Source organism: Emydura macquarii, unplaced genomic scaffold, assembly GCF_026122565.2.
Source record: "Emydura macquarii macquarii isolate MOO-44397 ecotype Brisbane River unplaced genomic scaffold, CSIRO-AGI_Emac_v2 contig_3220, whole genome shotgun sequence".
Taxonomy (NCBI): Eukaryota; Metazoa; Chordata; order Testudines; family Chelidae; genus Emydura; species Emydura macquarii.
Genome location: NW_027133357.1, coordinates 5,196,974 through 5,461,200, shown reverse-complemented (window position 1 = coordinate 5,461,200; position 264,227 = coordinate 5,196,974). Strand labels below are relative to the sequence as shown.

At 44.3% G+C, this 264,227-nt stretch overlaps 8 protein-coding genes and 1 long non-coding RNA gene across 11 annotated transcripts; 5 read left to right on the top strand and 4 right to left on the bottom strand.

The window, feature by feature from the left end:
- Window positions 1-24,202: 24,202 nt before the first annotated feature.
- On the top strand, window positions 24,203-29,451 carry ARMC12 (armadillo repeat containing 12). Its single transcript, XM_067531651.1, has 6 exons — window positions 24,203-24,535; window positions 25,883-26,031; window positions 26,922-27,056; window positions 27,357-27,530; window positions 28,080-28,151; window positions 29,113-29,451. The coding sequence occupies exons 1-6, from the start codon at window positions 24,397-24,399 to the stop codon at window positions 29,449-29,451; spliced, it is 1,008 nt and encodes a 335-aa protein (XP_067387752.1). The 5' UTR covers window positions 24,203-24,396.
- Window positions 29,452-33,482: 4,031 nt separating this feature from the next.
- On the bottom strand, window positions 33,483-36,356 carry CLPS (colipase). The gene is made up of 3 exons (XM_067531622.1): window positions 36,273-36,356; window positions 34,901-35,023; window positions 33,483-33,614 (listed from the first exon to the last, which is right to left on the bottom strand). The coding sequence occupies exons 1-3, from the start codon at window positions 36,354-36,356 to the stop codon at window positions 33,483-33,485; spliced, it is 339 nt and encodes a 112-aa protein (XP_067387723.1).
- A 4,481-nt stretch (window positions 36,357-40,837) lies between these two features.
- Window positions 40,838-54,793, top strand: LHFPL5 (LHFPL tetraspan subfamily member 5). Its single transcript, XM_067531618.1, has 4 exons — window positions 40,838-41,268; window positions 53,091-53,327; window positions 54,262-54,295; window positions 54,571-54,793. Exons 1-3 carry the CDS (start codon window positions 40,857-40,859, stop codon window positions 54,276-54,278), a joined length of 666 nt encoding a protein of 221 aa, XP_067387719.1. The 5' UTR covers window positions 40,838-40,856; the 3' UTR covers window positions 54,279-54,295; window positions 54,571-54,793.
- A 1,186-nt stretch (window positions 54,794-55,979) lies between these two features.
- Window positions 55,980-102,689, bottom strand: SRPK1 (SRSF protein kinase 1). 2 transcript variants are annotated; one of them, XM_067531890.1, is made up of 17 exons: window positions 102,359-102,491; window positions 101,938-101,998; window positions 81,378-81,496; window positions 77,737-77,845; window positions 77,188-77,275; window positions 76,458-76,545; window positions 74,644-74,750; window positions 73,683-73,848; window positions 72,507-72,532; window positions 71,261-71,474; window positions 70,028-70,465; window positions 67,668-67,768; window positions 66,599-66,706; window positions 64,156-64,225; window positions 60,083-60,175; window positions 59,620-59,712; window positions 55,980-58,538 (listed from the first exon to the last, which is right to left on the bottom strand). In XM_067531890.1, exons 1-17 carry the CDS (start codon window positions 102,474-102,476, stop codon window positions 58,354-58,356), a joined length of 2,184 nt encoding a protein of 727 aa, XP_067387991.1. In that variant the 5' UTR covers window positions 102,477-102,491; the 3' UTR covers window positions 55,980-58,353. The 2 variants fall into 2 exon arrangements, with proteins under 2 accessions (XP_067387991.1, XP_067387990.1); XM_067531889.1 differs by lacking the exon at window positions 60,083-60,175 and having other exon boundaries at window positions 102,359-102,689.
- A 6,480-nt stretch (window positions 102,690-109,169) lies between these two features.
- Window positions 109,170-135,001, bottom strand: SLC26A8 (solute carrier family 26 member 8). Its single transcript, XM_067531436.1, is given in 21 exon segments — window positions 109,170-109,653; window positions 110,468-110,655; window positions 110,802-110,856; window positions 112,394-112,777; window positions 114,180-114,314; window positions 114,404-114,496; window positions 115,196-115,265; window positions 116,701-116,807; window positions 119,259-119,354; window positions 120,423-120,500; window positions 121,190-121,303; window positions 122,369-122,516; window positions 123,467-123,549; window positions 124,682-124,831; window positions 125,335-125,499; window positions 126,673-126,848; window positions 128,323-128,439; window positions 130,497-130,636; window positions 133,826-134,033; window positions 134,036-134,120; window positions 134,990-135,001. Coding segments are annotated over 21 exon segments (2,823 nt in total). The 3' UTR covers window positions 109,170-109,434.
- A 689-nt stretch (window positions 135,002-135,690) lies between these two features.
- On the bottom strand, window positions 135,691-137,065 carry LOC137142464 (uncharacterized). The gene is made up of 2 exons (XR_010916937.1): window positions 136,988-137,065; window positions 135,691-136,710 (listed from the first exon to the last, which is right to left on the bottom strand). It is a non-coding gene; the product is annotated as an uncharacterized lncRNA (long non-coding RNA).
- A 472-nt stretch (window positions 137,066-137,537) lies between these two features.
- Window positions 137,538-178,330, top strand: MAPK14 (mitogen-activated protein kinase 14). Of its 2 annotated transcripts, none has more exons than XM_067531863.1 (12): window positions 137,538-137,897; window positions 148,795-148,924; window positions 155,450-155,508; window positions 158,856-158,967; window positions 159,517-159,546; window positions 160,046-160,093; window positions 160,614-160,728; window positions 161,526-161,597; window positions 174,575-174,654; window positions 175,211-175,289; window positions 176,128-176,301; window positions 176,820-178,330. In XM_067531863.1, exons 1-12 carry the CDS (start codon window positions 137,782-137,784, stop codon window positions 176,885-176,887), a joined length of 1,083 nt encoding a protein of 360 aa, XP_067387964.1. In that variant the 5' UTR covers window positions 137,538-137,781; the 3' UTR covers window positions 176,888-178,330. The 2 variants fall into 2 exon arrangements, with proteins under 2 accessions (XP_067387964.1, XP_067387961.1); XM_067531860.1 differs by lacking the exon at window positions 174,575-174,654 and adding an exon at window positions 169,216-169,295.
- A 7,856-nt stretch (window positions 178,331-186,186) lies between these two features.
- On the top strand, window positions 186,187-208,896 carry MAPK13 (mitogen-activated protein kinase 13). The gene is made up of 12 exons (XM_067531875.1): window positions 186,187-186,435; window positions 194,296-194,425; window positions 194,860-194,918; window positions 199,640-199,748; window positions 201,361-201,390; window positions 201,872-201,919; window positions 202,852-202,966; window positions 203,372-203,443; window positions 204,002-204,081; window positions 205,407-205,485; window positions 207,361-207,537; window positions 207,961-208,896. The coding sequence occupies exons 1-12, from the start codon at window positions 186,317-186,319 to the stop codon at window positions 208,038-208,040; spliced, it is 1,098 nt and encodes a 365-aa protein (XP_067387976.1). The 5' UTR covers window positions 186,187-186,316; the 3' UTR covers window positions 208,041-208,896.
- A 15,233-nt stretch (window positions 208,897-224,129) lies between these two features.
- On the top strand, window positions 224,130-263,990 carry BRPF3 (bromodomain and PHD finger containing 3). Its single transcript, XM_067531535.1, has 13 exons — window positions 224,130-224,641; window positions 233,976-235,378; window positions 237,822-237,978; window positions 240,291-240,422; window positions 242,485-242,613; window positions 243,018-243,330; window positions 245,216-245,485; window positions 246,964-247,467; window positions 250,681-250,774; window positions 251,545-251,642; window positions 255,571-255,668; window positions 258,071-258,225; window positions 261,555-263,990. The coding sequence occupies exons 2-13, from the start codon at window positions 233,994-233,996 to the stop codon at window positions 261,736-261,738; spliced, it is 3,519 nt and encodes a 1,172-aa protein (XP_067387636.1). The 5' UTR covers window positions 224,130-224,641; window positions 233,976-233,993; the 3' UTR covers window positions 261,739-263,990.
- Window positions 263,991-264,227: the final 237 nt, after the last annotated feature.

The window sequence follows — 264,227 nt, the reverse complement described above, 5'->3', positions numbered from 1 at the left end:
ATAAGTGAATTTGGAGCAGATGAGTAAGTGAAACCTTAATAGCACCAACTTCAGCTAGGTATACGGTTGACCAGCTTCCCCATAGAGATCTGCCAATACACTATTCCTTTGATCAGTAATACCCCTTACCATTCCCAACTTGCGTTCACATAAAGCTCTGGCAGTGTGCCTCAACCCTGCTATGTTAACCACACTATTCAGTCCTGTCCATCCCATTTTTCCCAGCTCTCCCAGTGCACTGAGTCATAACCAGCACCAGCAGCCTCTGCTACTCCAGTTCTGAGCCCAGACTACACATTTTACCCAAAGCACCTCGATCCTAACACAGACACCCTGTTATTCCAGTGCTGGGCCTCTCTTGAGCCGAGATTGCCAGTTGTGTAATCCTCAATTTCCTGGCTGTGGCTGTTTAGGATAAAGCCTTAATATAATTTTAAACTTACTGTAGCTTCTAGAATTTGTTATGCAAAAGTTATTAAATGTTAACCACTGGAAAACATGGGATAAGAATGTACATTGGCTATTTGTAAGGAGGTATGTATAATATAGCTCGTAAGTTTCATGTATATACACACACCGGGGATCATATTATCTATGTATACTTACATGGTATAGGGGAAAAAAGAAGGTTATTCTAGCCATGGCATAACATTATTTATTATTAATAAGAATCCCGTTCATCACTTTCTTGGAGGTGGTGGGAGTTCTTTGCACCAAGTAGAGTTAAACCACTTCTGCGGTGACACAAGTTACCACCCTATCCTCCATCTGATGTCAGTACCTTGTAGTGGCTTGGGTCATAGCTACACCTCTCCCACCTTGAGTTGCCATTGCAGTTCATCAGCTTGTGTGCTCTAGTTAACCATCCCTATGCATTTACATCAAGGTGGGGCAAGGGCTGGGAATCTGGAGGAGGGGAAGAATCTCTATCCCTGGAAGCCGTTTCTTCTGCTGGGCTGACATAGCCTAATTTCGTTAACATCACTAGCCAGATGAGGATATGGCTTGGGCAAAGAGGTGAGTAAGTTGACCGGTACAATGTGTGGAAGAGAAACAATGTATAACGGGAAATGATGTATAGTCTGTTGTGTCTAGAAAGAGTGCAGCCAGGATCTGCTCCCTTATCATTAGTCTAGGTCCCATTAGTAACATCTGACATCCAAACTATTAATATATACTCTGTACACCATGCACATTACACATGTTCGAGTCATCTGGACAATATGTTCTGATCCCAGCAGCATTAAAGCTTCCATGGGGTCCTGTTCCAAAGCTACGTGGTGGGGGTTTTGGCCCTGGTGCAAGGAGGGGGATTATAGCAGCTCAAAGCTGCATGAGGAGGGAAGGGGAAGCCCGGGTAATAATGCAGAAAAGCTGGCCTTTTCATGGGAATGCTCCCACCAAGATCTGCAGGGAAATCCCATAGACAGCATGGGATAGATTGTCAGAAGAACTCAATACATTGGATCCTGAGCTGTTTTGAAAATCTGGTCCGTGTCCTGAATGTTCAATGCTTGGACAGCCGGCCTTACAAAAGGGGTGGGAATTCTGCAAATTTCATCCTTCCAAGAGTTTCCCTGCAGGAACATGTGCTGTACACAGGCTGGACTTTAATGCTAGCAACAGCTCAGTATCACCCTTCCACCATGAACTGCAGCACCACCTCTAGAGAAAATCTCTGTTCCTCCCAAGCCATGACACAATAAATAATCTCCTAATACTTTGCTGCCATGGGGACTGCCTGTTCTGCCTAAATGGTAATGGTACAGCTGGCCCTGATGTATGAACTGATTGTAAGAGGCAAAGCTGTCTAGGTTGACTCCAAGCTCATGACCTTGGCTCCGGTGGGCGGGCAGGGGGGTGCGCTGGGAAAGGCCCTTGAGGACAAACTCAGGGTTAGACAGATCAGGTTGATGCAAGAATTAATGTAGCAGAACCAAGCCCCGTAAGACATCTCTTTCCTTTTTGAAATAGATGGGATTCTGTTGCTTTTTAGTCTTTGTGGCATTGAGAATCTCAGCAGCATCTGACATGACGCAAGGGTAGAGGTAAAAGAGATATTTTTATTCATCTGTGTCTCATTCTAAAAATAGATTGAATTATCTGCCTTAACCACTTGAGATGGAGAAGAAAAAGAAGTCCCTGCCACGCTGTTTTAAATCTAAAGGCCAAATCAGCAAATCCCTCTGGCATATTTTAGATTAAAAACAAATAGGCTTCATTTTGCTTTTCCCCTCACCCTGTGCTGTTAAGTTGGTAAGTTTTGAGTCATTTTTACCATGCAAGGTTTCCATTCCTCAGAATTCTCTTGCTGGGAGGGAGGGGGAAAGGAACCAAAAATGCCTTGAATTTGATCAGGGACGCTGTCAGAGCAGGTCAGCTATTTGCACTGGTGCCTCTGAAGGTGGCTGGTTTGAGCCCCTAAATAATAACCCTGTTAAAACAGCAAAGCAAGTAAGCTGGTGTTCCCATGTAAGAATATGGCTGGTTCCTTCTGAACTTAAATCCTAGAAGGGGATTGCTTTCAGTTGGTAACGTAAGTGTCTATTGCACAGCCTGTATAAACTGTTGCCTCCGTCACACCCCCCGATTCCTTTTCCTCCCTCCTTTTTCTTACATTTTCTAAATAGATTTGTCCCAAGGCTGGCATTGCACCATGCCAAGTTTTAACCTGAAGAGAGGCCGGGGGGCGGGGGTAGTGTTCTGGTTGTGCAAGAATCCTTTCTAGGTGGAGGTCAACAGTGGGCGTGGCTGTTTGAACTGCAGCAGCCCTGCCTGGGACTGTTCGAGCCAACTCGGGTCTAACACAGTGGGAATACACAGTGTTTACAGCTAGATGGGTCTCCCTATTACACAATAGCTCTGCCTCCCGCTAAGCACATTCTGTCCTAGCTGTCAGCCACGGGCGAGGCTGCACCGGTGATGACAAGGGTTTTATCCCTGTCTACCCGAGCACTTAAACCATTTTCAATGCCATGTCAAGACCACCTGTTTGGAGCGGCTGTTCTTGACACTACCTAAAATGGGGCAGCCCCATTCAGGCTCATACTTAACTGTTGTCAGTGAAGGTACAGAATGTGCTAGCTTAGACAAAGCTGAAAAGTACACGCTCTCTAAAAGCCGGTGCTTTGTCCTGCAGTCTGCCTGCCTCCGTGATTCCCCCCTCCCCCTCCGGGCCCCAATTTCAATGGGCGTTTGAGGGTGTAAGCCGTGCAGGAGCAGGGTATTTAGTTTCCGCTTGGCCTTGGCTTTATTCTAGGTGAGAAACACTTGTAGTCACTGCAGGATCGTTCGGAAGACAAGGGCCGAGCAGCATAAACTGAGGTGCCAAAAGCATCCCCGCGTCCCCCTCCCACCAACCTGTACCCGCACCAGTGCAATGGGCTGGTTAGTATCTGTGCGGCAGTGCCCTCTGCTGGAGAGGATGACAACTGCTAAATCGTGTGTCATGGGCACTACAGTACTTCCAGGAAACGATATTTTCCTTTGGGTTCAAGTGGCTGCAGCCTGTGTTTTTGACGCAAGAGGCCAGGGTTCTATTTCCATGCACAGGCTGGGGCTGCACTCCGGGAGGCAATGACGACGGTGAATACCCACTGTCTGGTACAACATTCTCATTGCTTTTGACTGACTCACATTTTTGGTGATGAAATTTCGGTTGGGAGAGGAGGCCAATAAATTCAGACCACATGTGGCTCGCACACGCTTGAACCTTGTTATCTGAATGTTCCGTAGCTTCTTTTGCAGCTTGAAGTTCTCCAAATAAATTCCATGACCTACATCACAGCTGGGAAAATGGGGCGTGAATTGCGCGATCAGTTACAGGAGGATCCTGTTCCCACTGATGTCAGTGAACGCAGGATCAAGATTTTTCAAAGATGCTTTGGATCCATAAATTGGTTTAGGATCCTGAATGTCAATGTCCTACCATAAAGAATTCCCTTAAATCTAGAATCAATATGATATTTTGCTTTTCCCCTAGCACTTTTCATCAGAAGCGCTCAGTGCAATGAATTAGACACACAACCTCCCTGCAAGATAGACATCATTGTACTCAATGGGAAACTGAGGCACAAACTAGTTAAGAGACTTGGTCAGGATTATACAGAGTCGCTAACAGAGCTAGGAGGCTGATCTCACCCGTGGTTTTTGCTCACTAGACAGCGCTTCCTCTCTAAGAACTTCTACCAGATGAAAAGGCAAAATATTTTCCTAGATTATCTTGCTCTATTTTCAAAGTGGCCTTGTAAAAAATTTACAAGTCTGTAAATTAATTGAGAGTTGGCAGCGTGGAGAGCAGGCAGGCAGGGTACAAGTCTATTTCCATGCATTAAATAGTCTGAATGGCTTTTTAAGATCAGGTCATCCCCCTCGCAGATAAAAGCAGAAGTAACTGACAGCAGGATGTTGCTGAGCCTGGAGCAGGGAAGTATAAATAAAGTCCAGCTTCTGCGTCCTGGACTAAGGCCATTTGTAACACAAAGTACATTCCGGCCTGAGCGTAACAAACTGTACCAACCTCCTCCCGGGTCGTGACTTGGGAATTGGAGGGAGGAGGGGGGAAGGGGAAAAAAAAAGGTTTCCTGCTGATAGTTGCATTGAGATGATAGGGCAGCACCCTACACTGTACAGAAGCACTGCAGCACAGCGTGCTGGCTGGCTCTCACAGTGCCTTCCTTTACAGCTCTTGGGTTCTGGCAGCTGGGAAGCCACATTTCCACAGACCACTCTCCTGCCTCCCCATCCCCAGGTCAGTTTTGGTGGGCAGGCTTGGTCCCCAAGGGCAAGAAGCTGCTGTTGGAATTGGTATGGTTGTGGTGCAGTACCGGCTAGTTTGCCGTGCGGTGCTGGGATGAGGCAATCGGATTCATGGCACATGTATCTCATGTCCCATGGCTGGCGCAACATCCTATTCACGCTCTTCAGAGCTAGCCACATACCAGCCACTTGATGCTGTCCCCGTTGCTCACGTGTCGTGTGATTTAGGCCCTGAAAATGCAGGTACATGAAAGCGAATGGGACTCCTCAGAGGCGTAACATTAAACACATGCTTAAGTATTTCCAGGCTAGGGCCAGGTCCTGCAAACTCCCTACACTCATTCACTTCAAAAGGCGTGGGGGGGGGAGGCTTGGGGGGGGGGAGGCTAAGCACCTTGCAGAATCGGGCATGCACAGTACTGTGTAGGCAAGGATCTCAAAGCAATTTACAAACATTCACTGGCCTGCTCACATGCCCCTTTTACACATTGTTGACCAGAACAGTTAACCCTGTCATGTGAACAGGGCACATCTAGACAGTCACCAAAACCAGTGTTAAAAATAATGCTCAGATTTTTTTTATTTATTTTTTTTTAAACCAAGAGCGTCCGGGAATTCGCAGCTGAGAATGAATCCACTGGTCAGCTGCACGCCACCAGGAGGGATGTCCTCTTGTAACTAGCTGTTGGTGGGTTCCTTTGAGGTTGGTTTCTAAATTAATGGCATCTTTAGTCACACATTCCACATTGGTCTCCGAGCGTCTCTATAATTTGAGTCACTGTTTTTCTAGCCAATCCTATCGGGGAGACAAAGCTTTGAGAATAATAGGCTTCTCCAAATACATTCATCTGCACTCTGGAGTCAATGCAGCCTCTGAGAGGAAGTTTGGCCTTATGAAGAAGGCTCTGGGTTTCAACTCAGGAGAGCTGGATTTAATTCCAATCTCTACCCCTGCCTCTTCATGTGACCTTGGGCAAGTCATGTGAGACGGAGTTTTCAGAAGAGCTCAGGGACACATTTTCAAGCGCTCAGCATCCAATGGGCTAAGGTTCCTTGAAAACTTGGTCCTTCACCTCTCTAATACCTCAGTTTCCCCATCTGGAAAATGGGGGAAATGCTTTCTCTCTCTGTCATGTCTAGTTCGATTGTAAACAGGGCTGGGTCCTGGGGAACAGCTGGCTGGGCAGCTCTCACTCCATAAATTATGTCTCCAAGTTCCTGCAGAAGTGAAACTGCATTTCTGAGCAGCAACAGCCAGGGAGGGAAGTGGGGGCTCCCTAGCTTCCTGCAGAAGGGCAGGCCCCCAGCCCAAATGCCTGAGCTGGGGCAAGGGGGGCAATTAACCCCCACACTGCCAGGCTGAGCAGACTGGGCTGTGGCGTAGGAACTGTCTCCTAAGTGTATGTACAGCACCTTGCACAATGGGGCCCCGATCTCAGCTGGGACTTCTAGGTGTTCTGTAAGCTTAGTGGAATTTCTCCTTCCAGTAATGTGGATGATTGCTCTGACCAGGGCTGCAAACACCGCCATGGGGCTGACCCAGACTTTTCAGAGCGCTCCGAGAGACTCACTGCAGCTAATTACGTCCACCAGCTGCCTCTGCTCCGGTCACTGGAGCCACGCACTGTCTGCACTTGGAGCCTTCAGTTATTGCGTGTGCCCTGGATCGTTACATGACATTGTACACAGCAGCACCAGGGTCATTAGGACAACACTGGAATGGCCCGAGATCCTAGCTAGCTCAGGTCAAGGGCTAAATTCCATCATTCAAGTGCACTGGGGGATGACACAGGGCTATGCAAGAAGAGCTGAGATGACGCTTTATTTAATCTAGGGTCCTTGGGAAGCATTCTGATTTGACTGACTAATATCTTGATTGTAGAGCAGATAGAGATCTCCCGTGAGACTATTACGTACTCGTGTGTCAGATCTACATACTGGGTCTCCAGGTATTTGGCTGGTTAGTCTCAGAGGAGACGCAGGGGGAAAAGATACGTATAGCAACAATATGTGCTCAGTATACAGATGACCCAGAAGGTTAATCTCTTATGAAACTGGCCATTCATTTTGAGCCATTTCTTCAGCCCCCCACCACCCCAGAGGTAGGGTTGCCTTCTGGCATAGGCGCCCCCGCTAACCCGCCCACCCGCTCCTCCTCTCCCTCTCCCTTTGGAGCCAAGGAGGGGGGTGGGCCGGGGAGGGCTGCTGAGCCACAAACCAGTCCTCAGTGCAAGATGAGAACACAAACAAGAGTGAGACGCTGATGTGAGCTGGGCACCGTGCCAGCACTGCAGAGCTGGGACACAATGTACTGAGCGGGAGGCAAGCGAAGGGAACAGCCTGACTCAGCAGCTGGGGAAGTGGGTGTGCTCTGTCTCTAGATAAACCACTCCTGCAGGCTTGCGGTCAGCCACAAACCTGACAGAGAGAGGCAGAGTGCCGGGCCTGCAAGCAATGAAAAGCGAGATACATCTGTCAGGGCGATCTGTCCATCCCGGCTCCTCTGCGCCGTCGCATTCGCTTGCTGTGCTCGTGGAAATGGTACCCAGCCCAAGCCAGGTGCACACAATGTTCAGGACGCCTGGGTTCTGGGTGCCCAGCTCTGGCACTTCAGGCAGACTACAGCACCTCGCTGTGCCTCAGTTTCTCCTCTCTCCAAAAATAGAGGATAAATCCTGCACTCAAACAGCACAAGATCCCCCCCCCCCCGGTCCTTCTCCTTGGCAATGCATGGTTGTTTGCCAGTATTTCTTCAATGTAGTGCTAAAAAGGCCAAGTGATGTTGATTCCATCTCTTCCCTTGGAGATTGTTTCATACTCCAATAGATCAAACTGTCAGGAAGTGTCTTAATGGAGTTAATTTTCCACATACCAATTTTATCCCATTAGTTTTTGCTTTCACTGCCCCTTACATATCACACCAATTCCTAGAGCAGAGCAAATCATTCATCGGGAACATTTGCCCTCTTTTTTTGGCTGCAGCGGGAATAGCTGGAGACCAGGAATCCATCCAGTCTGTCATAAAGTTTCTGTTGATCCTGCATTAAACTCTGAATAAAAGACAGATGACTTCAGTGCTTAGTTTGTAACGAAAGAGGTGCTGGGGCTCAAGCAACGAGGTGCTGAGACTCCAGCCATTTTTTTTATTTTCGTAATTGATGCGGCAAGCACAGAGGTGCCGGAGCTATGAACTGCCAAGCCTAGAAGAGCCGGGCTCGGCCCTGGCACAAATTAAGCCCTGGGTTACTTTAGCTACAACTGGACAGATAAGTCCCCTGATGTTCTTTCTATTCACCAAGTAGGTGGGGATGCAAGTGTAATCCGCCGGTGAGTGTGTGTTACAGTGCAGCAGGGGACCTGTGACGTGCCCACCCCCACAGTGGGTTACATACGTATGCGACAGCTGCCATCTTCGCCAAGCCACTGGGGACTAAACTTGGGGACATCCAAAGCTGAAAGCAGGAGCTGCTATACTTTGAGCCAAAGACACACTGCTGCCCTAGCAGGGGTGATAACACACTCCTCTCCTCTGCAGATTGCCACAAAGGGGGACCTGCACCACACACTCACCCGGGGGGTTACATCAGCACTTCTGGTGTGAGTACTGGTGCACACAAATTTTAAAGGCTCATTTCTGCATGTTTGTGCTGGGGAAACTCAGTCACCTGAATGTCCGCAGAAAGCAAACAGCAACCCGAGAGATGAGATAATAAGAAGAGTGAATAATCACGGCAGATTATTCACCCAGCTCTCATAATTCCTCCCTCTCCCCCGGCTTGGTGCTCATGTTCACTTGATCTACTAGCATTTGCAAAGCATTTCAAGGTCCTTGGATGAGAGATGTGGTAGAAGGCCAAATATTCTTCCTATCAGTCTCCGTGACATAGCTCCCAGAAGATACATGGAGTACACAGCAGCAATCGATAGTTCAGGTTCTCAGGCACCCTCTATTCTTTAACTACAAGCCCATCCAACTGAAGCTGCATTTTACATCCAGCTCAGTGTGGATTCAAGCCAGGAAACAGAACTGAAACCACCTACGTGGCACTGAAGGATGATCTCCTCCTGTCAATGGATAGAGGAGAGACATCTACACTCATCCTCCTGGGCCTCTCTGCACCATTTGACACTGCTGACCATAATATTCTGCTGTCTTGCCTGAGAGCTAAATTGAATCCTTCCTGAAAGACGAACCCAGCGATTAGTGGTGGGAAACTGCATGTCCACCACGAGACCCTCCCCTGTAGAGAGCAGCAAGGATCAGTTCTTCCTCTGGACCTTTTCATCATCGACATGCAACCACTAGGTTGAACCAGTCAGGCAACGTGGACCCAAGTGCCGGTGACATACAGATGGATTCACCTCTCTACCGATCCTTCACCACGTACGACCGCACCACGGCCACCTAGATGGCCCAGTGCTTGGATGAGATCAGCTTGTGGATGAAGAACGGCTGGTTGAAGCTGAATCCGGGCAAGAGAGAGGTGAAGCCGGTGGGCAGAGGAAAGAATTTGGAAGCGCTTTGAAGCCACTGTGGAATCTTTGTTGATACAAACCCACAATGGGGCAGTTCAGTCTGTAGTCTAGGAGAGCTCTTGGATTTCCCGTTGACACTGGGCTCCCACATGCCAGTATCCATGAGTAATGCTTTCTGCTATGTGCGCTTGACTAGGAGACTGTCTGCACCGATGGGATGCAAAGACCTGGCCTCCGTTATTCATGCCTTCATCACCTGTCTGCTGGATTTCAGCACTGCACTATACCTGGGCAAGAGCTGAAGCCTTCCTAGGAACTCCAGCTAGTACAGATCACTGCAGCATCTCCCCTCAGCAAACACAGGCTACTCTGGGCACATCACACTCGTCCTCTGCTCTCTACGCTGGCTTCCCATAGAATTCCAAATCAAGTTCAAGTTCTTGGTCCTCATCTTCAAAGAGCTTCATGGCCTGGGCCCAGGATATTGAAAAGATCATCGAAAGCTCCAGGACAAAGGCCGTAGCCAACAACCCTGTTTCTCTGGTGCAATGGAACTCTCCGTGATATGAGCGAAGCTCGTCTGCGTGGGAGACCGAATGATCGCCGGGGGCTGGTCTGAGACTGTGGAATTAACTCCCCCAGGAACTAAGGACTGTCACAAACCTCACCACTTTCTCACTGCTCCAAATGCAAGGTGCATTTCTTTGACCTGCCTCCTCTAACATAAACACACAGCAACGGGTATATTCATTAAAAGCCTACCAAAACTCAGTACTCCACAGCACACAATTCTCCCGCTGGGGAGCGGATGAGGGATCAAACACCATGTGACAAATGTGTGGTCACATTGTTTGATGCACTATTGGAACAAGTTCAGATTCTGCAGTGGGGAGCGTGCTATAGGAACGTATACAGCCTAGAATAGTCCGTGGAAACAAATTCAGTGTTAGTGGTGATTCAGGAGAAGTCGGCTGGGAAGAGAGAGGGTGTTAGGAACTTAACTCTGCGAGAAGGTGCAGGCATTAGACAGAACTGCGATTCCACAGTGATGGATGTCTTAGAGGTGTACAGAGGTGAACTAATCCCCACCACACGCCTGTCAGCTAGAAAGCAAATAGCCCCATTTCACAAGTAGAGAAACTGTGGGGAAGAGGAAGTGACATGGCCAAAGCCTCACACAGCAGAGCTGGGTGTAGAACCTAGGTATCCTGGTCACAGCCCCTCCCAGAAAAGACTGGGATTGTTCACCTTAGAAAGGAGATGAATGAGAGAGGACATGATAAAAGCGTATAAAATAATGGTCTAGAGAAGGCAGATGCAGAACAGAAGTTCCCAGTCCCATAACCCAAGAATAAGGGGACATTCACTTAAATTAAAAGGTGGCAAATTCAGAACCAACGAAAGGAAATACTTTCCTATCCGACTCTAACTAGCCTGTGGAACTCATTGCCACAGGAAGCCATTGAGGTCAAGGATTTAAGATTAAAAAAAAGGGATTGGATATTTATCTGGATAGCAAGAACAGTCAGTGCCATCAGTTAATGACAACAAAGAAATCGGAAGGGATATTAAACCTCATGCTTCAGGATGTAAGCCAATCCCTGTAAGGAATCAAGAAGAGATCTAATGTTGGGGGGGATAGGACAGATTATTCCACATCTGCCTGCTTTGGGGGGGGGGTCTTGCATCTTCCTCTGAAGCAGCTGGTGCTGGCCACTGTCAGAGCAGGATAGTGGAATAGATGGACTTTGGATCTGATCCAGGCTGGCAGTTCCTCTGTGTTCATCCAACTGGACCAGATGATCATGTGGCAACAACCTCTTGGCTGCCACTCCTGTTCTCATCCACCCACGTCCACTGTCCTCAGTGGAGGGGAGCCTTTTATCCGCCGTTCTTGAACACATGAAGTGAGCCAGCGAGGCTAGACTTCCATCCCTGCACCCCGGCTGCGGAGGTGAGCAGCAGGACACAACAAGCTCCACGGGTCCCAGCAAGGCAGGGCGAGCAGGGTTGTGTCAGCACCAGATTAGGTGGTCGCACCAGCATGGCAGGAAACTAGGACACAAAAGTGGCCATTATGTAGTCCCCACACATGTTCCGTAAGTGGCGACGTGAGCTTATTGCTCAGTCTGGGCACGTCTCAGCAGAGGGAGCAGTAGTAACAGGACTGTACAGCTTTCAAGCACTCCTGCCCGAGGTAGAGCAGGAGCGGAGCTGATCTGGAGCAGCCTCATCACGGTTCTTTAGAACCGGCCGTAAGACCCCCCCCCCTCCCCAGGCAAGATATTTCATGGCTTTGTTCTTGGCCCCTTCACTGTCCGCAGGGCAGGTGATTGTGCTGGGGCCTGGAGCGGTCAAAGAAGTTTAAAAATGTAAGATGCTGTGGGTATTTGATGGAGGTCAGTGTCGGAAAAAATGTGTTAATAGCCCGTTACCTCCATGTAGGGATCCACTGAAAGCCCCTTGCAAGTTTCCCCAGTGCAGAAATGCAGCTGACCATTTCCTTTCATGCATGTTTCATGCGTGCGGAGCTTTTCCCTCTGTGGAGTAAGAGATCTGGTGTTTCCACTAGTGATGGAATGTGAACACCAAATGGGTGAAGGAAATTATTCCTTGTGGGCAGTTCTTTTCTCCCCACAGAGATGGGAGGAGGCCTGTATGCAACATTTATCTTCCTGGGCCTGCATGGCGAAGCAGGGAGGTTGCTCTTTGGGGTAGCAGGATCCACAGGCAGTTTTCTTTCTGGGGTCTGGAGGACATTGTTCGTGGCAAGCTCTGGCCTCAAGGGAGGGATGGCTTGCTCATTGAGGGACCCGCTGGGAGCGTGCAGGGTGGGTGCCATACATGACACCGTGTGCCCTCGGAAGAAGCAAGGAGCCAGTGGGAGGTTTAATGGGTTCCAAATGCGTCTGGGATGAAAGGGGCTGAGGCAGACAGAGGTCAGGGGGGTCACCAAACACTGCAGTCTGATGTTTCAAATTGCAGATGGAGATCCTAAGCCAAGCAGAGGAGGAAACACAGACCTGTGTCTTCCGTGCATTTGGGGGGACAAGAAAATAGATGGGGTGACTAAGATGGGCGGGGAGGGCTGGGAAAGGCACAGCAAGCCATGATGAAGGATGAGAAGGGGACGTTGGCTGAAGGGAGGCAAGAGCTTGAAGCATTGGGTGAGGAGTGAGACGGGAAGGGCAGGGTGACGGGAAAGGCGGGGGTCTGGAGTACGCACAAAGGGCTGAGGGATGGCTGGAGCGGCGAGGCTGGAGGGACAGCAATAATAGTGAAGAAGCAGTTTGGATGGATGTGCTAGCACCCTGAATACATAACCAGGGCCACCAGCAGGCATGTCCTGCTGAAGTCTATGCCACCATGTCTGCACTGCAGTTGTTACCCACACTAGCTGGACTAAAGCCCGTGCTGGTATTCCTACCCGTGCTACCGTTACACCTTAATTTGCAACGGAGATGTGCTGAGTTGTGTGACCACCTGCTGGAGCGTGTAAAGGAATATGGCTCGGATGGGGAGAGCCCGGATTCAGGGGAGGTTCTCCTGCGATGGAACATGAGTGACTGAGACCTGCAGGGAGTCGGCAGACGCCTGCAGGAGTCTCTGGTCAAGGAAAAAGCCGTAAGCACCTCCCAGGTAGACAGTCGTGCAGCATAACCCTGCAGAGAGCAGGCTAGGAAGGAGAACAAGAGCCACAGGGAATAGGCTCCTGCAGAAGATGCCAGGCTGGGGGGAAGGAACATGATTGAGATGCAGAACTTGTGTTTTTGAAGGGATAAAGGTAAAGCCCTGCAGGGAGTGGAGTCCAGTTGCAGAACGGTGTGCTTCAGTGCACTGGCCCGCACATTAACCCACCCGCTCACAGACTCTTCTCCCGCCTTCCATTTAATTTTGTGGTTCCCACAAACTTGTCCGAAGCTGAGGAAGTTTGGAAAAGTTAGAGCGGAAAGAGGAAAAGAGTGAAAAAGTCCCGCAGTCCATCGTGGTGTCTCACACAGACCAGGCTTTTTTGTAAAGTGTTGTAGTCGCACTTTACCAAGGTCAATAGCCATTTTAAAGGCCATCACAGCCAGTCATTTCAGAGAGAAATACTGCCAGGGTTAGTTTCTTAATAACGTTTCCTGCTTCTTTAGCACATTTCAGCTCTGGATTCCACAGTAGTTCGGACATTAATCTCCCTGCAACAGTTTAGCAGCAGCATCTCCATTTTAGGGGGGGAAACCGAGGCACAGAGCAAGAAAGCGACTTTCCCAAGGTCTGCCGTAGAGCTGGGAATCGTTTGTATCATGGGAGCATCCAGCAGCCCCAAGCCAGATCAGAGTTCCCATTGTGCCAGGCACCGAACAAATACATAGGAAGAGACAGTGCCTGTCCTGAAGAGCCTACAATCTAGACAGACAATAGCAAAAGGGGAAACTGAGGCACAGAGCAGAAGTGACTTGGGATTAGAACCAAGGGGCTGCAAGGCCTTTTGCGCTAACCACCGGCTTAGACAACGTTGCCTGCTACCAAGTCATGATGAGATACCTAATGTCTTACGCTGACAAAATCCTCTCTGTCCCCAAGCACTGTGGGGCCAGTGCCACTCAGAGGCCTGCAGTAAGGCCAGAAACAGAGACGCCGGGAGAACGTGGTTCTTCAGCCTGCAAAGAAATCCACTTCCTTGAGCAGCTCCATCTGACATCAGCTGCTCCGTGCACACACTCCCTCTCGCCCCCCACCCCCTGCTCAAGGTCGGCGGCTGTGCTTGCTGTACTATCCCATGGCCCTGGCTAGGACTCCGTGTCCACAGGAATGTGCCAGCAATGGGGAATGATCCTCCCCTGCAGAGCTGCAGGGTGAGTGGCTGGCAGCTTCCGCCCTGCGGATTTCTCTGAGATTGGAGGGTGGGGGATGTCCAAAGAGGCCTAAAATCGAGCCGGCAGCTTCTCCTGAGAGGCAGCCCAAGAGCCGGGCTCTTTACATGCGCAGGCCGAAGTTGGCTCGTCTCCTCAAGGGATTCTAGGCTCAGTTTTGTTCCCTCTGGCATCAGCAGCAAGGTTCCCGTCGGCCCCAGCATGAGCAGGACTGGGCTTTACTAGCAACACCTTGGGCTTTTGTTTGTTATAACTTGTCCTAGGTCACGTTAGCCTCCTGCACTACAAAACCCTTTAATTACTCCCGGATACAGCAAGCCAGCAGCACAGACAAGCACCGGGACCAGAGAACTACGGGCAAATGTGAATGGCCCCGCTCCTTGACTCGGCAGTCAGCTTGTCTCAGACTGATCTTACTCCAGTGTTGGACACCCCAGATCCCATTCATAAAGAGGGCCCGGTGCTTTTTTTGGGCCCCCCACCAGCCCAAAATCCTGCAGCCAGCCCGGCGTTACACAGCAATTTAAAGCCAAATTCCTAGAGACTGCAGGGTTTTATGGAGTTCTGTCTGGGAACAGCATATCAATAGCCAATTGCCTGCCTCTACTTAGGGCCCCAGTGAACAGCTCTTGATAGTTTAATGCAGCTGACTGTTGACTTGACAGTGTTTTATGCATGCCCCCTGCACCCCCAGAGACTTCGAGAGCCTGGCTTGCAAACACACTAATGTGGAAATTGCACCCTGATGCTTAAAGTGGATCAAAGGCAGCCCTCGGGGGGGGGGGGAACATTACAACTTGAGAAAGGCCACAACTGAAACCTGTAATGTGAATCCCTTTGAATTTAGAGGGAATGGTGGGGGTGGGAGAGATCATCAGGTCCACCCTCATCACCCTCATGTTCTGATTTTGATCTAAAAACCCCAAAGTGGATGATCTCCTCTTAATACACCCCTACTTCCCCGTCTAGATGGGGCCAAAAACCTCTTGCAAGATATTGACCTAAAGACATCCTTTAATCCTTTAAAAACATTATAATAACCTCACCAGATTTCTACCATTTGGTCATATCAATCTCACAAAACATTTGCAAGCTTTTGCATCCTTGAATCCAAGTGTGAGGAGCCTAATTCCAAGCCAACTGTGGACCAAGCACCCATTCAGCAGCCCATCAGTAATTACAGCATGATTAGTCATGGCGACAGGCGTAACGGGGGTGTGGGGAGGAGGAAGAAAATGCTTTAATTAGCTATTAAGTTTGTTTTTTTAAATTTCTGGTCACAATAAATGTTCTTTAGCAGGCCCATTCTGGATCCGTATGTATCATCAATAAACATTCCCACAAGTACACAAGGATCACATGGCTCATACATCACAGTCTTCTCAGACAAATCACAGAAATGTAGGGCTGGAAGGGACTTTTAAAAGTCATCAAGTCCAGCCCCCTGTGCTGTGGCAGGAATAAATAAACCTAGACCAGCCCTGACAGCTGTTTGTCCAACTTATTTTTAAAAGCTTCCAATGATGGGAACTCCATGACCTCCTTTTGAAACCTCTTCCAGAGCTTAGCTTCCCTAATATCTAACCTAAGCCTCCCTTGCTGCAGATGAAGCTCATTGCTTCTTGTCCTACCTTCAGCAGACGTGGAGAACAATTGATCACAGTCCTCTTTCTAACAGCCTTTAACATATTGGAAGACTGTTACTAGGTCCCTCCTCGGTCTTCTTTTCTCAAGACTAAACATGCTCAGTTTTTTAAGCCTTTCCTCACAGGGCAGGTTTTCCAAACCTTTTATCAGTTTTGTTTCCCTCCTCTGGACTCTCTCCAATTTGTTCACATCTTTCCTAAATTATTGCGGTGTCTAGAACTGGGCACAGTACTCCAGCTGGTGCCTCACCAGTGCCGAGTACAGAGAGACAATTACCTCCTGTGTCCAACATACAACACTCCTCTTAATACACCCCAGAATCATATTAGCCTTTTTTTGCAGCTGCATCCCATTGCTGACTCATATTAAGTTTGTGGTTCACGATGAATCCCAGATCCTTTTCAGCAGTGTATTACCACCAAGACAGTTAGCCCCCATTTTGTAGCTGTGCGTTTGATTTTTCCTTCCCAAGGGAAGCACTTCGCATTTGTCTTTATTGAATTTCCTCTTGTTGAATTCAGAACAAATCTCCCATTTGTCAAGGTCACTTTGAATTTAAACCTGTCTCAAAAGGACTTGCAACCCCTCCCAACTTGGTGTCATCTGCAGATTTTATAAGCACACATTTCCTCACCATTATCCAAGTTATTAATGAAAATATTAAATAGTACCTGAGCCGGGACGGTCCCCTGTGGGATCCCACTAGATACATCCTCACAATTTGTCAGCAAACCATTGATAACTATCTTTGAGCACAGTCTTTCAACCAGTTGTGTACTCACCTTATAGCAGTTTCATCTAGACTGCATTTCCCTAGTTTGCTTCTGAAAATGTCTTGTGGAACAGTGTCAAAAGCCTTACTAAAATCCAGGTATATCATATTTACTATTTCTCCCCTAGCCACGACGTCAGTAATCCTATCAAAAAAGGAAATTAAGCTGATTTGGCCTTGGCAAATCCATGCTGACTACTCCTTATAACCCTATTATCCTTCAAGTGCTTACAAATTGATGGTTTAATAATTTGCTCCAATAACTTTCCAGGCATTGAAGTTAGGCTGACTGGTCTATGATTCCCCGGGAAATGACCAAGCCAGGCCAGATAAGATGCAGACAAGTCCAGGACAGGAGCCATAAGCCCAATTCATTAGCACACGCAAACAAACAACATCTCCATACTGAGAGTCACAAGCTAAGTTTTCAAAGGCTCCCCTCAGCCTGGTGTCCAACTAGAAGCCAGTAACAAGGGTTTCGTGCACCCAAAACTTGAACCCACCCACACAAAGGGAGATATGTATTTACTGTGCACTTGCACTACCAGGGTGGGATTCCAGCTTCTAGGGCCCTCCAGCTCAGTGGCTCCTCCTCTTGCACTGGGCTGGGGGAATTGTCTAATCAGCCATACCCATAACCCCTGGACAGCCTCAGGCCATTGGCAAGCAATGTCTTCCTCTGCCAAAGGAGGGAGGATTAACTCTCTCAATACCAGTCTCTGCAAAGAGCCCTTCACAGTGATAATTAAAATCTCATTAGCATCCCCTGCATCCTCAGTTTATTTAGGCTACTTGTTATGCTCAGCTCCGGCTTTTGCCCGTCTTTTTCTGGTACTTGTAATCCATCACAGTAGCACCTAGGCTCCAGTATTTTAGACTCCCGCTGTGCCAACAGAATGAAGTTCAGATATGTATTTGGGCCCAATCCTCAAATGAGTTAAATCAATGATATTCAGATTTCAGTGATTCAGGAACCAAATTAGCGGTCAGCATTACCCAAAAGAGCCATAGTCGTGTGAATTCATTGTTTCATTTGCTATAATACTATATATTCATATTTAAACCATATGACAGGGGAAATATTTAGTGTGTATATATACATATATATATATATATTATTCTTACACCAAAATGACTGTCCAAGTATTATTTTATCAACTACAATTGGTTAATAAAATAATACAAGAATCCTGATTGGTTAATCATACAGTAGTTTAACATCACGTGCTGCAAAGAGCCGCAGGAGGCCCATTAAAAGAGCCACTTGCATATCTTGGGAGCCTCAGTCTGAGTATCACTGAATTAAATCAATTGGAGTTAGGTGCCTAAATACCTTTGAGGATCTGGGCTGTGGTGCTTTTAAAAGACCAGTTTCACAAAGTTTAAAATAATTTTGAGCCGATTCAGGTGGGAGAAAGAATTTAAGCAGAAAAATGTGAATAATAATTGGGAACTGTTTAAGAACATTTAACTAGATGTCCAGAAAGCCACAATCGAGAAAAAGTTCTATGCTGGTTTTAAAACAGCTTGGTTTAGAGGGGAAGTGAAAGCAACTATAACATAAAAGACAAAATGTAAAAAAAAAAAAAAAAGCAGGAAGTTGATAGCAAGTAAAATAAATTAGAAGCTATGAAGTGTAGAAAATTGATAAGGGAAGCAAAAATACACATGGATAAATCTATGGCCAACAGAGCTAAAGACAATAAAAAGGAGTTTTTGAAGTATATCAGGAACAAAGGAATCCAAACAATGGTATTGATCCATTATTATACAGACATGGTACAACTGTTGATAATAATGCAGAAAAGGCAGAAGTATTCATTAAATCTTTCTGTTATGTATTTGGGAAAAAACAGATGATGTTTTCATAATCATATGATATTGATTAAATACTTTCCACTCCAATAGTGGCTACGGATGATGTTAAACAGCAGCTACTAAAGTTAGACATTTTTAAATCAGCAGGTCTGGATAACTTGCATCCAAAAGTTTTAAAAGAGTTGGCTGATGAGCTCTCTGGATTATTAATGTTGATTTTCAATAAGTCTTGGAACAGTAGGGAAGTTCCAGGGGACTGGAAGAAAGTGCCAATATTTTAAAAGGGTCAATAGAATGACTCAGGTAACTACAGGCCTGTCCGTCTGATATCGATCCTGGGCAAAATAATAGAATAGCTGACACACATTCAGTGGATTAAAAACTGGCTAACTGATAGGTCTCATAATGCAAATGGGGAATCATCATTGAGTTGTGCTTCTAATGGGGTCCCACAGGGATCCATTCTTGATCCTAGGCTATTTTATATTTTTATCAATGACTTGGAAAAAAAATGTAAAATCATTACTGCTAAAGTTTGCAAATGACACAAAGATTGAGGAAATGGTAATTAATGAAGAGGCTGGATCACTGCTACAGAGTGATCCGGATTGCTTGATAAGCACCAGAAAACAATATGTGTTTCATTACAGCCAAATATAAGGTCATACATCTAGGAACAAAAATGCAGACCATACTCATAGCATGGGGGACTCTGTGACTCTGAAAAAGATTTGGGGGTCATGGTAGATAATCAGCTGAATATGAGCTCCCAGTGCAACACTGTAGCCAAAAGAGCTAATGTGATCCTTGCAGGAATAAACAGTAGGAGTAGAGAAGTTCTATTACTTCTGTATTTGGCAATGGTGCGACTGCTGCTAGAATGCTGTGTCCAGTTCTAGTGGCCAGGCTTCAAGAAAGATGGTGAAAAATTGGAGAGTGTTTGGAGAAGAGCCCAGAGAATGATTAAAGGATTAGAAAACCTGCCTTATGACAAGACACTCAAGGAGCTCAATCGACTTAGCTTATCGAAGAGAAGCTCATGGGGTGGCTTGCTCACAGTCTATAGATACCAGCACGGGGAACAGAAAATGTAAAATAAAGAGCTCTTTCATCTAGCAGACAAAGGTATAACAAGAACCAATGACTGGAAGTTGAAGCTAGGAAAATTCAGACTAGAAATAAAGCCCACATTTTTCATAGTGAGGGCTATTAATTATGGAAACAATTTATCAAGGGTTGTGGTGGATTCTCCATCACTGGAAAATTTTAAATCAAGATTGAATGTTTTTTCCGCAAAGATATGCTCTACTTCAACCACTGCTGTTGGACTTGAAGCAGCAATGAATATGGGGAAGTCCCATGGTCTGTGTTCAGGGCCGTCCCCAGGAGGGTGGGGGACCCACATAGTGTGGTTTGTCCCAGGACCCCCACCCGGCTTCAGTGGCATACCCCAGGTCACTGGCGCCCAGGGGCCAAGCCTGCATTTGGGGTCCCCTCCCAGGCCTCACATGCCCCCCTGCACAGGGCAGGAGGGGTCCCCGGCTCCCAGACGCCAGCTGCCCTGGGGAGGGGATGTCTGTACCTGCAGGAGGAGGGGGGAACACGCTGCTTACTTCCTCCTCTGTGGGGCACTTTCCCCACACTTACACGCCGCGCGGCACCTGCCTCTCCAGCCCCGCAGCCCGGCACCAGCTCGGATGGGGCGACATCACCCCCAACCTGGGGTTGGGGGTGTGGCTGGGCCGGCCTTTTCACAATGCGTAGGGGGCAGGGGATGCAGGAGGCTCCGAGGGGCGACTAGTGGCTTCCTGCACCCTCTACCCCCACTGCATGTCGTGAAGGGCCAGCCCAGTGCGCCCCCCCCCCCCCCCGCAGGCTGGCGCCTGGGAGTCTGGGCCCCTCGGAATGCCACTGCCCAGTTCCCGTCAGGTCTCAGCAAGAAGCCAGAACCCTGGTGCTAGCCGCCCGGTAAACAGCCAGGAGGGCTGCAGCCGCCCACCCCCTGCCCGGTCTCGAGCGGGGCCCCCCAAAGTGCGGGGCCTGAGGCGGTCACCCCAATCCGCCCTAGCCTAGGGACGGCTCTGTCTATGTTATTCAGGCAGTCAGACTAGATGATCACAATGGTCCTTAAAACCTATGAATCTTTGAGGTACATTAGTAATTCTGGAAACAAAGGTGGATGTGGAACGAGTGGAATTTAGTGGTGCCCAGCCCATGCATGCATTGCAAAGTCAGTGGGCCCAGTTCTCCACTCACTTACACTTGCTTTATCCCAGAGCAAACAATGGAGTTTTTACTCCATTGACTTCAGTGGAGTTACTCCTGACTTACGCCAGGTGAGTGAGAGGGGAATCAGGCCCAGTGGAGTTATTCCTGATTTACACCAGGGGAGTGAGTGGGAAATCAGGCCCATGCTACGTAATTTGGAGAACCAGAAGAGTGGATGTGACATTCCGAAAGCTGCCAGCTCCAGGGACAGCATAGTCCTGGGGATGGAGAGAACATGGGAGGAGGAGACAGGACTCCTGGATTCTGGACTCTGGCACTGACTCGCTGTGTGACCTTGGCTGAGTCACTTAGACCAAAGTTTTCTTGAAAGTGGCTGCCCAGCATTAGATACAAGCCTGATTTTAATTTAGAGGAGCTGAGCCCACCCACAGCCTCCGCTGACTTCCGCTCCAGCCACCCTGGGGACGAACCCAGCCAGGGAATTCTGGGTCTGAGAGCCCTTGTCCGGGGACAAGGCGCTGGATCCAGCAGGGATGTTCCCCAGCTGAAGCGAGCTCTCGCCAAATGGTCGCTGTCTCCTTGCAGTCCCTCCATCTGGCCAGCCTGTCCCCTCCCCTTGCCCTGCCACCCAAGCCTCGGAGTGAAGCAAGGGGCTGGGGAAGACGAGAACAGCAACCACAGGAGCTGGCCAACGGGGAGGGAATTTCCTCCACAGGAGGGGAGGTAAAAACACCCTCCTTCTCCATCATCTAATAAACCCCAAGCTCCCCCCACCACCTCCCTGCTCAGGAACCCCCCCATCAAAGCAAACAGAGTCTCTGGCTGGCAGCAGGAGTTTGCTGTGGGCTGCGGGTGCCACCAGCCTTTCAAAGGGGGGGTGGGGAGGGAGGGCGAACACAGCCCCTTTCCTTAAAGGGTTAAAAAAGGTGAAGGCCACAAGCCCAACAGGAAAGGGGGGGAGGTGAGCGAGTGAGAGAGCGCGAGAAAGAACAGAACATCCTGTACCCTCTGCATTAAAAACAGTCCAGCGAGGGGGAGGGGAAGGAAGACAGAGAGACAGAGCGAAAAGTCTTCAGGGAGCAGCTCAGAGGAAAGGAGCGCGAGGCCTCGGCGGTGTGTGTTTTCAGAAGCATAAACAGCTCCGTGACTGTGGGGCTGCCGGGGGCAGGCAGGCAGCCTGTGGGAGGGATGGCCCGGAACCGGGCTCTTTCCTCGGAGCTGGGCGTGTCGGTGCCCACGGGCATGCTGGGCGCGGCGGGCGACTGCGTGGGGGGCCTGGATGGCGTGTGCAGGGCCAGGGGCGTGCCTCGTCCTATCAGAGTCCCAGCGAAGCACGGGGAGCCGCTGGCTGTTCCCGCCAGCCTGCGTTGCTGCAACTCGTGATGCCCAGGGATGGAGTCGCCACCCTGGGAAAGCTCCAGCCGGTACAGAACGTCCGTCGGCCCAGTGGCGCAGGTCACCGCGGGCACACCGCCCTGCCGCGCCACTCCCTGCGCCAGCTCCCGCTGTACAGGGCCAGGTCCCTGGCCTGACTGGCGAAGCGCTCCCCAGCAAAGCGCCCTGGATACCGGAAAGCTCTTCTTCCTCCACGCGCGTGGCCTGCAAGTCACAGCTCCATTCCTCTGCCCCAGCGAAACTCAGCTACGGGCAGGCTCACGAACGCAGGAGACGGAAGTGCCAGAGAAGCTGGACCTGACCTCTGAACTGGCTCCTGCGACAGAGAAGAGACCGTGCCCTGGCCATGCTCAGAATTAAATGCAAACCCCTTGGACTTAGCACTCCCTTAGACAGCTCTTGTCGGCCCACCCCGCCCCTGCAAACACACACGGGCCCCTGCTCTGTCCTGGCCCTACTCTGCTAGCACAGTACCACTGAGAGATGAGGCCCCCTGCCTGGGACGGCACTCAGGGTCCAAGCACACTATTTTTGGGCCCAGTACAAACTTGTAACACAGGCCCCCTCCCACACACATACCCATGGGGTTGCAGCCTGGGCTGGGCCCCTCAGGGCTTCCGAGCCCCGGTAAAGTGAACCCTTCCCCCCCCCATGTGGGGGCCCTGACGGCACTGTCCCTACAGTCAGCTGAGCTCCCGTCCCTGCCTCATCACCTGCTGCTTCTCATGCCAAAGCCCAGCGCATCCATTTCTGCACGAAATCCAGCGATGCCCCTGGGGGACAGACTGGACACTCAGTCCCCTCCCCCCGCATGCTGGGTGCAATTTGCCTGTGTCCCTGTCCCACCATCCTACGCTGCTAGGCTCTGCTGCCTGCGTGCCTGACCCCTCAGTAGCCCCCTGCTCTGAGCGCGCCACAGCACCTCATTGGCCAGGGCCCCTTCCTGCGTTTGTTAAGGCTCCGTGAGTCAGGCGTCTGGTTTTCGGTTTAAACCAATATTTACCAGCAGACGCTGCCAACATAAAGCTGCAGCCCCACCAGTAAGTATAGGGCCGAGCTGGAAAATCCTGAATGTGTTTGGCATTGGGCCAGATCTCCCAGCTCCCCCTCCCCATATTCCCTCACCCTCCCACCCCCCATCCGCTCCCATTTTGCAGGGCTCCGCAGCACTTCCTCACTGCTGCAAGAGCAACGGCCACCCAGGGACCTGAGCGTTCAGCCAGCTCACTCCGCCCTACACAGCGGGACAGCAGCGTGAGCCCCAGCGAGAAGAGAATCCCCACTAGAGTTCGCCTGCGGCACACAGCCGAGCCGTTCAGATTCCAGCCGGCCGCGGGGTGCCGGGGGACTGAGGGGCAGCCATAATATGCAGGCTGACTTTCCCCGCCACTGAAATGCAGCCACCTCTGGAGTAGTGCGGGGCGGCTGTTTGACAGGGCACTATCACGTTACGGAACCATTTGCGACGGGAAGGGAAGAATCCTACACCCCGCTGAAATTCAAGGGGGACCCTGGAGAGGCCGAGTGGCACCAAGCTGGAGTTTGCCCAGGGCACCAGGATTAACACCTCTGTTGTGGCACAGAGCACCCATGGGTCCAGACTTGGGTGTTAATAACTCTCATCTGAGCGAGCGTGGCCCCTGCAGCAGCGCACCACCAGACCCCATACTGGCAGAGTGACCCAGCCCCGCTCCAGGCAGCGCCTTGGAGGGTGCGACCCTGGCTCTGTTTGTGGGACGCCCAAGGGGTGACGTTGGGGGCAAGAGAGGAGAGTATGTTTGAAAACACTCAGCGCTTTTGCAGTAAGATGGGGGTTTGGTGGACATGGGAGAGGTGTGGGTGCGTCAGCGCTCTGTACCGTGCAGCAGGCAGGAAGTTCAGAGGGAACGCAAGAGGGTGTCTCCCTCCAGCTGACCCAGATGGTCCAGTCTGCTGTGGAAATGGGGCCTTCCTCACCCCAGAGGATCCCTCAGAGGATGAATGGTGGAGAGGCCAGTGGAAACCCTCCAGCCATCTCTAGGACTTTGCTGCCCTCCAATGGTGTATGCTGGATCTTCCTCCAGGGATCCAGCAGTGCAAGCCAGCTGGTGCCCTCGGATCCAAGAAATCCCAATTCCTCATCCCCTTTACCGAGATGGAGATGGAGCAGCAGCAGATTCACACTCTCATTATGGAGGTGCTGGCTTTTAATGAATAATAACCCAGAGTCCTTCCTCCCACACCCGCTCTTCCCCCAGCCAGCAGGGAATGCACCCCAGCTCATGTGCCATGATGGTACATGACATCACAAACCATCTGATGAGCAGCGTAGCAGGTCCAGCTGGGGGACCTGTCTGAGGCCACTGTTCCGGACCCTTGGGAGTTCTGGTTCTAGAGCACAGCCCCCCTCAGCGGGTTCTTGGCATTTCCCCCTCAGATGCCGCCAGGCAGCAAGGCAAGAAGATGGAGTACTTAGAGATGTGCACCCGTAAAAACATGCTCAGCGTGGCCACCGGAGCTGGGGCCGTCTACCTGCTCTACAAGACCATCAGAGCGGGACTGAACTGTCCCCGCTTCAACCTGGAGCCTGTCAGCATCGCCAGTGAGTAGCGGGCGCAGCCACCTGCTTCTAGGAGAGCTCGGTACAGCGCCCTTCGCGGGCCCTGTTGACGGCAGCCCATTGGGCTAGCAGAAGGGATCAGGTCCCCAAAGGACAAGTTACTCCTGTCGCTGGTACCCTGTGAACGTCATATAATGCTTGCTGGTGTGGGAGCAAAGGGGGAACTTGAGCAACCAGGTGCCTCAGCGTTCTAATCCTGGCTCTGCTGCGGACCTGCTGGCTGACTTTGGGCAAGTCACTTCACTTCTCCGTGCCTCAGTTTCCCCGCCTCTCTTTGAGATGAGTCCAAGCCAAAATCCGGGATCCAAACAGCTCCAGCCTCTGGGGTGTTCGGATCCAGCTCTGACTTTGCAGCGCAGGCCCCTCTCTAGTAATAATACTTGCCTCTCCCGTCAGGGGATCCTGAGGCTCTGAGGGCTTGTCTGCTGGCATCAGGAGTTTGAATGGAAGTTCTGAAGTGGCAGATATCAGCCTTGTTATATACAGCCAACATGTTCACTGCAGGCCCATGCAGTGTGAGTGTTGATGAGAACCGTCCGGGCTGCAGAACACGTGTTCTGTCACCGCTGTGTGGTTGTTATCATTATTCTAAATTTCACTATTGTTTATTGCCCTAGTTTTGAGTGAGGCCTCATTAAAGGTCAAAGCCCATGTCCCTCTCTCTCTCTCTCTCTCTCTCTCTCTCTCCTGAAAGTGTCATTCCATCACTGCCAGTAGGGGGACCCCCTCGCTCAGGTAACCTAGGTGGCCGATTATCTACAGCAGCCTCCCTGGAATTTCACTAGCACGATCATGTGGCCTGATGCCACATGGCCACGCTGGTAGCTGAACAATCTGCAGCACGCTGCTGTTTCCCAGACTGCTGGCCCCAGTGGGTTTTCAGGAGGATCTTTGTCTCATCCCTTGCAGTGACAGTACCAAAGCCAGTGCCGGCTTTCCAGGCTCTGCTGGCTGCCACTTTAGGCTCCCCCTCTCCGCTGTAATTTCATAAACCTCTGTTCTGGCCAGCTCCCATTCACCTGTGCATGCTCCTGACCCCTCATGGCAGGAGAACCCCAAGTTCCATGGCAGGTTGGAACAGCACAACTAAATGAGAGGCAATGGGCCCAGATCATGCAGCAGCACAACAGGAAATAGAATGCAGGTCTCCTGAGTCCCTGTCCAGTGCTCTATCCACTAGGCAACATTGTCTCATAGTATTAAAAGCCTCCACTGGCTGCTTTCCTCTTGGAGCTCAGCTTGCAGGTGAGAAGGCTTCATGCCAGCTGCAAGGGTCTGAACTCTGCTCCCCTCAGCGCTGGTGGCTTATTGCTGGGTGATTGTTCCTAGGACTCACCATAGAGCATGGGAATTTTGCTGTGAAAGATTCTGGAGAGCTGCGGAGGCTCCTGATTTCCCTGAGCCAGAAGCAGGATGATTACTCCAAGAGCATGATATTACACAGCATCACCCGCTGCGTTTACCTGCTGGAGTCGGAGGTGAGAGCAAAGGAAAGCTGGCCATTTCAATCAGAGCTCCTTCCAAACCTGCTGGCTGCTGGGGAAAGAGAGATTCTGGGTCGGTGGGAAAGCTGAAGGGCAGAAAGGAATGGGTTGCAATTCCTGATCCGGGGGAACACGCTCCAGGCCAGATCTGATCTGAGCTGGCATCACAAGCTCAGTGAGTTTTCAGGGGACTCTGCTTGTTGTTCCATGATGACAAAGAATCTTGCCCTGATGAGGCAAAGAGGGAGGCGACGCTGTTTAACCAGAGATGGGTCCAGGCTCTAAAGCCTGGCTCTGGACTGCATGAGTTTGAATGGGCTGAGGATTTGGTCTAATTTTTTACAGGGCAAGCCCGGTTTCTTATAATGTCATTTCTCTAACTCTGTGAAGACCCCGTTGGAAACCAGCGCCACCCTAGTCTGAGCTCCGCATTCTCTCAGCTGCCAGGTGTCTGACAGCCTTGTGTCTTGTGCTTGCACAGAGCCTCCCAGCTATTGCCTGTGGCTGCAGGGAACCAGCTACAGTGCAAAGCGGGGGCGCTCTCAGCCCTCTCACTCCCTGCATCAGGCCACAGAGAGCAGGATGGTGGCCCTCACATGGCAGAGACGGTCCCTTGGCGGGGACATGGCCGACTTTAAGAGACGGCAACAGGGGTCCGGCCCTGGGAGTGGTGGGGCTCTGCCTGGGTTCAACAGCGCAGCTCCCTAGTCCCCACTGACAAACTGACTAGAAGGGAAGCTCCGCTGGCCCCACCCCTCAGGTACTTATATGGGTCCCAGACCCCCAGTACCTCCATTTATGGGCACAAATAATTATTCAGAAGTGAGATGTCCCCGCGTGTGTTTTAATTCAACTCTACCCAGGTCTGTGTCTTACTTCTCCAGGCCTCAGCCTGTACCCATGAGGACATCAAACAGGTGGCATCAGGCTTGGATGACAAAGATAAAGGCATCAAAATCCAGACGTTAAATGCCCTCAAGGCATTTGCTGGTATCCGGAAGTTTAGAATTAAAATCCAGGTAATTGCTTCCCTCTCTGCCTCTCACTCTATCAATGGATCCACAAAGCTGCAGAAAACGATATAGCTGGACTCCTTGGGCTCTAATGTTACCTCTAAGCCCTCTGCCTCTGGGAACAACCGTATTGATTCCCAGCCTGAGCTGATCTTTCTCTCTGAAAAGAAACATGTGGTGTCCTTCTTTAGAGCCGCACACAGCACAGTAGCGGTCACCCCTGGAGGGCGTTACTAAGGGCTGCACTTGCCCCAGGCTTTTGGGGTCAGGTGAACAGTCACGGGTCTGCTCTGTCTTCCCGCGCAGGAGTTTGTGCCCAAGATCCTGGAGCTGGTCACCACCATCTGGGACACCGAGCTGCACATTGCTGGGCTGAGGCTGCTCAATGGGTTGCCTTTGCCGGATCACACCCACCCCCTCCTGAGACGGGTGATACCGTCCTTCATGGAGATTCTGCAGACGGGGAGCACTTTGGTCCAGGTATAGAAACGTGGGCGTTCCTCCTTCTCCCAGCCAGGGGCTCCTGCACCATTGCTGATGTGGGGGGGGGGGGTCCTTGTCTGGGACAGGAGGAGCTGTGAGCTCCTCCCGCACCATGCCCTTGAGCTGTTCCCTAGGGGTGCTGCCGGGTGACTCTGAGGACTGGTTCTCAGTGTGCTTTACACGCACGAACTAACCCCGCTCGCCTCGCCCCTCAGCCCTCCTTTACAGATGGGAAACTGGGACTTGTCTAAACCCACAGAACGAGTCGCTGTCCCAGCTCAGCTTGGAATGCAGGCAACCCGGGATCCCAGTCCTGAGCTCGGCCACTCGGCTGGTTTTGTTCTACAGCCAGCGCTCCTGGCCCGTGCCCTAGAGCGCCTCCTGCTGGGGGAGGCTGGGACTGGAGTGAGTCGCTGTGAGGTCTCCCATCTCGTTCCCTACAGTGGCGCCTGCAGGACACTGACCTTTGCTTCCGCAGTGACGGGGCCCGCTGTGGCGTTCCCCTCCTCGAGTCATGTGCTGAGACACCCTGCCCTGTTTTCCCAGGTGCAAGTTCTCAAGCTGCTGAGCATCCTGGCCCAGAAAGAAGACCTTCTGTATGACATCATGAACTGCCAGGTAAGGGCCAGTCTGCTACCAGGGCTGGGAGCATCTTGAAGAGCCGGGCCTGAGGCAGAGGGGAGCAGGGAGCACAAGAGTTTGCAAGGAGAGGGGCATCTGGGGTCCTCTATTATAGGCGGCACAGGCAGTGCCTGACATTTTCCCTTTTAAGATCTAACATTTCCCCTGTTGCTTATAACTTTGCAACACGTCAGCTGCTCGGGCTGAAGTTTCCCTGCTGGGGCTGTGCCTCCGGCTGAATACACTTAGAAGAATTGAGTCGCATTCGTCCTGATTTGGATACAGTTGCTGATTAGGATGAAAACCAAACCCACAAAAAAAAAAAAAAAAAAAAAGACACGCTCTCCCTGCTGCTTTTCACCTGCAAATGCCGAGTGTTAACCTGGGACGGGGCAGCAAAACCCTCCACCCCTGCGCCTGCTCCCTCCTACTCCAGCCCCAGGCTCTTCCCTCTGTGCTCCAGGCCCTGGAACTGAACCACTTCTGTTTGCTGAACTTCACAGAAGCTTCCTTAACTTGCCTGCTCCATTGACAGGCTGGTGGGGTCCAGAATCCCCCGAGAGGCTGATCTCAAGACATTTCGGGCCCAACAGGAGCAGAAAGCCAGTGCCTGAGCTGGCTCCAAGTTCGCTGTGGTCTGGGCTCAGAGGTCTGGATCAAGCTCAGAGAAACTGCAGCTCTTGCTCTTCCTTTCGAGGCTGGCCATATCCCTGCTGGGGCTGGGAAGGATGAGCAGAGAGATACAGACCTAGGTGGATCAGAATCCCCTGGGTCCTCAGGACCCTGTGCGTTGCCTTTGGGACGGGTTCCCTCACCCTCCGTCCCTCCCACATTCCCATCAGGCAGGCTTGGCGCCCCTGCCACCGCTCGGCCAGCCAGCCTTGAAACGTTGTTCCTAGGCAGAGGCACAAGGGGGCTGTGAACGGAGCCCACAGCAGTGCTTTCCTTGGGCCCCCAGGTGCACGCGGACTTCCTGAACCTCTTCCACTCCTCGCTGCCTGGCAACCTGCTCTACGAGGTGCTGGTGTTCGTGGAGAAGCTGAGCGAGGGGCGCCTGACCCCGCAGTACCAGTCGGTGCTCTGGGAGTACAACGAGCTGTCCCTCCACGAGGTGCTCTTCGGAGAGGACTCCCGCCTGGCCGACCGCCTGCTCTCCCTCATCATCCACCCTGAGGAAGAGGTGCAGATCCAGGCCTGCAAGGTCATCCTGAGCATCCAGCTCTGCAAGGAGGAGGAGGCCAAACTCAGCAAACACCGCATCGACTGCTCCTACTTCGATGACGACGCCAACCCCTGAGTTGGCTAGTGGCGGGGGTGGGTTATAAGCAGATCAGACCAGAAGAATAACCAGAGGCTAATAAAAGAGGTCAGGCATGAGGGGCATCGCCATCTGTCTGCGTCTTTCCCCAGAAAGCAGCCAATATCAGTGGGGAACCGGGGATCTCAAAGGAGCCTGTCTCAGCAATTCAGCCCCTAGGAAACATCCCCAGTGCCACTGCTCAGAAAGCAAATTCAGGCCTCGGCTAGGCGGAGGATTTGTCCTCCTTCCAGCCATCACGGTTGGCTGTCTCAGTGCAAACCCCCAGTGCAGCCAGGCCAAGCTGCTGCTTGCACCAGGAGCGGGAGCTCACCCCTGCTTGAAACGAGGAAGTGTGAACCGTGACTTTGCCCCATCCTAACTAGGGGGTTGCCCTGGAGAAGCTACACCAGTGGCTGGAATTGGGGCAAACCCTCAGGGCAGACAAGGCCTTACAGGGGATGTCTACACTGCACGCTAAGCCCAGATCTGAGGGAGCTGCGCGTGGGGGCCCACGCCTGAGCGTGCACACTGCATTGAAAAACTAGCCTTGCCGTTGCTGGACCTGGCTCGCACAGCTGTGCCGGTGCATCCGCACTGCACCACGCAGACCTTCTGCCTCGTGTCTGCGGCTTGAGCTGCGTCTACACTGCAGAATGGGCTTGGGCCTGAGTCACGGTGAGACTCAAACTCTGAGCCACGCCCTAGCCGGGTCCTAGGACCTGGGTCCGGAGTGCTTGCTGACGCAAGTCAGACTGAGGGCTGCATGGAGGGAAATGGGGCTTGGGCTCAAAGCCGAGTCCCAGCCCGGGCTCAGCGTGGGGCATAGACAAACACTGGAATGAATGCTGAACAAGGCGGCGTGGGGAGGGGTGGTTATGCCCACACTCCACACTGCCTGCCCCACAGCTCCTAGGGCAAATGCCATGTGCTGGGTCCCATCTGCAAAGCTCCAAGTGGTCTAGAACCCAGCTGCGTCCCAGGCCCCTTCTCCCCCCATTCCCTGCCCAAGGAAGAGGCGTGGTGGGAGGAAGGTCTCCTGCTGAATTCGCTCCCATTTCAAGTACACTGAGAGCCAGTCCTGGCCCCCGGGGGAGAAAGGACTGCAACGCACCCCTCTATCCAGGCTGCCTGGGCTGGCCCCAGCTGGCCCCTGACAAGTACCACTGTAGCGTTAGGAAGGGCAATGGTGAGAGGAGATGGAGCGAACAGGAAAATGCTCCCTTCCAACCTCCAGGATTCGGGGTGTCCAAGGCGAACGGCCTTGTCCGCCCAGTCCAGCTCTGGGTCACGTGCAGGGCTGTAACTGGCAGCCTGGGGGTTGGACAGGACACACACTGGCCAGTCCGTTGCCCCCTAGCGCCTGCAGCAGCCCCATAACCTCCTGAGGCAGGTGTGCCCTCGTAGCCTACCTGAGCACTCATGCAGCAGGCTCAGTCAGACAGAGGGAGCTAGCAGAGGGTGGATGAAGAACAAAATATACCTGCCCTAAGAAATGTTGCTCCAAGAAAATTGCACATGGCACAAGGTGCATGCACCCCTGGGCCACGCTGCCAGGGCCAACCAGGCCTCGAATGGGAACAATGCACCAGAAGGAAACTGCCGTCCTCCCATATTGCTGGTGAAACCTTTCATACCAAGGGGGATGCGTTCCCCACCCCCCGACCCTGCTTCCAGCTTTCAAAGCCTTTGTCTGCCAGGGGACTGTCAGTCCGGTAATTCCCAGCCTTCCCCTTGTGGTGCCCATGTTATGACTGAGGATAAGGCCCAGACTAACGCTCCCTCCTGTTAAAAGGCGTGAGATTTCACCAACGAGTGGTCAGTTCAAGGACCCCTGAAAGGCATTCAGTTACACAGGGGAAAGGTGGGCTGAGCTCACATTAGAGCAATGCCAATACATAAGCCACAAAAGGCAGGGTGGTTGAGTGGTTAAAGCTAAAGGGGAGTCAGGCGAGTGGAGCTCCTGGTTCCAGGTTCTGACACTGACTTGGTGGGTGCCCCTGAAGAAGTCACTTTTAACTTTGTGGTGCCTCAGTTTCCCCTCGTTGTGTCTTGCTCTTACACAGCAAACAATATGAACAAAAACCCACAGGGCATGGTGGGATCCAAAGAACCATGTTTATCAAGTATCCACGACATGAGAAGCCTAGCTACACGTGCACATGTAGCTGTGGTTGGGTTTTGGAGACGTCTAAAACATAGGACACAACGAGTGCCACTAGGGGGCTGGCGACCTCTTTGAAGGGGTACCGCCCTATTCCTATAAATACACCCTTTGTCGAAAACGCAGGCAAAGCGCAGTGTTCACAGACATTTGCAGTAGGGGATCAGATTCTGCTCATGGCCATTGCTAGAGTGACTCGGGGCCTGTGCTTTGCCACAACAGAGGAATAAAGGAGAAGCTCCTTTTTTGACTTCTAACATCATATTACCAGCTGTCGTAAAGAGCTTGCACTAAGAAAGCCATTTGCAATGCACAATGCTAACAAGTTTTATTTGTCCTGCAAAACCCAGGAACTATGTTGAGTGGCAGCTATTGTTACCTTATCTATTGATTAGCTATTTACATGCAGGTAAGGTTTATATATACAGCCACAGAACTGCCTGCCAACACCGCTTAGGAGATGGTGTGAGTAGAGCTGGTCAGAAAATGGGGGTTTTCCACGCTAAAAAACTGATTTTTTGGCAAAAAAAATCAAAATTAAAATCTGAAATATTTTGGCTGAAAACCAAAATAGTACAATTCTGAAAGGCTGCTGTGGTGCCTCATGGGAGTTGCAGTTTGGGTGCTTTCTGCTCTCATTCACCTCTGTAGACCAGGCTCCCTGACTGGACAATATCTTCCACAATGCACCCCAATCTCCTCTTAGGGGGAAGGAGAGTGCATTGTGGGAGTTGTGTGGCCATGGTGCATCATAGGAAATGAAGTCTGGCTGGAGAGCAAAAAAAGCTGCTAGCTGAATGATTTCAGTGACTGAAATTTCCTCAGATTTAGCCAATCTGCCCCGGATAGTCCACAGGGAGACGGAAATCCCTCTCCAACCTTGTTCTGCCCAAGGCATGAGCCTTCTCTGAGTTGGTCTGAAGTCTTACCTATCTCCCACTAAATCTCTTCCTTCCTACCTGCTACAGACCCTTTTCTCCCTCTACCTTGGCTCATGGAACAGGTCCTGGCCCTGCTACCTCTCCATAAACTGGAGAAGGAGGTGGAAGGTGGGGAACGATGCCCAATCTCACAATGTTACCCACAGGAGAAGAAAGGTTTTACTGGAAAGTCCAACAATAGCGTCAGAGATCCCTTCCCCCATTCCCAGGCAGGGTTGGAGTGACATGGACAGGCACAAGATTTGCTGCGGCACCATGGAGAAGCTGGTCAGATATTGCAGAAAAAGAGTCTATGATGTAATCAGTGGGAAGTCGAGGCCAGGGCTGGGCGAGGTCGGCACTGCTTATGAACAACGGGATTCAGGAGAGGGCACCAGGAAGCTGACTCCAGCCCCTTTGGTAAAGCATCAGCTGAAGATACAGAGCAGGATAGAGGCAGGTAGCTATTTTTGAGGACTTGAGCGTGGGAGAGAAAAGAATGGCTCTCGGAGAGCTGTGAACTAATGTGTTCTTGTTTCACCCAGATACAGGGGAAGGGTGCTCTGACTCGTAAGACTCAGCACAGAGAGACACCAGGTAATCAAATGTCATTCAGTATTCCTGTGTGTTACTCCAGCAGGGCTGAGTGTAGGTGTTTGAAAGCGTGTGTGTACATGTGGTGCGGGTCTGTGTGCAGGTGTTGGTGAGAGCAGGAGGGATCCGTGTCTGTGTGGGTAGAAAGGGGTGTTTGGTAGGGGGGATAAACATGTAACAAGACAGGTACCTGTATGCGGTGGGGTGAGACGTGTGGAGGAAGGAGCATGGGAAGAGATGTCTGGTGTATACAGTAGATACGCTGGAGAGGAGAGGTGTGTGCAGCGGAAGGGGTGATGGTTGTGGGACACGTGCCTGGGAAGGGGGACATTTCTTATGCTGTGATTCCATTGTTACTTGGATGAGCTCTTAGGGTCCTGGCAGATGCCGTAGTTGGTGTTGGTGATGGATCCCACGATGCTCTTATCGACCTCGCAGGTTAAGCCGTTCTCACAGGGACACTTGTAGTAAACCCCATAGATGCTCTGCAGGGGACACAAAGGCCTGGATAATCGTATGGCACATTGGACTGAGCATGCCCAGCGCCCTCTCCGCTCCGCCAGTGAGGCCTCAGCAAACCAGTCTGCTTCTCCAGCAACAAACCCTCAGCTGTCTTCTCTGCCATCCCCTAGCACGGGACACACTTCCTGAGCAGATCCACAAAGCCACCACCCTCCCTGCATTCAAATCCCAGCACTGCCACAACGCCAGCAAGCAACCAGCCAGCTAATAACAGCGAGGAGACGGGCCATTGGGCTGAGACGGTGTACAGGTAACACACCTCCCACAGTGTGGGTCTGTGTCAGCCTCTAGTGACTGATCCCTATAAGAGTTCCAGGTAGGAAACTTGGTCTTCTAGCTCAGTGGTTCCCAACCTTCTTAAGTGTGTGGACCCCTTTTCAACCTCCAAACATTCCGCAGACCACCACATGCTACTAGTTCTATTTGAAATTGTGCATTTCCTTGGTGAGGATGTTGTTATTTTTCTTTTCTGCAGACCCCCTGGAGTAGCCTCGTGGACCACCAGGGGTCTGTGGACCACAGGCTGGGAACCACTGGGTCCCAGGTTTTTACCCTGCTGTCGCCCAGGTGGGCCCATTTGCACAGATACCTCCCTGTACTGACCCGTGTGTGGAATTACCCTGTCCCCTACTCTTTGTCCGTTCAGGCTGTGAGCTCTCCGGGCAGGGACCAGGTCTTCCTGTGTCATCATACAGCACGGCCTGGAAACGGCCACACCTGGGGCTAGGAGACTGGAGCCGGGGGCAGCTAAATGGGAAGCCCAAGAGCGGCCCAGCATTAGCTGGCCATAGCAAGGGGCTGCTGGGCTCCATCACCAGACAAGCTCCTGCCAAGAGGGCAAGCAGCAAGCGAGCCGTGCAGCCTTCCTTCAGAGAGCAGCGAGGATTATAGTGGGAATGTGGCGTCCCCAGAGAGGGAGAGACTCACGAACCAGCCTTGAAAATCCAGTCCTGGTGGCAGGTAAGGTGTTGAAAGAGCCCAAGATCTTTCCAGGGGGTGTCACAAAGAAGAGGCGCACGAGGGAGTATCGGCAGGGCACTGAAAATGGGCCTCAAAAGGTTCAAGTGTTTGGAACGGGATCCCCGAACCTCTGGGGCTTTGCCCCTTCCGAATGCCGGGGCTCTCTCAGCTGCGTGCAAATCCCAACCACGGCTGCTTTACCCACTGCCTAAGGGGGAAGGGAAAGGCACATTGGCAGGCGTGTGTGCCAGGCTAGTGTGTCAGCAGAGCTGCCGGGAACGCCACGTACCTTTGGCGAACACTCCTGGTTCTCGGCTGCTCGGTTCGTACAACGAGCCAGGCTTAGCCCACCAGTCCTGTGACAACAGCTGCTTTTGCACTGAGCACTTTGCAGACACAGCTCCCCATTGTCCTGTAAGGAAAGCACCACGAGAGCTGATGCATGGATCCAAAGGGCTCCAGGGTGATGGTCCATCTCCCCCTGCTTCTTCCTGTCACAGACAGGGAAAGCCACACATTCCTCCTGCCCTCTGTCACGCACACTCTGGACCCTGCCTCCAGTAAGCTCCACTCTGGTGAGTCTCCGCTGGCGGAGAACGTAAGTCCCACTCGGAATGAAATGACTCTGTGAAAAAACATTGCTCTAGGTGGTTTCTCAATAGCGTATCTCAGTATGGAGCGTATGTAGTGTACACACACGCACAGATACGCACGCACTCTCTAAATGGAGTTTGATTTCATCCAAGTTCATTAGAGGATCCTGCAGTTTTTCTTCAGTCCTGACTCAAGTAAAACACTCAGTGCGGTCAATAGGAGTTTGCCCTGAATAAATCATAAGTAAGGATAGCAGGATCCTCCCCTAAAAGTGCATCCCTTGTGCACATGTATGAAATCTGCCATTGCCAACTAAGGGTGAAATACCATTTCGCATCAGCCCCAGTGTCCTAGTCCGAGAATCTGACATTTCCCCCTCTTCACCCTGAATCCCACAAACACCCTCGCTGTGGTTTCCAGGGCTTGATTCTGGGCACACATGCTGACTGGCTCCATCACCTTTTATGTCACAATCCCACAACTCAACAATGAATTGGCTTGTGGTTAAGGCACTATGTAGCAACTGCCACGTGGTCAAAGCACTGGACCGGGACACTAGAAACATCCATTCTGGCTCTGTTCCTGGCTCTGCCATAAGCTTCCTTGTTGACCATGACATTAATGCCTGATTTTCAGAGATGCTGAACTCCTGCCCCTCCAAAGGGAGATGGGGCTGCTTGACACTGCTGCAAAGAAGGCCATTAATCTCTCCGTGCCTCGGTTTCCCCATCTGTAAAATGGAGAGGATGATAACTCCGGGCAGTGAGAATTAATCCATCGGGGTTGTGAGTCATTTCCTTAAGGAGCATGGGGAGGGGCCACAGAAATGCCCATAAAGTCTTTAGAATTCATAAAATAAATTGAAATCAAGCACTAAGATGCAACAGATGCCTATGAAAACCCTTCTCTGCTACCAGAGGAGATTCCCAAGGACACAGAAAGGAAGCAGGGGATATCTGCAGATCTGCAGGGTGGCTAATTCCCCTCTGCTCAGGGAGACTTTCCCTCCCTCTAGAGCATGTGGGCTCAGGCCCAGGCCAACTCAGCATTTCCCAGCTTCCTCTTACCAAATTGAAGATGAGGCCTCGCTGGTGAGAAAACGACTGAGCTGAGGCGAGCGTGAGCAGCAGCAGCAGCAGGGCACCTGCCATCTGGCCTTAGGAGAGTCAAAGATCCTGCTGGGGACTTACAGTGCAGGTGCAGGCGTAGCTGTGTGCCAGGGTTATAAAGCAGGTCTGCCGAGCCACGTCGCCAGCTCTCTCCCAATCACAAATGCACACGTCTCTCTGCAGATAAGGCCAAGCCAGCCCATGAGTTCTCTCATGCTCTGAAATATTGAAGGTGGAAGATAGAAGAATCAAGGGCAACAAAGAAAGGCCTCAACCCTGCAGTCCTTACACAGGCAATCTCAGCCCGGATTTACCTGGTTTGTTCACCCTCCTCCCCCCACTGGTTAAAGCCTCATTATGCTGTACAAAGAGGTACAGCCTGTTACTGAGGTCCTTGCTTGGACACCACACCCACTAAAGTTACGGGAGTTTTGCCTGCGGGGTGCAGGATCAAAGCATTTCTTTGCTGTTATCTCCTCTGGGCAGTTCCTGTACCCGCTGAGAATCGCCCCGTTTGTTCTGGGGTCTCCCCAGTCTCTCTGATCATTCTCAAGGGCTCTGGAGATTATTTAGTGCAGTTGCCTGTCCTCCCAGGCTATGTCAGCAAAATCATTAAAAGCACAAAGCGGGGAATGAATTCACCCTGCTGGGTTCTGATGAGCCAGCACTGGCTCAGTCTGGGAGCTTTGAATGGAAAGACCCAGTGAAAATCACGGCGCTGAACCAGAACCATCAGTACAGACAAGGAGCAGCCCCGGGAAAACACATTTTGGTCTATGAACAAATGGAATTAAGAGTAAGATTTTGCAATTAAGTTGCCTTTCCCTATTCATTATTTTTGTTTGAATTTGAGCAAGTACCTTCTGCTTTAGCCATAATCCAAATATCTGACTGTCTGAGGCAAATTTGGCAACTTTTTCCTATGACAAAGGGAAAACCTTTTGTTAACAGAATCAGAAGCAGGTCGTAGCTTCATCAAAGAGCTCTTTTTTTTAGTAGTTGTAGTTTTTTGTAGTAGTTTTAGTAGACATTATAAAAAGCTGTTTTTACAGAGAGGAGATCAAGAAATGAAATCTGCAATCAGGCCTGCTCCATGGAAATAGAAGATCAGATTTTCCAGGACTGACACCCAGATCTCCAGACCTCAAGCTTTTTGGGGAGTCGTGGTTTTAATCCAGCCCATGATAGAAATCAGGAATTTGGACCCAGAGTTCAGATCAGGGCCCACCTCCATATATTTTCATTCTTTGGATCATTCCAGAGGCAGCATTACATTTTCCACACTTCCGCTTTCATACTTACTGGCATGAGAAAGAAGCCAAAGTGAGATAAGCAAAATATACACATGAGCAACCAAGCAGTGCCTGCTCCACGGCCTGAAGAAACGGGCAAAGGGCCCATATAAGCTAATACAAATAGAACCCAAAGGTTTAGTCAGGAAAAGAAACAATTTAACATCACAGAATAGTTTCCAGATTTTGCCATTGCTATCCAGTGAGTCCACCTCTGCAAGGTGGGAATGTGGTTAGATCACTGGGAGTCATTGCTTGTGGGTTGTACTCCTGGACGCACTGAGTCACCTGGGGCCAGTTGCTTAGGCTTAATTAATATTTGTAAAGAGCTGACACTTGCAAGATGGTCTGAGTAGTTTTGCTGTGTCGATTCTATTTTGTTCTGCAGTTATATAGCACATCTCTTCTGAGGACCTTCGCATGCTTTACCACCAGTAGTGAATTCGGGCCAGGGAGTTAGGGAAGTCCTGTCACCCCATTTTACAGAAGGGGAATCTGAGTCACAAAGAGGTAAAGTGACTTGTACAGGGTGACTTGTTGGCGAAGCTGGGAATAGAATCTAGAATTCCAAGCACCCGGTCCCACGGTCTAAGCACTGGATAATCCTCTCTCCCTTATTACCTCATTTTAAAGGGACATGAAAGTTGATTCAGCTGCTCTGCAATCCTATATCAGTGAATCTGGTCCACTTAATCACTTCAGTGCCAAACAATGTGCCACAAGGGGCTAGGAAATTTGTCTACTTAAATATATATAGCCAGATGTATCTAAAAGTGTGGGTGTTCCACTGAAATGAGCAAATAGTCTAGTTAGAACTATTTCGTAGTGTCTAAATATAAGTTAGCCAGTGTGTTGTGACAAAAGCCTATAAATATCCAGCCCTCCTTCTCTCCTCAACTAGTCCAGTTGTACCTTGCACTCCAGAAAAGTGTATGCTAATGCTCCCCAGCGTTACTGATAAACACTTGGCAGCAATGAACCTGGAGAACGATCCAGCAAACAGCACCTGTTCTTGGATATATTTGCTTTAAAATATTTCAGTTGCTCAGATTGACTGGATGATAAAAGGAAACCAGCTCTGTGAACAATGCAGCTTTCACACTTGTTACATTTCATCCGCTTTTAACAATTATTAACTTGTTTGCCACCCTTTCAGTTTGTAGCCCTTTTATTAGCCATCCTGGTTGATAACAGATGGTCAGCATCAGGTGAGTTTCTCCAGTCCCCCTTTCTGTTTTCCTTACCTTGGCCATCTTCAATATCATCCTACTCCCTGTAGATGCAGTGCCCTTTGGAAACCCTTCGGAAGTCAATCCCTGTGGGGTCAAACACATTTCTGGTGTAAGACTCTTCCTCTGGCCCCTGAAAAATCTCCAGATCAGTGCAATCTTCTCAGCAAACAGTGATATTATCCCTTCTAAATGAGCTAGACAGCCAAATATTTCCTGCCAAGTAACACAAGGGTATTAATACAGTTCTTCTTTTCAAAGGAATTTGGACAATATTGAAAGATAGCACCGAGGTATTGATTAAATCCCTCCTCCCAGGAAAGCAACAACATAGTTGGGAAATATCTCCATTGCACTGTACTTAGATTGCAGGCCCCTTGGGGCATGGACTGTCTTTTTGTTCTGTGTTTGTACAGCACCTGGCACAATGGCATCCTGGTTTATGACTCGGGCTCCGACACGTATGGCAATACAAATCAATAGATAACAATGCTGCTCCACCAGCGTAGATAGGGCAAAGGTGACTTCACCACTATGTCAGAGCAGGGTTAGATGAGACAGTGGTGAGCATGCTAGCCTGTCTGAACTACCACTCGCACCAGTGCTGTGGCCAGTGATGTGCTACCACTATTGAAGCTAGTGCAATGGCGGAAGATTTTTCCCCAAAATTGCCGGTTTAGTTACAGCTAGGTGAGGAGCAGCTTGGCTGAATAAGAAGGAGAAAACTGACAGGTGGTGCCCGCATTGTATCTGATCTGTGGCTAAACAAGACTTCCCCGCCTGGGATGGTCAATCCAGCACTAAAACATACGAACGGCACCGTATATACAGTCAGTGCTCTGATTATAGGCCAGAGTCTCTGCTGGGCTAAATGAACCATTAACTTCAGTGGCGCTGCGGCGATTCCCCCCAACTGATGATCTGGCCCTATAAACGCCCTGTCCTTCTCCCTACAGCCCGCAAGAGCTGGTTGGCTGGTTCCCCCCTCCTTTCCTCCCTCGTGTAGATTTCCTGGGGGATGGAGTGGGTGTTTTAGGCACATCTCCCCCCCTTCCCCCCCATTAAGGGGCTAGTCCCTGATGGGTTGCTTTGGCAGGTGAAGGGTCCCCCATCAGATTTGCAGAGGATGATGGACCCTGCTGGGGGGGGGGGAAGAGCCAGCCTGGGAGGTGGGGGCCTGGCTGGGCGGGAGGGCAGGGGAGGTGGCCCAGGGGCCTGGGTGCACGAAGGGGCAGGGAGATGTGCCAAGGGCTCCTGGGGCTTACCCGCACTCTAGATGTCTCCATCCAATCCCCACCCGGGGTAATGCTCCCGGGGTCGCAATCAGGCGGGGGGGAGGCCTAAAATGACGGGCTAACGAGGGTGTAAGGATCACACCAAAGGGCTCAGGGTTCCCCGCGGGGCAGCCCCTTGCCCTGCCCCCCCAAGGCGAGGAACCGCCGCCTCCTACCCCCCGTGGCCGGGCCGGGCCGGGCGGCTGCCCCGCGGGCGCTCTCCGCGGTGCTGAGCAGCGCTCCCGGAGCCCGCCTGGGCGCAGGGCGCCGCGGGGAGGAGCAGGGGGCGGCGGGGAGGAGCAGGGGGCCGCGCCGCGGCCGGAGGCGGGGCTGGGGAAGGAAGGGGCAGGCGGGGCCGGACGCGGAGGCGGAGGCAGCGGCGCCGGGAGCCGCCCACGGGCCGGCGCCGGGGCGAAGCGGCTGGTCCCCCCTGGAGCGCGGCTGGGAGCCGGGCACCCCCCCGGCCGGCCGGACACGGAGAGTGGGGCTGGAGCCCAGCAGCTGGACTCGGAGCCTGAGCCCCACAGCTGGGGCCTGGCCAGGGGGCTTTGGGGCCAGAGCCGCCCCCTGGGGGTGTGTGTGGGGGGTGCAGGGCCCCCTCCAGCCCCACTGATTTCCCTGGCGAGCGCTCGGCCCCTTTGACTGTCAGCCCCGGGAGGGAGGCCCCTGCCCCACAGCCCAAGCCAGGTGCCCCCCAGGAGCAAGCCCCCCCCACCCAGCAAGGCAGCCCCAGCCTCCACCCACACCATGGGGAAGATGCTGCCAGCGCAAGAAGCGGCCCGGATCTACCACACCAACTACGTGCGGAACGCCCGGGCCATGGGGGTGCTGTGGGCGCTCTTCACGCTCTGCTTCGCCATCATCATGGTGGTGAGCTTCATCCAGCCCTACTGGATCGGCGACAGCATCGACACCCCGCAGGCCGGCTACTTCGGCCTCTTCTCCTACTGCATTGGCAACGCCCTGACCGGGGAGCTCATCTGCAAGGGCAGCCCCCTGGACTTCGGCACCATCCCCTCCAGCGCCTTCAAAACGGCCATGTTCTTCGTGGGCATCTCCACCTTCCTCATCATCGGCTGCATCCTCTGCTTCAGCCTCTTCTTCTTCTGCAACGCAGCCACTGTCTACAAAATCTGCGCCTGGATGCAGCTGGCAGCAGGTGAGGAGGTCGTGGGGTTCCAGGGGGTACAACCACTCCATTCCCAGGTGCAGAAATGCACCCTGGACTAGAGTCAATGCTTATGACTCTGTGTGTTACCATAGCCTCTACAGGCTCCATCTGAGATCAGGAAACACCCCGTGGTGTGGGGAGCAATATAAAGGATGGGCAACTGCAGACTGAACAGAGAAACTTACTTTGTATTTTTTCCCCTACTGTTGGGTCTATGAAATGCTTGTGAAAGGAGCCAGACGGACAGAGTTAGAACCTGCTCTCCTCCCTAGCCCTACAACAGGCCCATCCAGGCATTTGAGATCCCCCCTATTGCCCTAGTCTTGTGCCTCATTCCTGCCCTCACAGAGTGACATCATGGAGGAAGAAGATAGTTTAGTCTTCCTGAGCCACACACTCATTAGGGTCCCGGCTGAGACAGCCAATAATAATACGTAGCTCTTATATGGCACTTCCCATCTGTAAATCTCAAAACGCTTCGCAAAGGAGGTCAGTATCATCATCCTGCCATTTAGGGCCAAGGGAGGTGGTGGTTTTTCCACATGGACACCGGCCCTAGAGAAGTGGGCTGAGCCCTATGAAACTCATTGCACATAGGTAAACAATGCTCTTGTGGGTGCATTAGCTGCACCTGCTGAAGCATGAAAGGAAGAAGAGCTCAGACAGGCTCCCAGCTCAAAGTTTAGCTGGAGCTAGCTGTGCTTTAGGCAGAAATAAAGGGCTACATTCCAATACTTGAGTCATCATGAGAAGCACTGTACTAAATGGGCTCTCTCAGCAACGCCAGGCATGGAGTAGGGCACTTTTCCACGGAGCACATCTGACCCAAAGTTTAGTTCTGTAAGGTAGGAGCCAGCTCAGAGAAACATCAGCTTGGGAGGCCAGGCGAATTCTGGAATGAATGATGCTTTCAGAAGCAAGCGTGTGGTTCTCCTGTGCAACTTCGAGCAGAAAGATAAAATCCTTTTCAATTCAACAAACAGGTGAGAAAGTCCTAAAAACCCCCCAGCAGGAATGAATGTGGGCCTGACACAGAGAGGACCCACCTCTCGCACTGGTACCTCTGTGCCGGGGGAGATGGGGTAGTTCACTACTACTAAAACGCATGCCCTGTAATTCTTTCCTGGCTGGCAGAGAACAAAAGGGCTGCATGAGTTAGAATGGGACATGAGATTAAGATTTGCCATATTAGCTCAGACTGTTCATGCACTAAGCCTCCCTGTGCACTGCAGAAGCCAATAAGGGATGCTTTAGAGGAAGGCAGAATATGGAGCAAAACCCTTAGGCACCCAACAAGAGGTGCAATTCTGTGCATGGGGGAAAAAATTCTCTCCCCCTCCTATGGCAGTTGCCTGCAGCTCTGAGGTATGGGACTTGATTGGCTTGCAGTAACGCAAGCATTATTGGACATCAAATTATCCCCCTAAAGTGGGCATAGATGGACGCAGATAGGAGCGACCACGGGGCAAGCAGGTGCCAGGTCAGGTAGGAGATAAGTGTGAGCAGACTAATATAGCGAGACAATTTACAGCCACTGCTGGTCAGGAGTCCTTTTATTTCCCCAGCACATCAGAAACGAGGGCATGCCTCTTATCGTGACACTTGGAAAAGGATAACAACTTTCCAGGCTACCCAACCCACTCAGCTTAGCCGGGGTTTAGTGGGTGGAATTACGGCTAATTACACCCTGCCAGCAATGCTAGTGCTGAGAGGCAAGGGCCATCGTGACGTCTGCATGCTTTCCCTGCCTCAGTGAGAAGCTGCTGAAATCCAATCCTCCCCCACTCCCCGCTCCTGAAACATTGATGGCGAAAGGCTGCATCCTGTTACGGTTCCCGCTCAGCTCAGCAGGCTGGTGGCGAAAATGCCATGGAGACAGAGAAAGTCGGCTCAGCTTCCTCACGGGTGGAAGGCCCCTGCAGGACATGGCACTGCAGCAGAGCTGACTGTGGCCCTTAAGTGAGCCGCTGATTCCAACTAGTCTAAAGGAAATAAACTCGAAGATCCAGATAAGAGGCTTAGAAACCGCTCAAAAGTCCAAGGAACCTGAGCAGCCAAAAGTTTGCTGGCCTGGAGGTGTGTGGTAGCAATTCCTTATGTATTCTCTCACTAGAGGGAAGCTATTGATCAGACAGGATAAATATAATGGGGAGAGGGACGCAGAAGGTGCTAGTGTTCCCCCTTGGCTTCACATCCTGCCTTAGACCTCCTCTGAAAACCGTGACGTTCCCCTTTTCGTTTGCACGCGTGACAAAACGCTCACCCCTGCTAAGAGTCAGCAGCACAGGCAGCCTCTCACTCCTGGGAGACCCAGCGAGACAACAGCTGCGGGGCTGGTGCGTGGGGAGTGAGGTGAACTAGCAGAACCGTGTGGCATTTTCACGCTGAAGTCCCCTCCTCCGACTGAAGCTCAGCTCAGGCCAGAGCTGTCAGACTTTCACTGGCCCCAGACCAGAATTCAGGCTCGTCTATGGTTGGTGGAGGAGGGGTAAAATGTTTAACATATATTAACCGCCTCAGAAAATAAGTAAGTCTACTACAGCACACTTCTGAGCGCAAAAGTTAAGGGGCAGGCAGGGCTCTGGAGCCGTCCAACCCGTCTTGATAGGCATGCTGTGCTTCTGCTAGAACAACTGCAAGTATTTTGTTCCCCAGAAGGAAATAGAAAAGCGATGGCCCTGTGTGGGGTGGGAGCACCAGGAGGCAGTACCAGTTTGGAGAGCCTTCCGAGCCACATTGGCACAAGCAGAGCAAAGCGCTGGAGCTGCTCAGTCTTTACAGCAGGGACGTTAGCAATCTCTGCCACAGCGAGATGCTGCTGCTGCTTTTAATATGACACACGGGGAACACTAGGGCCCATGGAAAAGAGCCCGGTTTTCTGAAGAAAGCAGCAAAGGCTTAGTCCCTTCTCACTATCTTTTCCCTCTGTAGGCAGACAGAGTGGAGAGGGAAAGGTTAAGATCTGTGCTGTGCTCAGGTGACACGTGGCTTTAAATAATTAGCGCTCGAGAGAAACAGGGTGAGAGAGTTCAATCTCTTTAGTAAAATAAAGCATTTATCTCATTAAGTTAAAGAAGGGCTTGGGATATGACTACAGCCAGCCACCTCTCTCCTCCATACAATCAAAGAAGAAATATGGAGGCTAAAAGTTATTACCTTCCCATCCCAATACAACAAATACACACAGGACAGCAACTTTGCTTTTAACTCCCTGCAAGAAGGACTAGCACATTATTGTGCTGGAACTGAGGGATGATTTGGGCTTGGCCATTGGACATCCTGTGATGAAGATAAGGTTTCAGGCTGTGCCTGAGCCGGCTGCTAGCAAACACGCCCTGGAGATGCCTTACCCGAGCTTTCGTAGCGAACGCGTGTTTCCAGCACACTCAGATTTCCTTCCTAGTGGGGGGTCCCTAGAGCAGACGCACATCAAACTCATCCATGAAGAGGGGTGAGGCTATAAGGAAGCCATGAGATTGTCCAATCCCACCCACACCACCTCTCCCTATCCTGTGCACAACTCTTCTTGAGAGGCTGTATGTTTAGGGCTTTGCCCAGTCTAGTTTTAAATATTTCAAGCCATGCCATTTCCAACAAGTCCCACGGTAGACTGTTCCACAGCCTCCTAGCCTCATGTATTCCCTGCAGGAAAGTAGATCAGAGGCCCCACCCGGCCAGTACAACCAGACAGCAGAGAATCCCGGTGCTGAGGCAATTACAACTGAAGGAGAAAAGACAAAGGGAGCATGAATAGCCCCACGTTACAGATAGAGAGCTAAGGCCCACAGAGATTAAGGCCGAGATTTTCCAAAGTGATGAGTGGCTTTGGGTGCTCGCTGTGAGAAACTTGAAGGGGGTTGGTGTCAGAGCACTTACTGAAAACCAGGGTGGGCACCCACTTGTCACTTTGGAAAATCTTGGCCTAAGTGATTTGCCCAAGGCACCCGGGCAGTGTGTGGCAGGATAGGAATTGAACCAAGATTATCTGAGCACTTTAACCACATAGCCAACCTTCCTCTCCTAACAGCTGACGTTGTTTTGTTCTCCTGAGGCATATGCCTGCCTCCAAACCACCTCAGCCTTTCACCAGCCTCTGTTGTCTCTGCTGACCGAGTCGCAATCTGGGTCTAGTTGTCAAGCAGCCACCAGTCTAATCCGCAGTCCTAGCCCAGCTGATCAGCCCTGGAAGTACTGAGCGCTGGCTTTCTCCCTATCTGCAATAGAGTTTGTGTAAGCACCATGGACAGAGCCTGTGGCTTCTATCAGATTTCTCTCTCACATCTTTATGTGGCGGTCATGGTCAGGACCCAAGCAGAGATAAAAGGCTCCAGCAACAACTGATGGGAAAATAGGAACAAGAGGTTGAGAGGAAGGATGGTCCTGTGGTTAAGGCTGAGACTCAGATGACCTGGGTTCAATTCTGTGACTCTGTCACAGACTCTAAGTGGTTTGTTGTGATGCTTTGGAGACCAACTCAGGCCGGTAAGGTATTGTGTTGTGTCACTACCTGCTCTGCAACTCTGGGTGGCTTAAATGTCATTCTTCCACAGCTCATAACCCTGATACCCACAGCCAGCCTACAAGCATGGTCACATCCTAACTTCCACATCACAGTTACTTTTTGCAGGATCACCCTAACACTCCCCTGCTCCAAAATTTCCCCCAAACCATCTGCCCTGTAGTGTCCAACCCTCTCCTGGAACACACAGAAGTTAAATTCACTGCTCCTTTAAAGAGACAGTCAACAGCAGCTCATTAATTTAACTGTGGTTTGACAAAACACTCATTTCAATCACAGCTTGGTGTTGGTTATTATTCAAAGTAAAGCAAGTTCGTTAATCAAAAAGGCATAGATTTAAGTGATGCCAAGGAAAAGGAACAAAGCTAAAAAGGGCTACAAACAAACAAAATAAAAATAGGCTTCTAACACTGAAATGTAATTTCAGCAAGTTACAATCTTTGCCTAAGCAGGTTACTCACCTAAACTCAGTTCTCAGATCCTTCAACCAATGTTCTGCGATTTCAAGAGCTCTGGAGCCTTTAGTCCCCCAAGTGATGGGTACCAGAATGGCTTTTTCTCTCTCCTTATATTTTCCCAGATTTCACAGGCCCTGCTTCAAGAGGCAGGAAGGCTTCCCGGGGGTGCAGTCACCATCCCCCGGTGGGACTGTTAAGTCACCATCTTTCCCCACTTGCTCTCCTAAAGGTTTTGTTGACCTTGCACATAAATGGGCTTTTCTTTGCCTTTGGTCACACCTGGTTTAATTTACATTGGAGACACATTCAAGCAGGCAGAACCACATGCCTCTGTCTGGAACAGGAAGGGCTTAGGTAGTGCATGACAATCCATATTAAGAATATATTTGGGGCACATATCGATAAAGCCCTTTGCGGGTTTACCATGCATACATCATGCAAGAATATTAATGATCAGTGAGTTCCAAATGTTCCACTGATATATTACGGGCCACCTTTTGGGTAAATATCATGACAACACTGAGTTGGGGTGCAATGAGTACGTCAGGCCTGACGCGAGTTGCTGACACAATAGCGAACCACCAAGAGGCCTCTCTGCCACACTTGTCCAAGCTCGCACAATCTTTCTGGGCCCCTGGTCTCCTCGCCTGTGAAAGCTGGAGGTAATCTTTCCTTTCTCCTACCCTCTTAATTTTTTTTCTTGTCTTGAATTCAGTGAGAGAGCAGGATAGGGGCGTGCCTTGAGTGTGGATTGCAATGTGCAGGAGGTCAAACTAGATGGTACCATCTGGCCTCAAAGTCTGTAAGATCTGGGACTGTTGGTCATATAACAGCCTTTGAACGGAGAGCCACGCGGGTCATGTGACAGCACACACAACAGCTGCTGAGCATGGCATTCTCAGCCAATTCCATTAGCCTCTACGGTGCCTTATTCACTTAACTCCATTCCTTTCTTCTACCTTCGTACCGCGCACAGCCGCTTGTCAAAACTGTCCTAACAGCACAAAAGGCAAGCGTTTGAACCACTGTTACAGAGAGAATCCTGGAGAAATTAACAAGACCTTAGGGTGGAATAAACTATTTCTAGTGAGTTAGTCAGAGCAATGAGTTGGTGGACTTGCTTGGGACCACGTAAGGCCGGTTTGTGGGGTCTCTATTCACAGTGGTGTGCAGAGTCAGTGGACTGCTTGTATAAGCACTCAGAGTGCAAAAAGACTCCATAGTGCGGCTCCTCGTGAGAAGTACGCCACACCCGTGTGGGCGCATCGCTCTTTGAGATCAAGGATAGGTTCATGTCTATGAGGAGCAGAACAAACTCCACTGATGTTGGAGCAGCTGTTCTTGTTTGAAAGAGACTGCTCTGTGCTACCCAGCATAGCAGATACATTAGAAATACAGATGGTTTCCTGCACCAGACCACCTTGCAGAAGCTCATAGCTGAGCCATTCTTCCGAGGGGACAAATCTGAGGAACTGTGCCAGACTCAGGTGTTCGTTGATAGAGGAACAAACAAACAAATTGATAAACTGAACAGTAATAAGTCACCAGGACCAAAGGGTATTGCCCAGGAGTTCTGAACCAACTCGCATATGACGTTGCAGCACTACTAACGGTGGTATGTAACCTATTGCTTAAATCAGCCTCTGTTCCAGATGACTGGAGGATAGCTAATGTAATGGCAATTTTTAAAAAGGCTTCAGAGGCAATCACAGGCCAATAAACCTAACTTCAGTACCAGGCAAATAGAACAGAATTATCAGACACATAGATGAACACGTTATGTTGAGGAAGAATCAACACAGCTTTTATCAAGGGAAATCATGCTTCTCCAATCATTAGAATTCTTTGAGGAGGTCACTACATGTGGATAAGGGTGATCCAGTGGATATAATGTACTTGGACTTTCAGGGAGCCACACCAAAGGCTCTTAAGCAAAGTAAGCAGTCATGGGATTAAAAGGGAAGGACCTTTCCTGAACCAGTAACTGGTTAAAAGACAGGAAACAAAGGGTAGGAATAAATGGTCAGTTTCTACAGCTGAGAGAGGTAAATAGTAGGGTGCCCCAGGGGTCTGTACTGGGACCAGTGCTGTTCAGCATATTCATAAATGGTCTGGAAAAGAGGGGAAGGAGTGAGGTGGCAAAGTTTGCAGATGATACTAAATTGCTTAAAATAGTTAAATCCAAATCAGACTGAAGAATTACAAAAGGATTTCACAATACTAGGTGACTGGGCAATAAAAGGGTGGATGAAATTCAATGTTGATAAATGGAAAGTAATGCACACTGGAAAACATAATCCCTACTATACAGACGAAATGATGGGGTCTAAATTAGCTGTTACCACTGAAGAAAGAGATCGTGGAGTCATTGTGAATAGTGCTCTGAAAACATCCACTCAGTGTGCAGCAGCAGTCAAAAAGCTAACAGACTGTTAGGAGCCGTTAGGAAAAGGATGGATAATCAGACAGTAAATATCATAATGCCACTCTGTAAATCCAGGGTACAGCCACACTTTGAGTACTGTGTGTAGATCTGGTCCCTTCATCTCAAAAAAGATACATTAGAGTTGGTTAGGGCTATGGAACAGCTTCTGAATAAGGAGAGATTAAAAAAACTGGGACTGTTCATCTTGAAAAAGAGATGACTGGGGTGGGATGGGGGATATGATAGAGGTCTATAAAATCATGACTAGTGTGGAGAAAGTAAATGAGGAAGTGTTATTTGCTCCTTCACATACGACAAGCAATTAATAGGCAGCAGGTTTAAAACAAACATGAGGAAGTATTTCACACAACACACAGCCAATCTGTGGCACTCAGTGCCTCGGGAGGTTGTACAGGCCAAAGTATAACAGGGTTCAAAAAAAGAATTAGCTAAGTTCAGGGAGGATAAGTCCGTCAATGGCTATTAGCCAAGATGGTCAGGGACATGACCCCATGTTCTGGGTGTCGCTAGCCTCTGACTGCCAGATGCTGGGACTGCACGACAGGGGATGGATCACTTGTTAATTGACGTGTTTTGTTCATTCCCTATGAAGCACCTGGCCTTGGTCACTGTCAGAGAGAGGATATGGGGCCAGATGGACAATTGGTCGGACCCAAGATGGCCGTTCCAATGTTCAGACTGAGCAGTCACCGGCAGGCCCATTATTTTAGGGGTGGGTGGAACAAGGGCATGAGTGGTGGGATGGAACTGGGAGAACCTGGTGCCTCTATTTATTTGTATGAGGCTCACATCTCAGTCCGAGATGTAGGTATTCCTTTAAAGCTTCCCCAGCCTTCGCCCTCCCGCTCCATGTTGAGCTGCAGAGGAAGATAATGAAGTGTACTAGAAGACACAGCTGCTAAATGAAGAGAAATGGCTTATGGAAAGCCAATAAGATGCAGTGTGCCCTTGCTGCTGTGCTCCCCCCTGCAAACCTTTGAAAAAAAACCTGAGCAAACGGTTGCCAGGCAGCAGCCATTGATGGTCCTGAGAGCATTCTCTGGCCTATGGCGTTCCCAGTGACAGAGAGAGATGGTGGCTGCAGAGAAGGTGTGTGTGTGTGCGCGCTTGTGGTTAGAAATGGGGCAACAGTGGCATCTTTACACCACTCAACAGCAAGAGAGATGGATGGTGCTGCTGCTAACCCGCTGTCACCTGCTGCACCCGAATTTAAACAGGCAGTATATCAAAGGACAATAACCACGAGCGTGCAGCTGCTTCAGGGAAGCATTTGCCGCACGTCTCAGGAGAGAGGGCATGCACCTCGGAGATCAATTGTTTCTCATTCCAGAGCTCTCGGTGCAGTAACACTGCTGCAGCGCATGAGGGAAGTGCACGTTTTTGGATGAACGATGTGCATTTAATTTGTATCGGATGTGGATTTGTGATGGATATTGCAGTTGCACCCATAGGCTGCAATGCTCCATTGTGCCAGACATCGTACAAACGTAACATCGGCCCAGAGCCGGAGAGCTGGGCGAGCGAAGTCTCTTTCAAGCTGCTCAGGACGTTGCTTTCTAAAGGTTTTGCTCGGAGCCTTAGATGGACATTTTGAGGAATGCACTGCAGCAGTGTGTGTGTTAGGGTAGCATAGGAGCTCCAACTGAATCACTGTGCGAGGTTTTCACACATCAGAAAAGAGAAGCCCTCTGCTGAAGTGCTTACAGAGCTGATTTGTTAATTTAACCATGGCAAGGCCCTCGTTGCATACTCATCCAGGCAACCGGCCAAGACCTCTGGCCAAACAGAACAGCAAATGCCTGAACATAACAGTGACAATCTTTTGCACGTGTTGGGCCAAGTTTGCAGGGCCCTACTCTCAGCTTGATTGCATTCCCCTGTTTGTCCGGGGAAAGCCCCTGGACCAGAGGAGGAAAACTGGGAGACAAATTGAATAGGATGGGGACATAGGAGACAGAAAGAGCCCCAGGCACAGGGAGGGAGAGTGGAGGGAATTGCAGGAGACCCTGAAATAGAGACAAGGAGCTTGTGGTGAAGAATACAAGGAATCCTTCGTGGGGGCACTGAGCTCTGCCTCGCCACCCCCCATTGTAGAAGACTCTTCATCTCAAAGTATTCTTCACCTTGATGCCAGGAGCACCCGCGTTGCGTTAGGCACTGTACAAACATATCAAGTACTCAAAAATTAAACCCTACAGCTGCTGCCCCCGCCCATTACTTTACAAGCAGCCAGTGGCAAACGGGGACTAGGACCCAGGCATCCTACACTTCAGGCTAGTGGCCAAGAGTCACCTGTACTGACTCTTCAGGACGTATATGCAGCACTGAGCAGCAGAGGTTAGAAGTGGGGCAGCTTTGGCACTTCGGCAGACAAGCTCCATGGATGAAAAGGAAAAACTAAGCCAGTGCTGCGTGCACTGTAACAGCGCCAGAAGTGTTCCACACTCAGACACAGCACGGGAGCGAAAGCAGCGCAGGGCCAGGAACGGCTCAGACGATGGGCGTGTGCACTCCTAGGGGTGGGATAGCTGAATGTTCACAGAAGGCGTCGACCGTCTTGGGATTTCAACTGGAACCCACTTCAAAATTAATCTGGTCTTCGATCCACTGGGCTGCAATGATGACGCACCTGGGTGGAAGTTAGCCCAGTACAGGTTAAACGCACGGTCATACAAGTTTCCCCAGCTCGAACCAGTCCACTGAAAATCTGATGTTAGTAGGGACTGAGATGGCGCTGTTGCATATTCCTGCAGGAGTGGAAGGGCGTTGCCAAGGCAACAAAGTTAATGGGAGATTTTGCAGCAGCATTTCCTTTCTCGAAGAGCATTGTGCTCCTGGAGACACAGCCTCTCTCTGCTACAAACGGTTAGACAGCCCAGCCCTGTGTGTCACGAACCCCTTCCCAGCTCATTCATGGCAGTGAGGACAGCTGAAAGCAGCTGTGTACACACGCGGATAAACACAAAATGAGATCAGACTTAGTCTAAAGCCAGGCCTATATTAGGAGCACTTTGCTGAAAGCAGTTATGCAAGAATAACTACCTACCTACCCGGGGCTTCTGCTGGCACAGCTATGTCCGTCTGCACTCCCAGCGCACTGCACGCCCCTGCTCAGCATAGCTAGACTGGCAGACATTTGTAATATAGATCTGGTCTCACCATTTTGCACCGGTATGACTGGCTTGGTGAGGGATGCAATTTTAACCAAAATAGTTACACTGGTACAACCCCCAATGTGGATAATTATATGGGGATAAAGGTACCTCACACTGGCTTAGCTCCTTCGCCGTCCCAGATGGAAATCAACTACACTGGTATAAGGCACCTTTATATTGCTACAACTTCATCCACACGGGAGGGGCGGGTGGATGTTGTACCACTTTTAACCGTGCTTTTAGCTACACTTGGACAACTTCTCTGCTTAGACACGTCCTTGGTTACATATAACTAGGCTCCAGGAAAGTGAGATCACGTCAACGCTGCTCTCTGGATGCACAACTACAATTGCCGTGTGTTAACCCAATTACACCTCACCCCCCACTACAAATCTTAGTGCTAGAGCTTCAGAGTCTTTACTCTTTCCACCTCTGTGCCTCACGTCTCCACCTGCAAGATCGAAAGATAAATAGCCACCCCAGTGGAGCACTTTGAGACTTGCATCATGTATTTCTAGTGTAATTATTACTGTAAGATGGTTTGGGGTCATAGACTAATCAGAGTGCTTGCTAAGAGTCTGAACTACATAACTATAGCTGCGTGAGCCGGAGACCAGAGTTAAAACATTTTAACAAATGATTTAGCACCACTCAGTCTTTGAGTGTGTTTCTGGTACTGATGATGTAGAATGTAGAAACAACTTTATAGGGCATTTGTCAGCCAAGAAACAGAGCTTCACAGAGGCAGCTTTCCTCTCCATTTCATCAGCTATGCAGAACTGAGGCACAGAAGAGTTTAAATGATTTTCTGACATTTATTCAGTCTTTCATGATTTTCATTTAGTTCACAGCTTGCTATTTGAGCTGGTGGTTAAGTTGGCATGGCACATAACTGGGACAGTATTGGTTCTATTCCGAGCAAGGGCCAGATCCTGCACTGTGAGCAGCAACAGCCCTTCCGTTAGCTTCCAGGAATACATTCAAGCCCTGAATGATGCTAATTGATCATTAAGGTTCTAGGAGAAGATGCTCACAGAAACTTCACTTAAAAGCTAGGAAAGCACTTGCTGAACTTTTGTGGAAAGGGGAGTGGGCAGACAGAATTCATTAAAACAGGATTAACCCACATTCCTGGAGCTGTCTGCAGGATGCTTTCAACCAGCTCCTGTCAAGATGGCAGTAGCATTACCACCATGTGACCTGTGATCAAAACAGCGTTTCTTTCTCTGCAGCTGCTGGCCTAATGATAGGTTGCCTGATCTACCCTGATGGTTGGGATTCCAGTGAAGTGAAGCGCATGTGCGGGGACAAAACGGACAAGTACACACTAGGGGCATGCACGGTGCGCTGGGCCTTCATCCTCTGCATCATCGGGATCCTTGACGCCCTCATCCTTTCCTTCCTGGCCTTTGTTCTAGGGAACCGGCAGGACAACCTCCTCCCAGATGATTTCAAAGTAGAAAATAAAGGTAATGGCCTAGGGCCAAGTCCCAAGTTGTTCTCTCTCCCTGCAATTCCCGCTCACCAGTTATAGAGTACATAAAAAACCGTTACAGGTCCCTGCCACCCATAAAACCAGAGCTTTCTCCCATGCCCATTGGATCCAGATACAATGGTGGTAAGTGTGCATTACAGTGACCTGGACAGTGCTAGGGATGGGAATTAAAGGGGAAGGGATACTAAAGAACAAGATCAGTTAGGTTCCTGCAGTAAAGAAAGGAAGGGTCAGGCTTCTGTTGCGGCTACCTGGTTAATTGCTTTATAGTAATCAGTACTCCGCCCCCCCTTAACAGCCTCTAGGCCCATCATGCAGCAGAAGGCAGATGTTACCCAGTGAGCTGGTGGTTTCTACATAATGCCCGATTGTCCATACATGACAATTAACACCAGTGAAGACAATAGACCAGGGATGACAGAGAAACCATCAGCTCATTTTATGCAGGGATGAAATTGATTACAGGGGTCGTAAGACTTGTATTTCATCTTAGTAGTGGTGAGATTGCTATCTCATTGAGCACTCCAGGTTGCATGTGTGAAAAGCACATGGTAATGAATTAGTATCCAGCATTATTCCCCACTATCCATCATGCAAACAGCATTTGCTTTCTGAAGCATGCGAGCATTGTGTATTAACTATATAAATGTTAAGGCAAGCCTCAGGCAGGAGCTAGTCCATTTCCACATCTATTAAATAAACGTGGGAAGATTGCATTAGTAATTAAATGCTGTATGAGGCTGGCCCATGATCAGCATACAGTGGGGCATGATCCACTCCCATCTCCTGAAAGAGGACACCTTTTCCCTTCAAATGTGAAACTAATGCAACTTTTGAATACAGTTGCTCTTGTTCTTTCCGTTACACTTCCACTCATCATAGTATAAAGACAATTCTTTGTTTTACAGAGGAAGGCAATGATTGAAGAAGCTGACCACCACCGTAAGTAACCAATTGAAACTACTTCCAAACTTGTTCCAAGTCTATGTAATTTAAGTACATTTTGGAGGATTCCTAAGAGATCAGTGGTAATATTTGGATTTCGGTACCGTATTCCCATTGCTTTTAGTTATATGTGAAACCACGAATCTTTGCTTTTACCTCATGGCACTAAAGGAGCCATAACTTACTGCACAGAAGGGGATTGAAGAAGAAACCCATGTTGATCTATTTCAAATTAGTTTTGTCAAATTCTAACCCTTTCCTTCTCTTCCCAGGGACATCTATGCTTTTTTCATAAAAGTCATTTTAAAGTAACTATTCTCACTACAAACTTTCTTGAGAAGATCCATAGAAATTCCATGCAAGGGACTGCTGTATACTTGCCACCCTCGTGGAGTTTATTTGGATGGAGGCACTCCATCAGTTATTGAGTGGGACAACATGGGATTTTATGAACCCATACCAAGTTGGGGTGGGGGGGAAGGGCAGTATTTGCTTTATCTACTTTTATCACTTTTTGTACTGACTTGTTTCAAGAAAAAAAATGCTGAATAAAAGGCAAAGTTGCAGTGCTTTGATTTTGTGCTAGTGTCCTTGGAAAACTTACTTCTTACCCGGCTTCTTCTCCTGTGATCTTGAGTACTGTTCTAGACTGGAAACCATTAAACACCCACATTCCAACAAAGCCCTCAACTGGCTTTTTCTGTACTGCTGCCCCTTGAAATTACCCACAAAACGAGACTCAGACAAAGACAAAGTTCAGCTAACAAAATAATTCAGCAACTGGATTAATGTGCAGGGAAAATTGGCCTTAGGACTCAACTGGCTCCACAATTCCTCTCACACCATCTTGAGCAACACTGAAGGCAAAACATGGTGAAGCCTTTTTTCTGGTACAAATCTGTCAGGCATCCAGTATGACATAGCAGGCAATTCAGATCATTTTCACTATAGCAGATGATGTCAGTTACAATCAGCTCAATTCACCGCATTGTTGGAAGCCCCTGCATAATCTGATTTAGCTACTAGTTCATGTCGCACTATGAACACCCACCTGCAGCAGTCTTCAGCATATTCAGATTCTGCAACTTGTGCAGGAGGGTGATCTCTTCTGATCTGGGGACCTTAAAGACAGCATCACCGGATCTAAATCCCAATTTTACATAGCCAAGTACAATTTAATATTTGTTTCCTTATGGCTGCTAGAAACCAGGTCAGTTCCAGCAATGCAGCACCCATATCGTCCAATTTCACGCTTCTTTTACAGTTAGGAAAGCTCTAGAAGCCTCAGTTAAGGCTCCTATTAGGGAAGGCAGAAGAGACTGATAAAGGGATTATTACATTGGAAAAGATGACAGTTTGGCACATGGCAATTTAAAGGGGGCAATATTATAGCAAAGTTGTGTCTTCATATTTTCTTTTAGCAGCTAGCAAAATAAAGATTTTGCTATCAATTGTGATTTGATCTACCAAGATCACAGAAAACTGCATGTTAATGGGGTCTCAAGACTAAATATGTTAACCTTACCCCGTACTCCAGCAGAATACAAAAATCAACGGACAGAGAATGGCTCTGAATGAACAAGTTAGAGAGGGAACATATCAGGAATAGAATAGGTGTGGGTTATTAAATAATCTGTTTTATTGGACTGCATTTACAAAGAAAAAAGACAATGCACTCAAGTAGAAAGAATAAAAATGTATTTTCCTTCAGGTTTTAGACGGACACAGCAAGTACAAATCCTTTAGTGAGCACTTTATGGCAATTTGGAAGTTTAGTGAACCCCAAGTGAGCAAGCACAAGGGACAAGACTGAATCCTGACAGCTGCCTCTACGCGTCTTCAACCCATAAGCTGGCTCTTTAACAGAGATAGAGGATAAAACCCTCTTCTGGTGGTGACAGGGGAACGGATGCCTCAGAACCAAAACGTGCAGATCCCTCTATGAGGATCTCATTCCTTTAGGTCAGCCAGGTTGTGGAAGTGCACAGGGCGGGGTGAGCTCCTGTGATGTCACCAGAAGTTCCATTCATCCTGCCAAAAAGTCTTCACAGTATAGAAACAGAAGGTAAGTATTACACAGTCCAGTCCTGTCTGTAATCCCTTTTCAACAGATAAAGAAGTGACTCTTGGAGCTGGGGAAGGAATTCCAGATTACAGGAAAATCATTCAGCAGTTTTAAAAACTGTTTTGGTATACTTCCTTTACTCTTAGATTATGCATAGAGAACCTGATTTAAGAACTCCTAAGTGGACATGCAGTATGGATTTTGTTAATGGCTCAGTCAGTGTTAGACTGGACAAGCAAGAAAATATAGGGCGAGATGGTTATGCCTTTAGAGTGGATTAAATAATGTCACCAGCTTTTGTGGATGGAAGGTTGTTCTGAACTGGGATTTCACACACACACAGAAAAGTGACCTGGAAGTCTCACTGGCAGCTTTGGTGTCATTGTCTCAAATAGTGCCTGCTTGGCTTTTTGGGAGTCCCAGAGTCCCGAGGCAGCTTCTAGCCTCTGAGAACGTCTTGATCCCAAAGGCCTGTTTGGTCCATGGTGAGGAAGGGCCACTCAAGTCCCAATCCCGCCAAAACTTTGCTTTAGAGTAAGATGCAATGAATCTGTAATAGCCTAGGCAAGCCTAGGAGAGACCCATCGTAAAACTAGCAAATTCTACAATGCTTTTAACTTGGAATTAAAATAACCACTCCCACAAACCTCTGTTACACCCAGCCCCCTCTGAGAAGTTTAAAAATTCATATTATATTCTACTGGACACCATATCTGAGGCGTTTCTAGGAAACGGAAGCGGACCCTGTGTCTACAGGAAAAAGCCAAACCATTCTCCCCCGCCTACTTCAGCTGCCCTTGTGTTAATCCCCAGGTACTCAATCGCCTCAGAAAATAAAAGGCAATCCTATTTGAGGAAGTTACTTCTAAAGGCTAGCACCTAAGGCAAGCTAACACAGTAGAAATCTTTACATGAAGCTTTGGAAATGTGGTGTTTTGAAGTCAGGGAACACAGTGTGACTGACACACAGGTACCACCACCCCCTCTTCGCAACTAAATGGTCAAAATCAGAGAAAGTACATTCCATCTTTCTAAACTGAACACCAACAGCTCACTGATGCAATGACAACTTCAGGCGAGGCAAAGGAAGTGCCAGGATGGGCAAAAAAAGGTACAGCTCACTCAAATATCTAGGAAGAGCCACCTGCAGCCCAGCTACCTCTTTGCAAATAAAGCATGCACACATCTATTCTGAAGATGGTGCATTTAAACCAATTCCAGCTTTTGCCTTCTTTTTAATTCCCCATATCAAGTTTTAGTCCAAGGGCTCAGGCATTTGAGAGAGCATAGCAGGTTTCCCTGAATTCAGAAAGTAATATGAACACTGGGGAAAAATAATGGTACTAAAAAGTAGTTTTTAAATACAACTTTTTTTCATAAGATTATGTGGCTAAAACTAAAGAAAAATTTGACTGGAAAGAATGTCAGAAGTCACCCAAGGAACGGAACAGAACAGACCTAGGGATGGATGGAGGATTTCAAGCTCTCTGTTCCACATGGGAGTTATCATCTAGGTATCATCTGCCATGTGTCATCCTACTGTTAATTTTCCACTGCACGTGCGGTAGCTGACTCCTGGAGTTAGTGAGCTAAGGATGGATTCACAGATCTTCATAACCCTTCCATGGGTGTAATTTAGTTAAGGGAGCAGCGTACACTAATGCAGATCAGCTCATGCCTACACTAACAAGGAAGAGACAGAGTTGGGGCAACTTTGTATTCCAGTCAGTCAATTAATCTTTGGCAAAGCCCAATCAAGGCAAAACTCACAGGATGCCCACTGGCTGAGAAGAGTCCCTGCTTAATCATATAAGCAAACTCAAGTGAACAGGTTAAATTTATCTAAAATCTTGGAAGCCTTGAAGGAAGAGCTTCACACTGAAAATGAACAAGGAAAAAAATAGAACCGGGGAAGGGCAGTTGGAACAGCTGGGTGTACGTATGCTATGCTGTAAACCAGAGTGTAGGGCTGTGGTGTTGGGTTGAAGCCCTAGGAGTTAAGCCAGGGGTGCCTGAGACACTCAGCAGCTGTAGCCCGTTTCTCTGGAATCAGCTCCAACATTGGTAATAAGAAGTCTGTGAATGCAGCTGCCTCATCTTGGGACCACTCGTATTTCTCCACCAGAACTTCAAAAAGGCCCCAGGGCTTCAGTTTGGTGATGTGTTTCAGATCACCTGAAAACCAAGACAGACACATTAATAGCAAGTCACCAGTAGTACCAGAGTGGCTTACCAAGGTGTTAGGACTCAAGTGTTGCTTTGGTAAATGCTGTCTAGGGGTGCAAACGGCTGAATTTTAACAACCCATGTTTCACTTTTTATAAAGCTGCTCTTGGAGTTCGGCCAGTTTTAGAAAAGGTACTTGCAAGGAAGTCCAATTTCTCTCCTACTTCTGCCTCTCGATTTCAGTACAACATGATTAGTTCCTATAGCTGAATAATACACACATATTAACACAAGGGCAGTCACTAGTACAGTCTTGGAGGCACTCAGAACCAGTCTGAGGGGAGAGGTACTGTATGTAGCAGACTGGTGTTTTCTGTTCAGACTGCTAAATCTGAAAGCTGCCTGACAGCACAGAGAACGAACAAACTTCAGTCATCATGCTCTGCCCAAAGGAGAGAAAACAGATGCATTTTAACCAGCAGCTAGCTTTAAAAAGCCCTCATCATGCCAGAAGGGTATTACCCTCATTAAGAGACTCTTGGCTTGGCTAACACAACTCTGCCAGCTTCCTACTGCTCAGCAGAGTATTGCTTCTACAAAGAGTCTTGTATTGTTTCAGAAATTGATACAAGAACCATCTTTAGGGTCTGAAACAGCACCTCTCAGTATTAACCACCACAGGGTACTGCTGCTCTGGTAGAATTAGACTAGTAGGCCAAGAGCTGAGCAAAGCTGTGTAGACAAAGGAACTCAAAAACAAGTTAAAGCCATTAGTTGATTTAAAAAACAAAAACAAAACAAAACAAAAAAAAAAACTCAGCTATGGTGCCAAATCTGCCCATAAAGCTGACAAACTGACTACAGCAGAGCTCTCCAACCTACTTATGGTTGTTGTGTGCTGGGATGAGAAGTATGCTCTCAGTAGCCAGAGAAGAACACACGTACTGATCGGCGCCTTGATCCTGAGGGAATCTTTGGTGCAGCAGCCAGAAAATGTAAAATTATGGCTTTGCTGTGTTCTATAGTTACCTGGTAGTTCCAACATCAGGCATTAGGGCAGTCCTAGAAAAAACTTCTTGTTTCCTTTTACCTTTTTTGGTGAAAAACTCCTTGGAATATTTTCCTGCCACAATGAGCTTGCGAGGTATTTTCCCCAGAAGTTCTATGATCAATGCAATGTGATCTGCATGTTCCAAAACATTTCAGAAAGAAGAGAGACATACATACAGATATCAATACAAGGCACTCCATACAGAGCAACAGCTCTGGACACCGACAGAGAGAGCAGCATGCACATCTCCATTTGGAAAACGTTTCATTCTGGTTTTCTTCACTAACTGGGAGGGAATGGATGAAGTCCGGAGTTTGATTCTCCCATTAGGAGAATCTTTGGATTGTAGTTCCCAGCACTCTAGGAACTCAGGGACCTGGGAAACCCTATTCTCCAATAATAGGTGGACTGGTATGGAACAAAAAACTGGTGTGGATGCTCCGTCTCCTGATTGTCTGCATCCCTGGTGCCTGGAGGAGGAAAGGGTGGGGGAAAATACTACCTCGGTGATCGAAGAGCTCCTGTGAATATTTCCCATAGAGGGCAAAGTGCCTTGGAATTCTGCCTAGCAGCTCTACAATATGCGCAATGTGGTCTAAAACAGAAAAGGGAAGAAGAATAAAATAAAAGGGACAGAAAAATGGAAGAAAGGACAAGTGGCTGCAAAAGGCTTATTTCAACAATATTGAGAGACAGGGTAGCTGTATAAAGGTGATCTGCTGAAGTGGAAGGAATTTTAACTTTATGATGTATAAAGGGCAAATGTTCTTGCTTTTACACTTTAGAAAAATCAGGAATATCAAGTCTGGTCTTTCTTAGTTACGCTGGAGGATTCTTTGGAGTCTGAACTACACTGGAGGCACTCACTGCTCAATTGAAGCGGCATGAATGCCTAAAAAGGTTGAGAGCTTTTCTTCAAAGTGTTTGAAATTTGAGTTAAAAATTTTAAACAGTGACTAGAATACCTGCAGTTCACATTGCTCTAATTTCAGTCCTGTGGCAGACAGCAGTGTGGGCTAGGGGACAAGGCACTAGGCGGAGATTCTAAGAACTAGGTTTGCTCTCAGCTGTCACTGAACAGCTTTGCCAGAGTCGGAGTTTAAGGCCAGAAGGGATCTACTCTGGCCTCCTGTACATTAAACCAAAGTATTACAGCCCACAGGAGACTAGACAGTCATGGACCACAAGCAAGTCACTTCACATCTCTTTGGTTCCACTTCCTCTTCCATCCTTGTCTATTCAGGTTGTAAGCACTTCCGAGAATCTTACTATGCATGCTACATAAGTTACATGGTAGCACAACGGGGCCTGATGGAGCCTCTACACTCTACTGTTAATACAACTAATGTAATCTCACTAGCTTTCCATCTGCCCATGAAATCCTGCAGCAAACAAAAAACCCAACCAACCAAATAGGGTAGACAAGACCTGATATTTATAATGTAAAAACAAGCAGAACATTTCTAAATACCTTTGAGGCCTTTATACACTGTAAAGAATGAAAGCAACATGTTCCCCTTTGCAGATGACTTTTAAATAAGTCTATATTCAGGGTGAAAAAAAGAGAAAAAAGTAAGGAGCAGATATAAAGTAATCACTTTATAAACTGTAGTCACGGGATAACCAAAAATCCTGCAGTTCAGATCTTTGGAATGCTTATCAGAACCACTGACTACCAAGCTGGGCTGGAAATTTCATGAGAAGAAGTTTGCATGAAATTTCTGGTGCCACCATCTCATAGTCTGGCCTCCTCTGATATTTTGGCACTTCCACATCAAATGTGGAGGCAGACGCAGGAAAGGAGAGTACAAAAGTTCAACAGCCTTCGACCCTCAAAGAAGGTCCAGTTCAAGTTCTGGGGGAGAGGAAGTTAATTAATCCAAACTAGCTTCACTAGGTCTAAAGAGAGAGCTAGCTGCTTAACTGTCTGCTACTTTAGCCAGGGAAACCCTCATTTTTTGGGAGATCCAAAAACACACAGGAAGGCCACTATGAGAAGGGTTTTTATGCAAGAAAACAGCTCAAGTGGAACACAGGGGACAGATACAGTATTAATAAGGAGAATTACACCAGACACTCCCCTAGAATTTTAGTTCTTTCTTAGCTTTAGGATTTTTCACACGCAGTATTCTTGTATTCTTGCACTTACAAGTTTAGCTGAAGAGGGAGCTAGATGCCACTCTTTCAGACATGTAATTACTGAAATGCTCCAAGCAGGCTTACAAAATGCACAAATTCACGACTCCCAATACCCCGAGATTAGAAATCTATTCTTTATATAAGATATTTTCAGCTTGTTTTACATGTGCACAACAGATAGGTGATGTGACTAGAGATCTCTGAGTGCTCTGTGAAGCATGCTACATGGAGGAGTATCCAGGGACAGGACTCCTAAGTTCTCTTATTGAGATACCACTTTGACTCGTGTCTCATGAACTGTACACCCATACCTATCTTGTAGCTTTCAGTTCCGTTTGATCTGTGTTTCACCCTAGGCAATAAATGATCCAACTTTCTACGGGACTTGGCAGCGGTGGTGGGGATTCGCTGGCTGTGCTTGCACAACTTATCTAAAAGGCAGCATTTCTCATTTCTGAAGTTCACTACCTGAAGATATATAGTGCTGCAGCTAGAGCATGGCATAAAGGTTAGAGACTCTCAGTGGTGCCAATTCTCCTCAACTTGAGCTAAACAAATTCTCCTCCCGAGAAAACGGTTTTCAGTGCTCTGGAGTGTTTGGAAGAGATTCCCTGTCACTGAAGCAGAATTGACATTTTTCCCAATGTCTACTAAGACTGCTCAGAGACTCCTACGGCAGGGGGATTTCACACACCAGCTGTGTGATGTGATGGTGCTTTTCAACATACAGACTGCACCAGTTAGGAGTGTCAAGAGAATTTACTGATGCCACTAGATGCTGCTGGACCAATTCAGAGACATTTGGACCAACTCAAGAAATGCAGAAAAACAAACCCAACTTGCTACAAAAATGTGAAATGAAGTTTACTCGTTAAACTAAACATGGATTTTAAGCCATTACTACTCCTTGGGAGAAGTTTTGTTGATAGGTACAAAAGTGACAAATAGAAACTGCAACAGTAGAATTCTTGACAAGTACATTGGGGAAAAAAGTGACCCAGGTACACAACAAAGTGAATTATTGCTTCAATGTATGCAGTACAGACCAAATGGCTACAGTGATACAAAAGTATCCTAGAGAGTTATGGAACCTACTTCCCCTTAAACTACATAATCCATGAAGTTACAGCCTCACATAAAAAACTTGCCTTTTGATAACAAAAATCTCAGGATCACCACTTCTCGACTACTGATTTTATTTTCCAGGCACATACAATAATTGTAAGTGTGCAAAGTGGTAGAGGCACCAGAAATGTTCTCTATGTTTAAGCTATTGGGAAATGGAATGAAATGCTAGCTAATTCCACGGCTCATGTAAGGTCTGCCTGGCGTTTAAAGTGTGAAACAAAGCCAAAGGCTATCAATAAAACTATCCATGAATTAATGTTCAGTTGCAGTGATAAGCATCTTACTAGATAAAACTGAATTTTTTTTAATTTGTATTTCTTCTGAATGAAGTCTCATACGGTCTGCTCAAAATTCAGAGCTCTGAAATGGCTCATTACCAGCAATGACATTATCTGTATTCTAAAATGAGCAGGAGAAAGTTAAGACAACAACAACACTAGGAAAGGCTACTTTAGGATTGGGTATTAGGCAAAGTTTTCATTACACTGCATATTTATATGTAAAATTTTCACTTGTTGCTATAGCACATTTCTAACATTTAGAGACGGCCACTATTTATTTTTCCTTGAGACAACTTGGTACGGTGGCTAGAACACTGATCTGGGACTGAGACAACCTGTATTGTGTTCCCAGCTCTGCCACTGACCTGCTGTGTGATACTGGAAAAGTCACTTTCCCTCTGTCTCAGTTTCCCCATCAGTAATTGAGGATAAAGCTACTTAACCTCCTCTGTAAAGATCCATAAATGAAAAGCACCACTAAAGAGGTATTTATATTATAAATAGTGCAATGTCACTTGTTTGTGGAGGTACTACTAGGCTTTTAATCACATGCTGACTTAGAGGGAAGGCATTATCAGTATTACATACCCTGGCTTAATTAAGCACATTTGGAATATGGAATGTTAAATCAGAGATTATGTATGTATTCGACAATGGACAAGGTGCTGATCAGGAGCAGAGGAAGAGGATTGAAGCTGGTTAAATCTTATTCATTTTGAACAGGAAGATAATGCATCTTAGAACAGATATAGAAGAGGCAGCGCAAAGGGAAAGGAGTGTTCCTTATAAGCAACAGAAACCAAACCTTTACTGTTCTGTGCCCTTGAGGCTTAAATTTCAGGCACTAAAGTTCCCTTCCAATAGTACTAACCTGGGGCTTCTTTACTTAAGCAAGCAGACATATATCCAAGCAAGGGCCCTCTGCTCCAGTGACTCATAACAGAAAGCTCTCTCTCCATCCAGTAAACACCCAACAACCCCTTTGCTGGTATTCTGTTTTTAAAAGGGTAGACAGACACACACTCACCTTCATCCCGGGAGTAGTCTTCACCCGAGTGAGGCTCAAACAGGTAGTCTCCTGTGGCTAGTTCGAAGGCCTAAACAAGAAAAATTAATGCGTTGAATCATTTTCAAGTTGTCGCTATTAAACTTACATACGAATACTGCAGAGTAGGTGCGTCTGTTTGGATGTGAGGAGGAAACAATTGTAAAATCTGTGAAGGCATTTAGAACTACTCTAAACTTTTGGGATGAAGACATTGTGCATTGCCATACATTATGACAATTATACTAATGTATCTCATAAGATGATCTCACTGAGAATCTGGATCATGACAAAATGAAGCGTCAGTAAGATGAAATTCAACTATTAAGATATTGTACAAAATCCAGGATTCACCAGCTTGACCCCAGACTAGACTTTACTTGGGTAGTTTGCTATCAAAAGTATATAGGGCATTTAAACTTCCTACAAAAAGGCCATTTTTCACAAGTTCAAAGATCTTTACAACCATTTTCCAAGCACATTTTCTCCAATTCTCTATTTCCGGATTTGAAGACACAGTATTATGCAGCACTATACTTTCTAAATCTTCCCTATACAGCCACAACCTGAGCCAGTGCAACTGGTTGTTCTAATGTTAAATTCTATTTATTTTACACTGCCTCCAAACTTTAGATTTTCTACGTGCTGTAGATTTTTGCAGTTTCAGAAGGAAGCTACATTTCTTAGTGTTCATATCTTAAGAGCTTATTTGGTGTGTTTGGGAAACCGTATTGAGGACCTTTTATACTCTGATTATGGTCCTTGCTGCAGAATCCACCCCTTGCCAGACTATGCTCTGCCTTCCTAACTTTTATTTACAAATTAAAGAAGTTGCTAGCTCTGTTGGCTGCAAAAATGCCCAAAAGGAAACCAAGTGTAAACTGATCTTTTTCTTCCTGAGTCTGCAGACAGTCTGACGCAACAGCTTAAACTAAAATTGGGTGTTAAATCTGGAACATGACGACAATTTATGAAAACACCAACTTCTTTAAAAGGGGTATCCACATATAGTGTGCTCATCCCACAATCTCAAACTGCTTCACATGTTCTCTCAATTGCCAAGACCCTGAAGTCCTCTTAGCAAGCTGCTACAGCCTTCTGCTTCTTTTCAACTATGCATGTCATATATTATGCTTCAATACAAGAAATTGCAGTCTACTGAAAGTCTAAAGTCTGGAGACAGTGTAAAACAGAAATCAGAACAAATAAGACATATCATACTGAACTGGCTCAGGTTGTGGGCTGTATAGGGAAAATTTAGAAGGGTACTGCTGCAAATTCTGAGATTCCTGCCACATTTAGGTCTACTGTGCTGCACATGACATGGGACTTGGCTATAAACCTTTACATTTTCAATGTGCTATTTAAAACTAACAGGGGAGTTCTTTCCAGAAATGTTAGATCAGTGTCCTCATGAGGAATGAATTCAGATGCCAACGAAATCACATAGTGCCTGGTTAACATAAGATAAATAAAAAAGCAGAAGCTGAGGAAGAAGAGAAAGAATCTTCTTTTAAGTGCCATTATAGCTAGAGACTATATAGTTAGGCACTCCGAGTCGTATCTGTGTTGTTTTATGGACCATAAGTACTACACAAGAAACAACCACATTGCATTCTGTTCTGCCTCATTTATCAAAAGCACAACTGGATTTCCAGGGGGCAGGGATGACCTCATGCCATAGCATTTGCTAAGCTTTCAAATAAAAAACAAGCTCTGAATAAAATTAAAATGCTGAATGGAGAGAGAAAGATCAAGGAGACACTTGTAATCAATGACTAGACCTCGCCAAGATTTATTTATTTATTTATTTTGGAAACAAGTGCTATATTCAGCATTTGCCAGTCATCATAAGAACCGCCCTCTTGGTCACCTGAACCTTATTCCCAGAATGTGGGACAATTCATGACAAGGCTTAGAATATACGAGAGTCTGAAAGATATAAAATATTGATTGTTAAACCCAAATGCATTAGAAAAACCTGGGAGTTAGAGAAAGGCAGCTGTAAAGCCAATGTGAGGAGAGAAAACGCTAGGTTGTCTTCCAGAATTATGCATATATGTCTGTATGTCATGCAGCATAATCACAAATTAGAGGCAGGATATACAACATGCTGTTGGTCTATCACGGCTACAGGATGCTGGCTTCAAAAAGGCAACACCTATACTGCACACAAGATAAACAGAAGCTGAGTCGCATATCTGCACCACTCGGAGGTGTTTTAAAAATGTTTACCTGAGGTATGGGCACATGGGATTTACCAAACCTAGAAACTGGTTGGATGCGTGGCTGTGAAGCCCTGGCTATTTTGTCCAAGCCAGCAAAAATGATTCTGTGGTCCACAGAGTACACAGCATACTGGAATTTCCCAGAATGCTCTGCAGCCACTGAAGGTTGAGGGTCCACCCTACATGACCAAACTCACCATACAAGCTGTGCTCCAAATATCAGCAGGGGTGTTATACCCAGATCCTATCAGCACTTCCAGGGAGCGATATTGCCTTGTCTGAATGTCCTCAGTGAAGTGCTTGTGCTAAAGGAAAAATGGATGTTTTATTAACTCGTTAAGATCTCTAAAGGAAGAGATTTCTTAGCTTAAGACCACAGAAGTGCTATTTACAAAGACATCTCCCAGATGAAACCTGACAGACTGGTTTTTACATGTCAATTAAGCAGTTCCTTACATTTCAACAAATTATTGAAAAATGCTCTAACTAGAGGCACTTTCCCTTAGACAAAAAACAGCCTGACAATTCAGATGAAGGCAAACAGTAGCAGCAGCGGGGGAGAATGCCAGTTTTAAAGTTGAACTACATCAGTTTGAGGAATGTTACCAAGTGATTTGTGACAGCTAACCTATTTCACGTCTGTCAGACACGGACAGCTTCTGTTAAACCTGAAGACATGCAGCCTAAGCATTAGGAACCATGTGTAATAAAAGTCCTACATTCTTCCTGCTAGAGGGTGTGGGGCAGGACCTACCTAAAGCAGGGTAGGAAAGATGTTCTAGGATATTGCCTCATCAACAGTTGCAACTCAAAGAATCCTGAACTTCAGACTTTTCAAGACCCTTTCAGACCCTTCCAAACATTTTTGCTATTTAAAATTATTTAAATAGACATTCTTTCCTGCTTGAGATTTCAAACAGATTTAGAAGCATTACAGACAGTCTTTAAGGGCCAAAACTTTTTACAGTTCATCTTACGTGGCCAGGAATCACTAATGAAATGTTTCCCCCACAGCGTATATGATTTGACAGGCTGCAAAACTAGCTGCAACAAAGCACATTAGAGGAACATCAGGAGGAGTGCCTAAAAACTTAATAAAAGGATTAAGTTATCCCTCATGAAATTGCAGGTGAGCCATAGCCATTTTGCACCTTTTATATTTAAGTAAATAAAATAGGCTGCCTTCTTCAGACTCCCCTCCACCCTAGTCAACTGGGAACAGATTAGCAGCGTTGGTCACTCAATACTGAAAGGTATTACACTTACCACCCAGCAGGCATTTCCTAGATCAGCTATCTTCACTTTGAGCTTATCTGCATTCCTGGGCTCAAGGGGATTAAGGAGAAAATTCCCAGCAGTGGATTTCCCTAAATGCAATATGCACAACAGCTGATTAAAACCACATGGACAGTGCCACCATCTGCCACCCAAACCCCACAGGCAGTCATTCTACACAGGAAAGATACGAGTCAATAGTCAGAACTCCCCCCTGCAGTCTAGCTACTAACCATCTACTCTAGTCAATATCTGTTAACACTACAGGCACCTTGAGCAGGGCATTAAGATTGTAAAATTGATCTAACTATAGTAAATATTCAGAACTAGTACATTCTGCACAGTATACACCTGTAAAATCTCCTCCCCCTGCATTGCACAATAAAGACACTGAAATACTAGCATAACAGAGCATGTGCAAGTGCAGGAAAATGGCTGTGCTTCTGAGCTCTGCTAGCTAGCTTTTTTTAAGTAGTTTGTTTATGTTAAGGCTGACTCTTTGACAGTGCTGACACCAGCAGAATTTAGAACGCTTTCTGCAACATTGGTAGGTTTTGATAGTGTCTAAAAGAGCCTCAAACCCTAAGGAAGCAGTCTTTAAAGCTATAAGGGTTAAATTCCAAGGATGGCAGCATCACTTCCATAGCAGTAGTGCAGATGGCTGCAAAGTTTAAAACGTACAGTTAGAACAAGCCAAGACGGACATGCTGAATAAAAAAGAAAAAAGCCATTAAATTACATCTAATAAGGATACCTAAGTGCATTGGGAAAGGCAGTTCTGAGAAATGAGATGTGTCTAGTAATCCAGTAGAGGCGTCAACAGACTCAGTACAGGCTGAGATTTGACACATTGTTAAATTTTTTTTTTAGCTCTTACATTTCTCTTAAGTTTCCCTAGTAGCATTTTAATGTGGGTAATGCTACAATATAATTTAGTAGAGAAGTACAGGGACTGTTCCAAGTTTCCTATTTCGGGCTGAGGCCTTTGACTTGACCGACTCAAAAGGAGCAATGGTTTAATTGAGGGATCTATGAGAGACTATTTAAATTATACCAAGTCACACCTTTTGGTATATCTCAAAACAATTTTGTTTCTCCATTATACAGAATCTGCCATCAAACTAGTTTGTTATCTCTGTTATAACCCTATAACAGACTTGAAATTTTTCCTCCTCAGAAGTTTAGCAGTGGAGAAAGTAAATAAGGAAATGTTATTTACTCCTTCCCATAACACAAGAACTAGGGGTCACCAAATGAAATTAATAGGCAGCAGGTTTAAAACGAACAAAAGGACGTATTTCTTCACACAATGCACGGTCAACCTGTGGAAATCTTCGCCAGAAGATGTTGCAAAGGCCAAGACTATAACAGGGTCCATCAATGGACAGGGATGCAAAACCATGCTCTGAAGTGTTCCTAGCCTGTGTTTGCCAGAAGCTGGGAACGAGCAACAGGGGATGGATCACTTGATGATGACCTGTTCTGTTCATTCCCTCTGAAGCACCTGGCATTGGGCACTGTCAGAAGACAGGATACTGGACTAGATGGACCACTGGTCTGACCCAGTATGGCCGTTCTTATGTTCTTAAAACTTCCCCTCCACACTTGTACTTTAGTTGAAATGCATTTATCATTCCGGGAGGGACTATTACTTAAGGAACTTACACTAGAAAAGTGAAGTCCAGCTATTTTTAATACCTTTTGAGGAAAGTTTACTTTTGGTTCCTGTCACAGTGAAAACTGAGGTGTCAGTACAAGCCTTTCTATATAGCCTATATTCTGTCAGCCCTTTTCTCCCTCACTCTAGTAGTGAAGGTATCTGTTGCAACCTTGGGTTAACAGGCAACTGTGCCTTTCCAGTCATGGATTCCAGCATTTGTAAATTGCTACCCCGCACTCTCACCCAATTCTTCATGTACAATACAGTTCTTTATGTACAGATATTTAAAAAACAAAGATAACTGAACTAGAGTGAGGGACCAGAGGGAATGTTCCCATTTATAGGGGTGACCATGATCAGAAACAAATATGCTTGAAAAAGAAAATTATTAGGTGCTTTTTAAAGTGGGGAAGGACAGAATGAACTGGGTGAGAGTGTGGGGTAGCAATTTACGTGCTCTGGAATCCATCACAAAAGCAGAACTGCCGGTCAACCCAAGGTTGAAACAGTGGAATCCCCAAAGATGGATCGGCAGAGTGGGGAGTGCTGTCAGGACACAGCTCAAAGAGATGGCCTCAGGTAGAGCCAGGTCAGCCTATATAAAGCCTCCTGTTAATGCCACATTACAGACGCCAAAAGACAGCTCTCCTAAAAGGGTGGGTTTCTCTCTTGCACAAGGCTCCTCTGGTACCTTTGTTCTCAGCTGGGCCGTTATTCTCATTCTCATCCTCTGAGGGTATCTCTGCGCGTATACTCTCTTGCAATTGGCTGATCTCCTGCTCACTGAATGATTGCTCTTCACTTGAAGTTGGCAGATACACCATGGAATCTAGCACCTCCGAAATTAAGGGCACACATGAGTCTGACATTACTTCTCGCGACCTGTTCTCTGAGTCTCCGTTACGCTGGCTGTAACTACAACTATGGAAGCTCTCCTCTTCCTGTGCCAGAGGGTGCTCATCACAGTCATTGGCATTATGAAGGTCCTCCTCAAGCCTCACAGACCCTTGGTTGCTGGAGTCTGAGAAAGCAGTCATTTGTACCACTCCATTGCAATTGATTTCTGGTAGGCATTTTTCCATGCTGCCTTCCATTAGGATAGTTTGCTCTTGTACATGGGCAACTTCATCTAAGGAAAGGAAAAAGAGGAAATCAGAAAACTCTTAAGGGACAGGAAACGTAACACATGGACTGAGTAACAGCGCTGCTATAGCAAGACCTTAAGTGAGCCCAAAAAACTAGCACATTCGCACAGAGCAGCTGTGTCGGTCAGGAGTGTGGAGAAAAAAAAAGCCATATACTCCTGACTGACACAGCTGTATCTACAATAGGGGTCAGGTTATCATAGCACACTTTGTTTGGGGAGATGGTGTTTGTACAGTGATGGAAAAACCTTCTGTAGACACAGACTGCGTCTACACCAGGGGATTATGATGCCATAGCCACATTGACATAACTAGGCTGGAATAGCCTCCTCCTAGTCTAAACCAAAAAAATGTAGGTACACCTAGCTACCTCGCTCAGGGCTGTAAAAAATATAGTTAAGTCGACCTAACCCCCACTGTAGATACAGCTAGGTCAGTGGAAGAATTCCTCTGTTGACCTCTCGAGAGGGTGGATTTACTATGACAAAAAACGCCTTCCATCACTGTAGGTGTCTATACTACAGTGGCACAGCTGCAGTACCTGCAGTGTAGACATGCCCTCCATAGCATGGATACAGCATTAGTGGAATGTGGTCGCAATTCAATTACAGATTAGCTGCCAGCATTCATAAGGTTGGCACACAGCATTAGAGACCCGATCACCACATGCTGCACAGATGAACACTACAACTTTAACAGCGTGGTTGAAGGAATGTTACTCTACTTCCGTTTAACAAACGCACTTGCGTGCAGGCCCATGTGATATTCCAGATCCATACCCAGCTTTCTTGGTACCCCTTCATCAGGTGGACTCTCTTTTAAGAGCATCTCAAGAGGGTTCCGAGCTCCTTCCTGCTCTTCAGGCTGTGTTTGTACAGGGCTTGCCTCCTTCTCCATCTCCTCTATCTCCTGCATTCGCTTCTCCAGTAGCTCTGCCTGCCGTTTTTGCTTTTTCTTCAATTTTTTTTTCTTATTCTTTGACATTTTGTCAGCCTGCAGGGAAATGGCAGACAACTCTTTCACACATCTGGCTTGGCCTTTATTCCAATGAAACTTCGAGCTACAGATAGGTTTTAGTTTTTAGTGAATTCTTTTAGAGCTGGTATAAAGTCTTGGCCTGACAACCTGGAGACTGAAAGCTCCTCTCCCAGCCACAGAACAACTGCAGCAGCTGTGAAAGCCTTCACCTACTGCCCAGCCAATGGGCTTCAGCCCTGACCTGAAAGATCCACCCTCTTAGCAGCGAAGGGAGTTCAGTCTCCATAACCCATGCAAGCCTGAGATCACCCACTGGGAATGCCATGACAGGTGTCAACTGTGATGGCATCTTTGAGATGTACACTCTGGTGACGCAACCTCTCTCACAAGCCAAATTCCCATTAGATAGCAACAGCTTTGTCACAGTACAATGGAACAGATTCACACCTGCAAAATAGCTGACACTACTAAAGATGACTTTGGTTTCTTAAAGCTTCACCCCACTTGGGCCACTTTAATAGCACACAGTCTCATTAAATATGTTAATGATTAAGTTAATGATTGACGATGCTCTGGGCATTAACAAACAAATAAGCTAGGAGTTTATTGAGGCTGAATCTTCTCATGTACTACAAACTATTGTCAGGAGCTTTGGCGCTCCTTGTAAAGGGATTGATAGAAAGGTCAAACAGGTTTTGGAAAAAAGAGTGCTCCGTGAAGAGTGGAACACTGAACTCTGGAAAATGCTAGCCCACTTGGGAAGCTGGTACTGCCCAGCCACTGTTATTGACATCATTCTGTGAACAGCTGTCCCTGTAACACAGGAATGTACTCAACACACTGATGAACATTAAAACAGCCATACATTGAATTTGTTCACCCTTCAAGCTCTTCTACTCCTTTTGCTGGGGTCACAAAGTAGGATTCCCTACCATTGACCGCACTATGGAAGCCAAGCACAGAACAATTCTAAAGAAGTTGTACACCTGAATGTAGACATCTCACATTTACACTTGCCTATAACGGAAGAAAAGTTACCACACTTACTGGTTTGGGCTGTGGTGCAGTACTCACTGAAAAAGAGAAAGACACACGTTAGTATACTCCACTTTATTTCTCTGTGGATATTAGGTAGTGTTGTAATGTAAAGCTGCACTTCTCTCCAGGTGTGTATACAGAATATGTCTGTCTTATTTCTATATGGACTAGTAATAAAGAACTCAAGTGCATCCTCCAATCCTGAAAGCCACAATTCTCAAAAGAGGGATAGCAGCCACCTGCCAAAAAGTGTACACTGCAGAACATTTCTGTTAGATGAGTCAAGCTTCAACTAACCAGACTGGACAGACTCACTTAACTGGTGACCAGAAAAAATGTACTTAAAGTGTGTAACAGGATGATAGTATACTCGTGTCATGCGTTGTGTGCTCCTTGCTTAAGCCAAGATGTCAACTGCGACCCTGGCAGTCAGTATTCCAAAACGCCGAGGGAGTCCATTAGCCTAGCCAGCCCAAGCTGTGCTGTGCTGGCCTCAGCAAGAAGCTGCACTTTGCCGGAAGTTTCTAGGATATGCAATCAGCAAATCCCGGGGACAGTGTACTGGCACACATGGAGATGCCAAGGAGGAATGTCGAGAATATATGTGGAGACTTCAACCAAGAATGAAGCCTGGTCTCTGCCACAAATTAGATATAGCGTGAACATCAGGGAAACCACTTTTATTGGTTTAATCCCTTTTCAAGCCTGCCCTGCAAGATGGTAAATGTGCATCGCTCATGTCATTTCATCAAGAGTTTGCCAAACTACATCCACAGAATTGTGCAAGGAAAGGAATTTTCCACTTTCTAGAGCACTCAAAGAGGTAAGCTTTTATAGAACACATCCAAGCTGTAACCTACCACATGCACTTAAAACAGCGCTTAAGAAAATAACATTTGACATTTATATAGTGCTTTCTGTAGGAGACTTTCAGAGTCCTTTACCACCTGATATATGTCAGATCAACATTAAAAACAGATGTCAATGATCATGTACTCTGTTTTTACACTAGCAAGCTTCTTGTGGAACACGGGACTAGCATTGCAGTTTATGACTGGCTTTACAGAAATGCTTTACAATCCTGTTCTTTTGCTCAGCAATGCTGAGACAAGAATTAGAGAATTTTCCCTTGTCAGATCAGTTACAATCTTTTTGGATTCTGCCAGTTTTCCATAGAAAAGGCACCTGCAGAGCCAGAAGGAGGAGGAGCCCCAGATCTCTGCCATTCTGTTGCTTCCGCGGCCAGCCTGCGGATGTACTGTTCATTAACACACAGCAGAATGTTCTCAGGTTTAATATCTGTATGGATGATCCGACACTTTGTGTGCAAGTAATCCAGACCCTGCAGAACCTGCACATAGAAGAGAAGGAAACAGATATTCAAGAGATGGACACAATGAACAAATCAGATGTGAAAGGGTGAGAAAATAATCAAAGTTCGATAGTTACTAGGTAACCAACAGGAAGGTTTTTTGTTTTTGTTTTTAAATACATAAAGTAAAACACCAGGGCTATCATCCTGGGGTAAGGTTACTACTGAGTTAAAAGGAAATTTGTATACTATTTTAACTAGGCAACTATAATGAAATGCTGTCTTCACTACTACTCCTCAAACTATCACTACTTAAGGATTAAGAGCCTCAAATTTTAATACTCTACCTTCCCTCTTCTCCTTCCCATCTGACCCCCCTCCCTGGCCCCGAAGCATTTCCCCCTTAGTTATTTACAAGGGGAGGGGAAAGAGTACAGGGTCCACCTACTCTCCCATAAACAAGAAGCCTGAGCTTATAAAACTTTAAAGTTATTGTGGCAACGGGGAGGGGCCTTATCTACCCCTCAGGAGCAACCAGATTTGGTGGGGAAGGGGGATGAAAAGCCAAGCCAGCCATTTTTTGCTGTAAAGTTTAGATGGTTATAGTGAGCATACAGGGATTTATGTTATGCACAGTCATTGTTCAAAGCAGACCTCCTCAGCTAAACAGAATGCAGATACTGACCACTGAAACCACTTATTTTGTGAGAACATGTACCACTCTGAATTTGTCTTCAAGTCTTATTCCCTGCATTTGAGGGAAGAGCAATTCTAGTCACAAAACACAGTCCTCACTGGGGTCAGGGTATTAATACATTGAGAGCTGGAACATGCCTGTTGAATGATTCTTTTTACACAGGGGAGTGGAAGCCCCTGATAATTTGACTTGATGATCCACTTCAGGAGATGATGCCCTAGAACTTCAAACACCATACAAATATCTGCAGCAGGGTCAAGGAGAAAAAGGGACACTTTGATCCAAAGAGCTCCCAGGATTCTAAGACAGTGTTGAAAATAAATATAACCCCCAAGAAACCGCTTGTGTCACCTGATGTTGCAGCTCCTACCAACTCCCTTTCCTTCCCAGCACAGGCAGTTTTGCTAGGTATTTGGAGCAAATGTATGTGGGAACAACCACCAACATGGTTAGTAGCAACATAAAAATTAAAATGGCTAAGAATGCAGTTGGTTTGGAGCAATGGTGTTATCATAGCAGTAAAACCAAATTCTGGGAAGAGGCCATCTGTACAATGGGCCACGTGTGAACTGCTGCTAGCATCTAAATACACTGTTTAGCAGAGCAGAAAATGATCTTGGCCCTCCTCCCAGGCAAACCCCAAAGCCAGATCTCTTCACAGCAATATTTGAACTCTGACCAGAGAACTGAATTCATAGATCAAGCCACCTGCTGAACAATTACATTATTTCTCTCCCAGCTTTTTTTCTAGACCTACATTCACTTTTCATGGGCCCAAACGTCAATATTGTTGGTGTTTCATAGGTAAAAATGGCATAAACTGATGGAACCACTTCTGTGACATGTTCAATATTAAGAATTTGCTGTCCAAAATCCTAGCTCTTAATTTTTTTTCATCTCACAGACCTAGTATGTACAGATGCATCCTTCTTGCCTATGTTTAAAGCAACAATGAAGGGAGAGCGTCAAGTGAAAATTAGTTTCAATAAGACTTCTTTTTACAGAAGAAAAGATTAATAGGAATGTTTCCATCACTTTCTTTGCAGTAATGGACTGAGCTGCTCTGATTTTGTACTCTCTCTGGACAACATCCTTTCCCTCTGCAGAGCTGGTCTTTATTCATAGTGCTATCCTGTGTGTCCCTTTAGTTATAAACATTAGAATGCTTGCCATCTAAGGTCTGATTCTCCCTCTGCAACATACCAGTGACTTCCAGTGTAGCAAATGGAAGTTACTCATCCCGCAAAGGAGGAATGTAGAGTACAAGGGAAAGTTTTGGGGGCAGAATTCTTTAACACACTTTATGGAGAACCCCAGTAAAATGCTTCGGGTCAAGCAGACCACTTTTAGGTCTGCCTTTGTTCCTGGTATTACGAACATACACGGGATCTTTGACAATCCAATATTAAGTGTTCCTAAGCAGGTTATACGGTTGTGCTTTAGAAACTATATTGTGCCTTTAAAGCTCCTCAAGCAGACCCTCTTGGTTAGAAGCCTACCTATGCTGCTAAATTGAAAGCCTGCAGTTTGCACTCAGCACCAGCAGATAAATCCCTGACATTGTGCCCTGCTTAATTTTTTTAATCAGGGGTTTTAATAAAAGTCTGCACGAGGCCTGATCAAGGATAAGGAAAACCCCAAGACACTGTGCCAATCAGGTCTAATCAAGTGCAGTCATGCTATCTTGCATATTAAAGCATGACTCAGCAGCACTGTCCTTCTGCATACCCTATGTATATGGTTACAGAGTTGCAAAGTGATGGATGATTCTAGGCCTATGCTATGTCTATAAAAGGCCCACTGGGAGAGGGACTGTCTTGTGGGAGATTTGCTTTGGACAGTAAAACGGCTGCATGGACATTGTTCACTTCCCACTGGCATGAGAGCTGCACAGGAAATTCACACACTAATACAATTCTGTGCTCTTGTCATTTGTTCTGTAAAAGGATACGGGAGCCATTCACTCCTGAGATCTTGAAATCATCTAATAACTGAACCACCATCTCTCTATTTGGATCATTGGGGTCAGTGTTGCGGACCTGTGTGGAGGAAAATAAGGAATGTGAGATAAATCATTTAATAGAATTCCTGGGCTAGCCATCTCTGGGTGCAATACGTTTTCCCCCCTCCTCAGGGGCCCTCAGGAGAGGGGAAAAATAGGAGTTGTGCTAAGCAATGCGGGTGGATCCTAGAATGGTGCATACCCCTCCTCCAACCTTTCCCTGCAATCCAGTAAACAGCGCAAAACATGAACATTTTATCATCAGGCCAAAAAAACTTAAGTGAAAAGCAAAGCCACCAGCTCTGGAAGGGACAAAGTGAAGACTAGGAGGCAAGGAGTTTTATTTATTGTAGGATGATCAGGGACTACCATGAGTATTGGTTATGACCAGTTTCCATGTAGAAGATAAAGTACAACCTTGGAAAAGAGGTTAAAATCTGTTGGACTGTGTTCCTTAAGGAAATCTTTCAGCTTTGCTTACTCTGATCCCTTTATGCAAACAAAAAAAACCCATGACTTATCCAGAGACTAAACTAGTCAGTTAGGTCTGTAGCGTCCCCCCTCCCATGTACTGTGAACCAAGATCCCAGAGTACAAGGATCCCTTTTCCAAACTGAATTGGGTATTAACTCTGAAAATGGACAAAGCTGAACACAGCTTTTTGCCTTTAGGCACTCACCGATTTCAGCAGTTTGATTTCATCCAGTGCTGTTTCTGTGTAGTGTTCAGCACTCTTCACTACCTTCATCGCCACAAACCTCTTCCCCCTTTAAACATAGGCATAACAAGTTCATGGTAACTGGTCTCCTATCCAGAGAAGCAATCTCCACAATTCTTTTAATTCACTCACATCCAAGACCTGGTTATTAAGGATTGCTTCCTTAGTAACACAGGAAGATAAGCTCTTATTCACTTGTGTGAAAACTGTCTCTAGGGCTCTTACAAAACACAGTTAGTTTTCCTTGAATTATACATTTGTCACAAAGCTAAACTATAGCTTGACTGGCCTGAAATGCTGGAACAGAAAACAGCTGAACGCAGTGTTGTTTCTACATACTTGCATACAAAATAAACATTAATATCTGTGCACATGCTAATGAAATAATCTTTTCTGACATTGTAGGCACAGCACATGTAAGATCGTAAGAGAAGTCTGCTAGTCTTATCTGTGCAAAGATTATCTACTGGATTCTTGGCAGAAATGCCAACAAAAGAACAAAAACCTTACTGAATGTCCCAAGATAGCCACACTGTGGAAAAGTGCCCCCATCCCAGTTTCCGGATCACATGGTATCGCCCATTGAATAAATCTCCTATTTTCACAAGATGATAACCACCTGGAAGAAGCAAATGGGAAATCATCAGTTTAAATGATCACATGGATGTCCAAGAACAGACAGATGGAACAAGAACCACAACTTAGGAAAAATTTACTCACACAACACATTTTGATAGGCTAGTTAAACACACTGGGCACATGAGTATTTTCTCCAGATAAATGTTTCTAGAATAGCTTCCCTGCTTCCTCCTTGGCATTTTGTATAAACATGCTCTAATTAACGTTTAACTAGAATGATTTAGTACTAAGGTGTTTTTATAAGCAAAAAAGGGGGTCACGCTGGAGTCAGGAATGAGTCTTTTCCTATCCCAGTGGGGGGAAAAAATCCACCAATTGGACCAAACTATAAGCCTCTGAAAACTGTTTACCGAGGCTCAGCAGAGGTTTGTTAAGAGTTTAGCAGCTAACTTCCCTCAAGATCTCACACACACTGAGCATGCTCCTTCTCCACACAGCTCCTGTGTGGACTGGACTGCCCATGTTCTATCCTCATCAGCAAAATGAGCATGATTCATCCCAGGATTGATTAGAATTTGCCCTGAAATTGCTCCTCTTGATTGCAAGAGGGAGCTGTGGCATCAGACACCAGAACTGAGAGCAGGGATATTGTCTCTCCTGTATTGCTAAAGTCCCCCGACCTGGTATCTAAGCAGAGTGGGAGAAGAGAGTAGCCTCGCTGAAATATGCAGAGATGAAAAGCCAGGGACAGGGGAACTAACCCCCTGGAAAACTGTGAATCTGATCAACCTCTAGTGGCTGGTCCATGAAGATGACAGCCTGCTACTGCTATCAGCTAATAATAAATCAGACCCTAGTGGTCTCAAATTAGGCCCTTGAATTAGAGGACAATTTTGGCCTCAATCTCTGTGCCTCAGTTACCCCGGTATAGCACTACCTTACCTCAAAGGTGCTGTGAAAATAAATTATTTGGAAACACTCCAGTTCTATGGTGATGAATGTCATAAAAAAGCCCACAAGGAAATTAATAAATTCAGTATTCAGAGCAGGGTCTGAAGGGTGTGCAATAAAAAAAAAGAGACACCATTGAATGGGAAGGATAAAACAAAATGTTCAATAACTATCCATTCAGTAAGCACCACTCAATCCCGTGCACTGAATAAGGCACGGGCCTGTGGAAAAAAAAGTGTGATCATAACGGAAGACCGTCGTAATACACATGTACAAGGGGGCTGAATTAATGTTGCATGGGCAACCTTATTTCTGGCATTTCCTAACGTTTGAGAGCTTGGCTTTGCAACCTTAACGTTCATTTTAAGACAGGGTTTGTAATTAAGTCTATTTAACAATAGTTTGTCAACGTTTCTACTGTTATTTACCTGGCAAAACTCATCTAGGGTCCTCTTTCTCTTGCTACTGTTTGTGCCATCAACACCCAAAGCAATGCACTTTTCTGCTTGCACTGTTAAGTGCTTCACCGCAACTTTCACCACTGTGATGGCACCAGGGCAGTACAGCTACTCCATGTATTCTGTTTCATGTGTATAAAGTGTATAAAGTGTCTATACACAGCACTCCCTGCTGGTACTGTAGGGTCTATGGATTACTACACCCATTCCAAAATGACAGGAACAGCCCCCTGGACAAAGTGCATAATATCTATTGTCTACAGTGTAGATTTACATTTGTTCACCTTTTTTTGCTTTTGTCATTCCCTGTTTTGAATGATTCTGACCTGCATGAAGAGCTATGAATGCGCTGTGGGCCTGGAGGTCCAGAAACACTACAGGGAGGGAAGGAGTTCATTTTATTCCTTTCATTCATTTCTTCAATAGTTTATTTTCATTTTGTTTTTATACTTTGTAGCTGAATTAAGTTTGTCATGTATTTCCCTCAGAATCTAGTGATAGGAATGCTCTGCGCCCTTCTGTGTAGGCCTTATCTACAGCAGAGGAGCACTGCATGGAGAGCATGGTAGACAAGTGGCTTTACTTGCTCAAGAATGATGGGCGTTACAGACTTCATTCCATTTTCAGAAATGCGCTTGCATTCCCCCTCATCTTTCCAGGAGAATCCCAAAGGAAGGGAACAGGAAAAAACAAAAAGTTCTCAACATTAGAAGTTGCTTTTTTTGTTATATTTGTGTCTTGTTGATCTGGGCTGTTTACAGGCCTGCATGCAGCCCGCTTGACAGAAGACAGAGCCAGTGCCCTGAGCTATCAGAGACAAGTTACCACTGAAGATTGGGCAGTAGCATTCAGGGATTGCATTGGAGAACCAAATGCCCTGGATCAGTTGCTAGGTAAATGTTTGCCTTCTACATTAGCACTTCACCACTGCAGATTACCATGGAAGCAGCCAGCACAGTGGCTGGCCATCCTTAGAGAACAGCTGCAGGTATGAGACAGCCTGTGAACTGTTGCTACAAGTTGCACATGAGAATCTGTGGTCTGTTACAGATATGTTAGAGGGCTGCAGAGCCCAAAGGGATTTTCAAAAGCATAAATGGGAGCTAGGTGTCCAATTCCCATTGAAAGTCAAAGGGAGATCAACACCTACGAGCTCTTTGTGTCTTTGAAAATATATCCATAAATTCTTTAGTGTCAACTGTCTGAGCACTGGCGACATCTTAAATGATACCTTAAAAACAGAACCCTCAGATCAGGTTGTGACAGGTAAAGAGCTTTACAAAAGACCTGTTAAAAAAAGGGGGAGGACAGGGAGAAAGAATAGGCAGTTGCAGCTGCATGGCTTTACCATCTTAATGTGACTCCAAAAAATGCTGCCATAAGCAGAGATTAAACTCTCAGAATCTAGACTCTTCCACAGCTGACAAAGGAACTTTCCAGGGACAGCTCAGCTAATTTTTTCCTCCTCAAAGCAGATGCAGAGTGGGTTTGTCAAGGTTAAGTATCCCAATGATCAGATTGCAAAGAATGCAAGTTAACATTGAGACTGAGCAGAGAGGACCAAACTTATCCCCACGTTTTAGAAGTAAAATTTCAAACTGATCCTGGCCTGGTTTGGTAATCAAAAGGAACCTCTTCCTGAGTGATGGGAGACATTAACAAGAGAAGAAAGGTTTTTAAGAATCTTATCAAACCACACAATTCTAAAATCCACATCACACTAGTCACAAATTAGCTTCTCATTCCAGACTATTTCCTGTTCCTTAGGACATGTGGGACAGGTCTAACACTTAAAACACTGCATTGGCACAGCTGTGCCACTGTAGGGCTTAAGCGAAGATGCACCTATGATGACAGGAGAGAGAGCTTCTCCCGTCAGCGTAGTTAATCCACCTCCATGAGAGGTGATAGCTACATCAATGAGAGAAGCTCCTTCGCCAATAGCGCTATCTACACTGGGGGTTAGGTTGGTATAACTACATTGCTCCAGTGTGTGAATTTTTTACATCCTTGAGTGACATAGTTATGCCGATATAAGTCTGTAGTGTAGATCCGGCCAAGAAAACATATCAGATTAGAGACCAGAACCTTAATGCTCACACCATGAAAGAGGGAGATTAACACTAAACTGTATTTAGCACCAATCTAAAGAAGCAACCTCACCTTTACAGTAATCATTTGGATCCTCCTGTTCATCATCATCTGATCCCAGGATTTCCTCCTCTTGTTCAGGGAGATCATTCTCTGAATGGGTGGCAGGGCCTCGTTGCTGAGTTTCAGGCCTGTGAAAGAACATGGACATAAAGGTGCAGATGATACATTAAGTTTCAATTCACTTTCCTCCATGTGAGATTGGAGAGAGGAGAGAAGAGAAAGACAGTAAGTGGCCTTCAGAAAACCTATTCTCAAATTTAAAGGCTTTCACTCCCAGGTTAGAAATGCCAGGTGGGATATAAACAACAGCTTTCTTCTTCATATCTGAGAAACGCAACTGACTGTTCTCTAGAGGCATTTTTTATAGTTAGAATGAGAAGTGTGCACATTTTTTACAATTAGTTAAAACCCAGTCAATCCCATTGAGATAAGTTACTGTCCTAGGAGCAGTTCCTGTCTCTTTTCATACTAAACATTCCAAGGCAGTATGGTTTTTTGGCAATTTTAAAGGCATCACTTATACTGAATCTGAGGACCATAAACTAACATTTTTAATCATTTAAGACTGATGTCATGCCCATTACCTGAAACTGTCCCAGATTAAGAGGATTCTGTGACAGTCACTTCTCCGTGAAGCAGAGAGAGCAGCATGGACCAGCATTCACGTCACACTCCCCATCAGTACCCGGCCCAAGATGGGAAACTAATGACCCAACCAACAGACCAAATTTGGTGATGAATTCTAGTTACGGGCCACCTGAGGCATGCTCGGCATATGCTAAGAGAAAGAAGTAGGGTGACCATGCATCCCATTTTGGCCAGGACAGTCCCCTTTTCAAGCTCTGTCCCGAACATAACTTTTTTGCAAAACTAGGCATATGTCCCATTTGCTCTTGCCCTAGAGGGGTGCAGAGGAACATCTGGGCAAGAACAAACTGGACAAAAGCCCAGTTTTACCAAAAAAGCTGTGATGTGCATGTCGCCATCTTGCGCTGGCCTCACACGACAGGGGTCGGGTAAGCGGCAATGCCACTTACCAGGTGTCCTGTGTACACTTTAGGGAAATATGGTCACGGTAGGAAAAAGTAAAGCAGACTTTCCCCATCAGCTGCAAGGAGTTGGAAGTGGGGCCATGGTTCGGGGCCAGAGTTGCAGCCAGGATGGGGTCATGGTCAGGGGTTGAGGCTGGGAGTGGGACCACGGCGAGAGGGGCCCTGGAGGCTGTGGTGAGCCACGGCAGCCAGGGCCAGCGCACTGAGCCATAGTTTGGGGACCTCTAATTTAAAAGATCCCGCCTTTCTCTTATTAAGACCTGAAATATCTATTAATGAAAATGTTAGCATGTAATTAGCTTTTCACCATATATTTTGTATTATTAGGTTGATCACAGAAGAAACAAAGTTAAGCTGGTCAGTGTCACTTTCTGGTTCCCATGCATGAGAACAACATTTGGGTTCCCAATGCAATAAGAGGGTGTTTAACTTACTGTTTTGCGGGTTTTAATTTTAAGGAGCTAGGACAGTTTCAAAGCCAAACACTGAAACTGATCATGTCCATTTAAGGAATGATATGTTCTAAATCCAGAAATACTCAAAGGAAATATGGAAACTGGTTCAGACTAGATTAACATTTTCTCCCCATGTCCTCATCCATTGCTAGCTGTGAGTGTTCAGCTTACGCTTATTAACTAAGGGCTGCAGGAAGGTCATCATCCCATTGAGATAAAGTACTGAGAGATGCAGGGAAAAGGTGCTTTATCAGTTACATTAACTTTGCCATTAGCAACTGATAGTGAAAGCCCTGAAAACAGGAAAGTCTTCCATTGTTTTAAAGCAAATCAAAAATACCTTTAGACATAAAACCTTACAGAGCTAATCAGTCCCCTTCACAGAGTTATGCTACCAATCCTTTTGCAAGAAATTCACGTTTTATATAATGCATGAAAGTATGCAATCTCTATATCAATCATGTTTACTTATTCATCACTAAAAAAGCATTTTTAAAAAAGTGAAGTATAAAACAAAACTACAGTTGGCAAAATATATCAATGCATTATCTTTATAGCATGACATCCTAAGACAAGATCCAGTAATTTACACTGAATCTCCTGATCAGTGTGAATTAGTGAAAGTTCTACTGTATTGCAACTATTGTTTTCATAAGGTAGTAATTGATACCTCCCACTTGCCTTGCTTAAAATTCTATTCCCATGCTGCTCAAGAAAAGAATGATTACTGAGGCAAGTGCTGGTTATGTCAGTCGATACAGCAGTACGAGTGGGCAGTAGGAGTGGGCAGTAGTTTTAGCTGTTCAGCATTGAACTGTAGGAGTCATATTAGTCATCTCATGAGAGCACGGACTACTTTTGGGCTGTACTATAGAATTTACATTTGCACAAGAGATCTGTTTGGTTTTAATGGAATTCCATGGCATGTGAAGGTGGGTTTAACTTAACCCTTTCCCATGCATCTGCTGAATTACTCATGAGGATTTCAAAACTTTTTCAATAAACTGAACAAGGCAATTCATCGTAGGTATCCCTAAATGTGAAAGGAACGGTTCCCAACTCTAATCTGATCAAGTCTAAGTTTGAGGGAGGCCACATTTTCAAGTTCAAGGAGCTGAACTTCAATAACACTGAGATAGGATTGTGCCTATTAATACCTATGTAGCTGCTACCAGTATTGCTGGTCTCCAGAGAATTTGACAATTGGTCTAGTGCTTTGGGAATTCAGCATTTGATAAGTCATCAAGACAGATCACTGATCTTGAATTGTACATCAAGAATATTTCCAGGAGATTACTACACTACAGTGATGCATCTATCGGTATTCAAACATCAATGATTCCCAATACTGTAGTTTGACCTAGGTCAGGATTTTAAAACAAATGGGAAAAACCCAAGTAATTCTCTGCACCCTGCACAGCTAGTTCAAGTCTGTCACTTTTTTGGGGGGTGAAAATTAGAGAGGGAACAAGTTTGTATGCTACTCCAAAACTGGGGTAGGTTGCAATTTGGTTCCGTCCTCTTGTATTTGCTAAGTAACGTGGTGTTGCTAGGGGTGTATTATTTGTATTATTGTGGTGTCTAAGAGTCCTAGTTATGGACCAGGAGCCCACTGGGCTAGGCGCTGTACAAGCATACAACAAAAAGGTGGTCCCTGCCACAAAACAAGACACAGATGGATACAGATGAATGGGGGGAGTACAAGGAAACAATGTTGGTCAGCATGATAGGCAGCTGTCAGCACAACAGTAGGCTACCTGCTGTTAAATTTTTCTATAGCCACAGCAAAGTGGAGTTTTAAGGGGGGGATTTAAAGAAGAAAAATTAAATGGCTTTGAGGACATTGCTCCTCTCAAGGACTGGGTGACGGAGGCTGGCATCCTGGGCCAGTTAAAGGCAGGAACTGATCTCTTGATACAGAATGATTTAGCATGGGGATAGGCTGTGAAGAGGCTTGAAAGTGAAGACAAGTTGCTTATGTTTCATGTGCTAGAGAAGGGGGAATCCAGTGGAGGGATACGAAGAAGGGTGATATGGTCAAGCAACAGGCTAGGAAAACTGACTCTGCAGCAGCATTCTGAATGGATAGGAGTGAGGCAAGATTTCACTGTCAAGGCCAAAGAAAAAGATGTTTCAGTAATCCAGACGTGCCATGATGAGAGCCTTGAGACCATCAGCAATGAGAAGAGCCTGGGGGCTAATAAATATTCACTTTATACCTAGGGAGAGGAAAAACAGCAGACAAAAGAGGGAATTTAAACCCAGCAGCCACATGCATTACATTAAGAGTTAATTTTCATTCAGTCTCCTCAATACTGCCCTAAGATTTTTTTTTATCCTTTATGTAACCAAGTACTACAGAGTTGCTTCAGGGAAGGTGTGGGACAGGAGATAGAAAGTGAGGCTACAAGAATACTCATCTTAAGTGATCCACAATAGAATGTTTGAAAACCACTTGTAGTTTGCAGTGCTTTTCCCGCATCAAGGAAGTTACCAGAAATTACTCAGGTCATCCTCCTATTGGAAATTTATGACAAACCCCCTCCTCCCCCCACCCTCCATGGAACCAACATGCTAGGCTGTTGACAATCTGACATCTGATGAACCCTATGGTTTAAATCTCAGAGCTGTGGGACAGTGTGAGATACAGTCTTGCAAGACATTACAGTCAATTATTCCATCTAATGAGGTACAAACCACATACAACTGAGACAGATCTTCATAATACCTTTAAAATTCAAAACTCTCTCCTCCAAATCACCTTTGCTCTACTATTCAAATTCATTAGAAGGCTATCCTTCTATCAGACTATCCTAATAGCCGATTTCTAAAATGTCAACTGCACGGCCAGTTCAAAAGGGGACACTTATATGGTCAAAGTAATTAAGATTAAACTCTCCATTAAAGAGAGAGCAAGGATTCGGTAAAACCAAACTTCCAAATATACACATGCAAAAAACTCAGCACCTACCCTATCTGCATCCTTCACTTACACAGCATAGTCTACAAACAGGCACAAAGGGCTGCTGTAGAGAGCAAGTGTCACATAGCCTGTATTTAAAAGGAGGGAGTAAGAAACAGACATCTGTCAATATTGCAAAAATGCAAACAGAAGCCTCGAAAGAAACCACACTTGGGTGATTTACAGATAATCAGCAGAATGTACAGATATTTTAATTATTATAGCCACCATGCACAATGCCACACTAAAACAAACCCTGATCTGAATTTTTATATTTGTTCAGTCTACCTGCTAATTAATCTCAAGAGTTAACTAGATTTGCTGCCTGCCTCTGCAATCACATGATCAGATTATATTTTAAGGAAGAAGAAAAGATGACGTCGAGTTGCAGTATTCTAAGGCAAGCATGAGAGAGCTTTCGTAGAATCCACAGAAGTCTTCATTTAGGGACACAAAAGTCCTTTTTCCTCTAAGGAAGCCCTTAAGAAGAGCAGCCATTCACATGAGACAATGGAAAGCTTACCTGCATGAAGCTCGGACTCCCATTGATAAAGATACTCCTGAAGATGGACCAACAGTTTTTGAAAGAGCCATTAAAAAATCAGCTAGCAGACTGGTCAGGCAGCAGAGGTGCACGCGCTGCAGGCGAGTGCTGGCTCTCCCTGAAAGCAGCAAAGCTTTGTGCGAGAAGGAGGGAGAAAAAGGATGTGCCTCCACCACCTAGCTGCAGATGCACAGCACTGCATTGCAGGTAAAGGGCCTTGCAGCAACTCTGAGGGGGCTGCTCTCATCTGATCTTTCTGCAAATTTAGTCATGCTTTGGGTTGAACATAAATAGATTCACCACGTTTCCTTGCTCTTTACCTGCTTCTACATTCTTCCCCCAGGAAATACTGAAATCAGTCAGATTTTCAGTTTTATCTTCCTGATCTGAAAAAGCATCTCGTGATTTCATCTGCCTACTCAACAATCTTCTGCTGGAGAGAAAGACAAGCTTTCAGAGAGAGACATGAAAGAGAGCTCTGTGCAAGCTCGATAGCTTGTCTCTCTCACCAACAGAAGTTGGTCCAAATCAAAGGTATTATCTAACTCACCTTGCCTCTCTACTCTCCTGGGACAGACAAGGCTATAACAACATTGCCTATTCAACAGTCCACTAGATTCACAGTTTCCAATGAGCATGAATCTCACTGCAACTACTGATCATCCAATCCTTTTGATACAGAAACCCCAGGACAATAATGCAAGAAATGAGGGATGTTCAAGATAAGTAACATTTTCTGAAGTTATTCCAAAAACCAACAGCCATGGCTACAAAAAGAACCCCTCGTCCTTTGTTCAGTCACCCAAAGATGTAAGAAAAATATTAACTGGACATTGCTTCATGCCGCCAGGTGTCTTGAATGCCATAAAAGTATTTCTAGGTATTTTTAGCACACGCTTATCTTCGGCTTTGTGGAACTCACAAGGGAAACAAGTCAGCAGAAGTGTGACATTAATGTACAATTTCAGAGTTTTTCTGGCAATTAAAAATGCTTTCTGACAGTACACAGGACTATATAATATAGATCTGACTCTGTAGTTCTTACTTAGGCAAATCTAAATCAGTGGGAGATTTCCCCTCAGTAAAGACAGGAGGATTGGGCTCTTATCAATATTCAGCTTATACTCAACATTAGCAGCATACTTAACTCCCTCAGTTAAATACTCTTTACTGAATGCAACGCTGCTTTTTAATTTAGCAAAAGCTGTCAAAGCCACTTGACATCTACATATTAGAAAAGTGTTGATTATATGCAGTATTTTCAAGCAATAGCCACAAATTGCTGTGCATTTACAGAACGTACCACACAATTATGCCATCAGCCTCCACTGTTTGTAGCAAGACAGTTCTGTCTGTCCAAATCTCCTTAGCTTTTTGAGGGAATCTACTAGATGGGCATTCAGGTTTGGCCGCCTGGTGAGAGAAGGCTGAAAGGGATCCTTTTACTTGTTCTGCTTAAACTAGCCTAAACAGAGAAGTAAAGAGAAGGTAAAGACTTGATCCATCAGACACCCTGCCTGCATGAAGCCTTTTCTTATTCTTCCACTGCTGCTGCTCCACTGATGTTAACAACAGTAGAAGCACTGAGTAGATTGGCCATCGGCACCACCATGCCCAGGGCCCAAGCATAATTTTTTCAGGCCTAGCACAAACTTGTAACAAGGGCCCCCTCCCACACACCTACCCATGTGGGCTGCAGCCTAGGCTGGGCCCTGGTAAAGTGTACCCTCTTTTCCCCCCATTGGGGGGCCCTGACCATGCCATCTACTTCTGTTGTGAGCTGGTCTATATTTGTGCTCTCTATGCTGTTAATAGGAGTGGAATTGCACCATAGCTAGTACAAAGATGCAAGATTTCTAGAATTGCCAGCATACACAGCCCGAGTTTACTTGGCTGTTTTTGCGTTTCATTACATCTAAGAATTTATTTTCTGCACACCCACTAGTCAGATTCCTAAGTAGCTAGAAAGGCATTTAAACCTTCCATAACATGACCAAGAATAAAGGAAGGACTGGTGCCTTTTTGCATCTGTCTTGTGTGAAAAAAAATTTGTAACAGAAGATTTTTTTTCCCCATTAGAAGTATCAGGAACACTACATCTGTTTTCTCTATTGTGTGTGCCTGTTTGAGGCACAGATGTGAAAATGGCTCGGGTTAAACGGAGGGGTTGATGAAAGCAAAGAGCTTTTATCCCAAGTGTTACACAGGTGCTAACAAGAAAGTCACACCACCATTCCTACCCTCCCTGTCAAGTATTCAGGTTTCACATAGTATCTAACACTCCCAAGTCTCTACTCCCACAGAATTTCAGAACAGATAAAGAACCAATCTTCCCCATTTTACAGGTCACCTCTGAGAGGCTCTCAACATCTATACAAAGGTGATGAAATCTTTGAGCCATTTGCTAGCTGTGATCCCAAGTTACATGAAAAGGTTTTATCCCCATTGAGAGAGACTGCAGTTGAGTGAGTCAGACTCTAATGACTAATCCAGCATGCAGTAAGGCAGTAGTTTTCAACCCATTTTCCATTGTGAGCCGTGTATGTGGCCCACATTCTTCATCCAATATTACCTGCATGGCCCTGATGTCACATGGGCTGCAGCTGTGCGCTGATTGGGCCACAAGTTGAGAACCACTGCACTAAAGGTATGTCTACACTAGAAATGTAAGTCGACTTAACCCCTAGTGTAGATACAACTAGAGTTGACCAAAGACTCCATCAACTTAGCTACTGTCACACAGTGAAGTGGTATTCCTACACGGATGGAAAAAACTCTTCAGACAATGTAGGCTGAGTCTTGAACATGGGGTTATGCTGGCACAGCTACGGCAATTTACCTATGCCAGTATAGTCTCTGTAGCGTAGTCATAACCTAAAGGTTACAAGGATAAGACCGTGCTACTGACTCATTCTGGAGTTCTTCCAAAAGGTTGGAATCAATTTCCAAATTAATAATCCTGCCCACGTTTTCTCATGTCTGCATGCCCATCATGGCAAGATCTTAAAAAGGTCTTTTTACTTTTTTCTGGAGGAGACTAAAGCCTTTAACTAGGCTCTTAAATCTTGAATACCCATCCCACCTTTGCCTTTGACATCAGTACATCAGGTCAAATTCTCCCCCAAGAGAACTATGTCTGCCTGATTGCCTCTCTCTCATTGCAGATTCTCTAAGGAACAGCACTGTCAAAAATCTTATTAATGCACATCCAGCCAGAGGAATGCCTGCTTCTGTTGCCAGCCTCCACTCTTTCCTTATCCAGGAGCTTTGCAGAGCAACAACATGGAGACCTCTGCATAAATTTGACTACTCATTATTGTGTGGACTCAGCCGTGTAGTACAAATTCAAGTATGGCATTATAGCATTTGTTTCTGGGATGGGTAGGCACCACCCCTCCTCCCAACTTATTTTTCATGATTTTTCTAGTTTGTCTATTTTGAGGCATCATTGTATCTACACACACACACACACACACACACACACTAGTTTGTGACACTGGTACTCTCCTACCATTTTGCTACCTTGAAACCTGCATGTGTACCTTTTTGTTACAACTTATTGCTTATAGTTTTTGGCTAAATCCTTAAAACTTTTCCAATTTGAAGGAGCTCAAGGAGCCAATATAATTCATACTTTGTGAAGAAAAGTTACTTACCTGTAGTTCTTATTCTTAAATGCTCTGTAATTATAGGCAATCCACCCATTCTCCCACAAATCCGGGTAAGTTTTTATTCTCCCTCCCTTTTGTTCAATCACAGAATTGGTAGTTACAACCAACAAAGGCAGGACTGTGACATCTGCTGTTGTAGTTTAACAGTTTCAGAACTATAACGCTGTAGGAGTTCTATTGTCAGGAGGAGAACCCAGGGGTAGGGAGATAGCTTTTCAAAAGCTAAGTATTAGACTATGTTTCTCATAGCAGCCAATGCATACAAGTACTTTTTTTTTTTAGTAGGAGTTCAGTTTGAAGATTAGAACCACTGAATTCCACATTAAGATTGTGCTAATGTACACACATAAGCGAGATGATTAAGTTTCTCATTCCTCACTCCCACTCTCCGCATGAGCATTTAATAGTTCTACAAAACAGAACTGTCTGCTGTATCAGCTGCACAAGCTGCAAAGGGCTTCCATGGAAACCAGCAGAGTTTAAATTATGTCTTGTTATGTGCAGTTTGATAATCACTTTTGTATTTGAATGAAAAATCTTGTGGGCAAGTCACCAACTTTTGACATGTGTTCTGAATACTTCTGGAAGGTTTTGCTTTGGTATTGACTGCAGAGAGCAATGGGAAAAATCTAATCCAAGGCCTTGAGGGAAGGCAAAGCCTTCAAGGAAGAAACTGAGAACAAACTTGAGAAAGTCAGGACCAGAAGATATTCCAATGGAAATAGAAAGGAGATGTTGAAGAGATGTGTAACATAGCAAAGTGAGAAGTCACCATAAATACCATTCCCATGTACCCCTAATTCAGTCAATTCCCTGCTTGATAGGGTGCAAAGGTGACGAACGGGAAGCTGAACAACTTACATCTTTTGATCCCCCAATTAAGTAGTGTTTTGTTTGTTTGTTTTTTAAAGGGGTTGGGGCAGAAAAAAGTGACTGATCAGGAGTGCATCCCAGGAGTCTTACCTGCAGGACTACTATGGATAATCATGCACTCTTATTTTAGATTAAATACATGGGAGATTGTTTTGTATCACAAATGTTGTGCCTGTTTACGCTAGATTGAGATGTTTCCTCATCACCATACTACCACCTCTGCATCTCCACTCATGGTGGCAATGTTGGAAGTGCTAGGGTGACAGGACACTGACTCTATTTCTATCCCCAATCTGCTCTCATGTGCACCTCCATTCCTGCCAATCTGCTCCTGCCTTCCTCCCATCCAGACACCCTACACATGGCCCCTGTCTGCCCACTGGCCCTCCCCAAGCAACCCCTTTTCCCACTTCTCTGAATTCCAGTGTGGCTGCTTCCTCCATTTACTCCTTGCTGAGTAAAGAGAGAGAAAGAGAGTGAGTCCAGGAGAACATCTTCCTGCTCTTAGATCCAATGCCTGACATCACAGTGGCCTCTCTGGTGGTTGGGAAGTGCTAAGGACAGGGCAATTCCAACTTTGGCCTGCACAGAGGATTCTTATTTGCCCTGTGGGACTGGGGCATGTTCAGTGAAGGGAGAATCTTCGGAGAATTTAGCTGACAAGTCTCTATTAAATACATGCAAACTAAGTTTTTTTTTTCAGAAGCTTGTAACTTGCCCAAATTTGGGCAAGTTTTCATAGGAACAGCAAAAGGTACTTCCCTGACACCAGGATGAACTACCTGCCAAATTTCAAGTTATTGCTCCAAAGCCTGGAGGTGTGAGAGCTTCTCAATGAAGCAGCTGGAAGAATTTTTAAACACAGTCAGACAGAGTATTTTCCCCTAATCTCTTTCTCAGAAAGGGATGAACTGTTTTTGCTGAAGCTTTCCAAAGAAATTCAGCCTGAGGCAGACACCTGGCATGGAAAATTTCAGCCCCAATGGTAAGACTTTGCAAAGTTACAAGCAACTAACAGGATCCTATCTATACCTAGTGATGACATTACCAGCACTACCTATAAGAACAGAATAATGAAGGGAAGTTACAAATGAGATGCACCACCCATCAGGATCGTTACTAACTTATTAGTTCTCTTGAAGTCTGGAAGAGAAAGTTGGTGAAATTTGATAGCATGAGCTTATTTCAGTTGGTAATAAGAGTCATATTCTAGACTAATTTATATGCATTTGTGGATTAAACAGGATGATGGGCAAAGTTTTACTTAGATAACTGATGCAGATTGCAAAGTAATGGAATTTTCTCCTTATGTGACTGGCTCGCAGCTGATAGAAGCCTCTAAAGAGTCACTGTTGGCTCAAATGAAGATGTGTGCCCAGTGCAAATAGCCTTTAGAACACCTACAAAAGTGCTTGGGCATACTAGGAAAGACTGAAGATACAGAAGAATATTTTGCATTGATAACATTTGTCAGAGGATCTCCATAGGCTTCATGTGGAAAGTTTTCCCCATTTTACAGGTGGGTGAACTGAGGCACAGAGATTAGTGACTTGTTTGAAGTCAGCATGAGCCAATGGAAGAGTCAGGAATAGAACTTGGACTCAACTCCATTCCCCTGTTCTAGCCACTACAGTCATGTGGCCCCTAGCATGCCAAACAATTGTATATCTCAATCCAAGTACTGCATTTATTTTTAATCCCTGCACTTTAATGCTGTTTAGAGCAGGAACTGTCCTTTCGTTCCGTTTGTACAGTGCCCACCACAATGGGATCCTGGTCCACAACTGCAGCTCCTAAGCACTATCCCAAGCACTAAAAAAATTTCACACAACAAGCAATTTTGGGTGCCCATCTTGACACCTTAAATGGCCTGCCTTCCAGAAAGTGCCGAGTGCCCATCCTCTGGGAGTCAGGTCCCTTTAAGGTGTCTCACACTAGGCATTCAAAATCATTAGTCACTTTCGAAAATACTGGCTACAGTCAATATTAATAAAAGTACAGGGAAGAGCAGATGACCTTCATAAAAATGAGACTGTAAAACCTAGGATCATTTGGCTTGTAAGGGAAAAATAAATAGGTAGAGGGAACTTGAGGTATTAAGCTATAAAAGGTACAGTGAAAAAAGTTAACCCCTCATTCACCATGTCCCATGACAAATGATCATTCAATTAACCAGTACATTCAGAAATCAAAAGGAAACACTTCAGAGAATAATCTACATGTTATAGGACAAAGTCAAATACTATAGCTGTATAGTCACCATTATTAAATTAAATTATTCATACTAACAGCAATAAAATGCCATGCTTCAGGGTTGAATTGCTCACACTGCCACCCTTTCACTCCCTGCATACACAACACTTGAGTAGTTGGCTTTATGCATTACAGATCTACTTTTTCTGAAGCATCAGGTATAAGCCACTGCTGGAAGCAGGATATCAGACTTCATGAACTAGTAATCGTATCTGGCATGGGAAAGCCAATGTGCTAGTCAATATCTGGATATACACTCTTACAGTGAGGTGCAGGTCTATTCCAGCAGCGTGACATGAACAAAACTAGCAATCAGTTTTAAAAAATCTTGAGCCACAGCACACTATAAACAGACAAGGAATTCAATATGGAACAAATAGTTCTTTCTACAACTGCTTTGAATTTTGAGTGCGTTTTGGGTCTCATTTTTAACCTCAAGTTTTTTCAGTTTAGCACTGCACAGAAGTCTCTTCACAGCTAATGGAAGAGAATGGTTTGATCTTCTGAATGTTTGCAATATAAACTGTGCTGAACAAAAAATCATCATATCAAAGTTCCCAAGCAACAGATTATCAGTGACCTCAAATATCTAGCTCTCTAACGATAATAATTTAGAGGAAGTACACTTAATGCTGAAAGACTACATACAACATGACAATTAAAGACGTAATCTACACTTCAGAGAATGTTCAAGAACAGAAAGTTTCAATTAAAACTGGCTCCCAGTTAAATTGGCTTTACAAAAGATACACTTTTGACAGCTACGAAGTGACAATACTTAATATCTGCTGGCTGATATTACCTTGACACCCACCAAATCTAATTCTAAATCACTGTAATGAATTTAACCAAATACAATTAAAGTACCAGAGCTCCTATAACAGAAGCAGCACATATGCCAACATGATACAAGTCTTGTATCAGATTAACCTTGTAACATGATCAAAAAATCCTAGTGCCTTAGACACATTCTTACTATGTATTACTGCTGTTATAGCTAAATTTAAGGAATGCTCAAGATCGGCAGAGCTGAAATAGATTTATCCACTGTGTTTTGATTCATGGGAATTCATGTGACACAGACACATCCTGATTTTGCAGTGTCTCCACTTAGTTTGCTCCGTTTCATGTGACCTAGCAGGATAGTGACAAGAATATTTCTTGCTGAAGCAAGAAGGTTTTGCAAGTTTCAATGAAATAAAGACTCACAAGCACTAAGCTTAGCAGGTATAACGTCACAATCTGAATGTCCTTGCCCCAGACAAAAAAGTGTTGGCGGTCATATGCATGTTTATTACTATTGATTATGGAAGAATACATGTAGAATTTTACTGGAAATAGAATGTGATGTTCTCTCAACCACAACCCAGCATAAGAAAAAAGATACTTTGTAAAACTGCTATTGTATAGAGATGGTGCCTTGCAACAATGGAGGATAAACACCTAGGGCCAGATTCTACTACCCTTACTTATAATCAATTTCAGTGCAGTTTCTCATGGAGTAAAGTGCTCCTCAGTGAACGTTGGGGGTGGGGTGGGGGGAGAAGTGACAGCAGAATTTGGGCTCTGATAGTTTTTCTGTATTTTTTCCACTGCACCTTAACAGTCAAATGAATGGCAGAACTTCCTATAGTTAGCAGTTATGGAATGGACTGTGACTGAACACATTATATACAGTCAAACGTTCAGGACTCCCTCAGGTACTTAATGACTTTCTTGTTTGGTCACCCGTTATTAAGAGATTCCTCTGGGTACTGGATTCCTTATCTAATTCTGTAACTGTTCCTTCTTCCGAAGGTATATATTATATGGTTAATGTAGCTAGCGACCTTCTCAATTAAAAACCTTTCAACTGATGTTAAATTTGTGATCCTATCCACCTTGACAATTTTCTTTTCAGTTTCCAACTACATGAAAAAAACAACTAACTAGTGCTTAAAGTGCTGCAAGTACTATTTTGTCACAACTTGCCCACTGTCAAATCAAGGCAGAGTCAGGACTAGAAATTGGGTCTAATGAGTCAACTCTGAGCTCCTCCTTTTCTTGGTCTACAAGATACAGATATGACTTACTTGCCTTTATAAAGTGTTTTGGGATCCTTGTATGAAAGGTGTTAAACAGCTGAAGAGTATTATAAACAGAAGAAATTCCACTGGCACAAAAGCCCGAGTTACTGAAAATCCCATCCCCTCCGAGAGGGAAAAAAAAAAGTATATTTTTATTAGTGGTCTAAAAACAAGTAGCTGATCACAAATACTCAGTTTCAAACCCATGACAAATTCAGGACTAAGCAGTATCCTGATGGAGGCTTCCTGCATGTAAACCTGAAAGTTTAGTTTTCTGGTCATACTGGTATGCATTTTATCTTTTAGGTACAAGCTATTATCCTTAAATCTTTACAACTTAACATGCAATTTGCAGATCTGATTAAATGCTTGTAGAACTGAAGTAAATGCTTGAAAGAAAGAAAACAGAACTGCCCATAAATAAAGATGGTAGCCCATGCAGCTCCCTGATTTTTTAACTTCCATGTACAAATATTATGACTGTCTAACATATCCTGCCACAGCACAGGGGGCTGGACTTAATGACTTCTTGAGGTCCCTTCCAGCTCTACATTTCTGTGATATGTTTGTTTTCTAGTGCTGGACTCCAGATGGTTTAGTAATCCTTTAAACAACTGAGCTGTCGTCCGCTCCATTTCTGACAACCAGACCAAAAAAACCCATAATGAGCTCTGTCCAGCTGAAGAAATTATGGTCACACCCTGAAATACGTTTATGAAATACTGTAGAAAGGAAGTTTGTAAATGTGTCCAAGTAAAAAATTAAGTTTTTTGGTAGGCAGACTTTTCCAGTGAGTTAGGAAATTGTTTTACTTAATTTCTTTTCTCTATGAAATCTTAAAACCAAATTAAGGAGGAAGCAATGAAAGTGAGATGTAGACTCAAGAACTCTGCAGACCAACTCAGCTGTATAATGAAAATGATATTTATTTTGTAGACACACAGTGATCACAATCTTTGTAGATATAGAACACAGGCCTCTAAGGAGGCCGCATTATATTCTGTCTAAAAGATGAATGTCAGAGTTATGACAGAATGACTGATGGGAAATAGCTCAAGATCAGAGATGTCAATGAGTTCCCATCCATTTTCTGTACCCTCTACAAAAAAAGCATTATTTTGATTTCCCCCAACTTCTGTGATATTAAAAAAAATTAAAAATTTGAACTCTGCATAAAAAATGTTTGTGTATAGTTTCAGCTCAGTGTCTTTTTTTTAAAACCATGCTGCAGATGCAGGGGAAGCACAACACATGCACAACTGCCTTTTAAAGTTGTATTTGACTGACAGACATTTTGGAATACATCCCTTTTTATTACAAGCTCTAAAACTACACTGGGCCATTTTCCTAATGGCAGCAGATACACCAAGATGTTTGGGGAGAGGAATAAAAGGGCAAATGTTTCTTCTCTATAGATTCCAATATTATGCAAGTATGGATCATGTGCAATTTCAAAACTGTCAGATTATTATTTTCAGTCCCCCCAATAACCCCTCATAGAGGCAGTTTATTATTCCAAGTACAAGACAATTATAGTTTAGAAGTTATATTTTCCAAGTTAGATATTCTTTAATACAACATGATTGAAAGAACTCACCTTACACGAGCTGTTCTCAAAAAAAAACTCCACAATTATATGAACTATTCCCACATTTTAGAGATAGCTACTTAAAATGTAGCCTCTTGTATAAACGAATAGGATTTGTAGCTCCCTTTCCCCAGACTCCATAATGAATATATTTTGAACGCTTTAGGAAGATTTATGGAGCTACTACAGATTTCTGTAGTGTAACAGATGTTCCTTTTAAGCTCACTTTCTAAAAAGAAGATTTTGCACAAAACCATCTACCTCTAACAGATAAATTTAGTGAAAAGCTATATTAAACTCATCTGCAAACCAACGAGGATATTCATTTGCATATGTCATCCACCTGACTGGCTGATAGCATCCCAGTCCTCAATACTGTTCACTTATGAGATAGTAACAAATTTATTGCATCACATGGACTGTTTTCAACTAGCCATGAGCCTTTTGGCAACCATGTGCTCTGCATTAGTCTGCATAAAAGACATTTACTGTTTTAGCAGCACAAATCATAGGCCACTGTGCATCTTTATATACCCTCAACATAAAGAAAGATCTTGAGACCAGCTTTCTCCACCCCTTTTAAGAACATTTTCATTTAAATTTTTAGATTTTTTAATTCTGCTTTTCTGCCTCTCTGTGGGGGGCTGACAGGAAAAACAGAAACACAAAGTTAAGTGACTTGCCCAAAGTCACATGGCAAGTCTGGCAAAGTCAGGACTGGAACTCAGGATCTCCTTACTCCTAACCCTGTTCATTTTGCCAGCCACATCGCTGTCGCTCTCCTAGCCCTTCTTTTCTCCCCACATTCTTACAGCAATTAGAGATAGGCCAAGAGAAATACTGCCCCATTTTCTTTCCTCCTCTCAACATCAGAACAAAGGGCAGGTCAGGAGAGTAGCAGAAGCAGGTCATGCTCCAATAATGCAGCTCTGCAAGAGGAACAGAGCTCAGCATTCAGCAGACCAGTTTGAGGTTTTCTCCAGCTTCCCACATGGTTAAGGGTAGTTTTCCAGTATTTCAGGGAGACAGAGAAGACAAGTGCTTCTCCTTCATAGTAGATACTCCTTTCCTGGTCCTCTTCTAGAATCAGATGATCTTCAGGCAAGTGCTTTCCCTCCCCCCTCCAGGTTTATGTCAAACAGGTGGGAATCAGACTTACAGGAGTTGTTGGAGGAGGGAGGGAAAATTATCTACATTTGTTTTTGAAGATTGGACTTCACTGACCTTACTTTAAAAAGCTTATAGTGAGTTTTTCATGAATGTTTAAATGGCTTCTTTTAAATAGGCATGATCAACTTAAGTCACATCAATCTGACTTTTTACATCCCCTATTTCTATAAGTAACACCTAAAATTATCATAGCTGAAAAATGAGAAACAAGTTCTTATTTTTCATTGCGGTAACTCTGTGCTTGATAGCATTTTTTGCACAGTCACGTCATCTTTGTGGGCCTTTCACACAAGGGAAAACACTTAAAAAAAACAAAACAAAACCACAGAATCACAAAAATTGGCTGAAGAAATAACTATCTGGTTTAGGACCTGAACTTACTGTTAATTCTTTTAAACTGATCACATTTTGAATGGGTATTTCTTAAGCATCTGCATCTTTAACATGACCTTTATTTTAAAGATGTTCTTTATAGATATATATTTACCTTAATGAAACTGGGGTAAAACCGACAATCCCCCTAATTTATTTTAAATTAAATAATTTTGCATTCCTAGACTGTCTTTTATCAGAAATCTTGAGGCTCATGACAAGATGGTAAAGGGGGCACTTCCAGTAGCTTAGAACCAAAACTTAGATTTTATTAAAAATATTTTACAAAAACCCAGTGAGTTTACTAAACTACGAGAATTTAACAAAAACAAGTTTATATTTAAATATTCCCCTGTAGTGTTTGAAACAAACATTGCAGCCTTCTGCTATCACACACACAGGAAAAAAACAAACAAACCTGACTAGACTCTCCTCATCACAACCAAAAAGTGGATACATAAAATTTCTTTCACTAACTTGCCACAGTTAAAAACCTGTTCATCTAAGGTATTAAAAATGAAACTCGTGATTTTAAATGTCACTAGCTATATTTCTAACATCCCAGAGAGGCAGGTCAGCATTACAGCCATTTTATGGATGGAAATATTGTAGCCTGGAGTGACTTTGCTGTGTGATTTTGGGCAAGTCAGCGGCAAAATTGGAAATAGCTGACCCCCAAACAACATAATCCATCAGTACCCAGATCTAGCTAGTGTGGTTAGAAGGGATTTTTAGGAAACACATAATTGGAAGACTCTCACTGTTCAGCAGTTTTAAGACTTAGTGAGAGGAGTTTTACCAATAAAAGCCATTTGCTCTACCAATACTGGGCTTATGGTTAGTTCCCCCATAATGGGATAAAAAAAAAAAAAAAAGGAGGCAGATACATAGCAATTTCAGATCTGACTAGAAAGGAATAAAGATAGAGGAATACTAGCTCAGAGGAATACTAGCTCAGATGCAAGCCTTCTTCATATTCCTGTTGTATTAGGTAGTTTTAGAAAAAAGTGGCAAATTTTTCAAAATAACCTTACTGGTATATACCACCTCTCCATCCTGCAATGTTTTGTGTGTTTGACTCCTCATTCCCCTTCATATACGGAGTACAAGGATTCTTTTGTCCCAAAGTCACTGTATCCTTGTCAGTGGTCATTATATTATAAAGTGCTCAAAAATGATTCTTCAGCAAAAGTCAACGAAATTTACTTACTATACTCATTATATACATTAAAATGATAGGGCAAATAGTTCATTTAAAATGAACCTGTCCCATGCAGATAGAAAAGCACTGCCACCATGCAACAAAAACCTAAACTATTAACTTCACTGGGTCTCCAGAGAAAGGAAAGAGATGGTGGTCAACTGGAGCAGGATATCAGAAAAGCAAAGGAAACAAAGTGATTTATTACAGAAAATGACAAGAGAAATTTCTATCAGTTAACATTTTCTCACTTAATCCCTTTACGATTCTTAAGCACTAGCAAAGACAGAATCTCAGATGATACCATTGAAGGAGAGCCTTAATGTGGAAGATACATTTCAACAGACGCACAGGAACAGTTCTGTGCTTACCACAAGTGCTTCAGACAAGGCTTGGTCACTCCAGCTAATGCTACAGGATAGGCCATCTTCAACCAATATGAAATCAGTAACCACAGAGAGCTAATGCTCACTGCATGATCTAACCCACATTAGATGGGAACAGGACAGTCAGCATGTGAATCATTCAGAGAATCTGTTAAACGTTTGGATAGGTGTACAGACTATCACCCAAAGTGATTTATTTGTGAAATTCCTGGCATGGGTACAGAAGCCACACAAAGGTGTCAAAGCTGTAGAGTAAGGTAAACAGCACATTGTAATGTAATTATTCAATTATAAGGCAAACCACTGAAAGAAAGTGAGGAAAAACTGATTCCTTAAATAATTAAACTGTTAACAGGAGGCCAGGAGCAGAAGATTCTAGGAAAGGGATTCCATGGCAATCTTACCACCTCCAAATAAACCACAAGTCATGTGACTGACCAATGAAGGTGCTAGTGCTGATGAGAGGCTGTTACACCTGGAAGAAACTGGGTGGTAGGGTGGCAGAGGGTCCTGTCATCAAACTTCATTACAGGCTAAAAAGATACAAGGTGCTCATTACACACTAATGATGCAGTTCCAGTCCTAGGCCTTGTCTACAGTAGAAAAATAAGTCGACCTAACATAGGTCGATCTAACAGCCACCACAGTAATTACTGTGATGGCTGATGTCCACACTACACTCCTTGGGTCGGTGGAGCGCGTCCTTACCAGGAGGACTTCCAATGACTTAACAGGGGCAGAGTGTAGGGACCTGAGAGCTCAGTCTCTCAACTCCCTGCCAGGAGCCCCACAGGCTCCCAGGGGTCTGATCCTTCCCCCACCCCCTGTTTCCCACCGGGAGCCAGGCCTAGACTTCTCCCCTTCCCATTCCCTGTCAGGATCCGGGGGAAGCCACCCAGGGCTTCTCACCTCTGGGGGGTAGGGTCCAGCTCCCCTGGCACCCCCCCCGTGATCCCTGCCCAGAGGGTCCAGGCGCCCTGGCTTTTTGCCTGCTTCAGCTGCTCAGCACTCAGGGAGGCTTTTTTGTCAATGATAACAAGAATGACAGCAATAGCCGATGTAAGGGATATAGTGTCAATGTAGACACTGTCGCCCTAACCAAGCCATCGTAAGTCCTACACCTCTCGTTGAGGTGGTTTTATTATGTTGGCATAGCAGGGGAGTTACACTGGTTGGAAGAGCATTCTAAGTCTGTACACCTCCACTGTTTTGTCAACAAAACTCTCTAGGACAGACCAGCCCTTAGTCAAGAACCCCATATTCTGTATGAGGCCTTCTACACCTCCCTCTGGTAGCTACAGAGAGACAGAATCAGAGCCCAGCTCTGTAACAGACCTTCGAAGTCCACTTGGGGGATACAAACAGTGACTAGAGTTCAGAGTGGGCTAGGAACACGCGCAAAGGCTGCAAACACAGGCCTTATCTGTACCAGAAAAGTATGCTATATAGCTAAAAACCAATTGAAAAACTTATCTAGTTAAATCAGTTTAAGTGCACCTACACTAAGGGTTTAAGACTACTTTAACCACATTAGTTTTTAAAATTCACTTTCAGTAAACTGAAATGCCTTTCCTGCCTAGCCAATGCCTAGGAGACTAATCAAAAGGGACAGACAGGTGTCAGTTCAACAATCTTATGAAGACCCACAGATAGGGTCCAGTTTGCACATTAAAGAGTGTACTGGGGACTTTGAGGGGACAACCCTGTGAGGAAACTCAGACTTTACCCTCCAGGGATGCCCTGGGGACCCAAGGAAGGAGGAAATTCCTTACCCTCAGAGCTAAGAGGAGATTCCCTCAGTTGCCCACATGGAGCCCCCAGACTTTACTCTTTCCCACCTAAAACCTTACTCCTCCCCTATGCTCAGGAGGGGGGAGAAGTGGGGTAAGAAGAGTAGCACAAGCCCAACATCGACACCCCACTGCCAGGCAGCTTGAAACTGATGTCCGGGGGGTGGGGGGGGGGTCCTGACTTACTTCCTCTGGGCCTTGTCCTTCTTGGCTTTGGTCCGCTTCTTCCGGGCCTGCAGCGCCAGAACTGGGGGGGGGAGAGATGGAGACTGGTCAGACGGGGGGGAGGTGGTGGGAGTGCAGCCTGCAGAGGGAGGGGGAGGTGCCCACTGGAGAAAGTCGGAGGCCTTAGGGGGCCAGGCCCACGGGGAAGGAGGGGGGAAACTTAAGTCAGACAGACAGACAGACAGGACGGGTAGAGGCCGTGCCCACGGGTGGGGGGGCGGACAGACAGACAGGAGGGGGCAGAGGGCGCGCCCACGCGGGGGGAGGAGAGGGACGGCGCTGCCTGCGAGGCACGAAGGGGCAGACGCGCGGCCCCGGGTGCACGTGCCGGGGGGGAGAGGGGGCTCGCTAGGCCCAAGCCGAGAGAAGGCGCCCCACTCACCTTTCCGCTCCATGGCGGCCAGAGCCGGTAGCCCCCCCGACTGCGCTTCGCGCGTGCGCTCTATAGCATTCGCCTGCTTCTGCGCCTGCGCGGGGCTCGGCCGCGCCGGGCGAGGCATGCGCACTTTCGGTATCTTCGCGCGCCGCTGCGCGCGCCACCAGATGTCCTCCTCGCCTGCGCTGCTGCCGCTCGAGCTCGAGCAAGAGAGGAAGGCCACGCCCCCTGGCTCTTCCGAGCGCGTCCGGGAACGCCCCCTCCGACTGAGAGGGAGGGCCGGGAGCCTCGGGGCAGGCTCCGCCCCCGAGGCCGGCCCCGCCTCCAACTGCTCCATGGTGCCGAGCGCCTGCGCAACCTCCCGCCGGTGGGGGGCGGGTCCAACTGACTGAAGCGGCGGGGAGGGCGGAGGCGGCGCAGGCTACGCGGAGGCCGGGCTTGCTGTGAGCGCAGCGCCGGGTCAGTGTGACGCAGCTTGGCGCGTTACGCCAAAGCAGGGCCCGGGGCCGAGTGCGGTGCCAGGGACCGCACGACCCCGCAGCCGGCGAGGGCTGTGAGTTTTTTCACGCTCCTGCCGTCGCTGTGGCACCACAACGTTGCAGCTCCACGCTGGTCGGTTTTGCTGGTCTAGCTGCATCGACGAGGAGTGTGGAAAAGTCACACCCCGGCGGGGCAGTTACGCCAGCAAATGCCCTAGTGAAAGCACAGTTATAACGGCAGAAAAAGTCCTCGTGTCAGGATCGCTCCCTTCGTTCAGGGAACTGGTCTAGGCAAAAGAGGGTTTCTGCAGGCCCGGCTGCTTTTCACAGAGGGCTGCGCCTTGATGGGCCATAGACATGACAGGTCATCGCTGACAGGTTCTCTGAAGCATCCCGGCTCTTTGGCCTCCTCATCAGTCTTGGTACAGCCGAGGTCTTGTTCCAGCCAGCACCTCCTTCCAATGCCCCCGCAGCAGCATCTTCATCCAAGGCATAGAGTGGGGAAAAATGTGGATCGGTTCAAGTATTTGGGCAGCACCATCTCCAGTGACCGTTCCCTGGTTAAGGAAATTGCCTCCAGAATCAGTAAAGTTAGCCAGGCCCTTGGCTGACTCCAAACAAAAGTCTTTCACCAACACAATATTCATCTCTCCACCAAATTTGAAGGTCTACAGTGCCGTGGTTCTCACGTCTCTCCTGTATGGATCTGAGACATGGACTCTTTGTAGACAGCACATTAAATAGCTTGAGCAATTTCACATGTGCTCCCTCTGTTCAGTAATGAGCAATTCGCAGGCAGGACAGAGTGACCAATATTAAGGTCCTTGAGAGAGCAAACACAACCAGCAAAATGAGGAAATGCGATTGAGAGCACAATTTAGGTGGACTGGACACGTCATCAGAATAGAAGATCAGTGTCTCCCAAAACAGATGTTTTATGAGGAGCTGATGCAGGGCAAAAGAAAGAAGGGTCGTCCGTGTAAGTGCTTCAAAGATAACCTAAAGAGAAGTCTTCAGTGGGTTAGCATCGATCTCAAAGAACTGGAGTAAGTGGCTCAGAACAGGACTCACTGCTGGTCTCTGACAAGATCAGCATGTAACAAGTTTGAGCGGGATTGATGAAATTGTCTCCATGCTGCACGTGAAAGGCATCAAACATCATAGATATGGAGTTCCCATGCCCTCAGTGCAGCTGACTGTGTGCATCAGGGTTCGGACTTCAGAGTCATATGCGTAGCCATAGATGAGAATTGCGACAATATTATCATCGTCAGTGATGGACTCCCAACACACACACAGTTATACCAACAAATCTTAGTGTAGACAAGGCCGAAGTTAAAAAGTAGTTTAAGGTCCTAGGTCTTTCCCCTGATTCACCCTACCAGTTTTTGTGGATTTATCACCACATTTTCCTATTTTTAAAAATGTTTTTCCCCGTTACTCTGAAATAACCACCCACACCAGACTGTCTTTACCAGGGAAAACAGTGAAATTGACTACAAACCAATTGCCACCAAATGTACAAATATAAGTAAACTGAAAAAACAGACAACGTTTTTACTTACTGTCAGTTATAATAATCTTACATTTTGGGTCTGACTATGGTAGGAAATGAAATGTTCAGAGAGAATTATGATTTTTATTTTGACAGCATACCTTTGAATTAAAAAAAAAAAAAAGAATGCACAGAGGTCAGTATGACTAAGATGGAGTGTAAAGATTTCTGGATTGCCATTTATAGTGGCTGTGTGAGTTGTTAGCCATCTCCTACCAAATGAACTTCATGTAAATCCTTGTAATCAAGTGCTTAATCAGTGTCTTGGTCAGACTATTCAGTGTTTGCCCTCCTACGGAATTCACAATCGCTTCCTCACTTTTATAAATGAAGTTTTGGATCAAGGTGATTTACGTATAATCTTCCCTGAACAGATGTGGGCACCAATTGGTACAGTTGTTAGATTCGCACAGGACTAAGTGTTAAATAAAGTTTGGTGTTTATAATAGGAAATGGTTAACTTTGACTCCAGGGTATTAATCAGCTACTGAGTTAGCAATTTCAATTTAAATGTTAACAATTTTAATATGTGCAGTGTTGTAGCCATGTCGGTCCCAGGATATTAGAGAGACAAGGTGAGTGAGGTCATACCTTTTATTGGACCAACTTCTGTTGGTGAGAGAGACAAGCTTTCGAGCTTATACAGACCTCTTCTTCAGCTCTGGGAAATGTACTCAGAATGTCACAGCTAAATACAAGGTGGAACAAATTGTTTAGCATACGTATTTAACACACATTTCAAGGGACCACTCAAGGTGAAGTGGCTCATTAACACCTCTCCAGTCATAGGGAGCAAAGGAAGTCCAGGGAGGAAGGACAGCTTGAGGGGAGCGGGTTGTAAGTGGGCTATTTGTTGTAATAAGCCATAAATCCAGTGTCTCTGTTCAGTTTATCATTTTAGCGTCTAGCAAAGTTATGAATTTCAGCTCCCAGGCTCATCTTTTGAAAGTGTTGTGCAGGTTCCTTTGAGGATAAGGACTGATAGGTCTGATATAGAGTGATTACTTTGCACAAGTGTTTACCTGCAGGTGGTACAAAGTTTTTGTCTTTTGTTATTTTCCTGTCTGAGTTCATTTGCCAGCGCAGTGGTTGTCTGGTTTCACCCACATAGTTGTTATTGGGACATTTAGTGCACTGGATGAGGTACACCACATGTTGTGATAGGCATGTGTAGGACCCATGGATCTTGAAAGGTTTGCTATGGAGGGGGTGTTGAACATTGTACCAGTGAAGATACATCAGCAAGTTTTGCATTTGTTGTTCTGGCAGGATCTGGAGCCACTTTCAGTTGGTGTGTTTTGGTTTATCAGGAGCTGTATTTTATTTTAATGCTATAAGAATCTTGTAATCTTGTTTTAAATCTTTGATGTATTCGCAACCTTAACTCTGGCATAATAAAGATTCTAGTCTAGGGCCAGCAGAGGGAGTTCAATACATAGGTTTAGTAAAATCTGTATATGAGCAACATATATTTTGTTTTTATTTCTAGGCAACAGAGTTTGAAAAACAACCCAAACCCAGAAGCCATTGTAGGAGCAGAGCATTAGATCTGATTATTAACCTTTACAAGGTAAGGCAAGTTTAGAACCTAAAGTATATCAGCATGTAACATAAAGATGACAATTAAAGTATTTTTCACTCTTTAAAGTTGTTTTGTTGCTGCTTATTACAAGCCATTGGAATCCGAAATCTATTTCCTTACAAAAATTGATCTTCCCATCCATTAAATAAATGTATGTACTGGCCTCTTTAATCTCTATAGCAGTGATCTTCACTATTTTTCAAGCGGGAGCCACTTTGGCAAAAAACTAATGTGAGAGCCGCTTGCTTCCCCCTGCAAGCTGCTGTCCCCCCTGCACTTACCCGCCGCGTGGTGCCTGGCTCTGACCAGGCTCCGCCACCACCCATGCACTTACCCGCTGTATAGCGTCCGCTTTTCCCACTTCAGCCCCGTAGCCTGGCACCGGCTTGGACAGGGCGGCCGCCGGGCTGGCCCTTCACAATGCATAGCGGGGGTGGGGGGTGCAGGAGGCTCTGAGGGACAGCAGGCTCCCCCCCCCACTGTGCATCGTGAAGGGCCTCATTATGCAACTGCCTGGCTCTCGCCAGGTCCCAGGAGGCAGGCTGCAGCCACCCGCCGCCTGCCTAGTCCCCGCTCCCAGTCTGCAGCAGGGCCCCCCACCAAAGCGCAGGGCCCAGGGGCCCCACTTAGGGTCAATGGAAGCTGCCACTGGCTCCCGGGCCTTGCAATGAAAAACACTGCTCTATAGCATAGTGTACATCTGATGGCACACTGAGGCCCAGCACCTGCAATGGGGTCTGCTGTTGCTGAATTTGTAATCAGTGACTGGCATGCCTGGCTCTAAACAAGATGTGTGTTCTCTCGCAACTTGAGAAACACTCTGCTAGTAACCGTGGTAGCTACCTTTCCTTCACATTTCCAGTGGTCTAGGCAAAGACATGGTTTTCTTCCTACAACCAGTTTGGCACTGATTTTTGTAAACAGTGTAGACGGCCCTTTAACTATGCCTGTGTGTCCTCCTTCCTCCCGACTTCCTGTGCAGTGTGACATACTAGAGCGCGTTGCTCCATGAATTGCTGCTGCCACTCTGTGTGCATGTCCCCTAAACACTGTGCAGCTTCTGTACTGCCTTTTCTTTTGTGTAGTCATTTACTTCATTTATTCTGCTCTGGTGTCATTTGACACCCTCTTAGCGTTGGACTAAGTTTATTATAGTGTACAAGGCAATGAAAGATCAGGACCTGAATCCCCTATTTAGGTGCCATGGGATAGCTGCCCAGATTTCCCCAGTATACAATGATACAAATAGTTAAACATCATGGTAACACGTACACAGTTCATGGTGATGGTGTGAAAAAATTGCTGTGTCGACAAAACACAACCATGTTTATTGTAGCTGGGTCAGAAGAGACTATCATCACAACCTGGTTACAAGCATATGATTGTCGACAGACCTTTGGACCCTGGCTTCCATTGCTGTGCCTTTTAAGTGGTATAGGTGGAGTCTTTGGGTGCAAGGTACATGCTTTCTCACTCCACAGAACCCTGTTACAGGAGATCTGTGCCTTGGTTAAACACAGGAACCTTGTGCACAATTCTGAGATTTAAGGCATTGCAATGACCAGACAGAAAAAAGATCAGGAAATGAGAAAGTGCCTGCACTTCCACTGACTAAGAAGTACTTGCCTTGCATAATTAATACACATATATTTTAGAACAGTTTCAAAATCATATTGGTGTCTGAAGTTAGCACATCAGTGCACCAGCTGTGGAGTGAAAGGGCATAGTCGCACCTTTGCTGCTAGTATTGTTTATTCTTTGCAAGGCTGGTTAACAAGCCGAGAGTGCTCCTCCCAAATTTGCAATGGGATTTTGCAAAGGGCAAGTAGCATCACTTTCATCTCAGGCAGGGAAGCCACAATACAGCCCAGAGTGAAAATTAAGGCCTTGCTTGTTGTAATTTTGTATTGCTCTGTTTTGATTGGAGCTGCCACTCAAGAAGGTATTTGGCTTGAAGACACCGTACAGAAACACCACAAGGGAAGTCTGTTTAGTATGAGAATTACTCAACACGGTTTGAAAGATAGGAAGAACTGAAAGCTCCATTCACAAGTATCAGAGCTGTGAGATTCAAAGCTCCTTCCACTGTCAGAGTGCACAAATATATCGGTTTTTAAAAGTCTTTACCGTTTACCTTATACAGATACAGTACCACATCTTTCCTTCAGAAAGTTCTCGGAAGCAGTAAGAATTTAAAACTCTGGAGGATTTACTAATGCAAGTGACATTACAGATATTTAAGTATTAACATTTCTATTCACCTACATATAGTTAAAACTTAATCGCCAAGAGCAACCCAGCAGGGAGGAGTCCTATATAGTCTTTATGCTACTGGTCCACATGGAGAAACCGCACCATGCACACTGCAGGGGCTGGAGATGCTCACACAATGAAATTCATGCTGCACCATAGGGCCAGTACAGGGACTGTGCATTGTTTAAATCTAATTTATGCCCTCTAAAAATGGCTTAAATGGTACACAGATCTTGTGCTGGTGAATTATCCCTTCAGTCCTCACTCTAGGTACTAGATCTTGTGCTGGTGAATTATCCCTTCAGTCCTCACTCTAAGTACTGAGGCCAGGGAAGAATTCCCTGAATGTGCACATGGTAGTATCTTGGGATGTGCATCCCTGATATAGCAAGACTGCGCCTGTTCCAACTAAAACCCCAGCATGAACAATTTTGGTGATGTCACAGTTTCACCAAAGTCCATGGAGTATGAGGCTGGTACTCAGATAACACAACTGAGAAGTCTGTTTGGTTTTTTGCCACCTATATCTAATCATAAGCAGCCATTTTCTCAGCTCTTAATAATGAGAGTGGAATAAATGTCTCCATTTGTTGCCGTCTGAGTGAATAGCTACAAAAAAGAGATACAAATAACATAACTCACTGGCAGGAGGTTATAGTTGGTTTGAAAGGGACTGAGAAAAAAACCCTCAAAGTACTGAGGCACAACTTTAGCAAACTTTAGCACAACAAGGCAACTTTAGCAAAGTATCAGTGATGAAATGCTTTCTTCTAGAGTGTTATATATTTTTGCATGCATCTGAGGTTAATGAAATAGCATGTGTGCAATCTGCTGAAAAATGCAAATGAGATTTAGTCACTAGAAAATCAATATGCCATCTTTGAAGACATTTAAAAAACTACACAGAATTTCAGAAACACGTAAAAATTAATTTAATGGTTCCAGGTTTTACAGTTAATTTTAATTCACAGGTTAAAATTCCTGCTGAATAGTCCCTCTATTTGAAAGTGCTGAAGGGTAACAATAAACTTTTCTGATTCCTTAAACCAACAGAATCATTGGATGGATTGGCTGGTTGGCTATTTTAATAACTTTGAAAGAGACAAAGGCAAAAAAAACAAAATGCAGGCTTGAACTACCTGAACTGTGCTATACCAGCACCTTTCCCCATATGCTGGGGATTCCCTGTCAGATCCTATGCATGCCTTGCAATTTAAGGATCATTGGCGTATTTCCACTTCTGCTCCCAGTCTTCATCTCTGTCACCCGGCTCAAGGGGTGGAGCATCATATTGTTGGGGAACACTCATCTCTGCTTCACTCTGGAGCGAATATGTACGGTAGAGATCTGATATTGGCTCTTCATTTAAGATTTCACTCCTGGTAATCTTTAAAGAGGAAATATCTTTGTTGTCAGAGTACAGACTTCTCTCCTGAAACACACACAAACATGGCCTTCTAGCGAGCTGCACAATGCCCAAGACATTGGAATTAAAAGGGCCCTCTGCTCCCTTGCATTCCCCAGATAAGACTGAAATGAATCAGCAATAATTTAGAAAAGAATAAAACTTCTGAATTTGCCCTTACAGGGTCCTTGATCTATGAGCTAAGTGAAGATGCATTAAAATGATGTCACCAAGAAGACCATCTTCGCCATAACTCACATACTGGTACAGCCCCTGCCAACATACATAAAAAATGATGTATTTCACCCTAATAATAATATCATCTGACATTTCCATTGTACTTTTCATCCATATGAATCCCAAGGTGCACTCCATACTATATATACATAGCAGTCACTTTACCAACCAGTGAAATGCAGCAACCTCTTGCGGGGGGAAACCAGGAGTTACCGCAGGTCTACATTTAAAATGCGGCGCTGCTGGAGTCTTTTAGTAAAGATGCTCTACGCTGACTGAGGTGGGGAGCTAATGACCAAATTTGGTGATGAATCCTGGTCACGTGCCACATTATGCATATGCTAAGAAGAATACAGCAAGCTATAACGTAGAGCGGTATTGTTACCCTCATTTTACAGATGAGGAAACTGAGGGACAGACCAATTAAGTAACTTTCCCGAGATCACAGAGAGAGTCAATGTAAGAGATGGGATTAGAACCCAGGAGTTTCTGGCCACCATGTGCCCATATTCATTCCTCTAAATGAAAATGCTTTTCTGTGTTTACACCTTCAATTACTTGTAGGATCACTAGGCAGCATCCAGATTTAAACTGAGTACCACACCTTCTGTTCTTCTGTCAACCCTTCATCTAACTCCTGCTCAGGCTCTCCAATGCTGAGTTCCAGAGTCTCTGGCCTTTGATTCTGTTCCAATGCGGCCAGCACAGCATCATGAAGGGTTAGAAAGAACCGTGCTTTGGTGACGCAGTTGTCAAATAAATCATTCTTCTCAAAGATTGCTATTACAGAGACTGAAAAAGAAAAAAAACAACGACCAGTGCAGATAGGGTCACATGAAGCAGCACAGCTAAAGCATTTCACTGAGGTTTAAAACTCATCTTTTTCTTACAAACAATCCATAAAGTGGCTAAATACAGCATTACCATACTATACTCACGGTGGCAGCTGGCTATCAGGAGCGAAATCCCAATATTCTGAAACATATGGAACATCTGTCGAGAGAATCGCATATTAATGTTAGTGACACTCTCACGCTCTATGCAGGAATGGCGCTGGCACCAGAAGGCAGAATATACAAGGGGAAAAAAGCTTTTGCTTGTAACTTTGCCTCTCTAAAGATACCATTCTTCTGGAAGATTTAGTACTGGGCCTTAGGTTAGCACAAGATCAGCAGAACTCTCAGAGCTCAAAGAATTCTGACTCCAAAGAGCCAGGTCCCATACTGGACATCATGTACCACAGCCTGCAGGATATAAATCCCACCTTCCCAGTATTTAGATCAGTTACTTTGGTTTTACAGAAAGTGAAGCTCCCATGATAGTAAACCAAATTGAAATGATTCAATGCCCACACATGCGCATGAACACACACAAACTATGCCCTAGAGTAAACAATAGAAATAAGGACTTACATTTTCAAAGACAACTAATAATTTTGAGTGTCTCAGTTTTTGGGTGCCCATCTTGAGACACCTTAATTTTAAAAGGGACCTGATTTTATAGGACAGGTGCTCAGCACTCTCTGAAAATCAGGTCCCTTTATAACTATGCCTGAAGTTGGGCACTTCGAAATTGAGGCCCTTAAAATCATTAGTTGTTTTTGAAAATCCAGATCATATATAAGCAGAGAAACTCCTTCAAAGAAAATAATCTCTAATATTTGAGAGAAATTGGGTGAGAATTCCATTGGCATATCTTCAAAGAAGCATAGCTACAAATAATTTATTTTCTCAGAAAATACCATCTGCCAGGATTCTCACTTGAAGACTAAGAAGCTAAGAGATGTCCCAGAGAAAAAGTAGATAAGGCTGCAATGAACAAAAATAACAAACCAATGCCAACAGAGAGAACAGATATTTTTATATCTACTTTTTCTTTCTCTCTACGACTAAGGTAACTCTTAAATATCCAGACAGACCAAAAATGTTCAAGTGTGTGAGAGGCAAGAGTGATATGGACAAATACTTCATGTAAGAACATGCTAAGGTATGTAAGGCATACCCCAACATTAAATAAAACTTCCGAGGGAATGAGAGAGTTTGGCCGCTGTTCCTTTGGAAACAAGAGTCAGCACTTTGAGTGTCCCAAACAGGATTTCCTCCTGGAGGCTGTAATGAAGTACAAAGCATTGAAGTTCCAAAACAACACACACCAAGCGCTACAAAAATATGCCAGAGCTCCCAGTCTTTTGTGTGAAAGGCAAAAAATAAACAGCAAAAATGGGGAAAAATAAATGAGATATTTAAAAAAGTGGTTTGAGTTGAAATCTCAGATATTATTAGTGACACAGGTAAGCACAGTTTTGCATGTGCTTTTTAGATCGACAGTGTACTGTTAGCCAGGGAATATGTGTGAGTCTTGGAAATTACATGTTTATGAAAACACAGAGATTAATCTTGCTCCCATTAAAGTCGATATGAACAGATCCAGGTGCTTATTAATAGGTAACTTTAGGGTAATGGGAAGCATCTGATGTTGGGCAAACTTCAGTTTCTGCTTTTACATGCATTCAAGTAAGTACATGACTTGCCTGTCTCAGTAAATCTGAAGCTTGCAAATCCACAAACTGCACCATGCTGAAGTCTAAAATAATGGTGTGGACTGGATATGTTGAAAACTCTGTGGAATGCAACTGTACTGTTTCCTGACACAATAGTGTTGTGGAAGTATCTGCTTCAGGGTCTGAAGAAAGCAATGTTCTCTTCCCTTCATCCTTCCTCTTTCCAGTCTCAGGTCTTGCTGCCCTGAGCCTGATGGCTGTGGACTGAGCATGCTGTGTTTGCGACATTCCTGTTGAAAGAGTCCCAGAACTGTGCTTGCTTTCAAACTTCGACCAACGTACCAAATTCAGAGAAGATGATGAAGACTCATTATCTCTGTGAAGTCGCTTCACCAGTTTCTCAGTATAGGGTATCTAGAATGGTGAGGTGCAGAATAAAGGCAGTTAAGAGAGCTGTGTCTAGAAGGTAGATTTTTCTTGTCGCAGTTATGACAGCACAGTAAATCATTGGATATCTTTCCTCTCTCATGATACAAATACCTTTGAAATTATGCTTAATATAGCATGAGGCCGCAACTGTACATACATTAGTAGGAGATTGATGCATGCCCTGGTTGTGGTCAGCAGAGTACCTTCAACTACCCTAGAAGTGCTGTGTTAGCCTAGTCCTGCACACCTGGAAGTTGTTTATTACCACAGGAATGTGGGCTATTAATTTTACATTCCATTTTTTAAAACAGAAGCATTTTATGAGGTTATATGCAATATATTCTTCCCCTCTGAAAAGGAGTTCCTCATATAAAATGATGAGAAAACAGAGAAGAGGTTATCGCTTTTTCCTTCTTAGTTTGTATATATGCTTTTGTTATTTAATTGTTAAGACCAACGCTTTCTGGTTACAGTTCCTTGGTCTCTCCAGCCTCATCCCCCTTCTCTGCTTAGCTGCCCTTTCAGCAGTAATTTGTCACCCAGTCAACAATTTGAACTCAATCCCTTTTTAAAAAAATTAACTTTGGAAAGCTGAAAGTGAATTAAAAGCAGCTGAAAGGCTCACACACTGCAGCTGGGCACTTTGGAAGATGATGCCAGTTCAAAGCGATCACTGACTTCCTTCAGCAACTCAGTCCACCACATCATTCCAAAATCTCTTCCCTCCATGCTCCTTCCCCACAGGGGCCTTTGTTATCTTTTACAAAGTACATCTGATAATTCAGAGAATTGAGAATATTTTACTAGCACCATCCATGCCCTGAAGCCTCTCCATACATTTGCCTATGAAACTGACAAATTCAGATTATGGGATATACGGCTGGCATTCAATAGCCAACGAGTTCATAATAAGGAGAGGAGAAATCCTCTGATCATGGAGATTGTGACTGGCAGGATTTGAAGCATTTAGTGATCATGCATTTGTGGGTATCTGGCATTAGGAATTGCTAGAATTCTTCAGGTAACAAAGGACATTCTTTGACTTGTGTGGGAAAAAGAAAGCAAATCCCTATTGAAACACCTGACAAAGTTAGTTCTTTCAGCCACAGAAAGGAAGGTAAATATGCTGGGTTTCCCCATTGCTGGCCAATTCAATCAACAAGCAAAATTTCAATTAATCTATCATGGAAGGTACAAGCAAATATAAGGGTTGTGAGCAAATATAAGGGTTGTACTTGCTTATGTTTTATTTGCAAATATATGCAAATTTAAATGCAGTTAGGTATGGCCTTCAGATTTCTGGCAAATGAATGACTTGGCCCTCAGTGTCACAAAAATCTGGGAGCCTTGGCTAGATAAGTATTTTTTTTAAAAAAAGGTAGCTGACCCTAGGTAACGGCTCAGGTGGATCGCAAACACAGGCACACTTCAAATCCTTTCTCTCCATTCCAATGCTAGACAGACTAACGGAGATTAATGCTCTCATTTCATTTTCATCGAGGGGCACTGCCTTCATATCCATCTGAAAAAGACAGACAGCTAATCAGAGGGTTGTGTGTTTCCAATGCAGGAGGTTGGAAGCTGGTAGTAACTTGGAAAAGTGGCGTTTACCTTGTGTAACAAGTAGCCTTTGAAGTGTCTCATATTTGCAAAGGAGATGGATGAGCAACACTGGAAGATTTTAACACCTTCAATCTCTGCTGCCTGGAAGACAAAACCTGAGTCTCTGAGGTTTGTGCCTATGCTAGAAAATGATCCTCTACTGACACTGACAATTGGTTTCCTCTTAGCAGGACTGAAAATGGTTTGGCTGCTGTCGTGTACACAAAGCCACATTGCTTTCAAAACTCATTACTGAAAACATCCTACACCTTGTCTATACCAACCTTTTTTTTTAAAGTTCTCCCACTTTGCAGCTCCATCAGTTTAGCAATAAAGGGACACTGCTGTTCACCACAGCATTATCCAGATCTGCATAGAGTAGGGTTAACACCATTATGGTAAAAATGCCAATACCCTGCTGGGAGAATTTTTAAGAAACTCTAGTAGAGACATAGCCATTATCGACATCTGTTGTGAAAAATGGATCATTTTCTAGCGTAGACAAGACCTGACTAAGGACAGCAGGTCAGCAATAAATTCCATATAGTTCCAGCAATGACAGGGAGCAAGCTTTTCATTACCAAGCGAGCCTGTATCAATAAATTGAACTCCCCAAGTGACAAGTCAGACTGATCTCCCTTTCTTGGGGCAATTTGTCACTGCCAATATTCAAAGATCCTTACAGATTTTCAAGGCCAGAAGTGAATAAACTGAGTCTGACTCTGATGGGTCGCTCACAGGTGTCCAAGTGAAGAAGCTGGATTATAGAGAGGGGCTGAGTATTGTTTTTTTTTCTCTTACCGCTTTGTAGTCAGATAAACTTCTGTATATATCCGTGTTTGGAATCTGGCCCAGCATCACAATCTTCATTCTGAAACAAGATGTTTATTAGGTTTTCTAAGAGTAGGGAAAAAACCCAGCAGCCTCCAATATTTTGGTCCCTGTCCCTAATTTCTTTGTTGGGTACACCAGCTACAGCTTGGGGGGTGTGACACCCAAGCACCTGTGCCGTTCACATCAAACCTTGAACCCTCTAGAAAGCTCTGTTTCAAGCCATGGAACACTCCAGGCAAGGGTATGTAAGAAGGCATGTAGTCTCTTCCTTCCCCCAATCCAATAACCCAATATATTCTCTGAAGACACGGGGAAGGAGGATCTAGAATATGGCTAGTGTCAATGTGTAGTGACAGGGTACTCAAAGAAATCCATTTCTTGGTAACTTTTCTCATTCTTTAGAGTATTGTCAGTATACATCCCCACTTTTGGGAAATACACAAGCAGTAACAACCACCAACATGGAATGAATGGGGAGGATATTTCAATGAACAGTTATCGCGGAACTACTCTCCCAAAGTGCTCAATTGACGTCAAGGCTAGGTCAAGAAAATGATGCTGCACAGAAGTGTAAACCAAGTTCCAAGTTGCAATTTGAAATATTTTCATAATTGTGACATTCTTAAGGAAAGCTTTAGAAGCCAAATTGGATCAGTTCAACTGAGGGCTGTAATACTTTGGTCTAATTCTGGTTGTTAGTTTGTTATGGGGATGGCTGGATGGTATTTAGTGGACTGTGGAGGCCAGACTTGAGGATCCAGCAGTCCCTTCTGGCCTTAAATTCCATGATTCAATAAATGTGTTCTGATACTTCTAAGGACTGGGATACCTGCTAGCTCATAGCATGTCTCTGTACAGAACGTAATGTCCTTTGAGAAGCACTGTGAAGAAATAACCTATCCCATAAGTCTATCAATGTAAACCTGAAATAATTGGTGGGGGGGGGGGGAGGAGATTTTACAGAAGAGTTTTGTTCTGTTATGGTAGTAGCAAAGGGTTCTTTTAGTGTCGATCTTGAGTAAGCTGACCTCCTCTGGCAGTGAATGAATTTAGTGAGGAGAAAGATATGTTGATGGACTGAGTCAGGTGAATATCAATGACCACTTTAGGGATAATCTTGGAATGAGGACACAATTTACCATCTTATTCTTATGGAAGACTGTGCATGGAGGGTGGTTGATTAAAGCAAGCCTCTCACTGACTCTCCTGGCTGATGTTATTGGCACAATGAATGGTCTTCAGTCAGGTGTTAAGAGGGTAGCCTTTCCAGCGGCTTAAATGGAGTCCATCAGCTAGGTTAGGAGGTTAAAATCCCCAAAATGTACTAGTTTATGCACAGATGGGAAATCATTGACTGAAGGATTTACAAGCACAAAATCACTTCTATAGTGGAATGTGACACACTACTATCCCTGAAATAATAACTTTAGGTGAACTTGGTACCCTGCTCTGAAGGTAACAAGACCCAGTACCTGTGTGACCTAACAGTGATGATGAAGAAGGTGAATCCCATTGCGATGGCCAAGCCAATATCGAGACCAAGACACAGAACAGCTGCAAAAGTTACAATCCAAATAACCTTTGAATAAGAGGCAGGCAGGACAATGTTAGCTACTGAAAAGTGTAAACATGTAGAACATACAAACAATGCACCCATGTAACCTGCTCCATCTCAGCCACCAAAGACAGCAGCATTCATTCAGTCAAATCAATAATTCAGCTGCATCCTGTATTGATGGATGTACTTGGGATGGCTTCTCTTGAGCAGATCTACTGTAAACTTCAGGAAAATCCTGATGACTTTTCAATTGAACTATTCTGGGCAGCAGCATCAAGCTGGATTTATTTATTAATTATTATTATTATTACAACAGTGCCTATGAGCCCCAGACATGGTCCAGGACCCCACTGTGCTAAGTGCTTCACAAACACAACACACAAGCAGAGCAAACCACGTGATGGCGACAAACATAATGTTAGTTCCACAATATTTTTGAGAGAGAAGTTTGGTGGGTTTACTTAGGAGGGGATCAACTAAATGGAAAGAAAAGGGAGAAGGACAAGGCAGGGGTGGAGGTGCGGAGTGAAGTTGAGGTGAAGAGACTGTGAGAAGGGAAGGGAGGGCTGGAGCAAATGGCCATTCAGCATAGGGCAGAGAAAGTCAAAGAATATTCTACACTACAGTTTTGATTAAACTGTCCAAAGGTCAGACGGTCCCTGTTTTAGCTGCTGCTGGTCCTACCATATGGAATCTCTGGCTGGCTTCTCTCTGCAGCCCACCTGGTTGCTGTAGGAAAGTAAAGGTTAGAAATGGTAACAGGTGAAGTGTCTGAACTTCACTCCTGGAACATTTCTAGCCTGGAAGTGGTGACAGACAGGGATCAAGGCACAGGGCTTCAGAACATCAGCCACAGAATCAAGCCACAAATGCTGACAGATTTACTCCCCCTGCTCCACCAAATATACAGGTACCATACATTAGAGGATGCAGAATGCAAAGCCCATAATACACTATTGGCAGTGTGATGTGTAACCAGAGCCATGTTTGGCTACATAACTGTAGCCTCTATACCAACAGGACTAGAAGGATAAGAAGGCCTGAGATAGGGTGCTGAGAATTCCCAGCACAGGGCTGGAGCGCCATTCCCCATGGCAGAGAAACTGCACTGAGTCCCTTGGGTACCAAAACCCAATCTCTCCTAAGAGACGCTCATGTGCTAAATCCTGGAGTGGAGTAGCAGGGGAAAGATCCTTGCTGTGGTCAGCTGAAGAAAACACAACTACTCTCATTGGAAGTGGAGGCAGAAATGACCCAGATGCTCCATCCTTTCCAGTGGTCAAAGGGAGTATGTACAGAGGTTGACACCAAAGCCTCCACAATCCGAGAGAATGAAAAGCTGATGCTCAGTCAGAAGCTCAAGCCTTCTTAAGAGGTTTCAGTGGTCTGAAGAAATCAAATGGTAATTGGGGTCATGCTTCCTCTAAGCTCAGAATCCTGCATGAGGGGAGAGTGTGTGTGTGAGAGAGAAGAGAACGTGGCCCCAACAGACACTGCTTTCTATAGGTTCAATAGTTCAGTCACCAAAAGCATACTTCTGCCTAGAGTGTGGGTCCACTTGGCTAACACTTTTAAAAAGCAGAACCTGCATTTAAAGGGAGAGGTTGGCTATAGGCTACAGGCAGCTTTTACATCAATATATGCTTGAATAAATTACAGTTCAGCTAATCTACTTTTGAAATGTTTTAATAAGCTGCTTTAGATCAGCTGGAAATGTTCTAGGTTCATATAATTTTAGAAAACCTTGTTTCCAGCTATAAGCCATGCCAAGGAGTAGGTTATTCAAGTTTTATAGTGTTTATATATAAACAGGCTACTACAGTTATGGGCCTCTCTTGTCCCAGCTACCACAACCACAGCACTGACCAAGAGCCATGGAAACAGGATGTATGATGTAGAAGCAAACCTCCTCAGCTAAGTCTTTTTTCCTTACCATGCAGATCACTAAAAGAGATATCACATCTAGTTTATCTGTTTATCAGTTAGGTATTTATGCCATGCTCACCATTGTGGGAGCTGAGCACTCAACATTTGTCTACTTATTTGTTGAGATAATGTTGTTGATTTTTTCCCGTTTTTCATTACCTATGTTTTATTTTGTTCTTTTAAAAAAAAATAAGATACAAAGTAATCTATAGCTGAAGCAAGGAGTGGGCTGGCTTGGACGGGAGTGAGAATTGCTTCCCTAGGTAAGCTTGCAAACATCCACCTCTACCAGCCTGAAGTAACCCACATAGGGCCTAAACAGTTTGCCTCCCCTGACATTTTGAGGCCATAAGCAATTCTGCCTATATTGAAGTAATTGCAAGTTAATTTGTAAAATTGTTTCATTGCGTCAAATAGCCCCTTTCACTGAATTCAACCTCTTCTGTGTGTCAGAAGACCATCACTCCGAGAGCACAGGAATTGTTCGCTCTGCATCCTCTCCTGAAAGCACCCCACCGATCCCTGTGTGAGTCTTTTCACACTTACAAAATGATATTTATCCTGTCTCCACAGGGTGGGGATGTCCATAAATTTTTCAAGAAATGGGAACATATTGACCATTACAATAGCAGCCAGTACAGCCTATAAGAGTCAGAGAAAAATAACATTTATTCTCCTGTTAATTCTTTATGGGTCTCTAAACAGGCTATGAAATGGATACATAGACCATGGCTAGATAAACTACTAAGTTATGGTGTTAAAATATCTACATTTCAATAATTACTGTGTATACATATGACTAATAATTTTCTTCTGATCTTTAAACCCATATTAAATGTGTGTATAATCTCATCTAATTTCACTGGGATGTCTGCAGATATAATCACATTGTCTATTGAAATGCTATGTGTTAACTTCTACTCCAGTACTCTTCAATAAATCGCTGCAAATATCTTTTGCCTCCTGAAACCATAAAGGAAGACTAGATTGACACCACAGAAATACTGCTGTTATAAGGAGTGCTTTCAGCTATTACGGACATATTACGGCTCAGTCTCAGTAGTTCTCTAAGTAAAACTTTCAAAAGAATGAGGAGAGCCAGAGGAAATATTAAGAGAGCTTGGAAAAATAGGTCCCCTGAAGAACAACATTTTATTATAGTCCCATATGGCAATGAAAGATCTGGGGGAGGCAGTTTAGGAGACCATTTGGTTTTGGAATAAATCTCAAAGTCCAAGCTGGTATCAGACATACTAAAATGAAATTCCAGTTGGAGGGTTTTGTGCACTTTTCTCTAAGGCACCAATCCTACAAACACGTACACATTTATGCCTAAGAGTACTTCAAGGACATGTATAGCTCCATTGAGTTCAATGGAATGACTCGTGTGCAAGAGTTTGCAAGATAGGGGACTAAGATAAGTGAAACTTTTTTTTTAAATGATGGATTCTAGCTATAAAGTTTCATTTGTGCTTCAGCCACTGAGATTAAGGTCTTTCTAAACAATCAGAAATGGGCCTGAGATGCAAAATTTTCTATCTGGATTTTCATCCACATAAAGTTTAGGGGAATTTGAATCTGTAACTTTGGTATGGTCCCATCACTAGAAACTGTTGACTGTAGTGTAATCTCTAATGCATTCTGGAAAACTTCTGTATTATGCCTAGTTATGGAGGCAGCCTACTTACATTCTATTTCACATTCACTTACATTAGGCAGAGACTGGAAAAAGTGTCCTAGTTTCAGCACCACCACTAGCATTATGGATGCTCCAATTAGTGCTGCAAACTGAACAGAAATATTGCATTAGAGATGCATTCCAGAGCTCATTGCTTGTTGTTCCTCTGCTGAGCTCCGCAGAAATATCAAAGGTTGTACAACCACAAGCAGCACATCTTATTGAGGTAAGAAAGTAATGCAGGATTTCACCCTATTGTGGGACACTGTACTTCAAAAATCCTATTGCTTTGTCAAACCCTACACCTCCAAGTTTCAGCTTTCACTGTGCTGCTCATTCCATTGCCCTAATCCTGCTCATAAGATTCTGGAAGTTTGGTGACGTTGTATACCACACAGATACATTCTTCTGCCCACAAATGGTACAAGAAGGGGGATTTGAGACTTCCTTCAAATAAGGAAAGGGACAAAGGAAATGTTGTGCCTCTGATTGCAAGACCACCACTATTATGCCTTAGCACAGAAGCAGCAGCAAAAGTAGATCTCATGATGTTCTGCTACAGATACTGCAAAACTAGTAGTATGTGATCATGTAATTAAAGACTGCATGTTAATGCAGAGGCAGAAGGGGGTGGAATTAACATTGCACAGGCATAATTATGAAAAGTGGTGTTTACAGAAGTCTGTAAATTGCTTGGATGAAAACCAGGCCCTAGCGGAATTATATTGATCCTAGATGAGGATCTGGACGCTTGACCTCATGAACAGGTGTTGCAGCTGATAAAACCAACCCGACTCACCTGTGTTTTTCCACCTGTCTTCTCCTGAATGACAGTCCCAGAAATAGCACAGCTGACGGCAAAGCTTTTGAAAAATGAACTGAAGACATTGCATAGCCCCACAGCCATGAGTTCCTGAAAAGCACAAACAAAACAAAAAACACACTACCCCAAATCTCATGACTTATCATAGTAACTGGGGTTCTTTCAAGAATGATATTTCTGTATGCTCCCATTTATTGGATGCCCACCTGTACTGCTAAGCTTTGGGAACCTTCTGGAAAGCAGTGCTTGCTAGGGCTACATGAGTGCCCTTTCATGGTATGCAATGTTCATACCTGAAGATGGCCTCAACAACTTCAGAATCCTTTGGGAATGAACTCTAACACCTTGAATGAATGACACCCCCGTTAACATGAATATGTCTCAAGGTACAGCCTAATACTCCTATGCAAATGCTGGGTGCAAGTGACATTCCCTTTGTATTCATCCCCAAAGGCTATAAGAAGTCATGCTGACCTCCTAACTGCCTTAATTCCATCCTAATAAAATCTCAAGGCCTTCGTGACAAGCTAAATATGAAATGGCACAAACTTGCTTGTTAACTAACTATAATAAACTAGAAATAATGGCGTTTTGATTGAAAAACATCCCATATCATCACTCCAGATAGAGAAGATCTTTACACCAACAGGTGGAATGAGACTACTCAGCCCTTTATTAACCTCCTCGGCTGTTAACGTTTGGGTGCTGTGCAGCCTTGTCAATTGGCACAGCTCTCGAAACAGGTTCCAAAATTCATTGGCATAAGCAGGGGGTGCATCCCACAGCTAGGGCTATCCAGAGGCCAGGCTGTAGAAGAAGCGGTTGTTTTTGCCCAGTCTCTCCCATCCCGCTTCCCCAATGCCCCAGTTTACCATCCTTCAGCTGCAAACAAACATCCATATGCATGTGATTGGTTTCAGGCAGGGTGCTGGAGGTCACCCATTGTTTTAGCCCTTCTCAGCTCCTACACTGCTTCAGATAGTTATGATTACAACAGTGCTCTTCCTCCCTTTGGGAATGTAGCTGAGATGCTGCAAAGCCATTGGGCTGCATTTCTGCTCTGTCCATAGGACTCCCACCACACTCCCAGCTAGTTAGTGACTTTGGTAAGTCCAGTTTGGCTGGTGTAGGAAACACGTGAGGTTTTGCTCTCACCTGGTTGCTGGAGATGTTGTAGTTGTGAATACAAGCGTACCTCTTTCCCACAAAAATGAGAAGGAAGTAGCTTACAATAGCCAAGGAAAAGGCATGAGCTACAATCCTGCTCAAATTTGATAAGTCTGGCAGCGTAGGAGGCAGAAACCTGGAACAGCAGAGAATATGTTGTCTGAGTCTTGTTCTGTGCCTTCTGTACAGCCCCTTGTTCAGGATCTCAGCTGAAGGAATTCAGCAGCCTTCAGGAGATGCTCTGACTCCTGTTGAGGTGGTCACTGCCATCTCATGAGAATCCCTTGATGTGTGCGCACACAATAAACATAAATCAGTAATCTGTGTATAATCTAATTTACTTTTTATTGTGCATGCTGTTTATTTTTGCCTCTATTAGTTTAGATCAGCAGTTCCCAACCCATGGCCTGTGGGCCAAAAGTGGCCTGCAGGGTCTTTCAGAATTGCCCGCAACTCCCCTACCGCTGGCTGCAGAAAGGAGCTGCTGCCAAGGTACCCACGTGGAGCGTGTTGCCAGTGCAGACTCCTTGCTGCAACCAAGGGGACCGGAGATCAGCGCTCCCCTCCCCTTGGCTGTAGCAGGGAGCACAGCAAAGCGCTCTGCCTGGGTCCCTAGCGCTGGGTTCCTGCTGGAGCCACAGGAAGGGGATCACAGATCTCCTGTCCCCCTTGCTGCAGAAGGGAACTGCTGCCTACGGACCCAGGTGGAGCGCACGGTTTCCCTGCTGCAGCCAGGGGGACAGGACATCCTCCTCGCTGAACTCCTTCCCTCTGGCTGCAGTGGGGGAAGAAGGAGGGCTGCTGGCGGAGACTGGTGTCCCTTCAGGGTTGTAAAAATCATATTTGTGGCCCTCGAGCCAAAAAGGTTGGGAACCACTGGTTTAGATAATGAATTTGAACCAACAGCGTCCCTTGCAGCACCATCCATAGGCTTGTTGGTAATCAGATAAATGAACCTTCATTTTTAAGTAATTGGTACAAAACCAGCTCAAGTCAGATTTCAGTAGAAACTAAAAGATCTCTCTCTCTCTGTCTCTCTCTCTCTCAAAAACAGTACAGTCTCATTCATAACTGGAGATTACCAACCTGTGTGGAACCATTTTGGCCACAACCATACTAGATTCAGCATGCAGATGCACATGGTTAGAAATAATGGTGATTGTAATAATCTGGAAAAGAAAACAGGAAAATTATATTATAGATAGTAAATTCTTGGGGGACAGGGACTGTCTTTTCATATGTGTTATAAAATGCTTCCTTAAGAAATGTACCATAAGAAAAGCAGTTTCTAGTTTGTGGTAATGGAAGATGGGGAGAAAGCTAACACTTGCTCCTAAAATTCTATCATAATCTAACTAGGGAATTTTCTAAATTCCACAGGAATAATTACAGGAGCTACCCACAGATTCTTTCTTCAAGTGGAAATATCTGAGATCCTTGAAATAACCTGTAACCTGTAAAATGTTCTTTTAAATAAAATATATTACTACTGGACTTCTGATTTTCTTGCAGGTGACCACAATTGTGATGTGGCAGTATGGGAGGCACCTTATGTAAGATATATTCCAATCAACTTTATTACTGACTTGACAATTTTGAACACGAAAGAGTTACAGTTTTCTTTTTCCAGTTGTTCAGTTAGTAATAAAGCAGGATGGAAACCAATTTACAGACTCTTACCCTGGGTTCTTATACGGCCATTGACGTAAATTGGCCCTATTCTACAAGGTGCTGAATGGTCTCAGCTTCTACTAAAGTCAATCAGAGTTGGACTCTAAGTACCTTATTCCTGGGGAAAAGTACCTCTGTCCCTCTTAACTTTCAGACTTCTGGCTGAGCAAAATGGTCTGAGTTTTCCTTTCAGTCTTTTCTGAACTCATTTTTACATTTAATATTTTTGATAATTAAAAAAATAAGACTCTGGAGAAGAGAAAGAGAAAGAGAAAAGGAAAACAAAAGATGACAACAACAAAATCTGAATTCACAGCTGGAACTTCTCTCTAGAATGGAATGAATCTGAACACACTAAACATTTGGGAAAGTTTAGATTCAGACCCGATTTAAACCCCAATGATTGTTTCGATGCCAGGTTCTAATTTTGCCCACAATAAATAAAGATAAGAAGTTCAAACTCTGATCCAGAATGCAGACCTGGTGTTTTGGTTTGGGCCCATCTCTGAACAATGTTTTGCATTTACATAGCACTCTGCAGCCACTAGCTAATCCTCACAGCATCCTCATGAGGTGGGATATCTTATATCACGGGGGGCAGAGGGACTGAGACAGAGATATAGTACTTACCAGGAGAAGTTCCATAGGGAATGCAACAGGACTGTGCTTGTAAGTTATCTTGATACAATTGCTGATCCTCAGCATGACTAGGCCAACCAAAAATAGTAATATACTGGTGGAATTAGCTTTTGGGAGAGCCATGCAGTAATGAAACAGGTTCTGAAAGGGAAACATCACAGAGAAGATGAGAAGGAGATATTACAGCTATTTTTATATGCACTAATGTTTCACACACTCTAATGGGATGACAATGGGTGCCCTCGTGTTTGAATTGGTAGGCCCTTTTGTTACAGAAGCATCTTTAATGGGAAGAGGGAGACAGCTACTAAGAACACAGCAAGATTTTAAAAATATGTCTTCTATAGACAGCAATAGAGGAAACAACAACACAAATATGGCTTTGTAGTTTTCATTGTATTTTCTAAAGTGAGTAGAGAACGATATACTCTGTCTAGCTCCTCTCTCATTCTAGCATCCAGAAAATCTGCATACACAGTACAGTGCACCCTCCTAGGAAGAGTGAACATAGCTACAGTTGAGACTGGCATAATTTCTCCCCTAGCAATGTACTTATAGTGAAATTATCTTAATTTCCGAAGCTGTTCATCTCCTTCCCCTTCAAGGGGCAGGCATTTTCTGAGCCAAGTTTTTGGTTTACTCACGTAGAAAATGGCCAAGGGGCCCATATGGAAGTTGATCACAATCCCGAAGATGAAGGAGAACTGAGATACGATGACATGCAGCGCTGCTGCAGTGAGGTATGCATCAATGAGGGTCTTTGGTAGATACGTTGTGACAAACCCCAAGCAGAAGCAGCCTAAAAGCAACTGAAAGGGAGGCAAGAGTGAAATGAGAAGTGGTGGCATGAAGAGGACTGAGCCTGACACTAGGTGATCAGCTACTTTGGAACCTAATCATTAACTCTCCAACATAAAGGTGCAAGCAGTGGAGAATCAGGCTGCCAAATACAAAACATTTAATTCTAACAATGCAGCTTCACACAAGGAGATTCTCTGGCCTTTGCTTTTGATCTGATGGATTAGGATAATTCCAAGGCAAAAAACTATGTTAAAGAGAAATTAAGAGTCAGCATAGAAATCAGTTTGTGTAAGCGTAAATCCTTACAAGAACATTGTAATTAAGAAAAAAAAAACTATTAGAAAAGATAGGAAATTCAGATTTAAGGTTGAAACTTACAAGACACCCAAACATTTGAAAGCATGGAAATCCACAGATAAATTACCCAAACTGGCAAGAGACAAGAGTAGCAAGAGGGGAGGGGCAGAGCTAAAAAGCATCTTAAAGGTGGAGTCAAAACACTTAAATTTGATACAGTACAAAATGGAGAACCAGTGAAGAGATTCAACTGGTGCGTGTGTGTGTGTATGAAAGAGACATGATCAGAGCAACAGGCCATGAAGATGAACTTATAGCAGTTGCATTCTGAATGAACTACAGAGGAAGGCACTTGGGAGATCAGACAGGAGGAAGCTGCAGTGGTCAAGAAAGGATATAAGGGCCTGGATAAGAGTTAGAACATAAGAACGGCTATACAGGGTCAGACCAATGGTACATCTAACCCAGTATCCTTTTTTCTGATAGTGGCCAATGCCAGGGGCTTCGGAGGGAATGAACAGAACAGGTGATCATCAAGTGATCCATCCCCTGTTGTCCACTCCCAGCTTCCAGCAGTTCTTGCTGTGTGGATAGAAAAAAAATTCAAATTCAGGAAATATTATGGAGGAAGATATACCAGGATTTTTTAAATGAATTGAAAGTGTGGGTTAAGGGGTGGAGGCACCTTGACATACCTCGGTCAGAAATCATAAAAGAAAAAAGAACTAGAGTGCTGCAAATATATATATATTCAAACATGTGTGTTGAACTTCATACTAGTGGTGAGAAAGTTTAACCTCTTGATAGTTCTAGTTCCCTGGTTTGTACAATGTCCACTATGGCTACATCCGTAATAGGTGAGCTAAAATGAATGCAACTTCTACCTGGATGATCCCAGTCAGAAATGTCGTTGATGCAGTAAGTGTCAAGGCTTCCATGTAACTCTTCATATAATTTGTATCTGAGAAATTGGCAAAGGTACCATTAGCAGTCAATACAGGGCTGAAATTCAAAGTCTTCAGAACATCTGCCACCATTGCATTCAGGATGCTGAATGAACCTGTGACCAACAGAAGCAGAGAACAGAGAACGAAGGTTGCACGATTCCCTGCGACCACAAGTCCATCTTTCACCCCCAGCCTGCACTAGAAGAAAGTCTATTTTCACCATCTATATGTGTGTGTATACACTCACACACATATCTTAATAGCTATATGAAATCATGTCTCAAACATATAAAATCAAGTCTCAAACACCAATTTTTACTCACTCTATATTCCCAAGTATATGAAGTTCCTGATATATCATCCAAGAACAGAATCCATCTACAACCTCACAAACATGATCTATCAAGTTGTTCAAAAGCATGACCAAAGATTATGTCAATACAAACTATAAACAAACTTTTACCCCACTGAACAATGAACTGTCAAACAGGCTGAAAAGTGAATGTGAAAGAAGTTAGCTAAAGCAGGAAGTGTAGCTCTGGATCAAAGGCTAGTGGGCACCCTATACCCGCAGCCGGTACTAGATGGTACACTGAGATCCAGCAGAATGCCTGAAGGAAGGGAAAACAAAGAAGGAGGTCTAGCATCAGAACCATTGCCCAAAAATAATTGCCAGGACTCTAGTCACAGATTTACATCTCCAATCCATTCATTTGTTAATCTCTTTGTAAATTCTCTCTCTTTCTCATGGGTTGTGTATTGTGTGTATGTATATAATTAGGAAGAGTGCAGAACCATTAAGGACGCAGTAGTGGAAAGCAGCTGTGTGACCCCCCACAAGCAGACCAGAAGCCAAATTGTGACTCATAGTCACAGTCTAATTCCCCACTTGCTCTCACGGATGATGTGGGAGAGAAGGAAGGAAAAGTATTCTGCGCCAGCCCTACATCTGGTGCTGATTACTTTTTCATGGCACTGTAGCTATCTCCTCTGTGCTGGTATCTATGATGTGGATAGCCTATGCCAGGAAGTAAACAGACACCTTACTCCCCTGTGTGGGCATACAAGGTAGTCCACAGTTGAGTCCTAAGTGATTTGCTCATGATCACACCACAAGTCAGTTACAGAATTGGAACCAGAAACCAAGCAGGTGACTGGGAGTCAGGATGTTCGCTCCAAAACTACGCTGCCAAGTAAGATTAAGTAGATGAGACAAAGATAGATATAGGCACCTCCCACACTCTCTAATGACAACTCTGCACAGGGGCATCCACAAGCAGGGACACAGACCCCCAAGCGCCTCCTGCCCTGGGCCGGGGCAGGCCACAAGAAATGACAGTTCCTCCAGACCCAGGGCTGTGGGGAGAAAGCCAGTTACTCCAGTCCCGGGGCCAAGGGAGAAGGGGGGGAGAGCCAGCTGGGCTGTGGGGGAAGTGGGAGGGGGGAGAGCCAGATCCTCCGGCCGCTGGGGGCACAGAAAGTGCCTTTCCAAAAGTGGTTGAATTTTTATTCCTGTGCACACCCCTAACTCGGCACATGACCCCGTAAGTACTGGGGACCCAATTCACAGAGCAAAGTAACACTTACCAATGGAGATATGGTGGGAGGTTCCAAATATGACATATGTTAATGAGCAGCAGAATGCAGAATAGAAGCCATTGACAATTGGTAGAGGTAACCTCGTTAACAGAACTCCTGACAGTCCTGGAGGAGAAACATACATTTCTAAAAGCAAAGTGTACCTGGTGAGATTTTATCTTCTACTTTTATTTTTTATTTTTGAAGTGAAATTCTGCTGGTGAAAAGTGCCTAACAGCCTTGGAGAATGAAGCTCTGCATTTATTCACAGAACAGGCACAGCACAAGCAGTAAGGAGCAAAGCAGGGTTCCCCATACTGCCCCACCATTGTCTCAATCTGTCTGGAGAAGCCAGCTCCTGAGGTGATAGGACAGTTCAGACCCCTAATTAGGGGATTAATTAAGTGCCAAACCTAGTGGGGGGGTTTGTGACATGGACCCCTGTTAAATAGAAATTAGACTTAGAACCACAAACTCATTTCACTTAGACCACCTAACCATGATCAGATGGTAAAGGTTTTATACATCTGACCAACTAAATTGCACTAAAAGGTATGAAAACTATGGTTCACAGCAGTCTGATGTTTTGTTCCTGCTCACTTGAAGCAAGCAGTTCTGCAAAAGCAGGTGACTACTAAATTATCTTGTAATTCATTTAGTAAGTTATAGACGAGCAAGGAGGTGGTGTTCAGATACAGCTCTAGGTTAGATATAGAATAAGGATGGGGTTTGAGGTCGGATCAGGGATTTGGTTCAGGTTCCGTTTCAGAATGACTAACGGTGAAGTCTGAGAATTGTTTTTTTAAGGTTTTAGGCCCAAAGGATGGAAATCTTGTAAATCAGTTGTTCTCATGTTATCTTAGACACACCTGAATATAACTGGAAAGTAAGTCCTTTCTGGTTTTAGATATGACCCAGGAACTGAACCATGAGGTGGAGTCTATCAAGGTTCTAACAGATGTTGTTTAGCACAACACAACATCTTCTATATAGTCTCCTACTTGACCTCCATTAGTTGGGGATAGGTCATTCAGGAAGGCCCTAGATGGTCAATCAACATTATTGACACCTGTAGCTAAGCTGTAAACCTCATTCTCACAAAGAAAACTAACAAAATTCTAAGTTTTAGAAGGTATACGTGTGTATGCATACTAGTTTGGGAGCACATTTGTGTGTCTCTCTGTGTATGTCCAATATTCTTCATAAGAGTATATGCAGAGTACAAGTACATATATATGTATGCAGATGTTTACAGGCCTGTACATAGCAGGCTATAAATTCAGTTAAGGAAATCTGATGTCAACTTGAAGCCCACTGTATATTCCCCACCAAAACTATGTTAAGATGAGGCTAGAGACTGACAACATGTATCTGTAATTTAAGGTAAAATACATTTGCAGGGATGTTGCAATTATCCCAGCACCAAGCATTATGAATCCTGGAAATTCAGAATTAAGGTTAAATTAAAAAAAAATATTAAGGAATGGAAACAGTCAGGACCATCCAAACAACCTTAAATCTGCTCTGTAGTGAAACCATGCAATAGCCATATGATTTTGATTAAAGCATTTTAGTGTTTGTGATCCCAAAGTAGATTAAAGTAATTTTTAGACACATTTTTTTCCCTCCCCCCCCTTAAAACACCCATTGTTTAAGAAATTTTATCTTAGTTCATTAATTAATTGTAAATTCTCAGAAAATGTATTATGTAATCAAAGAGTAAATGCTGTCACTTTGGGAAGAATACATTGTATTCTTCATACATAAGGAAGTTGTTGAATTCCTGCTTTAAGTGCATAAATATATAAATCAATTCAAACTTAACTATGGAATCATGAGGAGCACTTCCATACTAGGGTAAGCAAACGCAAATGTATACAAGCATACACATGTGATCTGACAAAGCTACTTTAAAATTCACCCCCCAAAATTAAGCCTGCAAATGCACACATACATATGCATACCCACACCAATGTGTATGTATATGCAAGATGCACCTGAAAAACACATGCACCTGCATGTACACAAAAGCATGCATATACAAACTCTATCCACGTTAGGACCTACGTGACTGGAGAATAAACTTCTGATCAGTCTAGGGAGAATGGAGGAAAAATGAGGTATGAATAAAAATGGAAAAAAAGATAGAATGGGAAAGACACAAGAATATTTTCTTTGCTTACCTTGAGGAATCTGGACCATCCCCACACTTAGGCCAGCATGTATGTCACTCAGGAACCACTCTCTGACTCGATATGTACACAACCAGTTCAGGATAGGAAACATCTTGAGTATAATCTTCCTGAATCTTGCCCAGGAGAATCTGAAAGGAACCAGACAAGTTCTGTGAACACTGTTGTTCAGTATTTCCACCTCAGTAGCTCCCTACCAGGCTCTTGTTCTTTTTATGCCCAGAATTCATAAAGCTGTGATTAAATCTTTCAGGCTCTGTGGACATATGGTATGCATCCACTGTAGTGATCCCTATGTCTGGTTCCCTTGCATTCCATGCAAATCAACAGCAAGCATTTTATGTGCCACTCAAGTGGTTACTATACATTAGTCTTTGAATTAAGATCCCACAACTCTGAGCACACCGATTTCTTGGTTTTATTATCACAGATGATAAGCGGGAGACAATGCTTTGATTCCTGTTATTCTGATGAAGGTGGACAACTGAAAATCGTAAAATCCTTGAAAACTGAGGTAAAAAAGATTTATTAAGTCACCTAATCCATCTACCACAGGACAGTCAAATTTGTTTCCTGTACTATATTCTGTAATATGGGAATGTCAAATTAATGGCCTTCAGGCAAGATTAAGATCATGAGAATGGGTCAGACCAATGATTCATCTAATCCAATATCCTGTCTTCCAACGGTGGCCAGTGCCAGATACTTCCGAGAGGTTGAACAGAACAGGGCAATTTACTAAATTCTATATTTAAATTTAAATTATTAAATTTACTGTCATCCAGTCCCAGCTTCTAGCAGGCAGGGTTTTAGGGACATCCAGAACATGGGGTTGTGTCTCTGTCCAACTTGGCTAATAGCCATTGATGGACCTATCCTCCATGAATTTATCAAATTATTTTTTGAGCCCACTTATACTTTTGGCCTTTACAGCTTTCATGACAACGAGTTCCACAGGTTGATTGTGTTTTGGCCCACGTGATGCATTCCTATGGTCCACATGTCTTAATCAGAGTTTCTAATAACTAAGCTTTGTTTTTTTTTTAAAAAAAAGAGCAAGTTTCTAGTCCTCATGGCTGCAATGATAACATTCCAAATGCGGACCAAGTGTAACTGATGCAGTGTCTGCCGAGTCTGCAAACAACCTGAAATAATGACTCTGAGGAGTGAACTCCCATCTTCCCTATTAATCTGATTAGGATTAAAGACCAGTTCTGACACTTCGGTGTCAATATTAACTATTTAATCACTGATCATTTTAGTGGATGGAATGGGGGTATGGTGAGTGTGTGAAGTTCAATGGTTTGGCAGCTGGGAATGAAACAGAAAAGGAACAGAGGAGAAGCACAAATATAGGGAAGTTGGACAGAAACTGTGAAAGGAGGATGAGGAAGCAAGAGAAACAAAAGGCAGAAACAGGCCTAAAGGGGAGCAGATTTTCTCAATGAGAGATGAGTGCAATATTAAGCACTGAACAAATAATATCAAGTTACTACATAAAGGCCATATTCTCCTCTTGATCTTTGTGCCAATCTCCTACTGACATCAGTGGGTAACACACAGACCTCATTGTAAACCCCAGCTCTCAGACCATAACTAAACAGAATTTGACCCTTTCCCCCAAATACATTTGATACCTTTGCTCTGGTTACTTTGTCTGATCTCTATCTTTCTTTATAGCTCAGATGATGGAACTTCCTATGCAAGGCTATTTAATGGAGATGTCTGGTAAGGATGTTTTTCTTTCTGATTATCCCTAAAGATAAAGGAAGAGCTAGAAAAAGAGACCAGGGATCAAATTGCACTCTAGTTTACATCAGTGTAAATCTAAAGTGCCTCCACTTTACTCCAGATTTACAGCAGTGTAACTGAAAGCTGTACCCACAGTCTTAGCTAGCTTTGAACCTCAAGTCATATCAAGGTCACAAAAGAGCAGGTGAAGCTTCAGGAGTCACTTTAGTTTTAGTGAGCAGTTGAACAAAACGCTGAGAAGTAATAAATGAGTGAAGATGTTTTAGGAGACTCGGTATCTACTTCTTTATAAGAATAGTGGTATGTAGGTGCTCCTAATAAGTGACCCAAGAATAAGGAACTCACCTAGTCCACTCATAGTGCTCTTTGTAGACCAACCCCCAGAACAATAACTGGTAGTATTTCAAAAGAAAGCCCCTGTCCTGATCTCCATGTGGGAGAAAGGAAAGGTGCCAACGAAGAAAACCTACCACATGCAACCCCCCCAATGAACCCAAATAAATCCCAGTGACTGACAGAATAAAGCTTGAGACAACATGGAGATGAACATAACCAAGGGGACAATTCAGTCTGGGTTACAGAGTTATCCAGCAAAACTAAAGGGAGTGTGACAAATGGGTTTCCAGACTTTGACTAGTTAATTTTTCCTTGGTGGAAGAACAGGACATCCTCTGTTGCTGCTTAAACAGGCTTCTTTCTGGTCAGTACCTTTAGCATCTCAGCATGGATGGATACTTTGAGTCCTTGAATAGACACTCCAATCCCAAGAATACTCTGGCACTGAGAAGCCCTAATGGGAAAAACAGCTGTGGGTTGCACACTCACCTCACCCATCCCTAGGCGGGAACCTTAGAGTGTAGCAAAACAGCTCCGAAGTATGGCAGAATGAGGTTGAGCAAGTTCTGCCATACTCTTGGGAAATCTAGTCTCTTTCTGTCCTTTAGGCAGGAACTGAAAGTGATACTGGGGAGAATTTGAACAAAAAGAGCAAACACAAATGCCAGAAAAAACAGCTGTAACCTTGTGTCTGCCAGCTATGGTGGAAGGAAGCACTGGAGGGGACTGAAACAATTAGCAGAATCCCTCCTCACTATGAATAGGTGTCTCACATTATCACAGCTGTGAAACAAACAGAGATCTTTGTGGTCTGTAGGCAGCAGCTCTCTCAATGCAGGGGATAAGCTTGACTTACATGCAGGGCTGGCCATGGAGGTGGGTGATCCCCTGCTCCCCAACATTTGGGGCACCAAATCTTTTCATTCAGAGGCCCCAAGTCCCTGATTTTGTGTGTGTGTGTTTTTCTTGACAGTTTTGCTTGATAGCTTTTGTTTTGTTTTGATGTTTGCGGGGCACCAAAAACGTTTTCCATCCTCGGTGGCAAAATACATACAACTGTCCCTGATTACCTGCTCCAAGCATGGCACTGTACAGTTTGGTGCCTTGATTCAGCTCCTATCAGTGTTGTAGTGTTGAGCTGTGGGCAGCATGAAGGTCAGGACCTGCTTTTACATATCTGAACAGGCTCCTCAGCTTTTCATACCTGCCAGATTCCTGCTATATTTACTCACCTGCACTGGACCCGTCCTTGAACTCGAGGGATTCTGAAGTCCCTGTTCCTTGAGGACGGACTGTTTCTTTCATAGTTTTTCTGGAAGTGCTCTTCAGTGTATATGCCTCTCTTGATTTTGTACTTCCCTAGCTGCCTGTGGGCACTGATAGTCTCAGCGTCCGGCTCCATGGGGTCGCACTGATCGTGGCCAGTCAAAAACGCAGGAATAAGGAAGGCAAGAGGGTGAAATCAAAGCTGTTGTCCTTATCTGTGACACTGAAGGGAGGGAGGAAGGTCACTGCCCCGAAGTGTCTCTTTGACAGACAATGTTTAAGTGACTAAACCAGGGGATAAGTCCATCCCTGGTGGAACCACAGCGAAGCCACTGGGGTTACGCCAGAGGCCCTCTGTCCGCGGCGCAGCGGTGGCACAGTGGCCGTGTTAGCGCTGCCTGCCCCCTCCTGGCTCGCTGCAGGGGGGTCACCGGGTGGAGGGAGGGACGTTATTCCCCGATCCCCGTGGCTGGGGCAGCAGCTCGGAGGGGCTGGGGGGCAAGTGCCCCTATCTCCCTACCTGCCCCACTAGCCTGGGCTCCCTCTCAGCCTCTCCCCCCCACCCCAGCGCTCCCACTGCCCGGCCCGGCCCGGGACTGCCCCGGCCGGGCGGGGACAGACTCCTGGACTCCCGGGAAGTCTGGAGAAGCCCGGGGCCGAGCCCGCTCGCTCCGCCGCGGGTACCTGAGCCGCTGCCGCCCCGGCCGCAGGATCGGGCCGCGGCTTCGAGACCCGCGGGAGCGGCTGACCTGGCTCTGGCCAACTGCCACCCCCCGGGTGGGGCGCGCGGAGGCCGGGATACTTCCGGAGCTCCCCTGGGGGGGCCTCAACCCCCCGCCCCGAATCCCAAGGGGGGAGCGAGTCTGATCCTCTCCCTTCCCTCCTCCAACCCCACGGGGCGGGGCGGGGGAGACCGGTCTGAGTCTCAAGGCTGCCCTCCTATCCCATGGGAGGACCAGCTCTGAGCCTCTATCCAACTCCGTGGGGGGCTTGCTCATCTCCTCTCCACCCCCATGGGGGGATCGGTCTGATCCCCTCCCCGTCTCCAACCCCCTGGGGAAGGGGTCTGATCCCCTCCCATCTCCACTCAACCCCATGGGCTGCCTGGGGACTGGGTCTGATCCCCTCACCTCCAACTCCATGGGGGGATTGGGTCTGATCCCCTCCCAACTCCAAGCCCGTGGAGGAAAGAGTGGGTCTGACCCTACATGTTGCACCTACACAGGATGCGGTCTAGTTCTGGCCTCCTCCATGCACATTACAACCCTACAAAGTTGCTGAGTCTGGCTCCATGATATTCCAAGCCTGGGAAAGCAGGGTTGGGTCTGATCACTGGCAGGTTGGGAGGGAGAAACAGGAAGGATGCACAAACATCACCCATTTCAAACCTCTGTGGACTGACTTTAGGCTTGACTCTAGGATTTATATTTGGGGAGTGCTATGGCCTGCATTATACAGGAGGTTAAACTAGATGAACACAATGATCCTTCTGGCTTTGGAATCTATGAATCACACAGGTTCCATCCTCATAGGGAAGTTTCACTTCCTTCTAAAAGAGGGTGTATACTCATCTTTTTTTCTACACTGCACAGATAACAGGTTATTGGGCACCCGGATTAACCATGCCTGGATTTGAGCATCTCTGCTGCAAAGCCATACCCATTGTTTCTCCACTTGCATGTATTTTTCTGGGGACATGCCCCATGGTTCTTTGTGCTGAGACATTCTACATACATTCTCCACTCAACAGTGTCAATTCTCAGAGAACTTGTCTGTCCTTTGCAGGATATTGTGGAAAGGCATTGTAAAACTATAATGAGATTCAGCTTGCATCCTCACAGCAAAGTGGTTGGGTTCACGCCTGAGTTAAAGCACCTCCCAACCCACATAAAAGAGTTTTTCTGTATGCAGGGAGAAGGGGGAGAGAGGGTTCAGGGCTAAAATCCCAGGTTGGAGCCTGAGTTAACTGTGCAGAGTAGGCATAACCTTTAGGGAAGACCTGGACTTAAGAATAAATGTTGTGCATTCAACCTTCAGGGAAGGAGTGGTTATGGAAGCAGTTTGTAAGCAATGCTGTCTAAAGTTGGGCTAAAATGAGGTACCCAAATAAAGTGGTCACTTCTGAAAATTTTGTCCATAGTTAATAGGATATTCCACAGCTACTGAAGAAAAGTACATGTGCAGCTCATGGATCACTCAGTCAGTACTTCTCACCCACTGCATGGTACACAGTGAAGCAAAAGATCACACACATTGATATCCTTTTGTACACAGCATTTTAATGGCTTCTTCTAAAGTAGTTCTCTGGCTTTCATTACATCCACGTACTTTTTCAAAACCAATTTGATTTAATTGCAAAATAACCCAGGCTTCTTCATTCAATTGCATGCATATGCTACTCAGAAGCACCTTAGTGACTCATGTCTGTCTTGAACATAAAGACATAAAACTCATCCCCTCCTGAGAAAGATAGCATGGTCTGGTGGTTAAAGGGCAGGGCCACCTGAACTCAAATGCTGACACCTTGTGTCAGTCATTTCACTTCATCAGTTATTTGCTGCTGACACTGAGCTTGGGCTCCATTTCACAGGGCATTTCAGTACATGCTTCACTTTTAAGCAAATCCTTAAAATCCCATTGACTTCAGTTTGTCTTAAACCTATGCTTGAAGCACACCTAGCTGCTTGCTGCGATGTTTATTCTTGCTGCTGCACATCACCCAGAAACAAAGACAGTTCCTTCCTTAAAACGCGTCCAGTCCGGAAGACAGGCACATGCAGAAGTGAGAACACACTGGGAAATCCAGATGGCCATGGCTTTGCTTTCCTCTGCCCCATTATTCTTGGAGTTCCTGCACATAACACTGAGGAAGTGAAATCCCCGAGCCACCAAGAACCGTCCTGTCCCCCTCCCCGGCAGCTTCTCTCTGATGCACGAGAACAAAATAACCCAAGACGCCAGAAATGTCCTCCTGCCTCTCTACCCGGAGCCCAGCCTGGACCAGCTGGCATCGATGCACCCAGCAACAGCCCAGCGCCCTTTAGCCCCGGACAGCCGAGCCCAGCCCAGCCCACCTTCCTCCACTCCAGGCCCGCCGCCCACGCCCGTATTTCCCGCAAGCGCCGCACCCAAACTCTGCGGCTCGACTTCCCCGCGCCCAACTAACTCCGCCCCACCACGTCCAGACAGGTCACACAGGACGCCCGCGCTCCGGCCCTTTGCCGCGACTCGCTCTCGCGAGAGGGACGCTTCGCAGGCGCTGGTTCCATATTGGGTCATCGCCGCTCTTTGCGCCTAAGCTCTCGCGAGGCTGGGCGGCTGCGATCGATTGGTCTGGGTTCCGGGAGGAGGAGGAGGAATCGTCTAGTCCGGCCTGGGCAGTGCCACTGGGCAAGGGAGGGGGAGGTCATTCCGGAATCGCCTTCGCCGCCTGCCCCGTTCTGCTTGTGAGAGGAGTCTCGCCCTCTCCACAACATCTGGTTCCTTTTAGCCCCCCCCCCCTCTCCTTTCACACACGCTGTCCCGCCCCTTGGGATTGGGGTGACAGTGCGGAGCTCCCGGGGGGGCGCGTGAGGAGAATCCTAATTGCTAGCGCGAGACACCCTCCCGCCTCGCGCGCGCTCTCTCTCTTTTTTTTTTTTTGGGCGGAGGGGGGGGGGGGGGTTGCTTCACGAGACACCCAGCAGCGCGCGACAGGGGGGGGGCGCAGAGACTGTCAACGGTCACCGGCCCGGGCGGGAGTGGGTGAGGCGGGGGCGGCGGCGGCCCGAGGTGGTTTCCCCCCCCCCTGCGGGGAGGGAAGTTTGTAGACCTGCCCCTCTCTCTGCAGGGGGAGGGGGGCGGGGGAGGAAAAGCCACTGCTGGGGCCGCTGGCAGAATCCCCCCTGCCGCCTGGCCGGGCGGGGCGGGCTCCGGAGCCGAGATGTCTCAGGAGCGGCCCAAGTTCTACCGGCAGGAGCTGAACAAGACGGTCTGGGAGGTGCCCGAGCGCTACCAGAACCTGTCCCCGGTGGGCTCCGGGGCCTACGGCTCCGTCTGGTGAGTCCGGGTGGCGCAGGGGGCGGGGGAGCCTTCTTGCATCGGGGTCTGCCGGCCTCAGCTGCACCCCTGCCCGGGGGAAGTGGGGCACCCCAGGGTCGGCTCCGCTCTCGGGGGTGGGGAACCCGCCCTGGCTTCTCACCCGCTTCTAGGCACCGTCGGTGTTGCACGGGCAGGGCAGGGACTGAGTTGAAGGGGAGCGGGGGTTCCCTGACCTCGGTGGGCTTCATCCCTCTCCTCCTGCCCCCAATATGCCTGAACCGGCTTTGCCCCCGGGTGACTTGTATTCCCGGTGTAGTGGAGAAAGTGCTGCAGAACCAGGGTCTCGCCTATGGGATGCTTGCACCCCATGGCAGGTGGGGGTGAAACCAGTTTCACAGGAGAAGGTTCCTGACCCCCTCCTCCTCCAGGGCATTAATGAACAGGCTTCTCTCTCTCTGCCCCTGCAACGCTCGCCCTTCCCACCCCAGTCAGTGCTGAGTGGTGGGGCCTGGCAGGTCCTTGCACTTGCAGTCTGCTTTGCAGAACAAGGGTGCCTGGCAGCTCTTGTTCCAGTTTCATCTGGGAGCTTCAGAGCAGGTTGCATTTGGGGTGGCTTTAAGAACATTTGTTGATACTGGGACAGTGATATGTCAGGAAAGGCTGTGAGGCTATCTTTTCTGCCTTGCCCTGTCTGCCCACCAGTGCTCTTACAAGTATCAATACCATACCATTGGCCATGGGAAGTTAACACAGGGAAATTTGTGGTCTCTTCTGAGTGAGAAAATTAGGTGTAGGTGTCTAGGGTAGCAAAATCCTGCTGTCAGATCTGTGAAAGTATGGACATAACTGGCAGAAAAAACATTCTGGTCTTTAATCCTTGCTTGCACATCTTATTTGTATTAGTTTATCTGTGGAGTTTGACTTGCTTGTAATTACAGCAGTGGGATTAAAAAGGCTGAACTCCCTTGGTGCATCAAATGTTTTTGCTCATTTGGTGATAACAACAGTGCTTGTTGGTTTTGGTCTTCAAAATACAGAATAGGAAATGAGTTTGTCTACTTGACTAGCCTCAATATAGCAGTCAAATCACAGTGATGCATGAAAGCTTTTTTAGGTGGGTTTGCCCTTTTTTTTAAAGAAAGCATTTGGAAAACATTAATGTCTTATGAACAAGTGTAGTGTTTAAAGCTTTTCTGCACCCACTATGTCAAACCCTGAGGAAGATTTTGTAATAGTGCTTCCACACTGCAATCTGCTCCAGTGTGTGACATGGGTACGTGTTAATGAAGTTATATGTAATACATAAATTTATATTCACAGTGCAGGACTCGCAATAAACAATACTAATGAAGAAAAGTAATTGCTATGTATATACAGGAGCTTCAAAAAAAAGGCAAACTATCAACTGTTTTTTTTAATGAAGGGTCATTATATTACACTATAATATTGTTTGCAAAGTTGTAATTAAATAACATCTATTAAAACTGTTATGTACTAAGGTATATGGGCATTTGTCCTCTACATTGTATAAAGGTTAAATAAGTTCTAGTAGCATGAATAATTGATATGACAACTGATTAACTGAATGCATTCATCCCAAATTTTTAATGTAGAAAGGCTGAGCTTAATTGTAGTAAGATAAGGACTTGACATTGCTGGTTGATGAATATCTCCTGTGGTGCTAAATGTTCTGATTACCCATTACAGTCGATGGGAGTTGAGGGTTTTCAGTGCCTGGCAGAAGGGTCAATCCTAAAAATAAAATGAGCAAGGTCTCCTCCTACCCCCAACCCCTGTAGTGTTTTCCAAAATGCTTGCATTGCTTCCAAATATTTCTTTCCATTACGCATATAACATGATGCAAATCCTTATGAACTTCCTGTTTTGCAGTGATTGTGCAATTGCATTAGTAGCAGAAGAAGCTGTATTTTCTGTTGGAAGCAGCTTCAGACATGTAGCTCATAGTTCTTCATTATCAAAGTTTATTATATTCACACAAGGACTTGCTCTGGCCTGGCACATCTTTTCCTTCCTGATCCTAGTGTAAGGTCACTATATTGAATGAGGTATCCAATTCATTTTCATTGAGATTGAGACTGCAAACACAGGATTATGATTTTAGTGTGATTAACACACTCAAGCCAGAAAACTCCACATGCAATGTTACATGCAGTGATGCAGGTAAAATGTTCTAGGATGCATCACTTCTTGCACACCAAGGTGAGGGGGCTAAACAGGATGAATGTCTAAGCTGTTAAAGAGAAAAGACTCTTACTCAAGCATAAATAACAGAACCAGCAAATCATGTAGACTACTGTTTCCCAAACTATGGGGTACATTTAGTTGGGAGAGAAGGCACAGGTAGACCTCTCGGTTTGTTCTTCAGTCTCACTTTTGATTTAAAAAAAATAGAAGGACTGTGTGTACATAAAGATGTGGAGATGCAAGGGGGACAGCTCAGTTTTCAAAAGTCAGGGAAACGCTGCTGTGGGTCAGTGAAGTTGCCTGCACTAACTTATGACATCATTGCAGTAGAACCTATTTGAAGTCAAATGCTTATGCTGCTTGCTCTTGCAACAGTTTAGCACCTTCATACAAAATAGTTTTTGATTGAATTTTTATTGTGCGTTCACTTGTAGTGCAATCTACAAATCATGATGCCATCAATAAGTTCTATGATTCTTGAAGCACTTATTTCAGACTGCCTTCACATGATTGTTGGAGATGTTGGTTAACTTCCAGTACAAGGTACTACATTATAGAATGGAATTGGGACAAGTGACTGAATTGATGCTGCTGCAACTTTTGTGACTTCCTGTCCATATTGGGGAGAAACCATTGATGATGGCATGGTATCAGCTAGATTCAAATTAAAGACTATCATAGATGTTTCAGCCACTTTATGCACTTTTAAAATACATTGAACATCTGTTATGTGTAGATATAGAGTGTTGCACAGGCATTGCAAGTTCAAGGTGTTCCAAGCAATGTGTTTTTACAACACCATTTTTGCCTAATGTGCACAGGACCTCAGTCCATAAATGCTGTAGGTTGCCTCTTTAAGGCCCTACTTAGTTTGGGGAAGAATCCTATAGATTATGTAGTTCTTCAAAAAGAGGTATTCTTTGTATAGAATAGTAGACACTAAAAATACACAGTACTGAGTTTATCAATTATGAGTCAAAAATGAAAGGATCAGATCCTGACTGAGTTTCTTGCATGTCACACAGCTAGTTCCTTAAATTTGCCATAGTTTTTTTCTTTAAAGCTAAAGGGAAGTTTAAATGTTAAAACTATAAGGGGAAATTAAGTAAAAACCTCACGTCTCCAAATAGTTTGCAAAATCATTACTACTTTAAAGTGTTTTTGTAATAGCATCTATCTTCACTCTCACCTATCTGTTACCAAGTATTTGAGCACCTCCCAAATTTAAATACAAAAAATAGAAATAATGTTTTCCTTTTCTAACCTGTAGGAGAAATAACTTGATTGGTTTATAGGGTATTTTGAAAGGGTGTAGTGTGCTTGTGAAGAACTTGTCAAGGGAAAGCTGAGCTGAAATGAACTTTGTATTTAGTTTTGAAAGTGATGAGGACCTTGGACAACCTTATTCACTGCAGGGATAAGTGTCATAGTCTAGGTCCAGGTCCTTTCAGTGTACTGTCTCCTTCAGTTATGAGCCTCACCATATTTACGTTTCACTGTTCCAGATGAATGTAACTCTGAATTGGAGCCATGGATATGGAGGAAGATGATCTTTGAGGTATTTCCATGGAGTGCTTTGGCATGCTGTGCAGAGAGCTGGAACTGGACTTGATATTCACTGAGGAGACAGTGTATAGAGCAAAATACCAAAGGAATGGGTGCATGGAGACCTGTGTTGCTAAGCAGATGGGCAATTGTGTTTTGTACAAGAATCTTTTGGGAGCATGACTTATATCTAGATTAGTGTGTCCAACTTGTGATTTTTATCACAAGTCTGATGACATTTGATGCTTTTCTTAATGCCCTAGCTCTTGAAGTTAAGGGATTACATAAGAATTTTAACTTTGTTTGTTTTTTAAGTAAAGCAAATTTGTAACCCATGAGGTTGCAGAAAAAATCTGGGAAGCCTGAACTAAGTGTACTCTCAAAGCTGAAGAAAGAGAAGGGAAATGAAAAGAATTAGGTTATTTTTATCTCTTGAATTTTTTTTCCAGGCCTGCTTCATGATTTTGGAATGCCTGGAGCTGGCTGTGCTGTAGGTATCAGGTGCAGTGGTTGAGGCTAGAGGTCATAATGCATGAATCACTGTGGTCAGGGCTGTCCCGTGGAATGGACCACAGTTTTCTGGGTAGTCCCATGTGAATGGGTCTCTCTTGTCGTCATTGGTATTTAGGCATCAGATAGTATTCAGGAGTCCAAAATGACCGAAGGCTGTGGACCAACTTAATAGCTTGAGGGCAGATACCTTTAATAGTGGGGAATGTTACGAAGGTGACAACTTCTTCAGTCTCTTTCTTTCTCTATCAGTGTGATTTCAGTTTTATTGGGCTCAGCATTAACCAACCACTGTTAAATGCAGGTGCTGATTTTGGTGAAGCAGGTGTAGTAGGCGTGAATCACTATGGTGAGTCTTATTATGTGTGGCACTTCATAGATGTGTATGGCATTTCACTTCATAGACGTGTGAGAAGAGTTCCTTGCCCCAAAGAACTTCAATTCTAGATAAGCTATGTACAGACAAAAGAGGCGAAGGTGGATGTAGCATTAAAGCTAAGTGACTGGCACACACAGGTGTGCGCAGCACATTACATTTGGGTGTGCACCTAGGGACTTTTTGGGCCACACTGGATTAAAATTGACTTACCCTCACTGCCTTACTCTCCGCCGAAAAATCTCGCTGCGTCATCTGTTTCGGCGGTAGCTAGTGATGCGGTGCCCGCCGCCGAAAAACTACCAGGGGGTCCTTATTTTTGGCGGCAGCTCGTGACGTGGTGCCTGCCACCGAATAAAATGCCGGGGTCCTTCTTTGCAGCGGTGGCTCGCATTGCATTTCGGTTCTGTCGAGCCCTTCATTAGGGTGTGCCTGGGCACACCTGGCACACTCAGTGCGCACGCCTATGCTGGCACATCTGATTAGTTATAAAATTTTTCTGTATAGTTTTTGTTTAAAAGGTAGTGTGAGCTCAATTAAAATATTATTATATGAAGCATCCATGTGGGAGTGTATGTTTAATTGTGAGAGGCTCGCCAAAAGGGTGGGACTTAGAAGAGCGCATGGTTGCTTAGTTCCCTGGAGGAGAAGGCTGTTCCAGATGTGGGGGGAATGGCATGAAAGGAGCCATGGAGTTCACTGGGAGGAGCCAGAAAACAATTTAGTAAGCCAGTCGGCATTAGCAGAACATGCAAGTGGAGGTGTGGCAGGAGAGAAGTCATACACAAGCAGAGGTGCTGAGCAGAGCCTTGAAAGTGAGGGCAAGGAGTTTGATCTTGTTATAGAACTTGAATTTTAACAAGTGGCGGTATAGTGTGAGCCCATTTTCCATCCTGAAGTACTGTACAGCCAAGTAATATTCAGGGATATCTGGTATTGTGGCTTTTTGCAAACTGGTGCTGACTTAATATGCTCAAATACAGGATGGCAAGAGGTGCTGAAATAAATGCCCTTTTATAGCTGTGTGCTGAAAGTGTGTTAATTGCCATGCATATAGTGATTGAACTTGTAAATGACTGTGGTTTTAGTAATATGTAAACAAGACTCTCAAACATTTTGAGGGCCATAGATTTCCTGCTTACACAATGAGGTTGGTGGTCTCTAAAACAATGACCAGTCATCTTCAGAACAAAAAATAGGATACTACTAAAGGTACTCAGTCATCAGAGTAGCATGTTTGGTTGCACAGCAGCTAGTGATGAGCAGAACACAATTAGTGGTAACAAGACTTTTAAGAGACTGGTAATCTAGTTATCCAGTTTCTAAATAAACTCTACTTGAAGAGTAGTTTGACCAATTGTTTAGTTTATCAGACCACTGAAAAAACGTAACTTTTCTCAACACAATAGTTCTTTGGATTTGTTTTGTAGTCATTCTTAGAGGGTTAGCTTTGTTTAAGTGACATATAATCACAACTTAAATGGTGTGTTTTGGTAAGTTAGGAGGTAATGAGGCAATATCATGAATTGCATCTATGATAGTGTCTAACAGGCTGTGAAATTTGAAAGCTGTGATTTATGACAGAGGCATGTAAATCCTAAATTCACGTTTCTTACTTAAAAATGGCATTTATAATTTCTACTTTGTCATGAGATTCTCTTCCTCTGCTGAAATATAACTGATAGATTTAATGCAACTGTTTTAAGGCTGTGGATAAATGCTGATTTAGATAGTGTTTAAAAACCCTTTCCAGTGTGACAGCTGTTGTGTAACTCTGTCTTATTTGTAAATCCATTAGGCAGTCATCTACGCCAGCCAAAAATTACTCAGCGTGCTCAAAAATCTTTAGAGAAACCCAGGTCATATCTGAAGCTAAAAAAATAACTTAAAACTGTTATAAGCTGGTGGTAGAGAGTATCTCTGGAGAACAAACATCTAATGTTAATATATTGTTTGTGCTGCATGAAAAGTTATTGTACTATATAAATTGACACTCTCTTGGGATTCCTCGTTCCTCTTCTAGCTTTACAGTAAGAATGACTAAGGTAGCCAGCCTTGTGTTTAATATTAAAGTACAGCCTGTTGAGATATCTTAATTCAAATGGATGCAGTCTGTTTGTTTATGCTAATTGGGTGCTGCCCTGGAAGTCATGACAAGTTGAGCTTAGTTGAGTGAAGTTGAGGCTCCCCTGGTCTGCCGTGGGTTTTTTTTGTTTTTGTTTTTTGTTTTTAAACAAACATTATTCCCAAAGAGCTTTACTGCTAATGACATCAATTGAGTATGTCAAAACACAATGACTTTTTTTTTTTTGTGAGGGCCAGGAGGAAAACTGTTCCATAAGTTAAAAATGTGAAGTGCAAAAATAAAAAAAATAAAAATATTGTCAGCTCCCTTAAAAGATGCGTAAAACAATAAAATTTAGTAAGTAGAAAAAAGCAAAATTGGTAGGTATTTAAAAAAACGGTATTTCAACTTTTTTCCATATTCAGAACATTTTGTAAATATTATCTAATATAAGAGCATAAAAAATGGGGTTCCAAGAAAACAAGACTTGAACTATTAAAAATAATTTGTATTATGGTACCACCTAATGGTTCTAAGTGAAGTTGGGGCTGTGTTGTCCTAGGCACTGTACAAACCCCCAGTAAGAGACAGTTTCCTCCCTGAAGAGCTTACAATCTAAGGCGATGTCTACACTACCACATATATGAACATGCTACCCTCCTTGAGTGACGAAAGTTACACCGACCTAAGCACCGGTGTGGACCAGCGCTATGTCCGCAGAAGAATTTCTCCTGCTGACATAGCTGCTGCTGCTCATTGGGAGTGGATTAATTAAGTCAACGGGAAAGCTGTGTCCTGTTGGTTTAGAGTGGCTACACTGCAGAGTTTTCAGCGGCACAGCTGCATCGATGCAGCTGCACCACTGCAAGCCTTCTAGTGTAACCATAGCCTAAATAGATAAAACAAAGTGTGGGAGAGGTATCTTTCTTCTCCATATAGAAGCCTAACTGTAAAGAATAATGTAGAAATGTTTTTTAGGAGAAAATATTCTCCACTTGGAGGAGCATATTGAAAGAAAATATGTTGGTGTGGAGTGTAGGGACCTTAGTTTGGGTCAGGATCTTTACATCTAGCACTGCTCAAGGATGTATAAAATAGGAAGACTCTTGTCATACTGAGGCCATGGGGTTTTAATTGTCAAGTAGTTGTGTATTTTCATTTTAAAATTTCCTGGATAGTGTTTCCTTCATGTTATTACAGGCATCTGATCAATTTGTGCAAGCTCAAACTAGATGTAGAATATATGTTCTTGTTAGGGACAGAATGGTGGCCAAGTGGAGGTAGGATTAGTCTTAAAGTCTGATTTCCTCCCCCACACACCACCACATCTTGCACCACTGTAACTCCCATTAATTTAAGTGAAGTTATTCCTGATTTTCTGTTGTCAATAAGAAAAACCTGATCGAGAATTCCAATCTCTTGCTTCCTTGATTGGCAGGGTAAGGGATGCTCTGGAAGCAGTATATTTTATTCTGGTAAGTGATTTGTGTGGTGATAATGATTGTAGTTGTGAAGATGGAATAATATGTAGAGGATTCCTTTTTTCCAAAGTAAGAGAGATTGTTAAATGGTGGTGTATGCTGCCTGTTGCAGTTGAAAGGGATGGAGCTGCTAAAGAGGATGACTAATTCACATTAGTCTAGTTTGGATTGTGATGACTAATATTTTATTTTGGAGCTGTGAAGAATATCTGGAAAAACACCTCATGTCTCATTTAAAGGATTCTCTTATAGGTAGATCCTAAATTCAGGTTTTGTATGTAGTGAAAAAAAAAAAAGGCAAAAAAAATCTTGCATGAAACTTAAACAGAAAATGAAAATAGTATTTAAAATATTCCACTGCATGGTTTGCTACTTCAACATTGATGCATTGTAACTGTGCATGAGAACTTGAGAGGAAACAGCAATCAAAACAAAAATGGAAACCTTTACTCATTTATTTTGATTGTCTATCTGAGTGAAGTGTAGAAGAAAATCCACCTAAATGATGAAGAGCATAATAGATTTCAAACACATTTTGAATAATCCAAAGCAGTAATTCAGCTACTGCAGTCTGAGGCTTCTATGATCTCTGGGAAACGTTTCCAGCTTTATTTCCATATCTTTTCCTGTGAGCAGTTTCAGTGGAATGTACTCTGACACTAGCTGCACAGATGGGGCTACTGCTGTTCTGCAGAGAAGGATTGAAAGTATTCCTTTCCTGTTGCATTAGTATAAAATAGACTGGCGAACACATGGAAGATGATAGTTTCTGGCTGAAATAAGTGTTCAGCTACATAGTTGCACAGTTTTTCATAAGCTTCATTTCAGCATTCTGTATGGAGAGTGCCCACGGATTTTAAAAGGGATGTTTTTCTTAAATGAAACTCAACAAGTTGTACTAAAAAGTGCTGGGACTTCAGTTAATAGAAGATATATAAACTATGGTTTGGAGGGGGTTTGCATTTAACTTATATTTCTGATTTGTATATAGCTGTGGATTTAGTATGCATATGGTTTTTCTGCTCTGACTTCTTTTCTCTGAGATGTGGTGATGGACTTTCCATTATTGGACTTGTTTCCCACCTTGAACTTATAAACATGAGCTTTCCCTTCCATGATTATCAAGGGAAATGGTCTGTATAGATCTTGGGAAGAATTGAGGTGCAGTCTTGTTTGAATAAAAGTTCTGTGAAATCGACAAATGATATCTCAGTACTCCTGGCTTCTCTTCTACTCTGTCCACCCCTTTCTCTGTTATCTTACTATTAAGTGTAACTTCATCAATTTCACATCCTCTGCCTCTGCCTCTTCCTCTCTTTCCTTTATGGCAAACCAGAAGAAGCTACATTTAGACAACATCAGAATGGGAGGGGGAAAGCAGAAGTGGAATTCAGTTGTTCACAGTTAAAAATCGATCTTTTGTTGGCACTTGAAATCTAAAATTCTCAGCTGGGGCTCTGCAATATTGTGTGGGGATATATCTGAGCTTTAATAGAATAATGTTTTTCACCTACATCAATCTTTTGTGATGACATTCAGGATGGATTGATTTAAATCAAAGTGACTTAAATCAGCAAGCAGGAAACCTTGATAAATAATCAGGTTTAATCTTGTTTTGCATTTGTACCTTTTTTCCTAATGAGAGGTCGATTTCATTAGTTGGTAATCATTAAAACATGTTGATTTACAACTAAATGCCATTACATAAATTTGGTTGTTTTTTTTTTGCTAACCCAGAGGATACATTAAATCTGTACAGATTTTTAGGCAGTTATGTTGCTTAACAGACATTTACTCAGACTTACTTTTTACTTGCTTTATTATGTTAGAAAATGGTGAATGATGCATTTAATTTATAGATTGTTTTTGTTTGTTTTTTATTCTTGATTCCTATCAAGCTTTATTTGGATGGAAACTGAAATTCACTTAAAATACTGAAAATGGTATGTTTTAATTAGTTAAATAAAACTACCTTAAATATGCTGATACATAAGAAAAGTTTATCAAAACATGTTTTCCATTTAAAATTGATTTGTTAAAGGAAGTAGTAGTTAGTGAAGTGAATTGATTTTGTCAGGTCACCATATCCTTGAGGATTTTAGAACTAGTATGTCTCATCCTTACATTTAGTATTTTATTCATCTATTGTAAGTGGAGAAAACAAGCTTTCCTGTTTTTTCAATTCCCAATCTGTTTCTTAACTTTGAATGAACTGAAATTAAGTTTCATAAAGGATTTCTCACTGAGCTGTGAAATGTTCAGGGAAGCTTGCAGGACACTTCCTTTTAAATTACTAGTTTTTGCAAGGCCATACTCTCCAGCTAAAAAAGATTTGAAGGCTTTGATTCTCTCTTAGTGTATTGATTTTTTGAGAGAGAGACTGCATTTGTGATTGCCATATCTTAATTCCAAAGTAAATTAAAATGTTTTGAAGAATGTTTTGAGGGCGTTCATCAGACTGCTTTCTTACAGTACAGTATACACCCCTCTTCTGCAAAACCCCTTTCCAGTCCTCCCTCCCCCTGACCCTGATGCAAAGGATTCATTTTGTTCTTTGCCACTTTCCGTGGAAACCTGACATATATGTGGAAAATTGGCTTTTGAAAGTGTGGCGCAGGGTACTCATGGACTAATTTCACTGGGGAAAATGAGCTATTTCAGTCTCAATCCCTGGGTACTTTTAAAGTATTTTTATAGTACATTTGGTAACTTTATTTGTTTTTTTTATTGTAGCTCTGCCTTTGACAGAAAAACTGGGCTGCGAGTGGCTGTGAAGAAGCTGTCCAGACCATTTCAGTCCATCATCCATGCCAAAAGGACCTACAGAGAACTACGACTACTTAAACATATGAAACATGAAAATGTAAGTTCTAGGAGATACCTAGAGACATGAAATAGGTGGGAAATTGAATGTTCATAGCTGTGTAAAGCTTCATCAAATTTAGATGAGTCAATGATAGGGAAACTGAATCTCCAGCATGACTACATTAAAAGTCTTGTAGTATAGGAACTTAGATATCAATTAAATGTTTTTTAGTAGTTTGAGAGGGTGACAGAAGTGGAGTCAGAAGAATGAGTACTTTTTTAGCACTAAATTGGTGAAGGTCTGCTACAAGTCTTTATTTTTTGTTTGCTGACTTATAGGATGTTTTGTAGGTGTTGGGAAGGAGGACTGAGGGAGATGGAAATGGTGGTATAAATACCCTTGAAAGTGACCAAACCTTTTCAGATTAACCTGATTGAAAACAAGATGGGAGAAGTACCTGATTATTAAACAGATGACTATTGCATACTTTTTTTTGTAATTGATGTTGGTGTTAATTATATTTTACTGGGCTTATAGAAGATCCTTAATAGTAATAAATTGGTCTAGTTTCTTGTAACAATGAAAGTCTAACTGTTAAAAGGGTATTTTGAGAGAACTGATCTTCAGTGATGAAGCAAAGCTTGAAATGTAACTTCCATAATAAAGCCTCAACTAGATAGACAGGATATTAAGGCAATATACACAGGTATTAAGATGAGCCTGCTTCATTTAATGTTTTGCCTGTTCCTTTTTGACACTTGTGCATTTAACACGTTATGGTATTCTGGGAGGCTTCGTTTCTTCCCTCCACTTTGAGGTCGATCTTTGCATGTAAGGAGAGAGAAATGTCACTTGAATTTCCTCCTGCTATGCCTGTTCAAGTCAGAGCTTCAGTAGTGCAGCTTGAACCACCTGGTGGCTCCAATTGCTCATCTTAGCAATAGTTGCCACTGCCTTTGCAAAGATGAATGAGAGGCAAGTGTCTTGAGACATGACATCCTCCACGATGGTGGGACTCTCCAAGCATTAGGAGGAGGCTGTTGTCTCTCTTTTCCACTGGCTGGGTTTTATTGTGACTTCTGTGCCTCTTCGGCTGTTGCATTCTTCACTGACACAGATTTTCCTTGGCCCTGACTTTATTATTTGTATTACAGCAGGCCTCAATCAAGAATCATGTCACCATTGTGCTAGGCACTGCTGGAACCATACACTAAAGTTTTGTCCATGCTCCAGAGAGCTCACATTCTAGGTTAGGGGAGGAAAACTATTCTTTGGACTGTAGCATGGGGGGAACTTGGCCCAGGTAGCAGGTAAGAAAATGGGGGACAGTGAGACTGAGAGGGGGAATACAAACACTATCTTTCATACCCACTGCACTTCTTTCCCCCACCCACACCTTAGAATCCCTTCAATGGTTTTCCATTGCCTCTGTATCAAGTTCAGGCTTCTCATCCTCATGTTTAAGGCTCTGCACAACTCTGCCCCATTTAATTTCTTCTCTGGTCTCTTTCCACTTTGAATTATTCCTTTGCTTTGGCCATACATTTTTGTCTTATTGCTTTCTCTGTCATTCTCCCACTTTCACCCCTGTGCCTCTTGTCACGCTGTCCCTTCTGCACAACATCCCTGTCCTTGTGCCAAACATCCACCCTTCTTTCGGATCCCTTCTTAGAACACGGTATGAATCATCCTAATAGTGCTGTCATGTATCTGTTATAAAAAGCAAAATATCTGCACCGGTATGTGATAAAGTGATCTCTTCTGGTCATTGATGCTCTGTATTTTTTAAACTATGTAGAATTGTGATAGTAAGCTCCTTTTGATAGAGACATTGTCTTAGGAAGGTCTACATTACACACTTCCTTTGGGATAACCACATCGTTCACTGGTGTGAAAAATCCACCCCCCTGAGCAACATAGTTATACTGACCTTAACTCCCTGTGTCGACAGTGCTATGTTAGCCAGAGAGCTTCTTCTGCAGACAGGGTTACTGCCTCTTGCAGAGGTGAAGATATTAACCTGACAGGAGAGCTCTCTCCCATCGCCTTAGAGCATCTTCACCAGAAGCATTATAGCTGTGCTGGTGCAAGTTTGTAGTGTAGACCTGCCCTTACTATGTTGTGCAGCATTGAATATGCTGTTGATGTTCAGTAAATGTATATTATTTTTGGCGTTAGATACCTTTTTAAAGAAAATAAATAGCAGTATTTCTATCCTCTCTGATTTCTTGTGGAAGCCTGAAAGTTGGTGTTCTGGGGGGGTGGATCAGGTAAAATCAGGTCTCTTGCAACCCTAATATCTTTTGAGAAATGCTCTACAATTTCTGTAATGTAATTTCTGTGCACAGGATGCAGCAGGTCTTAGCAAGCAAGATAGGATTATTCTGGGAAGGATAAACAAAAACAAACAATGATCCCAATATGTGTTGAACTTTAAATGCTGCTTGTCTTAATGCTCTCACTTGTGCAGTGTCATATATATACATTAGGGATTATTTTCTTTTCTCATCAATTTATGCCATGAACTCCTCTAAAGAGTACAAAGAATAAATACAGTTATGACTTGTTCAGAATACATTCTTGGCATCCCGGGAATGTGTGTATGTGGAACTTCTACATTGCCCTAGTACAAGGTGTGGTTTTGGGTGAATAATTCTCATTCACTGCAGCATTAAGGCACCAGTACATCAATATTATACTCTATTTTGAGGCAGCAAATCACATGTCTGAACGTTATCCAGCTCTTTGTATAGCTGTCAAAACGTTGAGGGAGATTTCTAACTTGTATATTATATGAGCTTTAGGTTGACATGAAGAAAATTCCTGAAATTTCATCAGTGAGCTAAACCATACCTACTTCCAGTGTCTTTATTTAGTGAAGAATTAACATCCCAAACAACTTAATTTATGGATTCTCTTGGGCATTTTGACTGGAATTCATGTTGTTTTTCATTCCAGTGTGTGTAGTTGGCCACCATCTAACTCAGTCAGCTGCCCATATCTCAGAAGGCTCTGACACTTCCACAGTCTTGACGTTTAGTGTTGCTAAAATAAGTGGAACTTTTGCAACACCTGCATATTATGAAGAATATTCCCCAACAGCACCTACTTCAAGCCATGGTGAGGTTTGAGCTCTAGTGTTTGATGTTATTGTCGTAATGAATAGACATACATACCAAGTTTCTCTTGAGCCTTTTTTGACTGCTATTTTGTTCCCAAAACTGCTGTGGACTGAAACCTTCCCTCAGGATAAACATTTTATTTTACTATTTCTGGGCAACCATCCCACTGTGGGCTGAGCTTGTTAGGTGTAAGTAGTGGAAATTAGAGTAGAGATTTTGTAAAATCTTTATTGCTATTTATATTTATCATCATGTACTGATGCTTTTGCTCTTTCCAATTCTCTCGTTTCACTGCAGTCTTCATCTACTTTCTCAGTCTTTCTCATTCTGACGTGCCTGGAATAATCTCCCTGTTCTAATCTTCCAGGTACCTTTCTCCTGTAAATCTTTTAAAATACATCTTTACAAGCAAATCCTCCTTCCTTATCACTAATCCCCATATCATTCCTTCTCTGAACTATTGTACTGACTTGTCTCAAGATTATAAACTCTTTTAAGTAGGAAATCAATGTTTTATGGTGGTAAGGCACATCAAACTTCTGATGCTATGTAGATTGACTTGAATTCTCAGAAAATCCATTCTGTACTCAGTAGTGCTATAATTTTGAGAATATGCTGCATTCCTCATGCATAAAAGTGGTTGAAGTGTAAAACTGAACTCAGCTTTAACTACTGAATCTGAAGTGGCACTTCCATAATATTAAGTGTTCTACAATGGAATTAGAAATCAATATTTTGGTAATTTTGTCTGGTATAGATTAAACTGAAATATTTAACACAGTGAAATGCATTTGGGCATCAGGATAGTACTTGTATGCTCTGGTTGGATTTGTGTTGTCTTTGAGGTTGTTTGTGAAGGGTGTTGTAATTGGAAGCAGGATTGTAGGATCATAATTGTATTTTTAAACAGCCAGTGTGTGAGGGCACAGTCTTTGACTATATATCCCTTATAGGAAAAGCTGCTTCCACTGATCATCTCCTGCTTAACTGATTATATAATTGGGCATCAGATCATCTCAGACTAGTTCTTGGACTAGTCTCTCTGTACAGACAGTCCACTATCAGGCTGGGGCTCTGAATATAGTGGTGGTTAAATGTCCTCAGAATTGCGTTAATGATGCACTGCAGAAGGAGCACATTTAAGTATTGTAGGTAATGGTCAGTGTAACTTCTCTGATGAAAAGTAAGAGTAGGTAGTATCTTGTTGTATTAAAATGTGCAGACCCTAAGTGATATGGTCAAAAGGAAAGTTGGAATGGAAAGAGCAAGGTCTGTCTTCTTGTGCTAAACTGGAGGCTGATTAATTCATACCCAAAACTGAAATGCCCACTGAAGAAACCTTACAAGTGTGTAGTGACTTTTGGAGCTCTTGCTCCCTTGCGCTATTCAGGGGATGAATATGCTGTTTTGCTGAAAATGAAATAAAACAATTAATGTGAATTGAGGATGGCAACAAGTCTGTCTAACTATTTATTGTAGATTGTAGAAATTGAGTTATCTTTGGGATGCAGCATAGGGCAGATTTGAGGAAGTTCAGATTGTGACTTGTTCCATTTATTCTCTAAATATGTCCTTTCCAAAAGCATCATCTTGGCTCCTCAGAACTTATGCCCTTGAAATCATCTGCTTAAAGTTAATTTGGCCAAATTCTGCCTTTAGTTACACCTGTGTAAGTGTGGGATTCAGAGAACTAAATTCTACCTTTAGTTACACACGTACAATTAAACCTTCATTGGAGTTCCAGCTGTGTGAATGTAGAAAGAACTCGGCACATCTCTGTGAGAGAAGCTGCATTTAGGAGAATGGGGATTTTTGATCAGTAAAAATGGAAAGGTGGGGATGGAGGTTGCATAGGTAGGAAAAGTATAAGTGAGGGTGCAAATCTAAGCTGTTCTTGCAAACTGGCAAGGAAATCTCACTGCAATGCCTTTGGGGTATTTTGGTTTGTAACATATCAAACTAGGGTTTACACCTGCTTACTGCTGCATTGATCAGTTGCACAGGTTTGTATTGCCTCTCAGGTCAGGATCTTCACTGGGAAGGCGGGGGGAGGGGGGAGTATTTAGACTTGTTAACTAAAACTTTGCGTTCACTCACTTTGATTTCCTTCTCTATTGACATAGAAAATGGGGGGTTATTGTGTTAAAGGTAAAGAATTTATGTATTAAAATTCTATACTTTTAAGATCAGAATCAAGACTGGAATTGGAGAATATTTAAAAAACTCTGACTTGGATTGTTGTGTTTAAAAAAAACTAACTAGTTGTTGTACACATTTTCAACATAGATAAAAATACAAAATAAAATATAGGCCATCTCTTGTATTCAAATAGCAAATAACATAAATCAGGTGTTATAATGAAACATCAAAAAGTTATAAAGCCAATTATTAATAAATAATTAACAAAAGATAATTAAAACATAGATAAGTATGGACTCTTGTTAAAAAAATTATATCCAATATAACAATACCTTCTTGGTCTCTGGCATTTTAAATGTGTTTTGGATCAATATAATAATAGAATTATTTCAACCAATAATTTAACTTAGTAGGAAAGAATCACTACTTCTCAATCCAATTCTGATTTTAAAACCTCTATTTCCCAACTGTGCTGTCTTCAAAAGCATTTTGTTTTGTAATTAGATTTTCAATTATCCACTGCTTTCTTTTCCTCCTTCCTAACAGATTGTCCACTATTTTATTGTAGCATTTTAAACTTGCACAACATTTTCAAAAGATGAGGCTGGGAGCTTAAATTCATAACTTAGCTAGACACTAAAAATCATAGACTGAATAGACGGACTGGATTTATGGCTTGCTAAAAAAATCTGTAACCCACTAACAACCTCCACTCAGCTGCTCTCCCCCCCTCTCCTTTCCTTCCTATGACTGGAGAAGTATTAATGGGCCAGTTCATCTTGAATGGTCCTTTACAATATATGTCAACTACTTATGCTAAACAATCTATTCCACCTTGTATTTTGCAGTGAAACTGAGTACCTTTCCTAGACCTGAAGAAGAACTCTGTTTTAAGCTCAAAAACTTGTCTCTCTCACCAACAGAAGTTGGTCCAGTAAAAGATATTACTTCACCCACGTTATCTCTCTAATATCCTGGAACTAATACAACATTGGATATAGCATTTGTGTTAGGCAACCTGTTGTCACTTTACTTGATTTTTTTCACCTTTTCCTATTTGATTCTTGGGATGTATGGTTCAGGTAAAAATGGCCACCATATGTATTAAAACTTGAGAATTTTTTCCCCACAAGAACATATTCAAGATCATGAAAACTAATGTCTTTCCTCCTCCCGACTTCTTGATGTGTTTGGAAGAGAAAAGTGAGTTGGAGTGAATCCTTTCTACTCCAGTACAGGAACTAACCACTTATGAAGTAGATCAGATTATATTACAAAATATATTTCAGTTTTCTCATTTTTGCCTTTTTTTTCTTTATAGGTGATTGGTCTGTTGGATGTGTTCACACCTGCTAAGTCACTGGAAGAATTCAATGATGTGTAGGTAACATCTTTGAAAACTGCAGCCCAAACATCAGATTATAGAAACATGGGGCTGGAAGGAACCTTGAAATCTAATCCAGCCCTCTGGACTGTGGCTAAACCATTTCTGATGGGTGTTTTTGTTCAACCTGTTTTTAAAACCTCCAGTGATAGGGATTACACAGCCTCCTTTGGAATCATAATCCAGAGTTTAACTACGCTTATAGTTAGCAAGTTTTTTGTAATATCTGCAGCAAGAGAGATTCAGATTAGATTAAGACCGTTACTACTTGTCCTATCTTCAGTGGACATGGAGAACAGTTGTTCACCGTTCTGTTTATAACAGCTCTTAACATATTTGATGACTGTTACATCTTCCCCTGCTTTCTCGTCCCTCCCCCCATAAGCACACAAAATAGTAGTGTTAGCTACCCTTGGTACATGGTTGAAATTTGGGAGGATTATGAAGATTATGGTTACATTTTTGTTTTTGAATCACAGGCCTTTTCTATCTCTGATTTCTTATTAATCATGTCATCCTTCCTCCTGCCAGTGTAGGATTGTTTCCTATAGGATTTTTGCTAGAACTTTGCCTAGTCTAGTTTTAAACCTCAGAAGTGATGGGACTTCTTCTACATCCCATGTGAGATTATTCAAGGCCTAATAATTCTCCTTGTCCAGAAACTTGTGTTTGTAATTATATCTCCTTGTTATGCCATAAACAACTCCTTCCCTGTTTTATATTTACAACTTAAAGTATTAGCAGATGTCCTTTGTGTTCCTCCCATCACTGTTTACTCTTTGCTGAGCCATCCTATACATATTTAGACTGGGATTTTCAGACACCCAATTCCCTTTAGTGCCTTTTGAAAATCCCTGTTTTAGCTCCATTAGTCTTGTCTAATGATATAGAATAATCACTCTTTTTAAATGACAAAAAAAGCAGGAAAGGGGCAGTGACCTTGAATTCTTTGAAGTCAGTATACATAGTGGGGTGTCCTGGTCATCTCCCTTTGTGCAATTCAGGCAATGCCGTGGGTACCTGCCTTGCTGGGTATGAGTGCTTTGGAAGGAATTGGCTGGGTTGGGAAAGTAGCATTTACCTTAATCTGGAATGAGGCCTGCCGTGCCATGCCATTCATCAATTTTTAAAAGATATGATCCAAGAGGTATTTGTGTCTCATGTTGGACTAAAGCTGAAACCAATTAACTTGGACAAACCGTGAGTTTGTGCCTATAGATTGAAATTGACCTAGGAAGACAGAATGAAACTATCTCTTTTGATTACTTTAGTGACTCCAAAGCTGCTATAATTTATCACCAAATTCCGGCCCCCTCATGGAAAAGGTTTATATTTCTGGAATCGTAATATGCCTGGGAATGGCTCTGTGGTAAGGAAGTTTGTAGCAGGATACAGCTATGAGCTGCTGCAAGCAATTGGCAAGGCATTGTCATAAGCTGTATAAATGGTGGGTGAGGACAGAGGGGAAGTGGATAAATGGACATTTAGACCAGTAAGTTGTTCTTGGATCCCACACAAAAGTGATTCTGCAGCACAAAGGACGAGAGCACATGTTCTGTTAGTGCAAACTTAGGACATAACTCCTTTAACTGTAGTATGCCTAATGGGGCGTGCTCATACAAGTCTGCTTTCAGCTAGTCCATTGGCATATGAAGGATGGTCACTGGGGACTGTTATCTCTTTGGTGGGTTGCAGATGATAGCATTTGACAAATGGGTATTTGTATTTTCTCCAAAGGCATATCTTAAAACAGATCTCTACTTTTGAGTCTGAGCTCCACAAATATGTCTTGCAGGAATCCCTTAGCTTAAAATCTATTACCAGACCATACTTGGTTGGCTCATTCCTGCTCCTGCTAAACAGGCCAGGAGCCTCTGTTTCCAACCATGAGTTCCTTACATTGCTATGTGCTAGCTGAACTGTGCCGCAATAGCCATTTTGTCTTTCAATTACTACTTGTTTATCTCTCTCTTTTGGCTCGCTAAAACTTCACCTTTCTTTAAATAAAATAGCATTTGATTATTATGCCTTTTTCTCAGTTATCTGGTGTTACCACTTTAGGACACTTTCCTCCCTTTTTTTTTCTGCCCGCCTCCCCCCCTCCCCCAATCCTCTCTCCCTTACACATCACGGCATGCACAGTGGCGAGTGCACTTTGATTAAATTACCAATATGGATGAATATGGTTGCCATTTTCAATGCTTGAGGAAGAGCCACAGCTATCCTATATGAATTCAGGTTTGTCTGCAAGTAGTCAAGACTGGGGTGAGCCTTTAACACTTTCCTGGGCACCTGAGGCCAAGAACAAAGCTAAATCAGCTAGGAACCTTGGAGGTAAAAGTGTCTTATAATGCCATAGCTGAGTGAGCTAGCTAGCTAGGTGTTGTTTGTGTACTTGGCTTCAGTGTAAGTTAGGCATGAAGTCTTAAGATTGCAGTTTGACCACTTTGAAGTGTTCAGCTATGTCATGCTTCTTCAGAGTAGATGGGATACATTAGGATATTGAGGTCACCTCATGTCATGCTCACCTCCATGCTTTGAGGATGATGCTTTAGATAAAGCTTGAAACACATACAGAAGATCATGCTGAACTGCCGTAATCATTCTGCAGCTACTCTTGGTCAAGACTGTTCAAAGCCTCTGGAGATTCAGACCAGTTCTGCAATACATTTCTATATCGGTATAACTGTCACTCAGGGGTATGAAAAATCCACACCCCTGAGCAAGATAGTTATATAGACCTAACTCCCCATGTAGACAGTGCTATGTCAGTGGAAGAGCATCTCCTGCCAACATAGCTACCACCTCTTGGGGAGGTGGATTAACTACTATGCCAATGGGAGATGCTCTCCCATCAGCATAGGAGCATCTTCACTGAAGTACTACAGCAGCGAAGCTGCACTGGTGAAGACAAGCTCTCAGACTCTAAAATTTTTGGTGCTGATGGGTCATATCCCCACACCAGGGGTATATGGATGTCTGTTTATTATCTCCTTCATGTCTTTTGTTCCATCATATTGCCACTGCCACAATTCATGTGTATGGATGTATCCCCTCTGTGCATCACTTTTTCCATCTGTAGAAGATGGTGGTGGTTTAACCACCTTTTTATAAAGCAATGTGATAGAAATGCACTTATTTCAGGAGTGTAAGAGGAAGGATGGAGAAGCTGTTGTGTTGGTTAGTTGATAGTGGTTAGTTATTCTAATAACCTGTTCCATGTAAAGCAAAGATTCATTCAATCCCCGTGGGAGTGCTAGTTTGCTTAGTAATTGTTTTTCATGGGGAGGAAGGGGGTATATCCTAGTGGCTCTCCCTGTTCTACTTTTCCTTTTGTTTCCAGGTACTTGGTGACCCACCTCATGGGGGCTGATCTGAACAACATTGTGAAATGTCAGAAGCTAACAGATGACCATGTACAGTTTCTTATATACCAAATTCTTCGGGGTCTGAAGGTACTTGCACCAGTCCTATCAAAGTACTGAAAACTCAGCTTGAGGAGATGGAAATTCCTGAAGTGTACAATCCCCCTTGAAGAGACTAACATGAATGGATTGTGGAGTTTGTTCACTTTCTTAGTGCATCTAGGGTAACCTTCTGTTGTCCTTTCTGCTGCCAACTTAATGATTCAGTATTGAGATAGTGCTCCACGAGAAACTCACAATGTGAATACATTCTCACATTGCACATAGCAATGGGCTGAGTCTGGAAGGCTATGAATAAGAGCTGTTCCATAGTGGATCTTTTATCCCTTCAATTTATATAAACTAGTTTCATTGTTGGTAATGGTGAATTCCTCTGTGTCTGGAAGGAGACAGACTGAGTGTATAGGACCCAAAGAAGGCCTATACACCACTTAAGTCCCACTTTGTTCCTACTGCAAATGAAGTATACAGTCTGAATCTTGGGGTGGTGGGGGGTGGGTGTTACATGCTCTAGTAGTAAGGACATGGAAGATGTTTACTCATACTGATTTGTAAAATATCTGTCATCTTGTGTTACAGTACATCCATTCGGCTGACATAATACACAGAGTGAGTATTTATACTAGAGTAACTACTGAAATCAGCATCTTTAAATACACTTCAAAAGGTGTGACATTGAATTTGTTCATCACAGCAACTATAGAATTGGGATGAAAGCTGCTGTGGAACATTGCAGGAAGTGGTCTAGAAGTTAAAGGTGGGAAATGGGTGTTAAGATTCCTAGTTCTGTTTCCCGCTCAGCATTGACTTGCTGTGTCTTTGGGTACATTGCATTACTCCTCTCTTGATTAATAGAGGTATTCAGGCTTAATTACCCTTTTATGAGAGAATCTTGAAAAGACTAACTGCTGCTTACACAGAAAACTCAGTAAAAATTGGCTCTAGAACGAGACTTCCCTCACTATAAACGTTTGTATTCTTATCTAAATGGGGGTTAATGCCAGATGCTGACAGTGCACACACAGACTCTGCCATAGCTGCAGCTAATACATTGTTATGCAAAACTGATGCTGATGTTGTTTCCTTCCTTCCTTCCTTCCTTGTTTAGGACTTAAAACCTAGTAACCTAGCTGTAAATGAAGACTGTGAGCTAAAGGTAATTTGGTGACAGTATGCACTTAGTTTGACTGGTGGTTTGAGTAGTCACATGGTGGACATTGAACATCCAGGACTTTCATAAGCAAATCAGCTTCTTAATAGTTCAATTCAAAATGCCTAGAATACTTTAGTTCTCACCTGTTGTGCCTTTTCAAAGGGCTGAAAGGAGGTTGCACTAAACTCCAATTTAATTTTTTGTGTGTTGAGTAATTTTAGTGCTCATGAGAGTAAAGACTAACAACTCTGACTTGGAATTGAGCACAGTACAGTTAAAGGCAAATTATCCACACACAACTCGGCCTCAGTCCTAATAGCCAAGGCTTAGTCTGTTTTTTGTCTAGTGCCTTGATCTGTGTTCTGTAATCTACTCTTGGAATCATTATACCCACCTCTTTCTCCACCCCGTTTCAAAACTGCCTGATTTGCTCTAAGGAGTTTGGTTTTCATTTTTTCCATTGTAACAACGTGCCGCTCTTTGTTTTTGTTTTTTGTTTTTGTTTTGTTTTTCGGTTCTGCAGATTCTGGATTTTGGTTTGGCCCGGCACACGGATGATGAAATGACTGGGTATGTGGCTACCAGATGGTACAGGGCTCCTGAGATCATGCTGAACTGGATGCATTACAACCAGACAGGTACATTGCCAGAGGGTTCTCAAACATTTTTATAGTGTAGCTTCCATCTTGATAGGGATTGTCTTTTTTGGACACCTCCCCTTCCATTTGTAAGTGCATAATGGGGGCAGCTATAGCAATTGTACTTGAGTAAAGTTGAATGCAATGAGGCAGCATCATGTGGCCAGCCAACTGACAATGGACCGGAACTTGAGTATCATTATATTAGCATTCACAAGATTTCATTTAAATAATTCACTTACAATACTTGAGATTATAATGAGCAAAATATCCATCCACATAGATATTCCTCTCATTTTGCCAGGTTATGACTTCCTAAAGAGAGAGAGTATAAATGTGCTACTTTGATTTCATACTTCTTCTTTCTTTTTCTATTCTCCTGACACCCTCTATTTACTTGTGTGTACATCCCACTGGGTGTTTTTGTGTCCTCCTTTTTCCATGTTTCCATTTGGGTATGACAGGTGTAAGACCATGCCATTTTGCAGCTGTGCAAATCCATCCTGCAGACATCTGCCTGCCTTGAACAGGCTTCTCTCTCTTGCTCTGTGAACTTCAATGCCTGATGGGCATTATGCCCAGCTGGGGAAACTTTAATCTAGTTTGGTATTTAGGTTTCCTTGATCAAGTTTCAGCTGAGGGTGACAGAACATTGTTTACTGGCCTGGACATGTTATAAGTTGTGTATAACACCAAAACATGGAGTTATTTCTACTTCTTGATCAAGGTAATTCTGTTGGGATTTTATTTTTCCTGTACTACATTTATCATTTTGTTTTTGTTTTGTTTTTTTTCAGTTGATATTTGGTCAGTGGGGTGCATTATGGCTGAACTGTTGACTGGAAGAACATTGTTTCCTGGTACAGACCGTATCCTTTCAAAACTTTTTCTCTTTTGAAATGTAAATTAGAGCTCTGCACCTTCACACATTTCATAAGGAAATAACATTTTCAGTTAATGACTTCTTGTGCTCCAGACATGGCTAAGTGTGTCCCATCTTGCTGCGTATCGACCCACATGAGAAATCATTACAATGCAAAAAGAGGTGGATCTCTTCCTCTTCACTGGTAGCTGCCATCACTAGAACTACTAACTTGCTGTTAATTGCTGGGAGTCCCTCACCTTGTTGGTCTGCCCAAAATATTGGTCTCTGGGTTTGGTCAGTGGCACAAAATGCCCCATATCCCTATTGCTTATCCTTCTTGTTCTTGTGGTAGATTCCTTTCAAGTAAGAAACATCCCTTACTTCTCAGTAAGGTTACCTTCCCTGCATGTTTAAATGGGATGCTATTAAAGCAGCGATTCTCCTGCTTCTTTAGGCTAGGGATCCCTTGCTAATTTTTTCCATAATATCTTGCTTTCTTGTCAAATGCTTATTAATTTTAATTTAAATGTGTTCCATTCCCCCTTTCGGTATATGCTGGTGCTGATATGAGGGCTCAGGCTCTGGTAAGACTTCCCTCAGCATTGTTTTCTTAGCATCAAAGTGACCTGGGTAAGATCTGTTCACAAACCTACAAGAGAGGGTAATTTGTAAAGGAGCATCTGGGAATATCTTCTCCAGGGGAATTAAAACAAAAACAACTATTTGGAGCAAATTGGTGTATTTCAAAGAAAAAAACAAAACTTTAGTTCAGCCATTAAATGACTAGGGATAAAAATCATCTCTGGTAGTGGTGATTGAGTAATATCTAAATATAGGAATAGATTTTGCCCGAGATTAAATTAACCAGCATTCACCAAAAACACCCCCACACCACACACTCAACTAATGTGTCTGCATGCGCACTAACATTTGCATCTGTTTACTGGAATATATAGGCATTCAGTTTTCTATTAGTGTTTAATATGTTAACTTACTATTTATTATGTCGTCTTTGGAAAGCACTTTCCTAGGTCTTTAAAAAACAAAAAACCTTAATTGCTTTTTTTCCTTCACTACACTTTTGCCATTTTCTGTTGTATGTTTTATCTTCCTGCTTCAATGCGTCTTACTATTCCATCCTTCTTCCTCTCTTTGTATTGCATTATCTACTTCCTTTCTTTCCCTACTACCTGTGATCTCACTCCTCTGTTCATCTCTCTAAATTTGCTAAATATGCTCTCATTCAAGATCAGTCATCATCTCCTCTCCCCTCTCTCTCTCTCTCCAGTTCCAGTTGGGCTACTTTAACCCCAGTTTTGCTTCTCTCTCTCCCACCCTCTTCCTTATCTGGAGTTTAGAAGAGAGAAATGGAGAGACTGTGTTGTGTGTCCATTTTGACTGCCTAGGAGTTGGCAACCAATTTAGTAGGTGGTCTGGCTTTGACACTTTGCTTTTTTGCTGCAGAAAAAGTAAAGAAACAAGAATAGCTGTATCAGCAAAAATCTCACCACTGTTGACATTTGACTTTGGAAGCACTGGCACCCTGATTTCAGAATGTAAACAGGAGAACACTGATTCAGAGTCTCTGACAAAGGCTGCTTATGCTCTAGGTGCTTTTCAAATGATGTTTCTTCTGCAAGATGTAACCCAGAAAGCTACAAAGATGTGTAATTAAAATGTTTCAAATAGAATTTGCAGTATAGGAGAGGCAGTGTGTCCTAGTGGATTGAACCCTGGACTGGAACTTGGGGGACCTGGAGCTGCCACTGGCCTTCTAGGTGACTTGGGCAAGTAACTTCAGCTCTCTGTGCCTCAGTTTCCCCATCTGTAAATTGGGAATGATACTGACTTTCTTTATAAAGTGCTTTGAAATCTACTGATGAAAAGTGCTGTATAAGAGTTGAGTTTATTAAGTGCCAGGAAGTACTTCTTAGTTTGTACTTTACTGCACTGAGCAAAACAGATAAAGCTCTCCTTCAAAGTCTGAGAGACTTTCCTCTGACTTTTATAATAGGCATTATAGGCATAATATAACTACTATGCAAAAACAAGTTTGATTTTAGGAAATCCTGTCCTTTCCTGTGTCATGCTAAGGTGCTTTACTAGTTTGTGTTTCCTGCAGATACTTGTGATTCTCTATCTTGAATGCTTGCATTCTTTTATGTGTGTTAATTTGAGTCACATCATGATGCTATTTTCCTAATCAGTGCTTGATTTTATTTAAAGGTATTCAGACCCTTCTAACATCCCTTCCACAGGTGAAGAAAGCCATTAGTGATTCTTTGCGCGTTGCCTGCATGTATCCCCACCTTAAGTGACTTGCACATCCTCTGCACATGAGGTTGAAACATTCTGGAAAACAATGTCTGTTGGGGGTTATGTATGCACCTTACCTATGTCTTTACACCTCATGCCAAAGACATAGAAGGGGGCTAACACCCCCCCAACCTCACTCTGTCATTTCGGACCTCATAGACAGCAAGAATGAACTAAGGGTAGTGACACACGCCATCTGCCCTTTTTATAAAAGTTTAGCATTTTTCTTTGAGATTTTTATTTCTAAAGTTTAGGATTTTCAATGTTAGGCTTTTGCCAGACTTTGGCCCTGTTGAGTGTTTTTGGGCCCTTTAACTTATGACTTTGAGCCATCCTTGTGCCATTGTGAGTTTAACTAATGGCCAAATCAGCCACTAGTTTCAAGCTGTGCCCCTCCTGCAATGGCAACATTGTGCTTTATGGCCTTGCAAAGGGCAGGAGCATGCCTGAGTGATAGTGTGGCAGGTGTTTATGGTTTTATTAGCTGACCATATAGTGGGTCTGAATCCATCTTATTCCCGTGAATTTCTCACCCTGGACCTATTATGCAATATGGGTTTATCTTCCTGGGTTTCAGAAGACAAGAAGCAGTTCCCTCTGAATAGCTGAAAAGAGACTCTTCTGTCTGCCTTCAGTCTCAGGATAAATGTGCTTCTTCTCAGCCTCGTCCATCAGCTTTGGAATGGGAAGATGACAATTCTATAGATAACCCTACTCCAGCAAGCTCTGCACATTTCCAGATAACTCTGGTTCAAATATTAATCTCTTCACCTGATGATGTCAAGTGTTTAGCAGAAGGAATTGTGTGACAGTTCTTTGCCCTGGCAGTCGAACAGACACTGCTTTCCATGAGGTTCTGAGTTCATATACCAAAGGCATTTGTCATCTATAGTGGGGTCACTGCAGGCAATCTCTTCACATTTTTTTTTATTATTATATCACTTACTCTGGTAAGTAACCATTCTGTATCTCCTGTTAGTCTCTTGATGCTGTGTGTTACTGATGCCAAATTTACTGCTTGGGTATGATTTGTGGAGATACTGAGCACCTTCAGCCACCAGTTACTTTAATAAGAATTATCTGCATTTCCATTTCTTAAAATCAGGGCCATGAGTTCCCAATATGTTCGGCATTGGGGATTTATTATTGAAGTGATTAGCCATATGTTTCTATAGTTAATCTGTACAGTGGGAACATTAAGTCTCTATAAGTGTTATCTTCATCTTGTTTAGCTCTGAGGTGAAGCTCATAGATCAACTGTGAGGTTGTAAAGTTAGTAAAATCTTTTTTGGGGGGGGGGGTGGAGGGGGAAGTGTAGGGAAATAATCAACATATGCAGAGAATTTTGGGGTGATGAGAATAAGATCAAAGACTAATTTACTTTAATTTCTCACTGACACACACACATACAATCAAATTAATCATTCACTGTCATCTTCAGAAAATGAATTAAGCAACTTCAGATATTTATAATCTTCCCTTATGTTTAATACTAATATTTATGCTTTTACAAGCATATTTTCCCATTGATAGAAACACATGTATCATCTTTTTTGCAATGTGAATGATCCACACAAATAACAGAGGAAGCTGATTTGCTGTTTTCCTGTACAACATACCGGCATGTGCAAAAGGAAACAAACATTTCTTTCACTGTGGGCAATCTTGGATATTAGTTGTAACAATGTATACAAAATTATATTTCTGACTTAAGTTGACTGCATCCCTTTAAATTCTGTGATGAAAATTTTTGTTTTGCTGTTCAGTCACATGCTATTCTACAGAAATCTCATGCTGAAAACTAACCAGTTGGAAATTACATGGTCTCCTAGTACATTTTGCTCTGCTTGTCTAGCCTGTCATGTATTCTTTGGACATGCTTTGCCTGGATAAGCTCCTGTATCTTGCAGTGCCTGCTGCTGATGGTGATGGAAGATGGAGTGTTTTCTGCGTTTCAGAATCATTGGGACTTGCGAGTCCTTGGAGAACCTGTGGTGATTCCTTTTGAGGTTTGCATGCTTTGCTTTCCCTTTCCATACACTTTTCTTGAGTTTTTTTTTCCTTTTGCTTTTCGTTTACACTAACTTTGTTTTGTGTGTAACTGCTTGTTTGTTCACTTCACTCCAGCACCAACTGCCCCATTAATTAAGGCTATGCTTGTAATTCAGTAGGATACAAGTGGTAGGCCTAAAACTAGATGCAACATTTTTGGTTTGGTTCAAAGGTTTGAATGCTAGTTTTGCTTTTGAGAGTTTGCAAGGTACTTGAAGTATAATATGCTTTGGAAATTTCTAGTAACTTCTGATACCTTGCCATCTCCTTAGAATAGGGTTGACAGGGCACACTGTGCAATAATGTTATCTGCACACCTGTGTTCACACACCAGATCAAAGCCAGCACTCAGTGTTTGTTGTGAATGGGTTTAAGCAGTTAAGGAGTTGAGACTAGTGCTATTGCAGTTTTTTTTTTTTAATCATCTTTATCGGGTAACATTTAAAAATAAGAGGATTTTAAAATTTAGACATAATGGTAAATATTTTCCCGTATTTATAAAATTATCTACTGGCTCTGTTTTCAATAAAATATATCAAAGCAATTTTGTAAGAGCCAAATTTTTATTGAGTTTTTAGAAGTGTAACTACCAAAATTAAAAAAAAAAAAATTGCACCTGATTCTCACTTTATTCAGTTCTTTCACACTTAGTAAATCAAGCCCTTTTAGTATCTTAAAAATAACACTGGGCAATTTTAACATTAATACTTCATATTTCTATCAAGATTTAAATGCCAAAACACTTAGGAGCTTATCTAGATTAAGGATAACTGTGCCAGTGTATCTACATCAGTGTGTTTACACCTGTGCGGACTTTCCTAAACAGACATGTCCTGCATTTGTAAATTATACATGGGTATCGTCTCTTGCAACCACAAGAGCACAGCAATGCTCCAGTAGTTTAGGACAAAAAGTGAAGATCTTGCTCAGCTAAAACCTCAAGGAACATTTAGATCTTTTAGAATATATTTTTCATTTTGAATTTACTCAAGAGATCAGGGCATTACTGTTTCTCTCAATAAAAAAACGAGTCTTTAATGATCACAAGTGGTCATGGCCTCTGCTCTGACCGTAGTGATTGATTGGCTATTGTACAGGAGTATATGGGAGGGTCAGACTAGATGATCTCATGATGCTTTCAGGTCTTAAACTCAATGAATCTACATGCACAGTAACTCTTCCCATATTTCTTAATGTGCATATGAAATATGGAGCCATAATGAAGTTTGTATGCAACTTCAGTACCATAATGTTTCCTTTTGGGTATATCGTTTTAAATAGTGGCCTAAATCCATAATTCTGATAGGTTTAAGTATGATTTTGAAACACAATTAAAAAGGAATTGAAATTAAAAAAAAAAACACACAAATAAAGGAAAGAATGTCAAACTCAAAATGAAGGCATGCAGGCAGTCCTTAGCTTGCACAACTGTTTTTTTTTTGTTTTTTTTTCTTTTTCCCTTGCACAAGACCATGAGTGAAGGGTGCAATGGCTGTCTTAAATTAGCTTTCATCATTTAAATATTTACCATTTAAGTATAACTGTATTAACTGTAGCAGTCTCTTGCTAATTATAACACAGGCATGTCTATGATTCCATTGTAAGCATTGATGCCTAAGAGTTTGCAATGCAGCGATTACAATAAATCTGTCGAGGTACATGTATGTATGTGCTCATTCGCTGTAATGTTTGAGTGCCTGTTTTGATTAAAACTTGATAAGCAATTTAATCAAGATGTGAACTTATTTACCATAAATGAAACATCAACTACTAATCAGTTTGTCAAAGTATGTTATAGCATAGTTTTTATCCATTTTAGATGCATTTATTGTAGAACAAGTTTTAGTCAAAGTATGACTTTAACAAGTAGAATTGGACATGCAGTAAGTCCTTAATATCAGCAAGTGTGTTTTAGGAATACAAGACTCCTTTTAAAAATAGGTATTTGAAAAACAACCACTGGGCATGGGCAAAATTTCATTTAAATAAATGGAATGTTTGCACCACTGAAGACTTTTGTAGTAAGAATTGTACTCTAATATGTGTAAAATGCTTGCAGTAAGAATACTCAGTAGTAAAGTATGGTTTGTGGTATTTGAGTAAAGAGATGCCATGTATGGTAATAAGATACAATTGCAACTGCATTGACGAGATCAGAGTGGCATTGTTTCCCCTGCCATGAACAATGCTGCCTAGAAGGAAGACTATCCTGTATTTAAAGGGAACCACGTAACTATGTTGTTGTAATTTTAAGGGTATGATGGTCCAGAAACAAACTTTAATGATATAGTCTGAAATCACTAATGGGATTTGAACTGCAGCATATTGGAGCAATTTAGAGATGGAATAAGATTGCTCCCAATTTAAAAAAAAATTTACTTCATCTGGCTTTGTTCTTGTGCGTGTCAGAGCTGTAACAGATTTCTCCATGTACATTTTTTTCAGATTTCTTAGATTTATTTTCTCTCTACCTTTTCAACGAGTGTAGCTCAGTTGTCTAAATGACCTGATGGTAGCTCTGTTTTGGACTGGGCATTCTGTCTAGATCAGCGGTTCCATTAGAAGCATAGAGCATTTCATCATACAGATATTCAGCTTGGGGGCTTAGTCCACTTCATATTTTCTAAAAGGAGTTAGTAGGGAGTAAGCACCTTTTTCTGGCTATGGTGGCCACTTTAATGTTCTCTAGTTTAGTATGGAGCATGGAAAGTGAGAAAAGGGTGCACCAGACCAGTTTTTAGGTTGCTAGAACTCTAGACAGCAAGCAAGATCCAGTCATTCTGTGACATCCGGAATGTGTCATAAGTGGCCAGACTATCTCAGCAGTGTATTTATTACAAATGGGCATGTATTGTTGCATACTAGCACCTACACTTGCCAGCCTTCTGCTTTACTGCATCTATTACTAATGCGCTTAATACTGCTAGCTATACTCTGGGTGGACATTAAAGGGTGGAGTGAGCATGTGAACTAAGCCTAGCCGGTGAGATGAAAGTTTTGCCTTCAATGTCTGCTGTGCATTGTTCATGGCAATCAAGTGCACAGTGTAAGTGATCAACTCTACTCAATGCATGTGATTTAGACACAAGTGGGGATGTCTAACTTTATACAGAAGGAATGTATAAAGTTTGCTTAAAATGACTATTCAGACGAGGTCTTGTTAGACCTTAGCTCTCCAGCTTCATTAGGCTGATACTCTGAACTTTTTTTCATTTTGATTTGTCCCAGCATTTTCCTTTATGGTTCACCATTAGATATTGATCAGTTGAAGCTCATTTTGAGACTCGTTGGAACCCCAGGGCCTGAGCTTTTGAAGAAAATCTCCTCAGAGTCTGTGAGTTTATACTTTGATTGTAATATCTGCCCTTTTGGGGGTCAGTGTGTTTTCTACCTCTGTTCTGCCCTCTTGTAGTCTGTCTGTACTTTGTGATCTTTTTCCTGGGTTATTGGTCTCTTCCTTTTTCATTTTTCTGTCTCAAGGTGTCTTTGAGTTCACATTTTGCCTGATCTCTCTTCCTCCTGCCCTGCCCATGGTGTGAACTCCTCTCTTCCATCTCACTTTGTTTTTCTGACTTTTCTTGGGTTTGTGGGTCTGTACTTCACAAAGGATCACACGGGCTGACACTGCTGGAGAAGCACCTCTTGTGGTTGGGATTTACACCAGTCACTGTTTCTCCAGATTGCCTGTCCAAGGGACTCTCTAGGGGCAAACGATCCTATCCAAAAATGAGCATGACATCTAAACGTTTGCAATTGCTCTATGGGAGTTTGTGTATTCTTCCCCAAACAGTCTTTCATACAACAGCAGAATGAGCTGTTGCTGCTCTACCACTGAGAGTCTTTGTTTTCGGAGCATAAAATCCAAACTGCATTGCAGGTGCTAAATTATGAAAGAGATGGCCACCATGGAAGAAGTGCACAGCCAGCCTAGCCTCTTTAAACAGTTGTGCTGTGCTAATATGTGTGTTAATTTGCAGTGTACTATTACCAGCATGTGTTATCTATGATCACTGAAGCTTTATTTAGACAGACTCCTCTTTAAATGGTGACCAATGTCTTCAGTCTTTTCTACCACCTTTGCTATGTAAAAATGTTTGTTCCTGGATTGTGAACCTCTTTGGAGGCAAAGTATAAAATAAAAAAAAGACTTAATTTTACAAAATTCACAAATGTTCACAAAATTAAAATGCACAGAAGTAACACTAAGGGATATGATGATAAAAATCTTAAAATAAAAAAAATTAGAGTATGGGGGTGGGGAGTAGCAGAGGCTAATGGGTTGCTAATGTAAGTACTGATGTAATGTATGGCTTATAGGTTTCTGGTGGTGGGCTACAGAAAAGTGATATTGAGGTTCTCATTAAATGTGGCAGCAGCAAAGGTATATGAGAAATCAGATGGGGCCAGAAATGGCAGATGAATAGGTCAGGTAGAGGGAGAGCTAGAACTCCATGGCCAAGAAGTGTCCTGAAGATACGGTGGGCTGAAGCATTGTGAATCGACTGAACTTTGGGTGTGGGCGAATTTGGGGGAGCAATTCACAGGATGAGTGTCACTGAGTGCTGTAACTTCAACAAAACCACAGCTACAGACTTGCAGAGTTGCAGCAGTTAGAGGTGCAAAGGAAAATGTATGAGTGATTGCAGTATTACAAATCTGAGAAGTGAATTCATGTTCAGAATTGAGACACGTTAGATAGATGTAACTAATGGTATTTCCCTTGTCAAGTAAGAATATAGCTGTCTTCTATGGTGATTGAAGGCAGTTAGGCTAGCGTTGAGTGATGTATTTGTGTAGGTAGGCAGAATATAAATTGAGAAAAGACATTTTGCTCAAATTTTCACTGACCTCAACATAAAAATGGTACTGGAATTTTTATGAAATACTAAACACTAATAAGGAGAGGTAAATGGAGAGGAGAAGAGATTTGAGAACAAAGCCTTACAGGATCCCCCTATAGAGGTGTAGTGTTGACTCCTTTGACTAAAGCAAAACTAATTGAAGGAAGGGAGGGGGGCAGATACACTTGATGTAGTGTTCTAGGAGCATGATATGGTCAGCAATGTCAAACATTACATTATGGCCAAAGACTGAGGGAAGGGTGCAGTAACCAACTGGCATTCGTGGATGCTTTACATGGTGAAGCTGAGATGAGCTTTTTCTTCAGTATTGTGCTGAGATAGGTAATAACAATTTGATTTGATTGGTTTCTTTGTGATACGATAGCTATGGTTTTTAGCATGACAGGGATAGTTTTGTTTATGGGAGTCATGAGGAGATGTAGAGAGAAGGTTTCTAGAGTGGAAGTAGCTTAGGTGAGCAGTTTTGTTGGGGGGATATTGGCAATTTTAGCAGGAGCTGGGTGGAATTTAAAAACTACATCACGATTTAAATGAATGTGGGGGAAAAACAGCATGGAAATTGCAATATATCTCCCTCAGAAAAAGCCTGAGTAAATATGCCTTGCAGGAACTTGAGAGGATCAGTAAATAACACTGGCTTTGTCTTAACTAGAGAAATAGGTTGTTTTAAAACATATATTAGGTAAAATGGGTGTATTAACATGGTTTTAAACACTGGTGTAGATGAGGTTTAATACTTTTTTAAAGATACGTTAACTTGTCATGGTCAACCTCAATCTCGGTGTTTAAAAATGTGTTATCTTACCTAACATGTTTTGAAACGCAAAGTTTCTTCATAGTATAGCCAGGGCCACAGCAAAGAGTTGAATTCCATGCTTGAGGGCCCTCCGCTATAAGCAGCTCCTGACCTCTGATTTACAGGCTTTTAGATTGATGATCTCATCTCAAACACTGAGGGAAAGCCCATTTGGATACTCTTGCATGTTTGAATATGTACATGCAGTTTAGGAACTAGTAAGGGTTCTAGGTCGCAAATCTGAGTAACAAAAGGTGGTTGGACCTCCCTGCTTAGCTGAAGGAGCCACCTTCTCCATTTCCTTTGATAGTTTTCTTCAGACTACCATTATCACCTCAGCCTTATTTGGAGTGGACCTCACCCTCTTAGCAATGATTCTTAGCCAGACACTGAAAAGCAGTGTGACTGGACTTTCTAGAACTGAAGAAAGATGTGGAGCTGAATTTCCAGGACGTAGTTTGTGAGTTGCAACCCATCAGTATCTCGCTAGTTTCCCAATCAGCCTTATGTAAATGTTGAATGAGAGGGGTAATAGATTTTAGGAACTTACTGAACTTCATACAAGAAAGCCCTTAAGGTTAACTATCCCTATATTCTCTTCTGGTAGGTCTACTTAGAGAGAAATAAACTTAGGAGGATAGAAATGGTGGTTGTGATGTGATCACAAATAGATGCCATTTATGTGGAGGAAAATATCAAATTCTTTACTGTGGGTGGCAGGAAGGATAGAGGAGGCAGGTAAAAGGAGGCATGTGGTAAGTATTGAAGAGCTGAATAAGGATTTTCAGTGACTTTAGAAATTGCAGAATGATTCAAATGTTACAGATTAGTGAGGGGTTTTGTAGGACTAAGTGTCCTTTCCAAGCCCCTTAATAAACTAATGCCTTTTTTATTTGGTGCATGAGCATTTCCCCTGTTGATAACCTCGAGTCCTGCAGGGTGAAGTTCCCAGTTATATTAGGAATTATGGGTGGATGGCGGACTCCCTGTGTGCCTAGATTGCCAAAGTAGTGGAGATATATGCAAGCATGTTGTAGTTTTCTGTGCTGGGGAATTTTGGGAGAAGGACTTGGGTATAGGGGTTGACCCAAAGGACAGAAGGTATAGGGTATGTGAGTTGACAGCTATAGAAGTGTGGAAAAGAAGGTGGTTTTGTTGAACTGGAGATTAGACTTAATTGTGTTGATGACTAAGTGGTGATCCTGCAAGAGAAATTACTGATCTGGCCAAAAATGTAGTTGGTTGGTTTTTTTTGTGTCAGATTGGGAGAAACTAAAGGTGCCTGGTGGAGAAGAATATTTTGGCTGTCATTGAAACTACCACCTGGAGGCTGAGGAAAGGCTGAGTGAGGGGAAGGAAGGAAGGATTAGGTTGAGCAGTTAGGTGAATAACTCAGGGCTTGTTTACCCAAACAATTAGTCTGCAGCAAACGAGTTTGTCTAACCTGGGATAGCCTGCCATGGATGAACTTTCTGTGTGGACATTGCTGATGCACACTAACAGTTTGTTAGTGCACTTTGATCTAGTCCTGTTTCAATGAGGACTAGATCAGAGCTCATTAACCAACTGTTAATGGACCTCAGCAGTGTCTACATGGACAATTGTCAGTGGCAGGCTAGTGCAGGATAGATACACACACACACACACACACACACACCAGCTTGCTGCAAACTAAATGTGCATGTGAACAAATCCTGAATTTTAGATTTAGAGAGAGCATTAAGAGAAAATTACAGATATTGGGAAGACAAGGTGGGTGAGGTAATATCTATCTTTCGTTTTTCTTAGACCAACACCAATAAAAGCTACTACCTCACCCACCTTGTCTCTGTAATTTCCTTGGACCAACACAGCTATAACAACACTGAACCATATTTTGGGAAGGAAGAGAATGAGGTGGATGGGGTAGGGATGGGGGAATGTTTGAGGAATGCTTTGAGGATGGTGATACCACCCTCTGGGCCAGTGGCATGAGAATAATTGGTGGCATGAGAATAACTGGGGAAGGTGGAAGGGACTAGATTAGTTTATATATCAAGAGGGACTTTTCAGAGTGTAGACACTGAGTTGGGCAACATCTGTTTGCCCCTATGAAGGAAAAGCAGAGATCCTTTTATCCAAGTCCACATTCAAAATCTCTTGCATAAAATACAGTAAAGTATTGACACTGCTCTGTTTTGTGCTGTGTGAAGATAAGCTCTAGCTAAATTGATGGGGATTTATGCGTGGGGCAGGAATGATGTTCCTTTAACAAGCTCTGGATTTGCTTTGTACTTGGCCCATGCAGGGTTTTCTGCTTTATTTTAGTTGTTGTTAAACTCTCTCATTTCTGTTCAGCAACATCAGCTAATATTTTATTTTGTGCAATGCTAATGTCTTGCTAACCCTGCATTTGTTGTCTTCTATCACCTTACCCGCATATCACACTGCATTTGTAGCTGTTCAGAGGGAAGGTGCCAGTTGCTGAGCTAATATCACCAGCATCTAGGCCACTAGGGTCTTGACAGCTTTCTGGGCAGTAAGTCAGTAAAGCGGTGCACTTTAAAGCTAGTTCAGAGGATCAGTTTATTCAGAGTCCATATGTGAATGCAACAGCCTGGGAAAACTGTTGACTAGCATCCTCAGTCAAGGGAGGTCCCAACTCCAGTGGCCCCAAACCTGTTGTGAAGTTTCAAGGAGGCAAATCCCTAAATTAAGGCTGCCTTTGGATGATAAACTTGTGCCTGTTTGTGCTGACAGGCTGTTAGCAGTTGAGAATTAGGAATCATTTGCTTTAGCTGCTCACTAGTCCACATTGCTAAACCTCACAAGTATGTCTGATAGATTGAGTGGTTCTTGCCTGTTTGATTTGTGCCTTGTGGTGGGTAGAAGAGCTACTTTGTATGCAGCTGTGTTTCTATGTTTAAAATGATTTTTTGCACTGTTATTAACAAAGCCCTTGACTAGGCACTTAAGATATTAACCAGCTTCAGCAGATCATGCGTCTGACGGGAACACCCCCTGCATATCTGATTAACAGGATGCCCAGCCATGAGGTGAGACCTGACAGGATACACAGGGGTTTGCAATTCAGGTCACCGCTTCTTGGGTTCACTAAATGCTCACATGAGGCACAGGATGGGCACTAAGAAAACTGTTTGCTACAGCAAGACTTTAAAACAAACCTAAAGCAAAATTTCAAACTTGAACAGTGCAGACTAAACTGTCCGTCTCTGGGATCTAGGAAAACCTGAATGAGTTGTTTTCAGAGTGTCACTTAACAATTGAATGATTTACCACTGGACACCATGAAGATGTCTATATACCGTAACAGCCTTAGAGGAGGGAGTAAGCTTTTCCAGCAGATCTCTGGGCTGTATTTTGTGTTTCCACTTTTTAGCAAACCAAGGAGCATGCCTTGATTGTCGTTATCTATCAGCCCTTTCCTCACCACCACGGATGGTTGGTAGGTGACAGAGGGGCAGTGGTGAGAGCAGGGGAATCAAAGTAAGTAGGCAGTGTATACACAACAAAATACTTCAGGCAAATTGAGGTGCACTCCATATCTTGGTGGCTGGGAGATGTTCTTTAACAAAACATTTATTTTCACAGGCAAGAAACTACATCCAATCTTTGTCCTACATGCCAAAGATGAACTTTGAAAATGTGTTTATTGGTGCCAATCCGCTGGGTAAGGGCTTTCAGCACTTCTCCAGGGAAGGGGATTTAATGGCAGATATTGTTAGGTCTTGCTCATTGATTTGAAGACTTGGGGTTTTTCCTTTGGATTAGTGGGAGGATGGATTTTTGTTTAGGTGGGTTTTTGGTGGTGGAGAGATGGAAGTGAATGAGTCAGCCATTCTATCTACCTTCAAGAACACGATCCTAATAGACCATTATGAACTTTTTCCGACAGCAAGGTGTATAAAATAAACAAACATTGCAACCTGCAGTATGACTAATAATCCCTGGTATAATTCACTAGTTAAGTATAAAATGTAAAATCCTTGACACTTTTTTGGGCCTTTAGGATAGGAGATATTTACCAGTCAATGTTTCAACTAGCTGCTTGGCACGGACTTTCAGGGAGCTGTTTCTCCATTTTGTTACTACAGATCTAAGCAAATATTCTGGATTGTAATTAAGGAAAGGGAGGAAAACTTGTTTTTGGCTTATTCCCATACTACTAGTTTGTGGTGTCTAATTAAAAGTGGAAGCCACTGCTATATATTTTTTGATTAATGGTCATTTTAAGCTGGCACTTCTGTTAGCTGTAAAATCTTGCAATGTGTGAAGCTGAATTCTGGCATGTCTTGGAATACTGAGATTTGTTCACTCGTGTTTGATTTTGACCACAGAGTAGTTCAATATGGAGATGCCTTATATACCTTGAAAGGATGGGATGTTCCTGAAAAAATACAAACTTCCTTAAGTGGGGCTTATATAAACTTGAACCTTAGAATAAAGTGTTATGATGGCTCATCATCTGAGTACAACTCCATTCTTTTCTCTGTCTTGGGTTCTGATAGCTGTGGACTTGCTGGAGAAGATGCTGGTGCTGGACACAGACAAGCGAATTACTGCAGCTGAGGCACTGGCCCATGGCTACTTTACTCAGTATCATGATCCAGATGATGAACCAGTGGCAGATCCCTATGATCAGTCCTTTGAAAGCAGAGAACTCGAGATTGAGGAATGGAAAAGTGAGTCCTGTGAGAGGAGAAATCACTGAGGCAAGCTACATGTCTTATGGCGGGTGCCATGAGCTAACATCGAGCTATAGCTTTTGTGGTTGGTTGGAACAAACTCTTGGAGGTGGAGTGCATGAGAGGAAACTGATAGAAATGTTGCGTGCACTTACATAGGGTCTCATTAGTTTTGTTGCCTCTTCATTCGTTGGGAATACCTTGTACTGTTTTGGTGATATGCTGTGTACAGAATGAATACGTCTGCTAGCTGGTAATACAAACATCAGCTTATGCAGACAGTGCAATTCAACCCATTGGAGACTGCAAAAATATATTTTGCCAGCATTCTGGAAATAACATCCTGAATGTTAGACCAATTTGACATACCAACCCATGGGCTTTTTTTGCTCAGAATATCTTGAACATGTTTTCTTTCTGAAATGTGGCTCTGAGGATTGGAATCCATCAGAGGCTGTTTTATAAAACTGCAATCTTCTTGTTGTATTAAGTCTCTGTCACTCTTTCCTCACCAGGCCTGACCTATGATGAAGTAGTCAGCTTTGTGCCACCGCCGCTTGACCAAGAGGAGATGGAGTCCTGAGAAACTGCCTGTCTTCTGTTTGTCCCACTTCACTGTGAGGGGAAGGCCTTTTCATAGGGACTCTCCAAATATCATTCAAGTGCCTCTTGTCACAGATATTCTCCTTGGTGGTGGGTGTGTGTGTGGGTGTGTGTGTGTGTGTGTGTGTGTGTGTGTGTGTGTGTGTGTGTGTGTGTGTTGAATTGGGGGAGGAAGGAATGAGGAGGTTGGCTGGATGTATGTAAACATGCTGCATGCTATCTTGTATTCTGTGTACAGCTTAGGACAAACCTCTGAAGATCTATTTGTGACTGACTTTTTTTTAGCCCTTCCAGAGTAACAGTCAGCAACCAATTTGCACTGCTGCTGGGACAAGGCAAATATTATACGGGGAAGCTCAGTTAATTCTCAGTCACATTTGTTGCCATTAAATGGTTTTCCTATGAGGAAGTGACTTTACAGATAATGGAAGGTAGCTATATACTTGAACAGTGCCCTCTGCTTTCTGCAGCAACAGAGTAGGGGTGAGGGATGTCTTTCTGTTTCATGCCAGATGGCTGATCTACATCCAAAGCCTCTTTCCAGTATTGTGTGCAGCAGAAAGTATAGCATATCTGTTCGATTCTTGAAACATGAGACATATTTGTTTGAAACTGTAAATATGTTTGTGCCTTAAATGAATGGGGGAAGAGTGAAAGTGAGTCTGAAGTTAACATTCTTGAGTGGAATTCTGAGCCCATTGCTTTTCCGTAGGCTGCAGGGTAGCCAGGCATGAACACTATAACCAGGAAATAAACTTTCCAAGGCACCAGCCTGTGTGCTCTTGGATTGGGAATCACCGTATTTCTCTTTCTTCCATTCCTCTCATTTTGAGGCTTCCCAGCATTAGTTCCCAGTAGACCCAGGCAGAGGCTGGAAATGATTCATGCAGTCTGTGTGTTTGTGTTTTATTCCTAACAAGATGGGGTGGAGTTTTTTGTTTTTTTGTTTGCATGTTGTAGCTGTATGTGCACGTAGACCTACTTTTGTTGCATTATCTTGGAGGAGGGCACTGGGGCACTAGGTCTGCCAATGAAATACTGTTCCGAGTTTCTCTGCTATAGGAAAATCACAGCATCCTCCCTCTTGTAGCACAGCTCAGTGTGAACATATCTGCCATTCTGGGTGCTTTGATAAGAAAAGGATAAAATATATGGATAAACATGCACCTTTTGTCTTTTTCCTGATCTTTGTTTCCAAAAGAAGGTTTTATATTTATAGGATAAAGAGTAAATAAAGTCCTTCAAAGGAGCATCTAAACATGTGACAATTTAATTATCCAAACTTAGAAGTTACTTTGCCTCCCAAAAAGTTTCTTGAAATGCTGGCATCCAAAACAAAGAATAAGTATGCATGAAGTCAGAACCTCCCTTTCACTCTGTGCGTGTGTGCGTGTGCGTGTGTGTGTGCGTGTGCGTGTGTGTGTGTGTGAGAGAGAGAGAGAGAGAGAGAGAGAGAGATTAACATTTTAATAAGTTGGTTTTTTACCCTCATGGAAAATTGCTTTTTGGCTGTTTGTAGTGGGTTGATCTCAGACTGAGGAAACAGGAAAAGGGAGTACGTTAAAGACAAATGTTGGTTAAAATATTTTGTATTTTACAGGGATCCTGTGTGAATGAAATGCCCATGTTTATGGGGGAGGAAAGTGTCTTTCAGTACTTTGTATACTGCGGCTGTCTTGGGTGGCTCAGATGCCTTTTTTTTAAGGATATGAGGGAAAAGGCATTTTCATAAGTTCATGTATTACAGGTGTCTCCTGTGTGGGAAGAGTGGGGCTTTTGCAGTATTTTGTATCCTGATGGATCTTTGATTTAGGAGTGGAGAGAGGCTGTTTTAATGTATTTATTCCTATGCATAAAGAGGCAGCACAAAGGGGTGGGAGGTGGATGATGAAGCCATCAGTTTTTCCTAGACCACTTTCCAGTGATCTCTCTTCAGGTCAAACCCTTTTTAAAAAAAAACTTGGGATGGAGTGGAGAGAGCAATTCTTTCATGCCTTGGGTACAGAACTCTCCCCCTGACCAAATGAAATTGACAATAGAAAACCTCCCTCTCTGCTGGATCTGCAATCCAGGTATTTAAATGAAAATGTAGATATAATCTGTAAACCTACAGCAAGACTATTTTTATCAGCCATTTTATGTGTAGATGCTACAGAGTGATTTCATGCAGAAGTATTGCTAAAGGTTTTTTTAAAAATATAGACATTGCATGTATGAGTGGGAATATTTCAAAGTCCAGACTCTAATGGGAGCCCATGTGGCACGCACTCCCTGTCTTCAGAGCAGTGCTGTTCTACTGCCTGAATTCTGAACAGAAGTACACAGTTCAGAAAATAAATTCTGCTATTTTGTTTGTATCCATGAACTTTGCTGTAATTGGTTATGCCATATAGGATGTTACACAATACCACTGGTTTAAAATAAAACTTATTTTTCAGATTTACTGGCTGCTGGTGCTTACAGACTTGTAATGTTAAATGTTTCATTTAAATGAATTTGGCTCCTCCAAGAGATTGCATAATGTTTAGTTTCATACTGGCTCATGAGTGATATAAGGGCTGAGGATGCATACCTTCCCTCCACTTACTCTGAAATCAATGTCCTCATTCCTTTGACCTGGCTTCTCCAACTGATACAGAGCCATTTAGAGTTTGACCATGAATAAGTGTGCTTTCTAGTTTCTGTGTAACTCTGTTAGTGGAAACTTAGAAAGTGTTTATTCAGTATAATAGTCCAGGTTTTGCCTCTGTTCTGAAACTGACTGCCCTGGGCCTGCCCCTCTCCTAAGTAGTTCTGGTTTTTTTTTTCTCCCTTTTCTCTCTTGATATTTAGAAGTGAGTGGTCTCAGGTTCTTATATTGTCACTTAGATAATGCATAAGGCAATCATGGGAGCATAGTCTCATGGCTCTCTGTAAATTGAGGATATAGGGTTCCCGAGTATACCACTCTTGAAGACAAGTAATTACTCGTTGACCAAATCAAGCTGCATTCTGGGAACTCTCTAGTAAGAGCCTCACAATATCTGGCTATTACCAAAGACAAAACTTTATGGGGAAATTTTATTACACAGATGTAAAGGGTGAACTCCTTCAATCGATGCACTATGCTAACAAACAAATGTATCCTAAAGTACAAGAGAATATACAGTATGCTACAATTGAACTGTACTGGAACAGGTTAGGTGAATTGACAGATGGAGAGACCTACCCTCCGAGCTTGGCTGTGCCAAATCAAAGGGAACAACAAGTTGGGGAGTTTGCTCTACTGGAAAAAAGATTTGCTTGGTCAGCCCTCAGAGGCTTCTACACTAGAAAACTTCATGCCTATTGTTCCCCTTTTGGTGACAGCAAACAAGGCTGCTGTAGTGTAGACAGGGCTCAGGCATTTTTGTTACAGTGTAATGTTTCCCTGGCTTTGAAAAACACTGTGGTAAAAGCCTGAGCTCTGTTTATACTACAGTTTCTGTTATTGCTGCACACGGTGAGCTATAGTATGCATTACAACATTAATTTAGAATATTATGTATTTTGAACTCCTTGTCTACTACTGTAGTTTAATTTTTAAGGAATCTACTAAAGTGTGCATGTCCAATTCTGTGCTGCTAGGAGCTACAAAACCCAACTGGCCATAAAAAGGTTCTAACCATTTCCAAAGTATTTTCCAATTCTCTGAAAGGCACTATACAAGTGAAAAGTGCTTTGTAGCAGAAACTGCTGGATCTGGTCTCAGGATAAATGGAAAAAGAGCCACCTGACCCCTGCAAAGAATTTTCAAAGCCATCAACTATCCTTGAAATATTCTTCCTACCCTCAAAGGATACTCCATTGTAGCCAGCTACAGTTGAAAATCTGTGTAACATAAGACCTTCCATTTTAGATATTTCTGTCATTTGTTGTCTTAGTTTCCATCCAAGAGGATGAAGGGGCTTTTATGCTGCTGCGTCTAAAGAATAGTTTGTGCATTTGTAAGATAGACCAGCTTGGCTTTAAAGCTTCAGTGTCATCTCTAGGCAGCTACTTCATGAATTAGGTCAGTCACAAAGTCTTGCCTTTCAGTTATTTAAATATCTTCAGTTTCATACTTTTTTTTCCTTTCTGTGAACAGATCAGTTGAGTGTGTCTGTTTCCAATAGGACTATTGCCTTGACTGCAGCTACAGCTGTTCTTCAAACCATTGCATGTATGTGATGCAGTCTTGAGAAGATTCCAAGGGTTGCTATTGCTGAAGCTTGCAAAAGAAATGACTGAAAATCCCGTTCAGTTCAGCATATAAGTATAAAGTCTCTAACAATCCCTTTCCATCCCACTTCCACGCAGACCTCATTCAGAGCAGGGACACTTCTCAGGGCCTGTCCTGTAGAGGCTTCCAGGAACATCACTGTGAGTGGAGACCCATATATCTAAAGGACAGTCTGTTCCTCATACCTCCATAACTTTGTGAGCAGACATTCTTTTTAGCATACTGCAGTATTAAAAATAAATGGTTCAACTCATTTTGAGACTATATTTCAAGACATTCCCTTGAAATACTATGCCTTCTCATTCACTGAGAACTGATTACACACTTATAGGAAAATGGATGTCATCTTAGGGGCCGTAATTCCCAGGTGCTGAAAGGGTAGGGACGCATACTCCTATCGAGACTAGCTGACATCTGTAAGTAGGCATATCAGTTATGGAGAGGTACACCTGCTGACTAGAAAATAATTAGACAAATTAGGATCCATCCCTAGACCAAACAGCCCAACAACAAGATGCTGTAGCTGTGAAACATTTTAGACATTTGTAAGGCCTAAGCTAGCAAGTGATAGGAAGGAATAACAAGAAAGGTTTCTACAGGTATGTTAGCAACAAGAGGAAGGTCAAGGAAAGTGTGGGCCCCTTAATGAATAAGGGAGGCAACCTAGTGACAGATTGTGTGGAAAAAGCTGAAGTACTCAATGTTTTTTTTGCCTCTGTCTTCACAAACAAGGTCAGTTCCCAGATTATTGCACTGGGCTGCCCAGTATGGAGAGGTGGTGAGCAGCCCTCGGTGGTGAAAGAACAAGTTCAGGACTGTTTAGAAAAGCTGGACATGCACAAGTCCATGGGGCCAGATGTAATGCATCTGAGGGTGCTGAGGAAGTTGGCTAATGTGATTGCAGAGCCATTGACCATTATCTTTGAAAACTCGTGATCGGGGGAGGTCCTGGACGATTGGAAAAATGCAAATATAGTGTCCATCTTTAAAAAACGGAAGGAGGAGGATCTGGGGAACTACAGATCAGTCAGCTTCACCTCAGTCCCCGAAAAAATCATGGAGCAGGTCCTCAAGGAGTCCATTTTGAAGCATGTGGAGGAGAAGAAGGTGATCGGGAGCAGTCAGCATGGATTCACCAAGGGCAAGTCATGCCTGACCAACCTGATTGACTTCTGTGATGAGATAACTGACTCTGGATATGAGGAAAGTGGTGGACATGATATACCTTGCCTTTAGCAAAGCTTCTGATATGGTCTCCCCAGTATTCTTGCCAGCAAGTTAAAGAAGGGTTGGATGAATGGACTATAAGGTGAATAGAAAGCTGGCTAGATCATTGGGCTCAGCGGGTAGTGATTAATGACTCAATGTCTAGTCGGCAGCTGGTACGAAGCGGAGTGCACCAGAGCTCTGTCCTGGGGCCAGTTTTGTTCAATATCTTCATTAATGACCTGGAGGATGGGGTGGATTGCATCCTCAGGAAGTTTGCAGGTGACACTAAGCTGGGGGGAGTGGTGGATACGCTGGAGGGTAGAGATAGGATACAGAGTGATCTAGACAATTTGGAGGATTGGTCCAAAAGAAATCTGATGAAGTTCAACAAGGACAAGTGCACAGTCCTGCACTTATGACGGAAGAATCCCATGCACTGCTACAGACTGGAGACTGACTGGCTAAGCAGCAGTTTTGCAGAAAAGGTCATGGGGGTTACAGTGGACAAGAAGCTGGATATGAGTCAACAGGATGCCCTTGTTGCCAAGAAGGTTAACGGCCTATTGGGCTACATTAGTAGGAGCGCTGCCAGCAGATCGAGGGAAGTGATTATTCCCCTCTATTCTGCACTGGTGAGGCCACATTTGGAGTATTGTGTACAGTTTTGGGCCCCCCACTACAGGAAAGATGTGGACAAATTGGGAGAGAGTCCAGCAGAGGGCAACGAAAATGATTGGGGGGCTGGGGCACACGACTTATGAGGAGAGGCTGAGGGAACTGAGCTTATTTAGTCTGCAGAAGAGAAGAGTGAGGGGGGGATTTAATAGCAGCTTTCAACTACCTGAAAGGGGGTTCCAGGGAGGATAGAACTAGGCTGTTCTCAGTGGTGGCAGATGACAGAACAAAGAGCAATAGACTCAAGTTTCAGTGGGGGAGCTCTGGGTAGGAAAAACTTATTCACCAGAAGAGTGGTGAGTACTAGACTGGGTTACCTAGGGAGGTGGTGGAATCTCCATCCTTAGAGGTCTTTAATGCCTGGCTTAACAAAGCCCTGGCTGGGATGATCTAGTTGAGGTTGGTCCTGCTTTGAGCAGGGGGGTTGGACTAGATGACCTCCTGAGGTCCTTTCCAACCCTAATTTTCTATGGTTCCATGATTTTAATCACTGACCTAGCTACCCCTATCTACACTACATTGCTTGAGACTTGTGTAGCTTTGCTTACATACATGAGCTGTGGACTTGCACATGCATAAGCAATATTTTGTATTTCTTTTGTAATAATTTCTTTAGTTGTATAAATACACAGGTGAGTAATCTCCTGCATATTTCCTCCTCCTACCCTTATATCTATACTGTATCCACTTGAACAAAACATAGTAACGGCCATTCTGGGTCAGACCAATGGTCCATCTAGCCCAATATCCTGTCTTCCGACGGTGGCCAATGCCAGGTGCTTCAGAGAGAATGAACAGAACAGGTAATCATCAAGTGATCCATCCCCTGTTGCCCATTTCCAGCTTCTGGCAATCAGAGGCTAGGGATACCCAGAGCATGGGGTTGCATCCCTGACCATCTTTTGATTAAGAGCCATTGATGGACCTTTCCTTTAGGAATTTATCTAATTCTTTTTTGAACCCTGTTGTAGTTTTGGCCTCTACAGGTTGACTGTGGTTTGTGTGAAGAAGTACTTCCTTCTGTTTGTGTTTAACCTGCTGCCTATTAATTTCCCTGGATGACCCCTGGTTCTTGTGTTAGGTGAAGGGGTAAATAACACTTCCTTATTCAGTTTCTCCATCCATTTACAATTTTATAGATCTCTATCTTAGTCATCTCTTTTCAGAGCTGAAAAATCCCAGACTTTTTAATTTCTCCTTGTACTGAAACTGTTTCAGATCCCTAATCATTTTTGTTGTCCTTCTCTGTACTTTTTCCAATTCAATATATCTTTTTTAAGATGGAGTGGCCAGAACTGCACACAGTACTCAAAGTGTGGGAGTACCATGTATTTATAGTGGCATTATGATATTTTTCAGTTTTATCAACAGGGAGGAGTGAGAGCAGCTGAATGTATTTTGGTGGGTTGCCATCTTCAGAGAACAAGATTTCCAGGAAAGTAAATTGTTCCCAAAATTCCACACATTCTTCCTGGATTCCTACTGTTTGAGACGTAAAAACTCAAGGCATTCGTCTAATAAAAATGTAACAGATACTTTACAGTAATCACACAGATACTAACATGCCTTAAAAGCTTAAACATAGCATTTATTTTTGTATATGTGAGGGGCAAGATTCCTAAACAGTGTGAAGAACAAATGAGGGCACCATCAAGAAGAGATCATGAGACTTCTAAAAGGAGGGCGTCATCTGGAAGAAAATCTAAGATTAAAACTCTAAGCAAAATAAAATTCTAGGAACTGGAGATTTTGGCACTCCTAATGGTCTTAAACTCTAGCATGGCTCACCTGAACCTAGGTTCACATCTAGCAGAGCCGTCTCTGCAAGGGCCAGAGAAGCAGCTTTGCAGTCCTCCTCAAGAGCTGTGTCTGAGACCGGCTGCTGAAGGCACTCCACTCCACTCCAAATACAGTGAGTCTAGCTACGATCTTCAAGCTGTAGGTCTGCTGGCTTATAGCCACATTAGATGTAGTCAACTAGCTCATTGTTACCTACAACAGTCTGTTCTGAAGAAGGTCCATCTACTCTAGAAAATGGCATTTCTTCTTCTCTCCTTTCTCCCCAGTGTCGCCCAGCATAGGTGAGCAGATCACATTCCCTATTTCCTCTTGGGTGTGTCAGTTGGAAAATTAAAAATAAACCGCTGGTGAGGAAAGGTAATGGGGAAACTATCTGGCATTTTTGGAGCAGCGAATCAGCTGCCCTGTTATCTTTAATACCATTAGTTCAAAACTCTCCCTGTCTACGGGCAGATCCAGCATGAATGAGATCTGAACCTGCTCCCCTCTCTGCAGGATCCGGCATGGGGAAACTGGTCAGCTTTTGCTATCAACTTACACCCAGGTCCTCAAAAGTATTTAGGCTCCTAGCTTCCATTGAAATTAGTGGAAGGTGGGAGCCTAAATACCTTTTGAGGAGCCTGACCCTCAGTTCTTCACTACAGTGATCAAGAATTCACACATACAAACTGGCCTGTGCGAACAATTGGCTTGCTGAGGAGTGCAGGCAGGTGTAATACCAATATTGTCTATAGTTCCTGCTATTTAAAGCTCTCAAAGCACTTTACAAATAGAGTGAGCCTCATTAGCACCCTGTGAGGTAGGGCAGTTTTATCCTCTTCATATCTATAGACACGCAGGCACACAAGCAGGGAAACCAAAGTGAAGAGAAGTGATTTGATCAAGGTCACTGGGAGTTAGTGCTAGAGCTGGGAATGGAATAGAATTTGGATTTCCTGACTCTCTCAAGACAATCCTGATCCACCAAGTTACAGCGCCTTGATTTTTACAAGAACCATTTAACTGCATTAAGGGATATTTTGGTCTGTGTTTTTAAATGAAGAAAATGTATATTGGTGCACCAGGGTGTGTCCTGTATTCTCTCTTCCTAGGAAGCCAGAGACTAGGGTGTTCCCTAACTTTAGCAGCAGTTTGCAGTTCTGCATTTTTGCCCAGGTGAGTTTCTTGCTGCTTAGCTACTTGGTCAGAGAAGGAAGGAATGTGTTCCTTGCTTCCGGTAGGGACATCTCATAGGTACCTGTGTGAGGTAAGAGGTGTGTCTAGATTGAAACCTGATGCCTCATCCTTGGACTGATGTGGGGGTGGAGGGAGGAGGGACATGTCGCTTCACGCACATAGCTAGTGAAGTGAAGAAGGAGAAAGAAACTATCCAGGACTTACTTTCTTAGCTGAGGACAGGAACAAGGGGAGTCTTTTCACCTCTTTCCCCCATAAGTCTCACGGTAGCCCTGTGCTCTGGAGGAGTCACTCCAGAGCCAAAAGAAGATGAGCTTCACCCGGCGCAAAGGTTTTTACAGGCAGGAAGTAAACAAAATTTTCTGGGAGCTGCCCAGAAGGTATTCCTCGATCATTCCCGTGGGATCCGGGGCTTATGGCTCTGTATGGTGAGTGGCTCTTGGCCTTCCTTCTTTTAAGGGCCCGGGCAGGAAGGAATGGGGTGGGGGGGTGTATATAAAGCCTGGCTCAAGGGAAGAAAAATGGGAGGTCCTTAGTTGTCCTCCATTATGAAATGAATTTGCATCTTAGATGAAGGTTGTTTCCTGCCTGCCATAACTTAAATCATTTGCAGCTTGAGCAGCTGTTGCACTATATGGGTTTACTGCCCGAGGAGCTGGGCCTCCCTTACCCTAAATTAGTACCTTTCAGGGAGAGGTTGCCACGGTACAGATCACCCTCCAGGTGACAGGGACTAGAATGTCATCCCTGCTGTCTGATTTTATTTGTTCAGGCCCTTGGTTTCCTCTCGCTGATGAACAGGATAGCCAGACCCTGCTGTGCTCTGACGGAGGGGGAGGAACTAGGCAGAGCTAGTAATAGCAGAAAAAAAAAATCTGTTTCCGAGGGTGATGTTACTTCCCCAAAAAAGATTTTGGCGCTTATACAGCCTGCTTCTTGTTCCCCAAAGGGAATATGGGATTCTGCTGTTGGTCCTATATCAATATCCTGGTTTAAACTAATCCAGCAGTGACAGACTGGCACCTATTGCCAGTGAAACAATGAGTTCTGTGCCTATGAAGGGACGGGGGGGAGAGAAATAACTCCTAGTCATTGAGTCCAATCAGCTGGGCAAAGGCAGCATGTATGGGGTCAAATCCTGCTCAGTTGCATGTGTGTAAATCTAGAGTAACTCCACCGACTTTAATGAGTTACTCCCAATTTGTCCTTATGAGACCAGAATCTAGTCCATTCACCAATACATGAAGGCAAGAGAGAGATTTATTCCCTGTACTAGGTATTCTACAGGAAATATCCTGCCTGATTGTCATTACCAGGGTCATGTAACATACCCAGTTCATAGCTCTGGGACCATTGGACTTGCACCTTTGGTTAGTTACTTTTTTTGTGCATAAACTGGGTCCGAAAGATTGTTTTCTCTGCTTGTTTTTCACATTAGAAATACAGATTTTGTCTGCTTCAAAAACCACCAGGTCCCTGGAGAAAGAGTAGATTTATGGCAGCACAAGAAGGAAGAGAGGGTCACAGAAAGAGAGAGGCGTTTTCACTCCAGTTGTTTGTACTTGTATTTTGGGTCAAATCTATTGAACTTCATTAACCAATTCTCCAAAGTGTTCATCTCTGTTAACAATTCAGCACCTCCATGAGGGAAGACCAGACTTGCTATTTTGGGACATTTATGAAGGTTTAAAAAAAAAACCAAAAATAAGGGTTGAGCCAAGAGGGTGGTAGAAGGAAAAGGGGAGGGGGAGAAAAGATCCTTTCAGACCACCTTTATACCGCCTAAAACAATAAGAAAACCATAAATAAAATAAACCTTTACGGCTCCCTTTAAAGGAAACAGGTCTCTAGCTCAGCTGATATGGAAACTCCCAAAGAACAGCAGCGTGTTTGCCCTAAGCTATACCCACTGGACTAAACCAGGTAGTGCCAGGAGTACATGGCTGATGAATGCTTGCTGGGTTTGGTGCTGATTCCGGATAAAGTGCAAGTGGAAGCTTGTGGAATTAGGATTTGCTGTCCTCTGGTGGGGATGTTTCTTTCTACAGTATTTATCTATTTAGGTTTCTTTTATGTGCTGTTGCAGATACTTAAAATAGACAGAAGCAAGTAAGGCCCTGAAAAATTAAGAGTAATCCCAACAGAAATTAAGTATGAAGGGGAGAAACAGCTACTCTTTCCTCACTAAATTTCACCCGAATCTGCAGACCGTACCCTTTCAGTTTTAAAAAGTTTTTACAAAGAAAATGTAATGTATCCAGTGTTGAATGTGCTGAAGTCTACAACCAAAGCCAGAAACTACAGCAGTAAAAAGAGTTCGAACTCTCCTCATTCATCTCATTGCTTCAAGGCAAGTGTGGATGCAAGGCAGTTTATGGCGCAAAAACTAAAGTTAGTGCAAAAGTTTTCCTGTGTAGACAAACTCTTAGATGGCAGAATCGTTAACTCTTTATTTCACAGACTAGGAGCTGGGGAGGGTGAGAGGCTCATTCCTTCCCTCACCATATCACAGGTTGCCTGGGAATAGGAAAGCAGCCTTGGGATTTTCGGAGAGCCAAAGAGGTTATTTAAGTACCCCTCAAATTAAAACATGGCCCATCTGATCTCCCTCTTTACCCATCTCAGAATAGTAGAAGAGAAGAGATACTTAAGAAAGTCACACAGGATGTTCAAGAGCAAGAAACCATAGAAGAGCAAGATTCTCTAGAGAATTCTTTTGTTAAAATAAAATGTTTAATAATTTCTCCTGCAGATTTCACACATCTTCATAGACAAAGTTAGTTTTGGTCAGGTTACCGTGTTCTTTCTTTCTTCTGCTAACACACTCCTTTGTAAAGAATCGCTTTTATTTTCCCTTGAAAACAAGAGACAGTTTTGGAGCCAGCTGATGTCTCTTAAATTGTTATAAAACAAACAGGTAAATATTTCTAAAGGGAATTTGTTTGTTGCCGGTATGTTTTTCAATAGAAGATAGGGTTGGATCTACCCATTTGTTTGTTTTCTTTTTCAAAGGAGAATACTGTAGTTTGTAACCAGGGTTTTTTATTTTGTAAAGAGAAACTGCTGCTAACATTTTTTTTAATGGGAAGTGGCAGACTTGATTGGTTCCAGACAGTTGATTATAAGGCTTTTTCCCTTCAGTTCACTTTGCTGTAGCCAAATGTCACCTCTCCAGAGCAAGAAATAAAGGCAGGGTACACAAAATTTCATGTCATGCTGCTTGTCCTATTGCACTCACTAGGGTCCTATTGAAACTTTCCCTTCCAGCACATAAATTATGCTCCTGGGTTATCCCAACTTCAGTAATGATGTTACTGCCTCTTTCATCTATTTCAACTCTTCCTTCATTTTCACTGACCGAATTATTCGCTACTCATGCTCCATCTACAACTGGATCAGAATCTCATTAAAACAGTCAAATGATGAGCCAATGCTCAAGTCAGTACTATCCTCAAGAGACATTAGTTCTTGAACTTATTGAGCAGGAACAGATATTCTGCTGCACACATGGGTATCAGACTAGCAGCCTTGTGCCTCACTCCATCAAATATGTTCGATTGCAAAGGAAGACTCTCTTCAGCAAGCGTAACTTACTGGGCATCTTACTCAGATGTGCAAAAAGGAGTCTTCTGCAAGTATTATGTACTTTTTGGGCAACATTTTTGGGTGAGCATGAATCTAAAAAGTTGGGGATCCTAATGCCACCTTTGCTAAAATTTTTAAAGTCTAGCATGTATTCTTAGATCACAGCAAATCCACATCACAAGTGCAGAGCTTACAAAGAACTTTGTGGTGGGCACTAATAGAGGTTCTGTTATTGGCAGTCAGGTTAACGGAGAGAATCTGTATAAAAACCATACAGGCACTTCCTTCCCTCAGCTGCTGCAACATTCTATTTCATACTCACAATGATGACAGTCCCATCAGAGACTGACCTACCTCAGGATCATGCAAACCCTGAGTGAGATTTCTTATGTAGGAGTTGACACTGCTGATAAGGAGAATCATCTCAAATCTGGTTCCAAAAATACAAAGTACACAAGCAAAACTATTCATCTGATTGAGTGTATTGGATAAGAAGTGACACTTACAAAACTTTGAATTGTTGGCGCATTTCATATATGTGATTTGCTGATGAAACTACTGAGAACAGCTGCGAGGAACAAATGACCCTTTGCTGAAGGTACGTGCACAATGCATCATCCGAGAAGATTTCCTTCAGTCCACAAAATTCAGTGGTGGGATTGGATGAAATGAAGCAGAGACATTGACTGAGCTAAACTGTAGGGGTGGATATCTGTGAATTTAGGGGTTGGGGCTTTGATGATGGAATTGGTTCAACAAATGGGTGCTTTACTGGAGTTTAGGTGCTTATTTGCAGTGAGTTTCCAGTTGCACTGTATGTTCATTGTGTAGATCACTGTCTGTGCGTGGTGACTAGTGAGTCCAGCGAAGTTAAATTGCAAACACCATTCATCAGTAAACCAGCCAAAGGAGTGTCCCATCTGGAACATTGAGACATAATACTTCTAAGCAAGCACATAAATGGCTCTGCTATTTGGGATGAAAAAGCAAGTAAGTGATGCCATATATTTACTCCTTGTAGCTTCAAAGCTCATCTCTTTCACCATCAGAAGTTGATCCAATAAAAGTTATCACCTCCCCCACCTTGTCTCTCTAATAAGTAGGGGCCAACATGGCTACAGCACTGCAGACCATATATTTACTGACAGTTAACTAGTTAATGTTATTTTACACACACACTATGCGTACACAAAATATTGGAACACACGGGAAGGTGCAGATATCTCCTTCATGCTTTACCGAGTAGAGTTAGCGTTCTTGTGTGAGGCAAAGCGTTCAGACTGGATTCCAGTGCACCACAACTGGTCTACTTGTGGCTAACGAGTGAATGGAGTGGTGTAACAGAGCTTTCAAGACTTGAGAATGAATATGACAAACTTTTCAAGAGCAAAACAAATGGGAAATGATGCTGATCTAGACTTTCCGCTGCCCCATATTGTTGCCCAGCGATAAAACAGCAGCAACCACCATTTGACCTCCATGTGTACAGCATTAGACAATTATCTGCTATTTCTTCCATTGATGGATGCTTTGACGTTGCAGCTAAAGGGCAGAGTCGGAGCAGACAGTAAGTTTTACAGCTTTGCTGCCTACGTACATCAGCTAATGCAATACAGTGCACGTCAGCCACCAGCCGCTACTTGTATAGTGTTTATCTGATGATAAAGATCGAGGGCCAGGTTCACAAAGATATTTGGGCAAACAGAGATGCAGACAGGTGCTTAATGGGATTTACAGAACACCAATCTGCATCTTTGGGTACCTAAATACAGTTGTAAATCTGGTCCATTGTCTCTATTCAGTGCCAGCAACAGAGGAGACGTTGGCAAAGATAGTTGGCCATACTCAATCTCATTAACACAACTCAATGAATCCCAATGTTCTTTCACAGCGCCCATGCATTGTGAAGGATGTTTGTTACTCTGCTTGTGCCAAGGCTGCTGGGGCATGCTCTTTTCACTCTTCCTTTCCTGAAAAGTCTCAATAAACTGCAATGATTGAGAACAATTCTGAATGGAGTAATTCTGATGCTGATGCATCCAGAGCTGGTCCGAGACATAGACAGACTGAATGAAAATGCTACTGCCTTCTTTGCAGGTCAGCCTGGATCTTGGAAAATTGCTTGTCTGAACCATTCGCTATTACACAACTACTGTGGTTTATAATCAGTTAATTTGCATAGTGGTTCCCTCCACAACCACCCTTGGAAATCCTAGAGCCACCACTAGTCACCAACGAAAGAGTAGAGGCTGTAGCCAGTTAGTATGTGTGGTTGAGTGCTGGGAGGGAGTGACAATCTCCTTGCGAAGGTGGTAAGAGAAAAGGGACCATCTGGTTTTAAACAGGAACTGGATATGGGATGAAGTGTGCAATGTGATAACACTGACATTCACACGGGTTTGGTCATGCTGCCCCACTAACTGTCACAATAGGAAATATATGTTGATTTACAGCTCTCCCAGTGATGGGAAATGCACAGCCAGACAAGGAGGCTTGGGCTGGAAAGCCCTGCCTTCTTCTCTTCCTTCAAGAGGCAGCAGCCGGAAGCTGTCAGCCATAAAGCACAAGTAACCTTCCACAGAAGCCGAGGGTTGGCTGGCCCAGCGAGGTCTGATGCAGTTCAGTCCTCTTCAGATGCTTCCATCTTGAAACACTCGGGAGAATCTGAAGAATCATAGCAGTCTCTGGAAGACACCTGCTGGCTTTTCTTCCCATCCCTTTGCCGGTTACATCGAAGGCCTGCCTTCTTTGCAACTCGGCCATGGAACTTTGAGAGAAGAGGTGTCCCCCTAACAGGAGGCACTGAATTGCTTCATATGGAGAAATAAATAGCAAATATGACTTGGGGAGTCTCATGCAATCTTGACAGCAAAGTGTGAATCCTGGTTCCGACACTGACTCTCTGTTGTCCTTATTGCATCAGTTTCATAGCTATCGAATGGGGGATACCTACCCACCCTATAGGTTTGTTGTGAGCATTCATTTAGTAATATTTATACTGTGTGTGAACATGAAAAGCATTATCAAGTGCTAAATACTATTAACTTTCTAAAAAAAACCCTGTATATACTGTTAATACCAAATGTGTAGCACATACTACTTTCATATTCAGAGCACTTGACAAACCTAATCAAATTAATTCATAGATTTTAAGGCCTTGAGATACCATTATGAACATCTAATCTGACCTCCTGCATAACACAGGCCAGTGAATTCCACCTGGTAATTTCTGCATCAAGCCCATCAATTCTGTTTGAGCTAAAGCATGTGTTTTAGAAAGACATCCAAGTCTTGATTTCAAATGAGAGAGTATCCACCACATCCCTAAGTAAGTTGTTCCAGTGGTTAATTAAATTACTTGCATATTCACCCCCACTTTGAGGTAGGCAGGTATTATTAGAGCTGGGTGGGAAACTGTTTTCTGTCCCATGAAAATTACAGATTTCAAAAAAATTTCCATCCTGAATCAAGATGAAAAGTTGAAATCTTGAAAATGTTCACAAACTATGGGGGTTAAAAATAGAAATTGTTGATGAAGCGGCATTTTCTGATTTAAAAAATAAATGCTTTTTGAAAAAGTTCCCGATTTGCTCACTTATCCCCATGTTCCATAGTGGAAAACTAAAGCAGAGATTAAATGGCTCACGAGTAATAATAATAGCATGCTGTGAGTCGGTGCAGAGCTAGGAACATAGAATCTAGGATTCTTGACTCTCAGTCCTGTATTCTAACCACTAGAAAACACACCCATCTGGACCTTGTCTTCAGCTAAAGCTGATGTGCCCTGTGTTTTCATTAGTTTAGTAAAAGAATCTGACCTACAGGCTGTGCACTGGCTTTATTCCTAAATATTTGCAGCTCCAAATATCCAGCATGCTGGGAAATCAAATCAAGCAGCATATCCTTTCAAAAAGGGGATAGTCATGGATTCTTGACCTTCCGGCGCTTTGCTCCACAGTGCAGTGGGGGGCAGGAGGGAGGGCTGACTCTCTCCAAGCAATAACAGCATCCTGGAAGATTCACAGAAAGGGAGGAAAGCATAATTTGGTCTCTGTAGGTTTCCCCTCCTACAAACACACACCCATTCTTCTATTCCCAAATTTCAGAAATCCTGAGCAGACAAGTGCAGGGCAAGGGCATAGAGGGAGAGAATCAGAGGTTGCGAACTATGAAGTGAAGTCAGCTGGGTTCTCAAGAGCCCATTAGCTCAGAAGGAAAGGGAGAAGTGCGAGAACTGGGTCTCAGACCCAATGGAAGGACACAGGTCAGGATGAGGTCATAGGTCAGGAGGAGGTTAGCCCTGACCCCCAAGCATTTGTCTTCAAATTACCCCCCATTTGTCTAGCATCAGCACATTTTCACTGGCTGGAGTAATATAGGTAGTGCTACTGTAACTGACCATGGGCATTTTAATCACTGTGTCACCTAACCTCCCTCAGAGCAGATCTAGCTGGTTAAAATATTGATAGTAGCCTGTTTTTACCAGAGATGCCGTAGAAAAATTTGAAGTACAATGCTAGTGTCCACCAATTGTATTTCCATGTACAGTGTGGAAAGATCAAGGGAAAATGGCCCTGTTTCCTTGATCAGCTCTGGACTCCAGAATCCAATCCATCCCTTTTAGGACACTTATTGGATGAACATTGCAAAGTCCATTAAAACTCATTGCCTAACTCCCAACTGGTTTTATCTGTTTGCCACAGTTCAGCCATAGATAAGAAGACAGGGGAGAAAGTGGCCATCAAGAAGCTGTGCCGACCATTCCAGTCTGAGATCTTCGCCAAGCGAGCATACAGGGAGCTCATGCTGCTGAAGCACATGCAACATGAGAACGTGAGTACCACCTTTCTCCTGGCAGATCCACAGGGCGGGCTACAGAGCTGCTCCCACTGAGTTACTGTAAGATCAAGTGAGAGTGACTTCGGGAAGCCCACCCTGATGGGTGGACAGGGACCCATCCTCTTTGGAGTTTAGAGGAGAATTCAGTTTCCATGTTTATTCAGTCCTGGGTTCTTTGTCTCTCCCACTCTCCCATTGCTCCAACAGTGGAGTTGGACTTGCAGCACAGACAAGTGTAATGGGCTGTCTAGTCTGTCTGAAAGAGGGGAAATAGCCTTAAAGCCTGCTGAAGAGAGTCTAAATCCCTCACATGGAATCCTAAAGTGTCACTAATCTGGCACTCTTGAGTTGCAAGCTGTTACAGAGAACATTGCTCTTCTAGCGTGTGTATCTTCCAGTCTGACGTTCTGAACCCATTTATCCTGCAGGTCATTGGGTTGCTTGATGTCTTCACCTCAGCCACCTCCTTCCATGGATTTCAGGACTTGTAAGTTTGTAGGGGGTTTTGCCAAGTGTTTTGCATTTCATATAGTTTCAGTCATTGTCCAGGACAACTGCAGATTTAGCACTTGAAGGAATTTTATATCATGCTGAGAAGCATCCCGTGAGTTGACTTGAAAACAGGTCAATCTACAGCCAGAGATCCCTGAATAAATTTATACTAGGAAGGTCAGAAGCACAGATCAGCTCCAGTTGCTGAAATTCCTGAAGGAAATAGAAGCAAACAGCTCATACACATCATATTCTGGGAACATGTATCAGACGTACGGATTTATTTCTGTAAACACCTGAAACTGGCACCTAGCTATAATGTGATGGGCACAGTAGACATTCCTAAGATAGAACGGTACAGGTTAGTGTAGTGATTTACATGTAATGTCGGTGTATGAAGAGGGCACAGGAACAATACAAAATTATTTGTCAGATCCTAGACTACTAAAACGGAAAGGATTTTAAACATCTAATTTCCTTTTCACCTTTTGTGTTGGGCTTTTTGCGTTTCCTGCAGCTTGGATGGTGAAGCTGCACTGGCCAGGGTTGAGGCAATGTGGGCACAAGTTTGGGATCTGAGACAGTAGTTTTGCAAAATCTCCTTTAAAAATCCACAAGATATTTCAGCCACGTGATTTGCACATTGCTGATGATCTAAGACTTTAAAGCTATGAACAGTGTGCGCTCTTTCTCTCTCTCTTTCTCATATTTGGTATCTTGCAATGGGTACCACAAGTAGGCCTGATTTTCCAAATTCAGGAGAGTAGAAATGGCAATTTTCAGAGCAGATAGCAACTTTAACTTCCTCACTGGTTGTCTTAGGCCTGGTCTACACTACAGATTTTGTCAACCAAAGCCAGCAAAGGCTTTTTGCGCCTAAACAGTGGTGGTGTACACACTGCAATCCCCTTCTCCCGCTGCCACCGCCTACCCTACTCCCCTGATTTTGTGACAAAATAAAGCCACCTTGATGAGAGGTGCAGAGCTTTTTGCACCAAACTTTTAGCGTCAAAGTGTCAGTGTGGACACCGTGTTTGGTTGTGTCGTTGTCCGTGGTCTCCAGGAAGTGTCTCACAATGCCCATCCTGACCGCTCTGGTCATCAGTTTGAACTCCTCTGCTCTGCAGCCATTCGCCCCGACCCCTTTAAAGTCCTCAGAATTTTTTAAATCCCACTTCCTGCTTGGTCGGCGTGGAGAGCTCACATCTCATCTTCCCAGCTGGCCATGGCGGCTCTATGCACCAAACGCTCTCCCGTTTGCAGCACACCAGAGCTTCTGGATCTGATCAGCGTTTTGAGATAGGAAGCTGTGCAGTCCCAGCTCTGCTCCAGCCAAAGGAACTTCAATATGTATGGTCAAATTTCTCAGTACTGTGCAAAAATCAAGGACCTGTGGGAGGGGTACCAGAAGGCTAGGGAGTCAAACCGTCGCTCTGATGCAGAGCCCAAGACCTACCGCTTCTATAAGGAGCTGGAAACCATCCTCAGTGGTGGCCTGACTTCCACTGCCAAGAGACCCGTGGATACCTCTGCGGGCCTGGAGACAGTGGACACCGGACTCAACACCGATGAAGTAGTTGTGGACAAGGAGGTCGAATTGGAGGATGATGCGGAGCAGGGGACCAGGTTGTTTGGTGACATGAGCAGCCAGGATCTCTTCTCGACACCGGAGGGTTCGAGCCAGTCCCAGCCCTCCAGCTCTGGTGTGCAGGATGCAAGAGAGTGGAGCTAGGGTAAATGATTTTTTTTTAGCTGATGCTGCCCGGTTACATGAGGTACAGCTGTCCTTTCTTTGCTTTGTTGCATTATCCAGCTGGTTGAAGGAATAGAAATGCACAAGAGTAGCTGTGTTTGCATGGGTTTCCCATTCTTCTGTGCAGCTAGGTAGTGCGGTGGAAAAGTGTGTTAATGCACACCAAGATTTCACGGGAATCCTCCAGAGAGATCTCTAGGAAACTCCTGGAGGCACTCGCCAATCCTTTGCCGGAGATTCCTCAGCAGAACTGCTTTGTTTCTTTCCCCGTTGTAGGGGGGAAAGCGGCATACAAGCCCTGTTGCAGGGACCAAAAGGCGAGCAGCATAGGGACCTGGTTTGAAGACACTCACATGGAGGAGATGCACCCTAGAATCCCTGCTTACTCTCAGGAGTGAGATATTGGCTTCTATGGCTTCCGCCTATGGAAATGGTGGCACAATTTGAAATTTTGTCCCTATCTACTTGCATCAATACCCCAAACAATCACCTTTTCCCCAGCTTGAGTGTCCCTTCCTTCTGGGCACAACTCACCATGTCCTGGGTGATTGTCGAGCTGTGCGCTTGGCAGGGAACAGTAAGAAAAGTGTATTTTACAGTTATGAATCAATGCTGTTATTGCACTGACAATCATGCTTCTGTTGTGCTTCTGCAGATGTGGCCTTGAGGGGAAACCCCTCCACATCTGCCAAGCACCTGTGGCTGATAATAAAACAATCACAGAGAAGCAAAGAGGAGATGTTCCAAGAACTCTTCCAGTCCTGTGAGGTGGGAAAAAAGGGCCCGGAGACACACGGTGTCTGAAAATTAAAAAATTGATAGAGGAAGGAAAACCAGGATCAAGGGATAGCAGGTCATGAGTGCATGATAAAAGCCATGGAAGAGCAGACAGAGCTGCAAAAGTCACTAATAATGCTGCAGACTGAATGTGCTAAGTAAGATGATGATGTTTATGTTCATGTGTTAGATGTGTAGTGGAAGTTATGGATATGTTTGATATAGTGTATTTCAAATTGTGCTGTGTCTGGGCGACACCCCAGACAGGATGGCTGCAGCACTAGCCTGCTTAATGGCCCATTAAGAAATTCACAGGTACAAGGGGCCAAAGGGGAGAAGCCAGGGGTAAACCTGATGAGTCACCAGGACTTACTCATGTGACTCTGGACTCCATCTTATTCCTGTAAAATTCCACAAGCAGCATGGAAAAAGCCACAGGACATAAAAGGAAGCTGCACGACGTCCATTTTGTCTTTAGTCTTCAGCCCACCTCTGGACCAACTCATCTACAACTGAACTGAACTGAAGCTGTGAAACAAAGGCTGAGACCCATCCAGGTACTGGATGTACACCAGAGGGACTATACAAGCCTGCAAACTCCACAATTCTACCAGAAACCTGATACATATGGACTTTCAAATCACTTGTATGTATCTGATTGCTTTAATCCTTTAACATTTCTCTTATAGTTTGTTTCCTTCTTTTTATAATAAACCTTTAGTTTCAGTTACTAAAGGATTGGCTGGCAGCGTGGTATTTTGGGTAAGATCCAAACTTCTATTGATCTGGTACTGTGGCTGACCCTTTGGGGTCAGGAGAAACCTTTTTGGTAAAGAGCATAGAGTTTTAAATAACTGATCTCTTTACTGGACCTAGTGGCCAATTGGGAGCCAGAGACTGAAATGCAGTAAAGGGGGCTGTGTATGTTTTTATTGTGGCTTCTTGATAACCAGTGTGGGGAATCAGAAGCACTGTTTGTGGCTGGTTGGGAAGCCTGACTTCAGCGTCACCTACCAGTGCTGGGAGAATCTGCCGTCCTTTTACAGCCTGCCCTGACCTTGGCATTTTCAGGTGGCTACTCTAGGCATGGACGGGTCATATGTCCCATCTATCGCCCTGCCACAGTTAAGGAATCCGTTCGCTGTGGAGCCATCAACTATTTCCCACACATTTCCAAGACTTGCAGTCCTTCGTAGCTAAATGTGATTAATGGCTCTGCACACTTGCGATAACACAGCACCAACAGTGGACTTCCTGACTCCAAACTTATGAGTAACCAACCAGTAGCAGTCTGGAGTTGCCAACTTCCACACAGCGATCACCATGTGCTTCTCCACTGAGAAGACAGCTCTCATTCTGGTATCCTTGCACCGCAGGTCACGGGCGAGCTCCTCACAGAGTTCCATGAAGGTGGCTTTGTGCATTCGAAAGTTCTGCAGCCACCGCTCGTCATCCCAGAGGGGCATAATGATGTGATCTCACCACTCGGTGCTTGTTTCATGCGCCCAAATGTGGCGGTGCACCGTGTGCAGATGCTCTAGGAATGCAAACAGTAATCTGGTGTTGTGTGTATGCATAGCACACAGCAGGTCAGGCACCTCAGATTCCTGTTCTGATTAGGAGCTCATGATATACAGCATGACCAGCCGTGATGTGTTCAGAACATTGACAGCAACAGTAGCAGTGCAGGATCCATCCTTTCAGATAGAGATGGCAGGCTCTCCGGAAACTGGGGCTGTTGAAAAATGCCGCAAAATGCAGTCAGAAACCCATGGAATGATGGGACGGAAAACACTGCATCATGGTAAGTTGAGCCCACCCCCATTATGCACTATGATCCATTCAGCCTTCCCACAATTCCGAGCAGAACAAGGTGGCGAGTTGCACAGTGGGTTAGCTGCCCCCAGTGCATTGCTCTCACTGTCGATGGTAGAGCACCAAGTGTAGACACGCTTCGGCGACACAATGAGTGCTGTGTGGACAGGCACACGCGTTGTCATTATAGTGCTTTTTGATCATTGCTGTAACTTGCATCGACAATAGTTTCTAGTGTAGACAAGGCCTTAGTTAGCCAGTGACACACTTAAGTTTGCTGCAACTGATCTGATCTTCATAGCGAGAACAAGGCTAGCATGGCTCCCTGTGTTTTTCTCCTAGACTCAGGGCCTTATCTTACTGCCTTTTAGCTACCTGGTGATGCCGTACATGCGGACAGATTTACAAAAGATCATGGGACATGAGTTCAGTGATGAAAAGATCCAGTACCTGGTCTACCAAATGCTGAAAGGGTTGAAGGTAGGTTGATCTGGAATAGCTAAAAGCAAGAACTGGGTTCTGACAGATCTACACATTGAGTCACTGGGTCTCCCTTAGGAGTAGACCTTGCTTTGTATTATCCCTGAGTGGACCCTTAAATTATGGACAGACTAACCTATAGAATCATCATCCTTATAATATAATTCATGTCTCCGTGCTTATTCCTTGAAAAGTCATTTTTCCTGCTGAACTAATCTGGATCTACAACACATCAATGAGAAGTAGAGTTGGGTAGGAAATGGTTATCATGTCCCATGAAACTTTGAGATTTCAAGTGTTTTCTTGCTCTGCAATGGGGTGAAACTAAGACTTTTCAAAGTTTTTCATGAAAAACCAGAGAGCGAGTCCCACCAGAATAGCCCATAGCCCAGCGTTTAGAGCAGTCCTAGCTACTGCGGGGTTGGCTATTCTGGGGTAGGTCTCTTTGGTTTTCCATCCTGAGAAACCTTCCCTGACAACAGTTTCATTGAAACTGGTATGTTTCCACACAAAGATTTAGTTTTGACAAATTATTTTCTGACCCAAAAAAGGTTAATTGAAAAATTCTTTACCCGCTTTCATTGAAAGCTCATACTTTAGAGGTGTCAGGGGGTGGCTTTGGTTTTCATATTGGTCAGCAGGTGACTGAACCAATTCAATCAATCATAGGTCATGCAATTTCTTGCTAAGAAGGCAGTTGGCTTGCTCTGTTCAGCTCACCAGAGCACGAGATTCCTTAGCAAAACTAACAATGGTGGCAAAGGCTTTTAGCTAGTGGAGGTTCATGTTGGTTCCCTCGTTCTGTTTGCTTTAAGAGAAAACCCATGGAATGCAATTTTCTCACTTACTATGAGCCAGGAATGTCAATTTTTAAACTGACAAGGAGGAAGGGGAGTGGTAAAAGACAACCCCTCGTAACACTGAACTGTAGAAATAATGCATTAATAATACTTCACACTATAGTGCGCTCCAGTTAAAATTCTCTCAGTGCTTTACAAGCATTCAGGAATTAAGCTCCATAACGTCTCTGTCCCCGATCACTGTGAAAGCCAGATGGGGGAAACCAGTGCACAAAGAAGTTAATGACTTGCCCAAAATCACATAGCAAGGCAAGTCTGGGGAGAGGTTTGACTAGAACCTATATCTCAACTCCTAATCTTGTGCTTTAGCCACAAGACTCTGCTTCCTTCCTATATGACTTGACAGGCAGAAATAACCACAACTCATGCAATTTAGTGATTACTTCCTTCTTATGATGAGCCTTTGCCTACCCACTAGATACATTTAAGGCTTCTAAGATTATAATTAATTTAAGTAACTTTCACACCGTACCCGCTATGCCTCTTCAGACAGTGCTCTAATTCCAGCCGTTATAAGGAGTGTAGTGTAAGGAATGGATTTCACTTGGGTTTCTAGCAGCAATTTTCTTCTTCCTCATATTTGTGACCCATGCTGTACAGCCACAGAATTGGAGCAAGGATTCTGCAGAGGAAGAATTCAAGTTGCTTTGGGTCTCCGTAAAAAGGCTCTATTGATAACATACGTTTCACCTATAGGGAAGTGAAAGATTTGCTTGCTAGGGGTCACACTGTGGCTTCTCTTTTTATTGCAGTACATTCATTCGGCTGGAATCATTCACCGGGTAAGTTGACGCGCACTGTTACTCTGGTTTTATTTCTGTTCTCTGAGAAAAGCACAACTCAGCCAGAAAGTTCACAGCTTCTCCTGTGCCCTTAAGCATCATCTCACTAAGAGCCTCGGCCTTAAGTTCTCCCTAAATTAAGCCCCCCTTCTCTTTTGCTGACTCACTCACTCCCTTCCTTCCTACCTACCTACATGTGCCTGGATTTGCTCTGTGGGCAATGCAATATTTTGCAAGAGCCTGTGAAGCATTTTGTGATGCTTCCTGAATGAAAGATGCTTCAGAAAAGAAAATAATCCTTGTAACTACTCGGTGGTGCTGAACAGTGTAGCAGGCATGTTGTGTCTACTGCTGTGGCAAGGGTGGATTCGGGATGCAATGATACAACCCACCAAGGGCCAATCTGAGATGTGACAGAGTCTTCTGTTGTTGAACTGCAATCCTCTTTGTGTCCTGATTGATCTGATCTCATCTGCTGCAGGACTTGAAGCCAGGCAATCTTGCTGTGAACGAAGACTGTGAACTAAAGGTAGGAATGAAGGTGCTACTTCACATCTTGTGAAACATGCAGCATGTTGGGCTGCTGGTGAAATGCTCTGAGTGCATGAGTCCTGATGTTAATGCACCATTGTGGCTCCTTTGCATCCTGAGACCCCATGTCAGCAAGGTATGTAAGCCCGTGTCTGCTGAATCAGTGGGATTATTCATGTGCTTGAAGTTAGGACATGCTTCAGTACCTTGCTGAATTGGGGCCTGAGGTGGAGTGAACCTCCGGGCACTGATGCGGTTCCTACTGCCCACTGAGGTTCCCAGCAGTACCTTACATAAACTCAACACCCTAGGGCCAGATCTATATTAAGAATATAACCCAAGGATGGTAACTGAGGGCAGCCACGCTTCCCTTGTGCTCCCATCAGCTAGAATTGAAGACCTATTGAAGACAAAGCCCTTTTCAACACCTGGTGGAAAAGACTTGTGAGAGCCCTAGTGGAAGGAAGGGCCTGTTTTCTGGGAAGTCTTAAAAGCAATTTGGCCATGCTAAAGGTCAGGTCAAACCATTTCCAGCTCCCGCTGGAGGAACAGTGTTAACAACAGGACAGTTTTGTAGAAGAGAGGTGGGGTCTTGCTGGCCTTGGAGAGTGGCTTGGCTTTAAAGCACACAGAACAGTCCGGTGAAAAACAAGAACATACGTTTCAGGGAAGGTGGTAATCCTATAGGTCACACACGCTACAGATTCCTTCTGAGGGGCTTCAGGCCACCACTAGTTTTGCAGCCTGGCTGTAATTCACAGTGCAATTAAGACGAACCTATTAGCTGTTTGAACCATCTCTGGGGTGGCTCTAGTGAAGCTGTAGCTATCCGATAGGATCCCCTTCATTTCCTCATGGAAACAGATTCTCTTTTGCCTGCAGGATCTCTTTTTCCTTCCCTCACCATCTCCCTCCTCCGTTGATCTGTAGATCTTGGACTTTGGCTTGGCGAGACACACAGATGCTGAGATGACTGGCTATGTTGTGACGCGTTGGTATAGAGCACCAGAAGTCATTCTGAACTGGATGCATTACAACCAGACCGGTGAGTTAAATCACTTCATCTGTGGCTCTCTGGGGATCACCAGTGCCACCCCCTCGGGAGGGTTAGTATGGATCACACCCAACCCTCCTCCATCCGCTGTTAAGCTGAGAAGGAACAAAAAGCACCTGATCTCCAGCAGTGGTCATGAGGCTTCCTGCTAATCACGCATTAGAAGACTGCTTCACCCAAGCCATCACCATCAGAAGAGATGAAACCCAAGGTTGTAGTAACCCAGAAACTACAGCTGGTGGGGGAGGAGGCTAAAGGTGGAAGCAAAACCAAGCTAATGACTATAACTCAGCAGATGTTACTGCAGGCCTCCAAAGCAGGACAAATCCCCTGTATGTTTCCTCCCCTCCCAGCCTGGTTCCTTTCTCATGCTTCTCTTGGTTTCTTCCTGAACAGTCGACATCTGGTCCGTTGGTTGTATCATGGCAGAAATGCTGACTGGGAAAACTCTGTTTAAAGGAAAAGATTGTATCCTTTCAAATTGCGGCAAACTCCTCTGAGGTGGACTGAAGCCCTCTAACTGGGGAATGACTGAAATGGACACTCTGAGTACTTGTGACTGGGTGTTTACACAGGCATGGGAGAGAGGAGGTACAGGGGGAAAGGGTGTAAACTCGGTACACTAAGAGGTAAATGCTGCCCTGTGTCCTCTTGCATGCATGCTGCCCTGAACCCGGTGGAGTCAGTGGTGTTCTGTGCTGCGGGGAGGAGCTGAGGTTACACGTGGAGGGCTCCAAACCTACTGCAGAACACAGCTCTGTGAGGGCTGCTTGCTCCCCAGGGCAGAAGGGGGCTGGAAACTGGCCTTGTGGGTCCACAGCCACATGGTTCCAACCACCAAAGTCCTGCCTACGAAGATCACAGCAGCTGGGAGCTCTTGCAGCTCTGCCGCTACATTAGGAATCCTGGAGCCACATATTCATTCTCCTTAATCCTCACAGGCCTTCCTAGCATACAGCCAACATCCTTGGGCTGTTGGCTAGCTTCCAGATTTAGCCCTAAATAACCTTTAACTCAGCCTGTCAGATCTAGATCAGCTGACCCAGATCTTGAAAGTAACCGGACTCCCAGGAGAGGAGTTTGTGCAGAAACTGGAGGACAAAGCGGTAAGAAAAACACTGAGCCTGGGGCTGTACTTCTGAATGCATTGCTGTGGAAACCACATGAAAATAAGTTATTTTTACGTTGTCTTTGAAATGTGCATGTGTGTGGTTTTTAGTAACATAAATCATCCTAACAAGGCAGTGTCCTCCGCATCTGACCCTGCCTCAGTGGTTCCTCTAACGCATTTGACTTTAAAAGAAAGTCTATTTACAAATGAGTCAAAGTATTCCTTTAAAGAGGGTAGATGGAGAATGTAGGAGTGGAAAGTCAGGACTTCTTGGTTCTGTGCCAGATGCAACTAACGATTCATTGTGTGATCTCAGGTCAGTGCTGTCCCTAGGTAGGGCATATGGGGGTGACTGCCCTGGGCCCCACATTTTGCGGGGGGCCCGCTCCAGACCTGGCAGGAGGCGGGTGGTTGCAGCCCTCCTGGCTGGGAACGGGGACCGGTCAGGAAGCGGGAGGCTGCAGCCCGCCTCCCGGCTGCATGGGGCTGGGCAGTGGCATACCAAGGGGGCCAGGCCCTCGGGTGCCGGCCTGCAGAGGGGGGCCGGGCTGGACCTTCACAATGCGCAGTGGGGGCGGGTGGCGCAGGAGGCTCTGAAGGGTGGATGGCCCTCAAAGCCTCCTGCACTCCCCACCCCCTGCACGTCGTGACGGGCCAGCCTGGTGCCCCCTCGGCTGGGGGGGTGAGGCCACCCCATCTGAGCCAGCACCAGGCTGTGGGGCTGGAGTGGGAGAGGCAGGCACCATGTGGTAGGTAAGTGCAGAGGGGGGGCGCGGCGGAGACCAGCCAGAGCCAGGCTTCGCTGCCCTGAGCAGGAGGTAAGCAGTGTGTCCCCTCCTGGTTCCTCTCACAGGTACAGACTCCCCCTCCCCGGGCCAGCTGGGGGGCAGCGCCGTCTTGTGAGAGCCAGGGACCTCTCCTGCCCTCCACGAGGAGGGGAAGGGGGCGCGGGACACATGAGGCCTGCGAGGGGGCCCAAATGCAGGCTTGACCCCTGGGCACCAGAGACCCAGGGTATGCCACTGGAGCCGGGCAGGGGCCCCACACACTTAGGGACGGCCCTGCCTGAGGCGGATCATTTCACCTCTCTGTAACCCAGTTGAGCCATCTGTAAGATTGGGATATTTTTGTACCTCACAGGGGTGTGTTGTATTATTTGTAAAAACAGTTCCTCACATGAAAGAGGCCTTAGAAATGTGGAGTCTTGGATAATTTACTACTATCCTGCTCATTGAGGCGCAGATCCGATGGACTTTCCTTCAGGCCCCTTTGTCTGACTGCAGAAAGTCTGTATGCTGTGCATTCCCGTCTCTCTTTCAGGCTAAGAAGTATATCCAGTCTCTTCCCAAGATTCCCAAAAAGGATTTATCTCTGCTTTTCCCCAAAGCCAATCCCCTGGGTAAGTCATCTTCAGTATTTCTCCCATGCCACTTTCAGTCCATTATAAGGCAGATTGTCACAACGTTCGTGGACTCCATGGGCTCTTCTTTTCCCCCAAACTTCATGACTTCTTGCCGGCTGTGTCCCTTACAGGAGGCTAATGATGCTGCTCTTGCTGACCGGCCCTCCTGGGGGTGGGGGGAATGGCGGGGGCCTGAAGATACTTAAAAATTAGGTGGCAAAACTATTTTTATTGGCATTAAAATAGCAGTTTTCTGCTGTTCTTGGTTCTTTACTCCCTCTTCTCTCCCATCCCTTAAAATAACAAGACCCATGATTTTTGGCATTTCCCCCAAACTTGTGAATTTTTTGCCATGACTGCAAACCCAGCCTTAGTCACAAACATCGCTCAGCTCCGTAGCACTTTGGTGGCAGGGAGAATGGGACGGACCTAAGTGCAGAATCTTAGCCCCTCTGTGGACTTCCGTGGCGCCTCTCCCAAGCTTGTTCTTTCCTACGGTCAAAGGAACCTAGTTCTATAAGCAAATTGAGGAGGAAACGTCTGGTCTTACACTCACTTGTGAGGACAGGACGGAGACACGCATGCAAAAGGAAGACAATCCTATACAAACCCAGTTCGCTTTTGTTTCCCAGAATCTAGAGGTCATTAGATCATGGCTGGAGTCATTAGATTCATCCTTTGTGCACCGTTTGTCAGGAGCTTGAGGGTCATGCCTAATTTGCTTAAAATGGAGCAGAGGGCACCTGCCCTCATAATTCATGTGCAGTTCACAGCATGCGATGCTCCCTCATAAACCAAGCAGCACGGCTTCTTGTCTGGAGAGAGACCACTGTGTAACGGAACCTGTAGTGTGCAGCTGCCCACACCTTCGTAAGGAACGAAGGCAGTTGCTGTTCACACTGTAAAATTGTCTGGGTTCCATTTGGCCGGCAGGATGCACTTTGGCCACAATTGGGTTCCACGATCAAGTTGCCTAGAGAAAACTAGGTGGTATCCACGGTAGTCGTGTTTAACAAAAATAAACCCTCTTTCCTTCGTTCTTTTCCCAGACCAAAGGCAGCAGGATCTCTGACAAGAGCAGAGAGAGTTGCATACTTTACTTAAGCCACTTCGTACCAGGGAAAGTATATGAATCACTTCCCAACTGTGTATCAAATATCTGTATGTTTTGATACTAAGTTGGTAAATGAAATTTGTTTACACGTTCATGGTAAAAAAAATAAGTCTCCTGCAATGAACCCTTTCCCCTAGTGGTCACAGAGGAAGGTAAGCAGAGCTCTTCAAAACTCTGAAACGTTAAAGTGGTAAAACCAAAAAGGAAATCAGCCTGACTTCAGAGCTTGCTGCCTTCCTGTTTACCCAGCCTCGTGTAGATTACTTTATAGATTACTTGGGTGGCTAACATTTGCTTTGTAAAATACTTTTGACCCACTCAACTCAGTTCAGAACTGAAGGAATTTTAAACTTGAAGTCACGTCTCATGACTGATGTCCTTGGCTCCAGGCTCAGCTTCAACAGTGACGTGAGACAGGTCTGGTTTACTTTTCCAGTAACTTGCACAACGTTGTTGTGTGTGGGTTCACAACACTGCAGGGGAAGATTTCAGTGACAGAAAAAAATCATGAGACTTTGAAACAGTTCTAGTCGTTATTTTTGTATCCCTTCCCCTTTCCATTTTTTCCAACAAAATTTAAGTTTTGGGTATAAACTACTTGATGTTGGCCTTTCGATTTTACCGCCTGTCTACTAGAAACCCTTTATATTCTTGGGCACTAGGATCATGAGCCCCAAGGCCCGCTCAGACTTTACGTACAGGACACCCTAAGTATCATTGTTTCACTCACCTAGCAAAGTATTCCTATCCTTCCGCAGCAGTGGACTTGCTCGACAAGATGCTGCAGCTGGATGTGGAAAAGCGTCTCACAGCCACGGAAGCCCTGGCCCACACATATTTTGACCAGTTCCGAGACATTGAGGAGGAGACAGAGGCCCAGCAGTCCTACGATGATTCTTTGGAGCGTGAGAAGCTTTCAATAGATGAGTGGAGAAGTAAGAGGTTTAACTTGTACGGGTTGCCACCAGTCTATCAGTACTGTGTGGAACTTCCTAGCCCTTCTCCCTATCCCATACATATGTGCTGAGTGTGCCTGATGTCACTCCCATGCCCCTATGCTGCTTCCGGCACACATGGTGTTGATGTACAGTGTCACGTCCATCCTCCTCCCCGGCCTCTAAGCACTCATTGAAGATACCTTTTGCCTACATCTTTCCAACACCTCTCCTGTCTATACAGCTATATTTTATCCTTTCTCCTCCTTTCAGCCTCCATGTGATGCATCTGAATACTGCTCCTAAGCAGCCAGAGGATGTGCCCTTATGATTATTACACTCTCTTTAGCACCCTCTAGAATCACCTGGCAATAGTTTTTTGAATACCTATTGATCTTCATTATCATGTTGTTCTTTTTCAAGGACATGCTTACAATGAGATTCAGTCCTTCAGTCCGATTGCCCGGAAGGACTCCAAGAGGCGGAGCGGTATGTCATTGTAGCAGCTGAGCTGGCCAAGGTTGGGGTTTGCTCCCCGTGCCGGGTCACAAAAGAGGATGCATATCAGGTTTTGGACCACACCATGGCCAGCTAGTTATCAACATGGGCGTGTGGAACTTCTGTGCATGTGTTGAACACATGGATATTGAATACACAAGAGTTTTGGACTTTGTTCTGTGGGAGGGAACTGTACTTGAAACATCTTTCTGTGCCAAAGATGAATGTATTTCTCATTAAAACCCCGAGTGGCAGAATTTTACCTGACGTTTTTTCATTTTGTTACTCATTTGCACCCCTTTGTAATTGGCTCCCAAATTGGTATAAAGAGTTCTGGTGTTTCACTGTTCTTTCTGACTGTTCCTTCTATGTCCTGTTTGCTTCTTTTCCAGCTCCTTTAGAAAAGCAGTTAGGATCCTTCCAGGTGGCGGCATAGTGAGTCAGGCAGGAAAACAGAGTTTATTTGAGAGGCCAATCAGCAGGTTTACTAGTTAAAGAGAGGGACAGGAAGAAAAGACTGATGGCTCTACCGCAAACTCATTATGTGAATGTTGGCAAGATCCTTAAGACTGAGTTGTCAAAAATGGCTTCTAATTTTGGGTTCCTCTATTCTTCGGTTTCCAACTTCAGACACCTAGGGCAAAGTTTTTTAACTTAGGTGTTTACATTTAGGTAACTAAATCAAAGTGGCTTGACTTTCAGAAGTGCTGTGAGATCAGCTTCAAATGAAGAGTATAATGCATAAGTACAAAGAATTGTTTTGTCTCCCGTTAATGATTCTGTAACAGATAGATATAAAAGTATGTTTTGCTCTGTAAAGTAATGTAATATATAGGTATAGAGGCAAAAACTGACAAATTAAAATGCATTTATTGAATTGTTAGATATTTGAATCTTTTTACACAGAGTTCGAAAGAAATTCAAAATACATTTTTTTTAAATTCATGCAGTTGGCAGCCTGCAGGTATCATCTTAGCTAAGCCAGGCTTTTCAATGTAGCATCAAAAAACTGTAGGCAAGGGAGCAAATATCTCTTTGTTTTCATAGATTTCCTGGCCAGAAGGGACCATCATGATCATCTAGTCTGACCTCCTGTATAACAGAGGCAATAGAATTTTCCCAAAATAATTCTTAGAGCAGATGATTTAGAAAAACATCCACTCTTGATTTAAAAATTGTCAGTGATGGAAAAGCCACCTCGTCCCTTGGTAAATTGTTCCAATGGTTAATTACTCTCACCATTAAAAATTTACGCCTTGTTTCTGATTTGAATTTTTCTAGCTTCTGCTTCCAGCCATTGGATCATGTTATACATTGCTCTGCTAAATTGAAGAGCTCATTATTAAATATTTGTTCTTAGAGACTGTGATCAAGTCATTGCTTAACCTTCTCTTGTTAAGCTAAATAGATTGAATTCTTTGAGTCTCACACTCTAAGACAGGTTTACTAATCCCGTCATCATTCTCGTGGCTCTTCCCTGAACCCTCTCCAATGTATCAACATCCTTGAACTGTGGGCTCCGGAGTGGACACAAAATTCCAGCAGTGGTTGCACCAGTGCCAAATACAGAGGTAAAATAACCTCTCTGCTCTTACTCAACATTCCCCTTTTTATGCATCCCAAGATCACATTAGCTCTTTAGGCTACAAACTCATGTTCAACTGATTATCCACCAGGACCCCAAATCATTTTCAGAGTCACCTCTTCCCAGGATAGAGTCTCCCATCCGTAAGTATGGCCTTCAGCCTTTGATCCTAGAGTTATACATTTAGCCTTATTAAAATGCACATTGTTTGCTTGCATCTAGCTTATGAAGCAATCCAGATCATTCTGAATCAGCGACCTGTCCTCTTCATTATTCAGGGTTACTGTACTGCTTCACAAGCTGGCAGCATAGGGAAAACCCACATTCACCCAATGCTATGGAATCCCAGCCCTAGAATCCTAAACAACTGGGCCGTCTATGTCTATCCACATTTACCCCATCCCCGCTTGCCTTACTACAGGGCTGGTTCATAGACACGTGCTCCTTTCACATGACCTTGTATTCCCATTCCATCAACCTGGAGAGAAGGGCCAAACTTGGCACAGGTCAGGGTGAGTCTCAGTCCTCTTACTGACAGCCAGATGTGGTAGGCTGCAGCATGGTCTCCCAAGAGAAGCAGTGGACACGCCACCATTTGGGGATAAAATTCTAGAAAATATATTGCATGAATAATAGAGTCTAAGACGGAGAATGAAGTAAATGATCCTTGACTATCTTGTTTAAAGATGTTAGCTTCTTGGTATTAAATTACCTCTCTCATTCACAATCTTTTTAAAAAATAGCATTGAAAAAAAGCTTTAAAAAAAAATTCCACATAAAAATAGTACAATTCAAGTTTTTTTTCTCCCTTGAATGGGTTAAAACTGTTTAGATTCCCCTTACTGCACTTTCCTGTCAGGTTTTGTGTTTCTCATTTGTATAAATAAATTCAAATACATTCAGTTTGCCAAACAATTCTTGGCAGCCACAATAAATTGCCTGCTCTATGAGTTACTATGCTTAAATGGGATGAGAACAGGATTCTCTTGGAAGCTCAGGTGGGGCTGGCAGACTGGATTTCATGTGCCGTTACAAAACAAACTCTGGGGTCTCTTGTTTGCAATTTTCATTTCCCAGTACTTAGCCAGGGCTGCACAATGCACACTGACAGGGCAAATACTAGGGGGGTGAGAGTTGGGGGAAGAGGGAGTGATTACACACAATGGAACAGGCCCATGCAGCTGGAGGTTTCTGGTATTCTCTGGCCCACAATCTTCTCTGCAGTGGACTGGGTTTTTCATCTGGGAATAAATAAATATTAAAATCTTTCTGTTCTTGGATGGGAGGAAGAAGAGAGAATTCTAGGTCTAAGTGAGAACATTCTAGGTATAGAATACCTGTCTGAATGTAAGTAGTTTTTTAAGAGGCACAGATATCATGGTGATAAGAACAGTATAAATATCTAAACATACACACATTGGTTTGTGAACAGCTAGTTGTCACCAGGCTAACTATCCAACCATCCAAATTCACTTCCTGGAGGAAGCTCGGATTCCCCACTTTGGACTTGCAGATACTTTCTGATTGAGCAGAAGCATCATGGGCTGTTAAGATGCGGCACCGGATGATGTTATGTATGTGTCGCTTTTCATATGACAGATTACAGACAAGTTTTTGTTTTGGATCAACACACCAAACCACAATATCTCCAGTAATAATATTTATAACATACAGCTATTTACTAATAACTGGCAGGAAGAGATGAGGGAAAATATTTACAAAAATAAAAGTAAGAAATGAAAGCCAACAGTGAGCACAGTGCTATCACATCCACCTATCCAGGTTCTTATACTGGTGTCCTTTACTGCCTACATTTAGATTTAATACAAGAATCTGTAGGCATATGCTTCAGAAACCACGATCTTTTATGATATTGTAGATGCTCGTCTCCATTAAAAGACTTTTGAAGTACATCTCATATATGCTTACACCATTTATTCTAAAGTAACATAACTGTTCTGGTTTGACCACATATATTCAAGCTAATGTCATGACCCTCTGATTTGACTGATGCTGTTAGACCTCAGAGACTAGAAGGGTTTTTCTGAGAGCTTTCCCTTTCCTTCTCTCTGCTTGGAAGTTCTCGTTGTTAATATGCTAAATAGTTAATTGCCAGAACTTCCTACATACATTAAGACCTTAAGGCTAATTTTCCCCCTCTGCAATGCTGCAGAATAGATTTCCCTCTGACAGCCATTTATTACTGCCTCTTTGAAATATGAATGAATATATTTCACTCCTACACAAAATGACCAAATATGTATTAGGATCCCCCTGAATATGTCACACTTATCTTTAAAATTCAGCTGTGGATAATAACCACAATCTTGGAAATGCAAATTGTTGAGCCAAAGTTTACGGAGGTAGCTGTAAAAGAGATGTCACCTGCAGGTTTTACTCTTAATAGGGTACAAGTGCACAGTCCTCCATAAAGCGTGATTCTCTAATGAAAACAACGAGAGTTCTGTGGCACTTTAAAGACTAACAAATTTAATTTTTATAGGCATAAGCTTTCGTGAGACTCAGCTCACTTCGTCAGATGCAGAGGTAGAATGATACAGCCTCTAATATGTCTCTAGTAAGACACCTTCCTATACCTTTGCTGATGAATGCAGGTGATTAGAGTTTGCCTGAGTGGAATCTCATATTCCCACGAATAGATTACAAATTACTGTATGTAACACTGATGTAAAGAAAAGCCCAAACAGAGATGAGGCAATGACTCATCCATGTTTAACACAGTGCCAGAAGGGTCTTCACAGATGTATCCTACCATGCCATCAGTCAGTGGATGACGTTCGCTGCCTTATCCAAGTGTTCTTGTCTACACTACAAGCACTACAGTTGTGGGGCTGCAGCTATTCTGCTGTAGCTCAGATGCTTGCTACACTGATGGAAGAGGCTTTATACTCTCACTGTAGTAAATCCACCCCTTTGAGAGGTGGTAGTTAGGTTGACGGAAGAATTCTTCCTTCAGCCTAGTGGTGTCTACCCTGGGGCTCAGGTTGGCTTACCAGCTTCTCTGCCTCATGGAGTTTCAGAGCCAGGGCCCAAGTCCAAATGGGAACGTCTACTTTGCTAATTTTAGACCTTAGCACTAGTCCTACAAGCCCGAGTCAGTTGACCCAGGCTCTGAGACTCATTGCCACGTGGGGGTGGCAGCAGATTTCTGACTCATTGCTGAAGGCAGTTCGAAGGAACAGAGCATGAATGAGTGTATGTGTGACCCTTACTGGACATTGCTATTTGAACTCCTGAACTCCTGTGCAAGGGACGCAGCTTCACAGGAAGTGGGAGCCACATGCACCGGAATTTGAAGAACCTTCATATCTTTCTTAGAATGTCCTCTGCATAGTCCCACTTAGAGGATAGTTTGGTGAGCAGTAGCCCATCAATGGAAGGTGGAACTCTGAGTCCTAACTGAACTGGGATTGAAGTAGTGCCCTACCAAACTGAGGATCCAGTCTAGATGCTAGGTCTAAGGAGCAGTGTTTTGTAAACATATGTAGCAGCCCTACAGATCTCAGTAATTGGAATGTGTCCATTGAGGTGTTATAGAGGTAGCCACTGCTCTGGTGGAATGTGATCTTATTCCAATAGGGGAAGGAATAGATACTAGCTTACAACTTTCTTCTATACACAGTCTAACCCATCTAGATAATGACTTGAAGGTATAGCCTGACCCTTACTATGAAGATAGGAATCTAAAGTTTTCTTAGCACCTAAATGATGTAACTTTGATTTCTCTATGTGAGTGTGAGGTCTAGAGAAAAAAAATTGGCCAAATGCCTGATTAATGTGGAAGTCAGATACAACCTTGGGAAATAACCTCGGGTTAGGACAAAGTACAACTTTATCCCTGTGAAAGCTGGCGAAGGGTGGATCTGCCATGAAGACATATAACTCACTCACTTACTTGGCTGATATTGTGGCTATTGTAAAAGCTGTTTTAACAGAGAGGTGGAAAAGAGAATAATCTGCCATAGACTCAAATAGAGACTTCATGAACTGCTTTAGGACTTGAGGTCCCATGATTGAACCAGGTCTCTTACTGATGGATAAATATTGGCAAGTCCCTTCATTAATCTCTTAACTATATTATGTGCAAAGACAGATTTATTATCTGTGAGTGCGTGATGTGCAACTATAGCTGCTAAATGTTCTTTCAAAGAAGATGTGGAAAGATCTGATAGCTTTAATTGAATAAATGTCCCAGAATGAATTGGACTGGTGCCTGTGGTGGATCTCTGTTTCTTGCTTATCCACCTCACAAACCTAGTCCGCTTGAGATAAGACCTTCTACCTGATTGATTTCTGGAGTTAATCAATACCTGCTGCACTTCTAAAGGGCAAGATTTTTCAATGTCTGTTAAAGTCCCATAGTCCATGCAGTCAGGTGTAGTGGGAGAGGATTCAGCAGCTGATAAATTCTTCTGTCTTGTTGAGATAATGGGCCAGTAACACTGGAAGAAGTTTGTACACTCCCTTGGAGAGATGAAGAGAGGCTGTGTACCACTGTTGTGTTGGCCATGCTGGGGCAACTAGAATGATCTTGGTTTCATTCTGTCTTATCTTCTTTTATCACTCTCTGGAGGAAAGGAAAGCGAGGGTTGGGAGGGGAGCATAGAATAGACCTTCCCCGCCCCCAAGTTCAGAAGTAACGTGTCCAGTATGGACTGACTGTCTCTCAAACCAGTCTAGCGTGGAAAGGTAAGGTATAGTGCATGCTAGAGTTAACATGTGGAAATGGAATCTTCGGATAAAGTCCTTGAACTTCCCGAGATCCAATACTGGACAAAGCCGTCTGTGTTTTTTGGTATCAGAAAATACCTGGAAAAGAAGGCCTGACCTCTGGCTTTCCTCAGAACTTCCTCTCTTGCTCCCACTTGTAACAGGGACTGAATTTCTGATCTTACCATGTTTTCATGAGAGGGGTGTTGGGTGGAGGAAGGGCTTTGAACCGAATGGCATAACCCTTTTCTGTTAACGCAGAATCTGCTTGTCCAATGTGATGGAATTCCATGTGTTGGCACAATGAGAGAGCTGGTTTCCAAAGGGTGGGGAGGGAGAGTTGGTGTAGCTTGGTCTGAAGCGTCTGATCCTCATGTCAAACTTTAGGCCTGACATTTGGACCAGAAGTCAAAGTTGAAGGTTGTTTCCCTTTCTTTCGTGGCTTCAGCGGTCTCCTTCTCTGGTGTGGCTGTGATGTGGAGGGGGTTTTGCTGTAGAAAATGACACTGGAAATAGTAAGACGATAAAGATGGGGAATAAAACTGCCTATGGTACCTGAAGACAGTCCAGAGCTTTTTCTCCCAGTCAGTAGGAAAACATCAAAATCTTGCTGTAGACCTTGTGTCCTTCAGCTTCTCCAGTATCTCATCAGTCTCATTAGAGAACCCATTCCCTTCAAAAGGACGACCTTCTACTTTTGAGTTGGTTTCTGGAGGAAGAGTAGAAGACCTCAGCCATTCATATCTGCAAAGTGTACTGACATCAAAGGAGGCTCTGATTACATGTTTTGCCATTTTCTGACCTTCAGTTATTAAAGGCGTTAGCTAACTTATGCTGTTCCACAGGGAGTGCTTTTGCAAACACAGAAATCTGCTCCCATCAGCGATATTGAAACTGTGACATCACTGCCTGGTAATTTGCCACTTATACCAAAGTGAAGCAGAATGAGATTATCCTTTTCTATGTCTATGCTCCACTGCTGCTAAATTGTAGAGAATTAGGGTTAGGGTGCATGCGAAAGAAAGAAAACCTCTTGTGGTAGCTGATACAACTTGTCAGCCTTTTTTGGAAAATGCTTAAAAAAACAAAGGGGTAGACCAACCAGCTTCCACTGATTGCAATAAATCATCTAAAATTGGCAGAGTGAGTTTATTCTTTGATAGAGGACCTACGATCATAAGCTTTCCTCCAGTGTGTGGATGAAAGCTTCAGAATCATGGCCATTCAAGATCATGAAACTGCAAAGCATCCTCAGAAGGAAAGAAAGCTGAAGCAACTACAACATATTCATCTGGGGGAAAATTCAGCTTCCAACTCTGCCTCTAACTGCTGGTATTCCATTAGAGACACAGGCTTGTCTTCTTCCTCTGATAAGGTGTCAGGCACTGTGGTGGGAGAATGCTCCAGAAACCAGGTGAGGTGACCAGATCCAGTAACCTCTGCTCTAAGGATTGAGTCTTTTCCTGGGCCCTGGATGGAAAGACATTCCTATGACTGTGGAACATCTCTGTAGTACTTAGGCAACAACCATTAGCCCTATCCAGCCCAGAATGGGCCTTGTCAATTGTGCCAATAATGAAACTCCAGCACCATTTTGTATCTTGAAGTGTGAGATGTATGCAATGTGCCTAGATGTATACTCTCTCTCTCTGACAGTGAAACTCAGAGGAATATCTGTAATCTTGGCACAATCCAGTTTTTCCTCAGACAGTGGTTCCAACCTAGATGCTATTCGTGAAGATACATGTCCAGGCATGTGCAAAAGTGAGAAGGGTGAAATAACTTTATTGTGAGAGGTTTGATGGTGTTTTAGAAGGCAGAAGGGAAATGTCTGGGGAAATCTGAGACAAGTCATCCAGCCTCCTTTGTTTCTCAGGTGGGTTTGTGCAAGAAGGGAAAGATGCAGCAACTTACCTTTTCTCCCTTCTAGGTGAAGTGTCTTGTGGATCCAGCAAACAATCATCCAATTGCAGATTCCTGGGATGCCACCTCAGTGAGAGTGGAAGCTGAATAAACTGGTGACAAAGAAGCTACCACTAATTCCAGGATCTCTTTGGATCCATTGCAATCCTCGGAACTGGGAAATGATCTTTACACAAAGATTGACCCTCATCTGAGATCCTAGTCTTTGGGCTTGTCTATATGGTGTCTTTGTGCGCAGCAAGCTGGGGTGTAAGTCTGCAACACATCAGCCTGCTGAAAACTAAGTTGCCACGTAGACCTTGTTACCGCTTACTAGTGTGCTTTAACGTACTGCTGTTTTGGTTTAGAATTAGTTGTTCTTGGCTCTTCCTCTGACAGACTGGAGGAGTCTTGTGAATATGATTTAGCCCTGCTTACAGGAGCCTTTTTGTCCTGCACAGGCTTTTTCAGAACTGATATAGGTGGAACTGATGAATCATTTTGTGGTTTGGCTCTTATCTCAGATGCTGACACCGACAAAGTCTCTAAGTGCTTCAAAGTCAGATCTGATGACTTAGGAACTGGCTGCTCTGCAGCCTTGGAACCTGATCCTGAGACCAGAGTCTTTTGCACAGTGGTCTTCTTTGATCCAGAGGTGACTAGAGCCAACATCAGTCTTTGTGATCAGGTTGCAGATCAGAGACCGGCAGAGGTGCCAGATCTAAGAGGATTCATGACCAGAGCTTCATGAAGCTATAAGGCTTGCAATCTGTTCTGGTCTTTCTTGTGCACTCTAGGGGTAAATGCACTGCTGACAGAGCATCTTGGAGGACAGTAGCCTTCACCAAGGCATGCCAAACATCTAGTATGGGCATCCAACTCCACAAAGACTGCTGGGCAAGAAGCATACCTTTTAAAGCCAGGTCTCTACCTTCAGATGTGCCATGAAACCAGTAACCAGAAACTATAAACTAAACTAAGAATAAAACTTTTCCTTACCAAACTAACTAAACCTAACCTATATGACTAGTACTGACAACATAAAAGTAAACTACACTAACTTAAGGCCCTGTATTTTTCTTGAAAGAAGGATCCAAAGTGATTCACTTGCCTCTGCTGCTGCCGTTGGAAGAACGGAGGTTGCAGAGAATGCCATACACACCTTTTATAGCCTCACCCTCAGGATGCTCGGGGACACAGACGGGGAAGAGCAGGAGGAGAGTATGAGTGCTCTAATGGGCACTGCTGTGGAAAGGTTCTGCTATCTGAGCAGCACCTGCTGGTGCATCCTGTGAGTGGGAGAATGCTGTGGACACTCGAAGAACTGATTTATACTGTGAATGCAACATACCAGTGCAAGGACAAACAATGTGATTTCATGCACACAGATCCAAACGTGATGGACACATTTGAAAAAATTAGATTCTCCTTGCAACAATGCACATGCCTACTACAAATGGGCCCTTAATAATGTGTCACTCTTTCCTGCTCCAAAATATTTAAAAGAAGTGAGATGTCTAATTACATCCATATTTATAGATCTAGGCAAATATTTCATCAGGCCCAGGAGCTTAATCTTTCTTTAATGTTCAGATGGAGAAAACTTTATTCACATCGATGAGCAGTTATTCTCATGACTAGAGCCACTGACTTCAATGCATCAATTTGTATGAGTAAGTGGTCACAAATATGGGTAAAAGGTTCACAATCTGGCCATTTATGAGTATGGGGTATTGGAAAAGCTTTCCTGCATTAACTATTTCATATATGTAAGTGAAGTCTCCATGATAGTTGATTCACAGTTCAATAGGTCAGCAAAAGAGTTGCATCATCCACATAGTTTACTTTGTCAGCAAGCAATTCACTTCCATCTGCCATATGCAGAGGAGCAGTTATCCACCCTGGTGCGCCAAAGACTCTTCTAAATACTTAGTGAAATTGTTGTTTCTCGCTTTGGTCTGCTTATATGTGTGATTCATGTGCTGTCTTATACCATCTGATAATTTGCATATATCAGACTTCTAGTCACATTGTTCATCCAAGATTTTAGGTTTGCCTTTTTTTTTGTAATCTAGGACAGCTTTATGCTGGCCTGCAGGGATTTGCTAATGGCTAAATCAATTTCACTAACCTAGTCTTCCTTTCAGTGTAGCTTGAAAGGCAAATATCTCAACTACAACCAATTACAGTTGTTCACAAAATATAGTCAAGTCTTTTTCACAGTCTATAGAAGCATCTTTGTATTTGTGGAGCATTTGTTTTTGTTCCATGTCATATCCGTCAAAACACAGCCACAAACAACCTTCAATTTTTAAGTGACGAAAAAACTGCTCTCTTATCCTGTGGAGTCTTCAAAACCCTAGCCTAAATTCCTCTATTCACCTTATCTTCCTGCTACAAAATATCACCCATCAGTAGGACTAGGCTGACGCACTCTTTAATAGTTTAAAATTGTTTTACATTCATTGTCATTTCCTCTTCTTTGATTATATGAAACACAATTTTGATCTTCTGCATATTCAAGGCTTCCGAAAACCTTATCCAGAAAGGAGAGGAAGAATTTCGATGTAACAGTATCTCATTTTGTAAATCCATGAATTAGCTCAATCCATTTATTCTCCTCGCTTTAACTGTTGCCACACTATTTATATAGCTATTTCAGAACTCTTACATTTTTTTTCTCTACTTCTCACTCTTCTGTTGTTTGCAACACTAGTTTTACTTCCACCAACATCAAAGGCCTCTCATTAGCCTCAGAAGTTACATACAACTGTTTGTAGTCAGCACTCTTTCCCAAAACTTTCTTCACTCCCTGCTGGTGATTTATTATTCAGCTGTGCAATCGCAAATAAGGAAAACTATGTAACACATACAGAAAACTCCCAGCTGTGGCTTCTGAGCGCTATTTGCAATAATAAAAGACTTTCTTGTGAACTGAATACGGTGTTATTGGATTTCCTGGATGTTTCACAACTGCAATTTAAGTTGTGTGCTATATCATTTGTTTTTAATTTTCTCTAACACCAGTGATGTGGTGTACATACTCCGAAATGCAAAACTGGATGTTCCATATTCCTTAATACTTTTTATTGTTGACCTATTTAACAGTAAATAATATGTTGAGAATAAATTAAAAGGCTATTCATAAAAGTTGTACAGATTCTCACACAGACCCCACACCTTACATTTGTACATCAGCCTTGAAGTCCTGAGGTACTGATTGTGGACCCTTTGTATTGTTGCTCCTGCATTTATTTTTAGGGCTAGCAAGCACTTCTTTTTTTTTTTTAGTTTTAAAAGTGAAGCCTTTATGTTGAGTGATCTTTCTGCAGATAATTTCGTTACTGCAAATCAGGGACACAGCCCCATGTTCCAGATAATCCTAAACCTCCAATTTGCCAGAAGTTGGGATTGGACACCGAAGGATTGGATCACTCAAAATTGCCCCATTCTGTTTATTACCTCTGAAGCATCTGCCACTGGCCACTGGCAGAAGACAGGATACTGGACTAGAAGGACCTTTGGCTTGACCCAGTATGGCTGTTCTTATGTTTTAAATCAGATCTGTGATGAGTTATTTTGTTAGTCTGTTAGAAAATGTCAGTAGGAAAAGAAGAGGATGAAGGCAAATCTCTTTTTCTTCAGAAGGACCAGCTACATTGTCGGGATTCTCTAACAGGGACTCAGCATTCCCAGGGCTTTGGACACCACCTAGAAAGCATTTAATTTCCTTTCCATGTGCAGCTTTGGAAAACACCTACAGCTGCCTGGAGAACAGAAGGTTTTATTTTGTCCCATAGAATTAAAAAATAAAATCTTTTTTCACATTTAAACTTTAAACATTCTAAGGAATTAGACTGGGCAGACAAATCACTTTCAGGTGTTATTAGTGTGTGATAATGTGATGTAGAAAAAACTGAAGGGAAGTGGTAGGAATCTCTGCAGAAGTTTGTTCACATTAATGAGATACTGGAGAAATGATGATTTTGGGTTCTCATATTGCATTGTCTGACTCCTACATAACTGGTGATATGAATGGCTGCTAATCTCCTCATAGATGGTCTATACTAGAAGCGCTACATCGGCACAGCAGCATCAATGCAGCTGTGCCACTGTGGCACATCTGGTGAAGAAGCAGTGTATTCCAACAGGAGAGCGCTCCCCTGTTGGCGTAGTCACTCCACCTCTGGGAGAGGCTCTCCCGCTGACATAGCATCCATGTGAACAATGCTTAGGTCGCTGTAACTTGCATCATTTGGGGGTGTCTTTTTCACTCCTGAGTGACGTAAATTAGATTGACTTACGCGATAGTGTAGACCTGCCGGCAGTCTGTGGAGGTGTGGCTAGTCACTGGATGCTGGCTCTCCTTGTTTCTACCTCAGAGAAACAAAACAGGTGGAAGGGGAGGATTACATCTGACGAAGTGTGTTACAGCCCATGAAAGCTTATGCCTTCAGAAATTAAATTTGTTAGTCTTTAAAGTGCTACAGAACTCTCGTTGTTTTTGCAAAATTGTGTGAGTTCTTTGTTCCCCCCTAAAAAAGAAACTCTTATTGCACTAGTCATAGCTAAAAATACACAAATCCTTTCCTAATAATTTTCCATGTGATCAATACTTTCCACAGGGATGTCATGCAACAGTAAATGACACATGAGGCAGTGTCTTTGAGATAACCTCTCTGTTAAGATGCAGTCCACAATTGAGAACCCATGTACCGGAATAATCAAACAAATGAACTTATCCTAAGGGGAAAGGTTACTAGAGGTTATGTCTGTGCCATGTACACAACACACTTTAAGCACACTTTATTTAGAAGGATTTGTCTGTTGGTATCATTTCAGGATAGGAGTTTCAGTATATACTGGTGAACATGGTATTTCTAGTATTATACCAGAATCCTTGTCCAAAGGGACATTTTCTGAGCATGCCAAGTTTGCACACTTCTAATACAGTGGCATAGCCAGTGCTGTTTCACATTTAATTCCATCAACATTTATGTTGATTGATGACAGCTTTTTTTGAAAGGTCATATTTATGCCACTTTAAATCATACGGCAAGCTTAGCAAACTTGTTTTAAGCCCTATTGTAGATTTGATTTCATAAAAGTGACTTAAATCCTTCAAGCCATTTTTTTTAATAAAGAATTTTTAAAAAATGAAAACCACTCCAATTTCAATCATTTCCACAATGGCTTCAGACTTTTTTGCAGACAAGTTCAAGCTCAAAAAAACCAAAAATGGGTTTGTTTTCAAACAAAAGTTTGCATGTTAATGTCAAAAAAATGTATACATGAACATATAAATAGATCAGGCAGGCCCCAATCCTGTAAGCTGTTCCATGCAGATGGCTTCCTGTGCATATGCAAAGCCCCGTTGAAGCGAGTAGGACTCCAGATGGGCATGGGTTCTCAGGTATCACATGCAATATCAGTGTCCAATGCCATTTTAAAAGTGTAACCGAGTACTCACAACTCCAGCTGGCAATAATTGGGAGCTGAGAATGTTAATCACCTCTGCATATCAAACTTTAATCTTTAATGTGCACTGGTGCCTTTCAGCAGTGTATTTTAAAAAATGGCATGACTAATTTGAGTAGCTAAAATGAATTAATATATTCATTTTCAGATTGTTTTATTTACTAATATAACCACACACCTTCAACTCCAAACTGTAAATTTCCTCATGTTTAAATACAAATGTACTAGAATGAAGCTGAAGAAATTTATGATTTGGAACTGAAGGCACACAGTTCTGTTTGCGCTTTATTGCCTGTCATTTTCTTTTGAAGGGGCACCATTGGTTTTGAACTTGCACCCTTTAAAAAGGGGTAGAGAGAATAAATTGAATTAAGTTGTCCCTCTGGAACATTGAGATACATTTGAATGTTTTCTCAAATAACACATTACTTCCACAGATATATTGTAAAAGTAAATGATGGAGAACCTGTTATAGTGCAAGGCTCCCAATCTTGCAAAGGTTTATGTATATGCTTAACTTTATGCCTATGAGTAATCTTATTGAACCTTATGGGATTACTCACAATTTGACATTAAATGTGTAAATCTTTGCAAGATTGGGGCCTAATCTCTTAAAGATACCAATTTCAGTGCCAGTCTAAGGCTAAATCTATACTACGAGCGAGGGGTGTGATTCCCATCTACTATACACACACTTGTGCTAGCTCTCATCTGCGTTAGCACACTAAACATAGTATAGCTGGGATAGCATAGGCAGTAGCGAACAGCAGTACAGGGTACTTTGCGTACAAACCTGCCTGAACCCCACACGTGTGTACTTGGAGCAGAAAGCCCATGCTGCCGCAGCTACACTATTTTTAGTGTGTTACCTCACATGGGAGCTAGTACAAGTCTGTGTCTGTAAGCTGGGAATCACACCCCCAGCTCATGATGTAGAAGTAGTCTAAGGCCCTTTGTTCCCAAAGCTCCCATGAATACACTCATCAAGGGTAGCATATAACCCAGCATGTGTTACTGAAGAGTTGTTTGTGAGTTCTGGCATGTTGGTGTTACCCTTTTTTTTAGAGAAAAGAATGTATTGATGCATGGTTTGGGGGAATAAGGTGGGTTAAATTTTGCAGCTGATATGATGCTAAATCAGGCATGTCCTTCTCTACAATGAATATTTAACAATTTTCTCAGTGTAGACAAGACCTTAGTTTCCCCAAATTGGGATCCTTGAACCATGAGTGCTTTGCAGAGTCAACTGTCAGAAGCTGCTGGCTCATATTCCACTACTAAATTACATTAAAAGCTAAAAAATCAGAATTGGTGAGTAAATGGGAGAAAAATCATGAACATTTTCATTTTTTGTTGAAATATAATCAAAATTTTCCAGCTAATTCTATAAATTACATTCTATTGAGGGATATTATGCATGAGATACTCTTTTTATAGGGCACAACATGTAATAAATGTTTGGGAACCATTCTACTTCACTGACTTCCCAGCTGAAAACCTAGTTTCTTCCTCACTCAAACCTTAATTACTCTTTCAGTTGTTGTTCTATTGTGTAATTCACAATACGTTAGGTGACTGTTTGTATGAACACTGTACTACAAAATAAATGTGGATTGTATTGTTCTGGCCATTTGTTTAATCTTGGTCATTCGGGTGAACAGCAGTGGAGACAAGGTTCTGGGCTGCCTTTGAGGTAGGGTGGGAAGAGAGGTGCAGTGTGGGGTGGAGGAGTGGGACACAGACTGCAGTCAGATGGGTGAGAGGTGGTGCACAGGCTGATCCTTCAGCATATTTTGTGGGAGTAGGGAGAAACCCCCAGGTTGCTGGATGGGGGTGTGGAAGGATAAGTCACCCTTCTCCTCAGAACACTGTAGGGGTAGGGACATCCTTAGGCTGCCCATCCCTATATTGGGGTGTAGAGTGACATCCCCAGGCTGGGTCCCCCACTTCAGCAGGACAGGGGAGTGAGGAGGGATACTACCAAACTACCCCCCAGTCCAGAAGATGAGGGTGGGAGTCACTCCCAAGGCTGCCCCCCCACTTCAGCACAGGGGGGGCAGCCCCCAGGCTGTCTCTCCACTTTAGCACACAGGAGGCAGGGGGACACCCCCTGGCTCAACATATGTGAGGGGGGTAACCCCCAGGCTTCACTTCAGCACACAGGAAGTGGGGGGGTGTACCCCAGGTTGCCCCCTTCAGCATAATGGAGGTGGAGGGGCAACCCCCCCAGCTCAACAGATGGAGTGGGGATCGCCCCCCAGGCTGAGCACAGGCGAGGTGGGGGACAACCCCCAGCTGCTCCCCCCTCACCCTCGTTCAGCCCCGTGAGGGTGGGGGCGCTGAAGCCGGGCAGTCTCCGCTCCGCTCTCCTCCCCCCCCCCCCCCAGAGGCCGCTGCCCCCGGGCCTCTCGCTCTGTGGTGTCCGGGGAGGGGGAAGCGAGGGGGGGCGGTCCCTGCCTGTGGGGGGGAGCGAAGCGGCTGCTGCAGCCCCCTCCCCCGCCCGCGCTCTCGCTGCCTCCTTCCCTCTCCGCTCGGCCGGGCTGCGCTGCCGCCGCCGCCGCCTCCATCTTGTCACCCCCCCGCCCTGCTTCCCCCCCCCCCAGTCAGCAGTAGCCGCCGGAGCCGCGGCGCCGCCGGAGCGAGCGGGGGGCCCCCGAGCGCGGCGCGGGGAAGCAGCGGGGCCGGGCCGGCCGGGCTCGGAGCCGCCGAGGCGGGGGCAGGCGGGGGCGGCGCTGAGGAGGCAGCGGCGGAGGCGACGGAGCGGACCCAGCCGACATCTTGTCTCCCCCTCCCCCCCCCCCACCGGCCCTGTGAGTGAGCCCGTCCGCCCCACGGGGGCAGGCGGCGCGGGACAGCCGGAGCCGCAGCGGCCGAGGGAGGAGGAGAAGCAGGCGGCGCCGGCGCGGCCAGGTAAAGCGGAGCCCGCGGGGCCGGCACCCCCTCCCCCGGGGGTCGCGGGAAGGTGACCCGGGGGAGCGGGCCGGGGTGGGGAGGGGCGGCGGCCCTTCCGAGGCAGGGCGCGCTCGGGCCTGGGGGAGCCGCGCAGCTGCCGCCACGGCGCCTTATAGCGGGGCGGCTGACGGGGATTGCGGCCGATGGGGGGGGTGGAGTGGGGCAACTACCCCCCCGCCATCTTGTCCCCCCCAACGGGGGGGCCACGCCCACCTTCTCCCACCCCATTGGCCGAGGCAGGGCCGAGACCCACCTTTCGCGCCGGGTCTCCGGCCCTGCGCTACCATTGGTCTCAATGGTCGGATAGACGGCGGCATCAGCCAATGGCAGCGGGGAGCCAGCTAGCTACCCCTCCCCCCTCGCCCGGGTAGCCAGTGAGAGGAGGGGTTTTCCTCGCGGAAGGGCTCGAGAATGCTGGAAAAGCTACAGACCCCGCCCCTCCTCCCCCGCTGAGACCGGGCACAGCTCACTGCATGTACCATCCCCCTGCCGTAGGGCTGACCCACCTCAGCCTCAGGGGAGGGCCTTGCCGAGACCTGGCACAGCTCGCTGCATGCACTGTCCCATCCCCTGAGCTGACCCACCTCAGCCTTGGGGGAGGTCTCTGCTGAGACCTGGCACAGCTCGCTGCATGCACTGTCCCCTGAGCTGACCCATCTCAGCCTTGGGGGAGGTCTCTGCTGAGACCTGGCACAGCTCGCTGCACACAACATTCTCCCTTAGTGGGGCTCTTACAGAGGCCTGACTTGGCTCACTGCCTACACTGTCCCCACCATGGGGGCAGAGATTCTTCTGGTGGGGCCTCACATGGCTCACTGTATGCACATTATCCCTGGTTTGGGAGCCCACAAGACCCCCATAGTGAGGCCTGCAACTCTTCTCTATATGTGCCAAACCCATCTTGAGAGCCAGACTTGCCTACAGAGACCTGACACTACCCCACTGCATGCTCCAGTCTCACAATGGGCAGAGATTGCCCCTGCTAACACCTGATGCAGCTCAGTGCATGTGATTCTCAGCAACTTGGACTAACATCCTGCTTGCACCATCCTCTGCTGCAAGCTGACACAGTTCAATGTAATCATTTTCCCCACCATGATATTGTACTATCTTCACTATTACCAGCATAAGTCTTAATCTTTTTGTGTTGAGGCCTAACTCAACTCTCTGCATGCACAGTGCCTAGCATGGTGGTTACTTATGCTGGACATCTGATGAGACTTGATAAAGCTCACTGCATGCACTGACTCAAATGTAGGGCATGCAACTGTTCTGAGCCTCTGTTGAGCCCAGACACAGTTCCTTGCATACTTCAGTACAAGCATGAGGGCGGAGGAGTCCAAGCCATCTGCAAATATATGTGTGTTTTGTCCCTGGGATAGAGTGGGGCTTGGAAGACATTGGTCTGGTTGACATGTAAAAAGTATGGGTTCATGGGTACTGTGGAAGGAGTGTGATTAGATGGGCGCAGGCATGGCTGTTGTTAAGTGTAGTTGGCATGAGAAAAGAATGCAGTATGGTGGTAAGATGAAGAGTAAGTGAAGTGTGACTTGCAGGCATTGAAGATTATTTCTTTGTGGCATTTATTGATTTATTTACAGGTGCCCATCCTATGTTCTGGAAAATTAAATTAAAAATCGCAGCATAGACAAACAAACAAACAAGATACTGCCCATAATTGTTTCTACGTCAGCCCATGCTTTCCTAAACTGCATTAGAGAATAGTGAAAAAGATGGGTTTTTCCACTGTGCCCTGGTGGAGCAAGGTTGGGACTGAGTTCCAAAACTGAGGACCTTTCACAGAGAATGCCCTGCCAGCAACTTCCTTTTCTTTATATCAAAGGAACAGCAGCTAGAGCATCTCTGCTGATCTCAATTGCAACAGTACGTCATGGAGAGAGAGGCAGAGAGAGAATCAGGTACCAAACCATTTAGGATTTTGTAGACAAACCCAACGCCTTGAATTTCACCTGGAAGCTTATTGGAAGCCAGTTCAGATCATGGAACACTGATCTAATGTGTTCCCATCATGCAACTCCACTTAATAAAAGGGCTGCAGGATTCTACACCAGCTTCAGCTTCTGAATGTTTCTAACATGCAGCTCCATGAAAATCACATTACAGCAATCTTTATGGCATGGAAAATTGTGGCAAACTATTTTGGAGAGAAAAACTTGCACTTGTCTTGCTAGGTGTAGATGGAAAAAAGTGCTCTCTTGGCCACATCTGCTACCTGGGTCTTCCAGAGCAGCCCAGGATATAACAACAGCCTCAAGTGGTGCATCTGTTTTGCAAATGGGAATTGCACTCTGTCAATGAGGAGTGCTGAAATACGATTCCTCAACAATTCCAGCTGCTTTCTCCAGCCTACCAGCATTATCTCAGGCTATGTCTACACTACCACTTATGTCGGTATAACTTATATTGCTCAGGTGTTTGAATAAACCACCACCCTGAGCGACATAAGTTACACTGACCTAAACTCTGGTGTGGACAGCGCTACGTCGCCACGAGGGCTTCTGCCGCCAACATAGCTACTGGTGCTCATTGGGGGTGGATTAATTAAGTCAATGGGAGACTTAAAGCAGCTATGCTAGACAGCTTACAGCAGCGCAGCTGCATTGGTGCAACTGTGCTGCTGTAAGCTGTCCAGTGTATCCATAGCCTCAGTCTTGTCTGGATTGAGTTGCATCCGGCTAACTCTCATTCAAGTCCCAAGTTCATCTAGGCACTAGATAATTTGTTTCTCTGCTCCGTCTGGGTCAGGCATGATGGAGATGTAGGGCTGGGTGTCCCCAGTATACTGAACACAGCACAGCCCTTGTCACCTCCCTTACCCTCTTTGAGGAGTGTCTCATACACACTGAACAAGAGAGTTGACTCTGTTGACCCATGTGGCACCCTGGAAACAAGATCCCTTGTGACATGGGACAGTTGCCCACAGCTACCTTTTGGGTTCTCTCAGAATGATAGGAATGGAGCTACTCAAGAGTTGCTTCATCCACCCCTGCTAACGTCCACAAAAGAAACCAAAAAATCATATGGCCAACTGTATCAAAGGGTTCTGGTAGATCTAAAAGAATCAGCATGGACACTTTGTCCATTACTAGGAGGAGATCAGCAACTAACACAATCAATGCAGTTTCTACCTCGAATCCAGGCCTATAGCAAGACTGGGTGGAATCTAAGGAATCAAGAAACTGCCAGAGCTGCCTTGTCACTACCTTCCTAATTAACCGTCCCGTAAAATGGGAGATGGTACAGCTGTTTGATAGTTAGCCAGATCGTTGACATCAGGAATTGATTTCTTGACCGTGGGCCTCAACATGGGGGGAACATTGACTTTCTTGGTCAATTGTGGACCCAGGTCTTCTCCACTGACGTTCAGCTGCCAGGAAGGACAGGTTGTCCATATTTCAGGTTGTGACACGAAGTTGACCCAGCACTTCCCGAATCTCAGCAAGCAATACTGGCTGAAACTCAGCAGAGAAGACAGTATTTGTCCTCAAGACATGGTATTGACCAGTGCAAATAAAATTGCTCATGTTTGGAAAGTAACATGAAAACTTCAGGAGAGAAACTCGACTTGGCAGCTGAGTGCAGGAGGCAGTGAGGATTCACCAAGCTGTCAGCTGTCACTTGGAACAGTTCTGCTGTGCGAGACGTTGCAGATGCTATGATGGAAGTGAAGAAACCTTTCTTAGCACAGCCATGGCATACGATCTTAAGAGCTCTGCACACCACAATCAGCCAGGCTGTGCTTGAGGCTTCTGCCTCTGATGCTTTAGCAGTTTCCCCTTTTGCTTTGTTTGTCACAGTTCACCAAGGTAATTTGTGAAGCCAAAGACAGCAGAGCGAGAGGGACTTTTGGGGTCACTGTTTGTAGTGGAAGAAAAAAAGATTGTTATAAAGTCTTACTGAGGTATGAACAGAGTGGTCTGTTGGAAGAACAGCTTTCTCCCTCAAGACCTCCTGGAAACTCACTGGTTCCATCAGCCTCTAGGGCAAACCATCAAAAGCCTTTCATCACCCCAGTGGGATGGGTGCACCCTATTCTCAAAGGAGCCTGTGGTTGTCCCATGACAGAGGTAATATCCATCGTTCTAACGTCTCCCCCTGACACAAACACCAGATCCAATGTGTGTTCACTCTTATGAATGGAGCTTGCAGTTATGTGGGACAGTCCTCATGGTTGCCATGGCATGAAATTTTGGAATGATCCAGAAGAACCAGTGGCTATTGAAATCACAGCATTATTGGTGATTCTAGTGTCACTGTGATGAGGAACCTGATCTTCCCACAGTGAGCTTCTGTATTAGCTTAGGACGGCTGCCACGCCCAGCCCATTGGATCCCCCTCGCAGGACTCACACATCAGGTGTACACATTCAGATCTCGCTGTGGTAGGGGAAACAGCCTGTATTTGAGATCAGATGCAAAAAGCACAACTACATCTCCTCCTTGATACCTTTTTGTTTCATACTGAACCAAACAACTTGAGTCAAATGTGCCAACAATGATGCTGCAGCACCATTCAGACTTTGCATGCAAAGTCAGGGGCCTCATCTGTTACTCAATCACGGATGGTACTAACTTCTTTAACCACTGACCCTCTATTCGAGTGGTTCTCAACCAGGGGTATGCACACCCCTGTGGGTATGCAGAGGTCTTTCAGGGGTTACATCAACTCATCTAGATATTTGCCTAGTTTTACAACATAAAAAGCTCTAGCGAAATCAGTACAAACTAAAATTTCATACAGACAAGTGCTACCCTGATTTACATCCAGGCAATGCTGGATTTATCCCTTCCAGAATTTCAACACTATTTTCCAATGCCACCAGACCCTACTTTTCCACTCGCATCCTATGACACCCAGTCCTTCCCTTCTGCTTCCTTGATGCCATAAAATATTTCTCCTCCCATGCCGTTATATCACAGTTCTTCCTCAATCCCATCCCAGTGAAGCCATGTCATATTCTACTGGTGTCCTTCTGGAGACATCCCACTGTGCTCATAACCAAAGTCCTCCTTCCCCAACCCCAGCCGCTCAGTAGAAATTCACTAATCCATTTCCAGTGCCCCCAAACTTCAATCCTTGCTTAACTGGCTGCAGGCCTCACCTTTCCTCCACTTCATTTCCAAAGTAACAAGGCCACAGCAGTACTTAACCCTGCAGGAAGCAAGTATTTTCGCACACCTGTACACCATTGGAAGCACTTTTTTGTGTGACCATGAGGTGTTTTACAAGCGTGCCAGGAGGACTAAAGAATTCTTAGAACAGAACATTTCTCTAATGTAGACAAACCTGCAGCATTTTGGCTAGCTATAGTTCAGATTGTTTTGGAGTCAGGTTTCAGAGATGGGAAGTTGTGGTCATACTATCATCCTGACCCTTTTTGGGTTGAGCTGCCCTCTCTGACCCAGCCACTCAGCTCTTCTTGGCAGCAGTTTCAGTAACTTTTTAGATGTTTCTGGATTGTATTAAGTGATTGTATGTTTTATAACCTTTTTTTTTATGCCAGCCAATAGGTCTCAATAGGAGGTAAATGTGATTAGTTAGGGTGCCTGCATGTGTCTGCAAAGGAGTCTAGAGGACATGGAGGCTGCATTCTCAGTTAACTGCATGAGTAGTGAAATTTCATTGTGTTTTTCCAAACTTGGGGCCTGTTTAAATTCTTTAGGCTCTTGCTTCACTTGTGTCTCTGAAGTCCTTATTTTCTAGGTTTCAGTCCCTCTCTTGTGTGTTCTCCAGTTCACTCTTTACTTGCCTGGTTGATTTGCAGTGGGGAAGGAGGGCAGTAACAATAAGAAAGTTATGTGCAGTGTATCTTCTGCTCCCATTGGTTTACAGGTGACAAGTTGGAAAGGAAGTTAACGAAGGATAACTTTTCTCGGCTGCATGGACATCCCTCTTATTGGTTGAGTTCATTTCTTCCTTAGCTCCATTCCCAAAGGGGGGATCTTTTGCATAATTCTCCTTGCAAATGTGCAGATCGTCTCAGTAAGGCAACCAGCGCATCCCACCATAGTGGTTCAGCAGGTGACTGAGCCCTTGCTGTAGCAGGTCCTAGGCTGTCCCTGAAATCTGCCCCAGACTCTCTCTCCGTGTTTTTAAAAAGCCTCAAACAGCTTGGTTTTCCCAGAAGTGATATTCACAATGACTGGTGTTGGCCCACACATATTACCTTTCCCTCGGTCAATTTCTTACGGTGAACACCTTATCTGCTTTTATCGCTCCGAATTTTAAGAGGGTGGTTTTTAGTCATGGTTTTTTGGTATTTTAATTTGTTAACTCAGGTGCCTTATTTATAATTTTATTTTATTTAAAAATTCTATTGTCCAGGAAATTGAGACAATCAGAAGCTCAAATGAAATTGGATTCTTTACTACCTGCTGGTCAGGTGGCTGATTAGTGCTTTAAGGGCCATGGTTGCATTTTATGATGCTCCATTAGTCCTGGCTGAAACCTTAACTCCCCATGCTGTGGCATATAAATACTCCAGGTCTAGAAGCATCACTCCTAGAACTTGTTTCCCCTCACCAATAGAACTAACTGATTACTGTTGTAAGACCCGATCCCTGCAAACCCTTACTCATTCTTGCTTCCTGTGAATATGTGTTCTCAGGCTCGGGCTCTTTACAGACCAGAAATCATGCAATGGGCTAAACACAAATTACATTTTACAATGTTTTTTTCATGGCTGCAAATTCTGTAAGCAGGGCTGAATTTATATATTTAAATAAAATATGGGTGAGGCAGCAGTCCCGGCCCTTTGCACACCCTCAGTGCAGCAAGAGATTAGCCAGGAGCCCACTTATCTTTTCAGGAGGCTTTCACGTTCTGTTTTTCTTCCTCTCCTCTTCCTCTCTTTCTGGGTCTGTTTCTTCCTGTAATTTGGCCATTTTCTTCTCACGGCTCATTTTCATGTCCCTGGTGCTGCTCTTCTCACATGATTTATCTGGCTTCCTATTAACATTGCCATCTTGTCCCTTTCCCACCTCTCTCCTCCATAGCATTTCTTTTACTTCATCGTCTTTCCTCTGTCCAGTGCCTCAATTCCCATTGAATCTTCTGGCTCCAGCACACCATCCTGTCTCTCCCTGTTAAAAAGTCATCGCACTAAACGAGTTCAGCTTGCTGTTTGAAAAGTGGTTGAGAAGAACCAATCTCTCCCCATGTGTTGCCATCTCTTACCCTGTTCCATGTTGACAAGCCAGCGCTTGAGCCTGGAAATGAAATCTAGCCTCTCTGTCACACGCTGTGTTTCCTTGAGAACCCCACAAACAGCAGAAGGAACGGATGCTTGTCCTTACGTCTGGCCTGCTACCTTGCTAAACTCTGCCTCTGGGTTTGCTCAGCCAATTGTGCCCGTTCTGCATGTTGGGAGGCAGACACATGGCTAGTTACATACGTGCTCTCTCTCTCTGGAGTGCTCCCCAGGGAACAAACTGCCATTGTGGAGAGTGAGGCTGGAGACCAGTTTTCATTGCAGTGTCAGCTCAGTTGTGTTGGTCAGTCAATGCACCCAGGGTTTTTAAGTTAAAGCTAATCTATGTCTCTGATCTATATATGGTATTTGTATTGCACCAATCATGATGGAATATGTAGGTGCTGGAATATCAGCTTGTCCTTGAGGGCTGGCCATGCAACATACATACACAAAACTTAAAAGATAACTACTAAAATTAAAACTTTTCCTGGCCTTAGTGAATAAGTGGCCTCCACATTGCTCGCTCTCTCTCCCTAGCACATGCACTGAACTCCTCTGTCTGTCTAATTTTCCCCCCACCCCTTTCCCCATTTGGGTTAGCATTTCCGCCAGGTCCATGAAGTCTGCTTATTACACATCCAGGTTGATTTGCAAATTGAAGTTCTTGGGAGCTGCATTTACCATTAAAACTAGTGATGTGCAGAATAAAGGGATCAATGAAGGGGTGGTTATGTGCATGGGTGGAGGATTGAGGTCCCTGGTTCTAGGAAATCCTTTCATTGTTTTCAAGACACAAGAAGAGCGCCATAGTGAACGAACAGGCAATAGTCATCAGCTTCTGTATTGCATTTTACCAGTGGATGCTATGCTCTTTGGCTGAGGGCTGTGTCTGGGATCATCTACACATTATTTATGAATTTATTTAATTTCTTTGACTGTTTAAAAGAGGCACCTGTTCTGGCACACTGCACCCTTGTATGTTTATTTGCAATATAAAAGTAGTGAAGATAAATTGGATTCCCAAACTGCAGCAAGAATTGTGTTTATGGAAAGCATGCCGTGTTACCAGTCTATTTCAGTGCCAGTCCCTTTTGATAGACACCCTGAAAGTGTCCCAGAGTTATTAGATAGCTTCAAACAGCACTTGGCCAGATTAATCTCTTCCAAACCTTTCCATATCCCATTGCACTACCATTTTCTTGCAGTGATGCCTAGTCAGAACTCTGCACTTGTGTCAGAATTTTCAAAGTGAGTATTTTTGTGGACTACTGTACAAAAGGGTTGAAAATAGGGCCCAGATTGAAATGCTGGTTGCAACCTTAGCCACGAAACTATGACTGGCTCCACTTAAAAAAGACTGGTTCCTCTATGTAGTCTTCTGGCTGGAACTCACATAATGTATTTTGTCAGCAGTGGGATATTACTTGCAGATATAGGTATATAACCCTCCTCTGTAGAATTCTCAACTGTTTTTTCACCAGACTTTGGAAGTATTGCAGCATCTGTTGAGGATCATGGCCTACAGGACAGGAACAGTTCCTGCTTTTAAGTTTGGAAAATATCTAGCACACTGTGTGTGCCACTGGAAATAAATAATAATAATAACAGGCACAAGAACATAGAGAAAAATTCCACATACAGCATGAATTTAATATATGGACAGTGCCATCAGATATAAAAAGTGTTATTTGATTTGGTGGGAGTTCCAACTGTGAGCTGAACTAAGTGCTCAGTGCAGTGTTTAACTCAATACAAAATACTGTCAAACTTATTCCAGTCTTTTTCAGCTGGTTGTACAGTGATATATCAGTCCTCTGAAATAATAAGCAGGGGCTTGGAGGGGATTTGCTAGGCAATGCTGCAACATAATGGGAGAAATGGTAGACCTGTCCACTGATGTATGTGCACCATCTTTGATCTAAAGAAGAGGAATTGCTTTCAGTGCTTTAGTGAATCTGAAATTGGTTGAGAAGTGGACATGTTTCACTTCTGTAATGCTGAGTAAGTTTTTTAATCTGTGCTGCTCACGTTTTCCTGTGCCGTTGGCTTGAATTGTGTTCTCTTTGGGTTTTGTTACAGGTTTCCCAGGTTGCAGATATGAGGAAGCCTCGGAGGAGGTCCCGGCAGAACCCTGAGGGGAGACGTTCTCCCTCGCCCTACAGCCTGAAATGCTCGCCCACCCGGGAGACTCTGACATACGCCCAGGCCCAGCGGATAGTGGAGGTTGATATTGATGGACGGCTCCATCGCATCAGCATCTACGATCCCCTAAAGATCATCACGGAGGATGAGCTGACTGCCCAAGATATCACAGAGTGCAACAGTAACAAGGAAAACAGTGAACAGCCCCTGTTCCCTTCCAAGTCCAAGAAAACACCCTCTAAAGGCAAAAAGAAAGAGTCATGCTCCAAACATGCACCAGGGACATCTTTCCACTTACCCCAGCCCAACTTCCGGGTGATGGACTCCTTCAGCCAGCCAGATGCTCCTCCTCTGCCTTCAGCATACTACCGGTACATCGAGAAGCCTCCTGAGGACCTCGATGCAGAGGTGGAGTATGACATGGACGAGGAGGATCTGGCTTGGCTGGACATGGTCAATGAGAAGCGGAAGGATGACGGCTACGGGACAGTTTCTGCTGATGCTTTTGAGCTGCTAGTGGACCGGTTGGAGAAGGAGTCGTATTTGGAGAGCCGCAACAACGGGGCCCAGCAGTCCCTGATTGATGAGGACGCTGTCTGCTGCGTCTGCATGGACGATGAGTGTCACAACAGCAACGTCATCCTGTTCTGTGACATCTGTAACTTGGCCGTGCACCAGGAGTGCTACGGCGTACCCTACATCCCCGAGGGCCAGTGGCTTTGCCGCTGCTGCTTGCAGTCCCCTTCTCGCCCGGTTGATTGTGTTCTGTGCCCAAACAAAGGCGGAGCCTTCAAGCAGACCAGCGATGGCCGCTGGGCCCATGTTGTTTGTGCCATCTGGATCCCCGAGGTCTGCTTTGCAAACACTGTGTTCTTGGAGCCCATCGAAGGGATAAACAACATCCCGCCTGCTCGCTGGAAGCTGACTTGCTACATTTGCAAGCAAAAGGGTATGGGAGCTGCTATCCAGTGCCATAAGGTGAACTGCTACACTGCCTTCCACGTCACATGTGCCCAACGGGCTGGTCTCTTCATGAAGATAGAACCCATGAGGGAGACCAGCATCAACGGCACAACTTTCACAGTGCGCAAGACGGCTTATTGTGGGGCGCACTCCCCACCTGGGACAATGAAAAAAGGGTCTGTGACTGCTGCCAGTGAGGGGGAGGAGGACATCGCGAAGGAGGAAGGAGAGGAGGAGGACAGCATTGGCACCCCCAAAGGATCCCTGAAGAAGAGCAAAGTGAAGTTGAAGCAGAAGATCAAAAAGGAAGCCTGTGACCTGGCAGATGGGCGTTCATCTATGCCACTGGTGATGGTCACCCAGATCCCTTCTTACAGGTGAGCGTTGGCGCTGATGCTCTGTGAACATCTGGGACCAGCCAGGTCTTGTGTATTAAGAACTGGGTTAGTCCAGCATCTGTCCTGCCTTAAATTATTAAACACACACCCTGAGGCACAGTCCACACTTTGACTAGCGACAACCATGTTCAAAAACCTTCTGCAGAAGCAGGCTCAACCACCGTTTTTGCACACGGTTGTTGTCGGCACAGTTGTGGTGTCGCTGGCCATTAGGAATAATATATTTTTTAGAGAGACCAGGTGGGTGAGGTCACATCTTTTATTGGAGCAGCTTCTGTTGTTATTTTTTTAGCAGTTATGCCCAAACTGTGCAATATGCTGTAGCCCATTCCCAGGGGATCCTTAGCAAACAAACCCCAGAGCTGTGCAAATAGCTTTTATTCACTTCACTGGCAATTAAAAAAAAAAAAAAAGCATGAATTGAACAAAATGTCTTCTTTAGATTTTGGGCTTTTTTTTTTTTTTTTTTTTTTTTTAAAACCATTTTTTAAAATAAAAGCAAAGGGGACTAGGTTCCCAGGGGGATTTAGGGATTACTGGCATTCAGACAACTGAGGCAGAGGTGCTGCCACATATCCTTATAGCCTATATACCACAAGTTAGGGCACTCACCTAGGATGTGGGAAACTCAGATTCAAATCCTTGTTCAACCTGATGTGGAGCATGGATTTGAACCCACGTCTTCCCCTCCCAGTTATGCATCCTGACCATTGGGCTATTGGCTAAAGATGGGTCTCTCTGAGTCTCTCCTGTTAATTAAATATTCATTGGGCCAGAGAGTGACTTGATAGCCAGGTGGTTAGGGCATCCGTCTTGGGGCGGGGAGGAGATACCTGCATTCCAGTCCTTGCTCCATTGAATAGTTAATTATTTGTACAAAGTAGAACAGCTTCAACAAGAGAGACTCAGAGAGACCCACCCTCAAATACCCCAGAGTCCAGTGGTTAGGGCGCTCACCTGAGAGGCAGGACACCTTTGTTCCAATCCCTGCGCCTCATGAGGCAGAGGAGGAATTTGAACCAGGATCATCCTGGGTGAGTGTCCTAAGCACCGGGTGATAGGTAGATCCTTGCAAATTTGCAGATATCCACATCCGCTGATGCGGATATCTACGGATGGATGCGGATCCAGATTTTATATCTAAAACCCTGCAAATCTGCGGCTGTGGATAGCCACGGATCATTTTTGCGGATTGCTGATTGGATGTGGATACAAATTTTGCATCCGTGCATGGCTCTAGCTGTACGTTATAAGGGGAGGCAGCATCTCCACCTCGGGCTTTGTGAAAGCCACTGGTGCCTAAGTCAGGAATCTAGTGCAGAATCAGGAATCTAGTATAAAAAATTGAAATGGCATGTTTCAGCAATGTCAAAACAAATCATATGGACGTTTCTGCATGATTTTTCCTTTTTTTTTCCCCCCGACGGAAATAATTTGCCAAAATGGACACAAATTTGCAAAACGGTTTGATCGACCTGAATCTGTATTTATTTGCGAAGAAAATTTTAGTCCAAAAAATGTTGCCTGGCTCTAATTATAACAAATAAAGTGTGCACATAAACTACATAGGGTTGTGACCGTGCTTTAAAATAGTTTCAGACTTGTTACAAGCCATTGGGTGAACAAAGGCCTCAGTGAAAAGCAGCTTTCTACTGATTAAAACTAATGTATTTTGACTCCACTTCATGGTTCCTAAACATCCCTTGCAGAGAGCCGAATGCATTATTGTCATAGCAGCTGTGAATTTGGCCTAGTATATTTCTGCCAGGACAGCCTCATGAAGCAGGGGATGGTGCTCTATTTTCTTCTAGCATCTTGAAAAATGCAACCAGATGCCCCTGGTATTTTAATAGATGTTCTGTCGAAAACTGCTAAGATACCATGTGTTATTTATTTATTTGTACTACCATTGTACCTCAGAGCCCTAGTCGTGGACCCGGGACCCCGTTGTGCTGGGTGCTGTACAGACACAAGAATGGTCTAATCATTGTGAAAGGGTTAAAAATAATGTCCTTGGACTCTGTTTATAGGGTTTGTTTCCTAGTGTGCCTAGCTGAATAATGTTAAACTTAAATGACCCCAGTAAAGTTAACTGCTCCCTTGGAGCTGAATTGGTGATTGGATACTTGTCACCATGCTGTGACTATTGTTTGGTCAGAACCTCCAGCAGAGCTGCTGTTAAAATAACAATATGTTCCTAAAGGCAGAGATGGCTATCTTCACAGCTGAAAGGCCCCAGATTGGCACAGACTGGCATGAATTATTTGTACAGTTCTTACTGCATGTGGACACAACATTGCAAAATTGTGCGTTATGTTACTGTAACAGGAGATCTTAACATGAGCCACCAGGGTCCATAGAATTTGATGATTGCTTTGATGTGCGGGGTAGTCTGCTTGCTGATCTGGTTTGTTTTCTATAGGTTGAATAAAATCTGCAGTGGACTCTCTCTCCAGAGGAAGAACCAGTTTATGCAGCGGCTACACAATTACTGGCTGCTGAAGCGCCAGTCGAGGAATGGCGTCCCTCTGATACGGCGCCTGCACTCTCACTTACAGTCCCAAAGAAATGCAGAGCAGGTACTGCCCCTCATTCTGTAGCAGCCTGGGAGAGAAGAGAAATGTGGGTGGGGGAATCAGTTTGGGGTAAACTCGAAAGAGGAGCAGGGTGGAGAGACTGGGAAGATGTAATTCAGCTTTGAGTAGTGGAAGAGGTGCAGTCAGGGGCCGAGTTTTGGGTATTGAATTGCGAATTTGGAATGGGAAATAAAGAGGCAGAACTAGAGAAACACCCCGTTCCTTAAATTAAGATAATTACAGTGGAGAATGTGAGTGCTCTTTCTGAATCTGTGCTGCTTTCTGTTGGTACACTCAAGGAGTCAAGCCAGGTTAGTACTTGAATGGGAGATCTAGTGTGCTGCAACATATAGTATTGGTGATTCATTGGGTGGCACTCTTCCTCGTGAGTCAGGATGAAATCAGTGCTCTCGGAGCGTGCTAGGGCAGTGATACTCAGACCTCAGTAGTGTAGGAGCCAAATTAGTGGTCAACATTACTCAAAAAAGACACAGAAGTGTGAATTCTTTGTTTCATTCACTATAGTACTATATATTCATATTTAAACAGTATGATGGGGAAAATATGTAGTTTTCATTTACACATACACACACACACATTATTCTCACAGCAAAATGACTGACCAAGTATTATTATTTTATCAACTACAATTGAACATAGTAAATGCATCCTGATTGGATAATAACTTAGATTGGTTAATACTTAATCACACCGTGTTTTAATATCATGTCCTGCAAAGAGCCACAGGAGGCACATTAAAGACACGTGCGGCTCTAGAGCCACAGACCGAGGCCTTGTCTACACTAGCACTTATGCCGGCAAAACTTTTGTCGTTCAAGGGTGTGAAAAAAACACACCCCCTGAGCGACATAAGTTTTGCTGGCTTAAAGGCTAGTGTGGACAGTGCCATGTTGGCGGGAGATGCTCTATTACTGCTGTTCGTTCAGGTGGTTTTATTACGGACCAATGCAGCTGTGCTGCTGTAAGTTTTAAGTGTAGACTAACTCTGTGCTAGGGCATGATGTCCTGCCGGTGGGACTGTCTTTCAGATGAATCATAAAACCAAGCACTTGACTAATAGTAGCCATTAAAGATGCCATTCACAAGCCAAGAAGCGTTAATTCTGGTCAAATTCCAAGTTGGGTAATTCCTCCGGCGACTTCAATTTCAAATCCTCCCTTGCACATTTATGGCACTATATAAATAATAATCAGATACAGCCTTTTTTGCTTCCTCTTCTAAATTGTTGTGCAGTGCAGCTTTGTGGTATTATAGAGTGGCTGCAATCCAGCTGATGAGGTAGTGAAGTGAAGTGATTCCTGTATGCTGTAAAACTGCTAACAATTGCAGCTGGCATATTGTGGAGCATTGTGTATTTTGTGCACATACGTTTTTACCATATTCAGTGGAAATCCCAGACTTGATTTGTGTGGAGACTTCTGACTGATTAGTGCAAAATTTCTTTTACGCTAATCAATCTAGGTTGTGGGGAGTGCAAAATGTACTTGACATATTGATTGAGCAGTTTACTGTAAGTAGCAATTGTAAATGAATACTTCTGTGTGAAAGACACTATACAAATATAAATAATTAGTACTTCCTTTTTGCAGGATTTTGGGTTTGTCTTTTTTTGGTTGTCTCAGGTGAGCATTTATACATCAGTATATCCTTGTAATTACTTGAAAAGCGAAGTAAAGGAGCTGAAGAGAGGAAAGCTGGCTGTGTCGTTAAGGAACTAGATTGGAGCTTGTCAGGTCTGAGTTCAGCTCCCAATTCTGGATCTTCCTGTGTGACCTTGGGCAACTTATATATTCTCCCTGTGCTTCAGTTCCCCATCTGCAAAAAAGGAGATGATAATACTTCCTTTCTCCCATGTACACAAACTAAACCCTGTCTGTCTAGATTGTGAACTCGTTGGGGGGGGGTTAGAGACCATTCCTGCTATGTACAGCTCCTAGCACAATGGGTCACCAAGCTCAGTTGTAGTTTAAATAATAATGACTTTTATATAAAAGGAGTGAGAGTATGAGTGAGCATGGACTCTAATAGATCTTATTTCTGGGATGTGGTTATAACATGGTTTAGCTCTGTCCACACAGACAAGACCAAACCCGTTTTAACATGGTCAGGCCGCTACTGTGTTTAAGTATAGTGCTTAAACACAATAGATTTTGTAGTGTGTATGGGGTCTGGTAAAAATGGAGGCAGACAGGAGGAAGATTATGGGAGTGGTGCAGCAGAGACACATGGAAAACGTAGACAACACAAGAAGCCTCTCTGTGCATTTCATCTCATCCGGTTGTTACCCCTTACAGAAGGAGCAGGATGAGAAGACCAGTGCAGTGAAGGAGGAACTGAAGTACTGGCAGAAACTGCGGCATGATTTAGAGAGAGCACGGTTGCTCATTGAGCTGATCCGTAAGAGGGAGAAACTCAAACGGGAACAGGTAGGTAGGTCCTGGGTCTTTCCTGCAGCCTCCTGCGCCTCTCCACTTGCAGCTGTCCGATCCTGATGGAGGAATTGAAACACAGCGGCTTTTCTTACATCTTTTTCTCTTTGCGCAGCTTCTGATCATCAGAGGTACTGAGCACCCACAACTCCCATTGGGGTCTAAGGGAGGTACAGGGGCTCAATACCTCTGCAAATCAGAGCCTTGCTGGCTTGCACTGCTAGTGAGAGGCTGACTGAAGGCATTGGGCAGAGTCAGGCATTGTGGTGTTAAATGCTGCACAAGCTTCTTTATATAACAGCCTGTGCATTTTAATCCTGACCTAAAACACCTCTGCTATTCTGTCCTGAGCATGGATCAGGTGCTTCTGCAACAGAATCTAGATCTTCTTTAATATTTATTCCAGTAGTTTGGTAACCATCACACCAAGAAGGATCGTAAATCATCATCCCCTTCATTTGGTAAGCCAAAGATTCCTATGTCTTACCTTGAGGTGGTTTTGAGAGAGGCAGTTTTAAAACTTAGACCACTTACTAAACTGGCAAGTTTTCTCTTTTGCCCTTGCAGTTGTTCAAGTTTATACCAATTTGCATGATCAGATTTCTTTCACACTCTCCATCATGGTCTCAATATTTATTTTGCTTACCAGCTTGTCCAACTGGGAATTCTTTCTAGTGATAGCTGACTGGACTCCATACTTCTTTTGACTGAGATCTTCTGATGGTGCCAGCACTGGTTCATCCTGCTTGGTTGTTCCTGATTTACAAGATTGGTGTTACCCTGCTGTGAATGCTGGCATCCTGTGGGTGGGAGGATAAAAAATCATTCTGAGTTTTGTTTCCTTTTGCTTTTGATATCTTGATGTGTCTGTATCACAGGTAGCTACATCCTAAGCAGCTTAGTGAAATTCCAGTGTAGTTTAGAAAGTTCTCATGGAGAAACATATGTAGCTGGAATGCTTCTCGGCCCAGGTTTTAGGTGTACATAACATACATGCTCGGCAATCCTAGCTTTTGGTCTTCATACAGATTCATCCTTCTTGTTGTGGGAGGTACAGTATACTCATGTTGTTGCTGTAAATCTCTTTCTGTGTTTTGTCTCCCAGGGTCTTACTGTTGGTGTTTTATCATTTAACACACAAAATAAAGTTTGCCTCACATAAGTAGAGTCCTTTCCCTAGACATTGGGTTGTGATTTTAATGCCATAGTGAGAGATTGTAAGATCAGGGATCTTAAGAAGTTAAAGGAGGAATACATTTTTTCATTCAGTTCCATTGTCCTTGAAGGAGGAGCACAGCCATACCAGATCAGACCAGTGGTCCATCTAGTGACATCCATTATCTTATCTCTGAAATCAACCAGTAGTAGATGCTTCAGGGGAAAGTGCATGAAATCCTCTGATGAACAACTGTTGAATAGCCTAGCCCTAGCATCTTCCTACCTCCTGTCAGTTAGTGGTTGGCTTATGCTTGGAAACATGATAGTTTATATCCCTTATCATTTATTTATTTTGTCTAATGTAACCATTGATGTTGCTATTCATAAAAAATGCCTAAATCTTTTATCCTTTTAAAAAAAAAAAATCCTTTAAATTGATTTGAATAATATTTTGAGGCTGGGAATTCCATGGGTCACATTGTGGTGCGTTAAATGGTGTTTCCTGTTACCAGTTTTACATGTCGCCTTTTAATTTCATTGGGTGTCCCTTGTTCTAGCGTTATGAGATAGACTAACTAGGAGCACCCCAGTTTACGAGGTTTAGTTCCCTACTAGAGGATGTCTCTGATATTAAACCTAGACTGTAATCATTTTTGTTAAGATAGTAAGAAGGCAACTTCTTTAATTATATGACCCAGCATACTGCACAGTATTTTTGTTAATTTCTACATTACAAACAGAAGAAACCTGATCAAACCTGCTTCAGAAATGAATTTTAAAAGTCTGAGGTTGCCATCAGTGAATGGAGCTGGTTTAAGTTAATGTAACGGAAGTAAGGGAAATACCACTTGCATTTTTCCGTTTTTGTTAACTGTGTGTGGTTCCTTTCCACCATTCCCAGGTCAAAGTTCAACAGGCTGCTATGGAGTTACAGCTGACTCCTTTCAATGTGCTGCTGCGCACAACTTTGGACCTGCTGCAGGAAAAGGATCCAGCCCAGATATTTGCAGAACCCGTTAACCTGAATGAGGCAAGTATCTTTCCTAGAAGTTTAGTGAGCTAGAGCTGAGGGTGTGATGGGGCACTGCTTTGAAGAAAGGAGGAAGCTCACATGGTGTCATAGTTTGCAGGGGCAGGGCATTGTTTTGAGAGAGCTCAGATCATCTTTGTCCTCAGTTGGCATGAACTAAGGAATTTCTAAAGGAGGCTCACACTGTGGGTATTCTAGGTGGTCCGTAAAAGGCATTGTTTTCAGGAAGCATACTACAGCATCTCAGCCAAGTAATTTCATTCTGGCTTAATTGGCTGCAGTGTATGTACGTTGGTGATACTACCCCTTCTGCAGGTGGAAAGGACATTAAGAGTGCTTATGATGGATGCGCTCTGGTTGGCTAGTAAATGGTTTTTGTAATTGTACAGGTTTTATATGTTTAGGTTCCAGATTACCTGGAATTCATTTCCAATCCAATGGATTTTTCCACCATGAGGCGGAAGCTGGAGTCCCATCTGTACCGAACCTTGGATGAGTTTGAGGAAGACTTTAACCTTATAGTTTCCAACTGCATGAGGTATAATGCTAAAGACACGATTTTCCACCGAGCAGCTGTCCGGCTCAGAGACCTCGGAGGAGCGATATTACGCCACGTGCGACGGCAGGCTGAAAACATTGGCTTTGACACTGATGTGGGGATTCATTTGCCTGAGTCACCCAAAACGGAAGACTTTTATCGCTTTTCTTGGGAGGACGGTGAGTTCCCCTGGCCTGTTTAGTTTTAGGGTGATAAACAGTCCAGTAAAAGCCAGACTCCTAGACTCTATGTGTAGGCGCAACCATCATTCTGATTATGTTACTCTGCCTGGGCTATCACTGTATCCGTCATTTAAGGGGTACGATTTGGGCACATCCATTTACTTGTCTAGGCACTTATATGAGCTCAACACTCCCTGCCAGGGACCACAATCTTAGCGTCTGTTTAGGACTTAAATAAGTGGCCAGATTCTCAAAAGAACCTAGTAGCATGCAGAGCTCTTCTGAAAGTCTGCAGTCTTGCAATGGGAGCTGCTGGCTGTCGAGCAGTTTGGAAAATATGGCCCTGGTTGTGGGTGCCGAGCCCTTGGAAATGTGGCCGGGAGCTCTTTTGAAAATCTGTCTATGCATGTAACAATCATGAATTTATTCTCAGAACTCTCCCTGTGAGTCAGGGAAATATTTTTAATCCCCATTTTACAGCTGGGAAGCTGAGGCCTGGAAAGATTAAGTGATTCGCCCAAGATCACAGAGGAAGTTTGTGACACAGCCGGGTATTGTTGGATTCTCTGTAACTTGAAGTCTTTAAACCATGATTAGAGGACTTCAGTAACTCATCCAGCAGTTAGGGGTCTATTATAGGAGTGGGTGGGTGAGGGTCTGTGACCTGCAATATGCAGGAGGTCACACTAGATGATCACGATGGTCCTTTCTGACCTTAAAGTCTTTGAGGCCCAGATCACTATTTGCTATGGAATCCATGTGCCATGGCTATAACGTAATTTGGATATTAGATGAATTCATGCTAGTTTAGCCTGTCTTGTACTTTATGTAATTGGCCCACCGTTCTCCTTTCTCTTCCTAAGTTGAGAGGCTGGTTTGCTGGAATTTAAAATGTATGAGAAAGGTATTCCAGTGCATCTCACAGAGAGATCAGTTATACGTTTGTAGGGCAGTTTATTGTAGGAACGGTCCTTCACTGGCCAGGGGTGGAAGGGGATGATGTCTTCCATTTCTAATTTCTGTGATTATTTTAAGTCACAACTGCTGCAGATAGCCCTAAATAACTGAGCTGGACTCTAACCTCATTTCACCCCCCTCCTTACACTGGACGTAATTACCCCATGCCCTCTCTCAGCTAGGTCAATTTGAGTAGTCAGAGAATTGGCATGTTCTGAAAGGGTTGAGGTAGTGGGAGGGGAGAAATTCGTAGCGAGTGGGACAGCACAGGTAGTGGTGGTATTGTGGCCCAGAATACAGAAACACCATAGCTAGAGTCTTGTCACAGAGACCTTCATTCCTGTGGTGCCCTGAATTTCTGACTGCTTCAGTTCTAGAAATCATCTTGAGACAAATCTGCATTTCTGAAGCATTTGTTCCCAACCCTCTGCAGCACAAAATAACTTGGCTAAACTTAGTCCAGGCTTCCGCTCCCATCCTTTCCGTGGAGCTCTCTCTCTTTCTCTGATCTGCTTCTTCAAGGACGCAGCCCTCTTGGAATCTGACTCCTAGAGTTCTTCAGTCCTCCACCAATGGCATAGCGTTTGCAAATAGCATTGATAAGAATGATCATAGAATCATGCAAATGCAGGACTGGAAGAGACCTTGAGAGGTGATCCCTTGCACTGAGGCAGGACCAAGTAAACCTAGACCATCCCTGACAGGTATTTGTCTATCCTGTGCTTAAAAACCTCCAGTGACAGGGATTCCACAACCTCCCTCGGAAGTCTGGTCCAGTGTTCAATTTGTCGATGCATGGCTGTGACTTGGAATGGTTGGTTGGGGCACAGTGGAATTTCCTCCTCCAAAGAACATAGCTGCTTTCTTTCACTCGGGATTACATGTCAGCAGTCACTACTTAACATCTCTTCTCTTCTTGCTGCAGTGGACAACATTCTCGTGCCCGAGAATCGGGCTCACCTTTCCTTGGATGCGCAGTTGAAGGAGTTGCTGGAGAAGCTGGACATGGTGAGCACCATGCGGTCCAGTGGTGCCCGGACCCGACGCGTCCGTCTCTTGAGACGCGAGATCAACTCCATCCGGCAAAAGCTGGCCCAGCAACAGAACAAGACCATGCCAAATGGAGAGACTGCCTCACGGGAAGCAGGGCTGGACAAAACGCTAAGGGGAGAACAGGACGATGATGGGGAGAAAGGTGAGATGTTTCAGCAGGTCTCCAAGGGAAATGGAGAGCACTGCAGTCTGGGCAGGTCAGGAAGCCTAGTGGGCATTGCAGAGGTCTGACTGGGTGATTGTATCATTCATCTGTGCACTGGGAAAGTGTGTTTGTTGTACCAGAAAGAGGTATGTGCCCCATGTGGTGAGTTTTGAAAACAATCTGGAGCAGACTGTCAAAGGGATATAAGTCTTCAGAAACTTTCCTGGTATTTCATGGCCCTTTATCGACTGGTATATTCCCTATATTCCTGCTGCTGGGATTGTATCGTTTTGAGAGATTGGGATTGGGAATGAGGTTACAAGCCTTGTAGGAGAGGTTGGAGAAGTATGAGAGGAGAGGTTGAAGGAGTATGTCACAGGTCTGGGGTTCTACTGCACCTCTGCCCCCTGCGTGGTCTGCTCAAGGGATGGCCCTTTAGGTCTCAGGCCTGCAGCCATCATTTCTGTGTGGGCTGAGATCCACGTTCCTCTCCTTCCAGGCTGGGGATTTAGGCTTGCAAGCCCTCTGTAATTCACTATGGCTACCCCAGCCCGTCTGACCTTAGTCCAGTGCTTTCCTCTGACAGTGACTAGCCAGCTTTCACAAAGCATAGTGCGTTTATTTTAAGACAAAAGCAATAGAGAGAGAACATATCATAAAACAATACAGTGTGCACTTAACACTATGCTTACTGTGTATAGCCCATCTTCTAGAGGGAGCCCTGGTAGATTCCCAAAGTCCTTGGGGGTTTTACCTTCTTGGATACAGTTTCATGTAAGTTCAAGGTTCAAAATGAGGGACTCTGCCCCAGTTCAGGCTCCTTCTTTGTACCAAAAGCCTTTTCTTTGTCTGCTGGCCTCTCGAACCTGATCTGAACCAGTCTATCCAATTCCTCCCAGGAGTGGTACTTGGAGTTACCTGTCCCTGGATTTGCAGTAATTACTCCCCTCTGTTCTTAGTCCCAGGAGGAAGCTTGATAACCCTCCCCCGTGGATCTTAAATACAACCCCTTGCTCACAAAAAAGCATATAGATTTATAAAGACACAAGTTTATAAATAATCCCTATGCCTGCAATGTCTAGCGTATCTCAATATAATGGTCTTTAGACATTTCCACGCTTCCAAAGTCTCACACCTGTCACCCCCCCCCCCTTTGCTGTGTGTTCATATCTGAGGTTGTTCTTTCATACATTGGAAATAAAATATCCAGACAATGGCTATAGCGATATGAAGCAAGCAGCTAACATGGCAGCTGTATTTTGTGCGGAAGAAGATGGAATTTCTCTCCATCTGGGGGCACTTTGGTTCTGACCTGTGTCTTTTTCTGGGTGCTTTCCTTAAGGGAGAATGACAGCAGCCTGTTATCACTTGAGCCCATAGCTTTCCCACTGCCATAGAAAAGGGGTAGAGTTGCTGTCCATATTTTGGGGAATAATGCTTTCTAAAATGTTCAAGCAGATTCTTCTTTTCTTTAGCAGATGACACGAAGCCCCCACATCCCCCCACCCTGGAGCCCACAGGACCCGCACCCTCCCTGTCTGAGCTGGACTCTCTGCAGGACCCTCCTACGCTCAAACCCATTAGCGAAAGCAAGTCCTTGAACAGACTGCAGAAGCGGATGAAATCGGAGGGTGAGCTCTTTGATAAGAAGACACTACAGAGGGACAGCCAGGCTTTCCAGCGCTTGCTCAGTGACAATGGGCTGAATGGACTGGCCCTTCAGGCCACGGACGCTCCTGCCAGCCCCCCGTTCAGTGGCGTGGGCAGGCGGACATCTGTCCTTTTTAAAAAAGCTAAGAATGGGGTGAAGCTGCAGAGGGGCTTGGACTGCCCTCTGGAGAATGGAGAGGACCACAGCCAGAGCGGACAGCTTTCCCCCTCCAGCGCGGAGGGTGAACGACAAACCCGGAAACGGCTGCGGAGTGGGAGCTGCAGTGCAAGTGATGGCGAGAAATCCCCCCGGCAGACCGGAGAGACAGGTGACTCCACTGGGCTTTTCTTCCTCCAGTGACTGGAGCTAGTCTTGGCAGGGGTGCCTGGTAGTCACTCTCTTGGCCAGCTGGAACAGCCGCCTTTGTAAATATGGTCTCCATCTCCAAGCTCCCAAAGAGTCAACTACTTCCTTTAGTCACTTGCAAAGGGATTGCTGAAATGGTTGGTGATTAGTGGGCAGTGTGTGACTCCAGTGCTAAATAAATAGGGGGAAACAGTGGTTAGGTGGGAATCTACCCAGAGGAATGGCATTCTGGGGGGGAATATATCATGTGACAGAGTGACTTACAAGGGTGTAAGCTTCCCCTTTACTCGGCAAAGGCTGTGTCTCTTCTTCCACCTCGAAATGAGCCTTCCACTAATATCTCAGCAGGTGATTTATATGTAGCGCTTCTTAGACGTGTCGGGCTGACACTCCTGGAGAGTGAAGTCCTCAGAACGGGCTTAGTGTGCTTTCCTGCACTGCCCTCTGCCTTAAAAGCTTAACATGGATGCCACCTCTAGGAGTGAGAATTCCCTACCACAGTGATGACTGGGGGAGTATGATGGGCTAGGCCATAGCGGTTCAGGGGCCTCTGCTCGCCGCAGCTTGATGTCTGGTGTTGGATGAGACGTTACTAGGTTAAACATCATTTTAATTAAATGTACAGATGGTCCCAAACTGGGAGACATTACAAAAACAGGTGAGAAGAGAAAAATACAAAGGGGCCTTTAGAATTTAGAAATGTGGGTAGGAAACTCTAAATGAGATCAAGTTAAAGATGGTGCCAGGTGCTGGGGGAGCACTTGAGTGAGAACAATTAAAAGCAAAAAAAAGGAAACTAGAGGGGAAAACTGGAAAAAGATAAGACAGCAAATAGAGACAGTGTGATTATGGGCTGCATATTCAGAAGCATCGCAGAGCAGGGTGGTAACAGTAGCCTCCATATGTAAGACATAAGTGAGCCCATACCTGGAATACTGCAATAATTCAAGGATATCTCACAGCCAAAAAGATGTTAACAAATCAGAGAGAGTTTAGAGAAAAGTAATCAGAACAGTGGAACTGACTTATCAGGAAAGGTTAAAAGAAACGAGCTAAGTACTGTTTGTCTAGCAGTGACCCATAGTTAGGGGACACATGAGAACCATCTATAGATACTTAAAGGAGAGAGAAGAATGATTTAAAGCTGTCCAAAGTGGGTTCAGGTTTAGCTAAGAGTCAGAGGATGAAATGAAGAAAGAAGTTAGGTAAGATATCAGGAAATTCATTGCTGAACAGGCATTTACTTTTTTTCCCTATGAACTGAAGTGTTGCTTTTGTGATCCAGTCCCTTCCCCAACTTCAAATTTGGTTGATTGATCTTAATGTGAGAGGTATGAGTAGTATACAGTTTGCATTACTGCTGAAGCGTATAGGTCATCATGATCCCTGTTGCTAGAACCAAGTGTCTTCCAGAAACACGTTCCTTGTGACTTCTTGTTCCATATTTACTGGTTCAGAGATTGTAGTGACATTGACACAAACATACCTCTCTTATGGATATCTCTGAAGTCTCACGTTTATTCCTGTTAGAATTCTGACAGCCTGGTTGGAAGCTTCTGTGAGCTGGGTACCTAGAGACAGATACAGTCCAGGTGAAGTCTGTGGAGTTGCATCTGCTAACACCAGTTCTGAATTTTGCTTCTGGTGTCCCTGGAATGCATCTCTTATGATGGTGCTCAGCCCCAGAGGTGAACTGTAAGCCCTCACGAGCCATTCACTATAGGTGTATGCCTGCCTGTTCTTTGGAGTTTGTCTCTCTTTAGGGCTTCTTGTGTAAGATGAAAGATGATCCTGCATTTGTATTTATTTATCAGAGAACAGCATGTGTATAAGTGTCCCTGCAATGTGGATTGTTTTAAATTCTGTAAATGTATGGAACAAAAAGCTGGGCGGCTTAGGGTGTATTTCCAGCTTTGGATGTCAAAGTTCAGAGGAATAAGTTTAAATATTCCATTTTATTGTTAAAGTGACATTTCAAATGGCCTGAGAAAGGTGGTTAGAGGGAGGTATTGGTCTTCCCATGGAGAATTTGCTTCCTTACTCTCTAGTTTATTCACTAGAACTATCCACTAGAAATCCAGAAATCCAAGGCAGAAGGTTTTACCTAAGGTGACATTTAAACAAACAAACGATTGTCCCTGTGATTGTTAGTTGTAGCCAGAATGAGTTACAATTTAAAATGAAGTTGTTTTGTACAAGTGTTCCAATGGAGACAACACCAGACTGGGAGTCAGGATTATAGCATTCAGTTCCCAGCTCTGCCACTAACTTATTGTGTGACTTTGAGCAATTACTTTGCCTCTCTGTGCCTCAGTTTCCCCATCCTTAAAGTTGGGGTAATAATGCTTAATCACCTTTGTAAAGCACCTTGAGACTGATGGGCAAGCTGTTGATCTGATCTTGAAAATCCTGGGTGCATTGACTAACTGGCATATCTGCCGTAAGCCTGAAGATAAAACTGGGCTCTTGCCTCGATTTCTTTTCAGGCAGCCCCTGAAGAAGCAGATGATCTGTTTGCCTGGCTCTCCTGTGATTCCGCTTTGCAAGTTGTATCCCATCTGCCATCAGTGGCTCCTAGTGTATGGGTGGGGGCATGGGGATCAAGGAAACAGAAGCGAGAGGCCTGTTTTCACGTTTAGCTTTGGGTCCAACGCAGCAGTCAGTGAACCCAGGATTTGCATGTGCCATTCTGCAGCCTGTCCAGTGGACAGTAAAGCCCTTCATTTGTCCAGAGCAGGTTTTTGGTTGCCCAGACCAGAGGCCTTGCCTACAGCAATCCCAGTGACTTAGGAACCAGCGGGTGGTAGGGAGAAAGAAGGTGGACAAGAAGTGCCCTCTCATTAACAGTTAGAAACTGATCGCAGAAATGTAACAGTGACTGTGATGTTCATCCCACCACCGCTTGTTTGACACTAAATCATGGTTCCACATAGTTAAGGAAAAATGCTGTTTTGACAGTTGGCTGCTGCTGCGTCTGAAGAACTGAGTGCAACATTTCACTTTACTGTTAAATAAGATCTTTTTTTTAAAAAAAGCGGGGGAGAACCAAAAAATTAGGCTGGCTATCGGTGTGGCATTAGGGTGTCTTGTCTCTGAGTCTCCCCCTTCAAGGATCCTTGGGTCTTGGAGAGACAGTCCAGGCCTTTGGGCTGATTCTTTTGTGTCTTCTTGGCAGGAGTGACCAATGGCTTTGGGAAACATACGGAAAGCGGGTCTGATTCAGAGAGCAGCTCTGGCCTTGACAGTGGGCTGGCATTTGAAGCCTGCAGGTAAGTCCCCTTTGCTGAGCCCTTCCCCAGAGTAAGGCCTGTCTACACGTGAACACGAAGCTGGGGTGGAAGTCCACCCCACACTAGCCAGCTGTGCACCAAAGGTCTGCGTGGACCTCACTGCTGTACATTAAATGTTCCATAGTGTGGCTTTGATCTATCCCACTTGGAAAGAGAATTGGATCAAAGGGCACTCGGGAGCTGCCAGTGCGCAGCAGTAGGGTCCAGACAGACACTTAGTGCACGGTACATTTACCTCCCAGCTTGTCGCGAACTAAGTGTTCTAAATTCTTAAGATGTAGGGATACTGTTTTCAGAAATGTTCTCAGTAATAAAGAGCAAGGAAAAAGGGACCCTGAAAATCTGATGCTGGAGCCCTATTGTTTATCCATTAGAATCTGTTTCAAAGATGTTGTCTGTTCTTTTATTCTCCAGTGTCTAAACACAAATTAGGCAAACTTGTTGCATTTAAGCACTGTAGACTTAACTCTTTAGTGTACATTTCTTTTGATGGGTTTCTCCTTCAAGTTCAGCAGACCTCCTTAACTGCACCTGCAGAAATACACCAAAGTAGATGTATTGGTAAATTTTACTGGAGCATTTAATGAGGGCTGCTGAAAGTACACAGTTAGTGTTCTTTTCATATTGAGATTGCATCAGTCAAATAATTTTCCAGCATTTTCCAAACATCTGGGGAATACTGTATCTCGGCTGTATTTTGGAGGGAAATCTTGCTTTTCCTAACACTACTTTTCGTTCCCTTTTAACAGCACTTTGACTCCTCCCAAACGTAGTCGAGGGAAGCCAGCCCTTTCTCGGGTCCCTTTCTTGGACGGTGTGAACGGAGACTCTGATTACAGCAGCGCTGGTGAGAATGATGTCTATAGAATAAGGTCTCTAGGGCAGGCTCTGTCTTTTTTTCTTTATGTTTGTGCATTGCCTGGCGCTACGGGTCCTGGTCTGTGATTGAGGTGCAGAGACACTACCACCATTCAAATAAAAAAGAGTGTCTCTGAAGCCCACTTCATAACTGTTCACACTCCTATTGCTGTCACTATGTTCATAGTCTATGTGACACCGTTATTTTCCTTGTCAGTGTGCGCCATACATCAGTGTAATTAAGCCACAGTCTTCTAATACTACTCAAAGCAATTCTCTTGTTTTCTACCACACCAGTGAGCAGATTCTGATCTGTTACTGAAGCCAATGTGGAATTATTGCAGATTTACACTAGTGCAGCTGAGATCAGAATCTTAACTATCAACTATATATCTACCCCCTTCTGTATAGCCACTGTACTCTGTCTCCTATCTCAGTGGAAAGTATTATTATCAAGGACATTGTACTCAGCAAACTGCTGCTGAGATAAGCCTTACAGAGAGGGCCCACTTCTGGGGAAGTTAGAATCTCTGGGAGAGTTCTGTGTGTTTTAACCTCACATTTTGTTAGCAAAAGAAAAAATTAAAGATGTGATAGTGCAGAAATTTCCCGACCTCACCCTCACTTAGGTCATCCTACGTATGTATTTCTCTGATTCATTCTGACTTCCAATGCAGTCTGTACTAGTCTGCAATCCACAGTATAGTGACCATCCACCTCAGGCAGAGACTCTCTTGCCCTGTGAAATTCACTTTAATTAAAACTCTTTCTCCAAGGCCAGGAGCTAACAGATAAGTCATTTGTGTCCCAAATGGAACTTTTGCAGCACTTCTGGCTATGATAAAAATGGTAGCTAATCTTATTCCATCAGCCTGAGCCAGACATTCCCTGCAGGGATTAAACAGCCAGATACGTGACGGCAGGATAGTCTGCGTGTTTGTACTCCATTGAAAAAAACACTGCTGTCTGAACAGCGGTGCAGATTCATCCTTAGTGTAACTTCACTGCCTTGAGTAGAGTTTCACTACGGGTGGATTTGACCAGTTATAATTTTGTTCTGGGGCTTACTGGGCCAAATTCATCTCTGATGTAACTCATTTGATTTGAGTGGAGTTGCACTCATTTACCCTAGAACTGAATCTGATCAGCGTTTCTATATTAAAGGTGTCTCTTGATTCAGGCATAGGTTTGGGGTTGCAGTTTAGGGTATTAGAAGGGTGTTGTGGTGACCCTACCCCATGTATTAAGAGGCTGTGATCTTGCAAGCCTGACTGTATATATTAACATACCATTAATACGGCTATAGGAACCATCGATCCCGTGATCTACCATGGGTGTTTTGTGGGGGTTGTTTTGTTTTAATATTCACAACTTTTAATATTTTAGAGGTTTTTGTGGTTTAGATGGTAAAATAGCTGAATAAACCTCACTGTGAGATGCACAGTAAAACTGGGAGCCCAGCCACAGTACTGCGGCAACACAAAGAGTGTAAAACAACAACTATCTAGGTGGTAGAGCTGGTAATTGCTATGCAGGACTCCTGGATTCTCCTCCTAACTCTGCCACTGCGTTGCTGTGCAGTTGAGGGCAAATCACTTCACCTCTCTGTGCCTCAGTTTCCTCAGTTGTATAATGGGGTTAATATTTCTGTAATGAAACCATCAGTGAAGAGGAGGAAGCAAGAGCTCCCCTAAACCCTGCATTGCGTATAAAAAAGCAACTAAGGGTTTATCTATACAAACATTTATTTCATGGCAAGCTGGGGTGTGAATCTGCCCCACATTAAACTTGTGTGGACTAACTGTCCATGTGGACCCTTCTGACGCACATTAACAGTTATCTAGTGTGCTTTGATCTAGTCCTGTTTCAAAGATGACTAGATCAAAGAGCATTAATGAACCATTCATGTGTGTCAGCAGGGTACGCACAGACAGGCAGTCTGTGGCAGTCTTGTGCGGGATAGATTCATACCCTAGCTTGCTGAAAACCAATTGATCGTGAAGGTAAGCCTAGTATTCCTCTTTGTTTTTCTTTCCAAAAATGAAAAAGAGGCCAAACTGCATCTCTCCCCAAAGCACTTTTTGTTGTGGATGAAATTCACCCCCGTGCAGCAACCCTGCACTAAAGTCACACTTAGACCCTATTCTGAAGGTTGAAGTTGTACGAAGGCTTTGAGCCTGCTCTTTGCACAAGAGTGACTGTCACCCCTTATTTGTACTGGTGTTTACAAAAGTATTCTCTGCCTTGTTGTCTCTTCTGCTCACAACTATTTCACCTGTCCTCAAGCTACATGCACTACTGTTAGCACCGTATGACTCTTCTTCAAAAATTCAGTGACAGAATCTCAGGCCTTGTCTATGTCTTATGGAGGCGAAACTTTTGTCACTTGGGGGTGTGAAAAAACACCCTCCTGAGTGACATAAGTTTTGTTGGCATAAGTGCTTGTATAGCTGTGTCATGTCAACGGGAGAGAGTTCTCCCACCGACATCATAAAACCACCTAAACAAGCGGCGGCAGCTATGGAGAGCGTCTCCCGCTGACATAGTGTTGTCCACACAAGCGCTTCTGCTGGCAAAACTTATGGCGTTCAGGAGGGGTGTTTTGTCACACTCCTGAGCAACAAATGTTTTGCTGGCATAAGTGCTAGTGTAGACACGGCCTGCTTAGAAACCATTGTAGGTCCTGCAGCTGAGGTCAGCTAAACGTCTTCGCACTGCCTTTTTATTAGCCATTAGGTTTCTTGGACATGGGCTATTTCTAAATCACTGTGTTGATTTTTTAATAAAACTTTAACTGAAGCACTGCTGTTGACTATGCTGTAATGGGAAATCAGATCAAGAGGAAAAGCACTTGCCTTCTCAGCCGTTCTTTGCTCTCCTTTCCCCGATGTTGTGAGAGCTGCACAGGGGACACGGCTGAGCCAAGTCGGAGTGTTTCAGAATCTGGAGGAGCTAGAGCACAGATTTGCCGGTGGGGAGCTAACTGTTTATAACATGTTGTGAATGTGGGGCGGGCAGGGCTGCACTGGCTGCTATGGCATCCCAGAGGCACAGCCGAATGCATTTTGCATCAGCAAGGATGGCGTGGGACTAGTGAGATCCACCTCGTGCCCAGTTGGGGAAATTTCAAGCAGGGACTACCCCATCTTTTCGGTCTGTGGCTGTACAGCTCCTAGCACCATGGGGTCCTGGACCATGACTGGGGTTTCTAGCACTATGATAGCACAAATGATAAATACTAAATAATAATAATCTCCACACAAATGACCTCATCGTCACAGGTGGACAAATCCCAGTGCCCAGTTTCCAAGACCTGAGTCATGAAGCTAGATTGTTAGAATAGATTAGCCCAGGAAGGGGAGCTCTGAGTGCTCCAGACCAAGAGGAGGGGGAGCTGTGGGGGACTGCAACTTACCCAAGGCATGGAGAGGAGGGGGAGACCCTCTCCCTCTTTCTTTACCCTCTGCTCCAGCTCTGCATGAGGGTGAGAAGCAGCTCTGATTCTGATGTTGCACAGCAACAGAGCCTGGGATCAAGGACGTGGAGTGGCAGCAGACGGAAAAAACCAGAGACTTTTCATTTTGCTGCAGACCTCTGTCTGGAAAATGGGAGTTGATTATAAAATTATATATATGCACACATAGGAGGGATCACGCGTTTCTTTTTGTGAGGCAGATGTAGGTTTATTTTGAACACAGAGACATTTCAGCTGTGCACTCGCCACAGAGCAAATAGGTTTAAAAAAGCAAGCCAGCCGTTCTGCTCGTGTGTTTTAGCCACAACAAGATCTCGTCTGCAGTAGCTGGTTCTTTGGAGAACGTGTAGGCTGTCGTGTCTGAGTTAGCAGACAAAGACGTTTCTTCTCTTCCCCTACTCCTCTAAGTGCTTCTGAGTCCTGTGTCTTTGTGACCCCTTAGGCAGAAACCTCCTGATGCCCTTTGAGAGCCAAGCTGAGCTGGAACCCTTGGAGCTCGTGTGGGCAAAGTGTCGAGGCTATCCATCCTACCCTGCCTTGGTAAGCACTTGTTTCAGCAGCAGCAGCAGCAGCAATTTTAGCAATGAAGAAGTCTGGTGTTGGGGGTGCAGCGTAGCCTGTTAGAAAAGAGAAACTTTCTCCAGATCACGTAATGCCTGGCTCGTTCCTTCACACCGGTCACTGCCATTGTGCTTATTATCTCAGACCACTGGGGAAATGTTGTAAAACATAGATCTTTTGGTGCCAAGCAAAGAATGCTTTCTTCTCCTATCTTGCTCACTGTCCCAGGGTATGGAGAGAGCTATCTATGTTGCTTGCTCTATAAGGCCATGCATCAGAGGCCCCATGAAAAATACACGTGCAATTACACACCTTGTCTGCTTGCACAGTTACTGCAGTCACACATGCAGATTCATGACTGCCCATTTGCATGTGCAGATACCCAATGAATGTGTACAATTACAATGATTGCCTGTGCACATTTGCTAGGCTGTTGCTAGGAAATCCATAGACTTGGCATCAGGGGTTTAAAGGAAACTTGCTAGATTCCATGGTCTATGACAGCAAACACAGCTATTGCTAAAACGTGTCATGAGCACTGGATGTTTTTCAAGCATTATTTAAATAACCAATAAAGAGAGAATTCTGACATGAGTTTGAACAGGGATATAGAGTCAGATAAGCAATAAGTGATTCTACTCTTCATAGTTTCTGCTGCATATAACAAAGACATCCCTCAAGAAGCTGATTGTTTTGCTCCTCTGGTCTGTGTAATTTCCCAGTGTGGCTACCACTCGTGCATCTGCATTGTTGGAAGTGCTAGGATAGACAAAAAGCTGATCGTCGCTGGTGATCCTCTGGTGGAAAATTGTAGGAAATAAAAGCTACCGTAGTCAAAGGTGTGGAAATTACAGAGGCTCCATCTACACTGGCGTAACAGTAGAGTTTTAAAACCATGGTTTACTCTTGGTTGTGACTGAGCAGAATTCTAACACTCGTTGGCCAGCCGCTGTAGACAGGGCTAAAGTATGCTGGAATAGTGTTCACAATCCATGCTCATGGCCCAGGTAGGAGCCCAAAGTAGAGAACAGTTGTTCTGCAACATCCATATTGACCAGCTAAGGCCTTTTAGATCCTCATTGGGGCACAAGCAGAGTTTAAACTGTGTCAAAGCTTGGTTTTTAAACTGTTATGTCAGTACAGACAGAGCCTTATTTCCTGTTTGAAACTGGACACGATCTGCTGTGCTGGTGAAGAGTGTTTAATCAAATTCGTCCAGCTTGCCGGTGTCAGAGCCCAACTGGTTATTCATGCCAGCAGAACACGTCTCTGCGTCCTGGTCAGAAGGCTGGACCTGGTTTCATACCTAGTTTCTGCAGTTTCATCTTCCCCATCTGACCTAGTGTAAATGTTGGGCATATTTATACAGAGAGAATTGATACATCTGCCCTAAACGGCTGCATTTTTGTCCTGAGTACCACAAAACTGGCACTGCCAGTCAGCACTTCTGAAATATTAGACCTGATTCTGATTTAGTAGCAGTGTAATTCAGAAGTATCTCCACTGCAGCCAGGTAAAACTGACATGAGTGAGATCAACTCATGCCTGTTGGATGTGATAATCTTGTTACATTTACCGGATGAATTTAGGGAGGAAGCCCTCTTTATATAATAAAATACTGGGTTTATACTAAGTTACTGATTACCAAAAAAGTACATCTTAAATACAATGTTATGCGAGCACTTCACTTCCTGGTGTATGTTCATGTCCTTTCCCTTTCAAAACCAGCCTCCTGGCTTGAGACTTTATGGGTGTCCCACAGTACTGCTTATGCCCTAGAAACCAGCCCTCTTCTACGAAGACTCCATGAAGGGAGTTATTCAAATGGAACAGGAGGGTGCCTCTTGCTAATATACCATGGGTTACTTGAAACATCTCGCTAAAAGAGGGAGAATGTAGATAAGATGCGCTCTCTCTGCATTTCTTTGCTTAGCATAATGGGACTTTGATCCTGATCAGAGCCTCTGGTTGCTACTGTAATACAAATATTAAATTATAATCATGATGGCTATCTAACGATCTTAGGTGCTCATATGGCTCCCATTACCCAATTCTGACCTGACTGATATCCCATGTAAACTCACTGGCTTCAGACTACATTTAGCTTGGCGATGAATTTCTGTAATCTCTGGTGCTGAACAGGTTGGGAGCCCTTCGATTAGTACAAATGTATTTTGCATGGGGAAATCCCATGTCTACCATCAAAAGTCTAAAGTCTTTTGCACACATTCACATCCTCTTCCTCTCTCCTATTCCCTTCCCCTGTGCCTATTTGCTCAGGCAATGCAGAGCAGGACTGTGCTCTTAGGCTGAACTTGCAGGAGGCTTCATGTGGTGGAGTTTTCCAAGTATTGATCTGTGTACCTCATTTCTCTCTCCAGATAATTGATCCCAAGATGCCGCGTGAGGGCCTCCTTCACAACGGAGTCCCCATCCCTGTCCCTCCCCTGGACGTGTTGAAGTTGGGGGAGCAGAAACAGACAGAGGCAGGAGAAAAGCTCTTCCTTGTCCTTTTCTTTGACAACAAGAGAACCTGGTGAGTGAACAAAGACATTGCAGGCTGGGGGCAGAGAAGGAAGATTTAACAGAATTTTGGGACAAGGGGGGCGTAAAAGGATTGTCATTATTAAGGCAAATTTAAGGTGGAGGATTTAAAGACACAGCAGTCAGAAAAATCTCATTGAAGGGGCCCTGCACAACTCTCCCGTGCCCAAATGCATGACAGTGGGGTCTCCTGCTTACATGAGCAACAGCTGGAAGAGGCATTTGCACAGTGGCCTTAACCCAAGGTTACAGGATGCTTTTACAGCAAAAATACTGAATTGTATTGAGATCTCATTTTACGGTCAAAATCAGCAGCCACTAAAAAGTGCCTTTTATTCTGAAAGCTGAGGCAGATCGTGCAGTCAGTTCTAGCACTGCAGAGAAGATTTGCTAAAATTTCTAGGTCAGCATTTTCAAAACGTTAGGTTTATTCCATATTTAGACACCTAAACAAGCAGCCTGATTTTTTCAGAGGAGCTGAGTGCCCACAGTTTCCAAATCAGGCTGTTTGTTTAAGTTCCATAATATAGATTTTAGGCACCTGTCATAAGGCATCCAAGTGAAAACTTTGTGCCTAGCTCTCACGGACTTTGTCAGTCGATCTCAGACAGACTAAACACCCTGCTGATCTTGGCCTCAGTGGATGACCAGGTTTAAATGGTAACTAACGACTGAGCAGATATAATGAGCCCTAAGCCAATTAAGTGCTTTGAAAATAAGCAGTAAAGCACTGAAATCCATATGTGAAACAATGTAAAGATTGTAAAAACTGCGAGAGAGACAAAGTGGGTGAGCTAATATTTTTCAGTGGACCAACTTCTGTTAGTGAAAGAAACAAGCTATTGAGCTACATAGAGCTCTTCTTCAGGTCTCTGGAGAATTTGGTCCACTAAAAAATATTACCTAACCCTTGTTGTCTCTCTCTTATCCTGGGATCAACACGGCTACAACAACACTGCAGACATACTGGGAGAGAGGTTTGTCCCTATAATGATGCCAAGAGCCATGTCCTGAAGGAGCTGCATTAGTTAATCAGTAGCTCCCACAAATAAAGAGCGACTGACTCTGTAAGAAAAAGTCACCTGGCAGGAAATATCCATGTGCACCTCAGATCACTGCTTCAAAGAGCTTACACTCTGAACCAAGTAGACACAGAGTAGACAGAAACTCTAGGAAACGCAGAAGAGATAATGAATAGGATTTTTCTTCTTCTTCTTTTTATTATTATTATTATTATTGTTGTTGTTATTTTATTAACTCTCCGGGTGGCATTGCAAAATGGAATGAGGCTGTGATTTTCAAAGGAGCCTAAGGAAATTAGGCATCCACATTCCATTTCACTACGCTCCTAAGTCCTTTAATCGCCTTTGAAAAATTACAGCCTGAGTTTTTAGAAGGGATTTGAATGAAGAGAGAGGTGGTGGCTTGGCAGTCCAGATAGGAAGGGCATTCCATTTGTGGGGTGGGAGCAGGGTTTGGAAGAAGGCATATGGCCAGTTGTGGGAGAAGAAGATGAACATTCATCAAAGCTGGCATCATTAGCGGGGTAGAAAGTGTAACGTGGTAAGAGACTAGGTCAGAGAACAGATTGAACAGGGTAGAACGTAATAAGAGAGAGGGCTGCTTTTTGCCCCTTTAATTTCTGGGTCACTGCCATGACTCCATAATACCATTGAAAGGATAGATGTAGGAATGCAGAACAACGGAAAAGAAAAGCATGCACTGTCTTCTGAGGAGGCTGAGAAGGGGGTAGGGTTTACATTATTTGATGAATGTTTTCATTCACACTATTCCGGCAGGGAGAAGAGATGCCAGGGATACATGCCTGTAGCATTTCATTAGTATGCTGCATTGTTTCAGTTTCCCTGATTAACAAAGCTATTTGAGACCGTGCATGATTTTCAAAAAGGTGCTAATGATTTTTAGCTGAAAATCAATGGCAGCACCACAGTTCCTGCTGCCATAGTCATCAGTTTTGAAAAAAATAATCCCAGCTCATAATTGAAACAGCCTTCCCAATAAAAATCAGTGTTTTCTTTGCTTGCCCACTGCTGTGATACAGGAGCTCTTGTGGATGTTTACGCTTTCAAAGTAGCTACTCCCTAGATCCTTGATTACAATTTTCAGGAAGACAGATCTCTGGGAAGCCATGAAACTCCTCTGAGCACTCAGAGGTAATTGAATTTTTAGAGTCAAATTCTGCTGACTTCAGTGAGATTACAGGGATGTCAGCGCAGGCAGAATTTGGCCCTGAATCTTTAATATCTTTATGGTGAGTTTAGTTGCCCTGACTTGTCAGTGTTGGAATAGTTGGGAGAAATGTTGAGTAGCGTTAGCCACGGCTTGAGACTAAAGCCCTAAGATCTTGTCTTTATTAGGCAGGACAGTGTGTTTTTAACAAACACATTGCAAAATGTGTAGACAAGGCAATTTGTGTTTTAGTGCATTAGTTGGTAAGGGTCAACTCTAGGGGGAGCAGCTGGGTTTAGGTCCTGTGTACAAAAGCACTCATGTCTTCCTGGGTGATACCTGAGTAGAGGGCGCCATCGAAAGCGTTGGAGCTAATAACCTCCTGTTATGAAGCAGGATTTTTGCGTTGACTGGTCTGTAGACCTGGATCTCATTTTCCACCTTGATGTGCCAGAGGATGTATTTACTGATCTTTGGAGCACACTGCATTTTTTCATGTCTTTCATAGAGGAGAGGGGAGGATTGAATGTGGTTTCATAAAAACAGCCATACTGAGTCAGACCAGTGGTCCATCTGACCCAGGATCCAGTCTCTGACAGTGACCAGTACCAGCGCGTCAGGGGGAGTGTACAGAACCAGGGCAGTTGGAGTGATCCACCTGTCTTCCCTTCCTGTCTTCGGGCAGGGGTTGGGTGAGGAGTGAGCGGAGGAGTCTGTGCTGGGTTGGAAAGGGGTTTGTAGAGGTTTTGTTAGAATCTGGGTATTTAAAAATATGTCGAGTTCTCTGAGAATGTGATGAGCTCCTTGTAAACAAATAAATGAAGTGACTGCAGCTGCTCCATAGGACTAATGGGTAAAATTCAGGAGACCAGTGATTGTAATGGCTTCTTGGGTGCCTGGGGAAACCTTGGGGAAGCTGGGTATCTGGTCAGATTCTGTCCCCAGTAGCACCCATGCAGTCAGGTTAGGATGGCTGGAGAATTTAGCCTTCTGTAAAGCTTAGAAGATTTTAGCTCTTAAGCGTGAAAGGGCTGGAAGTCTCTGCCCTGGGGCACTGGCCATTTTTTCCCATCTGCCCTCTCTCCATTTCTCTCAGTGACAGGGTTTTTTTGTATTCTCCTTGGATTGCAGGCAATGGCTCCCACGGGACAAAGTTCTTCCCCTGGGGGTGGACGACACAGTGGACAAGCTAAAGATGCTGGAGGGCCGAAAAACCAGCATCCGCAAGTCCGTCCAGGTGGCGTACGACCGAGCAATGATCCACATGAGCCGCGTCCGGGGAGACCACCCCTTTGTCACATCAAATTATCTGTAGGGCATCGGAAATGCCCGCGCTGCCCCCTTTTTTCAGACCCAGTGCTTGCACCTGTTGGCACAGTCACCCTTACCATGAGCTGAATGGTAGGGGATTCCTCTCTGCTCGCAGGAGTGCGGTGGGGCATCTGCTGCATTCTTTTGTGTTTCTGTGAGAGATACACTATCCCTAGCAGCGTGAGCAGCTCCTACAAAGTACCCTGATACGTGCCAAAAAGCCTGTCCGGGTTCTTTCTGAATGTGTCTCATTGAAGAGCCGGCAGGAGCGGAAGTGATGTATTAGGCTGGACCACAAGGAAGAAGCCAGGAAGTGCTGCAGTGTGACAGCTGTGTCTTGGCAGAAGTCATAGTCAGCTGGTGCAGTGGGGGGGGAGCTGAATCTGATGGTTAGACCTCACACCCCACCCCTCTTGGGTTTCTAGTCTTCAGCCAGCCCTGAGTAATTCTCTGGAATCCATCACCACTGTAAATAAACCAGTATCCTTTAGTGGAACTCCAACTGGACTGTCTTGTGCCAAATTTACAATAACCATCACTGGACTTTTTTAATTTTATTTTTTAAATGACATTGGTTGCCCCACTGCATTAATACTTTTGTAGCCTACTGTTATGGTTATGACTCTCATGCCTGTGTATATTTGATATGTTTTCATGGTAGGTTTTCACCACAATTAGAAAAGATTGAGATCATATTTTGGTAACTCCCTTTGTCCCTACGCACACATACTTACATGCACAGATGCACAGAGCTTTAAATATAAAAAACAAGTTACCTAATTTTATTTTTATGTGGGTTTTTTGTGTGTGACCTAGAAATTTGGTCAATAGTTTCATGTGTAAATTTCAGTTTCAGTGACTGAGTGATAATTCCAAGAACATTTACTTCATATTGCATCTTAACACAGTATTGAGTCTGGACAAGATAACATCTTTTCTTTTTTAATTTTACCTAATGTTGGACGCGTGTAATCAGCTGGAGCTGCTTTATGGACACTTAAGTTGATCAGGGCAGGAGGTAGATACATCCTGCGTGTCACTTTATTCAAATTCAGTTTAAAATAACTAGTTTGAGTGTCAGACCCCAATTCTCTGACCTTATTTTTTCACTGAATTCTAAAGTTTTCCTCCAGCTTGGTTTGAATTGAATTAAAGCTGTGACTGGATTCCTGCTAGCTGGAGTACATAACCATTTTACCCTTTCATTTTTTCTCACACTAAACACATCTCTTCCCTGTTCTTGGAGTCTTTAGCATTTGCAATCCATTCAAAACAAAACCAAAAAACACAACAACAAAAACCCAGCTCTGCAAAGAATCCTGTTTTATTGGTTTTGTACTGCAAAAACAGGGAGAACTGACATTTGAAAGCTGATGACATAACCTTTTTTATTAGCCAAGGACTCATAATTTCTCTTATTTGTTCTGTTCTGTTGTGGGTTTTTTTCTTTTAAATTTTAAGAACCAAAGGTGCAGATCAAGATTGTAGACAATATCATCCTTTCGCTTTTTAACTCAATATTTTTTTATTATTTTAACTTTTTCATACTAAAGAGAATGTGGGGACAAAATAATAATAAATGGGAGGGAGGGGGGAAATCACTGCCATTTCTACTTGGTCTACTTTTTTAAAGTACCACTTCTTATACATTGGGACACGGAACCACACTTTAAGGAAAATATCTGTAACATATAAAGACGGGGTAAAGGATTTTATAAAAATAATAATAATCCCTAAAGAGTATGGATAGGGATGGAAGTTGTGTACATAGTTGTAAAATATTGTTCTAAGTTATTCAGGCCTACTGTCACCATTCTTGAAGTCCTCAGTTGTGTTGCTGGATCTTTTGTATGCACACAGTATAATTTATTTAAAGGAACATACACTTTTTCCAGATAGTAGCTCAGCTGTGGACTTGTGACCTGTGTATAACTGTTTTAAGATCTTGGAAGGGGTCGTTTTGTTTCCTTTTTTGTTTGTTTTTTTTTAAATGACATTTTAGAATTTTAATTGGCTAATATCCTGCTGTTGCTACAGGACCTAAACGTTACTGTCAGTCTGCTGTAAAGCACAGATCGTTCTATTTATTGTAGAAAGTGAGTTTATTTGCTTTCTAGAATTGTTTATATCAGATGGTATAAGAGAGGTAATAAGAAAATCTATGCTTGTAAAGAAAAAAATGCTAATTTTACCTACTATAATCTGACTGTCTGAAACTATATTTTCTCTCTGAGAAATAAATGTTCTAATGTAAAATCTCTGGTCATGTTGTCATGCCATGTTCAGACTTTCCCACCCTCTACCAGCCCACTGGGATGAGAAACATGCAAGGAACCTAATGAAGGCCTTTTGGTCTCCTGCATTACCAAACGACACTGTGGGCAAGGACTCCGCAATTAAAATGAAACGCTGAACTTTAGTTTCTCTAGTTTCTTTAGTTTCTCAATATACAGTGGAACTCCATAGCGGAGCCAGATAACTGACAGCTCGAGC

What these genes read in the sequence shown, in the direction of transcription:
- ARMC12 (XM_067531651.1), top strand. Translation starts at nt 24,397, where the DNA reads ATGGAGTACTTAGAGATGTGCACCCGTAAAAACATGCTCAGCGTGGCC. An exon ending in TTTACCTGCTGGAGTCGGAG is followed by an intron (nt 26,032 to 26,921) that starts GTGAGAGCAAAG and finishes TTACTTCTCCAG; the next exon opens with GCCTCAGCCTGTACCCATGA. An exon ending in AGTTTAGAATTAAAATCCAG is followed by an intron (nt 27,057 to 27,356) that starts GTAATTGCTTCC and finishes CTTCCCGCGCAG; the next exon opens with GAGTTTGTGCCCAAGATCCT.
- CLPS (XM_067531622.1), bottom strand. Translation starts at nt 36,356, where the DNA reads ATGGCAGGTGCCCTGCTGCTGCTGCTGCTCACGCTCGCCTCAGCTCAG. An exon ending in GAGGCCTCATCTTCAATTTG is followed by an intron (nt 35,024 to 36,272) that starts GTAAGAGGAAGC and finishes CTTTCCTTACAG; the next exon opens with GACAATGGGGAGCTGTGTCT. An exon ending in ACCAGGAGTGTTCGCCAAAG is followed by an intron (nt 33,615 to 34,900) that starts GTACGTGGCGTT and finishes TGTCCCCTGCAG; the next exon opens with AGCATCTATGGGGTTTACTA.
- LHFPL5 (XM_067531618.1), top strand. Translation starts at nt 40,857, where the DNA reads ATGGGGAAGATGCTGCCAGCGCAAGAAGCGGCCCGGATCTACCACACC. An exon ending in CTGGATGCAGCTGGCAGCAG is followed by an intron (nt 41,269 to 53,090) that starts GTGAGGAGGTCG and finishes CTTTCTCTGCAG; the next exon opens with CTGCTGGCCTAATGATAGGT.
- SRPK1 (XM_067531889.1), bottom strand. Translation starts at nt 102,689, where the DNA reads ATGGAGCAGTTGGAGGCGGGGCCGGCCTCGGGGGCGGAGCCTGCCCCG. An exon ending in TAGGAAATGCCTGCTGGGTG is followed by an intron (nt 66,707 to 67,667) that starts GTAAGTGTAATA and finishes TTTTTCCTTTAG; the next exon opens with CACAAGCACTTCACTGAGGA. An exon ending in GGAGTTTTTCACCAAAAAAG is followed by an intron (nt 58,539 to 59,619) that starts GTAAAAGGAAAC and finishes CTTGGTTTTCAG; the next exon opens with GTGATCTGAAACACATCACC.
- MAPK14 (XM_067531863.1), top strand. Translation starts at nt 137,782, where the DNA reads ATGTCTCAGGAGCGGCCCAAGTTCTACCGGCAGGAGCTGAACAAGACG. An exon ending in AAATTCTTCGGGGTCTGAAG is followed by an intron (nt 158,968 to 159,516) that starts GTACTTGCACCA and finishes CTTGTGTTACAG; the next exon opens with TACATCCATTCGGCTGACAT. An exon ending in GATGCATTACAACCAGACAG is followed by an intron (nt 160,729 to 161,525) that starts GTACATTGCCAG and finishes GTTTTTTTTCAG; the next exon opens with TTGATATTTGGTCAGTGGGG.
- MAPK13 (XM_067531875.1), top strand. Translation starts at nt 186,317, where the DNA reads ATGAGCTTCACCCGGCGCAAAGGTTTTTACAGGCAGGAAGTAAACAAA. An exon ending in GGGGCTTATGGCTCTGTATG is followed by an intron (nt 186,436 to 194,295) that starts GTGAGTGGCTCT and finishes TGTTTGCCACAG; the next exon opens with TTCAGCCATAGATAAGAAGA. An exon ending in TCTGTTTAAAGGAAAAGATT is followed by an intron (nt 203,444 to 204,001) that starts GTATCCTTTCAA and finishes TCAGCCTGTCAG; the next exon opens with ATCTAGATCAGCTGACCCAG.
- BRPF3 (XM_067531535.1), top strand. Translation starts at nt 233,994, where the DNA reads ATGAGGAAGCCTCGGAGGAGGTCCCGGCAGAACCCTGAGGGGAGACGT. An exon ending in AGAAACTCAAACGGGAACAG is followed by an intron (nt 240,423 to 242,484) that starts GTAGGTAGGTCC and finishes CACCATTCCCAG; the next exon opens with GTCAAAGTTCAACAGGCTGC. An exon ending in TTTGACAACAAGAGAACCTG is followed by an intron (nt 258,226 to 261,554) that starts GTGAGTGAACAA and finishes CTTGGATTGCAG; the next exon opens with GCAATGGCTCCCACGGGACA.